The 288,358-nt window shown below is 38.4% G+C and overlaps 2 protein-coding genes and 1 pseudogene across 3 annotated transcripts in view; 1 reads left to right on the top strand and 2 right to left on the bottom strand.

The window, feature by feature from the left end:
- Window positions 1–95,170: 95,170 nt before the first annotated feature.
- On the bottom strand, window positions 95,171–243,729 carry PXDN (peroxidasin). Its single transcript, XM_036752612.1, has 23 exons — window positions 243,512–243,729; window positions 173,293–173,364; window positions 171,872–171,943; window positions 160,779–160,850; window positions 151,631–151,702; window positions 150,981–151,052; window positions 146,841–147,010; window positions 144,410–144,527; window positions 141,584–141,753; window positions 139,403–139,675; window positions 134,974–135,090; window positions 133,127–133,285; window positions 131,109–131,221; window positions 128,274–128,430; window positions 123,526–123,634; window positions 122,755–122,912; window positions 116,108–117,611; window positions 110,795–110,929; window positions 109,672–109,880; window positions 104,996–105,116; window positions 104,354–104,486; window positions 99,160–99,273; window positions 95,171–97,766 (listed from the first exon to the last, which is right to left on the bottom strand). The coding sequence occupies exons 1-23, from the start codon at window positions 243,727–243,729 to the stop codon at window positions 97,641–97,643; spliced, it is 4,464 nt and encodes a 1,487-aa protein (XP_036608507.1). The 3' UTR covers window positions 95,171–97,640.
- On the top strand, window positions 179,184–195,211 carry LOC118841253 (annotated as a pseudogene).
- Window positions 243,730–269,879: 26,150 nt separating the features above from the next.
- Window positions 269,880–288,358, bottom strand: part of LOC118843261 (ribonuclease H1-like) — a 28,851-nt gene continuing 10,372 nt past the window's right edge. Inside the window, exons 1-7 of one of the 2 annotated variants that reach the window (XM_036750798.1) lie at window positions 282,772–282,960; window positions 278,415–278,523; window positions 275,454–275,550; window positions 274,624–274,678; window positions 272,894–272,978; window positions 271,291–271,415; window positions 269,880–270,604 (exon numbers count right to left, since the gene is read on the bottom strand). In XM_036750798.1, the coding sequence (XP_036606693.1) occupies window positions 270,524–270,604; window positions 271,291–271,415; window positions 272,894–272,978; window positions 274,624–274,678; window positions 275,454–275,550; window positions 278,415–278,505 (534 nt within the window). In that variant the 5' untranslated portion in view covers window positions 278,506–278,523; window positions 282,772–282,960 and the 3' untranslated portion in view covers window positions 269,880–270,523. Of the gene's footprint in view, window positions 270,605–271,290; window positions 271,416–272,893; window positions 272,979–274,623; window positions 274,679–275,453; window positions 275,551–278,414; window positions 278,524–282,771; window positions 282,961–288,358 lie in introns of those variants that run through there. The other variant, XM_036750800.1, reaches the window with a different exon arrangement.

Here is a 288,358-nt window from a genome sequence, read left to right as displayed (position 1 = left end):
CCTTGTGCTCCTATAATTCTCCACAATGTCTAGCAAATGTCACAACAAAGATGCATAATACTGGCATGGTGCTGTGAAAGGAACCCAGGATTTCAAGTAAGAAGATTCCACTTACTGGTTACGTAACCTTTGGCAGGTCAGATGAGCCTCAGTTGCCCCTTCTATGAAAGAGGGAAAATTTGTTATGAGACCAAAATCAGGTGTTTGTAAAAATTCCTCCTAACCTTACCTCAACACTTCCATGACTTCAGTTTGGAAATTCTGCCACCCGGAGGAACTAGAATCAGAAGGGACCTGAGAGATGATCTCTTCTCATCCAAACCCCTCATTTTACAGTTGAAGAAACTGAAGCTGAGAAGGGTCAAGCCCCTTGCCCAAAGTCACAGGTCTAGCCAGTAAGTGATTTGCGATTTAAACTCTGTTCATGACTCTAAATCTGGTGTTCATTGTACAGAGAACTGTCCTGGCATTCACCACACAAAGCTGGGGACATAGGTCAAAAGTGAAAAAGCTATAATCAAACACAGATCTCCTAACTCCAAATCCGGAGATCCTTGCACTAAACCCCCATATTGGCTCTCTTGCCTCTTACAAATCAAATCAGAGAATTATAAGCCAAGAACTTGAAGTTACCTCAGAGGTCATTTAGTCTAATGTTCTCATTTTGCAAATAAAGAAACTAAGGCCTAGGGGGTATAACTGGCCCAACATCTTGCCGACATAGGCATGTACACCTGCATCTCATGAAAAATAATTGCCTTGATTTCTGAAAAGCTGGTGAGAGATGAAATTTTTATACTGTGGGCACCTTGGGGGAGGGGGTTCTTTATGTCTTGCTACTGCCTTCCAGTCAGTAGGTTCTGCTTCAGGGGTGGCTCTGGGTGATGTCTGGCTACCCATGAGCACCTGCCATCCATTCTCTCATAATAGCTTCTCCATTTCCCCAGGAGTAAAGTAGGATTATCTCCATTACAAAGGCATATAGCTATAGATGGATGTGGATATAAATATAGAGGTAGATACAAATATGGATATAGATGGAGATGAATATGGAGATGGATGTAGATATAGATACAGTTGGATATGGATAGAGGTAGAGATGGAGATGGAAATAGAGGTGGATATGGAGAGAGAGAGAGAAACATGGACATGGACATGGAGACAAAGATATGAATGAATACTGATAGAGATAGAAATAGATATAGACATTACCCAAGAAGTTCAGGTTAAAAATATTCCAAGGTGGTAAGGAGGCAGAGGGGAATAATAAAGGACCATGGCTTGGTTTTTCGTATTGATGCAACAAACATAAGATGGCTATACTTTTGACTTCATATTGCCTGTTTTGACCGTAACAAAACATGTTTGAAGAAGACTAAAGCCCAAAACTATACTGATTACAGTGAATTGTTTGCGACACATTTCATAACTCTCAATCAGCCCACTATATTCATATGGAGATATATGGTCACTTCCATCAGGAAAAGGCCTAGAACAGAAGCACCTTCTTCTCCCAACACTGTTCCCTCTCTTTGTGAATATCTCCTCCTCTCCCCAGGTCCAGCCCTTCTCAATGATAGCTGACAATTTATTAGAATGCCAGCTCACTTTTCTATAGCATTTTCAGGTTAACAACAACAGCTGAAATTTATCTAGCACTTTGAGTTTTGCAAAGTACCTTACATATATTATTGATTTTGATTTAATCCTCATAATGTACAAAAGTCTTTTGATTCAAATGTTATTGGCTCCATTTGACAGTTGAATAAACTGTGACTCCGAGCACTGAAGTGATTTACCCAAAGTAACACAGTTTGGGGTGCAGGGAGATTGGAAAGGAAAGAAAGGAGGGAGAGGCCTAGCCCCGGCCTTCTGATCCCAAGGCCAGTCAATATGTTTCCTCTATACCATACTGCCTCTCAGAAAGGAAAGTTAAAGATGGAAAAACTCACTGCAAAAGCATCTTAGAGTTACCCAAATTTACTCTTGTGAGCTGCCTGTTGGTGTGCTGCAGTCAGCTTTGACTAGCTCAGGAGAGCTCATTGTTAAATTTTCAGTGTGAGCACTTACACTTTGGAAATTAGTTAATGCAACAGATCAGGCATTGACTTAATACTTTATTAATTGTCTAGACTTAAGGAAGTGATGGAGAAAATGTTTAATGTTAACAAGGCAGATTAAACTTAAAAGCATATCACATGTCCTTTTTTTCTTCTGGAGAGCCAGTTGTTAAACATTTACCAGTATATTTTTGCCAGCAAGTCTGAATTATTTCTGCTTAGAAACTGAATAAAGCTGCCCATGAGCTTCAGGTAAAACATGTGACTTACAGGTCAAAAGAAACTTCATTATTTATGCATATTGCAAACAGTAAAAATTAACCAGAGAAGTTCTATATTATTAACAAAGATGCTTATTTTAAATATAATGGAAATCTTACCTGTGACTGCTAGTCTAAGCTTGGAAGCCAGGAAGAACTGTTATTTTTTTATTTCTTAACACAGTAGAATTTGATCTCCCTAATGCTCAAGAAGCAAACAAGAAGTTGATACCATGCCACTGTCTTTGTTTTGCTTATTACTTTACATTAAACTAGACCATGAATAAACCAGGGCTCCAAAGGCAATCTTATCTTATCCTTGATAAGACTAGATGTCTATGGACATATGTCCTTGTAGGTATAACTGAATAAAAGTGAAGACAAGCGTATATAAAGGTTCTTTTTACTTTTACCATGCTGAGGGAAGCCTACAGGGTGAAGAGGATGTGATCATCCAATCTCAGAAGTTAGTTAATAGTAAATTGACAATCATTTATTAAGCATTTACTATATGCCAGACACTTTATTATCTCATCCCTCAGAGGGGATGAGAAACAAAGAAAAGCAAAAACAAGGTCCTTGTCCTCAAGGAGCTCGCATTCTAATGGAGGAGATCACTCGCAAACTATGTACATATAAGATATAGACAATGTAAATCAGAGATAATCTCAGAAAGAAGGCACTAGCGGTAAAAGATGCCAGAAAAGGCTTCTTGTAGAAGATGGAATTTTGAGTTGAGTATTGAAAGAGGCCAAGGAAGCTAAGAGGCAGGATGAGGATGGAGAGCATTTTAAGCGTGAGGGATAGCCAATGGAAAGACACAGACTGGAGACAGAGTGCCCTGTTTGAGGAACCACAAGAAGGTCAAGTATGTCTGGATCATAGAATACCTATGGATAAGGAAGAAGGTGTGAGAAGACTGGAAAGGGAGGAATGTGCCAGGTTGGGAAGACCTTTAAATGACAGACTTTCATGCTCCAGTCATGATAGCTTCTCGCCATTATTTTGAGATCATTAAAGGTTTGCAAGGTTGGTATCTATATGTCTATTTTAATAACATTACCAAGCTCAATGAGATTTATCAGAGATTTAGAGCTTTAAGGTACCTGGAAGATCATCTCAACAAAAGGTCTCATTCCACAGCTAATGAAAATAAGATATAGAGTGTTAGTAATGTGTTCGAGGTTACAGAAGTAGGAATTAGAAAAGCAGAAATTTGGACCAAGAGTCTCTGGACTTCAAATTCAATCCTCTTTCACTTCTCTGAAGCCAAGTCTAGTGTTCTTTCCCCCACACCATGCTGCCTCCCAGGCCTTGAATGGATCTAATTCCCTTAGCTCTGGCTCCATATTTGTCAAGTAGCCATCTGTTTTTAATTCATCTTTCCAAGCAAGGTTTCTTTACAGGGAAAAGAATGCATTGAGTGGCCAGTGCAAGTATACTGGCACTCCTGGAAGTCCTATTGTCCGTTCTAAATTAATAAGTTGGTTTGCTGGCACAATTCCATCTTGTGGGAATGTGGGCAGGGAGAGCTAATTTTCCCGGGGCCTGATGATCACCCCTTGAATAACAATAATGGCATACTTTTACATGTCTCACTGTATAGTCACCAGGCATTTGTCTACACGTGATCTTAGAACCATAGCACATTTTGCCTTTCTTAAGAGCTTCTCTCTTTGCTTTTGTACTATAGATCTTTAAGTATAATCTCAAAATACTGCTACTAAATAGTAAGCTCTATGATCTTTAAAAACCGCACCAGTACCTAAAAGGCTACTCTATGTGTTATAGGCATCTAATAAAGGTTTGTTTAATTGAAGTGAATTAAAATTAGAAAATTCTAGAGTTAGAAGGAGCCTTAGAGTTCACCTTTACATCATCCTCAACAAGTGGTCATTCAGCTTCTGATCAAATATCTCTGGTGATGAGGTGATAGGTAGTTAGGTAGATAGGTGTATGGAGACTGGATGGATGGACAGACACATAGTATGTTCACAACAACCTAGTGTAGTCCTAGTCCCAAATTCAATAAAATTGTTTGCCTGATGTTCTCTGCCTTGAATGTTGTATTCAGTTTGAGTGCTACATTTTAACCTGTTTGAGAGCAAGTATGACCAGATTGATGAAGTAGGGCCAGGGTGGGGGAGGGGTGTGGAGGAGAGAGAGAAAAGAAAGAGAGAAAAAAGAAAGGAAGGGAAGGGAAAGGAAGAGAAGGGGAAGGAAGGAAGGAAGAAAAGAGAGAGAGAGAGAGAGAGAGAGAGAGAGAGAGAGAGAGAGAGAGAGAGAGAGAGAGAGAGAGAGAGAGAGAAACTGAAAGATTTTAGCTTTTAAAAGAGGTTGGGGGCAGTGTAAAGTAATAATTGCTCCTCAAAGAGTTAAAGGAATTTTGTGTAGAGGAGAGTTTAGGTTCATTCTACTTGGCCTAAGAAAATAAAATGAGGAACAGTGGGTGGAACCAGCAGAGAGGCAGATTTCAGCCTGACATAAAGAAAAATTTCCTAACAATCAGAGCTATAAAAAAGTGGAATGAGTTGCCTCAGGATGTAGTGGGTTCCCTCTCACTAGAGGTCTGCAAGCTGAGACTGGATGACCGCTCAAGGAAATGTTATAAAGATGGTTTTCAGTCAGATATAGGAAACAGCATGGTAGAATAGAAAGAACCCTGTTTCTGGGACAGAGGACCTGGGTTCAAAAGCTACCTCTGATACATGTTGCCTATATGATTTAGTAAGACAGTTAACCTCTCAGTTTCCTAATTTGTGAAATGATGGGATTGAACAGTTTGAGCTCCTTGAATAATGAAGTAAGTGCCAAGCCAGAACTCAAAACCAGGCCAAATGACTATCTCCAATACTCTTTCCAAAACAATCCCTGAGTCAACCAATCCCAGTGAGGCACACAAACCCATAATACCCAACTTAAATAGCCATCAGCTCAACCTAATTATTCTACAATTATGAAATGCCTTCTGTGCTCATAATACTATGCTAGGTGCTATAAAGATAAGTAAGATAAGGGCCTTGCCCTTGAGCTACTCAAAATCTAGTAGTGGAGATAAAGGATGTATACACATAACTCTAATATAAAGGAGAATGTAGTAAATGCTTAAGAAAGTCAAAATGTTGTTGGGAGTTTATATGTAAGGAGGATTTTGTTATTCTTTTAGAGTTCAGTTTCTCAGGATCCACGGCCATGACAATGTCTAGTTTCCGGATGTTAGATAATAATTCCTAGGATAGACCCAAGGATCCTAGATAGTGATTCCCAGAATCATAGTGATAGGCAGTCGTACCGAGGCTGTGCAGTGAGATATAGGGGGTGACATAACTGATATTTATTATGCTTGTGCAGAATGACAATATTCCTAAACTTAACCTGTGAGCTAAATGTTGGCAAGATGCTTTCTTTGACTGTTGCCCTATAAAGCAAATGGGCACTGGTCAGTGAGTGGAGGAATCCACAGGCTACCCATAGGGTAAGCTGTGTGTGTGCCTTAATTGGCCCCCATCAAGGCCTGAGGGGATTTATGGGAGCGCACAAGCTGTGCGTGTCTCGACTGACCCCATTGAGAAGTAGGGATAGTTGCCCCCCCTTATTGCCAGCCACTGCAAGAAGGGTGATTAGAGAATGCTGTAACTGTGTTGTGCTTTATTATCAACAACTTTGTGAGAAGACTAGACTAGAATAAAGCTGATTATTAACCCCTCTGTAGCTGTCAAGCTTCAGATCAAGACTGAACCTGTTAGAGGCTGGAACCCGAAACCTCCAGGGCCTCCTGTTTGTTATCTGTGAAACAGAGTTGAAAGAGAAAGTGGAAGAGAAAATATCTGCCTTGGGTCATGGTGGAGAAAATCCACAGGTCAGGAATGGCACCTGGAGAGGAATGAAGATACAGCTAATCTGGGCATGTTCCTTAAAATAGAGTAGTGTTTCCTGGAAGGCAATGAATAATCAGAGAAAAAGGTCACAGGAGTAGCCTATACTTCCAGATTAGAAGCTAGCTATGACTTGATGGAGCAAGATGGTTGGTTGGTTGATTGGTTGGTTGGTTGGTTGGTTGTTGTCCTTCATTCTCAGAGGACCAAAATGACATCACTATGCTAAAGTCAAATTTCAATGTGTCCTGCTGTGGCTGATCAGACCAATACTAGCTCAGAATGCTCTACCAAAGATCAGCCACAAATAGTCTGTGTGAACATTTGGAGTGGATTCTCTAAATGTGAGCATCCTGCAATTCCTTTGAGTTGTTTCAATTCTCCTTTGCTCATCGAGCACAGTACTTTCTCTGATGTGGGCATGCCATGCTGAGCAATCCTGTGCTAGTGTCTCCCATGACATGTCACACAATCAATTCCAAAGTTCTTAAAAAAGACCTTGAGAGTGTCTTCTCACCACCATGTGAGTGTTTGCCTTGTGTAAGTTCTCCATAAAATATTCTTTTAGGCAAGTTTATGTTTGGCTTTCAAACAAATTAGCCAGCAAATTGTAGTTGTGCTATCCATGGTAGAATCTGAGTGCTTAGCAGTTTCATTTGAGTAAGGACCTCAGTGTCTAGTATCTTATCCTTCCAGGTGATCTTCAGAATCTTCCTAAGACAATTCAAATGGAAGCAATTCCATTTCCTGGCATGGCACTGGTATACTGTCCAGTTTTCACAGGCATACAACAATGAGGTCAGCACAAAGACTCTGTAGACCTTCAGTATGGTAGTCAGTCTAATACTTCTCCTTTGGAGCCTCCCAAACACTGAGCTAGCTCTAGCAATGTGTGTGTCAACCTCATTATCAATGTATACATCCCAAGAAAGTACACTACCAAGGTCAGTGAACTTATCCACAGCATTCAAAATTTCTCCATTTGCTGTAACTGATGGTTCTATGTATGGATGGTATGGTGGTGGCTGATGGAGCACCTGTGTTTTCTTGATGTTAATTGTTAGGCCAAAATTAGCACAAGCAGCAGAAAATCGATCCATACTTTGTTGTATCTCAGCTTCAGAGTCTGCATTGAGCGCGCAATCATCTGCAAACAGAAAATCATGCAAGATAGTCACTACCTTAATGAAATGTAAATCCCTCCTTCTCAAGTTGGGAGGGGGGTTGTCTCATGAAGAGAAACAAGATGTGTGCATGGAGACACAGAATCAGCTAAGTGGCTGAGCAGCAATTGGATTGGGAGTCTCATGTTGTAAAAGCAAGCAAAGTGGGACTTTTTGTTGTCTTCTGTTTTAGAATGCTTCTCAGCACTGGGGCAATCAAGTGGCTTTGATTGAGTCTTGCCTTTGTTTGTAGGAAGGCCTACACTCTTTTGCTAGTTAGGTCATGAGAGGTGTGAAACCCTCAAGAGGTGTGAAGCACTCTGACCCTGAAGAAGTGTATGTGTACTCTGAGGTTAGCATTTAGGTTGGGGCTCACTCATTGGAAGAGTGTTGGTGTAGAGACTCTGGGTAGCCATTAAGGAGGCCCCCTGGCTTTGAAAACCCAAATGTTGGTGCTTCTCTCTCTGGTAACTGTATGTATTGCTATAGTCAGACAGCAAGAAGCCCGTCTGTTGATTTGTGTTATTTTGCTCTGTTTATAATTTCTGCTTGTAATTTCTGTTTGTGTTTTCTCTGAAGTTCAGGGTGCTGACTTTTCCCTCTGAACTAAGTGAATGATATGTGTATGTTTTATCAAAGTGAGATTGTAAACCCCTTAAAGTTGCTTTCCTTAGAAAAGCAGATCAAAGTACCTGTACTAGTAGCCCTCCTGTGTGCTGGTGCTGTTGGTCTTTCACCCCCACAACAGCTGCTAGCAACATTGTTGTTACACATGTATGGGCCAGAAAGCCGAATGGGGGAAGGAAAGGCAGATTAGAACAGGAAGTGTTTGGTATGACTGCTATATATCTGTAAAATCATTAATAATTACAAGAAAATAGAATGGTATAACTATTATAATTTGTGTAGAGAAGGAAAATTCTTTATTTAACACATAGAAGAAATAGAAGGCAAGTAGATGGGTCTTGTCTATAAAAATAAAATTTTTGCTAAAAAAAGTATTCTGGAATATAAATGAATGAAACATTGAAAAAGCAAAACTTAGCAATAATAATTCCTGACAAGATGTTAACATCCAAAATCAATAATTAACAAAAATAGAGAAGCAAGACCTATTTCCTAATGACTAAATCATCAAAGATTGTAAAACAGTTGTCAAAAAGAGAAATAAAAATGAACAGTAACAAATTCAATTCAGCAAACATTTATTGGGTTCCTCATTGGTGAAAGCTACCTGAAAAAAATGTTCAAATTCACTAATAATATCTCTAAAATATAACCTTATTCCCTTTAACTTGGAAAATACAACTTAAAATTTTTAAATATTTTAAATTATAACTATATTTACTGTTAGTGGGAAAATGGAAGAACAGGCACACTATCTATTCCACTGGTGGTGGAAATGTGAATTGTTTCATTCGTTTTAGAAAGCAATTTGGCAATATACAAAGCTGTGTGTACCCTTTTACCCAGATCCTACAACTATGGCTATGACCTAAGGTTGCTATTGAAAGGAAAAAAGCAAACTATCTGTATGAAAATATTCAGAAAAATGTAATTCATAATGGCAAAAAACAGGAAATAATCCATAGGTGTGGTGATTGGAGAACACCTGAACAAATTGTGGTAAATTAATTTAATTGAATGTTGTCAATCCACAATAAAATGATGCAGATGGATACAAAGAAATTTGGGGAAGGCTATTAATTGTAGCAGATTAAAAAAAAGAAAAGTAAAAAAAGATTAGAAACAGTATCACACTTCGAGTATATTTTTTAAAATAACTGCAACAAAATCCAGAAAATATCACAAAGATATAGAGATCAGAAGGGCATTCAAAAACAAATAAGATGATCTTATTGCCATGTTTATGTGCGTGTATATATGTATGTGTATATGTCTTTATGTATGTATATATATATATATATGTATATATATATGTTAAATTGAAAAGGACTTTAAGGAATTTATAGTAAAGTTAATATTTAACATATCAGTATATCTTGCTTGCCATACCAGTAATAGAATGATATTGTGATTTTTAATCCCTATTATATATTGTTTAAAAATTTAAATAGTAGATATTCCAGTTCCACAAAATAATTTAAAATTTTTATTTGTTCTCTTGTGTTTGTTTTTATTGATAGTTATTGTTTAGAATTTTTTAAAAGGATTTTTTTTAATTAGGAACTAACAAAGATAAGTACTGAAGATACTAAAGACATATGTTCCCAGTATAAGATTCTTGAAGAAAGGAAATGAATGAAAACTTAGCAGATGTCCATGATCATGTTGCTGCCATCTAAATACACTAAGTAAAATGTTTCTCGGTGTCGCCTGTAATAATCATTTTACTTGCAGGATTTCCAGTTATGGCCAACCTTTCTCCAGGAGCTGGGAACTCAACTATCATCCAGGCATTTCCTAAAGGGCTCATATATACTCTAATGAAGAAAACTTTTGCTCCTACAGATGGAGAGTCTATTCACCGGGCACATTCTATTTACTGATATAGGTATCCAAAGTAATTCAAATAAAAGCAGATGCATTGTATAAAGCAGCATGCTGATTTCCCCAAATCACATTTAATCCAAACTCACTCATTTCAGGCTGTTTTCCCATGGAGTCATTATATCAAGAACGGACATAAATATAATGAATGGCCCATATTCACTATTCCCTGTGGTGGTTCTAATGCTCTTTGGCTGGTTAGCTCATTTGCAGGAGTGCTTGGGGAGGGGCTAAGACTGCCTCTTTTCTCTCACCACCACATGGTTGGTAGGGATCATCTCCACTATCCCTAAGATAAGAACTACAACTGCTCAGACTCTATGGGCCACTAATATGAACATCTGTTTCCCTAGCACCCAATACAACGTAACAGAGTACATAATAGGCACTGGCTGATTGATTAACATCCATCCCCTTGATATAGCAAAACTTATAATGACTAATTATCAATGCTCCATGAGAAACATAATGGAATCCTTCTGAACTTATTCTATACGATGTTTATTTTTTTAATGTTTCAGAGGAATTTATTTATTTTACTGTCACTCTTCAGCCAGAGTTATAGAAAAAGAAAATGCTTCCAGAAAAATGCATTGATTTTAACCCTGAGGGCCTGGGTTTGAATATCAGCTCTTCTACTTATTACCTTGGCTGCCTTGAGCAAGTCACTTAACCTTTCTATGCCTCAGTTTCCTCATCTGTAAAATAAAAGGTTTAGATTAAGGTCCCTTCCTACAATCCTATGAATTTCCCCCCAAAATCATCTCTTAATAGCCCTACAATCTAAATTTCATACCTAGTAAGTGATTTTTCCAATATATTACACAATGAATCTTGGCTTCCCTGGCTTGCTTCAAATTCCTGCTAAATTCCCAACTTCTACAGGAAGTCTTTCCCCAGTCTCTCTCAATTCTAGTACTTTCTCTCTGTTAAATTATTTCCTATATGTCATACACACACACACACACACATGTATACAGACAAGTATCCTTGTACATATTTGTTTGCTTCTTGTCTCCCCCATTAGATTGTGAGTTCTTTGAGGGCAAAGATTGTCTTTGGCCTTTCTTGATATCGCCAATGTTTAACACAGTTCCTGGCACATATAGTAGTCATTTAATAAACGCTTACTAACTGACATTGAGAAACAGCATTCTGAAATTGACTAAGCTGTCATTTGGAGCTTCAAAATTATTTCTTACCAGCATTAGATAATTGTGTATAATGAAAAAGAGTATTTGTGTACATGTATATGTGCGTGTATATATATATGTATATATATATATATATGTATAATATACATAATGAAAAGTGTATGTATACTCTAGTATTTTCAGTTAGTTCTGTGAAAGATACCCAACTATTTTTTACTTTCTAAATAACTCTATCCTGCTAAGGATCACCATTTTCTTTTGAAATGTGGTCACTGCCTTTAGTTAGACTAAGATCATAGATTTAGAACTGAAATAGACATTAGTAGTCACTTACTCTGACTCCCTCAATTTTCAGATGAAGAAACAGGCCCACAAAAATGGAGCAACTTTCTCGACTGATCTTACAAAGGTAGTAAGAGGCAGAGTCGGGATTCAAAGCTGGGTCCTCTGACACCAGAATCAACACTCAACCACTTTGCCTCTCATTCTGTGTTCCTGGTTGAGCAAAAGGAAACCACTACGGGAAGAAAAAATTTACTTACTCTGTCCTCAGGGAAGAAAATTAACACTTTGAAATATGTTGTTTACTTATGGTTTCCTGTCCTGGATGAGGGAGGATTTAATTCACCTCACCTGAGAGAGTTTGTGACTAAAGGTGAGTTCATTAGGCGTTTTTTAAGACTTGCGTTCTCTTCCCTTGTATGAAAATAATATGATTTATCAATGTTTGATGGACATTAAAAAAACCCTCAGATTTTTGTAGTGTTTAAAGTTTAGAAAGTACCTCCCTCACATCAGTCATATGATCTAGTGAAGAGATTCCCAAAATTATTTGGCCTACAGCCGCCTTTAAAAAAAAATTACTCAGCACCCTCAAAATCTACTTTTTTAACCCCTTAATGGGTTTAATTTTCATCATTTCAAAAAATATAGAATTTTTTAAAATAATGCATCTTAAATTTAATAATTTATTGTAAATTTGTGGGTTTTTTCCTGCATTGAAATCTTGGTGATTCAATATTGCATCAGGCAACTGTATATATAGTATTATATTATAAACAAGTCAGTACAAGCACATATTCCTGCCTATGCATGCTGGACTTCTCCACAATGTGTGACACATTCACCTGCCAATACTTGCTTGTTAAGACCTGTTGGTGGACTAGACCACTGATCAGTTATAACTCGCATTTTGTGTGTTTATTTGGAAAATAATGTAATCATTATGACTTTAACTCTGTTACACAACAGATGAAACATATATGAACAGCTTTTCAAAATTTCCTTCTTTCTTTATGCTTCCACCACCCCCTTATTTTTATTCAACACCCCCCCCAAATTGCGCCTGAGGCTACTACTGCCCCTCAATCATTTCAGTGCCCCCAGGGAGTGGTATCACCCACTTTGGGAACCTATGAGCTAGTGTATGAAAGAGCTGGGGTTCTAATAAAAACCATCTGATTTGGGATACAGAGTCTATCTATATCCTGGTTCTAGTTATTGGGACTCTTCAGCCTTGATCTCTGTTTCTATTAACAGAGTCCTTGTCTTGGATCACTACACACAGCACTCCCAGCCAGGGATACTGATTTGCTCTTGTGGCCTCTTGGGGATTGAGTTTTTCTCCCTGTGGCTGGTCCCCCATAGGCTAAACCACTCTGAGACTAAATCTCCATCAGGGCACATACTATTATTAGATACCTTCCTCTAATCTGTCCTAGTGACTGTCACATATCTTTGACTCAATTGGTTGCCTACCTGGAATTTTGTACTTGTTAGCTATAAGTTTCCTGTGGAACTGTGCATTCTGTGACATATGAAAAGTCTGAGAGACATAATTTCCGGGTAATTAATAATTGTATTAATCATGGTTAGTGAAGTAAAAGGATGGTCATTTGTTTTTCTCTCATAACCAAAGACCCCTCATGAAGGCCCTTGGAAGAATGGATGTTCCTGACAGGTGGAAATCAACTGTAGTTGGTTAACAATTAATGAAATAATGAATATTATAATGCAAGCTGGGCCTATTCTAATGAGAATGGGTATGGGTATATTTCTCTGATCATGTCAATCATGGACAATGAGAGACTCATCTCAAGCCAGTCTATTCCCACCTTGGGCAATCTGTACAAGAGGGTCTATCCTCTCTACCCAGCCAGAGAACAATGAATCATGATGGGGCAAAAATTCCACTTAGATTAGATTCTCCTTACAAGGTCTAGTTGGGTGGGGTGAGAAGCATGTACCCAGAGGATTTAGGCAATCTCATCTAGCAACAATGTCCTTCACAAGGACTGCCTGAATAACCCACAGGGGTTTATTTCTGAATAAGGAAATAGAAAATTTAAAAAAAAAAACCTAGATCCTCCCTGATATTAATTGGTTATTAATATAAGAGAGAAATAATCATTCCTCTCAATTCCTCATCCTGCAATATTCTATTTGTTCATTGAACAACATTCAGTAAACGCCTACTGTGTGCAAAGCACTACGCTAAGGAATTTCATAGAGTTTTATAGTTGCAAGAGTCCTCAGTGGCTATCTTGTCCAACACATACAATATAGCTAAGTGGTCGTTCCAGCATTGCTTAAAGACCTCTATGGAAAGGCAACTCACGACTTCCTATAGCAGTCCCTCCCATACCTGAATAATACTAATTATTAGAAAGTTTGTCATCCATCCTAAATTCACTTCGTAACTTCTGAGTCCTACCTTCTGAGGCTTTACAGAACAACCTCTGCATGGTGACAACCTTTCAAAATATATAAAGAACCGAGTCTTCTGTTCTCCTGTTTAAATATTCCCAGTACTTTAATCTGACCTTCGTATGACATAATAAATAAGATCAAATCTCTGAACTTGATCAGGTTATGATATATTGTTGGTGTTGTCATTTGTTTTCAGAGGACCAATGATATCACAATTGATGCCTTGACTTGCAAGTGAATTGGATTCAAATGAGGCAGAATTGTACAAAGTTGTCAGCCTCACTCTCCCTTCCTGAGTCATGAAAGTCCAAAGGCAAGACAAAAGCGTCTGACCAAGCTCGAAGCACTCCACAGTACAACTGCCACTGCCTTCATGGCCATTGGAACAAAATGTTCTCATCCACCCATTCTTCCAGAAGAAGTCATCACACACTTGGGTTAGACATCCCCCGCAAATCCCTGACAGGTTTGATTACCCTCAACCTGGTTTAGCCCATCTGCTGAAACAATTTACTGCCATTGGGTTGCTGCGCATGCTACAGCTTCTCGGAGCCACAGATGAGAATTGGATGGCCAGTTGGACACCAAAAGTGGATGAGCAGTCCTGAAAAGGGCTTGGCAAGCCCTCATACCAGAGGTGCCAATCCTCCTGAACACCCCGTCCACCCCATGTATGATCCATAATCTATGCAGGAGTATAGTAGGAAGAATTCTCACTTGGTCCTGGACTCAGTAGACCTAGGTCCACCTTGTAGCTCTGTCATTTACTAGTTGTAACATATAAATAATTTCATCTCTGTCTCTGTGACTTAATTTTATCATATATAAGATTGGGAAAATTCAGGATGATAATAATAGCTAGCATTTATAAAGCATTTTAAAATTTGAAAAGCACTTTACAAATATTATCTTACCTGATCCTCACAACTTTGGGAGGCAGGTACTATTATTATTCCTACTTTATAGATCAGGGAACTACTGAGGCAGACAGAGGTTAAGTGATTTGCCCAGGCTCACAGGCTTACTAAGTGTCTGAGGCCAGAGGTGAACTCAGGTCTTCCTGACTCCAGGCCCAATGTTATAGCCACTGTGCCACCTATCTCATGGGGTATTTATGAAAAAAGGACTTGGGAAGCCTTAAAGTGTAATAGAAGGAAATATGGGTTTTTGCTATTACTATTACTAAGTGTGATAAATCACATATCTAGATAAGAGGACCAATGACACCAGGAAGATGATGTCTTGACTTGCAAGTGAATTGGATTCAAGTGAGGCAGGGCTGTGCAAAGTCACCATCCTCACTCTCTCCTCCAGAGTCTTCTGGGTCGAGTGGCAAGACATAGATCAGGACGACTAGAGATGGTCCCGATGCAGCGGGAGACCTCGGCCTTTTTAAGCTAAGGTCTTTCCCAGGTCTCAACTTGTCTGAGGCAACACCCATTTAGTGATTAAAGCAAGGTTAAAAAAAAATGAAGCAAAGAATTGTTTCTTTCACTTAGTCAAAAAAAAAAAGTCAACCTGGGAGGGAAAGACCCTCAGGGTTTCTCTCTAAGCATGCAATAAATTTGGAAAGGAAGGTTAGAAATGCCTCTTTTTTGTACCTAAGATAAAAAGAATTTGCTAAGCAAACAAATAATACACCTGTTTAATTTAAGCAAACAAATCATTTTGAATACTGATTAATATAAGTACTTCACATTCTAATTAGAAATGCTGACTCATCTGGTTATTAAATAGGTTGCCCAGGCCTTTTTTTCCCCAAAACTTTTGTTTTGTCAGCTTTGTTCACTGTGAATTCATAAACCTAATAATAATAATATATATTTATGTATATACACATATGTATATATACACATTATATGTATATATAAATGTGTGCATATATACACATATAATTTAATACTCCAATACGTCTGTGAATTGATCATTAATTTATGGAATGATGAAATGGGACAGATACACCCAATTCTTTGAGTACTTGCCTGGAAAGATCACGATAGCAGTGGGGCAGGGTGGAAGTGGGGGGAGGAAGGGGGGGAAGGACTGCTATCTTACTTTAATAAGGAATAGAGGGTATGGGGTAAATGGCTCAGAGAGTACAGAGACAAGAAACAAAAAGGGATAGAGAGGCAGATGGCATAGGGACAGGGGATGGAGTGGAGAAGAAAGTCAGGTAGTGGTAGGGAAAAGGATGAGAGAGAGCATCACTCACATAACCATGAATTAGAGCTGGGAACACTCAGCAGTATGGACCTACAAGACATGGAAGCATGCTCTGTGAGCAGGAGTTTGAGATCTCATTTTTATTGGGTTTTTTAGGGAAACAGACCAACTCCTATCTGTGCCACCTTGGGGTTAGTTCATTAGCAAATAGAAATGGAGGCCACTAAGCCATACAAAAGGATAATAGGGAGAATCACATTGACTTTTAAAACTACACACACAAACACACACATATCTTTATACATATATATATATATATATAAATATAAACATTATCTACGTTCTATATAATTTTTATTTATTTTGTTAAATATTTCCCAATTACACTTTAATTTGGTTCCTTTGCACTCAGGAGTACTTCCAGCTATTTGATACCTCTAAATTCTAAACAACAGGCATTCTCCATTTGCTTGGCTTTTCCTACATGGACAACTAGTCCAAACTTTTTGGAGTGATTATAGATCTCACTTGATTAATTAAGCACAAATTCATCTACAAACAGGAACATCTAGAGAACTTCATAATTTATAGGGATTCCCCCTTCCACTTGGACTGTGCTCTGGAGATCCTCCGTAATAGCTCCAAATATCTTTTGCAAACACACATATCTCTATTTTATGATTAACTCATTATTAATAATCAAAGACTCCTTGAGTTATCTCTTATTGTGCTTATAAAATAATTGTCCATAATTTTGACTTATGATACTTCATTGGAAGAGAATGATTTAGATTGAATTTTGCTCTCTCAAATTATATATATAATATATATATATATATAAACATAGTAATAATAAGCACAGAGAGATATTCTAATCTCTTCATGTTTCAGTCATCTGTGTGACTATAAGAATGTGTTCTGGGGCTAGAATAGAATTTATTAAAAACAGGAAGAGGTCAGGTTTTAAAAACCAAAAAGAGGATTTTATATTCAATCTAGAGATAATAGGGAGGTACTAAAGTTTAGTGAATAGAAGGGCAACATGGTGAGATGTACACTTTTAGATCAGTTTGGTAGCTGAGTAGGACAGGGTGGGCAGGGAGACCAACCAGCAGACCATTACAATAGTCTAAGTGATGAGGGTCCGCAACAACATAGCAGCTATTAGGTGAGAGAAGGGAATGCATTGTGAAGGCAGAAACAGAATGTGGCAGAGGCTCTAATTTGATCCAGGCCTTCTTGGCTCTAGAGTCAGTTTTCCAACCACTACACTATGTTGTCTCTCATCATCTTAGCATCTTCATAAAGAGAATAAAGGTTTTCTGACACCTCACCTCCCAAGAAGTGAGAAGTCCTAGGTTTGAGACCCTGAACTGTTTACTAGCTATGGGACCTTAGAGTCAAATCAGTTTTCTCCTTTGTGAAATGAGGGGTTTGGACTAGATGGTCTCTCCGGGCTTTTCCATTCCTGACATTCCTTGATTTAGTGGAGGTGAAAAAGTAGGCCTGCACAATTTGTTATGGAGCACACTCACTTTGTAAAATCTGGTAAACCACTGGAAAAAGACAATGGAGATTGCGTCAGTTTGGCAGTGTGCTTGAAAGAGGCTTGACAAAGTTACTGAAGAAACTAGATGATTACCTGAACCTATCTCTGCCTGAGGAGATATATGCTTGTGGAAATGATCAAAAGATCTCCAGGTGCAAGTTTCTGGATGGGAAGGAGCTGACCTTTGCTGACTGAAATATGTTACTGAAACTCCAAGTGGTCAAGCTCTTCTTGGTTTCAACTTCATGGCCCCCTCCACTATAATCTGATAACCTGAAATCTCAATACCATGCTGATTGACTAAGTTTTTGATACTCAACACCATCTCAACTCCCTCATTTGCCTCTCCCCTCTGATTAAAGGAGTAGAGGGTAGAGCAATAAACTCCTTCCTAAGCCTTTCTTAAGCACCCAGTTGGACAAGTGGAGAGAGTGATAGAGCGAGGAATACTCATCCTCATGAGTTCAAATCTAGCCTCAGACTCTTACTAGCTGTATGGACTTGGGAAAGTCACTTAACCCTGCTTGACTCAGTTTCCTCAACTATAAAATGAGCTAGAGAAGGAAATGGCAAACCACTCCAGTATCTTTGCCAAGAAAACCCCAAATGGAGTCATGAAGAGTCAGACACAACTGAACAAAAACAAACCTTTCTTTATAGAGGTATCAGAACTGTAAGAACTTTCCAGGTAAATCTCCATTTTCCATCAGCAGCTCTGCTTGGTTTGGACTACATGAAACATTACACCCCATGATGGCCTTCATCTGCCCCAGTTTTCACCTCCCTTCTGTGTATTATCTTTCCTCATTAGATTGTAAGCCCCTTAAGGGAAAGAACAGTCTTTTTTTAACCCAGCACTTAAGATAGTACCTGGCACATAGTACATACTTAATGTTTATTGAATTATTGAACAACAGTCTAGATATGTGTGGTGAGTGCAAGATGAGGAGTAAAAGATGACACCAAGGTTTAAAAGACTGAATGACTAGGAGAATGGTAGTGACCACAACAGTAATAGGGAAATTCAAGAGAGGAAGGTACAGGCAAAAAGAAGAATTCCATTTTGTTTCTCTGAACAATGCCATATCCACTTATAACTACTGGTCATTTGATGAGAGGACCAGTCACTCTGCTGGAACCAGATGAGTAGAATCACAGCACTCAGGATAGATTTCACTTCATTCCTCTGTAAGAAAACTTTGCCAAAGTTCAGGCTCAAGCATATCTAGGGAGCAGGAAATCCCACTGCAGGAAAGTTATTTCCCATTGTTTACTTAGAAAAAGGGAACATCTTGCATCAGTAGACATGTACATGTGATTTCAAAGTACATATATGGATAATCAGCTTTGAAAGATAAGCATTCACTGAGGCAGAAAATCACCAGCCTGGGGACAGAAAAACTCTGAAAAGGAAATTGTGAGCCTAGAATGTTAAGAGCTGGGTGGGAACTTTAGAGATCCTCCAGAAGGAAACCGAGTTTTGAAGAAAAGTAATGACTGGCCAGTTAATTAGGGGCAGAGAAGCCCTAAATGCTCTTTCTGCCATTACAGAGAAACTATACTGTGTAATGGGAAGAGTGCTCCCCTTGAGAAGTCAGTACCTAATCTCTCTGAGAGGAAGAGGAGATAATAGTAACTACAATCCATATCACACAGGGTTATGTCAATGGTGAAAATGACAAAAGATGCAAAGTGCCTTTGTTGTTGTTCAGTCATGTCCAACTCTTTGTGACCTCATTTGGAGTTTTCCTGGCAAAGATTGTATGGTTTGCTATTTCCTTCTTCAGCTCATTTTACAGATTAGGAAACTGAGGCATACAGGTTACACAATTCATAAGTATCTCAGGCCAGATTTGAACTCAAGAAGATGAGTCTTCCTGTCTCTGGGCCAGCACTCTATCCAACAGCGCCTTACAAAACCTTAAAGCATCTGGAAATGTGGTGAGAGGTTATTATGACTGGAGTAAAGAGATCTGGCATTTAAAGCCCTTCACAACCTGGCCCCTTCCTACCTTTCCAGTCTTCTCACAACTTCCTCCTCACCCGTAGGTATTCTATGATCTAGACATACTTGACTTCTTTGCTGTTCCTCAAACAGGGCACTCTGTCTCCAGTTGGTGCTTTTCCACTGGCTATCCCTCACGCCTAAAATTCTCTCCCTCCTCATCCTGCCTTCTGGCTTCCCTGTTCCCCTTCAAAACTCAGTTCAAATTCTACCTTTTGCAAGAGGCCTTTCCTGGTATCTCCTACTGCTAATGCCTTCTTTCTGAGATATCTCTGATTTACACTGTCTATATCTCACTTGTACATAGTTGTTTGTGTGTGGTCTTGTCCATTAGAATGTGAGCTCCTTGCGCACAGGAACTTGTTTCTGCCTTTCTTTGAATCTCATCCCTTAGAATAAAATTTTACCTATAGTAAATGCTTAATGAATACTTGTTGACTGAATAACTATTAAATAAGTAACTTTTGACAGGGAGCCTGGGTGATTGATCACATTGTCTCCACTCTGAGGCCTGTATCACAACCAAAATGTGGTTTCCTCAGAATGAGAAAAACAATTAGTTATTCTTGGTTTTACTTTATTCAATTATACCTGCACAGATACATGTTCACAGATACCTGGTCTGTTAAGGATGAGATATTACTGCCTTTAAAATTCTCGTCTGTGCTTTCACACAAGGTTTATAGAATTCCAGGTTTATGCAAAGTAATAAGTTATTCCTTCCTTCCTTTTTTTCTTCCTTTCTTCCTCCCTTTCTTTTCTTTCTTCCTTTCTTTCTTTCTTTCTTTCTTCCTTCTCCTATTCCTTCCTTCTTTCCTTCCTTCCTTCCTCTATTCTTTCCTTCCTTCCTTTCTCTTTTTCTATTCCTTTCTTCCTCTCTTCTTTCTTCTTTTCCTTCCTTCCTCTATTCCTTCCTTTCTTCTCCTCTTCTTCCCTCTCTTTCTTTCTTTCCTTTCTGTCTTTCCTCATTGTTTGTTTCCTTGCTTGCTTTTCTTGCTTTCTTATTTTCCTTTCTTTAAAGACTGGGTCCTATTCAAGCTGGAAGTTCAGGGGCTAATCATGGTCCTACTATCCTATCCCACCACCATTTGATAAAAGGGCTTTGATCTGCTCTACTTCCAACCTGGGCTACTTTACTTCTCCTTTGGCAACTTAGCATTTCTCCTCTCTGCTCTCCCCACCATCACCATCACCATCACCATCACCATCACCATCACCATCACCATCACCATCACCATCACCATACCACCACCACATTGATGCTGAACTTAGCACAGATATCCAATCAGTTTATCCCACTGCAGCTCAGAATTCCTGACCTTAAAAGATCCAACAACCTCAGTCTCCTCAAGATCTAGACTTACTGATGTATACCATAGTGCCTGGCCTATTTTCTATTTCATAGACCTATTTCTATCTTTGCCTGGAGCCTCTAGTATAGAACAATTGTTGATACAGTTTTTTGTTGTTGTTGTTTGAGGGGGAGGCATTGAGTATGGGTGTATTTTACCAGACCTGTGATTTCATCGGTTTTGAGAACTCTGGCTGAGGAACTTTCTCTACTAATGTAGATTTGGGGGTAGGGGCTGGGGAGGAGGCAGCTTCTCTGAAGGTGATGGCATTAGGGAGCTCTTTTATAAATAGACAGGTTAAGTGATTTGACCAGATTCATACAGAATGTATCAGAGACTGAATTTGAACCCAGGTCTTCCTGTCTCCAAAGCTAGATCTCTATACAAAGCTGTTATAGTTACATCCCACAGATAATCAACCCTTACAGCTGCTTTAAATGCCACTCATCTGAGCTGTAATTTGCCCCCCTTTACAAGTGTTCTGCCCCAAACCCTAGAATTAAAAGTGGTTATAGCTGAGAGAATAGCAATCCAGGTAAAGGGGTAGATTAAAAGAGTTATATACAAAGAGTCTTGAAGAAATCCTCCTCCCCAGCCACTGGCTAATGCTTGAAATCCTACTATTAGATCCTACTATTAGAGCTTTATCCTTTTAGCTTAGGCCTTCAGCCTTTCAAAATACAATCAGTTCTGTGAGTACTGGCAACTTCCAAAGCCTCTGACCTGGAAGAACTGGGTTCAAATCTCATTTCCATGAGTTGTGTGGTTATGGGCAAATCAGTTCACCTTCCCCTCTGTATCTCAGTTTTTCCTCTCTAAAATGAGAGGGTTTGACTAGATTACTTCTAAGTTCCTTCCAGCTCTGTATCTATGATCCTCATACCTGCACTCACAGTATTCTTATGAATAAAACTTTTTCAATACTGTAAAGTGCTATATACCTAAAGGATGTGTTGGAGTCGATCTCCATTGATGCAATTCACAACATTTCTATAAATAACATATAGAGTACTATCTGGAAGCTAATTGGCACAGTGGATAGAGTGCCAGGCCTGAAAGACTCATCATCCCGAGTTCAAATTTGGCCTCAGACACTTACTAGCTGTGTGACCCTGGGCAAGTCACAGAACCTTGTTTCCCTCAGTTTCCTCATTAGCAAAATGAGCTAGAGAAGGACATGATAAACCACTCTAATATCTTTGCCAAGAAAACCCCAAATGGGGTCATAAATATTAGGACATGACTGAAAATGACTATCTGAAAGTGAATGATTATTATTTTCCCAGTTACAAGTCTGGATAAAAATGCTTTCCCCCTTCCTAAACACCCATTTTAATGAGATAAAACTTAGAAAATCATAGAGTTTCATGAGAATGCCATGAAAATTCACACCATAGTTACAGTAAGTCTTGGTGATCTTTAGACTTTATGTAAACTCTGAGCATCTGAGCTAGTGATAATTCTAATCAAAATGGAAAATCTGAGAGCTTTGGGTTTTTTATGTTTTGGAGTTGACAATTTCATTCCATAAAGAGGTAACCATCACAACACTCAATAAGCTTTTGACAAGGTGTGTTGTAGTGGAAAGAATACTTGACGTGGTGTTAGGAAAGACTTGGATTTGAATCTTGCTTCTTATACTTATTAACTGCAAAACTTACTTCTTCTCTGTCAGACTCAGTTTCTCATCTGTAAAACAGAAATATCAATATCTACCTTATTGTGAGGATTAAATGAGTTATTTTAAGTGAAGTGTTCTGCAAATCTTAAAGCGCTACATAAATGTCAGTTATTACTATATCTAATATGCTCTCTCTTCCTCCCCAACCACCCTCACAACTAATAGCCCTTGAATTCCTTTCCATTCCTCAGAGCCAACTCGGATTCCTCCACCTCTTCCATAAAGCTTTCTCTAATTCCTCTGCTCCAACTTCCCAGTCAGTAATGACCTTTTCTTCTCCTAATATCACACGTAATGCATTAGCATTTGAGAACACCATAGCTTTGGAAACAACTCTGTCAAGAAATTTTACTTTGTTTTGTTTTTATCTAGATATGATTTCATCCTTTCAGGAACTGTAGGGAAACTCCCTTCTTCAATGCCTGAGGCTAAAAGAGGTTAAAGGATTTACCCAAGGTCCCACAGCTAGTATCAGTCAGAGACACAACTTGAACCAAGGTTTTCTCCACTCCAGGATGACCCTCTAAGTACTATGTCATGCTGCCTTTCCTAATGCACTTGTTATCTATTATTTTGCATCATTTTTATCCAGATCCCCCTACTAAATATAAGGACAAGGACTCTATTTTGCAGAAACTTTATTATCTTCCCTATCCCTAGGACAATGCTCTCTGTACGTTGTCTTTGTATACAGCACCTAACACAATGCTTTTTTCTTGTAGAAATACCACCATCAGAGTTGTAAATTGGTGCAACCATTCTGGAGAGCAATTTAGAACTATAACCAAAGGACATTCAAACTGTGTATACCCTTTGATCCAGCAATACCACTGGTCTATATTCTAGAGATATCAAAAAAAAGGGGGGGAGGTGGAGGGGAAAGGACCTATTTGTATAAAAATATTTATAGCAGCCTTTTTTGTGGTGGCTAAGAATTGGAAATCAAGAAGATGCCCATCAGTTGCGGAATGGCTATACAAGCTGTGGTATATGATTATGATAGAATGTTATTGTGCTATAAGAAATGACAAGCAGAATAGTTTCAGAAAAACCTGGAAAGACTTAGATGAATGGATGCAAAGTGAAGTGACCAGAAGCAGGACAACATTGTACACAGTAACAGCAATATTGTACAATGAAGAATTGTGAATGACTTAGCTATTCTCAGCAATACAATGACCTAAGATAATCTCAAAGTGCCAGCCACTTCCAGAGAAAGAACTGACACTGTTTGAACACAAACTGACACATATCATTTTTTTTACTTTCTTCCTTTTTTTAATTCAAATATCCTTGTACAAAATGACTAATATGGAAGTGTTTTACATGATTGCAAAAAAACAAAGAAAAGAAACAACACCATCCTTCTAAGTCCCTAGAGATTCTCAACCTGAGTCATTCTCTACTTAATAAGGTCCAAATGGAGGCAAAAAACTTCAGTTTGGCTTTTAGAGCTCTTTACAGTCTGACTCTAACCTTCGGTTTCATGTATACCAGCTATTGTATACCAATCTCCTTCACACACCACAAATTCCAAACAAACTGGCCTGTTTACTGCTCTCCACAACCAACCTTCTTATTCTTGTCTCTATGTCTTTTGCACAAACTGTATCCCATATACCCCCTTTACACCTCCACCTCATGAAATCCTCAGCTCCCTTCAATGTTTAGCTCAAGTACCACCTTCTATAGGAAGTCCACCCTGATCACTCATAAGGTAGGATTCTCCTCCCAGAAATTTATTTTCGTCTACTTATATATTTCGTATTTAATTGTCCATGTTCGGGTTACTAAAATGCAAACTCCTTGAGATCAGAGACAGCTTTGTTTTTTGTCTTTGTATCCACAGGTTTTGGCACAGCTCCTGGCAAATAGCAGGAACTTAAGAAATGCTAAGGCAGATAGGTAGCACAGTGAATAGGGTGCCAGGCCTGTTGTCAGAAAGACCTGAGTTCAAATCCAGCCTCAGACACTTACTAGCTGTACGACCCTGGGCAAGTCACTTAACTTTTATTTGCCCTGACCTAATCCACTGGAGAAGTAAATGACTAACCAACCACTCTGGTATCATTGCCAAGAAAATCCCGCGGACAGTACCGGTGTGACACAGTCTATAGGGTCACAGAGAGTCAGACACGACTGAACAACAATGTTGTCATCAGGTGCTTAATAAATATTTATTAAGTTGAATTGAACTAAGAAATAGGAGTTGAATTGAATTACACAAATTTAGTCCGCCTCATCAGGATGTTTTGTCAACAGCTTTTTCATACTCATACATTGGGGAGGATGTTCTGCGGCTCCTGAATCATTCCTTGGAACACGATGATTCCCAGGCCTAAGCTACTAGCATGACCAATATGGGAGCAGGCCAGGCATCTGTCAACTTTGAGGGCTTCCTTCACACACATAGGCTATTCAGTTTAGAACTCTTTTGGGGGGAAGTCTAGCTGACCACAGGAGACAGAACTACATTCAAACACCCCCCATCAGTGATTCTGAAAGCAGGAAAACACTCTCTAAATATTTACTGGGAAAATATTTTTGGTCCTTTCCCTAGAAGATAAATGCTTCACTAAGTGGTGGTGCTTGCTGCCAGGTTTGAGAAAGGAAGCAAAGGTAGGGAAGTCTTCTGGGCATGAGACAGTCCAGTCTCCTGATTTTTCTCCTCTCTGCACCCACTCACTTGCTTATTCTTCCCTGGCTCTTCACTTCATTTGACCGTGAGACAGCTGCAACTCCAAGGATTACTTTTCCTCATTTGGCTGCTGATTCCTCCTGGAAAGCCAACACAGCTGTAACCTTGGCCTGCTAATTCTGCAATAAAAAGCCATACCACCATGGGGACTGAGAGGAAAACAAATGGTCTTGTGTGAAAGAGAGACCTGGCAGAGGGAGCAGGGTCACTGTGCTGTGTCAATGGTACCATTCGCAAAAGGCAGCTGTCTGTTTGTCTGTCTGTCTCAGCCTTGAGTTTTTACACTTGACCCAAATTGCTCACATACCGGAGGGCAGTCAACAAGCCATCTGCTGTCCACTGGGGAATTTTGTGAAAACAAATGGGTGAGAGTGGTTGATTTGTCCCAGAGGAAAAAAAAGAAAAGAGAAAACATGAAAAATTACTTCCTTTCCTGATTCTCCAACTGCTAGTGCTAGTACCCTATCTCTCATAGTACATTATATTTAATTAGTTTATGTGTATTCATAATATATACACATATAAAAAATATATACATACATACATGTGTATATGTATGTGTGTATATGCATGTGATACACACATATACATATACACACATTTCTCTCCCTTATTGGAATTTAAGGTCTTTGCAAGTAGAGACTATTACATTCTTTGTACTTATGTCCCTAGGACTTAGTACAGTGCTGGGTACATAGTGGGAGCTTTAAAAAAATACTCTTTAATTGATTGATCTTTTTCCCCATTTTTATCTATGTCCATATGATAGAGAAGATGTGGCATGTTACTGTCCCTATAGCCATTGTCTGATGGTGTTTTTCAAGCATTTGCATTTTCCTGAGTACTCAGGAAAGTGGACAGAGATAAGCCTTACTGGTCTTCCATGTTCACTGGTCAAAAGGTCAGTTGATTAAGAACTTATATAACTCTTTGCTGTCCACGGAGATTTGAGCCCAGTTGCATGCCCTACATGGATTTTTCTCTTGGAAATTCTCATTTCCCTGACTTTTCAAAAGTTTTCTTCCTGTAAGCACAATCACAGGTCAAGACATGACTGTACCTTGCAAATGTATGACTGCTCCTCCCTAGTACTTGCATGATGCCCCCAATAGTACCTCATCACACCCCATGCTACTCTCGATTTCCCCATGCTTGTCAAAAACAGGGCATCAGATTAGATATGATGGCAACCTAAGAAAAGACACAAACATAGAAGGGAAAAAGAAAGGTACAAAGTGCAATGGGGAGGCAGCCTGGGGTGGTGCAAAGAACATAGCACTGAGTGCCAAAGACCAGGGTTTGAGCCCTAGCGCTGACACACTCTAGTTGTATGTGCTGAGGGAAGTTGTTAAACTTCTCTTAGTCTCCATTTTCTCATTCTAAAATGATATAGCATACCCTCCCAATCCTCCAAAACTTTTGTGAAGTAGCATTGTATAATGGCAAGAATGTAAAACTCAGTCAGAAGACCTAGGCTCAAGGCCTCTCTAGCTAGATTATTTAAACAAGTTGTTTGACCTCCCTGGGCCTCAGTTTCCCTATCTATAAAATCAAAGGGCCACATTGGGTGATTTAGTTCAACATCAACTGACCTTCTTCCCAGTGCACATGGAAGAACAGCAAAACCTGTCTCCTTCCCTGAGTACCCAGAAGAATGCCAACACTTGAAAAATTCCCTGTCACAATGGCCCAGTGACAACTTAATGCATTTGGGCTGTATTAAAAGAGTTAATCAGTCAATACCAAGTGCTGTGCTGAGCTCTGAAGATACACAGAAAGACAAAAACATTGCCCCTGCCCTTAAAGAGCTCACATTCTAATGGCAAGATAAGATGTAACTATGTATAGAAGGAAGGTAATGAGATCCCAATGATTCTAGATCTAAAACTAAAAGGGGCCTCACAGGCCATGAAGTCCAACTTCTTTATTGCACGAATGAAGATCCCGAGGCCCAAGATCATAACTAACCTGAATAAGAGACAGAATTTGAAGCCAGGTAGATATAGGGCAGCTAAATGGCACAGTGGATAGAGGACTGCCAGGAAGACCCGAGTTCAAATGTGGCCTCGGACATTTACTTACTTGCTGTGTGATCCCAGGCAAGCCACTCAATCCTGTTTGCCTCACTTTCCTCATCTGTAAAATGAATTGGAGAAGGAAACAATAAACCACTTCAGTATCTTTGCCAAGAAAGTCTCAAACAGGGTCATAAAGAATTTGAAACATAAATGAAAAACAACTAAACAATGAAAAACAACAAAAGTATGACTCCAGAATTAGTGTTCTTTACTCCATTTCTAAGTTTATGAAAGCTCTTCGTAGATTACTATGCAAATATATTATCCATTTTGAATTACATGACCTCTAAAGTCCTTTTCAATTCTATGATTCTCTGACTCTGGCCATGACTATGCCAACAGTTGCATAAATTCCTATGTGCTAAGCTATCTCATTTTAATAATTATTCCAATTAGACTTTATATACTGTAAAATGTCCATACACACTTCTTTTGCTTGGAAGAAGTTTTCTACCAAATGTACAATATATCTAAAAATCAAACACTACTAAATCCTCTCTCCTCACAGAGTATGTGGTCATTTCTCCAGAAAAGATCCAGGACTACTGGAGCACTACAAGGTCAGTATGGTCAATGCTCTGATATGGTAACCAAAAAACTCAGGCTATCTTAGGCTACACTATTATTATATATTATATAATAGTTCTATTATCTAGAACTAGATAGGTGACCCACATTGGTCAGATCACTTCTACAGCATTGTGTCAGTTCATAGTGGGTACCACATTTTAAGTAGTACACTAATAAACTGGAAAATATTCAAAATAAGGCAATCAGGATGGTGAAGGGTTTTAAGCTCGTGCCATCTATTGATGGAACTGATGGTTAAACTGGAGAAGAAAAGACTAGAGAGGACATGACAGCGGTCTCTATCATAATTTAGCTGTGATCTAAAGGGTTATCATATGGACAGGTTCAACTTGACCCCAGAAATGCCATACTAGGAACAAGAGATGAAAGTTATGAAATTTGGCCTCAATGTAATGAAAAATTCAATATTTAAAGATATCCAAAAATCAAATGAGCCAACTAAAGAAGAAGTAAGTTGTTCTTTATCTCAGGTATTCAGGCAAAGACCTGATAACAATTTCAAATATGTTGTAGAAGGGACTTTCATTTAGGAACTGAGTTGTTCTCAGATGGATGGGTGGATGGATGGATGGATGAACAACAAATGATTGAAACATTCATCAAGCACTTACTAAGTGCCAAGCTCTTTGCAAAATGGAAGGGGGAGGGAAGGGGACACAAATAGATTATTGAGTTATGAGTTAGCACTGAGCTTCTGAAATTCTGCAATTCTTTGGATCTCTCTCTCTCTCTCTCTCTCTCTCTCTCTCTCTCTAACTCACATCTCACATGAATTAAATTTGCTAGATGTATTTGTTGAAAACTCAAATCTAATTTTGTGAGAGAGAAAGAGAGAGAGGGAGGGAGGGAGGGAGAGAGAGAGAGAGACAGAGAAAGTGGGAAACATCCCAAATGACTTGAAGAGAGCAATCTCAATTTTTATTTTATTTTCAAAATCTTAGTCTGGATAAATTATTATAAAAAATAGTAATTATCCATATGCTGTAGCATGTGGAACAATCCCTCTAATGGAGGGGGAAGGAAAGAATAGGGAAGGCTTACTTTCTTACTTGAAAGCTTGGAAACATGTTAAGTGCCGGTGGAATTCCACACTTTTGGGATCCTCAGGATGTGTAACATATGCTTGTTCAGAGTGGATTAGAAGCTGTTCCCTGATATGTGTACCCGAGAGCTGTACTTCCTTTCCCCCCAAAAGAGTCTCATTAAATCCCTCTCCACTGATTCCAGTTACTTTCCACTGACAGACACTTTTATGACATACTTCAATTATGATGGAAAAGGTAGTGAAAATGTAAATTCTTGGAGGACAGCTGTCATCTCACTATTCATAGGTTCACAGATAAAGAGTTGAAAGAAATCTTAGAGACCACCAACTCCAACTCCCTCATTTTACAGATGAGAAAACTGAGTCACAACAAGGTTAACTTGTTAAGAGTTACTCATCAACTTTTTGAGGCAGGATTTGAACTCAGGTCTTCCTAATTCTACTTCTAGTGCTCTATCTACTATAGTACCAGGGCTTCTTACATTGTTTTCCACTGGAGACTCCTTTTCACGTTTCAAGTTTGTTGGCATTTATAGTGGCTACCACACTGGCATACCCAGGATGGCTGCTAGTGCAGGCTCTTAGATCTATTTTATTAAGGAAAGCAACTTAAAAGGAGTCAATGATCTTTAATTACACAAAAAAAAAATACAAAGAGAAATAAAGACCAACAGACAAGGCTCTGCTGCCTGAATCAAAGCTTTATATCCACCACTGAACCAACTGAGCCTTTACCTCTGAGGAATCGAGGAGCTCTGAACATATATGGCCACCCAGAGTCTCGGCCAAGGGGTCACAACATCTTTCTCATAAGCAAGCTACCAAAACAAAAGCTCACCTCTCACAATATATATTCTTTCAGCTAAGAAGCTCAGAGCCAGAAGACATCACAACCTGACTAATTAGCTTAGTAACAAAAGGTGTGCAAGCATTCCTATAAGCAAGCTTTTCTTAATGGGCTCCACATGAGGCCTATTAATGGGAGGGGAAGATCTTACACATCCCCCGCCATTAACATTACAGCATTGCATGGCCTGAGAGCATGCGCAGTGCAAAGTGTGTGTGTTCTGTGTTCAGAACCAAGGCTGCACTGAAGTTGCCTGATGCACCATGGGCAAGTGCTGCCAGAAATATCTCAGATTCATTACAAGCTTGATTTTAAATTAATTTTTGGTCCTTTCACGTTCAGAAAACTTTTACTGTTGCCAGATTTTTCCCGACCCCAAGTGGGATCTCAACCACAGCACTGCACCCACCTAGCTGCCTATTTGTACTTAAGACACATAGCACAAAGCTTCACACATAGTAAATCCTTGTTTAACAACACATAGAATACATTGAGGGTGGTAAATTCTTTTTCGCTGACACTAAAGTTAAGAAAATTCTAGGATTATAATATAGCAGGGAGGAGGTGGGGTTTGAGAACAATGTGGTATACTCAAAAGAGCACTAGATATGATGTCAAAGAGCCTGGGTTTGAATCATCGCTCGATTGCATGAACCAAGCTACGTGGACTTGGAAAGAACTTCAGCAGTTACGTAGTCCAGCCCATACTCAAAAGGAATATCCGTTATAATACACCAACAGGTGATCATCTAGGCTCTGCCTAAAGACACACCATCTTACTTTCAGACAACTCTACTTGTCAGGAAGATTTTCCTAAATTTGCCTCTGTACTTCCACTTGTTGCACCTGGTTCTGCCCGCTCCACCCCCCACCCCCCAGGGCCAAGCAGAATAAACTGAATCCCTACTATCTCTGCTCCTGATGTTCAGTAGTTTTTCAGTTGTGTTTAATTCTTCATGATGCCATTTGGGGTTTTCTTGGCAAAGATACTGGAGTAGTTTGCCATTTCCTTCTCCAGCTCATTTTACAGATGAGGAAACTGAAGCAAACTGGGTTAAGTGACTTGCTCAGGGTCACACAGAAAGTCTCTGAGATCACATTTGAACTCAGGTCTTCCTGACTCCAGGTGGTACTCTATCTACTATGTCACTTACCTGGCCCACATGATAATCTCTCAAAAGCTTGAAAATAGTTATTATGTTCCCCTTGAATCCAGGCTAATTATTCTTCAATCAATCTTCATATAGCATAGATTCAAGCCTTTTGATAAATCCCCACGTAGCATGGACTAAAGGCCTTTCAATAAATCCCCATATAGCAAGGAATCAAGGGCTTTTGCTCAATCTGCATATAGCAGGGAATCAAGACCTTTTAGTCAGTTGTCATATAGTACAGATTCAAGGCCTTTCAGTCAATCCTCATATAGCACAGACTCAAGGCCTTTCAATCAATCCCCGTATAGCAGGGACTAAGAAACATTCACCACCCTGGTGGTTCTCCTAGAAGTTATAGTTATGCCGGGCACCAGAAATGAATGCAATAATCTCGGTGATATCTGATAAGGGCAGAGTACCATGGGACCATTACCTTATTGTTCCTGGAAGCTATTCCTCTCAATGCAGTCCAAGATCACTTTAGTTTTTGGCTTTGTTTTGTTTTGTTTTTAATATTGTGTCCCACTGCTAAATTGTATTAAGTCTGTTGCCCACTAAAACCCTTAGGCCTTTTTCAGCAAAACAGCTGTTTGATATCCTCCCCATCTTGAACTTATGGTGTTGATTTTTTTGATATCCAAGTTTAAGACTATATCCTATTTTGAACTTCATCTTTTTTTTTAATTCAGCCCAATGTTTTAGTCCAGTAGTATCAAACAAATAGAAACAGATCCCTGTGGTTGCATACTGATTTAGAAAACCATAAATTAACATCATCTATATTGTATTGCATTTTAATATACTTTCTTAAACATTTTCCAATTATATTTTCATCTGATTCTGGGTACTCAGGAGTTTTGCAGCCTGATTTGGGTTTGCACCTCCAAGTTTGACACCTTTGCTCTAGCTATGAAGATCTTGTTTGGATCCTGACTCAGTTATTCAACATGCCAGATATCCCTCCCATATTTGTGTCACTTCATTTCTCTGTACCTCAGATTCCTCAGCTGAGGAACGATAAGATGAAAGGGCTAAACAAGATGAACTTCAGTTCTAAATCCTCTCCCTTTCCCCTCCTATCTCTTCACCTTTTCCTTTCCTTTCTTTTCTCCCTCTCTCTTTTAACAAAGATTGTCTTCAGGAAGTGGTAGGGAGGGATGTTTTGGTCAGACTTAAGGAGATGAATTATCCCAAATCTTTTTTTTTTACCACCTCAATCCCTGAGAAGGAAGAAAATTGAACATTAGTACTCAGCTTTCCCTCACTGACAATAGGAAAGAGAACATTTTTCTAGCTCTTTACCACAAGGAATATTGCCCCTTGTTCAATTCTACTTAGCCATTTTTCTGCCCAGAGAGAGAATGCTGGGAAAAATATATCATGAAAGAAATGTAATGGTGTAACAACACACACTAGCCCAGAAAGTCTAGGTTAGCTCTCCCATTAAGGAACCCCAGCTCTGGGATCATTTGAGTTTGATCTAGGGGGCACCTGGCTTCTAAAGAGAGGGGTTAGGCTTTTTTTTTCTTGTCATATGTCTAGAAATATGTTGGTAAATGTTTAACCACCACACAACAAATTTTTCTTTCACTGTACATTTGAGGCTTATTTTACCCTAACAGTAAGAATATGAAACAAGGATACAATGGCACTGAGCTTATGTGGACTACCCTCCCTCCTGGCTTTGCCCCCAGCCCCCTCACCTCCCACCTGTCTCTATCTGGAAACTCTTCAGGGTATGACTATGTGGTCTCAGACACCTACCAAATCTGAGGGGCCCTCACAACACACTTCTTTTAAGTTTAATTTTCATTGTTAACATTTTCTCCACCTCTTTCTTAAGCCTACACAATCAACAAAACAAGAGATAAAACCTTGATTTGTAGGGTTTGCAGACTTCTGAGGAATAAATGTTCACTAGGCTCTCTAGCTGGTTTGCTCTGACTCCTGAATACCTGTTTCTGCTTTTTGTTTTTTGCCCCCACCCTGAAGACCCAGAGAAAGGCACTTAAGGCTTAGGTGTGACTCTAGTCAAAAGTCTTCTCAAAAGGAATTATTAAGATCCTTATTTCTTCTACCACAAAAGTGCTTAAAAACACAAAATCCTCATAAATGCATTTGACAAAGACTTAAAGCATAAACCAATAACCTATAACTACTTATACTGTCCAAGAAGGTTGATTCTTAAACACAGAAACAAAAAACATTTTGTGGGACTGCTAGCCAACATTTCATCTTCCCCTCAGCTTGCTACTGTTTAAGCAAATCTCTCAAGGTCTATATCTTCTGGTCATCCAGGGCATGGCTTGGGCTCCTCTTCCTGGTAATAATCATATTCTCCAAGAAGTGTTGTAGTGGCTGTAAAGAAAACCTCCTGTTACTATCACCTGACCTCTTGAGTCCACAAGGTAGACACCAAGGATGGAAATAAATATCTCAGTATCATAGTTGCATCACGTGAACTATGGGAAAGAAACACAAAGCAGAAGAAACATCTCAGTCTCAATCTCATCTAGATTGGTACGTGCTCTCACTAACATGGGTAAGTAGTCATCATAGCTATAGAGGGGGAGGAGCCCCTCCCTAACCCTTATCGAAATTCCAGGAGAGAACTAAGTCCTAAGACATAGGTTAAGAAGAGAGAAAAGAAAGAGGAAGAACAGAAGTTGTCTCTCTCTCCTTAATTCTACTGAGTGGGCAGCTATTGCTTCTCTATAGCCATGACAGGGCTAAGAGGAGGTACATTATCAATGTTTTGCCTTGGAATGTACTTTAGCAAGGGATCTGCCCACCAGAAGGTGCCAGGTTGCATGCTCAGAGCTGCAGTGGATATTCTTCAGTCTAGCATATATGGAGGAGATGCCTATCTTGATTACAACCTCACGCTAATAAAAACTTCTCCTTTATATGTCACTCTAAGCACTTTCCTTGTAATAACTCCATGAAACAGCCAGTACCTGTATTCTCAATCCCATTTTTACAAATAAGGAAACTGAGGTTCAGCAATAATAAATGATTTATACAAGGTCACCAACTAGTAAATGGCAAACCTGGAATTTACACTCAGGTTTCATGGTTCTAATTCAGGCTAGTTTCAAATGCAGGTAGATTTGTGTTGTTGGAGCAGGTTCTGCTCAGGTAGCTACATGTCACATGTAGAATAAGGAAAACCTGAGTTTAAATTCTGTCTCAGCCACTTTCTGGCCTATAACCCTGGGCAAGTCACTTTTCTTTTCTAAGCCTACACAATGTTCTTGTATGTAAAATGGGATAATAATAGCCCCTATCTCACAGGGTTTTTACAAGGTTAAAATGAAGTAATATGTATGGGGAAGTGAATTTAGGCTATTATGTGGAAAACCCTCCTAACAATTAATACTGTTCAAAGTATTGCCATTAAGATGCAGTGAATTTCTTATCACTAGAGGGTTTCAAATGGAGCAAAATTGACTCCTTTTGGGGCATGGGTTTGACCAGACAGTCTCTGAATTCTCTTCCAATTCTGAGCTTCTGTAAAATCGACTTAAACAAAGTATCACTTATATCAAGGACTGGAGTTAATTTGTAAAACTTCACAGTCATTAAGTTGTGTAAAATACAGTAATTACTGTATTTTTACCCTTTCAATCTAGAAAAACATCTCATCTCTAAATTGAAATGACGAGGCTATTTTCTATCTGGTCTCCTGGTTTCAGGAAAGTCTAAATTATATGTAGCTTAAGGCTCTGGACTTAAATGATGACCCAGATAAGGAAAGTGCACAGACCTCTCTCTCCACCCAGAAGCTTATAGCATTTATTCCCTTGATTACCACCAGGAAAGAAAGCTCCTTTCTCCACTGAAGGCTCTTGTATACACTCTCAGGTTCTTGCTCAGCAGCCAATTAAAGAGCTTTTCTTTACCACAGAGTAAACCAATTAAGTGGACAAGAAATAGTCAAAGAATACTGGGCATGCTCTGAATCCTAGGCCAGGTACCTCTGTGACACATCGGCACACTTCCAGAAGTAGGGTCACCAAAGTCCTTATGCGGGTTATCAGCTGGCAGAGTAACACTGTTCAGGCTCTGAGGGCTGTGCCCCCACTAGCCAACCACTTTCTTTTACATATATGTATACATGTATGCATGCAGCTGACATTTATAATGTTCTGAGTTTTGCAGGGTATTTTATATATATATTATCTCATTAGTTATTTGAGTGACTCTATGAGATATTACTACCAAGATTATTACTCCCATTTACAGGAAGGAACTGAGTTTCAGAGAGATAAAATAACTTGACCACAGTCACACAGCTGATAAGAGTCAGAGACTAGCCTGTAAGGCAAGCTCTCCTAACTCCACGTCTGGCATTCTTTCCATTACACCATACCAAGGTCAAAAGTCATCTGAGGATATGTCTTGCCAGACTAGCAAAGATGAGTCAGAGGCCTATGTAGTCAGCTGGGAAGTCAGCTGTTATCAGACAGAGGCCAGAAAAACAATATGTGTTTATGTACACATATATGTATATGTGTGTGTGTGCATATATATGCTTGTATGCTTATGTATGTATGTTTGATAGGTATATGTATATGCATGTGTATAGGTATATGTGTGTGTATATGTATGTTCTGAAAGCATTGTATCACTAAAGTAAAAGTTAAATTAACTGAAACATTTCGGGAATACGCATTTGGCTTGTTTAATTCTCTCGAATTAAGAAATTAATTTTCTCTTTAAAGAGGAAATAATTTCTGTGTATGTTTTGAAGGGGAAAGATATTTCAACCGAATATTGTTCAATCTCATTTTGTAAAGGAGGAATTCCAAAGCCCAAGAGATGAAATGATTTAACCAAGATTGCACAGAATTAGTGGCACAGTTATCAAGGGTGGGGAACCTGCGGCCTCGAGGCCACATGTGGCCCTCTAGGTCCTCAAGTGTGGCCCTTTGACTGAATCCAAACTTCATAGAACAATGGTTACTCTTCTTAAATCATACCTCCTCCATCTGGGTGATACTGTGGGTATGAAATTTTCTAGGTTTTCACCTGTATTCCACCCATCATTCCTAAAGCCAGAGACTTCAGTGAAATGCCCTTCTTTAAGCTCCCTGAATCTTGGTCACTGTGGTACTAACTCTATGACCTAGGGATAAATGGTCCAGAGTCATATGGTTCATTTATCTCTTTGGGGGAGCTTATAAGGAAGGAAGGAAACAAGCATTTATTAAGTCCCAACTATGTGTCAGGGATTGTGCTAAGCACTTCGTAAATATTGTCTTATTTGAAGAATCGGGTTGTTCAATAGGTACTATTGTGATCACCCTCTTATAATTGAAGAAACAGGCAGAGTTTAAAATGACTTACCCAGGGTCATACAGCTGGTATCTTAGGTCACATTTGAACTCAGGTCTTCTGACTTCAAGGTTCAGCCCTCTACTCATGCCACCTATCTGCCTCTATGAATGCTTTTAATTCTTACAGGATTTATTAATAAGATCAAAACCACAATTTTTTTCCCTCTGATCTCAATTCCTATTGGGTTATTGAGGAAAAGATGAAAAAATTACTTTCCTATCCATTCTCAACAGTCAGAAAAGGTTAAGCTTCCCTGACTCCTTTCTGTAACACAAGCTATTATTCACTTGTTTTCCTCCATTGCAATCCCTTTGCACTAAATGAATTAACAAACATGACTCACGAAGAAATTATGATCAACCATAGTTTTCTATGAAATCAATAAAGAATTAGAAACAGCTTAATTAAATAGAGAAATCATGCAGGAATGTCAGTTGCTGGCACTGGAAAATGGAAATAAAGACCTGCTCACTGGAGTCAAGTTTGTAATGCCCACTCCCTAAACTCTAAACCAGCATTGCGAGGTACCTGTAGGAGTCTTTCCCTCTCTCTTTCCCTCCTCTTCCTCTCTTCTATCCATATCTCTCTGTCTCTGTCTCTGTCTGTCTCTCTCTGTGATTCCCTCTGTCTCTGTCTCTTTCTGTCTCTGTCTCTCTATCTCTGTCTCTGTCTCTCTCTCTCTCTCTCCTCCCCCTTTCTCCTTCTCTCTCTCTTCATCTTCTCCAGTTTTACCAATACACTGTACTCCAAATCCAAACTCCAGACGAACTTCACATACAGCCATCCTAGCTTTACCTTCTCTGGTTGGAGGGAATCACATAGCCTGTTATTTTACTTAAATAAATATCTGGTCTCAGTGGCTTTTCTTATAATTTACCTCTTTCTCACGAAAGTAACTTTTGAGAAGAAGAAAAGTATGATTCATTAAAGAACTTGCTTGGTTTCCCAGAACCATCCTGGTTTCTAACACTATTGTCAAGGGAGAGCTAGCATCAGAGCCACTAAAACTCTTCTGCAGTTACTTGTGAACTGGGAAAATCCTATTTACCCATTTTATGAAATCCTGGGCAGAGGCAGACCTCAACTAACAAAAGCTGTTAGAAAAAATAATTGATTGGAAGAGCAGCCCAAATATATTTAAACCATAGTAAATCAATCCCCTATGTAATGAGGCTCAAGCTGAGGCCTTCTTAGGAACATCTGAAGTTTATGAGTGTTGTATGGGCAAGGCCCTTCCCAGAGATACTTCTGTTGAAAAAAGAGTTTTCTCCTCTCACACGGTCCTCTCATCTTACTGTAAAGGGTTTTTCATATAGAATGTCTTTAAAAAAATATCTGTGGCCCATTTTAAAGGATCAGGGAAAGCAAGAGACAAAAAAACGAAGCTTCAACCAAACAGAAATAGACATTTTCAAATACAATTTTACATTCTCACTGTGTCTCTCTTGATCTCTAGGCAATTCTGTCCTTGTTATGTCTCCCTCTCTTTGTCTGTTTTCCCCCATCTCTGTCTTTTTCTGTCTCTGTGTGTGTCTCTCTCTGTCTGTCTCTACCTCTCTCAGGGTCTGTATATATTTCTCAATGTCTATCTCTGTATCTTTCTCATACTCATACATACAGAATAAGGAACTTTTGCAGGCCTCAGACTTTAAAATTTCCTTCGGAACATAACCTATGGAGAGCCAGGGGAATAAAAGTAAAAAGAGAGACAAAGATATGAGGAAACCTGCCATGTCTGCATCCAAGTTTTTAGAATGCAATAGAAATCAGATTGCTTTACACTATTTTCCAGAATGTAAATAATGAGGCTAGCCCTTTGCCATGTTACTCTAATCCTTGCAGGCAATGATAGCCACTGCCTGCAAAAACATCACTAGAGGAGGCTGTTGAAAAATCTGTCTAGTCCCTATGGTTACCACCAGAGTAACAAGTTGTTCCCAGGAAAGTAGAAAAAAAAGAAAGAAACATTATGAGAAAAACAGAGCCTTCCTAATTTACAGCCTAGAGGAGGGAGGAATCTCTACAGCTAACATACCAGCAGAAAAGAACACTGTGATTATGATTCAGAGGACACAAAACAGGATAAAAGAGTCAACAAGGGCATGAAAATAAACAGAACTAAGTTGAGCAAAATATGGTCATGACCAATAGGTCCCTGTAGATTTTTCTCTTCTCCCCGCCCCACCCCCAACCCTACCTTTTTAGGAGGCACTCTAACATGGCAATGAATTCTGCCATCCAGATCTAGGCTGCAATTGGGCCTAAGGCCTCTGGGTGGAATGTTTCTCTGCTTCCCAGAAGAGCTCCTTTCCCCCACTGCTCCTGGGGCCTCACTTCCCAGTTTATTCCCCCAAAGCACTGCCATGAGCTGGCCCCAGGGGCCTCCATGTTTTCCAATCATTCAGCCCCTGCCAGGTAGAAATATTTGGCTTGAGCTCTCCTGGCTCCCGATTATACAAGTCTCACTTTCCAGACATTCTTGCACCACACTCTTCCCATGCAAGATCCTGGAAGCTAGGGAGGCTGGTGGTTATAGCTAACTTCAGACAGAGCTGAGGGCAGCACCCCACCCTCTGTGCTATGTCCTTTGAGGCAGTTTTTATTCATCCGCCAGTACTCCCTAGAACATACAGACTGCTTCAGGGTCCTCATTCCAGGCGCAGATTTGCTTCAGGCACACTAATCATATCAGATGGCAATGACTTTGGAAAGTAGACACAGTGAATTTTGTACCAGTGATCCTAAAACTGCCATAAGAAAATAGATATCAAGAAAAAGTGTCACGTTAAAGAGTTAAAAAAATACACAGAAGAAAGTTTGGGAGACATAGATAAGCAGGGCAATGTTAAATTATATATATATATATGTATATATATATATATATACATATATATATATTACATATTATATATCATATATAAAATATATTATATATATAAAATTTTATATATATATATATACATATATATATATATAATTTAAAGATATACCTAATAGAAATTATGATATTCTAGAAAATTTTTTCTTGTTCTTTGCATAAAGGAGTGCTTATGTTAGCTGAAGTTTACCAAGTTTGTAATAATAAAAAAAAGATTTTTTTAAAGAAAAAAGTATTAGATCCCTCTCAGAAATATTGGGTCTAGGGACTTGTTAAGAGGCTCCGTCATAGCTTCCTTTCTTCACACTAGAGATGTTTTGTTCTCACTACTTTTAGAGCTTGAAGAGTCCTTAGAAGTCATCTATTCCCATCTCATTATTTTATAGAAGATAAAACTGAGGTCCAGCAAGGGTAAGAGACTTGTTGCTCACATAGCTAGTTTGTGGTGGAAATAGGATTTAAATCCAGGTTCTTTTTGCTTCCAAAACCAGGCCCTTTTCTCTTACAGTGTGTTGGAATCAATCAACAAAAAACACTCAATAATCAACAAACATTTATTAAATGCCTACTATATACCAAGCATGTTGCTAAGTGTTGGGTATAGAAAGACAAAAATAAAAAAAAAAATCTGTGCTGTCAAAGAGCTTACATTCAATTGGGAGAGACACGCTTATAAAGAAGTAAATACAAATTAAATACAATGTGTGTTTTAATGGGAAGGCTCAAGCCGAGGGAATAAATAAAAGATTCATGTAGAAGGTGGCACTTGAAGCACCTTTGAGGAAATTAGGGATTCTAAGAGTATTTTCCAGGCATGAGGAACAGCTTGCGCAAAGTCATGGAGGCTGGAGGTGGAATGGTTGGTATATGTGAAGAATAGTAAGAAGGCCAGTTTTGCTACACTACACAATGTGTGGACAGCTAGGTGGCACAGTGGATGGAATCCTGAGCCTCTAGTCCAGAGGACTCATTTTCCTGAATTCAAATGTGGCCTCAGACACTTACTAGCCGTGTGACCCTCAGCAAGTTGCTTAACCCTGTTTGCCTCAGTTTCCTCATCTGTAAAATGAGCTGGAGAAGGAAATGGCAAACCACTCTACTATCTTTGCCAAGAAAACCCCAGATGGGGTCATGAAGAGTCAGATGCTACTGAAATGAGTGGACAGTACAACAGTGCTTGGCGGGGCAGAGGAGCAAAGAATTCCTAGGAGCTACAGGAATGCAATCTGGCCACATCAGAGTGGCAGCACCAAAGTGACAGAGGAGTTCTTGGACCAGGTAAGGAGTTCCTGGACCAAACTGGAAGCTACAGGAATGAAACCCATCTGCAGTTGCATGGCAGTAATGGAGTGATAGAGGAATTCCTAGGTCAAGCCAAGGACCTGCTTCAAGCTGGGAGCTATGATAGCTGAAGCAGAACAGCAGCAAGGCACAGAGCCTCAGTGATGAGAAAGAAACCCAGACCTTGCCTTTCCCTGGCATGGTGAATTATGTGGACATAGCGCAGCGCCTTGCACATAGTAGGCACTTAATAAATGCTTATTGACTTTGGCTGGGGGCCAAATGGAGATGCCACCCTGTTTTGTCAGGTCAGGAAGAATAGAGAAACTAGGCCCCAGGCTTGGCAGATGGAGGAATTACAAGCTAAGAACTCATTATCAATCAATCAATTGATAATGTTGGCCAATCACACATTTATTAAGTGACTACTGTGTGCCAGGCACTATGCTAAGTATTGAGGATATAAGAAGAGGCAAAAGATAGTCAATGCCTTCAAGATGCTCATAATTTGGGTCACAATCTGGATGGAAGAAAGCCAGGTACTGGGGTAGACTTCCTGGACCTTTATGTCGCTCCATCCCATCACCTCAGACCAAGAGGAGGAATAACAGATATATCAAAAAATGGCCATGTTAACATTCAGCCCCTCTGGGGCACCAATGGTGCCATCCTGCTTTATGCATAAGGACAAGGTAATCAAAAAGTTCTTCATCCACATCATAAAAACCAAGATGAATATCTTGAATATCATGAATCTCCTGAATCATGACTATCTCCAAGGACAGAATCTTTTACTCCTATATTAAGGAACTGAGTCACGAAAAGAATGTATTTCAGATCTCCAGGTACAACCCTTAAATTTCCTCCATGTAAGAGATATCTGCCCATCGAGACCACTGAACTCCTCAAAGGAAAATAAAATGGTTAGTCTACCTTTCGAAAAATAAAGAAAATTCCCTTGGGAAAACTTTATAAAACTGGAAATCGCCATTGATCATCACTTACCCTCTCTGAGTTTAAGGTTCCTTCTCTGAAAATTTAGGAGGGGAGGGGAATGGATAATTTCAGAGATCCTTCTTTCTTAAAAATGAAGAATTGAAGAAGAATCTTTAACCACTTCTCATAATTACACTGCTGGTCCCTAAAAATAAAAATCATTTCCTCATGGCCAAACTCTCTGATGAGCCTCTGAATATAGCTAGATTGGTCTTTAGATGATAAATACATAGTTCATCACAGAATAGTGGGGTGGGGGTCAGTGGGCGTGTAGTGGGAAAAGTGTTGGGCTTGGCAGCAAAAGAGATCCAGCTTCAAATCCCATCTCTGGCCCTCAGTAGCTCTATGACTTTACACAAGTCATTTAGACAGTTAACTCCTCTGTAAAATGGAGATAGAAATAATTATCTGTAGCACCCACTTCAAAGTGATGTTGTGAGGATCAGATGAGAGACAGTATGTGTGAAACACTTCAAATCTCAAAATTAAATATAAGTATATAGATATAGATGTATATGCATGTATATACACACACATAAATATACTTACATATACATATAAATACAAGTGTGTATATGCATGTATATCTACATCTCTTTCTATCAACATTATAGATAGATAGATAGATAGATAGATAGATAGATAGATAGATAGATAGATTAGATAGATAGATAGATATCATCTGTAAAATGAGCTGGAGAAGGAAATGAAAAACCACTCCAGTATCTTTGCCAAGAAAACCCTAAATGGGGTCACAAAGAGTCAACTGAAAATGGCTGAACAACAAAGACTATTTAGAAAGGTACTGCCCAGAAAACACATACTGGTCAGGAATCACAGGGGAGAGTCCTGGACAAATTGGAGCAATGGGAAGGCACAAGACATTTAGGCTTAGAAAATAATATTAGGAAGGGAAAAGCATGGTAATATGGAGAGAACATTGGATCTCTAGTCAGAGAACACTGGTTTGAATCATGCTCACTGTGATGTTTTTCCCCCTTCTATACCTTGGTGTCTTTCTCTCTAATACAAGAGAGACTCTAAGGTCCCTCCTAGCTCCATAGCCTAGGACTTGAAGGAAAGAGTAGAGATGAGAAGATTATGCTACCATTTCACAAAGAGCCAAGCTGGATCTAATCTCCCCCACAAAGTTGGAACTGCCCAGCATTTTGCTTTGTAAAGCAAGCTTGTGATAGAGCTCCTGAAAGTAGGGCTCTTACAGAGTAGGAATAACTCAGGTTACTTCTACTTAAAGCACGTCAGTTGTTTTGTTTTAAAATAAAAAAGCATGGAGATGAATAACAACAAAAAGGGTTCATATCAATCAAAAAGCCATTATTATGGGCAGGTAGGTGGCACAGAGTATAGAGCATCAGACCTGGGGTAAGGAGAACCTGAGTTCAAATCTGGCCTCAGACACTCAACACTTACTAGCTGTGTGACCCTGGGCAACTCAATTAAACCCCTATTGCCTCATAAAAAACCCTACAATTATTAAATGCCTACTATGTGCCAGGTACTCTACTAGATTCTGTAAATAAGAAAATGCAATAAATAAAACAATCCCTACTCACAATGAGCTTACATTCTATTTGGAGAGACAATAAGGATATAAATACATAAGGATATATAAATACATAAAAAGAATAAAACTATTATTACATTATAATTCCCTGGTCTGATTGAGCTTTAGTGACAAAATAATTGGATATTTTGGCATATTTCTTTAAATTAAAAAAAATGAAACCTATTACCTTCCTAGGTGTTCCAAGATTTTGAGGAAGTTATATAGAGCAATAATTTTCACATCTGTTTTTGGCAGGCATTTCTACAGCCAAAGGGAAACAGGGGGCTGAAGCACTTATTTCAGGGATTAGGAGCAAGACCCCACTTGACAAGTACTTGCTACACAGCTCACCTCTCAAGCTCAGAGCCAACATGTCTACACAGGAGGGAAATAAAAAAGGATGCCTGAGACAGTAAGACTTGATACTTAAAAAAAAATTCTTGTCATAATAAATAAAGGGAGAGGAGTAGGTAATAGCATATCCCAAATCATAAATTTCTTTTTTCTTTCTTTTTAGAATTGTAAAGGACCTTAGGGATCATTTAGTTTGACTTTGTCATTTTAATAAATAGATCAATCAATCAGCAATATTTATTAAATTCTTACTACGTCCCAGGCACTGAGCTAGTTAGAGCCCAAGAAAAAAAAATAGTCACTGCTTCCAAAAACTATATTTTTTGTAATAAGTGAGCCAATTGTCCAGATCCATACATTAAGTATTGACAGAGATTGAAATAGAACCCAGGCCTCCTGGCCTCTGGTCATGTTATTTTAACAATATACCACAGCCTCAAAGATTAGATGCAGTGGGGAAAGTATTGGATCTGGAGTCAAAGGACATGGGATTGTGGCAAATCACTTAATGTGTAACTTAAAAGTGCATTGTGAGCACTTTATTTTTTTTTTGGAGATCCAAGCATTAAACATTTACCAGTATACCCATAATACCACTCTGGGCCTTTTTTCTTCATTTGTAAAATAAGGGGTTCAAGTCAATTCAATAAACATTTATTAAGCACTTACTGTGTGTGCTGTACTACAAATAAGAAAAACAAAGTTCCTGTCCTCAAGCATCATACAATCTAATGAGAGAAGACAATGTAGGAAAGGAAGCTGGAAAGGGGGTGAGGTTGGACCAGGTGGTCTCATGGTTTCTGGAGTTCAAACCAAGCAGAGTCATAGATGGAAGGTGGAGAGTTAGCTGGGGCTGGATAACCTCTAAGGTACTGTCTAGCTCTCATTCTATGATCCCACAATTATTAAAAAGCTTTCTCATTCTTATAAGACCCTTCGGAGAAGTGTTTCTAGCTTTCAGTTTCCATCCTCTGTTCAGATTACTCCTTCTGCCTAAATTCATCTTCCTTACAACCTCCCCCTTCAAAAATTACACCCATCCTTCAAGGTGCAGTCCAAGAGCCCCCTCTGCCACAAAACCTCCCCTGATCACCTAGACTCTCAGATGACTTATGTGTACTTATGTGCCTTCTCCCTCATACCACTGGTTTTTGTACCTGGTCTTCCCCACTGTAAATTCCCTGAGAATAGTTATCCTCCACGTCATCCAATACAAAAGAAATCATTGGCTCATTGATATTGCCGTAGAGCTGGGAAGAATCTTATGTATTCTCTAACCTAATCTCTTCATTTTGCAAAAGAGGATGCTACGCAACAAAGAGGTGAAATTATTTGCTCCAGGAAAAATGGTTGGTTGGTTGGTTGTTGTCCTTTGTTCTCAAAGAGGAACAAAATGCTATCACTGTGTCAAGTTACAGTGCATCCAACTATAGCTGATCAGACCAATACCAGCTCAGAATGCTCTACCACAGGTCAGACACAAGTAGTCCATGTGAACATTTGGGGAGGATTCTCTAAATTTGCGCAACTCATTTCTTTTGAGCTACTTCAATTCTACTTTACTTACAGAGCACACCACCTCTGATGTGGGCACACCATACTAGGCTGTCCTGTGCCAGTGTCTCCCATGTTATGCAATCAATTCCAAAGTTCTTAGGAGAGACCTTGAGAGTGTCCCCATATTGCTTCTTCTGACCACCATGTGAGCACTTGCTTTGTGTAAGTTCTCCATAAAATGTTCTTTTAGGCCAGTTTATGTTTGGCATTCAAACAAAGTAGCCAGCCCATTGGAGTTGCTCTCTCTGCAGGAATCATTTAAAAAAAAACAACTTTCCAGAATCTGTCCTGGGATTACTACACAGCCAATCCAATCACTCTCAACCACCACATCCTCAGTTATATTCTTAGACACTGAAGCTGAGGGACAGAATAATCATCTTGAGGTCCTTCCAGATCCTTAATCATCAATCAACCTAGTGCCTCTCAGAATCTTTGTCTTCCTTCAGGCTCAGCTCAAATGATACCTCTTCCACAAAGCCTTCAATATTCCTAACCCAGTCCTTTAAATGTAAGTTTCTTAGGGGCAGAGAATCTTTGCTGATACAACTATATCCCTAGCACCTAGTACAGTGCTTTGCATAGAGCAAAATAACTCCCTTGCTTTACAGATGTGGAAACTGAGGCCAAGAAAGGTCAACTGAATTATCAAAGATCATATTGGTAATAAGAATCAAAACTGGGATTCAAACCTAAGCTCAGTGACTATAGAGCCCATACTCTTTCTAATATGCCTCACTGCCTCCACAGGAAGATGGGTTCCAATTCCATCTCTAACACTTACCATGTAACCAGTTTCCTCATGTATAAAATGGGGAAAATAATGCCAGCAAGATCTACCTCATAGGATTGTGATGTTCAAAGAAGAAAATATATATGAAGGACAGTACAAACTTTAAAAACAAGCTGTAAACATGTAAGGTATTTTTATAGTTTAGAGCTACTACTAGCATCCATATGAGACTCTCCAAACTTGGTTTGTGATAGTTGCTGTTTCAAGAAACTGAGAAACCACTTGAGTATGTAAAAAAAAATGAGAGAAATTGTGGAAGCCAAGCACACATCTTTTCTTTAGAAGTGAAATCTTTCAGAAGTAAGGACATTTCAGACACCCACACACCCACCCACCAGGGCCTGTGGTCACATCCTTTGAGAAATCAAACATTGGTAGGGAGGATCGGGGTACTCTTCAAGATAAAAAACAGTTCCCAATCCCTAAAGCCAGCTGTGCAAAATGACACAGACCCAAGATTTGGAAGAATTTAAGTCGAAGTCCAAAGAAATTTGGCAGAAATCAAATAAGGTTTTCAAGAAATATTGAAAATTCAACTCAGAGGATGAATTTTGGACTTTTTCAGGATAAGGAAGGCCAAGATTAGCCTTCAGCTGCCCCTTGGTATTCCGTCTGTTAATATGACTATTAAGTCACAGGCTAAAGACAATTCCATTGCCTTGACTAACATGAGAGCTCTACTGTATTCCTGCAAAGCTGTGTGTAGGTCAGATTTTTTTACATAGTACAGTAGATAGAGTGCTGAGCTTAGAGTCAGAAAGACTCATCTCCACGAGTTCAAATTCATCCTCAGGCACTAGCTGTGTCATCTTGAGCAAGTCATTCAACCCTGTTGGCCTCAATTTCCTTATCTGTAAAATGAGCTGGAGAAGGAAATGGCAAACTGCTCCAGTTCTTTACCAAGAAAACCCCACATGGGGTCACAAAAAAGTCAGACACAACTGAAATTAATTAATTGTGGTTAATTGAGTCATATCTGAGTCAATTATGAGTCAAAAATGTTGAAAAAACAATTATTAATGCTCTTGGCAAACTCACTATTTAAAGGAATAAAGAGTAAATGTTTTGGTAATACAAATAGCCTTTATATATGAGAGAGACAGCAGAAAAGGGAGGACAAATTTCAAGCCTAAAAAGAGTCACAGGAGGAGATGCAAGGTATGCAATGGGAAAACTGAGAAGGCCAAGTTGGCAGGAGCTTAGAGATATAGAGCAGAATAAAATTATCTCACCTCCCTCACCTGAAATATCTAATCAGTTTCCAAGTACTATCCAGCCTATGTCCACAGCTCCTGTGTACCTCCTTCCAGGGTGCCATCAATCTATTTATCTTATCCATGTAGATATAATGAGGAATTTCATCAAATGCCTTAATAAAATTGAAATCAAGATATACTTGGAAGAGCCAAGATGATAGAGCAGAGGGAGCAATCCAACTAAACTCTCCCAAGATTCCCCTTTGAGAAACTTTAAAATAACATGTCAAATTGAATTCTGGAAGGGGAAGCTAGGTTGCGCAGTGAGTAGAGCACCGACCCTGGAGTCAAGAGGACCTGAGTTCAAATCTGGCTTCAGAGACCTGACATATGTGCTAGCTGTGTGACCTTGGGCAAGTCACTTAACCCTAATTGCCCTGACAAAAAACAAACAAAAAAATTGAATTCTGGACTGGTGCAGTCAATAAAATGTCAGACTAAGAGGTTTTTCCAACCCAAGACAATTTAGGAGGTTGGCAGGCAATAGGTATGACACTGGGGTGGGAGTCAATCTGTTTTGTTTTCTTTATTTTTGCAAAATAGTTAATATAGAAATACATTCAGCATGATTTCACATATATAATTGATATCATATTGCTTGCCTTCTTAATGGATAGGATAGGGCTGGGGTGGGGAACCTGCAGCCTTGAGGCCACATGTAGCCTTCTAGGTCCTTAGGAGCAGCCTTTTGACTAAATCCTAGTTTTACAGAACAAATCCTTTTAATAAGGGGATTTGTTCTGTAAAATTTGGATTTAGTCAAAGGGCCACACTTGAGGACCTAAAGGGCCTACAGGTTCCCTACCCCTGGGATAGGGGCTGGAACAAAGGAGAGAATTTGGAACTCCAAAAAAAACTTTTAATGAATGTTTAAAAAATAACATATAAAAATAAAATACAGCAGTGCTTTCAGTATAGTTTATAGAAACATCACTTCCTATAGTCCTTCATGAAGTCAATGGTGTTATTCATGTGAACGCTCTTCCTATTGACCTAGATCATAACCCTTTGATGAGGAGTAGACAGCTTTCCTGATTAAACTGCTGCTTTTCCTCCTCACCCCTCAAAGGTGGGGTGGCCAGCTTGTGGTTCATAAGCCTCTCCAAATTTGGTCCATGTTGGTCCTCAGAAGATAGTTTCACAATTAATGGTTAGACTCATACTAGAAGCCCTTCCAGTCTGATAGGACCCGCTGAGCCTATGCTCAACAGCACAATGAGGCTAGGACCAACAAACAGGCTAGGACTTCCAGGGAACAAAGAATACCGAACAGACTTATAAAACCTATGGTCCTATGGATACAAACATTTTTGTAACAGCTCTTTGTGTGATAACAAAAAATGAGAGACTAAAGGGATGCTCATCAATTGGGGGATGGCTGAACAAATTGTGGTTTGTGAACGTAATAGAATATTATTGTGCTTTAAGGAATGAAGAAAGAGATGATTTCAAAGAGACATGGAAAGATTTGTATGAACTGATACAAAATAAAGTAAGCAGGACAAGGAGATCAATTCATACTATAAAATCAGTACTATAAAAAAGAATGATTTTGAAAGGCCCTGCTTGACTAAACAATCAACAATGATTCCCAAGAACAGATAAAGAAGGATTCTGCCCACCTCATGACAGGGAGATGATAGACTAACATACAGAATAAACAAACATATTTTAGGATATTATTAATGAGGGGATATGTTTTTCTTGACTGTAATTATGTGATTGACACAAAAGTTCTGTATTTCTTTTTTTTCAGTGAATGGAGGGAGGCAGGAGGAAAAAATAAATGTTTGATATTGAAAAAATAAAATATTAAAATTTAAATATATTACATATTTTAAAGGAAATCAAGATGTACTGGTGTCCAGATTTGCTAGGGTAGTAGAAAGGAATCTCCAAATCAGGGCTAAGCTATCCTGCTGAAGGATATATATATATACATAAATATATGTATATATATATATATATATACACACACATACATACATATGCATTTCTTTTTCCTTTCATACTACTTTACATTGGGGAAGCGGTACTGTTTGGGGAAAGAATATTGGACTGAAAGTCAGGAGATCTGGATTCTATAGACCAGGCTCTGCTGTTCTGTCATAATGTGGTTTCTTGGAGCCCTAATTTCTTCATCTTTACCAAGAATGGGGTTAGGCTGAGGACCTTTCCAAACTCTTAAAAATCTAAGAGAATTAGGCATGTACTGCACCTTCCTCCCTCAAATAATTTTGCTAAAGATAGAGCCAATAAAAACAAATGTTTTTCTTATAAAACAAAATCCATCAAATAACAATTATTGCTAATGGAAATAATTAGCAACATCTAAAAGCCGAGACAATCAGGTAGAAAATCCCTTTGAATATTTTGATCAGATGCTTACCAGATGTCTGAGACAGACAACAAAGAGAAACAATTGTTGATCCATTTATCAGCCTGATAACCCCAAAGTACAGAACATATTTGATGATATCAAGTGGCATAGTTGCCAGAGTACAGGATGGACTCAATTATCAATGTATAATAGCCTTCATTTATAAAATCAAATTGATGAAGAAAAAAGATCATATAGGTTAACTACTCCACCCCCTCATTTTCTAAATGAGATAGCTCAGGCTTAGCCAGAAAAATGAAGCAATTTACCCAAAAGACTGTTTTAGTTTTCATTAGAAAATACTTGGTAGATTTAAATATTAAGGTGTAAGATTATTATGAGTCAGCAGGATGACATGGCAGGCAAGAAAGCTAATGTTCTCGCAAGCATTACTGAGATGGGGCTGTAATAGTCTACTTTCATTCTTGCCTCGTCAGGTTATAACTGGAATATCATGTTCAGTTCTGGGTTCATTTTATAAATGACATGAATAAGCAGCAAAGAAACCAGAGGAGGGCAATCAAGATGGTGAAGGGACTGGAGCCATATGAGGATTAGTCAAAAGACCTCCATATGGACCAAGCTTGGCCCCAAAGAATAGAAAAAGGAGAAGGTACTTTTCCTTCCTTTTTGTAGATTTGGGGAACTAGAAACATAGAATACACCATATAATGTCCAACTTTTTAGATATGTTGTTTAGTTTTGCTGAACTTTTTTTCCCTTTTTAAAAATTCTTTGTCACAGCAAAGCATAGAGGAAACCTGACCTGGGAGCCAAGAAGAACTGCCTTCGAGTACCGCCTGTAACATGTACTGACCTTGTGACTCTAGGCAAGTCATTGCTCTGGAAAACTCTTCAAAACTGTAAGATGAAGAGAAGATGAGATAAAAGAAGATGCACATCTATGAGTTCACTATACCAATATAATCACAGGTCAAGTCCCTATCTCCATCTCCTTAATTCTTTGTTACAAGGAAAGGCTCTCTGGAATAGGGAAAGGGGAAACATTGGGAAATGCAGACAATTAAAACAAAATAAATCAATACAATTTTGTTTTAAAGCAGAAAAAAAAAACTGGGAATGCTTAGCTTGAAGAAGAAAAGTCATGACGGAAAGGGTTAAGAGAAGGGGACTTGTTAGATGCCTTCAGTTTTTGAGAGGCTGTCATATGTAAAAGGGATTAGATTTTTTCACTTGATCCCAGAGACAGAGAGAGTGACAGAGACAGAGACAGACAGAGAGACAGAGACAGAGAGAGAGACAGAGAAAGAGAAAGAGACAGAGAAAGAGAGAGACAGAGAATGTTTCAAAGATACCTTATGGTGATTTTCATCACCATCACTGAATTCTGTTCCAGGATGACACCATGTTCATTGCTAATGTAAGAAATATGAACATACTTGGAGTCAGAACAAGACTTATGGGAACAGGGTCAAGACTTTTTCCCCAAAAAAAACTTGCCAACATGTTTGTTTGATACCTAAATAATTCAACTTCTAATATCAGCTTTATTATTATCATGATACTCATTTGTAAAGCATCCACACTGGGAATACCATTTTCTCAGTCAGATTATATCACATCTAGATAATATGAACTACTGACCCTTGTGTCTGGACGGAATGAATTTGCTTCCAAGAGAGTAGTCAGACACATAACCCTTTGCTCAAGACTCAATATTATTCTGTTTCACATCCTATTAAAGCCAATATGAATCATTAAGCCATCCAAAAAAGAATAATTCTCCTAAGTTCAATATATATGTGGGTTGCTTAATCAATGTGCCCCCTAACAAACCTCACGCATGTTATCACTTACTGGGATATGCATATCCTTCTGAGTACTTGCATGATAAGAACTCTATCACTCCATGACAAAGAATATTTTATAAAAGAAACTCTATTATAAGAGTTGCCTTGGATTTTCATATCTGATATTCAACACTAAGGAAATGATAGTGATGATACACTCTTCCCTTATTAGACAACATCAAGGGCACTGTATTCAATTCTAGGGGCCATATTTTAGGAGTGACATTGATAAGATACTGAGTATTCAGTGGAAGACAAGTAAGGAGTCAATATGGCACAGTGGAAAGAATACTAGCTCTGGAGTAAGGGGACCTGGGTTGAAATGCCACCATAATATTTGTATAACCTTGAGCAAGTCACTTAACTTCCCTGGGCCTCAGTTTCTTCATCTATAAAAGAAAGGGGTTAGAACGGACAGCCCCTGAGGTCTAACCTCTGAGAGCTGACCAACTGTGATGGTGGAAGTCCTTGAAATCGCGCCATTTGATCTGTTGAAACAAGAGATATTTAGACTGAAGAAGAGAAGACATAGCGACAATATGATAGCAATGTGTTAAGGATCTGAAGAATGAAAGACTAAATTGGTTGTTTGTTGATCCAGAAAAGTAAAACTAGGAACAATAGATGGAAATTTCAGAGAATAGTAAGGGAAAATTTAGTCTTGATGTAAAGAAAAACTGCCTACTATCTAGGGATTCACCAAGCTGAAATGAGCTGCCTCAGAAAAAGAGTGGGCTCTCGTTCAATCAAGGGTTAACGGCAAAGATGAGATAACTACCTGTCTTGTCTGCTGTAGAGGGGATTCTCATTCAGGCACAGATGGAACTGGATGACTTCTGAGGTTCCTTCCAAATCTCAGATGCTGCGAGTATCCTGGCCTCATGTTATCTTTGTTATTTCTCTGAACACCGTAAAGAACATAAATCATAACCAGATAGAAAACAGTATAAGCTAAGCATGCACAAATGGGCTACAGATGTTAGTTGCAGTGATATTCAAGTGCATTCCAAGGCTCCAATGCACTAAACAGGAATCCATGCCAGGATACAGATATCTGATAACACCACCACGTGTCACCAACTGGCCCCGATTCAGGAGGAAGCTTTCATTCACAACTCTGTTCCTCTGATTATGAAACCAGAAGATAAGGAGCTGTCAGTGGACTTTGGGGATATTTAAGCAATGGCAATGAAAAGAGGAGGTTAATATAGCTCATAAGCTTTTCAATAAAAAAGTCATGGTACAGTAATTCCTCACTTATCTAGAGATCACTCAATTAGAAACATAGGCCTAACGTGAGGGTGGGTCAGTCCACCAGGAGGAGCGTCTTCCTTAATGCCAAACTGAATGTGCTCTCGTGCCTATAATCTAGCAAATTCAATTACCAAAAAAAACCGTTCATTTTTTTTCTATAGTATCTTAAGGGCTTTTGACAGAATCTCTGGGGAGTAGATTCTATAATTATCAACATTTCCATTTAATGGCTGAGGAAACAAATGACTTGGCTATTGTCCTAAAGCTATTGAAAGGTAGGGCTGAGATTTGAATCTATGTCTTCTTACTCAAACCCAGTATCTGGATCTAAGAAAGAAACACACAAAATTGATAAAGCAGTAAAAATAGACTTCATAAATTCCATCCCTTAAAGTACCCTCAGGCCCTCATCTATAACCTTCTTATCCTTACTTTGCATACACTTCTAACAAGCTCAGTTACCTGGCTTTCAAACCCCCAAGGGAGGGAGCAAATAGATGAGAGGCAGAATACCCGTCTTCTAGGACTTATTTTTTCATTAAGTTTGTTTGACTATGGACAAATTATTTCTTTTTTTTAATCTCAGTTTCCTGCTCTGTAAAATTAGTTCTTAATAGATCTCTCCTTGGTCTGAAAGTCTATGAATCTGAATTTATGATTATAAAATAAGGAGCACTGTGGCTTAGTAGCTAAAGGCCTAGCCTCAGAGCCAAGAATATCTGGGCTCAAGTCTCATTTCTGACACATACTGACTGTGTGACCCTGGACTTAACTTCTCAGTGCCAGAGGTGTCAAACAGCAAGTAGCCTGAAATAAAAGGAGTACTACCCTAACCAGATTAAAATGTAATTGGGAAATGTTCAGCAAAATAAAGTACAATACAACATAGATAATACTAATTTGTGGTTTTCTAAGTCAATATGTTACCTGATGGAATCCATTTCTACTGAAGTTTGACAATACTGTTCAAGGCAATTCTCTAGGGCTATGAATTTCAGAGAAATTGACAAAGTGCATTAGTAGAAGGCATTTCCTCACCTGGGAGTTCCCTAAACAAATGAAATCACACATTCAGTCCCTACCTCTATGATTATAAACAGCAAATTAGAAGTGGTTGTAGAACCACAGAACCATAGTCAAACATATAGACTAATAACCACAAGAAATGAGTGCTAACTCAGAGGAGGCAGGAAAATGGTGGGGGTGGGGGGAAGAAGGTACAAAAACTCAAAAAATCAAAATAGCCTGCGAATATGTGGGCTAGGGACAAACAGCAGCTCACCTCAAAAACCCTTGAGCATCTCATTTTACCCAAGAACACTGAATCAACTGATGTTCATAATGATGGTCCTAGAAACCAAGATTCAGAGTGAGCTTTCTAGGTGCCCAGAATGGTATGCCTACTTCTTGATTTTTTTAGTCTGGTCTTAATCCATAGCTACTATCAGTGAAGGACTATTTAAAAACTTAGGGAAGAGATTAATATTATGTTTATAATATAAAAAATACTGGAAGCAACAATAGAAATGGTCTAGTCCGATCCTCTCATTTGATTGGTAAGGAGGCTGGGGCTAAGAAAGAAATGACTTACTCGAAGTAACAAAGAGACATAGTTGAGACCACAATGCAGTTTCCCCAATTTCTGGGATCTTTCTATGACCCCATGCTGCCTCTACTTTTCATCTGATTGTCTATTTTCTTTAAAACAATGTGGTCAAGTATCCCTGCTTTTCTTCTATTTTCAATTTAATTCACAACATGGAAAGGGTCAGAAATAATCTTCCACTCTAAATGAGGAAAGAACCGTCTCTTTCCAGTATCAGTAAGGCTTTGTCTACATAGGTCAAATGGAATATTCTATTTATGAAGTGTTTGTGTGTTGTATTTGGCCTATATTTGGACGATCACTTCTTTTCTATCCTTCTTGTTTTTTATAAGGGGTAATAGGTTTGCTGCAGTCTCATTCACTTTAGTTCAGAGTCCCAAAGGGATGCATGGTTTCAGAAATAAAAAGAGTACTCCAGTGTACTCAGTACTCCAATGTGTATCTATGATCTCAGTGATGTGGGTCCTCCCTTCGGTGACAAAGATTATATCCCATTGATATCTTCTTACTCTGCACGATTCTCATGTATTTACTCCTGTAAGTGCACTGGGATATACTCGGTGGGTTGGAGGCCTTCCTTTAGGTCTTTCGATATGGTTTGGGTACCACAGCAGCATTCAGCCGTCCGTTTGTTGTCTTTTGCCTTTCCAGCCTGCTTTTCTTATCATATATTTCCTGGGTGATAACTCTGAGGGTTTATGCCACTTCTTTCATGCAAGTCCATTTTGGTAATGTGCTATAGCTACCTATGATTGATTACATTTCCCTCTAGGATCACTTAGAGTTTCGAATCTCCAGAAGTTTTAGTATCTCTTAAGATTTAGAGCCATGTAACATAAAGGGAATCATTTTGATATCAAAGAAAACTTTTTCTTTTGTTTTATTTGAGATCATTGGAAGTGCTACACAATTTCCCAAATGCAACTTAACCCACTTTTTTCCTCCTGTTCAGGACTGGACTCAGCTCGCTGTTTATCTGCCATGCCTGTCCTAGACATTGACAGTAATAGAACAATTCAACGGATTATCTGTCCAATTTTGTGTCATAGTCTCAATGATGGGTTTTTTGTCCATTTCGTTCTTCATATGTAGATGGGGTGGCCAATCTCTTTTGAAAAGTCATAGGTCTTACTGGGGAGGCCCTACAGTATTCTCTAGTTTGTAACTATCAGTACAATTTTATCATAAACAAGAGCATTTGACTGGCCACACCATAAAGACAGCGCCTCTTCTGTTAGATGCAGGGAAAGACATCCTTCATGACACTGTTGAACATAACATTACTTTATATAAATCGCTTGAAACTGATAGTCACAATACCACCAAATAAAGTTGTCTATCACTGAATATAATAAGGAATCTTTCTTATCTACTTATTTAAAGCATTATGTATATATTTTAGTTACTTAAAATACAGGAATAATCCTTGTCATAGAAGATTTTTTAGGCTTTATTTTGCTTATTGTTTATAATCGACAAATAATAATAACTTTAGGATCTTTTATCCTTTGAACCTTTTAATCAACTGTATGATCAGCTATAGAAAATACTGCTGGCTCCTTCTCATATTTTCACCAGGGATATACTCAATATGTATCTAGATCATTCTCATAAAAAAATTCTAGAAACAAGAAAGGTGACATGGATTTGAAATTACTGGTGTCTTTTTCCTCCAACTCAACCCCATCCCTTTCTTGATAATAATATTATTCGTGGTTGATTCTAATACTTACATATCTTCCTCTGTGTATACACACATATACACATATATAAATATACATATGTATATATGTACATATACATATTTATATGTGTATTTAGTACATACATGTATATAATATATATATGATTTCTTAGCGCTTTCAAATTCGTGTCACCTCTGACATATATTTCTTCCAGATGTTTCTTATCTGACCTATCTTACCTTTCTCACTTTACCTTTTTAAGTGACATTTTCATTTTCCCTCATAGTATGAATGTGGTCACCCCACTCTCTCCAATGATGAAAACATTGCTATAGAAATCCGACTACTCAGGGAAAGATCTAAAGTGACTATTTCACTTTTGATCTATTATCTCTGACACCAAGCACAGTGCCTGACATATGATAGGTGCTTAATAAATACATGCAGATTAATTTGTTGACTGATTTTTCAGCTCATTTGGTTTCCTCTGTTTTCATTGCTTCACCATCATTGTGCAGATCCTAGTTTAAATATATTCCTTTATGATTATTTCTTTTTTCAGCATCAAAAGCCTATTTGAACTAGTTGTTGCAATTGAACAAAGCTTCTTGTTCTCATCTTTATCCTTCTAGCATGTGGGTGAACATGACCTTTGCTTAAGCACATCAGTCATCTGAATGTAAATAGTAAAAACCTGTGTCATCCAGTTATGACATTTAGCCCCATAATGTTTATTTTATGCACATCATAGGGTTCTAGTGAAGAAAAATGTTTTATAAACTATAAAGTGATGGAAAAATATGAGCTACTATTAATTTGATGTTTGTGAAGTTAGCACTAAAGAATTATTACTGTCATTTTACATTTTAAGAAACTGAAACTTAATGAACTTAGTGATTTTTCCACAATCACTCAGCTTAAAAGTGTCAAAGCCCCAGATATTCTGACAGAGAACATAGTGTTAAAAAATGAAGAAGCCCCATATGTACAAAAATACTTACGGAAGCTCTATTTATGTTGGCAAAGAATTGGAAATTGAGAGGATGCCAATCAATTGAGGAATGGCTGAACAAGTTATGGTATATGATTGTGATGGAAGACATAAAAATGATAAAAGGAATAGTTTCAGAAAAATCTGGGAGGACGATACGAACTGATGCAAAGTGAAGTAAGAAGAACAAGGAGAAAATTGTATGGCAATATTATAATTATTGTTGTTGTTTGCCCTTCCTTCTTGAAGAGGATCAAGACATTGAGAAGGCAATGTCTTAACTTATAAGTGAATTGGATTTAAGTGAGCCAGGGCTGTGCAAAATCAGCAGCCTCACTCTCTCCTCCTGAACCTTCTGGGTCTAATGGCAAGATACATATTAGGATGACTAGAGATGGCCCTGGATGTAGTGGGAGAACTTGGCCTTTTTAAGCTAAGATCTTTCCCAAGTCTCAATTTGTCTGAAGCAATGACCATTCAATAATTAAGGATAGGTAAGAAATGAGACCAAAAAAGGCCTCTTTTACCTAGTTAAAAAAATCAATTTGGGAAGGGAAGACCCTCAGGGTTTCTGGCCAAAACAGAAGTAATTGCTACTTACATTCATTCTGAGCCATCAGAACCCAAACCATGACCTAGGTAGGCTTAGGCTGGGACCTACAGTTGGCCAATCAGTGAGAGTAAGAGTAATAATCAATTCTGATCAATACGACAATCTATGACAATTCCAAAGAACCTATGATAGAAAAAACTATACATATCCAGAGATCCAGAGAGAGAACTGATGAACTCTAGGTACAGATTCTTGCTGGGGTTTTTTTGGAGGGGGGCAATGTGGCTAATCTGAAAATATATTTTGCATGGCTTCACGTGTATAATGAATATCATATTGCTTGCCTTCTCATTGTGGGGAGAGGGAGTTGAGGAAAGGGGAGAGTGTGAAACTGAAATTTAAATAGCTGATTGTTAAAATTAAAAAATAAATTTTATGTTATATTCTTTTCATCACACTATACTGCCTCTCATATTTAAAATAAGAGGATTGGGTTGAGGGGACGGAGCCAAGACGGCACTGTGAAAGCAATGAACTACCGGAGCTTTCACAAATTCTGTAGATACATCTAAAAAAGTGAATCCGAGCATATTTCAGAGAGTTAGAATCCACTAGTAGACTGAAAGGGGCCAGAGCACCAGGCATAAAGGGCACCAGACCAAACCAACTGGAAACAGTAGAGGAATCCAGCCAGTGTGCCGGTCTGGGAGGTCCCTGGGTAAGTGAAACACTGGACCAAGAACAGGCCCAGGGCAGAAGTACCAGCTATGGCCATGATTGAGCCCCAGGCCTCTCAGACCTGACAGACGGGAGTCTGTCAGAGTACAGAGGCTGCAGCTGTGGGAGCAGCTAGCCCAGAGGCCTCCAACCCACAGTCTAAAGGTTTGAAAGTCACCTTCTTGAACTTCTGGGAGCCATGATGGCCAGGTAAAATGGCTCTCATCCCTTCCTTGAATAAACCCAGAACATACTACCTCAGGAGAAACATAGGACCCAGAAGGGGGTCTTCAGTAGCCAGAGGAGTTGGGGAGAGAGCCCTTCCTGTGGTGGCAGAAGGAGACTAGTGCAGGAAGAGAGGTATCCCAGCAGCCCTCACCTCAGCAGAACTATGAGAGTAACTAAGCCCCAGAGGGGTGGTGCTAACAAACATCAATGCCAGGACCCCAGACATGGCTTTGCACAGCCAGGGGAAGTGGCAGACACCAGTACAGACAAAAGATGAGACCACCCATGCTGTAGAACAGTCCTGGGGAAAAGGAGACTCCCAGACTACCCCTCCCCCACACCTCACCAAAGCAGAGGCCATAGCACATAAACCTAGATCCCAACGCAAGAAATTTGGGACAGAGCCCCCTGAGCCCCAGAAGCAGAGATCTACTTTGGAAACCAGGAGGGAAAAAACACCATGAAAAAGAACTGTAAGAAGCTTTCAAAGACCATTGATTTGTATTATGGAGACAGGGAAGATCAAAATACCAATTCAGAAGAGGACAGCATGGACACTACACCCACATCTGAAACCTCAAAAGGGAAAGTGAACTGGTCTCCAGACCAAAAGGCATTCCTGGAAGAACTCAAGGAGGACTTTAAAAACCAAATTGGGGGATAAAAGAAAAAATGGAAAAAAAATTCACTGAGGAAAATAAATCTTTAAAAAGTAAAATTGGTGAATTGGTTAAGGAGAATCAGAATATAAATGGAGAAAATGTCTCATTAAAAAGTAAAATCAATCAAATAGAAAAAGAGATGGAAAAGATAAAGGAAGAAAACAAAACATTAAAAATTAGAATTGGGCAAGTAGAAGCTAATGATTCCATGAGGCATCAAAAATCAATCAAACAAAATCTAAAGAATAAAAAAATAGAAGAAAATGTGAAATATCTGATTGGAAAAACAACTGACCTGGAAAATAGATCCAGGAGAGACAATCTAAGAATTATTGGTCTACCTGAAAGCTATGATGAGAAAAAGAGCCTGGACAATATCTTCCATGAAATCCTTAAGGAAAATTGTCCAGAGGTCCTAGAAGCAGAGGGCAAAACTGTCATCAAAAGAATCCACCAATCACCCCCTGAATGAGATCCCAAATTGAAAGCTGCAAGTAATATGATAGCCAAATTCCAGAGCTACCAAGTCAAGGAGAAAATACTTCAAGCAGCTAGAAAGCAACAATTCGAATATCATGGAATTACAGTCAGGATCACACAGGATCTTTCAGCTTCTACATTAAATGACAGGAGAAATTGGAATACGATATTCTGAAAGCCAAAGGAGCTCAGACTACAACAAAAGATTAGCAACCCAGCAAAACTGAACATAATTTTCCAGGCAAGGAGATGGACATTCAATGAAATAAGGGAATTCCAGACATTCCTGATGAAAAGGCCAAAGCTCAATGGAAAATTTGCTCTCTAAATAAAAAACTCAAGAGAGACATAAAAAGGTAAATGGGGGGAAAACCCTAGCTAATCAATAAGGCTAATTAGTTGTATCCTTATCTAGGATTACTTTGTTTTATATACATGACAGTCTTGATAGTAGTATAGTTATTATGACAATTGAAAGGGATATTCATAAACTGTGGGTATCAGTATAAAATAACAGATATAATGATAAAAAATGTAATTAAGAGATATAAAGAGATGGTTCTGGGAGAAGAGGTAAAGATGTAGTAGAAAAGGGTAAATTACATCACATGAAGTGGCACAAAAACATAGTATAGTAGAGGGAAAGAGGGGAGGGAGAAGAGCAGTATTTGAGCTTTACTGTCATTGGATTTGGTTCAAGAAGGGAATAACATACCCTGATAAGTATAGAAATCTAACTTGTCCTACAGGCAGTAGGAGGGGAAAGGGAAAAGAAAAGGGAGCGGGTGGTCAGAAGGGAAGGAAGAAGTAGCAAGGGGAAAAAAGTAAGATAAGGGAGGGGAATCAAGAGGGAGGGTAAACTGAGGAAGGTGGCCGCCAAAAGCAAAACTCTGTTGAGGAGGGGAAGGGAAAAAGGAAAAATGAAAGCATAAACAGGAGGAAAATAGGAGGGAGAAAAAGACATAGATAGTAATCATAGCTGTGAATGTGAATGGGATAAACTCTCCCATAAAACAGAAGCAGATAGCAGAATAGATTAAAAACCATAATCCTACAATATGCTGTTTACAAGCAACACATTTGGAACATGGGGATACACACAGGGTAAAGGTAAAAGGATGGAGTAGAATATATTGTGCTTCAGATAAAGTAAAAAAAGCAGGGGTAGCAATCCTAATCTCACACAAAGTAAAAGCAAAGATAAATCTAATTAAAAGAGATAAGGAAGGACACTATATCCTGCTAAAAGGCACCATAAACAATGAAGCAATGTCATTATTTAACGTATATGCACCAAGTGGTATAGCATGCAGATTCTTAGAGGAGAGGTTAAAGGAGTTACAGGAATAAATAGACAGCCAAACTATAATAATGGTGGACCTCAACCTCCCCCTCTCTGAACTTGATAAATATAGCCTCAAAATAAACAAGAAAGAAGTTAAGGGGTGAATGAATTTTAGAAAAGGCAGATATGATAGACCTCTGGAGAAAACTGAATTGGGATAAAAAGAATATACTTTTTTTCTCAGTGGCACATGGCACATACTTAAAAATTGACCACGTACTAGGGCATAAAAACCTTACAATCCAGTGCAGAAAGGCAGAAGTAGTCAAAGCATCCTTTTCATATCACAGTGCAATAAAAATTATTTGTAATAAAGAACCATGGAAAAATAAGCTAAAAATTAATTGGAAACTAAATAATCTAATCCTAAAGAATGAGCAGGACAAAGAACAAATCAGAGAAACAATTAATAACTTCATTCAAGAGAAGGACCATAATGAGACAATATACCAAAACTTATGGGATGCAGCAAAAGCAGTTCTCAGAGGAAGTTTCATATCTCTAAATGTTTACATGAATAAAATAGAGAAAAAGGAGATCATTGAATTGGGCATGCAACTGAAAAAGCTAGAAAAAGAACAAATTGAAGAGCCCCAATTAAATACCAAATTAGAAATACTGAAAATCAAAGGAGACATTAATGAAACTGAAATCAAGAAAACTATTAAATTAATAAATAAAACAAAGAGCTGTTTTTGTGAAAAAAAAAATAAAATTGATAAACCTCTGGTCAATTTGATTAAAAAAAAAAGAAAATCAAATTACCAGTATCAAAAATGAAAAGGGTTAATTCACCTCCAATGAAGAGGAAACTAAAACAATAATTAAGAATTATTTTGCCCAATTATATGCTCATAAATTTGACAACCTTAGGGAAAGGGATGAGTATTTACAAAAATATGAACTAACCAAGTTAACAGAAGAGGAAGTAAAATACCTAAATAACCCCATCTCAGAAAAAGAAATTGAGCAAGCCATCAATGAAATCCCTAGGAAAAAATCTCCAGGGCCATATGGTTTCACTTGTGAATTCTATCAAACATTTAAAAACTAATTAATTCCTATACTTTATAGACTATTTGGGAAAACAGGTGAAGAAGGAGTCCTACCAAATTCTTTTTATGACACAAATATGGTACTAATACCTAAACCAGGAAGAGTCAAAACAGAGAAAGAAAATTATAGACCAATTTCCCTAATGAATATTGATGCAAAGATTTTATATAAAATATTAGCAAAAAATTGCAGCAACTTATCACAAGAATAATACACTGCGACCAGGTAGGATTTATTCCAGGAAAGGAACTATGAGCATAATTGATCATATCAACAACAAAACTAGCAGAAACCATATAATCATCTCAATAGATGCAGAAAAAGCCTTTGACAAAATACAACACCCATTCCAATTAAAAACACTAGAAAGCATGGGAATAAATGGAGCCTTCCTTAAAATTATAAATAGCACTATCTAAAACCATCAGCAAGCATCATACATAATGGGGATAAGCTAGATGCATTCCCAATAAGATCAAGGGTGAAACAAGGTTGTCCATCATCACCCCTATTATTCAATTTGGTACTAGAAATGTTAGCTATAGCAATAACAAAAGAAAAAGAAATTGAAGGAATTAGAACAGGCAAAGAAGAAACTAAATTATCTCTTTTTGCAGATGATATGATGATTTACTTAGACAATCCTAGAGAATCAAGTAAAAAACTACTTGAAATAATAAACAACTTTAGTAAAGTTGTAGGATATAAAATAAGCTCACATAAATCCTTGGCAATCCTATACATCACTAACAAAGCCCAACAGCAAGAGATAGAAAGAGAAATTCCATTTAAAGTTACTGTAGACACTATAAAATATTTGGAAGTCTATCTGCCAAGAATAAACCCAGGGCCTATATGAACATAATTATGAAACACTTTTCACACAAATAAAGTCATATCTAAATAAATGGAAAAATATCAGTTGCTCATGGTTAGGCAGAGCTAATATAATAAAAATGACAATTTTACCTAAATTAATGTATTTATTCAGTGCCATACCAATCAAACTACCAAAAAATTATTTTACAGGGCTGGATAAAATAAGAACAAAATTCATCTGGAAGAACAAGAGGTCTAGAATATCTAGGAAATTAATGAAAAGAAATGCTAGAGAAGGTGGCCCAGCCGTGCCAGATATTAAACTGTACTATAAAGCAGCAGTTGTCAAAACTACTTGGTACTGGCTAAGAAACAGAGGCGTGGATCAGTGGAATACATTAGGTACACAAGACACGGTAGTCAATGACTCTAGCAATTTACTCTTTGATAAACCCAAAAAATCTAGCTTCTGGGCTAAGAATTCACTATTTCACAAAAACTGCTGGGAAAATTGAAAATGGTAAGACAGAAACCGGGCATAGACCAGTATCTTACAGTGTATACCAAAATAAAGTCAAAATGGGTTCATGATTTAGGAATAAAGGCTAATACTGTAAGCAGTTTGAGAGAGCAAGGAATAGTTTACCTGTCAGATTTATGGAAAAGAAAAGAATTCAAGACACAACAAGAGATAGAGAGCATTACAAAATGCAAAATGGATAATTCTGATTGTGTTAAATTGAAAAGTTTTTGTATAAAAGAAGCCAATGCAACAAAGATTAGGAGGAAAGCAGAAAATTGGGAGAAAATCTTTACAACTAGTGTCTCTGGTAAAGGCCTCATCTCTAAAATATACAGGGAACTGAGCCAAATTTATAGGAATACAGGTCATTCCCCAAATAAGAAATGGTGAAAGGATATGAATAGGCAGTTTTCAGAGGAAGAAATTAAAGTTATCTATAGACATGTGAAAAAATGCTCTAAATCACTACTGATTAGAGATATGCAAATCAAAACAACTCTTAGGTCCCACATCTCTCCTGTTAGATTGGCTAAAATGACAAAACAGGAAAATGACAAATGCTGGAGAGGATGTGGAAAAATTGGAACATTGTTACATTGCTGATGGAGTTGTGAACTGGTCCATCCATTCTGGAGAGCAATTTGGAACTATGTCCAAAGGGTTATAAAAATATTCATACCCTTTGACCCAGCAATACCATTTCTAGGGCTGTATCCCAAAGAGATAACACAAGTAGGAAAATGACCTGTATGTACGAAAATATTTATAGCAGCTCTTTTTGTAATAGAAAAGAATTGGAAATCAAGGGGATGCCCATCAATTGGGGAATAGCTGATCAAGTCATGGTATATGAATGTAATGGAATACTATTGTGCTATAAGAAATGGGGAAGATATGGACTTCATAATAACCTGGAAAAACCTACACAATATATTGCTGAGTGAGCAGAGCAGAGCCAGGAGAACATTATACACAACCACAGATATATGGATTCTGTGATGACTAACCTTGATAGACTTTGCTTTTCTCAGCAATACAAGGTTCAAAGACAACTGCAAAGGACTCATGATGGAGAGAGCTGTCTACATCCAGAGAAAGAACTATGGAGTCTGAATGCAGATTGAGGCACACTGCTCTCCTTTTTTTTCTCTTTTGTTTTTTTTTTTATTTTGTTTCTTCTTTCTCATGATTCATTCCATTGGTCATAATTCTTCTTTACAACTTGACGATTGTGTAAATAAATTCAATGTGAAGTTATATGTAGAAGATATATCAGATTCCATGCCGTCTTGGGGAGGGAGAAGGGGAGCGGAGGGGAAGAAAATCTGGAACTGAAAATCACGCAGAACTTAGTGTTGTAAACTAAAAAATAAAAAGTCTTAATTAAAATAAAATAAGAGGATTGGACCAAATGATGTCTAAAATCCTTTCCAGCAATCACGAGATCCTCCACAAAGATCATTCTTAGAACAAGTTTTTGAGCTGGAAGATGTTTAGCAAATTACTTGCAGTCACACAGCTAGTTTTTGAAAGAATAAGGACTAGAAAAAACCCTGGTCCTCATATTCCTAATAAATCAATCAACTGATCTGTCAACAGATATTTACCATGTGCCTGCTATGTGCTGGTGATACAAAAACAAAAATGAAATAATTGTTACCCTCCAGGAGCTTACAATCACATCATGTGCCACTTCTAACACAAACCACACTGACTCAGAGTTACTGCCATTGAACTAAAAGGAAAATTTGGCTTTTATAAAGGTCATAATTTCTGGTACTTAAGAAAGAGATGCACAAGATATTCAAACTTATAGTCCAGTCTCATCATTCTGATAGAGAAATTACTGAAAGCTATGACAGCATTTCAAGGTGTAAATGGAATATCAGAATTATGAATTATTACTAATGGATTTTTTTGTAACCTAATGAAACAAGGGATGAAAATAGGGTCTGGGAAGAGGTAAAAAGCAAAACAAAAACACAACTGGGTGAGAGATGACTTGAGAGAATTTTCATTCTGGGTTAATAGTCAACCATTCTGCATTCTCCACTGGAGCAGAAGGCAAACACTGAGCCAAATGTGCACCAGGTCACTGCATTCCTGAAAGAGAAGAGGCCAAGCTAGGAAATATCTTCAAGCACTGAGAGAGAGAGAGGGGCGTGGAAAAGTATACTGTTCAATTGCTTATTTTAGACTGATTAATTGCCTGAAAGAATCTGGCAATCTTTGTCTGAACAATTATATATTTTTTAATATGTTCTCTGGCCTGTTGAGGAAAGGTAAATACTTTGACTTGTAGGAAGAATGCAGACTCTGTTTTTTAAGTTCATAGATAAAGGAGGAAAAATCATGATTTTTCAATAAAAGAAAAACCACTAGTAGAAACCAAATGTTAATTTAAAAACATGATTAATAGGACCACACTCCACAAAAGCCCTCCAGGAGTGGATTTAGAGTCAGAGGACATGAGTTCAAATCCTGATTTCTATTACTTACTATCCTGACTCTATTGCTTACTAACTTTGGGTAAGTCACAATTTCTCTGAGCAGGGCTTTATTTCCTCACTTATAGGAGGAACAAGTTGGGCTAGATGTACTCTAAGATCCATTCAAGTACTCAGCATCTGATTCTATAATCTTCTATGACTTATCGAAGCACAGAGAATTTTTGAAGACTATACTCATGGGTTTCATTTACTACCAGGTCCTACCACACTGAAAAGACTTTAGATATCAGACTGGTGAAGAACTGTATATTCATGATCCAAGGACAAGCATAGCTAGGTTTATAGAAGCTCACTACTAAGTTGATTCTTTGGCCACATCAATTCTCCAAGATCATTGACTTCAACCGTAGGGAGACATGATAGCTGAGTTCAAGCACCTGAAGGGCTGTCAGGGAAAAACAAATTAGGTATTCCACTTGGTGCCAGAAGGTAGAACTAGGAATTATAGGTAGGAATTCAGGGAAACAGATGGATGCTTGATGCTGTGGGGAACATGTAAAGAAAGCCATTTAAAGATAGAGTGGGCTGCCTCAGAGAATAAATAGGTTCACTCTCACTGAAGGCCTTCAGACAAAGCTTGAAACTTGTTAGGAGCATGGTAAAGAGGATTCTTTTTCAATCATGGGTTATATTGTATGGCCCCTGAGATCCTTTTTAAATGTAAGATTTTGTGCTTATGTGACTTAGTTAATAAGATCCATTCTATGTTGTCCCTAGCAGAGTTCTGAGGCCCCACTAAGTATTGAATGCTTTGAGATGCTAGGAGGGACAGATTACCATCTTTCCCCCATGATATCTCCACCAGACTGAAACCAGTAAGCAGGAAGAACCAATGTATTTTTAAAACACACATACAAAGTTACTAAAGTATGAATTGTTATAAGGAAATTAGTGTTTGTGGTATGCACCTGGACTGAACAAAGTCAACATGTTTCAAGGATTACTTCATGGCAAGATATTTTTAAAATGTTTACAAAATTCTATCTGGCAGCCCTAGAAAGGATCATATTTTCCAACACCAACTTTTATTATGAAGCCTATGAATGAATTGCCAGTGCATTAATGCCAACTGATCCTGGACCACAAGCTCAATCTTTCTCTTTAAAAGTTTCTAAGGCATTTATTCTAACAGCTCAGTTTCATCTGTCCATAAACCACCTGTTCTTGACTACAGCTGCAGGTTTCACAGCTCTCCAATGTCTACAAATGAATTTCCATAGATGTCAAATTGTAATGCACTTGTACCTCACTTTAAGGTATTTTTGGAGTGGTATGTCACATCATTTTTGATTATGGATTGTGCTCTGTCCCATATCACTCTTTTCATGCTCTAGATTAATGTCTTGAAAATTGTGTTATTCTTGTAATTCTGCTATAAACTGTCTCTCTACTTTGTGTCTCAAAACAGTCATTTCATACCAAGAGAATTTGTTGAGATAAATATTTCTTTCATCAAATGGAAAAATCCAATCTTTGCCATACTTGGAGCATTATCCATTTTCTGTGCCTAGCCCCTTGAAGAAAGAACATTACATGTTGCCCTAGTAATCTGAATGTGTTGATCTAATGATGAAAGGGCTCAATTTAGATTCAGAGAATAACATGCACAGGTTATGGTAACTGGTCCAAGAAATGTAAAGAAATACATCAGGAAGAGGAAAAATAAGAGGTAGAAGAGAAGGGATAGGTAGCATACTGAAGTGGATAGCCTCAGAATCAAAATTACTTCTATCGTAATTGAGCTTCTGATGCTTATTTCCCATGCTGCAATCCTAGGCAAGTCACTTATTTTAGTACCCCCAAATAACCGCCTAAGACCATAAGCTGCAGAAGACAATCAGCATTGAGAGAGGGAATTTAATATCTAGGAATTCCCAACACCATTGGAACCCCAGGACTGGACACATAATAAAAAATAATTATCATAATTTAAAATAATATCCTAGCCCAAAGCATAATGGACATCATCTATGTCAAGAACTTTCCTGTGTATTTTTATGGGGATGGAGAAACCCAAACAATCCTATTCTTGATAGGTACATTTATTATCTAAACAAGGAGTGAGGAACCTTTGGCCTTGAGGCTACATGTGGTCCCCTAGGTCGTGAAGTGCGGCCCTTTGACTGAATCCAAACTTCACGGAACAAACCTCCTTAATAAAATGATTTGTTCCATAAAGCTTGGACTCAGTCAAAAGGCTGTACCCAAGGACCTAGAAGGCCACGTGTGGCCTTGAGGCCATAGGTTTCCCACCCCTGAACCATTTCTTCAGTATAAGAAGCCACACCCACATGTTTATTCAGCTATCTTTTATTAAGTGCTCACTATGTGCAAAGAACTTTTATAATTGGGGAGTTGAGGAAGAACCTAAGTGTCATAGTATCTTAGAAAAAGAGCCAAGCCTTAGAGCTGAAATCTAAAGTCCTACTCCATCTCCTCCTCATTTTATATGTGAGGAAACTAAAATCCAAAGAGAGGTTAAATGACTTGCCCAAAATCATAATGGCAAAACTTAGAACAGATGACAGGTCTCCTGACTTCCAGTTCAGTGGTCTTTCCAGTGTAGCACAGTCTTTCATTGTGCCCACCGCTCCATGATTGGATCACCTGAAATGATCACATTTGGATCACCATGAAATCCTGACACTGCAACTTTCCATATTCCATGATTCATAGCAGCTACAGTTATCCCTTCCATGTCATGACTTTGCCCATTGTGGTTTCAATATACTGCAGATCTGCACAAGAAATTAAATGGGGGGAAATTTTGCGGAAGCGGCAAATGATGCACAAAGGCCAGCAGACAACACAGAAAAAGTTCTAAAACTCAGAAAAGCATAAAATATATGTATAGTACTATAATAATACCAACATATTTTATCTTTTAATACCATAATAATTTAGACTTCTTCTCTGGGACAAAGGGAAGGCCCAAAAGTTTTTTACATGGATTTTCAGGTTCATGGGGGTGCCATGCCCCAACCCCTGCGATGTGGAAGGGACAACTGTATTCACTAAATATTGCTGAGTGAAAATACATAATTCTATCTCTATGTAAATTACATTTGGGAAAAATTAAACTTTTTTGGTAAGACATACTCATGCAAAGTATCAAAAACCTTATCTAACTTGATTGAGTATAATTTCAACCCTTGATAGTTATGGCTTCAGATTTCCATAGTGAAGGCATTAGTTTCTTAAGATTCCGCATGAGCAATGTCCTGTATCTAATCAAGAAAAAAAAATAATGGATGGCCACAAGAACCATCAATGAATGAGAAGCTTCAGCTTATTCTTTCTTTGTGGTTTCAGGCTCCCACAGGTCTGTAGTCAAGTAGGCACTGGTGCTTACAATGACACTTTCCACCAATCAGAGCTCAGGGTGGAGCTTGGATGCCATTCCTTCTAACAGGCTATCAAATATATGCAGTTGACTTGCAGCTGTTTTTGCTTAAGTGCCCTACAACTAAAAGACTAAGAGGAGCTCAAAAGGGGCTCTCAAAGACAGAAAAAAAAAAAAAACCAAAGCAATAGATGTATATGCAAAACATTTCCCTGGGGTGATTTTTTTTATTCCCTTTTGAATAGCTGAAACTAGCTTTAAAAAGGAAGTTCCTGGATGTTGTTTTGCTAGGTTATATTGCTATGGCGGCAAGCACATCGTTAAGGGGCTAAACTTGCAATAGAATCTTTTACTCTCTGATCTTCTTAATGTGAGTAGATATTCCTTGGAATGAATAATGAGCTAGATCCAGAATAGGCTGGCTTGGAAATGGCCCTTTTTCCAATTCCAGCCCAACTGGCCTACTTGCTCCTTATACAATGTTCCATCTCTGATCGCCACATTTTTACACAGACTGTCTCTCTTGCCTGAGATATTCTCCTTACTTCCACCTATTGGAAAGACTGGCTTCCTTCAAGGCTCAGAATGTTACCTCCTACAAGAAATCTTCCCTAATTTCCCCAATTGCTACTGTTGGTGCTTCCCTGCTCCCCACCATTACTATGATTTATAGCAGACCTGCAAAACTTGCAAATTCCTTTGGGGTGCAGACAGGTTAGACTAGAGACAGATCGACAATGGTTGGTTGCAGTATGTCAAGTGACAAACAGGAGAGTGCACAGTGGCAACCGCACATTTTTCACCCCAAGTTCTTTGGCAGGCTGCAAGTGGCCTATGAGCTGTATGTTGTGCAGGCCTAACTTATTAATTTAGCTTTTGTTTTTACTTATCTGTATAAGTGTCGTTTAATCCAGTAGAATTCAAGCTCCTTGAAGGTAGAGACTTTTTTTTGCCTTTGTTTCCCCAAATGCTAGTACAGTACCTAGCATAGGTTTACTAAATGCTGTACTTATAGTACTAATACTAGTTGACTCCAAGTTTTATATGAATTCAAAGTGTGACAAGGTAGCCAAAAAGCAGATGAGATCCCAAACTTCACTAATAAAAGGTTAATTTCCAAAATGAAGGCGGTGGAGACATAAAGTGCCCAGAATGAGAGATGTGGAGAGGTAGTAGCATCACTGTTCTGTGCCCTGGTCAGAATATATGCAGATAATTGTGTTCAATACTGAGTACTGCATTGAGGAAAGATGTTAAGAGGGATAGAGAATATTCAGAGTAGTATGACGAGGATGGTGAAAGAACTTGAAAACAGGCCATATACAGATCAGCTGAAAGAACTGGAGATATTGAGCCTACAGGGACACAGGATAGTTGTCTTCCTAGACTTGTTCTGCTTGGCTCCAGAGGGCAGAACTACATGCAAAATCAGAAGTCTTGTTATTTAGTAATTTTTTTCTGTCATGTCTGACTCTCATGACTCTTTTGGGTTTTGTTTTGTTTTTTTCGCAAAGTTGCTGAAGTACTTTGACATTTCCTTCTCTAGCTCGTTTTACAGATGAGGAAACTGAGCCATACAGAATAAGTACATGTTGGTTTAACTAGCATCTGATGTTCCCTATCTAGTCTGACAAGTTCTGGGATTTTATGCTACTGTATAATGAAGATTTTAGGCATTATCTAAAATCTCTTTCATCATTCTATAAAAAGGATACTGCTGTACTGCACAGCTACATGTAAGGGGTCTAGGATTATCAATTTATAGAGCTAGAAGGGACCTTGGAGAGCATCTATTGTAACTGTCGCATTTTACAGACCACCTTAACACCTGAATAATTCTGCATAATTAATAATAGTGCTGAAATCATTCTCACCTGACACCTCTCTCCATCAGAGTCTCAGAAGGCTAGAGCCGGGAGGGGGTTTACAGGTTATTTGATAGATGAGAAAATTGAGACCGTGAGGGAAGAGGTGACGTGCCCAAGATCATACAGGTAGCTAGGTGCTGGGTAAGAACCGGAACCCAAGTCTCCATATTTCTCAAGGATATTTTCTAAATTCAGTGCCACCGATAGCTTTTCAACACCAGAACTAAAATATTCTGTTCTTCACATGTTAATCTAGCTAAGACAAATGCCATAAAGTCAGAAAATCTTGTCTCCCTGCTACCACCTCCAAATTCTTTTCCTTATTGCCTTTTTTAAGCATGTACTCTGTCTCTCCTACCTTTCCCAACTGAACAATTTTTAAAAAAGGAAAGGAAAATCCTCCTAACAAATATATAGTGCAACAAAAACAAATTCTCATATTGGCCATATAAAGATATTTGTCCCTTTGGATTTTAAATTAATCACTTCTAGGCAAGAGGTAGGTAGCCTGCCTAAACATCAGTCCCCTGGAATTGTGGTATGTCATCGCATTGACCAGAATTTTAATGTCATTTCTATTTATAATGTTATTGTATGAAGTGTTCTCCTCACCTGCTCACTTGATCCTATATCAGTTCAAAGAAATTTTCCCAGCTTCCTCTGAAACTGACCATTCAGTCATTTCTTATGGTGCAATAATACACCATTACTTTAATATACCATAATTTGTTTACTCATTCCCCAACAGATGGTCTCCTCCTTAATTTCCAGTTTTTTGCTACTGTCAAATGAGCTACTATAAATATTTTGTGCCTATTGGTCCTTTTTCTCATTCTTTGATTTCTTTGGGGGGGGGAGTGGATTTGCCCTTTTTAAATGACAGCTCTTCTCCCCTTTCAGGCACCTAATACCATCCTTAAGAAAGGATCTGATATCTCCATTCACACAAACACACACACACACATACACACACACACACACATCCCATTAGGAAACTTCCTTTACTAATGAAAATCAACACATGTTCTGCATTTTATAGTCTTGAGAATTGTCTGAGTCATAGAGGTTAAGTGACTTGCCCAGGGTCACAAAGTCAATACGTGTCAGAATAACATAGTCTTCTGTCATTTCACCCACTCTACATTGTCTGTAAGATACAGAGATAAAGATACACCTCTGGCACCATCTTGGCTATGTTATCCTAAGCAAGTCGCTCTAAGTCATTCTAAGAACTCTAAAACAATGGTTCCTAACTTTCAGTCTATGAACTTTTAAGTAAAATGTTTGGATAACTATATTTCAATATAATTAGTTTCCTTTGCATTCTGCTCTTGCTAATAAGTATGGACTTGTCCATTGCTTTGTTTATAGTAGACCCTTGCTAAGTATCTTTTGATCATATTAAATTTAAACACATACTGTGTCTTGTCCTGTAATGTTACTGTGACACTGATAATATCCTTAACTCTAGCCAGACAAGTCATTTGTCTTCGGGTCCATCCTGCCTCTCCCAATCTAAAGCCTAAATCCTACTGATGGTAAAACAGCAGCATTATCTTTAGATCTGAATCAAAAGCCCTCTCCAACTGCCTTGGAGATATTGTTTCTCTTCACTGGAATTCTTCCAGCAAAGACTGAATAACCACTTGTTGGGGCTATGTTAGAGGGAATTACTGACCACATTCAGGTTGGATTACATGTCCTTTGAAGTCTTCAAATACTAAGATATCATGTGAATAGAATAACTAGCCATGTGCCTTTGGGCAAGAAAGATTACCTGTCATGATGCCCTTAGCTTCCTCCTCCATAAAATGAGAACACTGATAAGAATATTATTGTACCAGAAGATATAACAAAAAAAGAGAAATTCAGAGAAAAAATATCAAAGAACTGATGCAGTGAAGTAGCTTGTACATAATGAGAATAAGAAGAAGAAAAATAATTAATATGCATATACCACTTTAAGGTTTGCAAGTTGCTTTACATGAATTATCTCATTTGTGCCTCATAGCAACTCTAAGAGGTAGGCGCTACTAGCATTCTCATTTTTGAGATGAAGGAAGACTGAGAGAGATTAAGTTCAGTTCAGTTCAGTTCAATATTTATTAACCATCCACTGTGCGCCTGGCACAATGCTAAGGGCTAGGAATAAAAATAAGAAAAAGATAGCCTGCCCTTAAGGAGCTTACAATCTAATGAGGGACAACACACAAAGTGAAGGGAGGTGGAAATGATTTTCCATGTAATCAAAATCTAGCAGAGGCTGCTGATAGAAAATGATGAGTTACCTGAAAAATTCACATCCTAGTCCTCTAAAAGGAAGGCTTTGGGAGGAGTTTAGTGCTCTACGCTCCAGCCCTCCAATCAGAGGGGACAGGTAACTGAGGGAATTGAGAAAGTGCCGAGCATCAAAAATTGAGAATATCAGCATGGTGTTGAGGTTCAGGTGATCACTTTAGCCTGGATGAATCATAATGTGCCTTGGAGTTGAAACTGAGCAGAGCTGCTGGTGGAAACTGAAGGGTTACTTGACTTGCCCAGGGTCAGACAGCAGTGAAAGTGTTTGAGTCAGGATTCAAATACAGGTCTTCCTGGATGCAGGGCCAGCAACCTATCCACTGCACCACCTAGTTATCTGTCTAAAATAGAAGTTCTCCAATGTTTTGTTCCCAAGAACCATTTACACTCTTAAAAATGATTGAAATTCTACAGAGCTTTTGTTAATGTCATTTATAGATATCGATATTTATTGCATTAAAAATTAAAGTGCCTTAGTATCGTTGTGAAAATTGTTTTAACCACAAGGGCTCCCTAAAAAGGTGTCAGGCACCCACAAGTGTCTTTAGACCGAATTTGGAGAACTGCTGGACTACAATAACATTAACAAAAACAACATTAAAAGATAAGTCATGTTTATTTCTCTCTCTCTCTCTCTCTCTCTCTCTCTCTCTCTTTCTCTCTCTCTCTCTTTCTCTCTCTCTCTCTTTCTCTCTCTTTCTCTCTCCCTCTCTCTTTTTCTCCCCTCCAAGTCCTGGGACTGTTCTCCAAATTTTGGAGACAACATTTGCAGTGAAGGCAAGTGAAACTTTTTCTTGTCTTCAATAAAAGCTCTGCTTCCTGAAATGAGAATTTGCCCATGTATCCATACATCACCCTGGCCACTGGCAAGTCACTAGCAGAAGGAGGGGAGGGGACAGTGCCATCAAGACTAAAAACAATTTTTTCAATAGTCTTTCAAAAGAAGTACAGGTAATTAGAATTAGAACAGGAAATCCCTCCAGGCAGTCTTTAGCTATAATTCCTCTTTGCTTTCTGGGAATTCCCTGAGGAAAAATTCAGTGACCTGTGAGTTTGACTAGGTGATATTTCACTCTTCTCAGAAGTTCGGGCAACATGAAGAAGTTTTGTCCTTTGTGATTGGCAGACACCCTTAATGAAAACAAGTGTTTTGGAAAGAGCACCTTAACTGAGGTCTCTCCTTTTGATGGAGACAAAGGCATCCAAGCCATGTATCAACTATTCTGTGCAACCACTAACAGGAAAACAAACCTGTGGCAAAGTAGAGGCTTTTTAAGAGTTTACTATGTGCCAGGCACTCTGCCATGCACTGAGGATAAAAAGAAAGGCAAATATATTGTGTCTGCTCTAAAGGAGATCTCAGTCTAATTGTGGAGGGATCATGCCAAATAATTATGGACACTTAAGTAATAGAGTAGCACTGAATATCAAGCATATCTGCCCCTCTGCTTTTGGCAAACACATGCCATTTGAATAAACTCTATCTAGTGTGTCCTAAAAATCAAAGGCTTCTTTCATTTTTTGGCCTAGTTAACAATCAGAATGGTCATATAGTGAGAGTGACAGATAAGAAATGGATGCTGAGTGCTACAATCATACCCAAGGAATGTTAAAAAACAGAAACAAAATCTAGAAGGAGGCATCCAGTTTATTAAACAGATTTTGTAAGGAAGGTTTCTAGAAAAGCCTGGATAAAAGTTGTGCAGGATAGGAAAGTTGTAGGCAGGTTGCTTGGAGGGATGGCCCACATTAACATGATCATAAATCCATGAAGTATGAGTAACCTGGGTAGATGGTATGGTTAGCCAATTATGTTTCAATTAGGAAGCTTCTTAGTGAAGGACATAATTGTAATTACGTCAGCATACACTAAGATCCAGTAGGAACTCCAAGACTTTTCCTGAGACCAGCCTTTATCTGGAAGGCAGGGTAGCATAGTATAGAGTGGGCAGAGAAGTCAGATCAGGGTTCCATTGCCACTAAGCTGCAGATTTATGACATGATCTTGTACAAATTACTTAAATTCTCTTCTCTCTCAGCTTAAGTCACTCTCAGGATTGAACCACCTTCTCACCAGCAGCCTTGTCCACCTACGGATGACTAATCCCCACCCTTACTCTTGCCTCCCAGTACCTCCTTATGTTTTGTCTTTCCCTATTAGAATGTAAGCTCCTTCCAAGTAAGTACCATCTTGTTTTCTTGTAGTTATATCCCCAGTATTTAGTAGAGGACCAGGCACGTAGTAAATATTTAAGAAATGTTTTATCTATCTAATATCTATCTATCTAATCTATGTGTGCCTAGGTTTCCTCATCTGTAAAATTAAGATAATACACTCCTTTACACATAGATATAAAAGACCTGTATTGGCAGAGATCTTTTCTCTTTCTGAAGAATTTGCATTTTAAAAAGGGAAGAAGCCAAAGGAATGGAATTTATATGTTACATCTTCACACACCAATAGAGACAGGTTAGAGAAGTACAAAAAAAAAAAATAGTACGAAACCTCCTTAGTAACTACATGGCTCTCTACCACCTAAAATTATATTTTATTTACTTATTTGGTTGCCTCTTATACCTCCCAGTTTAATGTAAGATCCAGTCCCTGAAGGCAGAAAACATTTTGTTTTTACTTCATACTCCCAGCACAGTGCCTACTGCGTAGTGGGGATTAAATTATCCAAATGTGCTGAAATCATATACATAGGCAGTCACTCACTTCCTACTCATAAGAATAACCGTAGAGATAATGCTTTGAGGTAAATAAAACACTCTACAAAAGCAAGGCATTATTTTATTAACATCAGTAACTAAGCAAAGGTATTCTGACCTCTTTTAAATGTACTTCTCTATGAGAGTATAATTGCTTTAATTTTAGAATCTACTCCTTTCCCAATCCCAAATATACTCCAACTCCTAGAAAGCAGACACTGCCAATTATACATCTTGGGAAGGGGCAGGGAGAGAATGTGGAGCTGGAAAAAGTAGGATTCTATACCATGCTGTCTCCTCCTCACCTGGAAAGCTATCGACAATGTGCGAGATGGCAGGCATTCAGCTACATAGTCAATGATGCACCTGCTCCATTTCTCTATTACTAGAATCAACTAAACCTGCAAATAGAATTTTTAGTTTCAAAAGTGAGGGATCCATTATCAAGGAAAAATTATTACCAAAAGTATATAAGTGGGTCATCAAGAATCATGACCCCTCGAAACCGAAGGCAGTTTAAAGAACTTCTCTCCTTTCATTTTGCAGAAAAAGAAATAGAGGACCACAGAAAGGAAGTGAATTGTACAAGACTGTACAGCTGGTCTTTGGAACAAATGGGTCTAGAACTCGGGTCTCTGGATTCCTAGCACAAGGCTTTTCCCATTATTCCAAGATATCTTTTACTAAATATTTATAGCATACCAGATAGGTACCTGTTGTAACAATTTGGCTAGCAGCTGCTGTAGGGGTGTAAGACCCACCAACAACCAGCACACAGAAAACTGCCAACACAAGTTCTTTCTTTGATCTGCTTTACTAAGGAAAGTAATGTTAAGGGGTTAACGATCTCAGTTTAATTGAACATACAAATATCATTCACTTAGTTCAGGGGGAAAAGCCAGCACCCTGAACTTCAGAGCAAATACAAACAAATTACAAACATCAATAGACAGAACTTGTCTGATTCAATCTCAATGCATAGTTACCAGGGTTTAACAAAGTCCCAACATCCAGGTTTACAAGCTGGAGGGCTCTTAACTACAGCTTCCCAGAGTCTCCACATCAACACACCTCCAAGAGTGAGAGCCCCAAGCAAATAGCTCTGTTCTCTCTTTTTATATCCTCTTTAGCTGTCATCAAATGTCATCTGAGTGACCAGAACTCAGGCTCCTACTATTTACTCTGGTCTTAGCAACTCCCCTTAGGACCCTGAGGGCATCACACCCACATAGGCCTAGCACCTAGTAGATAGGGGTTTGGGCCTGGGGCTTTGCACCTAGTAAGGCTCAATCAAAGACACTTAATTAATCATTCTAAAACACTAAGAAAGGCCCAATTTAATTGCCAATACAGTACCAGGCTGCAGAAAAATATGAAGTATAAGAGAAGACCCCTGGCTACAGTGAAACTATATATGAATGGAAAGAACAGTGATACTAAAGTCAGAGGACTATGATGCTTACTACCAATGTCATCTTGAGCAAGTCACTTCTAGACCTCAGTTCCTAATTTATAAAAAATAAAGGAGTCATTAAATACTCTAGTTACTGGGGTAAAATTCCACTATTCAACAAAAACTGCTGGAAAACTGAAAAGGAGACTGGCAGGAACTAGGTTTAGACCAACATCTCATACAATATGCCAAGATTATACATTTTTGAACATTCTGTGATAATATTCATTAGCCAGCTCAAAGTGATTTGCAGGAGAAATAGAAAGACAGAGACTGAGACAGAGATAGACAGAAAGAGACAGAGAGAGATAAAGACAAAGACACGGGTCAGGGGTAGGGGTGGGGTGGGGCGGGGGTGGAGAGAAAGAGACAGAGAGATTAACAACCTGAATTGAATTTTTGAGAAAAAGTCCTTCTACTAGACACTGTAAGCACTTCTGGGAAAATATAGGAGAACATCCCCTGAGGAGAGGAAGCTGTCTTCTGATGGCACCTTGTGAGTCCCATTTGGATTCCTTTGTCACTGTACACATTTTTGCTTTCCTATTCCTACCTCTCTTTTTAACAACTTATTGCTCAATGAGGATATTTATAGCAAGGATTACCCTTAATACCCCTACACCTTATTGGCAATTATATGACATGGCAGAGATTACACTAATCAACCTTTTCTCTCAGTGTTTTTGAGATATTCTGGGTCAAAATGTAGAAGAGGTTTCACATACACATGTATGTATACATGTGTGTATATATATACATATATATATGTATATATATATATATATGTATATATGTGGAGACAGAGAGAGAGAGAAAGAGAGAGAGAGAGAGAGAGAGAGAGAGAGAGAGCTTGTCAGTTTAGGCCGCAAATAGAATGAAGGAAAAGGTTAAACATTTTCTTTTTTTTCTTTCCTGTTTACATGAAAATAAAAGCATTCAAGATAATTCTTAAACATTCTTTTGGCACACCCAAATGTCAAAACTTTTATGGTACTATTTAGGCCCTCATCATCTCTCACCTGGACAATTGCAATAACCTCCTAATTGGTGTCCCTGCCTCAGTGTCTCCCCTCTTCAAGCCATCCTCTGCATAATTTCAAAATGTCTATTGCTAAAGCAAAAGATCTGTCCATGCCACTCCCTTCCTCAAAAAGGGGGTGGGTCTCTTTTGGTGAGGCAATCAAGGTTAAGTGACTTGCTTAGGGTCACACAGCTAGTGTGTGTCTGAGGCCAGATTTGAACTCAGCTCCTCCTGACTCCAGGGTCGGTGTTCTATTCACTATACCACCTAGCTGCCCCTCCTTTTGCTCTCAAATAAAAAATGAACTCCTGTTGGGCATTTAAAGTTCTTCATAATCCAACCCCAATTTATCTTTTCATACTATTACATATTACTCCCCCTCACACATTCTACATCTCAGCTAAATTGGCCTCCTTGTTGACTGCTCAGAAACCTAACTCCTGGCCTTTATGTAGACTGGTTCGAATGCCTGGGATGCTCTCTATCCCAATCTCCAAACAATAGAATCTTTAACTTTTTTAGATGTGAATTAAAAGCCACCCCTCGCCAGGAAAACTATATTGATCCCTCTTTTAACACTTTCGCCTCCTCCTGAAATTACTTTGATTTACTTAGATTTTTGTCATTCAGTTGTTTTAGGTCATGTCTGACTCCTTGTGACCCCATTTGGGGTTTTCTTAACAAAGATACATAAGCGGTTTGCCATTTCCTTCTCCAGTTCATTTTACCAATGAGGAAACTGAGGCAAACAGGGTTAATGACTTCTCTAGGGTCACACATCTAATAAGTGTCACAGGCCAGATTTGAACTCAATCTTCCTGACTCCAGGCCAGGTATTCTATCCACCACACCACCTAGCTGCCCTGACTTAGATATACTTTGTGTATATATATATATATACACACACATATATATATATGTATATATATGTATATATGTATATGTACACACACACACACACATATATATATACATATATGTGTGTGTGTGTGTGTGTTTGTATTTGAAAGACAATGTGGAATAGGCCAAGGATAGAGAGTTTGCCTTGTACTCAACCTGAGTTCAAGATTTGATTCCGATGCACACTATCTATGTGACCAAGAGGGAGTCATTTGATGTCTCAGTGCCCCAGGCCACTTCCAAGACTTTGAATTAGAGCTGAGTTGCTGATTTGCATTTCCTCATATTAATGAAATCATGTACCCAGGCCATTGTGTTTTATTTATCTATGTAGATATTCCTCCCCAGTAGAAGGAGAGCTTCTTGAAGGCAGAGACTGATTCCTTTGCATTGCTGTATATTCAAATATATAGCCCCTATGTGTCTGTACATAGTAAGCACTTTCATCATTGTTTGTCCTTCCTTCTTGAAGAGGACCAATGACATCAGGAAGGTGGTATCTTCTTGACTTGCAAATGATTTGGATTTAAGTGAGGCAGAGCAAAGTCATCAGCCTCACTCTCTCCTCTAGAGTCATCAGAGTCCAGTGACAAGACAGGTCAAGACAACCAGCGATGGCCCCAGATGCAGAGGGAGACCGTGGCCTTTTGAAACTAAGGTCTTTCCTAGGTCTCAGTTTCAGGCAATATCCATTCAATAATTAAAGATTAGGTAAGAATTGAGGCAAAAGAGGGCCTCATTTGCCTTTACAAAAGAATCAATCTGGAAGGGAAAGACCCTGAGTTTCTGGCCAGAACAGAAACAGTTGCTACTTACACTCACTCTGAGCCATCAAAACCCAAACAGCCAGTAGGCACTAAATAAGTGTGTGTTGGGTTAAATTAAATTGAGTATGTTAAGGAGAAATAGGACCAATTTTTTTTTCAAAAATCGTGATGGGATATTCATAGAGTAGAGGCATGGGAGCGGGGGGAAGTTTGGGGCTGGCCAGAAATGACAAATTAAGGAGTTCAATATGGATTCCCACAAATGAAACCCAACTTTAGTCTTCAAAAGGTGCTGGGTTCAATAAATTCTCTTTATTTCCACGGATTCATTTGGTTACCTTTCCTTCGTTTTTGTTTTTTCCTTCCCAGGATCATACATGTAGACATCTAAGCAGAGTTATAGTGGTAAATGTTTAATAATCAGTTTCTGGGTAGAGTGGGGAGGAAGGTACTCATGACACACTTTTAAGTTCAGTCTACATTCTCCCCATTTTCTCCATTACTTTATTACGAATATGTAATCAACAAAATAATCAGTCACACCCTAATTTTTAGTTTTTGCTTAATAATCATTTTAGCTTCTCTATCACACTCCTGGTTATAAGGAACTTAAGAAATCATCTGGTCCAACCCCTTTATTTTATAGATAAAGAAAAAGCAGGTCCAAGAAGCGAAGTGCCTCTCAATGACTTAATCAATCTTCTTGGCTAATTTATTAACCCAACAACACGATGTCGCAGTTGCCCCGTATGAAGATCATTGATGCATTATCCTCTGTTCTGACCATCCTCCTCTTGTTGGTGATTTGGAAGACCCATTAATACACAAAGGCATTTGATCACAGAGTATATTTGGGAACACCCCAAATATTGCCATTTGTTTGCTTGTCACCAAGGCTTTGTTCTAAGGCACAGATGAGAATGGCAGCTGCTGTACATTCCCTGAAACTAGGGTATGAAATATGCAGCCCACCAACAGGCTGTGTATTAGGATGAGCTCCAATGTTTGGAATTTCCAAATGATTCTTCCTTATTTTCCAACTCAGATTCCTACATTTGTTCACCTTAAGAAGTGGTAGGTTCCCCCCATCCTGGAAAGTCTTCAAGCAGAGGCTGGACAACCATTTGATGTTGTAGTGGGGATTCCTTCTGTGTAAGAGTTGGACTAGACGACCACTAAAGTCCCTTCTGACTCTCAAAAATACTATGATTTCAAACTCTTCCACTTTCCTGGGCTCCCTTTAATTTACTATGCTGCCTTATATATTTGTATGGCAGACTTTTATTTATTCAATCTTAGAAAAATAGCTGGTTTCTCCCAAACAGTTCAGGGTGTATTTTTTAACACAGTAATTTTATGGAACTATCTTTCAGTGAATTCCCAAGTATTATCTTTTTTTCCTTTCAGAGGGATCTCATTTTAAGGATGTGGTCTTTAATAAAATATGCAATTTTCAATGACAGAATTATGATGTTTGTCATTGGGAGTGGGAGGTAGGGACAGGTGTAAATATCATGTTCAGGATCACAGTTTCTCCACCATTTTCTTCCCAAAGTCTAATGCTATTTTGGAGACATTTTTATAGTGAAAAATATATATCAATTCAGAACTGTCATTTTAAGTATCACTGGAACATATAAAAAGTATTCAAATATAAGCACATGATCTAGAACTGGAAGAGGTCTAAGGAGTCATCTAGTCCAGTCCCCTCATTTTACAGATAAGGAAACTGAGGCACCAAGGCTAAGTGACTTGTCCAAGATGAGATAGGCAATAAATATAAGAAAGGGGATTTGAACCCAGATCCTCTGACTAGAGAAAAAAATGGCTATTTTTTATTGTCTCATTCTGCTTCCAGTAAGCCTGGCCTTTTCCAGAGGCTCTTGTCCATCTTCAATGATGCCACAGTCAGTCAGTTCTACAGACCTTAGAAATTTAAGGCAGCTTCATGTGTGATCAACCATTATGCCCTCAGGAAGAATTATAAAAATTTTTTTAAATGTTTCCTTAGTAATATTTCTTTTTTTAGCTCTGACAGTGAATAAGCTTCTAACTAAAGAAGGCAAAGTTGTTCTGGGAATTTCAATGAACAAGGCACTTGGATTTTCCTCCTGTAAGAGTTATACTTCCTTCCGCTGATGATTCTGTTGTTTGAACAAAGAAAGGCTGAGGCACACTGTAAAAATAGATGGAAGCAGTGTTATTTTTAAGAAACTTAAATGCACAGAAATGAAAACAGTAAATCCTTATTCTGGAGATTTTAAGTTTAACAACTTAGGACCCTAAAATTTCTGAACAGAGCAAAAAGAAAAAAAATTGTCCTGTGCCATTAAATTGGAATTATTCAAAGGAAATGCCACTACTATTCTGAGAGACATCAGGACATGGATAAAATTAGTCTCAGGGTCAGAAAAACCTGAGGTCATATCTCACCTCTGGCACTTGGTAGATGTAGGAAAACAAGCAATTCATTTAATCTCCCTAAGTTCTGTTTTCTCATCTGAAGAGAGACAGAGAGAGAATAATTCCTATAATGGGTATAGGGTTGTAAAGATCAAATTAGTTAATAATCACTTTAAACCTAAAAAGAAGTCAAGGTATTGTGGCATATCCCTATAATCCCTGAGACTAAGACTGGTGGATCACTTGAGCTCAGGAATCCTGAGCTGCAATGAACTAAAGCCCATTGATAGTCTGCACTAATTCTGGCACCAGTATGGTGAGCCCCTGGGAGTGAGGTACCACCAATTTGACTAAGAGGACCCAAACTGGCCCAGGTCAGAAGGAAAAAAAAGCCAAAGCTCTGATGCTTTGGCTTTTTTGGAGGGGAGAGGAAGGAATAGGGAGTGTTCCCAGAGGTGACTCAGTGGTGCAGTAGATAGGATGCTGTCTGGAGTCAGGTAGAACTGAGTTCAAATCCAGCCTCAGACACTTCTTGTGTTATCCTGGGCAAGTCTCTTAACTTTTGTCTGTGTCAGGTTCCTCAACTGTAAAATAATAGCCCCTACTTCAGAGAGTTGTTGGGAGAATGAAATGAGATAATCTCTGTAAAGCACTAAGCACAGTACTTGGCACATGGAAGGCACTTAACAAAAGCTTATTCTCTTTTTCCATGATGATTGGTAATAGGACTGGGCCAATGAATGATTGTTGGGCTTCCAGCCTAGATGATATAGGGGAACCTAATCTTTAAAAAATGAAGTTAAATAAATGTCAAAAATTATTATGCAATATGAATGTTAGCAGGAATGAAATCAATCATTGACTAGACATAATCAAATTATTAGACCTATCTTTAGCTCTCCATGCCCTTCGGGACTTTAATTTGTGAGTCTTTAATACCTTTCTCACAGTTGGTTTGGGAAGGAGGAAGTTAAGTGGTCAATGAGAATAATATAGAAAAGTCAAGTGGAAATGGTCCCTGGGTCTTTTCTCAGATATACAACCTTTCACAAGTTACCCACCATTTTTTTACTTCGGTTTCTCCACCTTTCAAATGAGAATGACAATATCTGTGTGACCTTATGGAGGGTTTTTGGAAGGATGAAATTAAATGACATGGTGAAACCTGAACTTTACAAACTATGTTGAGAAAACCAAGTCTCAAACAATGCTCAGTGTTTATGCAACTTAAGTTTATATAGGAGAAAGATTTCTGGGATGGAAAGGTCAGTAGATCAGGGCCCTTTCAATGGCTTTGTGGCCTCAGAAAAAACTGTTTCCTCTCAAGGTTCCTGTTTTCTCATCACTCCATGTTGGATCTGCTGCCCTGTGTGGTTTCAACTTCAGAGAACAAGATGCCTCTCCCAGGATAAGTTTATCACCTCTAAACTCACCATCATGCTGCAAACTCAAGCCTTGATTGACTTTACCTCACTCATCCTGCTCTCCTCTCTGTCTGGATGGCTAGAGGGTGGAGTAGCAAACTTTTCCCAATACCTTCCTTTACAGAGGGCAAAAACTGTACTTTCATGTCATTCCCTCTTGTATCTGCTGCCCTGAATGGTTTCAACTTCATAGAACAAGATGTGTCTATGCTGGGTACCCCCTTGTGTCCCATCCCTCCCCTTACTCCTTCACCTTCCTGCTTCCTTTTGTATGTTGTCTCCCCTTTTAGATTGTAAGCTCATTGAGGACAGAGACTGTCTTTCTTTTTATTAACTACATTCCCAGTACTTAGCACAGTGCCTGTCACATAGTAGATGACTATTAGATTGGATTGGATTTGTAAAACAAGATGGTTGTGTTAGATGATCTCTAGGGTGCCTTCCAGCTATAAGATTCTTTAAATACCTCTGTTGGCTCATAAAGCCCTCTGTAACCTTACATCTTATCTCCCCACCTACTCTGAGATCCAGTGATACTGTCCTAGGTGTTCCTCAAACATGACACCCCATTAGCAATCCTGATCACAGACAAAGTAAAAGCAAAAGTAGACCTAACTTAAAAAGATAAGGAAACTACATCTTGCTAAAAGGTACCATAGACAATGAAGCAATATCAATACTAAACATATATGTATCAAGTGGTATAGGATTCAAATTCTTAGAGGAGAAAGTTAAGTGATTATAGGAAGAAACAGACAGCAAAACTCTCCTAGTAGGGGACCTCAATTGTCTTCTCTCAGAGCTCGATAAATCTAACCAAAACATAAACCAGAAACTAAGAAGGTAAATGGAATGTTAGAAAAGTTAGATATGACAGATCTTTGGCATGATTTAAACATAAAGAATGATACCATAAGCAAATTAGATGAGCAAGGAATAGTCTAGCTATCAGAAGGGGAGGGGAGGGGAAGAATTCACAACCAAGCAAGAGATACAGAGCATTACAAAATGCAAAATAGATTTTGTACAAATAAAACCAATGCAACCAAGATTAGAAGGAAAGCAGAAAGATGTGAAACAATCTGATAAAGGCTTCATTTCTCAAATATATAGAAAGCTGAGTCAAATTTACAAGAATCCAAGTCATTCCTCAATTGATAAATGGTCAATGATATGAACAAGCCATTTTTAGATGAAGAAGTCAAAGCTATCTGTAGGCATATGAAGAAGTGCTCTAAATCACTTTGATTAGAGAAATGCAAATTGAGACAGGTACCATCTCATACCTATCAGATTGTATGGAAGAAAAGGAAAATGAAAAATGCTGGAGAAGATGTGGGAAAATTGGGACACCAATGCATTGTTGATGGAGTTGTGAACTGATCTAACCATTCTGGAGAGCAATTTGGAACTATTCCCAAAGGGCAGCAAAACTGTGCATACCCTTTGATCCAGCAATAATGGATTCTACTAGTTCTGTATCCCAAAGAGATCATAAAAAAGGGGGAAAGGATTCACATGTACAAAAATATTTATAGCAGCTCTTTTTGTGGTGGCAAAGAATTGGAAACTGAGGGGATGCATGCCCATCAATTAAGGAATGACTAAACAAGCTGTGGCATATGAATATAATGGATACTATTGTGCAATAAGAAATGATGAACAGGCAGATTTCAGAAAACCCTGGAAAGATTTGTACAAACTGATGCAAAGTGAAATGAGCAGAACCAAGAACACATTGTACACAGTATCAGCAACAATGTGTGATGACCAAAATCACTCAGCTCTTCTCAGCAACACCATGATCCAAAACAAGTATGATGACTCAAGAAGGAAAATGCTATCCATATCCAGATAAGGAACTGATGGACTTTTAATGAAGATTGAAGCATATTTTTTTCAAGTGTTTTTTTTTCTTTTGATCTATTTGTTCTCTCACAACTATGACTAATATGGAAATATTTTTATGTAATAGAACATGTATAAACTATATCAAGCTGCCTACCATTTTCAGAAGAGGGGAGGGATAGAAGGAGAAAAATTTGTAACTCAAAATCTTGTAAAAATGAATGCCAAAAATTTTCTTGTCATGTAACGGGAAAAATAGAATATTGTTTTTAAAAATGACACCCCATTTCCCAACTCAATCATTTTCACTGGCTGTGCCCCATTCCTGGAGTAGTCTCCCTCCTCATCTCTGCCTCCTAGCTTCCATGGCTACCTTCAAGTCTTAGAGTCCCACCTTCTATAAGAAGTCTTTCCTATTCCTACTTAATGCTAGTCGCATCCATCTGTTAATTATCTCCAACCTAAATCTTGTTTGTACAAAGTTGCAAATTATCTCCACATTAGTAAGCTTTTGAAAGCAGACTACCTTTTGCCTTTCTTTGCATCCCCAGCACTTAGCACAGTGCCTACATAGTATAAATGCTAGCTGATTGACTTAAAACCATTATACTCTAAAATGTAGAAGCAGAAATTTCATCAAATGTTAGAGCTAGAGGGTACCTTAGAAGTCATCTAGCCCAAACCACTCATTTTAAGTGTAACTCCAGTCCCAAAGCCCTAAAACAAGAGGGAGGGAGCAGGAGAGGAAGAGGGAGAGGTAGAAGGTGGGGGAGACGGAGAGGGAGAGGGAAAAGGAGATGGAAATGGAGAGGGAGAGGGAGAGAGAGAGGGAGAGGGAAAGGGGGAGGGGAGGGAGAGTTCACATTCTAATACAGAAGACAATATGTAAATAACTATGTAAATACATATAAGATATATATATATATATATGTGTGTATATATATATATATATATATATATATGTTCTAAATTGGGGGTTGTCTCTCAGAGGGAAGGTCCAAACAGTGCAAATAGGGTATTAGCAGGGAAGGTGGACTGGGAAAGATCTCCAGCATAAGATGGAACATGAACCGAGTCTTGAAGGAAACCAGAAGGCTGAGATGAGGAGGTATACTCCAGGCAACAGGGATAGCTAATGAAAAAATAGACAGGAAATGGAGCACAGTGTTCAAGAAACAGCAAAAGGTCAGTATAGTTTTTATATAGTTCATGGAGCAGGGTAAACCAGGACAGATGAGAAGTGTCTGTGTGGTGAAGAGCTTTAAATACTAAAGAACTTTTTATATTTGATCCTGGAGGTAATGGAGAATCACTGGTATTTATTGGATAGAGGAAGACATGGTCAAACCTGTCCTTTAGGGAAATCACTCTGGCAGCTAAATATAGGATGGTTTGGAGTGGGAAGAGGCTTGAGGCAGGAAGGCCAAACAGAAAGCTACTGAAATTGTCTAGGCATGAGGTGATAAAGAAGGGCCTAGACCAGAGTGGTGGCTATGTGAGTAGAAAGGTATGATGTGCAAGGGAGATGTCAGGAAAAGTATAAACAATATGACTTGATAGTAGATTGGATACATGGGATCAGTGAGAGGAGTTAAGATTGACCAGACATTTCAGGCATGAGTGACTGAGAGGATGGTAGTGCCCCAAATGGTAACAGTAAAGTTGGGAATAGGGAAGGGTTTTGGGGAAATGATAATGAGTTCTGTGCTGGACATACTGAGTTTGAGGTGCCTATGGGACATCCATTTCAAAATTTCTAAAAGGCAATTGGTAATGTGGGACTGGAATATAGAAGACAGACTAGAGCTGGATATATACACTCCCACATAATAGGCTTGCATAAAATAGAGTTTATCTGTGGTGAAATCTTTAAAAGGAAATTTTTCCCAGAGTAAAAAGGCCGAACCAATACATGCATTTCACACCCAGTTATTCGAGATGACTGAGGATAACATTTAGAATCATTTCTTATAAGAAAAGTATCTTATACCAGAGGAAGATGAGTTAATGATAGGAAAGTCACCAAATGAAAAACCTGCCACAATATATGGGATAAACCTCTGAAGTGTCCCCAACCCCTTCACTCCTCTGATCTCCCATAATTCTTTATGTACTATTTGGAAGATGGGGTGAAAAAGAAAAAAAAGGGCACTAGATCCTGCCCTTGGGTCTGACTCTTAGTAATTACGTAGCCCTGGTCCATTTGTTTGACCTCTTTGTAAAATGGCAATAATCCTTGAACTACTTACCCAGTAAAGTTATTGTGAAGAAAGTAGGCTTAAACATTAAAGCATGATAGCAATATGGGTGTGTATACTAGTCTTGCCTCCCTTGTGGTACTTACCTCATGTTGTCCTACAGTTTGGTGACTACAAAGCAGCTCAAATTAAATACCACAAAACCAGTGAGTTAGTAATGACCTTCCCCTCCCTTGGAATGCACATAACATTGTGCTCTGCCACTCTGATGCATTATCATGAAATATTGTGTATGTCAGCTCCCTTTACTAAATTGTAACCTCCATGAAGCAGGGATAATATCTTATGTAAACTCTGTATCTCTCCCTGTACTCAGGACAGTGTTCTATACACAAGAGAAAATGCTTGTTGAATGAATGAAGTTTATAATTAGCTGTGTAAATGTCTTATCTGACTCACTAGACTGGAAACTTGAGGGTGGGGGATTTTGTCTTATTTCTTTCAATTTCCCAAAGCACATGGTAAATACTCAGCATATGTTTATCAAATGAATGACTGGAAAGAAAACTCTGCGCTTGGAGTCAAATAACCTTGGTTGAAGTCACACATCAGCTACTTCCTAGTTCTGTGTCTGTGGACAAGTCATTTCCTTTCTATAGTTTTATTTCCTCATCTTTAAAATTAGGAGTTGGACTAGATCTCTAAAATTCCTTTCCAGCTCTGACATGTTATGTTTCTGATTGGACCATTACCATTATGAGGAGCCAAACAAACCAAAGAGGCTAAAAATAAACACTACCCATGACTAGACCTCTCTTCCATAAATCTTTGCTCCCCACTGCTCTAATGAGTAACAGGGATAATGTTCTACACTATACTCAATGAAGGTCAAGGTTGCTGAAAACATGTAGTGTCTAATTTTTCAGGGAGGAGAAAAGAAAGTCAAAGGATGTTTTAAAGTGACAGGCAAGATGCAATTTAACTAAATTTTTGCTGCTTATGTGGTTAAAAAATAAAACTTACATAGACTAAGTATCATTTTTGGTACTTTTTATACTTCAGCAGACTTGGGATCAGATAATTATGGGTATGCCTTTTACTGGGGTAGAACAGCATTATTTACTGGTTACAGCCATCCTATGCTTTCTAGTCTTGGTAATGCTTGTCCCTGTACTGCCATTAAATCTTCCATTTATTCATAGATAACCCATCTAATTGCTAGATAACTTCCATAATGTTCACATTTCAGGCAGCAGTGCAACATTCAGGCAATGCATACATTATGATTTGGGTTTGTCACATTAATAACCTGCTTCTCTTTCCAATCACATGCTCTTGATTATGTCTTTGAGACCAATTTTTCTTGCATGTCACTGTTGCTACTATACTATGGCCTTCTTACGTGCATCACGTATCTGTCCTTTACTCTTTGGGGGACCCACTATTTGAGTTTTCAGAGCATGGCATTCCATGATTCATAGCCATATGAATAAAGCATTGCCAGAATGGTAATATGGCACTATATATAGATACAAATATAGATATAAATATATATATATATATATATACATATGTATACAAAGATGTATGTATGTGTGTGTGTGTGTATATACACACACACAGGCATTGTTATTTTAACTAAATGAGCAGGATATAATATTGAATTCCTTGTGTGCTCTGTAAAAATGATTTAGAAAAATTTGTCATTAATTTACTCAGCACTAATCTGTGAAAGTAATTCTCAACATCTGATTTAAAGTGGGTCTCACTTAAAAAGCAGATGAAGTGGGGGGGGGTGGAGCCATGATGGTGGCTGGAAAGTAGGGACTTGCTTAAGCTCCGCCCCCAGGTCCTTCCAAACACCTATAAAAATGGCTCTGAACAAATTCTAGAGCTCCAGAACCCACAAAATAGCAGAGGGAAGCAGGGCTCCAGTCCAGGAAGCCTGGATGGTCGCTGGAAAGCTGCAATTGCTCAGAGCTGGGAGCTGAGCAGAGTAGAGCAGAGCCCAGTGTGGACCGTGCCAGGACCAACCAGACTGGGAACTGGGAGGAACAGGCTGTAGGGCCCTGAATCATTGAGCTGTGGCAGTTACCAGACTTCTCAATCCACAAACACCAAAGACAATAGAGAAGGTTAGTGGGAAAAGCTGCTAGGGCAGAGTGAAAGGAGTTCTCAGTAGGCCACCACCCCAGGGGCAGCGGGAGGTGGTGCAGCTCTGAGGCTGCTTTCAGAGCTACAGCTGCAGCTCTTTCGGCCCCAGGCCCACCTGATGGGAAGAATTAAGTGGCAGATTAGAGTAGGAGTGCAAAGCCTGCTTTGCCCTGCCTGAATCTGGGCCACAATCCTGTTTGGCGGTTCTTGGGGGAGAAGGAATGCTGGTGTGGCACAGCTTGCTGTGTAGAAGTAGCTCTGAAAACAGCAGCACAAGGCCCCTAAAGCTTGGGAAAAAGTACTCTGTACTCTATAAGCAGTCATACCCCTATGAAAAGCTCAAGGGTCAAGTAGTTGGGTGGGAACATGAAAAGGCAGCCAAAACGGACTCGGATTCAGACTCAGACTTTGGAATCTTTCTTTGGTGACAAAGAAGACCAAAACATATAGCCAGAAGAAGTCAACAAAGTCAAAGAGCTTACATCAAAAGCCTCCAAGAAAAATATGAATTGTTTTCAGGCCATGGAAGAGCGCAAAAAGCATTTGGAAAAGCAAGTTAGAGAAGTAGAGGAAAAATTGGGAAGAGAAATGAGAAGGATGCGAGAAAACCATGAAAAACAAGTCAATGACTGGCTAAAGGAGACCCAAAAAAATACTGAAGAAAATAACACCTTAAAAAAAAAGACTAACTCAAATGGCAAAAGAGCTCCAAAAAGCCAATGAGGAGAAGAATGCCTTGAAAGGCAGAATTAGCCAAATGGAAAAGGAGGTCCAAAAGTCCACTGAAGAAAATACTACCTTAAAAATAAGACTGGAGCAAGTGGAAGCTAGTGACTTGATGAGAAATCAAGATATTATAAAACAGAACCAAAGGAATGAAAAAATGAAAGACAATGTGAAATATCTCATTGGAAAAAACCACCAACCTGGAGATTAGATCCAGGAAAGATAATTTAAAAATTATTGGACTACCTGAAAGCCATGATCAAAAAAATAGCCTAGATATCATCTTTCAAGAAATTATCAAGGAAAACTGCCCTCATATTCTAGAGCCAGAGGGTAAAATAGAAATTGAAAGAATCCACTGATCGCCTCCTGAACAAGATCCCAAAAAGAAAACTCCTCAGAATATTATCATCAAATTCCAGAGCTCCCAGATCAAGGAGAAAATGCTGCAAGCAGCCAGAAAGAAACAATTTGAGTACTTGGAAACACAATCAGGATAACACAAGATCTAGCAGCTTCTACATTAAGGGATCGAAGGGCTTGGAATATGACATTCTGGAGGTCCAATGGAGCTAGGATTAAAACCAAGAATCACCTATCCAGCAAAACTGAGTATCATGCTCCAAGGCAAAATATGGAGTTTCAATAAAATAGAGGACTTTCAAGCTTTCTCAATGAAAAGACCAGAGCTGAACAGAAAATTTGACTTTCAAACACAAGAATCAAGAGAAGCATGAAAAGGTAAACAAGAAAGAGAAATCATAAGGGACTTACTGAAGTTGAACTGTTTTCTTTACATTCCTACATGGAAAGATGATGTGTGTAATTCATGAGACCTCAGTATTAGGGTAGCTGAAGGGAATATACATACATACATACATACATATACATATGTGTGTGTGTATGTATAGACAGAGGGCATAGGGTGAGTTGAATATGAAGGGATGATATCTAAAAAAATAAAATCAAATTAAAGGATGAGAGAGGAATACATTGAGAGAGGGAGAAAGGGAGAGATAGAATGGGGTAAATTATCTCACATTAAAGTAGCAAGAAAAAGCAGTTCTATTGGAAGGAAAGAGGGGGCAGGTGAGGGGGAATGAGTGAATCTTGCTCTCATTGGATTTAACTTGAGGAGGGAATAACATACACATCCAATTGGGTATCTTACCCCACAGAAAAGGAGGAGGAAGGGAATAAAAAAGGGGGGACAATAGAAAGGAGGGCAGATGGGGGAGGAGGTAATCAAAAGCAAACACTTTCAAAAAGAGTCGGGGGACAGGATAGGAGGGAGCAAAATACAGTTAGTCCTTCACAACATGTGTATTGTGGAAGGGTTTTGCATAAGGATACCTGTGTGACCTATGTTGAATTCCTTTCATTCTTGGGGAGGGTGGGTAGGGAGGGAAGGGGGGAGAGAATTTGGAACTCAAAGTTTTAAAAGCGTATGTTCAAAAAAAAGTTATTTTTGCATGCAACTGGGAAATAAGGTATACAGGCAATGGGGCATAGAAATCTATCTTGCCCTACAAGAAAGTAAGGGAAAAGGGAATGGGGTGACAGAAGGAAGGGCTGACTGGGGAAGGAGGCAATCAGAATATATGCCATCTTGGAGTGGGGGGGAGGGTAGAAATGGGGAGAAAATTTGTAATTCAAAATCTTGTGGAAATCAATGTTGAAAACGTAAACTATTAAATAAATAATAAAATATTAAAAAAATAAAGCGGGTCTTGTTTATAAACCAGTGACTATTCTGTCTTGAAATCAAGTGTCTGTAGTGCATTAAAAACAGATCTTTCTTTAGGTTTAGGGTAGATAGTTCTTTAGGTTCTTGAGGTTCTGTATATATGATGACATGTAGAGAGAGTGGATTTAAAAGGTAATTTGGGTATGGCTATTAAGTACAAGTCAAAAGGCTGGTCCCTTGTTAAAACTGCTGTAGGGAAGGAATTTTATCATTTAAATTAAAACAATTCTGAGGTTTCACCTCCTAGCCAGGAAAATAACAAAATTTATAAAATATGGAAATAGTCTGTATTAGAGGAATGATGAGAAGACAGGTGCAGTAACAAATAAACTGTTCATCAGGCTGTGAATCTCCATCTAATTATTTTGGAAAATGATTTGGCACTATAGGAGAAAAGTTTCTAAACTGTTCATGTCCTTTGATTTAGTGATCCAATCCTTGGGCATATACTCCAAAGAGATCAAAAAACAGAAAGTCTCATAAATTCCTAAATATTAACATTTCTGCTTTTCAAGGTGGCAAAAAAAAAAATGGAAACAAAGGAAGTGCCCATTAATTGGGAAATGGCTGAACAAGTGACAGTATATGAATGTGATGGAGAATTATTACAAACAATTTAGGGAAATATGGGAAGATCTGTAAGAACAATGTAAAATGAAGTAAAAAGAAGTACAATCAAAATAGCAATGTGCACAGTAACAAAAGTGATAGCAAGAGGCAGCTGGCAATGACCAGTCTTAATCCCAGAGAAGAGATGCCAAAGTATCCTTCTTTTGGAAGAGGTAAGGGACTACATGAATGAAATGCACTTCTGGTCAAACTTGGTGACTTGGTTGGTTGGTTTTGTTTGAATGTTTTTATGATGATGGTCAGTTATAGTGGGAGGGAGGGAGGGTGTATCAGGAAATGACTAAAAGTTAAAAAACTAAAGGCATCAATAACAATTTCAAGAAAGAAGCCAGCACAGATATGTGTATTACTTTTAACCAGGGCTTTTCTGGACATACCCAGTTCACCTAATATGCAAGCATCCTGAGGGGCCCTAGGAGCATGTCCACAATGCCTCTGCATCTCCTGTCATATGGGTAGGTGTAGCCTCCTTCAACTGTCTGCATCTTTAAAATTGGTGAGACTGAAACCATAGCTCTCTTTTGGGCTTTCTCTGCTGCTTCCTTTCTGGCTTGAAGGTTGATGATCACAGTTCACTCCACAGCATGAGCACTATGAACTGAACTGGAGAGAAAGAAAGGACTTTCCTTCTCTGCTCCCTCTTTTATTTCAGCTCTGAGAAATGGGCCTGGGAGTGTTTGTTTCTGTCCTATGTTGGGTTTTTTTTTTCATCTCATTTTTAGGTGCCAGTAGTGATCTCCACTAGACCTGGAAGTTTGAGACATGGCAATTTTGGGGCTAGGATTCCAGGTGAGATGGTACAGTCAGCCTCACTGACCCATACAGAAGCTTTGCCCAGAGAAACCGGGATGTCCGAGACTCAAGCCCAAGCTAGGCTATGGACTTGGAATTGGGATTCTGTTCAATAAGAACTGTGCTAAGCTAAGAACTTGATCTGCTACCCTTCCCTAGAGTGGTGTAAAGGAGGTGGCAGGGTGTTGGAGGGCAGGGAGTGAATTATGCCTTTCTTGTTTGAGGGGAGTCTGTGATAATACTTTTTAAAGGAAATGTACCAATATACCAGCTAATCTGTTAAATGGTTAAGTAGAACTGAAGTACAGAGGTCCCCTTGTACTTAGGGGACTTCATCTATAGGGGATAGAGCCATTTGATGAGAGCTTAGTCACCACCCTACAGATACCTTTAAGGGTACTGAAGAACCCTGATGGAGGAGTAAATTGCAATATACTTTCCAATGATAGGGTCCAGGGTGGTCTGTATTACATACTTAGTAGTAACAACTCGGGTCTCTCAATCAAAAGTTTGCAGTAGGAAAAGTTTGTCCTCACTATTGCTCGTCTCCCCTCCCTAAAATCTGATTGGAATGTGTCACCCTTCCCCTGGTTCCCAGTACAAAAACCTTTAAGGTCTTTCCTCAAGTCTTACAAAGAAGAATCCCAAATCAGTTATTTACATTTCATTCCACAATGAGAGAAAATTTAGTCCAGAATTAAAGGAATCCCTAAGAACAGGAAGCAGGTGGGGGAGATTTGTATATTTGGTTTGGAGGGAGGCGCAGGGCATTGAGTAGGCACACCCTATCTCATTGAATATCCCACCTTTCTCTTCAGCCCATTCTTAAGTCAGCAAGTGTATACATTTTATCTTTTCAGTGTAATGTTTTACTATTAGAATCACCAAATAGTAGAACTGGGAAGAATTTGGAAATCAACTCCTTCATCGATGTACCCTTATAGCATTAGTTCTCAATGTGTGGTTAAAGGACCCCCAGGTGTCCCCAAGACCCTTTCAGGAAGTTCTTGAGGTTAAAACTCTTTTCATAGTAAGTACAAGTTGTTTTCATTTTAAACATAGTAAATATCAGTAGATATAAACAAAAGCTCCTTGTAATGTATAGAGTAATTTTTAATATTATTAAGTATTCTTGAGACCAAAAAGTTTGAGAACCTCTGGCTTACAGGAAAGAGAATATTTTGAATATCTTCCCCCTATGGTTTATATACGTTACCAGTAGTACAAGATGAGAGTTACTATTTATCTCTGCAAATCCCCATACCTCACCACCAGACCAACTGTTATGAACATGGAAAATAAAATATGCCTCTCTGCTTTAGGATTGAGTGAAAGAGAGAAATCAAGTCTCCACTTGAAAATGTGGCCCATTTATTTGAAACTGGGAAGCATCATTACACAGTGCAAACACTTCTTTGGTAAATGTATTGGTTACATTGAACATAACAAGGGCATTCTGCTCTTGATAACAGAAATGTAAATAAATATGTACAGTTTGCAACATATTAAAGCAATATTCTGACAGTGGCTACTTAGAAAAGTTCATCCAGGCACTAACCACTGTCTTAAAAAAAATTAAACTGGTGATCCAGCAGACATTTCGATGGAAATTACAGAATGTTACTGCAAGGCACAGCTCGGCTCTTCCATGAATTTTCAGTTCACTGACAATGCACTCATTTTGACAGATGCCTCAGTCAGGCACTCCAGCATGTTTTATTTTTTCAACCCCCTTTTATATTTTCTAAGTCACACATACCACAAAATACCTCTCCAACAAGAAGCTATTAAGACATGGCAATCCTCCACAAGAGTGGAAAAACCATTGCTATAGTTTCTATACCTGAGCATTTTAAAACTACCCCAAAATTCTGAGGATAAGTTAAGAGAAACATTTAACTTTTCCTGGTTGACAGAACCCCCTCCACTGTTTAATGACTATCTTTCCCATTTCAAATACTTTCACCAGAGAATTTAAAACAAGTCCTGTGTCCCATGAAATTCCAAGAGACTTGATGAAGCCATTTAATAGTATTCGAATGTAAGATGAACCAACCAACCTCGGTGCATGAAATCAATTTGAAGCTTCTTAACATTGGACATCAAGTGTAGCCCATCACAAATGTGCTACAGCATAGCATGCATAGCCATGTTCTGCTAACAAAGGACACTATGTGCCAAGGCTGTTCCCTGACTCTCATTTGAATGATGCAGATTATTTATAAAAAGGCATATCATCCCAAGACTTAGTCACAGTTAATGTACCATGCATGAGAAAGTCTTATCTCATAATCCTGGGCAGAATAATACCATTTACTTTGGCCTGCCCTGCAAAGTGAAGATCTTATGTGCTTTCACAGAAAACAACTGTGCAGTTTTCATACCTATTTCCATTAGTGAATTTTCAGAGAACACAGGGGTTGGACTGGGGCAGGGCAGGAAGAGAGGGGCGGGTGACACAAATACAGCCCAAGTTTAAAACAAAACAAAAAAAGAGCTCACATGAGGTACAAGAGTTGCCTTTCATTGACATGAATGATGGCAAAAGATTCAGAACAGCAATACTAAAAGAAGGACTCTTGCATAATGGAGCCAGTTTATCTGCCCCTCTAATACTTATCTGTGGACAGCAGTCTATAAAATGTAAAAAATGTAAAAAAAAAAAAAAAACCACCAACACGCAAATGAGGTATAGGGATTGACCACACATGCACAGCATACCTGGAAGCTAATAAATTCTCAACATTCAAATATCTAATCAGAAAAGCTAGAAACAAAAAGTCAGGGCTTTTACTACCCTTTTACCCCCAATAAATGGCACTACAACTAAGAGCAGTGGCTGTCTATTGGAAGTTTTTGGCAGTTCACCCAATAATTAATAGGTATCTTAATATACTAAATGGTATGAAATACAATTTTCACATTGTCTTAACACATTTTGTGGTTTTGCAGGTCAGAAATTCAAACCAGCTGATTTCTAAATATGAGTTCATATATTCATTACAATCATGCTAAGGAAGAGACAAAAAAGGGAAAGTGGTAGGTATTTACACACATGTTTTGAGGAAAACTAATGTTTGATTTATGATTAAATGCTAATGACCTATGAAATCTCACTTATATGGTTAACAAAAACTGAGGGAATACCAATCACTTTGAGGTTCATTTTGGGGGATAAAGGATTAAGAAAAAGGCCATGTTCCACTGCTAATACACTCATAAAAAAATGCTTCTCGACTTGCCAAGCATATATTTCTTTTACAAATGTTGCTTGAAACTTCATACCCATTTCATTGGACTTCTTTTCACACCTTTCTTTGTTATTCACCCTCATCTGGTCCTTATGAACTCCTGCTTTCTCTGGACTATTCTGTATTAAGACTGAGAACTCAGCTGGGCACAAGCTCACCTCTACCTACTGCTCAGAGGTACCACTGGGCTGAGTTTAAATTAAAACAACATCACAGTAAATCATTAGGGGGACCTCACTTGCCTGACTGTGCAAATTCATAGTAGCACCAATTTTTAATTTAATACAAAAGAAAAACCTGAGAAGCCTAAGATAGGTTATATAACCATTCACCTACTTCCCTTTCCACACATTTATATTGGAGGTGACAGGGTGCCTGTCACCTGGGAAAGTAGATAAAGAATGCATACGGCATTCAATTCTTTAACAGTCTCAATTTGATGTTGTGAAATGTCTCCATTCTGGATAATTTGTTAAAGCCTGCAGTTACCTGTGTTAGCCACCTGATCTCAAGGTGGCTTAGCAGAGAATCCCATTCCCACCCCACCCCCCAAAATGTGTACAGGCAGTTATGGCTTCTTTTGTTTGCTAACAGTGTTTTCTAAGCAGACTGGACAACACTCTCCTTTGATCTTCACTGGGGCTGCACAATCTGTCGGCTGACAAGATTCTACAAAACAAGTGATCTGGCCGTCCTGTGGGAGAAAAATTTCATTACTTTTTATCTATAACACTGACACTAAAAATACCCCCCTCCCTGTACCTCACTGTGCGCACAGATACTCTTTTGGACATTTATCCAGTTCATCTTTTGTAGTTCTTCATATACCTAAGCAAATTATATATTCTGTGTGATTTTTCACTTGAAGGTCTTGCTCCTCAGGTTTAGGTTGGATTAGATCAGTAATATCAAACTGAGATAGAAATAGAGGCCACTAATCTGTACATGAAGTTCTCTGTGCGGCATATTGACATAGTTTTCAAATGTAATGTCATCTATGTTTTATTGTACTTTTCCTTATATTGTTCAATTTTGTTGTTGTTGAGTTGTTTCAGTCATGTCCGACTCTCCATGGTCCCATTTGGGGATTTCATGGCAAAGATACTAGAGTGGTTTACCAGTTCCTTCTCCATTTCAGTTTACAGATGAGGAATTGAGGCAAACAGGATTAAGTTACTTCTCCAGAGTCACATAGCTAGTAAGTCTCTGAGGCCGTATTTGAACTCAGGTCTTTCTGACTCCAGTGCTGTATCTGGTTCACCACCTAGCTGCCCTTGTTAAATATTCCCAATTAAATTTTAATCTGGTTTGGGCAACACCCGGGATCTTTATGGGTCACATATTTGACACCTTTAGACTAGATGACTTCCAAGATCCCCTTTCAATTCTAAGTTTCTGTGAATTATAAAGTTATCTTCAAATATTTTATTATCATGTAGAAGAGTAGGTATGTCGGAAAGAAGATACAGAGGTAGACATAGATATAAGGAAAAACTTCCTAACATTAGAGCTATTCACAAGTGACATGGCCAGCCTTAGTTATTAGTATTGGTTCTCTATTATTAGTTGTCTTTAAGGAAAGGATGGATGATAACTTCTTGAAAGTACTGTTGAGGGGATTTTAGATGAACTAAGGGTTGGACTAGATATACACTACGGTTCCTTCCTATTCAGAGATTCTGTGAAGTTACATAGTTTTCATTAATTTCCCAACTTGAAATTGGTTAATCACAAAGAGTTAAGCCCCACCCACCCCATATAGATATTTCTTTAAATGTAAAATAAAGAACAAAAAATCAGAAGGCAAATGCCTCCAGACTCCCCAGGTGCACAAAATGCTGCTTCCTTAAAGGTTTCCATCATTTCCACCCTTCCCCAACACCAAAGAATCCAAACAGCTTCCCTGCCTTGGCTGGCCTCTTCCCTTGGCTTCTTTCGCTCAACCCTACAACAACTGCTCTATGCCCAGGCAGAGACCTGGGATTTTTGCTAGCTATGATCTACTATGGATGGAGAAAGTAGGGTAGATCTGAAGTGCCAAGGAGGAGATGACTAAAACTGAGTAAAAGAATTTCTCACATACTCACTTTGCATTCACACACAGTACATGAATCTCTTTTCCATTTTTCATTGCTTGAGTATGATTTGCCCTTTTCATCAGTGCATTCAGTTTTACTGAGGCGTGATTCAAGTTTCTTTATCTGTAGAAAGATTTAAGTTTAATTAGTCATTTCTGAATAGTTTTACCCATGCAGTAAATCTGACCTCTCACCTCACTTGTAATTCCATCCTCCTCTCCCCAATTCATGAAAATTGACCTTGCTGATCTCATCACAAAGAAGTCTTAAGAAAGTGCAAATTGAGAGGTTAGAAAACAGAAATTCATAGATTCATTAATGGGCTATTTCCTTACTTGACACCAGAAATAAATACATGCTATAATATGGCAACCAGGTACTTGAAGAAAACATGAAAGGCAAAAAATCAAAAACTATTCTAAAAGGACTGTGGAGTATACTTGAGTATATGGTGATAAATGAAAACTTTCCCTATAAATATTTTCAAACAGCTGAGCGAGGGCACACTAGAGACTACCCTGCTCATAAACATCTTCAACTACAGCTGTACACTCATAAAGATGATGTTATATCGAAATGTTCCTCTTAATTTTTTGTTTGGGGGGAAAAAAGGATATGAATGGCATGCATTTGATTTAAGTTCAGTCTTTCCTTGTAACACTTTGGCTACATAAATCCAAGACACTCCCAGAGCCTAGAAAGATAGTTCCTTAAAATAAAAAGTACTCTCTAAGTACTATCATTGTATGTGAACATTTTGAGATGACAGATGGAAGAAGGTAGATAAAATAAACAGCTAGAGAGAAAGTAAATGAGCAAAAAAGACTGGTCACTTCCTTCCCCTGTGCTCCTAAGCATCTCTTATCACCCAGGTACAAAACAGTTCAGATAGTGTACACTGAGGCAGAAGAATTAAATTGGACACCACTGCTAGAATGGGCCTTGTGGAGATTTAATAAACATACCAGTCCCTTACCAAATCAAAAGAATCACCACTCCCTTAATAATTCAAAATCTTTCTCTAATTAAATTGCCTTATTGTTTTCCCACAAGTTTAGGTATAAATCAGATTTACAAATTAAGACCCTTAGTTCTAAGAGGCAAAGACCTAGAGGATCTTCCCAAATGATGAAATTACTTAAACATTCTAAATCTCTTTATAAAGGTAGATGCCTCATATAGAGGTTATCAATCATAGGCTAATGTTCCTAGAAGAGAAGAATTAAGCCATTCATAAATTAGGGTTCTGTCAATCTTTATGTTGCCAACTTCAATAGTTCAAGGGTCTAGAATTTCAATTTGCCCTCTCCCTTTAAAATTATTCTTTCAAGATTAGTTCATTGAAAAACCATAAATATAATGCAACATGTTGATAACAAAAATTAAAACTATATGACATCAACAAATCTTCTAACAAAGCTTTTTAACATAATTTGACATTCATTTCTGTTAAAAACACTTTTCAATGTCATCTTTTCAGATGACATGCAGGAATTATAGGAACACAATTATAAAATGTTTTTCACACAAATAAAGACAGAACTAAACAATTGGAGAAATATTAACTGCTCATGGGTAGGTCAAGCAATACAATAAAAACGATGATACTACCTAAACTAATTTACTTATTCAGTGGCATCCCAAACTACCAGAGAATTATTTTATAAATCTAGGAAAACATAACAAAATTCAACAAAAGTTCAAGAATATCAAGGGAATCAATGAAAAAATAAGTGAAGGAAGGTGGCCAGGCAGTACCAGATTTCAAACTAATCATCAAAACAATCGGGTACTGGATAAGACATAGAGTGGTGGATCAGTAGAACAGAATAGGTATATAATATACAGAAGTATAAGACCATACCAATGTAGTGTTTGGAAAAACCCAAAGAACCAAGCTTCGGGGGCGAGAATTGAAAATAGTCTGGCAGAAACTAGGCACAGATTAACATCTCTCACTGTATACCATGATAAGCTCAAGATGAGTACATGATTTAGACATCAAAGGTGATATCATAAGCAAATTAGAGGAGTATGGAAAAAAAATTACTGTCAGAACTATGGATAAGGGATAGGCTTGACCAGGAGCCAAGATGGTAGAATAGAAGAAGCACTGGAGCAAAGTGGAAGACAGATTAGAGTAAGCAGAGATGAGAGGCAAGGAGACCAATAAACAAGCTACTGCAATAGTACAGTTGAAAGGTGATAGGAGCCTGAAATAGAGTGGTGACTGTGTGAGTAGAGAGGAAGGCACTTATACGAAAGGTGTTGTGAAGATGATGGCTTGCCATTCCTAAAGACAAGATTTGGCAACAGATCAAATGTGTGGGGTGACTGAGTATGAAGAATAGAGAACAACATTAAGGATACAAACCTGGATAAGGAGGATGATGGCACCTTCAATAGTAATAAAGTTCAGAAGAGAGGAAGGGCTTGGGGGGGTGTGGGGATAATGAGTTCTGTTTTAGACATGTTGAACTTGAGATACCAATGGGGCATCCAATTTGGAATGTTCCATAGATAGTTACTGACTCAGTAATCGAGGGGAGAGAGAGAGACACACACAGACTAAGCTAGATATATAGATCTGGATCTGAGAATTACCTTCACAGAGATGACAATTGAGCCTATGTGACCTAATGTGATGACTACATGAGATATTATAGTGGGAAAATAGAAGAGGGCATAGGATAGAGCCTTAAGAGGTTACTCCATGGTTAATGGGCTGGACACAAAGATCCAGCAAAGGAGATTGAGAAGGGGCAGTTAGGTAGGAAGAGAATCCACACAGAAGAGTGTCATGGAATCTCAGAAGAGGGTCACCAAAAGTGCCTACTCTTGCAGAGAGATCATTAAAGATGAAGACTGAGATAAGGCCATTAGATTTGACAATTAAGAGATCATTGATAACTCTGGAGAGAACAGTTTACTGAATATGTCAAAAGCCAGAGCTTAGAAGAAAGTAGAAGGAAAGGAAGTGGTAGCACTGAGTAGAGCTTAGGTGATAAGGGAGGAGAAATTGAGGGGAAATGGGTGTGTTTCTGAGAAGCTGGGGTGGGATTGAAGATTAGAGAAAGAATGTGGATGATAAAAGGGTAATTTGCTGGAGAAGGAGGGAGCAGGTAGAGAAGCTGGCCTTGGCAAAGAGAAAGATCATCTCATTACAAGAGATTGGATTTAAGGAGGAAATAGAAGGGAAAGATGTCTGAGTGATGGGAGATGAGGTGAAAAGAGGGCACTTTCATCAAATGGCTTAATTTTTTCAATGAGTTAAAAAGTACGGTTCCCAGCTAAAAGGGTAAGGAAAGAGGGGTACCATGGAAGAGGCCTGAGGAAAGATGAGAAGGTATGGTTATGGTGTGTGGGCCTGAAATTTAGTTAGGGAGGAATAGTATTCCCTTGCTGCAGTGAGGGTCCAGTTGAAGTTGAAGTCCAGTTGAAGGACTGGAAACTAAGAAGAAACCTATTAACTGGGGAATGGTTGATGAACTAATGTAATTGTGTTGCAAGAAAGGATCAAATGGGAGTTTCAACTAAATCTGGGAAGACTGGTATGAACTGAGGCAGAATAAAGTCAGAACTGGGAGAACCACTTAAACAGTAACAACAACATCGTAAAGACAGAAAACTCCAGAAGATTTAAAAATCTGATCAACACAGTGATCAAACTTTTTCTGATTGAGACATACTGGAAAAAAAAAAAACCATGGCCAAAGCAGAGATTTGTGTCATTTAACTAACACATATTTGTTAACAAGGTTTTTTTTTTCCCCTGGGGAGGGCACGGGGGGAAGAAGGAGTAGAAAGTAAACACACTTTTGTTAATTAAAAAAATTTAATTTAAAAAAATGTTCTGTTTTAGTGAACATTAGTTATCATTAGTAGATGAAAATGGTTTTGCCTTCCACAAAATTTTTTATTGTCATGTCTTGCATCTGTTTAATATTAGCAACCTGGTATTTAATATACCCAATGGTATTCAGAAGAAAATGGCAACAAATATTTAGATCAGAGGCTCTTAACTTGTTTATTTAATATTTTGGTAACTACATTTCAATATAATTAGTTTCCTTTCTAATCCTATGTATTTTATTTTATGCTTTTAAATGCATTATTTAGAGAAGGGGTGCAAAGGTTTGGCCAGAATGCCAAAAAAATGCCATTACCCAAAAAAAGGTTAAAAATCCCTGATTTGGAGTATAGAAGCTTAGTACTCTCCATATTTCTCAAAATCTGCCCATATGTGGGATCTCTCATTCCTTCTATCTTTCAGGAGGCAACATAGTAAAATTCCACCCTCACAAAAGGTACCCCACATGCATTTTTTTTCAGACAGTTCATAAAGAAAAATAATTTATCAATACTGAAGTAAGAAGGGGCTAAAATGAGAAGGGCTGACATGGGGACACGAATTGTGAATATGTATGTCTACAGATACCACTTATACCTGGACACGTATGTGCAAATATGGGTCTAGTATCCACCCCAAATTGCTACTACTTCAATGGTTTAGTAATTATGCAAGTGAGTAACTATTACATGTCAAAACTTTCCATTATAAACTACCTTAAAAATGCTCAGATCCTGGGAAAAGTAATGCCAATGTATCCAACTTGTAGAACAATTTACAAAATGTTTTACGTTCACTCTCTTGCTCTAATACACAAGAACACCCTACTGGACACACTGCATGTATTATAATCCTCATTTCACACATGAGGACACCTCCATAACACAGAAGTGATTCAAAAGTAACATCAGACAAGGAGAATGACTTTGTACATGGCCCTCAGCTCTTGTGTAGCTTTGCTAATAAACCTGTGGTTGGCAACATAGCAGCAGACCCCTCATTTGCAACATTTAGGTGTTCCTTGGTGGCTCCCATCTAAGTACTGTCCTGTCTACACCTGATTAGGGTGTAAAAAGAATGAGAACCAAGAACAACCTGGCATGCTTGTGGGTAAAACTAGAAAAGAATAGCAAAGCAAATAAAAATAACTGACACACTCCACGCCACTGAGTTTCAATAACTGCAGCATTGCTTTGGGAGGAATGGGTGTATAGTGTAATTCATGACTTGAGAAACGATGCAGGAACATGGAGATATGCACCTAAAAATGGGCTACTTTACAGAGAACACTATGCAATGAAAATGACAAATAAAGAACTCTGAAAGGCAGCTGTCACTAGCCTTTCTGGTTACCTGTTTTCTGAGGCCCATGATGGTCTTTTGCATTTCCAGAACAAATTCTTTGAAGTCATTTGTTGCTGGTACATTCATGTGTTCATCAGAGGAAGAAGTGAAGTTACTGAAAGGCTTACCGGGCTTTACAGTACTGTAGCAAGGATAAAAAAATCAAACGTTAATACTTGTTCCTAACTGTGTCATTTTAAGAAAAGACAAGAATACATTTCCCCCCCCCTTCAGTAAGTAAATAAATATACAAATAAAATAAAATAAATTGGGGGAGAAAATGAGAAAAACAAACTTTGCCTACAGCTAAGTCCCTTGGAATTAGACCATCTGCCCCTGAAAATAAAAAAGATGAAAATCAAACTGTCAAGGATAAATTGGAAGGCTGCAAACTTGTGTCTCCACTTCTTCAGTCTAATTTCCCTAGCCTAGCTTATCTCTCCCCATCTAATACCAGTCAGCAGAAAAGGAAAATAAAAAATAGGCCCATGAGCCCTCCTATCTCCTACATCCATCATGATCACCACTCTTTTCGTGATCAGTAATATATAATACAGTGATAGATGATGCCCTACTGCTAGGTCCATTAGTACACATTGCCATGAATACAAAACATTTGCTATACAAAGTTTTCTGTATATACAAGTATACCTTAGTATTTTTCGTGCTTTGGTTCTCTTTGTAGGCTTGTCTTCCTGATAGCTGAATTCAAGAGAGCGTTTTCCTCTGAAGTGATATGAAAATACATTAAACTGCCCTCTAGTCCTACAATCTAAAGTTATAGACAAAAGAATTATTAGTTACTGACGTCTCTGATTTTAAATTTCAATAGAAACGCTATACCTTTTTCAAATACAGCCCAATAATCTTGAGGATTGTGATTGCTACAGCTAACACCACTCCAGAAGTTCTTAGTAACTCAGCATCTACTGCCACCTAAAGTAGTTCACTGGTTTCATGAAAACAAACAAACATACGATAGGTACAACATTGCTTCATAGGAAGAATAATCTAAATGTCATACATGTGGGCAACTACTTAAATGACAAAGCAAGTGGCAAAGCTGTACTAACTTTGCCATTTTATAGGGTTTATTTATAATGCATTCATGATACTACAGTTAAATAATATTCAAAACAACCTTAGAAAGGATATTCTTGTATGCCATGCGGAGACTACCTAAGGAACATTTGTAAGCAATAGATTTAATCATGGTATTTGAAATCTGAGGACCTGTGTTCAAATACTAGTTCTATGATTTATTATTAATACTTACAGGGTTAAGTTATTGCCCTTCTTTGTATCTCAGTTTCTTCATTTATACAACAAAAGAGGAGGGAAAAAATGATCTGCAGAGTCTCTTCTAGCTCTGAATCCTATGATCCTATTTGTTGGTTGTTGGGTTTTTTTTTTAATAAAACCTATTATTTCACTCAGTTAAAGAATTAAATTGTTGAGAAAATTATTTCTACCAATATAGATCAGCACCTGAAAAGCTGCTGAAGAGACTGAGAAGTAAAATTACTTAGACACAGTCATATAGTCTACAAGCATCAAAGGCAGGACCTAAACCAGAGGTGGGGAACCTGTGGCCTCAAGGCTATATATAGCCCGCTAGATCCTCAAGTATGGCCCTTTGACTGAATCCAAACTTCACAAACTTCACAACAGCCCTCTGACACAACAAATTTGCTCTGTTAAGTTTGGATTCAGTCAAAGGGCCGTACTTGAGGACCTAGAGGGCCGCATGCGGCCTTGAGGCCACAGGTTCTCCACTCCTGAAAAACCCAGATCTTTCTAACTCTGAGGCCTGCTCTCTCTACTAAACCACAATACCTTACCCTAGAAGTCATGAGTTATAAATGTTTATAAAGATTTTAAAGACAAAATATATTTCAGTAAAATGTACTTTTCACATTATTATAGACTGCAATCATTCAGAACCACTCCAGCCCTCACAGCCTTACGAGATTTGGTGGTTCAACTAGCCACAGCCAAATATTCCAAAACTAGGGAAGCCATAGGACAACAGGGCCTATGAGCTATAGAATATCTAGAAGACACTGAGGAGAGGCATCTGAATGCTCCTCTGAATTTCCGGCATGTTTTATGGAAAGCAGAATGAAAAAGTGGGAAAAAAAAACCGCACCAAATTTGGCACGAGAATGGCTAGGTTCAAATTCTGGCTTTCCCATACAGTCTTAGGCAAGTCATCTAACCATTCGGAGCATTAGTTTCATCATCTGTAAAATAAAAGAGTTGGAACAGAATATCTGTAAGGTCTCTACCAGCTCTAAATTTATGATCCTAATCCATAAAACTTGGAGTATATTCAAAGCAATTTTGAAGATGAATCAAAAACACACAGATGCTCCGAAGAGGCATTGCCCTGGTGAACTATGCCATAAAACAGTCTTTAATGAAGGGAAAAGGCACATGATTTTAGTAAGCAAATTCAGACCCACCAAGCCTAAATTCCTCAAGCTGTTCTATGGTTATGTCTTTTTAGCTTAAAATTAAAACAACCAAAGCATATTAATTGTCCTTTCAGCTTCATACATAGGGGGTGCTCAATAAATGTCAAATTGAGTTTGCTAGAAAATGTGACCCTAGACAGTTGCTTTATGTTCTGAGAATGAGAAGAAATATGACCCAACTATCTTAGAGATGGCTAAGTTTCTCAAACAAATTAACTGACAAGCTCCTTAGAAGACAATGGAATGTGAAGACTGGCCTGCAAAGATTAAGTCCTTCAAAGGAAACTTAGATTTTCTGACCAAGAGAACAGAAAATCTGGCTGTGCTGCTTCTTGGGCAGCTAAAGGCAATCTGGTTTAGTTATCAAAAAAATGAAAAGGCCTTTTGTGTCTGGTCGAGGGAAAAAGTCTTGGCTCTTCCCAAAGATTCGCAAAGACAACAACTTTCTTCAAATATAAGAACTTGCCCTCTTGACATTCTGGTGGAAAAGTATTTTAAGTAGAAAAATGAGAAGAGAATATAAAAAACAGATACAACTTTTCAACAGCTGGAATAAGGAGAATATAAACCACTAACTTTAAGGAAAATCAGGTCTCCACTGAGAACAAATGATTCTTGATTGGATTATTCCAACATTTGCACTGTAATAATACCAATGAAAAGAATACTAAACCAAAGCCGAATATTAGGTAATTCTGATGATCAATCTTAGCCCTGGAGAAGAGATAAATATAACTCTCTTCTTCTGTTCTGCATATGGAAATGCTCATGTTTGATGAGGTTTGACAAACACAAAGTAACAAAAAAATTAAAATGGAAATTTTAAAAAATGGAAATATATCTCCCTCTTTAACTTGGAGAGGTGAGGGTATAGAATTTTGCATATGTTGTCTGAAGTAGCTTTTGTATTCAATTGTTCCATTTAACTTTTTTATTTGCTACAAGGGAAGCTAAATGGATTAGAGATGGTAGTGGGTAAAAATATCAAAAAAATACCTGTGACAGAAAAATAAAGGGTACAAATGAAGTGTTAACAAAAAAAATTATTTAAAATTTTTATGAAAGAGCATCCAGTTGAAAAGTAGTTGGAAAAGGTAGAGGATGCAACTGTAAATATCAGCCACAGTCCATCATATAATCCATCCAAGTACATTTATCTACTTCTCAGTTAAATCAACATCCTGCCTAGTACCATTACATACACATATCTGTATGTGTGTGTATATACATATATATATACCTGTATGTGTGAATATTTTATATATATATATATATATATATATACACACATATATGTATGTGTGTACGTACGCAGAGAGAGAAAGAGTTAAGAGTTCTTGTTTTAAGTGAGTAGTAAAGCAAGTTTCACATAATGTAAAACTGACTAGGACTGAGAGGGAGAGGGAGGGAGGTAGGAAAGGAGTCTCATGCCCACCCATGGAGGAAGGGGGCCCGCAAAAAGTTCAAGGAAATGTGGGGGCCAAGGACAGAGAAGCCAGAGCAGGAGGAGGAACATGGGCTGGGGAAAGCCACGTGTGGGTCAGACATAAAGGCAGGTGGGCGGAATAGAGCGAAGATCTCCTCTCTTGGTGCCCAGGTATCAGGCCAAGCCCCTGATCCCTGCAGCAGTTCTGCTTTCACTTGAAGGAGGGGTTTTTTAGAGTTTGTTATTTAGGTTTTTTGGTGGCAGGGTGGAAGGCCATGGAGTACATAGCTGAGGGGCAGAAGGAGGAGGAGAGAAGGAGAGGGAGAGGGAGAGAGAGAGGGGGAGAGGGAGATAGGGAGAGAGAGAGAGAGAGAGAGAGAGCGCACACTCAATTCTGTAAAGTTAATGTGTTGGGTTTTCTTAATGCAGATTTGTTTTGAAATTCTTTACATAGTTGAATTTGCATAGTACAAGCACATAAAGCAAGAACTGTCTGTATATATAAAGAGACAGACAGACAAGACTGAGAGACATAGAGACACACAGAGACAAAGAGAGATGGAGAGAGACTGATAAAGAGCTAGCCTCAGAGTGAGCAGACCTGGATTCAAGTCCTGCATTCGTCACATACTTATGACCCAGAGCAAATCACATTGCCCAGTGCCTCAAGCACCATAAAGGGTGATCTTCATTGACAGAGGGACTTCTCCACTAGGAGCTCTCTTTTCCAGTGAAATCACAGGCTCAGTCAGACAAAGAAATGTGGTTCACTGGAGAGAATACTGGATTGGGAGTCAGGCAACCAGGTCCAGTAGTCAGTCCCAGCCAGGTCTAGTAGTACCACAACTGCTGGATTTACTTGCCTTTTGAAATTCTGAACTAAGGAGCAAACAAGAACAGAAATTCAAAGAAATGTGCAAAGGTGAAGTAGGAACAGAAATAAAATCTATGAGACAATTCAAACAGACCACTTCCTAGAGAAAGCTACCAAGGCAGGTAGCAAAGTACTATCTTTAAGATCAGTCTGGACTGTGGCAGTCCAGTCCAATACGATTCTTGACCTAGAGTGTTGTCAAGCTAATATTAACTACATCAATATCACCATTTGTAAGTAGAGGAGTATATGCTTCTCAAAGCAATCTTATATACAAGACAGTTCTCCAAAACTGACTGCAGAAAACAGTCATTTTTCTAAAAATAATACATCACTTTTTAAAGAGCAACTCTATGAAGGACATAAGGCAAGAATTATCCCCATTTTACAAATTGGAAATCAAGACTCAGAGAGCTTAACTGACCTATCCAGATTCAAACCTATTTTGTTTGTAAATCCAATGTTATTTCTCCTAGTCCATGCTTCACCTCCCACAATCCCAAACATCAATTGTTAATAGTCAATCTGCTTCCCTCCTTTATATACAGACCTTCACAACAATCCTGCCACATTCTTAGGTCCACTTTGGGGATTTCATCACAGCTACCATAGCCATGTGGGAATTCAGCCACTCTAAAGACATCTCTCTGCACATGAGTGATGTTGTCAGAATTGTCACACAGAACTCGGGCGAGGGATGTCTGCTTGATTTGTGTCAACTGAGCAGGGCTAAATACTCCAGGGTTTTCATACCATAACCTGTAGTTTGGGTGAAGGAAGGGGGAAGGGGGAAGAAAGAGAGAAAAATAGGGTCAAATAAACAAAAGTAAACCCCAAGATTACTAGAGGTAACAGATTGAAACAATTCCTCAAGTCCTCAAAATTTAACTCCATGAGAGGATTCTAATTTTTGTCACTCTTTTATAATGTGAGACAACTGCAGATAGTGAAAGGTTCTTGGAAAAGTTACCCATCCTCTCCAGGGGCTCAATTTTGTTAAATGGAATAGATAATTTCTCAGGTCCCTTCCAAATTCTAATATTTTATGAAACATCACCCATAGAACACAAAACAGCTGGTCTTGTTTTTAAGGGGCAAAAATTAAATTCTCTAATAAGCTAGCCTTCAAGAAGGTCGTAAACAAAAAAGGCTGCATCCTTGGGGAGTAAACTAATAACTGAATTATTTGGATGATAGTGAATTGTGGAAGTCTTGGTATGAGCTCGTGCATTGAGTATTTTATACTATAATACAGATTAAATCTAGGACTTTAAAAACATCTGCATAATTCATCAAAGAAACTATAAACTTTTATAATGGTACATTCCTTGTAAAGTAGGCCTAGAAGATTTTATTTAGCAAAATTATCATTCAAACACAGCAAACATATAACGTAGTTAATTTGGCATTGTTTCCAAGATGTATGTTGCTGCGAAAGAAGACTCAAACAATTTAAAGTTATTGTTTTAAAAAAAACTACTAAGAATAAAGGATACTTTTTCTTCCTAGTTAGTCTCAATATAGAAGACCTAAACCATTCTCTTTCCTACCTCCCCCACATCCTGGGAAGTATAATGATAGTAGTAAATAATAATACTTTGACACTATTAATGCACACTCATTCAACTTTAGTTGGCTTTCCAATGAAATATTGGCCATAGCATGCAAATTACCTGTCCCCATCTCGTAGACGTTTAAACTGAGTACTTAGAAGGCACATCAAAGTTGGGCCCAGTCTGCTGCCAGGAACCAAGTCTTCTACCATGAGAGCAGGAAATAAATCTATATTCAACGGTGAGCCATATAATCTATGACATAAAAAACTTTTTAAATTTCCTTGGCAAAGACATAAGTATTTTTATTTTTAAGATTTTCTTATGATTTAGCTTTATCTTTATGACTTAATCATTATCACAAACATTCCAATACACAAAAAGCAAAAGGGATACATATCAAATGGTGAACTATGCTGTACAGTTTGTTTTTTTAAAGTATACACCATTAAATTTAACAAGTTAATAAGAAGTGACTTCCGAATTCTTTGCTTTTTTCCTTGTGTTTTTAACGCTTTATTTTTGCTCTTGTCCTTAACAAAAACTAACTTTTGACAAAACTCAAGCAAATTAAAAAAAAACCTTTCCTACATGACACTTCCATCATGTCCTCTTTAATAAGGCTAACAGAAAAAAAAATCACAGAAGTTAAAGGTGAAGAAGTCATATGTTGTGGGGACAGGGGAATGCAAGTAGAATTCCACAGTAATAAGGAAGGGGGGGATGGGTGTCACTTGAACATCACTTTGAATTGAAGCAGAGTGAAATGAGAAGATCTAGAGCAATCGATACTATAAGCAACAATGCTGTAAAAATGAATGATTTTTGAAATAGTTAAAAAGTGATAACACAATGATAAACCATGGTTACAATGGATCAATGATTTAGAATTCTGCTCACCTCCTAACAGAGGTGAAGAGTGAGACAAACGTGCTTGGACATAGCCAACGTAGGAATGTATTTTCCTTGACTATGCATATTTGTTGCAGAGGTTTTCTTTTTCTTTTCTTCTTCTGGGTGTGGGTGCATGGAGGAGATGGGGGGAGGGGAAGATGATGATTGTTAATTGAAAAAATATTAATTTAAATAAAAGGTAAATGAGGCTCCAAACAGATATTTTCTTCCTAAGCAAATATTACAACTAAAGACTAAACTGTGGCAATAAATTAAAGAATTAATCTCAAATTAAAAGTTAAAACAAACTAGTGGCATTTGTTTTGTGAAATTTTCAAATGAAAATTTCATTCTTTGGTGATCCAAAACAGTACTGGAAGAAGACTGCCTTTGAACTCTGAAGAAAAGTTCTGTGAAGGAAAGGGACCATATAAAAATGACATATTCAAATGATTTCAGAGAACACATTATTTTCATATAGCTTCTAACCCTTCAGGACTACTCACTGGCCTCAGTTTCCTTGTCTGTGAAATGTAGACATTGGACTCAATGATCACTGAAAGTGAGGTATACAAGTTAAGTAACTTGCCCAGGGTCACAAAGCTAGTAAGTATCTGAGGCCAGATCTGAACTCAGGAAGATGAGTCTTCCTGACGTCAGACCTGGCTCTCCATCCACCATGCCACCTAGCTATCCCCAGTGGATAGAATGGATAGTGGAAAGAGCACTGGACGTAGAATCAGGAAGGTTTAAGTTCAAACTTTGCTTCAGACACTTATTAGTTGCATGACCCCAGGTAAGTCACTTAATGTCTCTATGCCACAGGTTCCTCATCTGTGATTCTTTCCTTAATTCAATGATACTATGATCAGTGGACTCAAACTGTATCAAGTGAGAAGTTAATGAGGCATAAAGAATCCTATGAATGCTTAACCAGTGCAACCAACTAGGCTATGGAGCTTCTATCTCTGAGACAGTAAACACAGGAAAGATAATCCATCCTGTATCTCTGAAGGTTTAGTCGTGTTCCTAGAAGCAAAAGAGTTCCCTTCCAGTTAAATGACTCTAGCTAAGCAGGCTAGATCTGCTCTTTCAGAAAGAGTACTGGCTGCACAAAACCTATAGTTTCTAAGGTGTAGAATCAATGGAAATTGTGTTCTGTGTGATAGATTTAGATGATCAAACTTCTCTAAATAATAAAACGAACACCACCAAAAAAGGAGAGCAGCAACTTAACAGCAAGGACTAGAGATTTATTTTCTGAAGGACAACTGGCTTTCTGAAAAAAAACATACACTAGTTCTATAATTATGATTTCTGCTTGCTGTTTGGCTTTTTAAGGAATGCTGTCTACAATATTTTCAATTTTAGAGAGCTACTCCTGAGTTATGATGAATTTCAGGTCAACTATTAACAGTCAGATTAATTTTGCTATGAATTTTGGTAACATTTTTTTAAATTGGCTAAAATTTATCTGCATAAATACACTTTGAAATCTTAAGTTTTACTTAAGAGAGGGAGAGGGTAAAGTACTCCAGGCCATCTTGGGACCCAACTGCAATTTTGTTACAGTATAAGTTTTTATAATATGGTATTAAAAAGAATCATAAGCCAAAATTCTTTGTGTCAGTAGACTCTGAAATTTTAAGAGGAGGAGGAGGAGGAGGAGGAGGAGGAGGAGAGAGAATGAAGTACCTAAGTGTCACCGGAACTCTGAGAATTGGTACCAGACTGAGACAAAATATAAGCTTCTCTGTGGGGAAGAGAGCCAGGCCCCCAGCTCCCCTGGACCATGGTACAAAAGTACCATGCAGTTTGGTTTCTCACCTGAAGGGTGAGGGGGATGACCTCTAGACAATCCCAGACCTTTAATCCCTGTGAGGAGATGAGCTCATGAGCTCAGAGAGTTCTGGAAGGGACCAGGCTTTCCCTTTGAGAAGGAAGGTTTAGTTTTCTTTTCCTTTCACTCATTTCTTTTTCTTTACTGTTTTGGGAATGGGAAGGCCCTTTTTTGCAAGCAACAGAACAGGCATTAACCTTTGTAAATTTGCTTTGTAAAAAGGTGCTGGTTTGTCACATTGTATCATCACATTATCTGGAAGCAGAGAAAAATGTTAATTGCTGGATCTGATTACAAATTGTGCCATCCAGACTTTTCTGTGACTGCTTAAACAATGGAGAAGGAATTCAAAAAGGAAATGTGGAACCTCCGCAAGTCACTAAAGAGTTAGCCAGAGTTTTCAGCTATGGACTTTGCCAGATTCCAGTGGATTTGCAGAGGAAAGAAAACATAAAACTAAGAGGAGTGTCAGTTTTAATCAAGCAAATTAATGAAGACTCCCTAGTCCGCTTAAAGTAAGTGATAGGATGTCCTGATATCCTAACCGGGTGAAAACAACCAATTTCCAACATAGATTTTAGATTCAATCAATTACAGGTTTTAGATCAAATACGAAAATTCCTTCACTGGGCTTGACATTTCACAAGGATCTTGTTCAGATAGGTTGAGGAAATTTGGTCATGTCTTACGTAGCACTTGTAAAATATCAAATGAATTGAGATGTGGATTTGTTACAGGAATTGGAGTTAATATGGTGCCCCAATAAAAACTCCAGAGGAGGAACTGCCTAAGGGAGAAATAGAGGCTGTGGCCTCAGCCTTGGTCTCACAGCCATTGGCTGAAGAAGGACCTTATAAACTTTAGAGAGTGCAGGGGATTTGGGACTTCCCATCTTCCTATCAGTGTTGTAGCATCATTCCCTCCAGGAAAGTTATGACCAGACGAATGAAATAAGGAGCCAAGGACAGAGGAGACGCTTCACCATAACTAAGGGGAACATTTTAAGCATACCAAGCAGGTGAGAAAAGGACTTCTAGCAACAAAGACCTGCGATTTACATGAACTCTCTAAGCTTGATCCCATTTTCCCCTAGATTCTGTACATAGGTTTGGGAAACTGGATAGACTTGCAGTGGAATGTCTTGAATCAACTGTAAATGCCCTCTGTCTAAAAGCTAACAAATGGTCTTAAATAGAATGTTTGAATTACGAATACAGTAATACTTTGATAGATCCAAGATCTTTTTGATATATTAGATACATATTCACATAGCTCCTCATCATGCATGATTCTTCTCTATACCTCTAATCAATCCTCCACAAAGAGTCCACTCAGTGTATTGGGGACGTTCTTTTAGATCTCTTGATTGTGTGGAAACAAATGGAGCACACTATGGGCTTCTACATTGCCTCTTGGGTGACATACAGTATTGATTCTTCGGAGAACTTGGTTGTTACATAACTTTAGAGCCATATGGCATCATGAATAAAAGATCAAATTGTTATATATCACCCCTTCCCTAACTATGGTCTTAGAGAAACAGAATAACTTGGACCATCGGAAGTTGAAAAGTTTTGGGTAACATTATTCTTCCACTTAGCTAACGGAGTCTTGTCTTAGTATTTTTAAAAATTTTTTCTCTAAATATGAAAACTTAAATATACAATAAGAAAAAGAAAAACATTATAAATTTAAATATTAAAACTTAAATACAAAATAAGAAAAGAAAAAAGTGCCATGTGCACAGCAGAACGTAAGAGGATTCAAAATATATAGCACTAAATTTCCGCTTTGAGAAAGACTATGTAATAAATAGTATGTGTTGTGAGCTATCTATCTTTGCTTCCTTATAAGTTTTCTTTTATTCTCTGCTGTGCACTTTTTACTTTGTTCTTTTCTCCCCCTTCCTCCCACCTCCCCTCCACCCCCATCTTAGTATTTCTGAATAATCTCTTTCTCTTGGTGTTATGGCAATTAGGGTGGGACTTTTTTTTACTGTCTTCTCTTCTAGAATGCTAAAGTAATCAAGTGCCTTTGGTTAAGTCTTGCTAGGTGCTAAGCCCCATGCCCACACCCTTTTGCTGATTAGGTGTGAAGCCTTCAGGACCTAAGAAGGGTATATAAACTCAGAGGTTAGCATTTTATTTGGGGGCATTCACTCACTGGAAGAGCGTTGTGTGGTTTGACCAGGCAGCTGCTGGAGACAGCCAGCTTTGAAAAAACGCAGATGTTGGTGCTTCTCTGGTAACTATGTATTGCTTGGACAGAAAGCTAGAAGCCTATCTGCTGATTAGTGTTTATTTGCTCTGTTTATATAATGTACGTTTGTAATTTGTTTATATTTGTTCTGTATTTCCTCCTGAACTAAGTGAATGATATATGTATGTTGGATTAAACCGAGATTGCTAACCCTTTAAAGTTGCTTTCCTTAGAAAAGCAGATCAAAGAACCTGTGCTAGCAGTCTTCCTGTGTGCTGGTGTTGTTAGTCTTTCACCCCCACAGCAGCTGCAAGCCACATTGCAGTTATACTTGGCAACCCTGATAGAATATTTCAGACTGTTTTATAATACGCCTTTTGCAATGAGATATTGTTGAAACTATGTGCCATGTTTATGAACCTAATATAACCTATCACTGCCCCACCCCCAAGTTTATATACTATTCCACAAGAAATATCCAAGTTTTCTTTGAAACTTACCCTCTGAGTTTCTCTCGAATGTCAGGATTTTTAATTTCATTTCTCAGATCTTCAAAAGTGGAAGCAGAGGAAAGATTACAGTACACTCGATAGTCATGATAGGGTGGAATACCATGATCTCGGCCCCGCTGGATATTGATCGCTGCTAGATCAAGAGCCACGGTATGAGCCATAGAGAATAGCCTCTCTGTCAGCTCAGTATTCAGTAACTGAGATGGCACACGCATCTTTCCAGCAACACCAAACAATCCTCTTAGGAGGGGGTCAATGCCACCTTCATTGACAATCCGGAATGGTGAGAAGAAGGCCTTGTGCAGAGGTAGGTGGCCCTGTGGGATGGGCTCAAAGTTCTCATCTAGTCGATACAGTAGTGGATTGATGAGTGTGTGACCAAACCTAAAAGCTGCCGTCGCAAAGGCATTGAAGATGCCAGAGTTAACACTAGGGTCATAACCTTTATAGTCCCCAAGCATCTTCATGCCAACCTCACCGAAGATCTTAGGTAGCCAGTGGTTATATGTGATATGTTGTATCTCTGCACCAACAATTTTACGTGTCTCATAATATATAGTGTCACCATCCCAATGGGGATTGAGCTTTAGTAATTCAGTAGCAATACGATTATGTTCTCGAAACCACAGTGTGTGCATGCTGGTCAGCCCAAGTTGCTCATTAGCACGGTGATCTCCAGCCAAGAAGCAAGGAATGGGACTTTCATTCTCATCTCTCATGCATTCAGTTGGTGGGCCAGTTGCAAAAGGAAGAAGAGGCTTCCCTGATCTCTGTACTATGCCTTGTCTCAGGAGGCCTCTATGGCTGGCCAAATCTCTGATTTCCTGGGCTTCGTGATCTGAGCTCCCATAAACATTAGATGCATCTATATATGAAGTGAGTTGATTGATCTGCTCCCGAGGATAGACAGAGTTCATGAGCAGAGAGGTCATGCCACTACCACACACTGGGCTGGAACGTACAAAGAACATACAACGGGCACCATTTCTGACTCTAGGGTCATTGGGTGGAATCATAATTGAAAAGCAGGGAGGATCATTGGTGCAGACAGAACTGCAGTGCTGACCATCAGAGAACCGGGCTTGACTGAGAGCAACAACTGTGGAATCTAGGTCATGGTCAAGAAACTGACCCCACTGCATTGTCATGTGTGTAAATTGCTCATCAGGAGTAATTGATTCAGTTCCTATCAAAGTGGTAGAAACCAAACGAGGCATTGGGAGCGGGTATCCATTATAAAGTCTATTTGGATTAATACCTCTTGGCAAATTAAACCCATTTTCATACACAGATTTCAAGAGTCGTTCAAAGGCAGTTAGAGATGCACCCCACATTGGATGTTGCAGGTTATTGCAAGTTCCATCATGGGTCCTATATTTCTGATGAAAGCACATATCCGAACAGTTGTTCACTCGTCTGTGGGCAGTACAGCCAGACAGGTTTGCGATCAGACTTAGGTACTGGGGAGAAACAAGGTCATTGTAATGGTAACCTGAAAAGAAGACCAAAAAAAAAAGAACCCAAAAATGACTTTTTCATTTGTAGATAAGAAGCAAAGTAAACTGCAGTCCCAAATCTTGTTAACACTTTTTTCACTCCCGTGGTTAAAATGTCAAATTATACTGACATTAGAGTAAAATATAAGCTCCTTGAGGGCAGAGAAAGTTATGTTTTTGTCTTTTTTCATCAATGCCTTTATACATAACACATTAAGAAAGTTTTGTTAAATTGAATTGAATCACACAAACACAGACATTGGCATATTAACAGAATCATCAGTTATCTCATGTAGAGAGAATCTGGAGCCTGAAGAGACCCATTACAGTTCTGTATGTAGTAGGAGCTTAATAAGTACCCAATGTGAGTCAAGTGAAAATAGATCTAGATTCTAAAAAAAAGTAAATGAATAGAAGATGAGATGGTTTAGCTATAACCAAGCCCTTCTAGGATGAAAGAAAAAAGCACTGGAATTGTCAGCATACTATGTGACTGCTACTTACTATAAATTGTTACGATACAAATTGTGACTCTGCTACTTATTAGTTGTATGACCTTGAGCAAGGCCCTCCCCCTTCCTGGGCCTCAGTTGACTGACTCACTGTAGAATGAAGTGAGGGATAAACAGAGAATTGGCAAAGAGGCAGCATGGATTAGTGGCGAGGGTATTGGTCTTATAGATGAGAAGGCTTGGATTTAAATCCCACCTCCAACCCTTACTGGCTGTGTGACTCCAGACAAAGTAGTTAACCTCTCTTAGCCTTAGTTTCCCATAAAATAGTCCCAAACTTAAAGAATTTTTATGAGAACCAAATAAAATAATATATATGTAAAAAAAAACTTTGTCAGCCTTAAAGGGCTATGTTATCTTTATCCATTATCATCATCATCAACCAAAAAACCAACATCTATAAAGAGAAATGTGTGTGAAGGAAACATACTTTATGATTTCTAAAGTTCCTAAAGTGTATGAATTTGCCTCAGATAAGTTTCCTATGGGGGCAGGAATAGGTGAAGGTAGGAAAAAAAGTGGAAGAACAATTACTAACTGGCGTCTCACTTGAGAAAAAATATTATACTATGTGCATCTAGTTTTCCTTTTTTAAAAAAATCAAACTCAGAGCTCATTTTTCTGTTGAATACTTCTCAAATCTGAATTTCACAATACTTAAGTTGATGAAATATCTCTCCATTAAATTACAGTAAATAAATTTTTAGGAAATCACAAAACTCTCAATCATGAAAATCAAAATAGAAGATGAAATAATACTTTTTATCAAATTTTCCATTTGACTCATGCCAAATCTTAGTAGCTTTCTTTTTTGTTGTTTTTTTTGGGGGGAGGGGGCAGGGCAATTGGGGTTAAGTGACTTGCCCAAGGGCACACAGTTAGTACATGTGTCAAGTGTCTGAGGCCGGATTTGAACTCAGGTCCTCCTGACTCCAGGGCCGGTGCTGTACTCACTGCACCACCTAGCTGCCCCTTAGTAGCTTTCTTAATACAGTGTTATCATTTCCATACCTTGCCGTCATAAGTCTTAGGCAACATACTATATATCAGATTCCTAGAATAAAAGTGTCAAACACAGAGGAATTACATAGTGAGATAGCACTTGGGTGCCCAGTGGATTTTTTCATGTTTTATTATGAAAGTTATGATTTTCTAGCCTAGTATATAGCTATGGTATATAGTACATATAGTATATACATATGGTATATAGTACATACACATATATATATCTACATGTCTAAGTGTAGACATACTGTATTTTAATAAATAAAATCAGCTTTCATTCTGAGTTCAGAATTTTCAACAAATTAAACATGGATTAAAATGGTTTAACACACGGTTTAACAAATTAAAAGATACTTTCAAGAGCAGACTTATGCAATGTTTCAGAATAAAATAGAATAGGAACTATTTGAAAATCAGGAACATATTTAATGACAGTTTCACTTTTAGGTTTCCCCTATTAGACTGTAAGTTCCATGAAAACAGGGAAAGGACCATACTTAAAATTTATTATTCCAGAAAGCCGCCAAAATGGCATACAATTTTGCACTCAATAGGTGCTTAATACATGTCTGTTTACTAACTGAATGAAGGAATCCTCCAAGTAAATATCACTCAAAGGTGGTAAGCTTAACAGTTACATTATATTGTCCTCAAAACTTCTGGGCATTTTAAAGGGCTACAAAACTATTAATACCATTTGATACAGCAATACCACTGCTAGGTCTATAACCCAAAGACATCCAAAAAAGGGAAAAGGATCTATTTGTACAAAAATATTTATAGCAGCTCTTTTTTGATGGCTAAGAATTGGAAATTGAAGGGATGACCACCAATTGGGGAATGGCTAAACAAGCTGTGGTACATGATTGTGATGAAATATTATTGTGCTATATGAAATGACAAGCAAGATGATTTCAAAAAAAGCCTGAAAAGACTTACATGTACTGAAATAAAGTGAAGTGAGCAGAACCAGGATGACATTGTACATAGTAACCATATTATAAGATGAAGAACTGTGAATGACTTAGCTATTCTCAGCAATACAATGATCCAAGACAATCCCAAAGGACTAATAATGAATCATGCTATCCACCTCCAGAGAAAGAAGTGATATTGTCTGAATACAAACTGAAGCATTCTATTTTTTCTTCTTCCTTCCTTCCTTTCTTTTTTTTATTTGAATCTTCTTGTACAAAATGACCAATAAGGAAATGTTTTACATGATTGCGCATGTGTAATGGATATCAGATTACTTGCCACCTCAGAGAGGGGTGAAAGAAGGGAGGAAAGGATAGAATTTGGAACTCAAAACTTTTTTTAAATGTTCAAAAAATTGCTTTAACATGTAATTGGGTGGGGGGACAAATGTATAAAAAACTACTGGGCATTTTGGAATATACCATATTTGTTTTAGCTTAAAAGTAGTTTAGAAAAAATAATATATTTCATAACCACTTAATTCACTAGTTCTCATATGTGGCCATGTGGTAAGAAGAGACAATACATGGACAGTCTAGGAGCTATTACATTGCTATCCATAGCACATTAAGAGACCTCAAGGAAAGTCACTAGTATTTTGGGTCAATTGCCTATTTCTACTAATTTTTATTAGTAGAAAAACACTTATGAGAATTACATAGAATAAGAAGGCATGAATAGGTTGTAAGCTGTATCAATGGAAGGAATAGCCACCAATGCTGCTATGTATTAGTAATACTTACTAGCCAGATGAATATGGAGGATCAGAGGGCTAGGGATTACAAAGTTGAGGTAAGACTTTAAGTATTGAGGTATTTAACAGAGACCATCCTGTTCTCACAGGCACTTCATCAAAAACCCTTTATTCACTCACACCATGAATTTTTGGGGGGGGAGTGGGGTGGGAGAAGAAGGTAGGTATGTTAATTTTGTTTTTACAAAAATAGGAAAGGCACTGTATAAATGGTTCTGCTGAATTGATCCACAAGTTGTAAAGAAGTGCCATTAATTTAGCATGCTATTGAGGGGAGATTTAGGCACTAAGAATGGTAGATTCAGTAAGACTCCTTTGTTCTAATGAACTAGAGAGAAAACCTAGCAGAATATTGGGGGGTGGGGGTGGGTTATGAGGCTCTTTAATCTCTCCTTCCAAGACTGTGACCATGAGTAGGTCCATCTGAGAAAGCCAATGGTCTGCAGTCATAACTTCCAACATTTCCCCATGCAGAAAAATGTGCATGGATCCTGGGCCAAGAAGTAGAAGAGAATGTAAATTGTAAAAGAAAGAACAATGGCTTTTATAGTAGGAAGACCAGGACTTAAATCTCAGTTCATTTCTCAGTACCTATGTGACCTTGGACATGTAATAATAGTTTTCAGCCTCAGTTTCCTTACCTTAAAAATGAAGCTCAAGACCTCTGAGGTCTCTTTTGAGCTCCTGATCCACTGATGACCTTACAAGAATCCCCAAGAACACACATAAATGAAACCAGAGGAAACAGTTATGGAGCAGTGCTAGGGAGAGACATTCTACTTCCACACTGGTAAAGAAATACTTTTAAATCCATACCTCTCCTTCCTGGGTACACATAATTTCAAGGGAGTCATCTATCAGTACCTTTCTCTTGAGTTAGGAATTGGCCACTTTATCAAGGAATTTTGACCAGAAAACCCACTGGAATGTTCCACAACATTCCAAACTATAAATATTGAAATACATGCTAATGATTCATTCTGGTACCTCTGGATGCATTTTGTAAAGAATAACTTATGAGGATTGGAATTGGAATCAAATTAAAATGAAAGAACACAGTAAGTTTAAAACAACCAATGTCTTCCCACATTTTGAAAATGGGCAATGAGAAAAGACCCATAAATAAATCAGATATCAATATCGTAAATTACTTAAAACTAAAATGCTGTGGGTTTTTTTTTTACTTCAGATGTTAGTAGGGAATAGTGGATAGAGTGAGCCTTGGAGCCAAGAAGACCTAGTGCCAATCCCTGTCTCTGAAACACACTAATACTAACTCTATATTAGTATTCTAACTTCTCAGTGTGGTAGGCAACTCTGAGTTGCAGAGATGGTGCTGACCTGAATTGGTAGAGGAACTTAACTCATCCAAGCATTTCCTAAGTCAATAAAGTCATATCTAGTCACTACCAATATTTTGATTATTAAAAAAACCCAAAAAGTGGTTTTTCTACTTTAGTTTCTAAGAGGAGTCAAATTAGTTTACTAGAGATGTGTGGATTTTTAAAAACTCCTAAATGACTCAAACATTTGAGGACTAAAATGATCCTTTCATTCATTTCTGCAACAGCTATAGGAAAGGAGAAGGGGAGGGGAAACGGTGAGAAGAGAAAGGGTGAGGGGGGAAGGAGGAAGAGGAGAGAGAAAGAGATTACAATTTTTTATTCAAGAATTGGCTGCTAATGTTTTCCCCTCTTCATCTACCACTCCGCTCCCCCCATGTTACTTCCTCAAGAAATTACTTAATACACATTTTGTATTTTTATGTTTGTGTCATTTCCTCTGAATAGAATGTAAGGTCATTGAGGACAGGAATTGTTGTGTTTTTGTCTTTGCATCTCCAGCGCCTGGCACACATTAGGTACTTAATAGTTTAAATGAATTACTGACTTGTTCCATTCAGGTCGACCATTAACCCATGCTGTACATGCTCCTGTATAAGCTGCAAAGTCCTTTCAAAGATTTCCCCAGCTCTTGCTTGTTCCACAGTGTAAGGATCTCTCGGATATCGAAATAAGGCCAACAAGTCATTTGGGGAACGAGGGCGGCTAACAAGTTAAAAGGAAAAGAAAAAAGGGAGAAAACACAAATCATGTGACCATACTACTAGCACAGAGCTGAAGAGAGAAGACAGAGGAATAAACCACCAATATACAGAAATGAAGTATTTGCTTTTTGCTATTTCTACAGCTGAATAATCTATAGAAAAAGAATGTACTATACCTTATTCACTCATCCAAAAGCAGAAAGCAAAATTTTTAAAAAAGAAAAAAAATCTGTAATTAATACAAAAGAAAACACAACCTTTATTAAAATGCAACAGTTTAGAGCTGTGCTATAAATATATTTACAGTTTTTTTAATATTTTGCTTCCATCAGATCATTAAAGTAACAAAATAGTTCATATTGAGTGACTGTTTTATTTGTGAATCATAGCTATGCTCCTATTTGGAAGGCCAACTTTCCAGTTGGAGTGGCAAGTCACAGAAAGTAGCCAGATGTCAATGCTGTTTGTTATTTAAAACCGAAAAAGCAGTTGAGTCCTTCAGCAGCAAACAGAAGACCAGTAAAATTTCTACATGGAAGTGTATGGATTTTTAAAAAATTGTCCCAGTCAATCACAGGGAGCTGAGGATTCATTTTTTTTTATCTCTACTGTACCTGTCAAACAGATGTGTCCGTGTTGAATTGATGGCTCTATCAACTGTTGCTATTGCCTCTACAATTGAAGTGGCCACGAAAGGATCTCCATTTCGACTGACATCAGGAACTACAAAAGTACCAAGAAGTTGCCCATTACCAGAAAAAAAATACCTATACATGTTACTCATAAAATTATGTCTAGACACTACATCACTAAAACTTACAAAGAAGGACACTTTTTTTTTTGTTTCAGGCTCATTTTTTTTAAACCAAAGTTTGTTACTTATCACAAACTCTATTCAAAGGTATTTGCTTTGTATCAAGGAAATTAAGGCCTTTCATTTTCCAGACAAGATTCTGTAGTTAAGTGGATGGAGGGGCAGGAAGGGGGATTAAGCTGTCTAAACAGTGAGTTGCTTGACTGCTTCATGACAAACTAATGTGAAAAGTTAACGATAGACCACAGTGAATGGCCCAGAACAGAGTGAATAGCACTAGCCACACAGCTTGATCTCAGATGAATTTTACATTTACTCTTTAAGTTTTAGCACATCTAAGCAGAAGTGTACATTTCCACCCCCACAATCCAGAAGAACAAACATATGACATAATGGCAGAATTAGTGAGACCATTTTGAATCTATTCTTAGAATTGCTAACATCAGTGATTGATCCAGAAATCTGAGTGGCCATATGCTGGCTGAAGATAGACATTCTTTTAGATTTTAGGCCTCTACAGAAAAAGTTTTCATTTCCTCCTGCCCCTGGGTCCAAAAATTACATATAATTTAAGATACCTAATGTATTTATGTATATGTATATACACACATATATACATACCAAATACACACATATATTTACACATACACACAGTGGTACAATGGGCAAAGCACTGGACTTGGAGTCAAGAACATAAGTTCAAATCTGACCTCATATATATATAGATATAGATATATAGATATATATTAGCTGTGTGAACCTGCTCGTGTCACTTAACCTCTGTTTGCCTCAATTTCCTCATCTGTAAAATGAATATAATAATAGTGCCTACCTCCTAGGGTTGGTGTGAAGATCAAATGAGATAATTATTATAAAGCACTAAGCACAGTACACATAAGCACTATATAAATATTAGGTATTACTATTATTTGGGCTATATCTAATCATATTACATAACTATTATATAAATATATAATAATGGAAGGGTCTTGGGCCCACTGGACTAGGAATTATAAAGGATTCAGGTTCACATCCTGACTCTGATACTTGGCTGTGTGACTATAAGCAAATCGACTGACTTCTCTGGGCTTAGCTTCCTCATCTGTAAAATTGGGGTGATAATAATAATGCTGGCAATATTCTCCCTTCACAGGGTTATAATCACGAACAAATGATGGGAATAGTGTGTGCAAAGTGCTTTACGGATGTTGAAGTACTGATTATTTTTCCTTCTTAAAATGGATTAATAGTTTAAAGGACTGAGGGAGGGAAGGGAAGAAATGTCAGTGAGGTAAAAACAAAAAGTATTTAAAAAACTATTTTTTAAAAAAGTTAAAGACTTCAAGTATTACATAAGTAGGCCAGATATTATTATGCTTTCTATGTCCTTCTTTAGAGATGCTGCATTCGCCCACAGCACCACATCAGAGAGACAACTCTCCAAGTCCGTGCATCAGAGCCTGTTCCTATTTCCAACAGCAAGTCTGCTGATCCTCTTCAAAGTGCTTTCTTGCACCTGCTGCTTGGAAACTGAAAGAAGTGGAAGGTTCATGAAGAAAGAGGAAGAAAACTATCGTCCTTCTTTTTTAAGGAATGGTAGTTGATCATCCTGATTTAAGTAGGACAAGAGAGGAGAGGCTGAGGAGCTTCCATTTGGGATGGAGAAGACAGTGGCGAGGCACATACCAAGAACTATCCTTATTTTCTCAAATTTAAGACCATGGAGTGATTTTTTTAAATTTTCTCCTCTAATTATAAGGTTACAGAATATAAGAGCTGAAAGGGATGTTAAAGAGTACATTTCTCATTTTACATCCATACATAAATATAAATATAAATACAAATAGATACAGAAAGACAACATTTCTCACTTTATAGAGGAGAAAACTGAAACCTAAGGAGATAAAATGATTTTCCCAAAGTTGTTAAGTTATTATAAGATCAGTTAAAGGAAATGTTTTTTAAATAATAATTATAATAAAACAACAAAAATAACAGAAGCTAGCATTTACATAGTGTCTAGTACGTTCCAGGCATGTGCAAACATTTTACAAATGTCCCATTTGATCCTCACAACAACTTTGGGGGGTAGGTGCTATTATCTTTGCCATTTTGCAGTTGAAGAAACTGAGGCAAATAGAAGTTAGGCAATTTGCCAAGGACATACGGCTAAAAAGTACCTGAGACCAAATTTGAACTCAAGCTTTCCTTTGTTCCAGAACCAGTGCTCTATCCATTGCACCACCTAGGTGCCACCAGGAAAAAAGAAACCGGGAAAAGAAAAAATTTGGGTTAAGATGACATCTCTCTTATGATACATGGGAAAGGAATTAGATTTGTTTTATTTGGCCCAAAGGAAAGAACCAAGAACAATGGATAGAAGCTTCAAAAAACGCAAATTTAGCCTTGATGAAAGTGGAGGAAAACCCACCTTCTTAACAATTAGGGTTTTCCAATAATATAAAGAGGGCAGCAAGGTGGCACAGTGGATGGAGCACAGGGCCTAGAGGCAGGAAGACTCATCTTCACAAGTTCAAATCTGGCCCCAGACACTTACTAGCTGTGTGACCCTGGGCAAGTCACTTAACCCTGTTTGCCTTAGTTCCCTCATCTGTAAAATGAGCCAAAGAAGGAAATGGCAAACCACTCGAGTATCTTTGCCAGGAAAATGTCAAATGGGGTCACAGAGAGTCAGAATATGATTGTAAACAACTTAACAACAAATAATATAAAGAGCTATTTCTGGAAGTAATAGGTTGTCTCTCGTTGGACCATCTTTAAATATAGAATGGCTGAACACTTCTTGATAGGTATTCTTTTGGGAGTTTAGGTTGGACTAAAACTTCCTTTGAACTCTAAAATTCTGTGATTCTATGATTCTGTAAGTAACAGAGTCCATGTTCTTTAATTCCAAATCCAGTGCACTTTCCACTTAAGAAGAAAAAAAGCTCTATCTTGCTTCAACACTGCAGTTGTGTCAACAACACAGCAGTCAGTCTCCAGGTTTTATCAATCTTTTTTATCTGTCACTTCCCATCCAACCCTCATCATCACTGTCATAGCTTTGATCTAGGCAATAATACCTAAGCCCTGGCCTCTGGCTTACTGTAGCAGATTCTTAACTAGTATTCTTGTCTTCAGGTTATTCTTCCTTTAAATCACCCTGTGTTCTGCCACAACTAAAATCAATTTCATCATATCACTCATCTGCTAATAAAGTTTCCATATCATTTACTAAGGTAAATCTCAACTCTTTTCTTTAGTTTTCACAGTGCTCCATAATCTGACCCCATCTTACTAAACTTTATATCCCAACACAGCTCCAAAAGCACTTTCGACTTTAGTCAAAGAAATTTCCTCATTGTTCCTGGAACATACCAAGTAATTTTCTTCCCGCGAGCTCATATGATTTCCCCCCTCCTGTCTTTCAATGTGTTTCAATACTATACATCCTGAAATTTCCCAGGTCAAGTCTTCCTTCTTCTACAAAGCTTCCTTAAGTATACTTTACCCCTCCTTGATGTGCCCCTTCTCACAATTTCTATAATATTTACAATCTGCACCATAAACCTTAGCTCTAAAGAATCTGCTGTTTGCTTCTGTGTCATATGCATATAGAAGTCTTCTCTCCCCAACCAGACACTAATCTCTTTGAGAGAAGAAGAAATACTTTAGCCATTTTCCATAGCCCCTCCTGTAGTTGTGGTACACAAAGCAGCTGATTAAAATCTTTTTGTATGGTTCAACATATGTCCTTTCTTATACAACCTCATAAATAGGCATCTTTTACCTTATGTTGGCAATTAAACTTCATTTTGCAATTAAAGTATTTTCTAGTGTGGAAGGGCATGTGGTGTGAATCAGATTGTATGTGTGTGTAAAAAGATATGAATCAATGACACTTTCTGAACAGATTCCCCATTTCTGAAACATCTCACCTATGCAGGTCAATGAAAGAATAGATATTATTATTATTCTGAGAGCAATTTCAAGAGTAATGTTACTGAGGGGAGGGAAGGTAGGTTCATTGGTGTGGGAGACAAGGGAGATGGATATTTCTTCCATCAATGCAAAACAAGAACAGTTCTATAATTCATAATCTTAAAGGGCTGCCTGGAGAACTTAAAGAGGTTGAGTGACCTACCCTTCTTTCAACTGTTAGTATGTGTCAAAAGCAGTAATTAAATCCATATAAAGCCACTACATCACTTATAGAGGTAAGTCTTCTGAAGAGGATTGATCAACCTGACTTAAAGTTAGTCTGGTGTAGTGAGAAGAGCACCATGTTGGGAATCTGTCTACTGGTTTAGCTCTGTCCACTTTGGGTTAGACCCTTAAAAACTCTCTTATGTCTTAGTTTCAACATCTACAAAATAAAAGATTTTGTCTACCTAACTTATAACATCACTTTCTTCTCTAAAATTCTACAATTAAAATATTTCCAAGTGAACAATCTGGTTTTTACATTGTAGGGTCTTGTGACTTGCTGAGTGAAATACCTTGTATAATTTATAAGAAATAATTCCTATTGGCATGGCTAAGTCTTACCATTAACACTTAGGACCATACTAACTGAGGAATATCCAATTGTGTTCCGGGCAATACATTCATAACGACCTTCATCAGCTGGTCCAACGTCATTTATGGTGAGAAATCCTTCTGAGCTAATATGAAATTTGCCACTTTCAGTTACCTGCACTCCATCCTAGAACAAAAGAGAACAATTAGTTGTTTGGAAAAAAAAGACTCAGTCTTTCTTATGCTTATTTTTCTCTTAGATGATTCTCTAAACTGGAATCTCTTAAAATGTGCCCTCAGCCCAGCATAAAATTGAGCCCCAAGAGGAATTTAATCTATTTCACTCAACACCAAACATTAGTAGTAAGTAGTATTCCAACATCAAGGAAACTGTAACAATTCACTAAAAAATTCAAAGTGAAAAAAAATCATCACTTAAATAAAAAGTATAACATACGTGCCTTAAGTACATTCTTACCTATTATAATCTTAACAAAGTTCTCAAACTGAGAGCAATAAAGAAAATCTTCTAAAATGGGCATGGGAGGATTTGCAAAAGAAAAGAAAAAGAAGTAAATGACTCTTTCGCTCTTCTACTATAAAAGAGGGGAAAATCCAGACCTAAGGGTAGTTAGGTGACATAGTGGTTAGAGCAGGGGTGGGAAACCTGAGGCCACATGTGGTCCTCTAGGTCCTCAAGTGCAGCCCTTTGACTGAATCCAAACTTTACAGAACAAATCCTCTGAATAAAAGGATTCATTCTGTAAAACTTGGACTCAGCCAAAAGGTCACACCTGAGGACCTAGACGACTATATGTGGCCTTGAGGCCACAGGCTCCCCACCCCTGGGCTAAAGTGTCGGGCCTGGACTCAGGAAGACCTGCATTCAAATTTTACCTCAGACTGTATGACTGAGCAAGTTACTTAACCTCTGTTTGCATCAGTGTCCTCAACTGTAAAATGGGGATGAAAATAGCATCTATCTCCCAGAGTTGTTGAAAGGATCAAACACAGTGTAAAACACAGCACAGTGCCTGGCACAATAGTAGGCATTTGTTTCCTTCCTTTCTTCACTATCCAAACTTCTACGAACTAAAATTGTCCCTAAAGCAGGTCATTGAGTCCCTCAATGGATTTCAGAGGTTCTTTAAATGTGGATCAGGAAAAATACATTTCTATTTTTTCTAACCTCTAACTGAAATTTAGCATTTCCTCCAATTATGAATGCAGACAAATTCCCCACCCACCCAGGAGTCTATAATATTCACAAGAATGCCAGAGGGATCCATTACAAATCTTAAAAAAAAAGATTAAGAACTACCCTAAAGAAACTCATAGGGGTTTTCACTTGCTCCTGGCCAAATACAATTCTTAAGAATAGCGAACTCCCTAATTCTATAAATGTTGTAGGTACAAAAGATACTTCTCCAAACCAATCATTTCGGGGCTTTTGTAATACATATCCTCCAAAGACATATCACACATTCTCAATATATAATAAGTAAAGGCTGTTGGGAGTCAGGATACATAGTTCTAGCTCTGTCTCTAGCTTGGACAAGTCATTTAACTTGTCTAGGATTCAGTTTTCTTATCTATAAAACAAAAGGGTTGAGGAAACTTGGCAAGGAGAGGCAGATTTTTTTTAACACATCTGGAAGGGAAAAGAACACATGCATGTTATTGGATTACTTTTTCATTCTTTTGCTTATTCCTTGTTGAACATAAAGGGAGTGAGGTAAGAGCTTGTTACGTTGTTTTGAATGTTTATTGATTGTTTTGTTGACAATTATTGTTTACCTTAAAATATATAAATATAAGTTTCTTGAAAGTGAGGATGGTTGTTAATATGTCTTTGTATCCCAAGTGCTGAGCACAGTGTTTTGCACACAGTCGATGTTTAATAAATGTTTGCTGAACGGAACTGAGGGGGAGATGGTTAATGAGAGGACTGCATTTGAGTCCTACAAGTTCTAAATGCTATTATTCCATTTATTATTTTTCCTTCTTTTCAAATTCAATTTAATTTGAAAAAATGTTCATTGAGATGCCAGGTCTAAAATGAAATCTTATACCAACTAGAACAAGGAAGAAACAGATGAGCATATGGCATTTTATTCCTGGGTAGAATATACAAAAAATCAGAATCATGATTAATAGATGAACACGACACACATATGCAAAACCAAAGTAAATAACTAACTGGACCACTAGTAACCCATTTGAAGTGTTGTATGTATATGTTTATACACACAGAGATATGTACATGTATGTGCACATACACATATGTATACATATATGGATATTAATATATGTGCATACAAGCATGCGTGCATACATGCATAAACTCATACGCATGCACAATATGTCTGACCATAAATATATGCATAAATATACACGTACATGCTATATTGTATGTGTACAATGATATTGCATGGGCATGTATTATAATGTATGCATTCCTGCTTGTATATGAAGTTTGTCATGAAATCTCCGTGGCATCACAAGTGGGAAGGGGGTTTGTGGACAAAAGAGACAGAGCCAAACAACGACACGAACTGCACTAGTAGTTCATGTTAACTAACTTGCCTATTTCATTTCGATGGTAGCTATAAAATTGTTTTTTATTCATTTCTTGGGCATTTCACTAAAAAAATTGTAAGATATGAATTTTTAGAACTTCTTCTAGTGAGGGCACCTCCCCAAATCTGCCTTTTGTGAACCTTCTTTGCTGCTTTCTACTGAGAGATGGGACAGGCAGCTGTGAGTTGCTCCACACTTAATAAACTTCACCAGATAGTGGTAAAGTTCAAACTACATTTCTATGCTCTTAAAGAAATCCAGCAACAGAGATTACCTTATTCTTACCTTATTCCATGTTATTACTGGCACAGGCTCTCCTTGAGAACTGCAAGGAATCTGCACATTGGTGCCAACCTCCACTGTCATATCCCTTGGGACACTGGCAAACACAGGAGTAACTACAAGAAAAGTGACATGTGACTATTCAATGGGCAGATAATAAAGCCTGTAACAAACTGCAAGGAATTACAAATAGAAACTGAAAACATGATCATCCCTCTCCTTAACCAGATGAATCATTCAATTCCAATCAATACATATTTTTAACCACTTATATAGAAAGCATCAAGCATAAAACCTATCCTAAGATAACAAAAACCAAGCAGTTTCTATTTTCCAGAAGATGACATTTTTACCATGGGAATGGAGCGGGGGGGCGGGGGTAGAAGGGGTGCAACATATATACAGGTTAATATGTTACAAGTGATCAATCAACCAATAAGCTTTTATTAAGCACTTAATCTGTCCAAGGCACTGGCATTATTAAAACAGAAATGACAGTCTATTCCCAACAAGCTTGTATTTCTGACAGGAAAGATGTCATATACATATATACGTATACAAAAGATGTACAACATAGCTAGAAGGTAACTGTAGAGGGTAGGGCACTAGCAATAGGAGACATGTACATACATATGTATACATAAGATACAAACAATATAGCTACAAGGTAGGGCACTGGTGATATGGTAAGAATGATGGCGACAATGGAGGGATTCAGAGAATGTACAGCAGGAATGGTGGAGAAAACGAATGATCGGTGGCATTCCAGAAGAGTTGGCACTGAGCTGAGCCTTGAAAAGAAAAGCAGGATTCGGCACAGCTGAACATAAAGGAATGTATTTCAGACGTGAGGGAGAAACTTAGGCAAATGTAGGGAGATAGAATGCAGAGTTCAGAAAATCCCGTTCAATAGGTAATTCAGTGAATAAATCCAGTTAGTAATCCAGTTCAGCTAGAACATAATGTATATAAAGGGGAATAATGCAAAAATAAGGCTTAAAAGTTTGGAGACAGATTGTAGAGGACTTCAGTGTTAGCAGTGGACACCCACAGCAGACCACTCAAGTGTTGATCTCTGTTCTCCCATGTGGCACCCTCCTATGCTACCCTATCTCAGGATCTGTGCCACCACCACCCCCCACCCAACTGCACCATGGCTGCTTAGAAGTCTCCCACCTTCCTGAAGTAGTGCATTCCAACACTTCTAGGGGTATGGTACAGGTAAAGGCTGTTAAATGAAGTTTTAGAGAGGACATTAGAAGAAAACAATTGGATGCAAAGCTAGGTATTCAAATGAATGAGGCTTAAGCAGAAGGTTAGCCAACTAGTCATGAATGGTTTTGGTCACAGCCACTCAACAAACCACTTGCCAACCAATAGTGGAGATGCAACACATTGGGGGAAATGGGACCTACACAATCACCTGAAATCAGGGAATCCTTGAAATATAAGCTGATTAGAACAGCTGAAAAGCAAGAGTCAAGAAATGGAAAAATAGAACCAAATAATCAAGGAACTAAGAAATAAAATGAAGCAGATTCTGCTAAAATGCGGCACTAAAGTAAAGCTATTTTATGGATAAAGTTTTGGGGAATATTTAAATAAGTATCATAGAAGAGTAAATAAGGGCTTGTTAATTGAAAAATAGATTTTTTTTAAAAATTAAATGAGGATCTCATTTATCAAAGAAAGTCAATTTCCCCACACTTCACAAATAACCCCTTACTACTCAGTCATTGAAAAATAATAAGTCAGTCTTCTGAGTGTTATTATGATTACTTTAACATAACTAAAAGAAAGCAGGGTCTCACATATGCTTACAAATTTTTTTGAAACTTAAACCCAAAGAGTTAAGAAGCAAAAATATGATTTAGTGGCAAACTTTATAAATCCAAATTTAAAATGTAATTCCTAGTAAGGAACAGTGAAATGAAAGTCAGTAGAGACGAATAAATAAATTTGCTTTGACATAAATGTTCACAATTCTCCCTCCACACCCCATACTCAATAATAGACTTTACCTCTAGGCTGCACTGTCAAATGTACAGCCACGCTCTGAGATCCTATGATATTAACAGCTTGGCATTCATACTGTCCCTGGTCATGAAGGGCAACTCCTGAAATCCTCAAAGTTCCAGATGAAAGAACTAGATGTCTTCTATCTACTGAGAGTTGACTCCCTGAAATACAATAAGAGTAAGTTGTTTCCTTGGCACTGTAAGGCTATACAGAGAAGCATTATGGTGTAATAGAGAACTAGCCAAGAAAAGAGGAAAGACTAGGCTTAAAACCTACATTGAACGCATACCGGTAGGAGGGTGCTGGAGCCAGCTCAAACCTGCTCTAGAGAGATATCTGTAAAATTTTCAGTGTGAACATTTATACCTTAGAAACTGGAAAACACTGCAAATCAGAGCTCAGCTTATTGCTTATTGACTAGACTTAAGAAAGTTATGGAGATAATGCTAATAAGGCAGAAAAAACCTAAAAGCATGTCATGCTTCAAAGATTTGATTGTTAAACATTCACCAGCATACCCCAATATACTGGCTATGTAATTTTTAATAAACTGTTTAATCTTTCAGTGCCCTAGACACCCTAAGGGGCCTTAGTCTCTAAGACTGTGATTTGAAAGAGCAAGTGCTAATCTATTTTGGTAGAAGGAATTCTTCACTAGGAAATACCAAAACCAATGAAATCATAGATCTGCTTTTGTTTTTGTTTTTAAAGAACACAGTGATATAATAAGTGATTTGAAATAGATAGGAAATCATGAATTTGGCAACCTTGGTCAGCACTTTTTTGATTACTAGTTTGAGAAAGCAACCCTAAATGAGCTTATTCAATAACATGAGCTGAGCACAAAGATTATTAACCTTTTATTCTAAAGGCCCCAAATTCACTTATCATCAGTCCCCAACCCCTGAATATTAACTTTGGTCTGCATGAAACCATATGGAATTTCCTTCAGTGGGAATATCAAATAAAGTCAAGAGCTCATTAAATCTGATGTGTCCCCTGGCTCTAGACTAGTACCATTCTTCCCGTTTACATCAGGACAGAATGAGAGAGATCCAGAAAAGAGCTAAGTACCCATGTACTAAAGAGATTGGGCATCCCATGAAGAGATTGAAATTCAAAAGAGGAAGGCATCTTGGGCCCAACACTCATCTACCTATCTGTCTAGGCTACAAATATCATTTTATGGGCAATCAAAATTAATAAAATTATCAAATAACATAATTAGCTAACAAAATATGGAAGGAACAAATGTACATATAAGCACAGTGCAAGTATAAAAATGTGTAATACGTCATTATCAGTATTAAAAACAGCGCAAGAAAGTTTAGACTTAAATAGATTAAAAGCTTTTTCCCTTTTTATATACAAGTCTCTCCCCAACTCTGCCCAACCACCACCATGACTTTCCCAAAATGCCTCTTGCTTGATGTCACTTGGCAACTTAATTTAACTTAACCCAGATGGCCCAATGTAAAGGAACTAGGTGGGGAGAGAGATCACTATAAATACAGAATTGGACAATCCAGCATTTCCTCAATGAAGCCAGGTTTTCTCAGCATTTGAGGTAATGATATACAGTACACACATCCTAGCAATGGAAGCATTGCATATATCAGACTTTTAGGAGTCCACAGAGAATAAGTCATGTCCCAGGGTCAGAAAGTCAGCTTTGGGAAGGCCCAGCTCATCTGGGCTCAGCCCAATAAGTCCCTAGACTGACGGGAAAAAAATTGGGCAGTTTATCCTAGAAACCTATATGAATGGCAGGATATTGTACTTTTGCATAGTTTTATCAGTGTTCCTGGGAGAAAAGAAAAAAAGAGAAATACAATATTAGAAATCTCACCTCCTTTAGTCCAGGCAATAACTGGCTGTGGATAGCCCTGTGCTTCACAGTGGAAATCAACTGTGTGGCCCTCAATAACCACTCTGTCTTGAGGCGTAACAGTGAAATGAGGCACAGCTGCAGGAAGAAAATAAATTATTGGAAAAATTAAGTCAAAGGGAAAAGAATAATTTCAAAGTATTATAGTACAGATGTAAATGACTATAATGTAAAAACAAAAGGTATATCAAGCACACTTCCTTCTATATTCTGTACATTATTTTTTAACTATGAGTTGTCTGATGATTTCCTTGGGTCTATTTAGATCACTCTCCTTTTCTTGGGAGTGTATGAGGGATAGCATGGTACAATGGAAAGTGCTAGATTCTTGTGTCAGAACACCTGGTACCAAATCTTGACTCTATCTCACCTTTTCTCACCTTTTCTGAGTTTCATTTTTGTCTTTTTTTTCTTTAATACCAAATAAATTGCCAGGCACATAGCAGACATTTAAAAATTTCTTATTCAAATGAATTGTATTACTGAGTAATTGCAAACTGTTTTATGTGGCAATCAAGGCTGTCCTCAGCCTGTTGGGACTACCTTGCTTTTCTAATTTTATCTCTTATAATTCCCCCTCTGGTCAAAATAAACCATTCTATATACCTTACCCCTTTTCCTACCAATAAAGTAGAATTCACAATCTCTAGAGGCAGCCCAGTTCTAGTTCTATATGGCTCTAATTATTAGGAAATGTTATTCTTATAGATGTGCCTCACTTCTTCATAGATACTGGTAATCAAACTTTTATCCAATATATTTATTTCAAATGTGTTTTACTCCAATCAGTTTCTATATTGTTGATTTTTACATATGTTTCTTCCTTAATGATGAGAATAAAGTATAGAATATTAGTTATTCATGTTGCTTCTTTCCCCTCCTAGGGAGATGAAATCATCATCAAAGCAATTCAAGAAGTTATTATCTGCTCAGCTTTTATCAAAGAAGGATCCAACAGATGAAGCCTGTCATCAGTACTATATCATGCATCTGTGTCAGGCTTATCATCTGCTTCTCAAGCTTCTCACCCATTTCCACCTTTCGACTGTACTGAATATAATAAATTCTCACCACAATATCACTTACTCTTCTTTATCTACTGATCCATTTATTCCATTATTTCCTAGCTCCATGTAGGCTTCATACATAGTTTGATTCTGTCACCTCTTTTATCTGAGTTGCATACTCTACATATTCTAATTACGACTCTTGTCCCATCAAGTCTCAAATTGAAATCCCTGCATTGAAGTCTTTAGATTACTTTCTTTCCTAGTTGAATTCAACCTACATGTAGTGAGCACCTACTCTGTACAATGCATCATGCTAGGTGGTCAGGACAAAAAGACACAAAATTGTCCCTTGCCTTCAAGGAAGTGACATCCTACCGGATACAAATTAGTAAAGTTGAAGTATGCACAAGATAATTTCAAGAACCAAAGAGCAGTAACACCTGGGAGAAGACAGAGACTAGGAAAGGCCTCATGTAGGAGGTCGCACTGGAGCCATACTTTGAAGGAAGCTAGGGCTTCTGTAAGGTGGAGCTGAAGAAGGAATACATCAAAATATGAGAGACTATATCTTGCAAAAACAAGAAGGTGGACAATATGCAAAGATCAGCTAACAAGCTAGTTTAAACTAGGACAGTGGAGGAAGGGGGAAAATATGAAATAAAGTCCAGAAAGGTAGTTGAAAACCAGATTATGGAGAGAATTCAAAGCAACCTTGAAGATCTGTATCTTTTCCCAGAGGTAATAGGAAAGACATTGAAAATTTTCAAGTGGAAAGGGTGAGAGAGATGTATTTTAAGAATACCTATTTGGCAATTTGTGGAGGATGGATTGCTATGGAAAAGAAGGAAAGCAAGGAGAACAATTAAAAGGCTGTTGCAATAGTCAAAGCTAGAAGTGATTAGAGCCTGAACTAAGAGAGCAGATGTGAGTAAAAAGAAGACAACTATGATAGATGTTGGGGAAGCAGAATTGACAAGATATGGCCATTGATGGAATAAGTAGGGGAGTAAGGGAGATAGAAGAGTCAAGGATAATTGCGATGTTAGGATGGATAGTTTTGTTGGGGAATCTGAGTTCCATTTTGGATAATGTTGAATATTATTGCCTTATTATATTACACATTTAATATTGCCCTCCACATATTCGTGCATTTGATCTAAAAAAATGAGAACTGTTGTTTCTCTGATTCTGGATGCTGTGGGGTATTTTTTGTTTCTTCTATTCATACTTTATTGATACTTGTCATATCTGACAATGTCAGCATGTGGGCAATTTCTTCCCTAATGTATAGCAGGATAGTTTTTGTGGTGTTTTTTATGTGATAACAGGGCATAAAAACAGACTAAACTATAGGAATGCCCAAGTTCATTCTCTTTTAATGATTAGCACTGATTAAGCCTTTATAAGAATACTATAATCATTTGGGGAACATGAAAACTGAAGAGAATTGGAGAGGATCCAGAACAGAAGAAAAAACTGAATTAAAGTTAGGGAAAAGATAAGAAAGAAAGACAAAAGGAAACATGTACACTTTAAAAAATGAAGGACAAAAAAATAGCTTGCAAGTTACTAAATGAGAAGGAATACTGCATCAGTGATGGTAATAACTGTTCTTATGAATGAATAAAACAAAGAATAGGCTTAAATTACAGAATAAGGAATTTGGGTTGTACATTCAAGAACTTGAGGAGAGAGGGGAAAAGAATAGTACAAATGCAGACTTTATTAAATACCTGTTATACATAAGATACCATGGTTAGCACTAGGTGAGACAGAGAGGAGAACATACCTTCATTCTCAAAGAGTTACCAATGTAGTATGTAATAGGATACCAACACAGATAGGGTTAATCCATAATATTACCTAAGTGCTACAACACATTATACATTTCCTTCTCTGAGGATACTTAAGAGAAGTATCAGAGTTTAAGAATACTTCGAAGGATCAAGATACATCAATTGACACGGTATATTTTTAACAATCTATAAGCCAAAGAAAATAGAGATAGTAGAATAAAAAATTTTATTTCCAATTAAAATTATAATAACTGCTTGAAATTATTTGTATTTAAAGTACATTTCAATAAATACGGAAAATTTTTCATAAATTTCAAGATTTTTTAAAATTGTCAATTGGTATGCTAGTAGTCCTTCTAGTGTTAAAAAAAACTTGAAATGGAAGCTATTTTTATCTGATAGTGTTTATGGCAGCTAGGTCTCACAATGGATAGAGTGCTAGGCCTGAAGTCAGAAAGACTGTGCATGAGTTTAAATCTAGCCTCAGATGCTTAGTAGCAGTGTGTCCCTGGGCAAGTCACTTAAAACCTATTTGCCTCAATTTCCTCAACTGTAAAATGAGCTGGAGAAGGAAATGGCAAGGCACTCTAGTAGCCTCCCAAGAAAACCCCAAATGGGGTCAGCAAGAGTGAGACACAAGGGGCAGCTAGGCAGCACAGTGAGTAGAACACTGGCCCTGGAGTCAGGAGGACCTGAGTTCAAATCCGGTCTTAGACACTTGACACACTTACTAGTTATGTGACCTTGGGCAAGTCATTTAACCCCAATTGCCCTGCCCTCCCCCTGCAAAAAAACAAAACCAAAAACAAAGAGTGAGACACAAGTGAACAACAACAATCCTAACTAGAAAAAGATCGAGTTCTCACTACTTTATGTGATACGATGAAGATAACGCTAGCTCTGTAGCCAAAGAACCTGGACTGAAATGTTGCCTCAGATGCTTACTATCTGTATGCCCTCAGGCAAATTACTGAACCTTCCTGGGACTCAGTTATGAAGAGCTGAGCTAGATGGTCTCTGAGGTCCCTTCCAGCTCTAGAGCTATTCCCCTGTGATGTTTCTGAACTTCATACATTGACCAGAATTACCAAACTGCAAGTACTGTGCAATCCTTTTTAAGGGTTATTAACTGCAGCTGTGCTTATGTGATGTACCAGACATACTAAGGAACTATTCTAATTATTCGATTGAACTAATGAACCATAAATGGTTCAGAAGCAGGGAACACTCTGACTGTACTAAAGAGCTTCACAGTTAGAGCAGTTCTAACTGAAGCCCTGTAGTACAATCAATCAATCAATAAACATTTATTAAATGCTTACCACGTTGAAGGCACTGTGCTAAACCCTGGGGATGCAAAGAGGCAAAAGACAGGCCCTGCCCTCAAGGAGACCTGGATTTGATTTAACCCTGGACCTGTCAGTGAGACCTACAAGCCACTTAACTTTGGTAGACCTCAATTTTCTTACCTAAATATAAAGAGGACAGAGAATGGATTATATCAGATAACTATTAAGATCTATTCCGGGTATAAAATCCCATTTGCAAACAAACATTTCCTCTTTTATTTTTGAAGACACTTACCTTGCACAATGATGTGAGCTGTTGCATGGATGCTATCTATACTGTTGGTTGCAAAACATATATATTCCCCACTATCTTCCTGTATTACTTTTTCTATGTAAAGACCACCAGAAGGAGTAATGTTGACACGTGGATCAGTTGGCAAGGGTGTCCTATCGCCTTTTGTCCAGGTAATTCGAGGTTGTGGGTGGCCAGTGGCACTGCATTCCAAAGTGACACTTTCTCCAACCAACACCTCTGTGTTCTGTGGCTGGATGACAAAACTGGGTCTGGCTATTCCAAGAATAAGAAAGAAAGAGGGAAAGAAAAAAATTAAAGCCTTGAAACCATTTCCACCAACATAATACCCTGCTTTGTCTAAACATCTGAATAGAAAGAAATATTCACTTTGGTGCCAATTCCATCTATCTTTGCAATGGATAATACTCAAAGGGTGTCAAACACAAAACAAAAATACCTTTGAAACAAAAGACTTTTTTCAAAGTATCGTCCTAGCTTTGAGGAAAACGATTCATTAACTAAGGTCAGATGTGATTTATGAGGTGTGAGCTACAAATATTGATACTCTTTTACAGGACTGATCTTTCAAGGTTTTAAACATTTTACTATTTTTCTAATTTCCCTGGGGTAGCAGGGAGAATATCAGGTTTTCAGAAAGAAAAACAAATTTAGCAATCCATTTTAAACTCTTCAATTCTTTGCAAATGCTTTCCTAGCTTACATAGACATACAACTTTAAAGGAGCCTAATTCTGCCTCAGACACTCCCTAGTTGTGTGACCCTGAGCAAGTCACTTATCTTTGCCTTAATCTAATGGAGAAGGAATGGCAAACCACTCCAGTATCTTTGGCTCTGCCAAAAAAAAAATTCTGGGTCAGGAAGAGTCGGACACTACTAAAACAGCTGAACAACAACAACACAACTGGGATTTTCATACTATCCTGTGTTGTATTTTTTCTATTTTGCATTATTCACACCAATTTATCAGGTTTAGTATCTCTGCAGTATCCCATCATGTGGAATCATATTCCATAGTCTGCTTAGTCAGTTCCCTAGTCTTTGGCATTTGGTGTGGCAGTGGCATAATATACTGAACTTGAGTCTGCAAGACCTGAGTTTGAATCTTGTCTCAGACACATACTAGCCTTATGGCACTGGACAAGTCATTTAACCTGCCTCAGCCTCATTTTCTTCACTGTTAAATGGGGATAATAATAGCCCAACTTCACATGGTTGTTGGGCAGATCAAATGAGATACATGTGTGCTTACACACACACACACACACACACATATGTATATATCTCTTTAAAGAGCATATTAAAGTGATACGTAAATATTAGGTATTACTAGTGTTGTGATTAGTATAGTTTCCAATTTTATATTTGCATAAACAATAACACTAAAGAATCTCTTTATATAAATTACTTTCTTTCACAATACATTGCTTGTGTTTTAGTCCTCCAGATGGTTAAAATGTAGAAATAGTGTGACTCTTCTTCTTCTTCCTATGCTATCTATGCCAAGCCATGGCAGTTGCCCCTAAACAATAGTCACTTTTACTAAAGTAATAAAGTACTAAATTACTAAACAAATAGTTACTTTTAAGACTATTTAAATCATCTTGCCCATAAAGTGACTAGTAAACTTAGGATTTTTGTGCTAAGGAAAGCATATTAGCAGGTAACGAGTTGAATATATGAAGAGTTTTGCTTTGGCAGCATAATATTCAAATGGCTCAACTTTCAACTGAAATGCCATAGATTATTATCATCATTGCCACTAGACTCTTTATAGGTAAAAATGACAAAACTAGCTCACCATCAAGAAAGCATGCTAGGTACCTTGATCTAGTTCCCTTCTCTCCCCTGCCCACCCAAGTAATGATGGAAGGCCTAAGGACTCACCCAATAATTTAGATCACTCTGTGATTGGTGTTAGTCCTCCACATTCATTCTTGTGACCAAGGTCCAATATTACACAGTTGATTGCCCAAGGCAGAATTGAACCATGTAATACAGCAGTTCAAATTAGCCCACGGGTTTTGAATTTCCCAGCTTGGTCTACTCAGCATTACGCTGCTAACAAAGTAAGCTTACTAATACGGGCTAAAATAATCCTAGAGGCTCGAAAGAGAGAGGTCCTGGTTAAAAAAGAAAATTCCTTAGCTGTTATCAGCTTACCTGGAGAACCAAAGTATCTGAGAGTGACTTCCTGAGTTTTCACTTCTCCTGCTACATTTTTTGCCATACACTGGTAAATTCCTTGGTCTGTCTCCTGAGTGTTCTGAATCATCAGAGTTCCATCATCTAACAAGTTTAAACGGGAATCTGTTTTCATACTCAGCTCGTTACTGTAAAGATAGAAATCTAGTGGTCTAAACGTGTTTTTAAGCACACAAGCAGAGGAGATGCTTCTAATCACAAAGAAAGACACTCAGGAATACACTGGAAATGGGATTCTGAACTGCACAAATCCCAAGGTGCAGCCACATCTTGATGCCCTCACCATCTCTCAGGGAAGGCTACCTCTTCTTGAGTCTTATGTAACAGGCAGTCCCTAAGAAGGAGCTATATATTTATTTCTGTAATTTTTTTACTAGAATGTAAGCTCCTTGCAGGCAAAGACTGCTTCATTTCTGTCTTGGTACTATGCCTTGTTGTAAGTACATAATAAATATTTGATGAACAGAATTGAAATATAGGCTTAAAGATTTTAAAGTGGACAGAGACCTAAAAACAATAATAAATGCAAGCAGGGGATGAAAGACTTTAAAGAGGCAGAATCTTTTCTGGGATATGATTGACTCAAAGTTTAAATCAAAAATATATTTACAAATAGAATGAAGAACAATCATTTTGAAACAAAAAAATTTACCCGTGCTTAACTCCTCCCCACTATCACACTTTAATGACAGACAACAAATTGCTACTATCCCCAACTAACCTAACCACCTCTTCTGCCTACACACGTGTTATTCCCAGGGCACTTAACAGCTTTATCCTTCACATGACTTGGAAGATTACTTTAGACAATTATAATCTCTAACTGGAATCCTGCCACATTCAACTGTCTTTACACATTCCAACTTCACTTGGTCATGCAGCCAAGTTAGCCAGTCAGGGACAGAGGAGCTATCACATATTGCAACATGGCCTTGCTACCTCACAGTTTATCTTCCTTTCTGATGTGAATTTGCTTTAGATTCTCATTGGTTAGTATACAGAGACAGAAATCATTAGGGATTTTAATAAGATTATGATCTGCAGCAAGAGATAAAAGTTTGAACACTTCAAAAAAAAGCCAACATACTCAAGCATACAGATAGAAATGAGAAGAAAAAAACTACTACCTTTGCGAGATCACCAAGACAGACCTTTTAAAAAAACGGAGGCAAAAAGTATTTTTTGGCTTATAAAATGAATGCAATCTTCAATATCTAAAGCATTACTTTCTTTTAAGTGAAGGACAAACATAGGAATATTTTGCTAGAAGGGAAAATTGGATGAACACTTTTTTAAAGTCTTAACTTTACATTAGAAAATTATGATTAAAAAGCCCAGCAGGGAAAAAAGTTTCTCCAATGTATTTAACATAAAAATTTTTCACATCAGGGGTTAAATGACCATCCTTAACACCTATGTTCTCTGGCTATCGTTTTCCTGCCTCCAAACCTTCTCTAAAGCTAGTTAACTATAAATAAACTATCTTCTCTCCATCAATCTGCCAAAGTGTGTGTCCCTTAATCAGTGACTCTTGAAATTTCCTAATCTCTAGGAAGCTTTATTGGCAGTTAGCTCTAGTTAAGAGCAATGGCAGCTACACCAGGTTCCATGCATGGGAATCCTGATATCCCTTCACTCTCCATTAGTAAGATGCATTTATCCAACACATGCTTGTGATATAATCACTTAATATAATGTAATTATATTGTAATTATTTCACTGCTTTATTTGGTTTTCTTTATGGCATCTGTATGTCCATATATACCACTGTTATCTGAGATTAAAAGTCCCTTGAAGGATTATGCCTATTTGAATAAATCTCCTTGTGTAGTTAGTAGCCACAAAAAAAAAATGACAACAGCAGGTTCTGTATGAAGATGTCAGTGTGAGTGTAGGGGGACTCAAAAATGGGAATTCAAAAGGTGGTGTTTCCCAATTTAGGATTAAAGGAAATCTTTTCAAGAATCATGTTTAGAGCTTAACTATATTTAGTTCAGGGAAAGATGCATGCAAAAACCACTACAGTCCCTCCTGGTTGCTTAAATTTCTCCCTAGAGGATAACCTGAAACCTGAAACAAGATATGTACAAAGAAGTCACTCCTCATCCAGCTAAGCTTACTGGGGGTAATTACCATAGTTTACTACTGTCTGGAGCCATTGCCCCTAAACCATTTAGACTCAAAGACCATAAAGGGCGAATAGAAGCACCCCCCCCAAAAAAAAGGAGAAATTGAGATGAGGGTGGGAGGGAGAAGGAATTTAATCTGGACAAAAGTAAAAGGAATAACTAGCTCTTCTTGCCATTTGGCCTAGACAGCTTTGTATATCTAGTTAAAGGCAGTCAATTAACAAGAATTTACTACAAGTTTACTGTGTGTATGGGGCACTGTGCTAAATATTGTGTATACAATGAAAAACAAAAAAAGATAGAGCCCTCTAGGTACTCACATTCTACTGAAGCAGAATATGTTCCACTATTTGAAAAAAAGTAATAAAGAGAAAATGTCTGTACTCTAACTTAGATCAACGTATAGCTGTTAATCTGACTGAAAATTTTTTTAAAGCTCCCATGAATCTCTGCTTGTAGTTTCAAAGCCCAAGAGAAAAGCAGGAAAGACAGAAATGAGATGGGGAAAACACAGCTCCTGTTTTTCTTCTCTCAATGAAAAAAGGAGGGTAGGTTTCAAAAATTCAGTAGATATGGTAGATGGTGATTATTTCACATGCAAAAATATTAAGTATCTACTGTACTCGGTCGAGTAATTTTTCTTCTTCCAACTTACTTGTTTCGAAGCCAAATTATTTCTGGTTTGGGATTGCCTTCGGCCCTGCAAGTGAAATAGACTGTATTCCCAGAGGTCACATCTACATCCTGAGGCTCTGATGTAATCCTTGGCCTTTCTGTATCAAGAAATGAAAAGGAAATATCACTTGTTGTAAAATTGTCAAGTAAAACTAAATGAGGATATTTTATTTTTATAATTTTTTTAAAGAATGCGACAAATGCACCATGGTAAATATTTTAGGAAACTACAAACAGTTCCCTGCACAGAAGGCTAGTTTGTACCTTGAACATTAAAAATGAATTGAAAACTGCTTAGTAAGGTTTGTCCCTAAGAAATTTTATAGATTCATATAGCCAAGGAGGTTTGTAAAGGGAATGTCAAATAGCTATTACAACCCTATGGTAAACCCCATACTTCAAGGATGATTTTTCAAGCAGCAAACCTCAAAAGGCATGACCGAAAAAGCTCAAAACAAAACAAATGTAAAGGGGGAACCAGTATAAGACCACAGCTATACTCTCCTAGAGAGACATTCTCTATTAACCGGCCAACAGGGATAAACCCAGTTTATGTCTTTTCTTTCATATTCATGCAGCCCTTTATGTCATGTGAAGGTTTGCTAACAACAATTTTGTCCAATATGTAGATTTGAGCATTATTATCTCCATCTCACAGGTGAACACCCAGTAAATCATGAAAGATACTACTTCTGTTTTATTTTGTTCACATCATACTTCATAACTTTTGTATCAGATCCACCCATTTGTATTCCTCTAGGCAAAAAGAGTCAGGGTATCTTATGAATGGGAATGGGAAATAGCACAAACTCTCCCCAACAATTCAAACTCATGAACAGCTCTAGGCCTAGTTATACTGATGGATTCAGAAGCTCTGAATTCAAATCCCCATTTTGCTATTCACTACCTATGTGACCTCGGACAAGTCATTTCCCTTTAGTTTCCTCACCTACAAAAGAAGAGCTTAAGAACAGATGTTCCATTAATTAGAGATGTTCCATCTCTAAATTCCATCTCTGGTTTTACACAGATATTCTTAAGCAAGTAAGAATAAAAGTTACATATAACAAAACAAAGTACATGTGGCTTATCTGGATGAGTACGGCACAAGCCAAATTCAAATGCTAAAAAAATTAACTATAAATTACTTTAATGAAATCACAAATTAATGAAATTGAAAACACAGGTTGGTGGCCACAGACTCCTGATTTATTTCCATTCAACTCACAACTATAGTCTCAATCCATCATGCTCCTACGTCTACTCTCTTTGACATATTCCTCTTCAAACCAGGTTATGTAGGCCTCTTTAGGAACTGTTTTATAAAGGTCTGTTTTCTTGCCTCTCTAACTTATTCTTTTGTTGTTTCTCCCAGGGTGATCTCTAAGGAGATCACTTACATATACATACATGTAGATATACACATATATGTGTATATATGTATAAACTCACTTACACCTACATGCATCTGTGTATAGACACAAACATATATTTATGTGTATGCCAGAGACTACAAGAACAGATACTAAAAGAAATCAAAATGAACAAAACAGAAATTAGGCATTAGCTATATTAAAATGTATAGCATCAGGGGTAGGATAAATTTAATAGGTTCTGACTGTATGTTCTTATAAGATCACTGAATTTAAATCTAAGAAGAAACTTAGACGTGGTCTAATCCAACCACCTCATTATACAAGGGATGAAAATGAGGCCCAGAGAAGTGATGGATTCAGAAGGTGTCAGTTAAATCCCCATTATGTGGCTCACTACGTGACCTTGGGCAAGCGATTTCCCTTCTCTAGGCTCATCTATCAGATAAGAGGTTGAGAACAGATGTCCCCTTAAAGTCCCTTCATCTTTAAAGCCTATGATCATAAGATGTACCAACTTATGCCTATTTAATTATGCTACTGTCTCTGGATATATCACCAAATCCTTTCTGCATTTGCTATTGGTCACTTTTTATTAGTTCTGGAAAGCTCATTTCTCCTTCTAAAATCCTGGTCCCTACATAAAGAAGATATAAGGCAAGATAAGGAAATGGTTACAGTAATGTCCACTGTGATGGACAGTGTGAGATACCGGGGAAGGTGTTTTCAATAAAAATCAATTATGCTTCAGAAAATGAAGAGAAAAACCAAAAGTTTTATTATTTAAAAATGACACTGAGGAAATAGAAAATAGCAATTCCTTAGTAGCTTTCTAAAATTTATTTTAAAAAAAATTTTAGGCCAAGTAGTAACTAGCTGTTGCATAGAGACCTGTGCGTATGTAAGATAGGATAGTTTCACATGCCTCTTTGGAAAAACCAACATACAATCAGAAATCCAATTTGGGAACCTGAGTGCTCATTGCAGTGCTAGAACTTTAGACAAACTGAAGTGGAATTGTGCCAAGGAAAAACTCACCACAATTCAGTTCTTCTGGTGTTATAGTGGCCACAGATCTCCCTTGGATCCTCCTGGGATATTCACAGGTGGCAGCTGCCTGGGCATTTCCAGACTCTGCATACGTCTTTAGCAGGTCTGCCAACCATAGGATTTCACAGTCACAATGGAGGGCATTTGAATCCAATCGCCTTTGAACAAAGAAGAAATAGCCAGTAATAAATTAGAAATAAATAAATATGGCTATGATTGACAGATAAGGGTGTTAGGGTCCAAAACACAAATATAATCCAATCAAAAATATTGCTTACTACCTACTGTGCACACAGCCCTATGCTAGATGGACATGCATGATATATACTGTATAAGAATGGTCCCTCCTGAAAAGGCTTACAATCTAATTGAAGGTGTACAGAGAACCACAGAATCCATGAACAGTATAATTAGAACATCCCTTTGAAGTCATCTAACCCGAACACCTGAACTGAATGAAGCACAAATCCCATTAGTATCATCCCTGAAAAGTGATCATCCTATGTGACCACTTCAACAACTCTATTGGTGAGGAAACTCACTACTTAATTAAGAATCCCATCCCATATTTGGACAACTCTAATTGTAAGAATATTCTTCCTTATGTTGGACTGAAATTTACTTCATTGAAGCTTCTACTTATTAACCTTATTAAGTCCTGTAAGGGGTAAAATCAGGTAGCTACCATATTCCCATCAGTCTTCTTCAGGATAAATTCTGAACCAATACTCATGGTGGTTTTGGGTGACTCTTAGAATCAATAAATATCCAGGAATCTTAGAGGCAATCAACATCCAAGCCCCTCATTTTACATATGAGGAAACTGAGGTCTTAAGAGGTTAAGTGACTTGCTCAAGGCCACACAGGCAGTACCCATCAGAGGTGGTATTTGAACACATATCATGTGAATCCAGAGCTGGAGTTCATTCTAAAATACCACGCTGTTCTCCCTTTACCATCCCTAACCATTCTCTTCTGGATGCACTCCAACATGTTCATATGCCTCCTTAAGTATAGTATACAGAATTAGAAGAAAATAGATTCTAGACTACATAATCACAAGTCTAGAGGTAGAAGAGAACTGAATGCACTCTCCTACTAGAAGAACAAAAGAATCTTGAGAGAGAGAGGTAACATGTGTCAGGTAGCTTAAACCACAACTACTACACAACTCACACCTGCCCTCAGACTAGGTGTAGACAGCCCAAGACTCAGAGTTCTAGAAACTTCCATCCCAAGGCAAATGGTCCTGCCTCAAGCCTTGCCTATATAGAAATCATTGAAAGGAACAACCTTATAGAGAAGGGTTTCATCACCAACTAACCAATTGTCACCCATTGGCAGATAAACTCAATATGCTAGGAGAGCAACATCCTCCAGATAATCAACTCTGCTACATACCAACTCTCATGGCCAGTGTCCAGAAGAATGACCATAATAAAGAGGCAATCTGTTAAGTGCCTCTACAAATACCTGACCCTGGGCTCTCCTCAGCAAACTGGAAAAAACAAAGTTTTTGCTACCAAATTCCTTTGCACTGCTCAAATGGTTCAACATTAGAAACAGGCATGGGTTTATTACTGTAAATGACATAAAAGAAGCTACATTACCATAGGCCTTCTACTACACCCTAAGAACCATTAAACTTTGCCACCTGTCTTGCAACTGAAACTTTCTATATGTGCTAAATCCCCATAATAAATTATGAGCACCTCAAGCACAGAGACTATCTTGCCTTTTTATTTCTAGCACTTAACACATTGCTTTGCATATAGCACTCAATAAATGTTTTGTCATTCATTTATTCATTCATCCACTCACAGTCTGGAAGCAGGCTGTCGCCTCCCTCTATCTGGATAGTACATTTCTTTTAAATTAGACCACAGTTGTCCAAAATGCAGCCCAAGGGCCACATGGGGCCTGCAGTACGATTTACACGGCCCGCCTACAAGCATAGAAATTTACATAAATGCTTTAATAAACGAAGCTGAGCTACTGCAGAGCTCTCACTAAAATGGAAAATCAAAATATATTGTCTGTTGTTTCAATAAAAACCCAAGGTTGGACAACCCTGAATTAGACTAAGATTCCACTGGCTTTTTGAGCAGCCACATCATATTCATTACATGTTGAAATATTATCTAAGCTCTATTTCCCTTAAATTGCATTTGTGCATTTGATTTGCTGAACCTGAGTGCAGGATTTTACATAATTAATTTTCATCTCGTTGCACTTTACCACGGATTCAAGCTGTGCAGGTCTTTCTGCATCCTGATCCTGTCATCCAAAGACAATGTCACCTACCCCTATTAGTTTCCTGATGAGTTTGAATCTGAAAAATTCAGCATGTATCCATGCCTCTTTCAACACTCATCACAATGACAAATAAGACAGGATTGAGACTATAACCAGGAGAACACCGGGAAACACTTCCCTCCAGGCAGACATAAATCAACCCACTTTCCATAAAATCACTCCACTATGAATCTACCTAGAGCATCTTGCCCATATTCTTCCACAAGAACATGAGGACAGTCTTGGTCAAGTCCTTTGCCAAAATACAGACATATATACAGTGGTTTCCCTATACTAGTGTTATGTTGATGGGTGGGAAGATCTTTCCCATCTATTAATAGGCACTATGTGACCTGCTTGAGTCACATGGAAGCCTGAGTCACATGAGCCTCAGTCACATGGAGCCTGTGGTGGAAGGAGCTTGCTGAAGGGGTGGAGCAGGAAGTTGGAGTGAGTTGGAGCTTGGAGAGAGACAAGAGGCAGAGAGAGCAGAGCAGCTACCATGAGTGAGAGAGGGAGGGATTGTGCTTAAGTGAATTTGTTTGTGGGGAGCCCATATGGAGGGAAGGCTTGGGAATGGGGGTGCCCCCTGCATTGATGATGTGTATAGATTTCTTTGTTGGTATGAGGGATTTGATTTTCTGGTGTTTGAATGTCTTGGTTTGAATGTCTTCAATGAAGAAAGTCTGTTATATCTTGCAATTCAAACCTGGGAATACGCCAGCATATTCATAGCAGCTGCTGTGGGTATCTCACTGGAGAGATAACTAGTTATCAAAAAGAAAATGAGGCAAACCTGACACAACTTTTCTTACATGAACCCACAGTGGCTCCTCTTCAATTGGTACTTAGTCTACAATACTCTGAGCTTTTAGTTCCACTTAGATATGTATGTCTTTTCCCTTCAACAAGAAAGTAAATTCCATGGTAACAGGAAATTTGTTCTATATTCCTTCATATCTTGTGTACCATGCCTACCACAACTCATAGAGTAAGCATTCAATAAATGCTTTGTTGACTGACAGACATTAGCAGTATTCAGGAATAATCAAATGATGATTAAGAATGGGGATCATTGTGCTTAATATCTATCAAAAGGAACATATTTGTTCTTTAATAAAGACTTAAAATACTGAAAGATAAATTTCTAATTGAAAAAAAATTGCTAATTGTGAGGATAAACGCTCTTATTCTGGCAGTCTTTGAAGAAAGGGTATATTTAAGTAAGTTTAAACAGTTTAGCTATGCAATCATGCCTAGAGACAAAAAATTGGAACTGGCATAACAATAGAAGTTATTTCTTCTTAGTCTATGAGGAATTAATACACGTTGTGTTAAAAAGCAATTAGGAGAATTTAAATATGAGCTTAAAGATATTCTCCACTAATTTTTATAAAATCTGCCAAGATTTACTCAATAAAAATGCTTGTATTTTCTAACCAACAGTTTTACCCGCAAAAAAAAAAAAACCAAAACATTTACATTGTATCTTTTATAACAGATTTTCTGATTGGTATAAGCCCCTATATATCAATATAGTGTCATAGTCAAGAAACTGAAAATGGAAGTGGAAAACTGATACCATTCATTCCTAGTTCTACTATTCATCAGCCCAGTCATATTAGACAAATCATTCAAACCTTTCTGAGTATCACTCTCCCCATCTGTAAAAAAGATTATGAAGATAACATTTACATACTTTTATGTTGTTATAAGAAAAGACCATTATGCATTATACCACATTATAGAAATAGGAGCTGTGGACTTGCATGTCATAAATGTAGAATTTAACTTTATTGAAACTTAGATTTTAAAAAAAGATAATTTACTTACAATCTCTTCATGGAATTCAAGTGACTAAATGTTCCAGGAACTAAGTGAGCAATTCTATTGTTATGTAAGAATCTGTTGAATGAAAGAATATAATGAATCAGCATAATGTACACATGTTATATGTAAATGGTTAGAAGTTTGTCTTTCAGGAGTTTTAAGTGTCTCTTATTTTCTGCTTCATTTAAAAGAGAGCTTGTTACCATTATTCTAGATCACCACTCATTTGCTGAAACTACTCAATTTGTAGCTACTAATTTGTAGCCCACTTCCAATAATGTTAATTTTTAAAATGATAGTACTATGAGAAAATGTATTTTAACTTTTAAAAATGGACACTGCTTAAACTGAAGACCTAGCAACCCGCATTATAATGAAAAGGATGACATCACTCCAAGATAACTACTTATTGCAACTGTCTTAGGCAGGGGATGTTAACTTTTCTTGTGTAATGTCCATGTCACATTTCTCAGAGTAATGTTTTCAAATGCATAAAATAAAATACATAGGTTTACTAATGTAACCAAAGGATAGTGAAAATAAAAATGCATTTTTTCTCACTCAAGTTCATGGACCTCCTAGTTTCTATCAGATCAGCTCAATAACCCCTAGGCTAGAGTTAAAAAAGAAAGAAAGAAAGAAAGAAAACTTACAGCCTTTCAAGCTTGGGAAGATGGTTGAATGATTCTGGGTCCAAAGTTTCAATCTGATTAAAGTGCAGGTATCTATAAAAGCAAAAATTAAAAATCATCAAAACTGATTTTTGTCAACTTTCTTCAGAACAATTATTTTCCATTGTAAAAGGAATTATAAGTTAACTATAATTTTCATAGGAATTAAAAGGATCTTTCAAATATGAAGATCAAAATGAAAAGTTGAAACTAACTTAGAGATTTGGAGTTTATATGTTTACTTATAAGAGCAAATTTACATGAAACCAATATTATCATATTAATGAAGTATCTGACTAGTTAAAGCTAGTCAATTTTTTTCAGACTGGTGATTTCATCATTAAATGCTGTCATATCTATTATTAACTATATTTTTTTCATTTTTAAAAATAGCATTTAGGGCCATAATCACTTATTTTGATAGGGCTATTTTCACAGATCCTAACATGGTGCCTTGCCCACTGAATGTACTTGCAAAATTTTTGTTTGTTGAATTGAGTGTTTAGTTGAGTTCAGAAAGATCCTTGATTTTTTCATAGGAAGTAATAATGTTATGTTATCTTGGGCTGCCTTAAGAAAACCAGAGCATCCAGAACTAAGAAGTAATAGACCCTCTTTCCTTTGTTTTGTTCCAGCCACACCTAGGGTATTATGTTCACTCCTGGGCATTACATTATAGAAAAGACTGGAAAAATGGAGAGAATCCAGAGTTCTCCCAATAACATCCCATAAGGCTCAGATGAAAAAAGTGGGGTTGCTTGGCATAGAGAAGGCAGGAGATACAAGGGACCTGTTTTCAAGGGCCTAAAAGGATAGCAAGTGAAAGTAGGATTAGACTGCAGCCCTAGAAGGCTACAAACACAAAGACAAATAGAAGTTGAAAAAAAATAGATTTAGGATTAATAGCAATAAATAAATTTTTAACGAGAATATCTGATAGTGCCCCAGGATGTACTACTAGGTTTCCCCCTACTTGAGGTCTTTAAGCAAAGGCTGAATGATGATTTGTTGAGGATGTTACAGAAGGGACTCTTGTGCAGGAGTAGGTCACACTAGATGGCCTCCAAGGTCCCCTCCAACAATCCTTATGGATTTTGTACATATAGAGAATACACTGAAAATGCTTTTTGATGTAGCAAATGAAGAAATTCAAGGACAATACATACACTCTAAATTTGGTTAGAATGTAGCATTGACCAACTACAAATAAAGAAACCCACTGACAGAAGAATGAATAAACAAATTGTAGTATAGAATGTAATGAATTATTATTGTACCATAAAAACAAACATGAAGGATTCAGAGAAGCAGAGGAAGACATATAGGAAGTTATGGAGACTAAAACAAACAGAACACAATCACAATTACTACCACAATGTAAACAGAAAAAAGAAAGAAAAGAAAAAGAATTTTTTGCCATTTTAATGTCCCATCTTGATCCTAGAGAAAAGATAAGAAAATATACCTCTCCCTCCTTGTTTTGTGAAGAAAAGGAACTACGAGTGCAGAGCATTATGTGTAATATAAGGCCTGGTTGATGTGGTTAGTTTTGCTGAATTGCTTTTTTATCCTCTTTTTTAAATTGTTACGAGGGATGGCTTAGCTGGATGGGACAGCTACCAGGGAGGCTAAGAATGGCAGCTCCCTTGAGCTCAGAAGTTCTGAGTTACAATAGGTCACACCAATGAAGTGTTTACATTAAGTTGATGGGCCCTGGGAATAGAGGACCACCAGGGTGCATATGAAGGAAAGAAATGGTTCAGGTAAAAGCTCCCACATCAATGAAAGTAGAATGAGGTCCATGAATGACCCCTGTACTTCCTGAGAAAGATAGGGAAAACTCGCCTTTTAAAATAACAACAGTAATAATAGATGGTTCACTGTGTAGGAGAAGGGAAGGGACATATTTGGGAATGAATTTAAGTAAAAAAATATATCAATAAAATGATAAAATTTCTCAAAGTGTATTCAACTATAGAGAGTAAGATTTTCTCATTTTATTCTTGGAAATGAAAATCAACTACATGGTAATAAAGGGATTTTTCAATAAACAAGAAAAAAATAATGAACTATTTACATAAAATTCCCACATAGTTTTATAATACCTGAGACATCAAATTCTTCTCCATATTGGATTCATATCTTTAGCAAAGTCAGTAAGAATTGATTCCTCGCATTTTCAGGAAAATGCTACTTTAAACAATTGATTTCTATTATAAAATTGGTTTTGCAAAGACAGCAATACATCATAATGGATTAAGAATCCTGATAAAGAATCAGATATTCTCTAGTAGCAAAAGATCCAATGTATTGAACTAGGCCCTTATTATCACAGGCACATACTTTATAGTGGCAATATTATGACTGGTTTATACTTCCATCTGCAGCTGCTGTTCTGCTGTTTTCAACTCCAAGGAACAAGATGTCCTTCCCAGGTTAAGCTTATCACCTCTAATCTCAGCACCATGATGCTAACTAGGACCTTGACTGACTGCCTTACTCAGCATTCTCTCCTCTCTGTTTGGAGGACTGGACGGGAGAGTACCACACTCTTCCCAAACTCTCCCTTCATAGAGGGCAGAAACTGAACTTTAAGGCTCACTCCATTCTGTGTCTGCTGCGCTGCCTGGTTTCAACTACATGGAACAAGATGCCTGCATTACAGGTACCCCCTCATGTCCTGTCCCCCCACCCTTCCCAGCTTTCCTGCTTCCTTTTGCATGTTGCTTCCCTCTATTAGACCGTAAGGTCCTTGAGGGCAGAGACCATCTTTCTTTTTATTAAGGAAATCCCCAGCACTTAGCACAGGGCTTAGCACATAGCAGGTTCTTAATAAATGTTTATTGGATTGGAGTGGAAGGAATAATAACACAGTTAAAATATCTTCCCTCAACCAATCCACCCATTCCACTGGTGATAACTTTGAAGATCTGTCACTCTAACCCTTACTTTTCTCACAAGTTACAAGCCCATATTTCCAGATGCCACCTAAATGTCTCCCACCAGGAAATCCTGCTTATATCTCAACATTCAACATGTTCACAACTGTCTTTCTCCTAAAACATTCTGCTTTTGACTTCACCATGTGTGTCAATGGAATAAATAAAGCCTATTTTGTTATGAATCTTCCTTTATCCTCACCTATGATTTATAGTCAATTGTTTGTTAAGTAGGATTGACTCTATTGCCTTAAGATTTTGAGTTTTGTAGCCTTCTTTGTAATCCTATGATGTACCCTCTCCCCCATCATGGGCTCTCATCAGCCACCTGGCATTGTAACCTGATTCTGTGTCTCTGAATTCCAAATTCACTCACCATATATATGGACATATAAGGAATCCAGTTGAACCTGCTCCCCACATAGGCCAGGGACTGATTTACTCAAAAGATGGAAGAATAGAATTACTATTTTCTTAATGAGGCTAGAAGCCACATGGTACAATGATACAGGCATGGAACTTAGAATCCCTGGATCTGGGTTTGAATTCCCACTCTGACAGCTTAGCCTGTGTGACCTTGGGCAATCATTCAATCTCTGAATCTCAGATTCCTCATCTGTAAAATGACAGGGATTAGACTATATGACCTCTAAGGTCACTCTGGTTCTAAATCTATGTATGATCCTATGATGACTAAAATAAAGGTCTGAGGAAAATGTGGATTAGAGTGTATGTTGTTGTCATTCAGTCATTTTCAGTCATGCCTAACTTTTTTCAACTCCATTTGGGGTTTTCTTGGCAAAGATACTGGAGTAGTTTGCCATTTCCTTCTCCAGGATGAGGAAACTGAGGCAAACAGGGTTAAGTGACTTACCCAGAGTCACACAGCTAGTACGTATCTGAGGCCAGATTTAAACTCAGGAAGATGAGTTTTCCTGACTCCAGGACCAACATTCTATCTACTTTGCCACCTAACTGCCCATTAGAAAGTATAAATTAACTATGATTAGTAGAGAGATGATTTCACTAATATTCAGAATTAGTTACAAAAAGAATGAATTCTCAAAACACAATTTAATAGCCCTTGAATTTAGCCACTTCAAAATTCCAGGCGATTGATCAACAAGCATTTAGTAAGTGCTTTGTGTCAGACACTGTGCTAGACTCTGGAAATATAAAGGCAAAAATAAGAGTCCTTGTCTTCAAGGAGCTTAAAGTTTAGCCAAGAGAGACAACACGTACAAATGAAATATACACAAAAGAGAAACAAAAGCAATCCAGCGGGGAGAGGGAGAAGGCACTAGCATCTGGGGAGATGAGGATAGGACTCATTTAGGAGGGGATACTTTGAATTTTAAAGGAAGTAAAAGATTCTAAGTGACAAGACAAAAAGGGGGTGCACTTCAGACATGAAGGATGGCCAAAGCAGAGGCCAAGAAAGGGGAGACAAAGTTCTTTGTGTAAGGAACAGGGGGAAGGCCAGATTGACTGGACCACTGAGTTCAAGAAGAGAAGTAATTAAACTTTAAACAAAGCAAATAAAGACAACAAATATTCAAAACATCCTGATAGGCTTTTTCCACGCAAAATGGGGGAAAAAAATCTTCACTGGTTAATTAAAAAGTTCTTACAATTTCTAATTACAATTAAAATCTAAGTATATACTTCTATGGCACAATTACTGAAATATCACATTTCAAATAAACTATGTGTGATCATGGGCAATCCATTCAACAACACTTAAATTTTCTTTTGATTTCCCTTAGCCTCTATTCCCTTATCTTGTAAATGGGGATAATTATACCTACAGTCCCCACCCTATACTTATACAACCTCTCCTCCCCACCCATGTGAGGAAGGTACCCTGTAAACCTTAAAGTGATGTCTAAATGACAAAAATTACATCACTATTATTACAATCTATAAGTCTCCCAGAAAAAGTATTGAGAAAATGTACCTCCTTCTCTTCATGGCAAAGGTGAGAGATTATAGGAATAAACCCTGCATATACTGTCAGAAACATAAGTTAGTTGGCTTTGGTCATTTTCTCTTAATTTATAAATCTTTATGAAAAGGAATGGGCCACTGAGTGGAGATAGGGATTAGATGTTTTTAGAAGTAAATATATATTTTTAAAAACATATCAATAACATTCTAAACTATATTTCTCATGTTATCAAATGAGGAAATTTGTTAGAGATCTTTCTCTGATCAGAGTTTCTTAGAATTCATATAAAGGTTTTATAGTCTCAGAATAAATCTGCACTACTACTGTAATCTATGACCTTTTTTTGGAATTGCAAAGTCAAGTTTTGGTGCACAATAAATCATGAACTTGGAGCCAGGAAAGACTTGGGTTCAAATCACATCTCCAACAATTACAGATGGTTCTCAGTTTAAGTAAATTCACTTTATTCAACTTTACATTAAGAAATCTGAAAGAAATCCCACACTCCAAAAAATCACCTATGTTAACTTTCTGTGCAGTACTGTGCTCTCTTTCTCCACTCCCACCCCTGGGCACAGCACTCTGCTGCCTTCCAAAACAAAACAAAACCCTTAAAAAATCCCTACAAGTAAAAGCAGAAGAATGGACAGCCACCCCCACTGCCACCAAATAGGGGTCTCAGCTTGAGACCTCAGGCAAAGATAAAGGAGACCTTTGCCCTGCTCCACCCATCTGCCCTCAGGTCTGATCCCAGGTGTCTGGCCCTACAAGTCTGTCTTCCATCCACCTGTGCTCAAGTACCTCAAGTCTGTCTCTGGCCCCCAAGTATCACCCATCCTCTCCTGTCTGTGTCCATCTCCAGCCCCCAGGTGTCTGCCCCCTGTTTGTTCTTCCTTTCCATTCTGGCTAGGCCCCCACATGGCTTTTAGCATAGGGGTTCTTAGCTTTTTTGTGTCTCATGGACCCCTTTGGCAATTTGGTGAAGCCTATTCACTCCTCATAATAATGTTTTTAAGTACATGAAATAGAATATGTGAGATTACAAAGGAAGCAAATTATATTGAATACAATTATCAAAATATATTTTAAATGTTTTTAGACCTGATTAAGAACCTCTTTTGTAGAATCTTGATTTTGTCTTTGGCACCCCCACTCCTTAATGTGATCACTTTCAGATCTCGCAATTCTGCCTCCAAGTCTCCTCCTCATGTAGGTTTGTAACCTGATATTGATTCCTTTGTAAGATAGTCTGATTGGCTCTTTACCCTGAATTTTATCCATGCTACAATTAAGAATGCCCAAACCAAATGCTACCTCCTTTAGGAAGTCAGAAATGTTCTTTCTTCTTAGACCTCACGTAATCTTTTGGTGAATGTTCTAATGCATTCTTCATGTGTTTCTGTGTAGTAGAAGTACTGTTTGTGTTTGATCCCCCTTACTAAATTGGAAACTACAGAGGGACAGGAAACAGGTTTTAGCAACAGATGTTCAGAGATAAGGGTCTTCAGTTAGTTTCAAATTGGGGCAGCTAGGTGGCACAATGTATAGATCACAGGGCCTAGAGTTAGAACTCAGTTCAAGACCTGAGAAAGATCTGAGACATTTACCAGATGTTAACCCTGAGCAAATCACTTAACTTGTTTGTCTCAGTTTCCTTAACTGTAAAATGAGGATAATAATAGCACCTACCTCCCAGGATTGTTGTGAGGATAAAATGACATTTGTAAAGTGCTTAGCACAGTGCCATGTCACACATAAGAGGTGTTCTATCAATACCATTGTTGTTGCTGTTCATTTTTATACAGCCAAATATATCTATTCATAATATCCTTTAATTCCTTTTTCATATCAAAAACCTCATTTTTTCAAACAGCGATCTTACACACACACACACACACACACACACACATACACACACACGATTCATTAGTGTAAAAAGGACTTAAGCCCCTATCAGTTGCTCAGTTGTCAGTATGTGATGGAGTGGGGGGGTGGGGGGAGCACAATCACAAACATGGCGAGATGCCAAAAGACAAAGAATGACACTTTGCTATTTCATTTACATTCTCATAATTAAAGCCCTCTCTGACCTGCCTTATTAAGTAGACTACGGAATACAAGCAATAAACTTCAGCCAACCACGTAATCAATGCTCAAATGGAAATATGAGAAAGTCAAAAGACATTCTTACATAGTAATTCTTATATAGTAATTCTCTCATTGGTTTCATATTCAGGATTCTTCACTCCATGAACTTTTTCTCAAAATATTTTATAGTACATTAATATAGGCACTGGGAAATGTGTCCAACATGAACAAATATATATCACTGGGTTTAGTTATGACAACATACAGTTGTTTCTCATTAACATAGTCTTCTGCTTCAAAAACTGATTAAAATATTTAGAAACTATAATAGCAGCATTTTTGTGGTAGCAAAAAACTAGAATGAAGGAGGGTACCCATCAATTGCGGAATGGCTGAACAAATTATTGTATACGACCTTAATGGATTCTTGTGCCTAAAAAAATCAGTGGCTATGAAGAATTCAGAGAAAGTTGGGAAAATTTCTATGAAATATTACAAAATGGAAAGTGAATAACCAAGAGAACAATTTAATTGATGACAACAATAATGTAAAGGAAAACAACAGAAAGACTTCAAAACTGCTTAACACAATGACCACTCTAGATATAAGAGGACCAATGATAAAGCATCATCAGAGAGATGGTGGACTATGGCCAATGTGATTATTCATTTTAATTAGTTGTACTTATGTGTTATAAGGCAAAATTTATTAGAAAGTAGCAATGATTTAAAAAACATCCATAAAACATTTAAAATATATGTTTATAAGACTTAGTCCAAGAAACTAAATATGTGTTAAATAGCTGGTTGCATCCAAATAAGTCTGACACAAAAAGCTTATGAGTTGTTTTCTATATATTTCAACAAAAAGATGTTGAGCTGTTTTACAAAAAGTCCCTTTTATTCAGTGGCACACTCTGCAAATACAGTCAGCAAATCCCTTTAACTTTGTCTGGGGGAACTGAGTCTCTAAAGAGTCACAATTTAGTTACGTCAGTGAACAAACGGTAACTCGATCAAAAGATTTTTTCAAAATGAAATCAATCCATAATAACATATTCAGTAAGAAATCCCATATGGTGATACTACTCAGTAACAACTGACCCATGTTTTCAGATGAAAGTTAAAAGTTGTAAAATGTCTTCCAACACCATTCAATGTATATGTACTGTATGTAATGGGGTCAACACGAAACCTCTCACTTTCCCTACTCTCAATGTCCTCTCGCTAGGTGGTATCCCATAGAGCCTGTGTGGAAGTGAATTAAAGTTGCCTTGGCCACTTCCCATGAGTCTAGTGTTCTTGGATTCAGCCCTAAAGGACTTAGAATTTTCAAATAACATTTTAGAATGATGTTTTGATCCCTTGGGATCAGTGATGGCAGCAGTGGAGGAGTGATGCATCAAAAAAGGATTGGCCACTGAACAACCCACTTGGTTCTGATGAGGGAAAATCCAAAGGAGGGGCAAAAAGAACTTCCCCACACTTGGCAGACAAAGAGAGAGCAAAACTGCCCATTGATTCTCTGTTTAAAATCTACTGAGTGACAACTCTTCCTCTGACTCATACTCTTTTGACGCATTTCCCTTGTCCCAGCTACTAGCCCAGGGACCAAAGGATTTCTACATTGACCCAAAGCAATGTAGATAATGTTCTTCTTCACTGACCCAAAGCACATATGGCCTACTAAAAAAGGCCAAAAGAGCTCAGCTGATCTGCACATGGGCTCCATGAGAACTGATGCAGCAAGAGCACATGAGAAAAAAGTTTTGTGAGTATCCTCCATTACATGTGAATACATCCACTATAATAAGATTTGTTTATCTCTCTCCTCCTTCCCCACCCAATCCTCATACACACCCCCACACCAACCCAACTTCCCAAGAATTACAGGAAATTACAAAGGAATTGGGAAAGGAAATTACAAATGTGTAGATAGACACAGCAGAAAGGCAACACATGATATTGGTCAATTTTTGCTACTTCATGTACATGCATATAATTAAAAGCCTATTTAATTCATGTCCCACTGGGCGTATACATGTAGCATGCAAAGCACAGACCTAAGTCAAAGCCACACACTTTCCCCATTGAAAGGCAACCAAGGAGATGATATGACTAAAGGTGGAGCATGGGAAAGAAGGATGGCACTTACAGTTGCTCTAGAGAGGCAAGTCCCTTAAATGCTTGCCTGTCAATTGACTGGATTTCATTCTTGTATAAATAGCTGAAACAAGAAACATTGGGGAATATTAGTACACACACAAGACCTGACAAGGTGGAAAAAGAAGAATTAAGTTGACACATAAAGACAGTTTTAATATGAACGATTGAATGAGGGAAACAAATGTGATGCTTGCACAGTCACTCCCTCCCTCCCCTCTTTCCCGAAGAAAAACATTGTGAGATGAAGACTAAACATGCCCAGAGGGGAGGGAAAGGGAAGGGAGAAAAAACTAAACACAACTTCCTGGAAGTCAAACCTTTCCCATGGGCTACCACTGGAGCTTCAGAATGGTCAAGTCTATGTCCCCCAAGTGGTTTTTAATACCCTATCTGAAAGCTCTAAACACTTATTTCCCACATACACAAAAACAAACAAAAAATAGCCATAAAAATGCAAATATGCGATATGGTTCTATTCCTGACACTTTGTCAGCTTGCAAATATTCAGGAATAAATACTGGTAAATTAATTACATCAAAGTTCAAAATAGTGCCTTGAAATACCAGCACTAGATTCCCATCAAAATCAAATGAGCATGACACAAAAATACCAGGGAAAGTAACCTGGCCTAGGGGCTAATGAAATCTTGAAAACCTAGATATTGTCCAAGCCTGCATGCTCATTTCTAATTAAATGACATTTACCTCAAGGCTAGACCTATTTTTACAGGAATGTCTTAAATAAGGGATTCCTAACCCTAGTATTATAAAATCTAAATAATTCAACAAAAATTGATTAAGTATCTAATGTTCACAAATTTCTGTTAGGCCTTTTGGAGAGATATGGCAACCTAGACAAATCTCTCCAAAAGGCCTAACAAAAATCTGCAAACATTTGATAATTAATTTTTGTTGAATCATTTATGTTTTATAATACTAGGGTTAGGAATCCCTTATTTAAGATATTTAAGTATAGCCAATGCAGAGTGTCCACTGGGGAAATGGGCTACAAGCTATTCATGGAGGAATTTTCACCAGGAACATTTGGTTTTTTACCTGAGGTTGTAGAAGTGACTTCTAGTCAACTATATGTCCCTAATCCCTGTTGGGACAGTTCCACAAGTCCTAGGAACTCATTTGAGTTTCCCTATTAGAGAGGAAGCAAGATTTCCTTTTTTTTTTCCTGTTTTCAGTTTTGTTAGTTGTTTTATTTCATTTTCAATTCTGTATTTTTCCCCTACTTGTTTGAATTGAAGAAGGTCCTGAGGAATACTAGGAAGGTTTGCTTGTTTATTTTGTATAATGAGTAGAATGAAAGACCTAGAATCAGAAAGACCTGGGTTCAAATCCTACCTTAGACACTACTTTGTGACTTTGAACAAATTACTTAATACCTCTGGGCCTCAGCTTCCTCTCCAGATAAATAAGGGATTAGACTCAATGAACACTAAGTTTTCCTTCTAATTCTAAATCTATGGTCTTATGAATTATCTTTAATTATTGGAAAAGGTGCACAAAAATTTGTTTTAAAATAAAATGAACTTTAATTCAATATACTTTAAATAAATAAACTTCCTAGGAGAAAGAAAAAAAAAACCAGTCCCTTAGAGGGGACTATAAATTTCTGGCTGAGTAAAAATCAAACCTACATTTAAGGTTCGAACATTTGTTTTTCTATATTTTTTCTTTAAAACACCTTTAAAGAGGGGGAGTAAAAAAGTGTAAGGAATAAAATGAATGGCAGCGGAGAGGGTCTAACTGAAAAATCAGAGTTTGGCATATCTTTTATAGATTTGGGGTATTGTGTACAAGGATTTCCCTGGATCAGTCTCCTTTATAATTAAGACCCTGAAGCACTAAAGCTTCCGTGTAATATAAAAACATCAAATGAACACATTTATTTTTAAACAAAAGATATAAAATTTCATACTCAGAGACACATAATCATATTTCACCAGGTAACTATCTGCTATGTCACTTTTAGTCCATGTTAAATCTGTTTGTTTACCAGAATCAACTATTTGCTATACTTAGTCTTCAGACAGAATTATCTTTTTGAGTACTAGGCACAGTGAATAAATTTTAATCTCACCAAAAAACTTCATAACATCACCTATATCTTAATTATACCTAATAACTGTAAATTTTAATAGGCCTGATGCTAGCAACTAATTGACATAGAGAAATGACAATAGATAGGTGATGTCCAGATTTGAATGGGCCTATTCTTGATATAGGGATTAGTCTGGACAGCTCTTTTAGGAACAAAGATTTCCCAAGATTTCTTTTTTAGTTTCTACCTAGGTTTCAGAGTTGTGAAGAAAGCACTTCTCACTTCTTTTCTTTTTTAAAAATCCCTCTGTGATTTCATTGGTGTGTAGGAGATATATCAAACTCCCAGCATCTGAGCCTGATTAAAATGTAATTGGAAAATGTTTAACAAAATAAAATGCAATTTAATAGCAATAATGTTAATTTCTCATGGGTTTTTTGACATTTCAAAGATTTTTTCCAATTACATGTAAAAACAATTTTTATATTTGCATTTTGAAATTTTGAGTTCCAAATTCTCTCCCTTCCTCCCCTGCCCCACCCCCCCCTTTTTTATACGGTGAGCGATGATTGATATAGATTATATACATGCAATCATGCAAAACATATTTCCATATTAGTCAGGTTGCAAAAGAAAACACAGACCAAAAAGAAGATATAATAAAGAAAGAAAAATAAAGTTTTTAAAAAGTAAGCTTTGATCTACATTCAGACTCGATCAATTCTTTCTCTGGAGGTGGATAGCATTTTTCATCATGAGTCCTTCAGAATTATCTCAGATAAATGTATTGCTGAGAATAGCTAAGTCATCCACAGTTGATCATCATACAATATTGTTGTTCCTGTGTACAATGCTCTCCTAGTTCTGCTCATTTAATTCTGTATCAGTTCATGTAAGTCTTCCCAGGTTATTCTGAAAACATATTACTCATTATTTCTTATAGCACAATAGTATTCCATCACAATCATATACCACAACATTTTTAGCCATTGCCCAACTGATGGGGCATGTCCTCGATTTCCAATTCTTTACCATCACAAAAAGAGCTGCTATAAATATTTTTGACCATATGGGTCCTTTTCCTTTTTTTCCCCCTAAATCTCTTTTATATACAGACCTAGTAGCAGTATTGCTGGATCAAAAGATATACACATTTTTATAGCCTTTTGAGCATAGTTCTAAATTGCTTTCTAAAAGGGCTGAATCAGTTCACAACTCCACCAACAGTGCATTAGTGTCCCAATTTTCCCACATCCCCTCCAACATCTGTCATTTTTCTTTTCTATCAGATTAAACAATCTAATAGGTGGGAGGTGGTGAATTGCTTTAATTTACATTTCTCTAATCAATGGTGAATTAGAGCATTTTTTCATATGACTATAGATAGCTTTGATGTCTTCATCTGAAAGCTAGCTGTTTATGTCCTTTGACCATTTATCAGTTGGGGAATGAATTTTATTCTTACAAATTTGAGTCAGTTTTCCATATATTTGAGAAATGAGGCCTTTATCAGTGAAACATTGTAAAAAATTTTTCTCAGTTTTCTGCTTTCCTTCTAATCTTGTCTGCATTGGTTTTATTTGTGCAAAAACTCTTTATTTTAATGTAATGAAAATTATTCATTTTACATTATGTAATGTTCTCTATCACTTGTGTTTGGTCATAAATTCTTCCCTCACCCATAGATCTGACAGGTAAGCTATTCCATGCTCCCTTAATTTGCTTATGGTATCACACTTTATGTCTAAATCATGTAATCCACTCTGCTACCCTCTTCCATTTTTTCCCCTTCATCCTACTTTTTTCCCCACTGATCCTCTCTCTCTTGCCTGTTAAAATGTCCTTCCTCAAAAGTGTTTTGCTTCTGACTAGAGCCTCCCCCAATCTGCCTTCCCTTCTATCAGCCCCTCCCTTTCTCTTATTCCACTCCTCCTTACCTCCCTACAGGGTGTAATTATATCTCTTTCTATTTAAGTGTGACACCGCTAATGTAATAAATTCCTAATATGAAGTTCTCCTCTTCCTCCTCTTCCTGTTCCGTCTCCTTCTCTTCCTCTGTCTCGTCTTCTATTTGTTCCCATCAGAAGCTATGCTAAAATCCATACTAATTTAATGATAATAATAATAGTGATAATCGATGTTGACAAAGCACTTTTTACATACATCATTTCATTTAACTAAGGAATAGAGAGTTGCCAGGGCTACCGAGGGATTGAGTGACTTGCTCTGGGTCACAGAGCCAGTATGTCTGAGTTTGTGTCAGAGGCAGGACTTCAACCTAGATCTCCCTGACCCAGGGACCATCTCTCAATATAGATTATGTTCTGCTGTCTCTCTGATGATAATAACGATGATGGTAGTGGTGAATATACTGGCAATTACAATGATGTCTGTAAAGATTAAGGTCATTCTATGAGAACTAAAGGAACCAGCACTCCCCTCTTTACCTGTAGGCAATATCCCAGTATAAGCATTATTTCTTTCTTAGGCAAATCTGTTGGAGTTTATAAATTTCAAAGGGGAATGAATATTTATAATATAATCATTTCATGCTTTCTTTAAAAATTTTTTTAAACATGGCACATTATTCTGCTCTATTCTTTTTAGTCAAAGCTGGACAAGTAAAAATCCTCAGTAAAGGTCTTCCCTACTTTGAGAAAATGTTCCATGAAAACTGATCTAGCTAACTGTTATGGAGGGGAAAAACATACTTGTATCCTGAACTTTAATGATTCAAACCATTTTTGCTTTGTGTGAAGTAGGTTTATAACTCAGGTGAACTTTCATTTTCCATATGCATCATTTACTTATGTTGCCTACAGCACGGCATATTTTCATTTAATGTTTTTATTTTGGATTTCAGTGGTATCGAGTGGGCAGCACTTTTGGTCTTGCTGCCCAAATAAAGCAACCTGAAGAAAAGGTGAAATTTGCTTTAGTTATTGAAATACCCCTCCAGCCCTTTTCTTTAATTTTTGATTAAAGAAAAAAGAATCACATAATTTAAAGTTGTAGAGAGAGCCCAGGGGAGAGTTAGTTAAACCTATACATGAACAAGAATCCCCTCTACAAAATGCCCAAGTGATTGTCTATCTTTTTACTCAAAGATCCCTTATAAGGGGCAATATATAATACCATTCTACTCTCAAACACCTTGAATTCTGTTAAAAAAAATTTCCAACTATCACGCTTAAATCTGCCTCTTTAAAACTTTTACCCATGATTCCTACGGTAGTTTGCTTTCTTGGACCAGAGAACAAATACAAATGCTTTTCCACATGAGGGTTTCAAATACTTGAAGAAAACTCTCATATCCCCTTAAGTTTACTGCTTTCTAGGCTAAACTTTCCTACTTCCTTCAGCCAATCTTCACATAACATGGACTCAAGGTCCTTCGTCATTCTGGTGGACCTCTTCTAAATGTTTGGTTTAAAATTAACTACATAAACAAATAAAAATAACTGAAATGTTAAAAGAAAATTTAGTTTCAAAACCCATGAAAATAAAGTTAAGTCAAACTTCATATAAGAGAAGAAAAAAAAAATCCCTTGCTAGAAACTATAAATTTCTGGCTGAACAAAACTCTAGTCACATTTAAGGTTCAAATATGCTTTTCCTTTTTTTTATTATCACTTCTCTTGAATATAAATATTACACTGAATCCTCAAACCCACAAGGAGCTGGTCTCTTAACCTTGTAGACTACATTTGCAAGTAACTGACCAAACAGATAGATTGTGTAGGTAGTCCTTAAGTTTGCAACAGATTAGTGCTAAGGAAGAGGCATCATGGCACAGCAGATAGTGAACTGATTTCAGTCAGGAATGCCTGGATGCAAGTGTTGCCTCTGATGGTGAATCTGGTTAAGTCATTTAACCTTTCATTGCCCTTGCACCATTCTAAGTCTATAAGTTATAGAACATGTGTGACTTGAATTGGTAGAGAAATTTTCCTCACAAGGAAATTACAGGTCTGATCCTAAAAAATTATTTTTTTTGAAGTTACAAGAACAAGTCAAAATAATGCAGGTCAAATCTGACTTTCCTGCAGAAATAATGTTATGACGAAATTAAAATCCTAACTAATGATATGACTGTTTACAGCAATGACAGACACTATCATCAGCCATCAATTTTTGTTGTTGTACAGTCACTTCAGTTGTTTCTGTCCCTTCATGACCCAATTTGGGGTTTTCTTGGCAAAGATAATTGAATGGTTTACTATTTCCTTCTCCAGTCGATACTGTGGACTCATTTTGTCAATTAATCAGAGGTAAAATGACTTGCCCAGGGTCACATAACTAGGAAATTTCTGAGGCTGGATTTAAAATCAGGTCTTCTTGACTCTAGGCTCAGTGCTCTATCCACTGAACCACCAGCTGCCTCCACCTATCAATTATATAGTCAATAATGTTTAGTACAAAGTACTTTTTAAAGTTAGGTAAAATAAAAAAAAATTAAGAACTTCCTAAGAGAAAAGATAAACATGGTAAGTAGGGAAGACCTCCAGAAAACAACAGTGGAGCCCAAAGGATCAAAAAATGATAGGAAGAACTGAAGAAATCATCTTGTACATTCCCAAGTGTGGCCCAAACAAGATTTAAATGTAATTTTTGGAATACTTAAAAATAAATTAAAATACGTAAAAATATATAATACCAATATGTAGTTTTCTAGGTCAACATGTGGCCCACAGAAATCCTTTTGTACAGTTCAGGGCTCCTTTCTGTTTGGAGTTTGACACAACTGATCTAAGCTAAACAGTCATATTGTAAATAAGGAAACCGAGGTATAGACACCTTACTTAAAGTGGCTTAAAATGAATAGTTGACAAGCATCAAAGCCAAAAAGGTTAAAATGACTTGCCCAAGGTCGTACACATATCAGAAAAAAAGAGTCGAACTGAGGTCCTTGTACTCCAAATCCAGGAGCTCAAGAACTACTAGCACTTGAACCAAAAGGAATTCACCAGTTGGGATATTATGAACTGTTTATGGCACTTCCAAAAGCCAGCTGAATGGGCTAAAGAAGCTAAGTAGTCTGTAAGCCCTGAATGCTGCGTCATAAAGAATACTATCAGTACTACTGCCAAGAGTGAATCACTGTTAAGTAAGGCAGTGTCTATATATAGCTGGGTACAATTTAGTTTCTTGCTTACAAAAGGACTAACTTACAACTTGTCTTAGCAAGTATTAAGCAGAATTCCTAATGGGACCATTAGTGACATTTTTACTTCCTATTTTTAATATAACTGAATCATTAAAAACATAATTTTTATATTTTAGTAGCTAACTTGAACAATATGAATACATGAAACCAAGGGAAAATTTCTATCCCAACAAAAGCAGTGTGATGTAGTGAAAAGTGATAAATTTGGAGTCATGGGACCTGAGTTTGAATTCCTGCTCCATCACTATGTGATCTTGAGCAAATTGCTTAACCTGTCTTGAGCCTCAGTTTCTTTATTTTAATTATAAAAGGCTAGGATTCAGCTTGAGAACTATGACCTCATAAAGGTGAACTCATATGAAGATTCACTTTCCAAATGCACTTTGGTTCTAAACATATAAAATGGAGTAAAAGGTGTCTGAAATTTAAAGGTGCCCCGACATCCTTGAACCATATTATCCTGCAGAACTTCTAAAAACACATTCTACCAACAAGGTCCACAGGACAGAGAAAGTTGAAGCAGTGGAGATTCAAATAGCTATTTGATAGACAAAATCCACTGCAGTGGCTTCTAACCTTTTTTGTGACATAGGCCACTTTGACAGTCTGGAGAAGCCTGTACTTCCCTTCTCAGAATAATGTTTTTAAGAGCATAAAATAAAATACATAGGACTAAAAAAGGAAATCAAAGATTAGTGAAAATAAAGATGCAATTTTTCCCATCCAAATTTATAGACCCCCCTGAAATTTCTACCCAGATGTCTTGGAGGTCCATGGACCCCAGGTGAAGAATGGTCCCCATGGTCCACTGGAAAAACTTCAACTATCTAAACTACAAACCATGTGCCTTTCTGCATTCTTTTCAACCCTCTCTGGCTTGCTCCTTCTTCCCTCCACTTTTCTCCCTGTGTAGTATCTGGTCTTTACGATCAAACAAAGATCATTGAATTCATATTACTTATTGTCTTCTTTTCAGGAGAAAGAAAGAGAGCAGGACTGCTGATTTTTTTTCAGTGGAAGAGATCAAGAAGAAATGAAGTGAGTAAAGGACCTGGAGACATGTGATAAAAAAAGAGAACTATTTTTTTCAAACCAATCTTTCTTCTAAGATGCAAACAATTTCCAGGTAAGAGTTGTATGATCTGCTTTCTAAAAGACATAAGCTTCATTCTGGGAATTATAAAGCAACAAAAGTAGGCTTTGAAATTGTCAGCTGCCTATGAGAACAGAAATGGATGATTTGGTTACACCTAAGCAAAATTATACCTGTCATTTCCCCTTAATATCTCCTCTACCACCTCATCACAGCACGGAGTTGGCTGAGAGTTTACCAACATAGTGCATACGGTCAGGTCCCATTCAGCTGATAGAACACCATTTTATGCATCTGCCTGATTCTGCATTATATATCTCTCACTGCCTGATAATGGATAATGTCACCTGAGGACAAATCTAGTTAAGGTCCAAGAGACTCCTCATTCCAGGGCAGGCACCAAGGTGATCAAACTTCATGGAAACACCTTTCGACATGTGAAGGTTTGCAATCTGCATAGGTGGGGAACATTCCCATAATGAAATTTGGGGGCATAGATCAAGAGCTGAATGGGACCTTGGAAATCAACTAATCCATCTCCCTTATTTTGCAAATGAAGGAACTGAAGCCCCGGAAAGTTAAAGTATTTGCAAAAGGTCAAGCAAGCAGCAAAGAAGATATTCAAACCCAGGTCCTTTGACTTCAAATCCAATATACATTCCACTTGGAGACTGTGGGTGCTCTATTTAATAAAATGCCATGCTAAAGTGAGTGGCAGTAGTTTGATATAACTTAACTCACATTAGAAATTAGCAAGACACATAAAAGATTCTAGAAAAAAGAATACAACTACATATCTTATTTTCAAATATTTTCCTTCAATAGTTGTATTTGAATAAACAAGTAAAAATGAACTCTGATTTAGAACTATCATTGCTGACTCAATTATTCTGTGGCACTAATAACATGCGAAGAATCCATGCATAGGAAAAAATAGAATTAAAACTATAAGTGAAACTTAGCTGAAGAAGCTGAAGAAAAGGAACCAAAGCGTTTAGGGAAAAGCGAGACTGAATAAAAAGGATTCAGTTAATTGAAATAAAAGTCCTGAGTTATCCTCCGGATAGCTGTTTACATTCTTCCTGATGGGCTAAAATCCAGACTCTGGCACCAATGCGAATAAGAATAAACAAAACATAAAGATGGTCATGATCATATGCTATTAATTCCAAAGAGTACAGATAAATGTGCTACATGCTTCTAATCTTCGTTGGGGCCTTAACTTGAACTTCAGAATGTTATCCTTTTCTTAATCCTTCCTAATTATAATGCCTATTAATTTGGAACAGAAATGCTTTTTCCCCCTGGGGTGGGAGAAAGGGTGGTAAGGTTCTAAAAAGCAAAAGGGAATTCAATGAAAAGAAGAAAATGAAATGCAAAAAAAGTTAAAATAATTAAGATGACTGTAAGCCTAAGACCTACAGCTTGTTGCCAACTTAATTTGATGGAATACTTGTTAAAGAAGTTTACAACATATATATATATGTGTGTGTGTATATGTGTGTGTACATACACATACATATGTATATAGTGTGTTTGTATATATAAATACATATTTGTCAAATATATAATTATACATTTCTGTTTTCTATTATATATTAGCTATATTTATATTATACATCTAATAATAGACTATATACACAAATATATTTAGCCGTGTAATTCAGGCAGTTTGTTTTCTACCTAAATATCCTTTAATCCCAATTAAGGATATTTAGGTAGAAAATGAACAGCCTGAATCTCAAATGTCTATAAATAAGTTCAGTTTCACTAGTATTATGAGTTTAAAAAAACAAAAAACTATCAGCCTAGCCTGTTAATTAGCACTGTCTTATTATGCGCACAACCCTCAAAATACTCAATTTAGGATTATATGGACTGAAGGAAACTGGTGTTATCCCAAAGGATTGGTAAAATGCTCAACAGAACATCCTTTTAAGTTCTATCTATAAATTTAAAGCAAGTAGACAAGAATATGTTCAAATGTCTTATAATCTTGGAAGGGAATCGAACTTTATTTTTCAAAGATCAATCTCTCTGAGGCAGCCAACAAAATTAACATACGGACCACTGTATCCTCAGACCTGTGAGAATCTGAAATAGAAATAAAACCCATGAATATTGGGTCAGTTGTATGGAGGCATGGAATATCCCCAACATAAAGGGAAAGGGATAGAGAAATTATGCAGCAAAATATCCCATTTTTTATCTCCAAAATTTCCACATAAAATTTAACATTTTAAAAGGGAAAATGTTGTTTTTCCATAGAATTCTGATTCAAAATGATGTGGAATGCCACGTATTAAACAGAACAGACCTTGGGAAATATCACAGAGGAATAATACTACTGCTATTAATTATTACTATTTGATCTTTATTCAACCTATTTTCCTGAAGGCTTAGTATCAGTATGTGTACTCTACAATCCATTCTAACAATCCCTGGGTGCAATCTTTAGCCAGCTTTTATACAGTATAGTGTGTATTTGTATATGTAAATAAATACATATTTATTAAATATATTTATGTATTCACTATATATTTATATTGTTTCTATTATATATTAGTTATATTTCTATTAAGCACACAATATTATCTACATAAATATATACATACTGTATGTTAATATAAACATATAAATATATGTAAATAAGTTTTATTAGATATTTTACCCTACAGAATTACATATATTTAATCTATAAATCCATGATTATTTAAATAATCCAAAAATTGATCATAGAACTACTTGAATTAATGGTTAAAAAACTTACAGATATTTTAAATTTTCTAAGTCTTCAAATGATCCACTGGGTATTCTTTTAATCTGATTGTTGTTAAGAAGCCTATAAAAAAACAAAACAAAAGAAATCACAATAATTATTTTCTTGAGGCAGTAAACAATCTAAGTCCTAGAAGAAAACTTATCATTAGTCTTCAAAGAAAAGGGGCAGCTTTTAACCTAGGAACCTTAACATAGAATCAAAGAATTTTTGATGTGGAAAGATGTGACCCCTTCACTTTACAGAAAGTGAGGCCCAGAGAAGGCCAGCAATTTGCCAATGGTCGCACTGCTGGTATAGTAGCAAAGTACAATAATCAAGATGAATTTATAGGCATTTTCTTCATTCCTAAACAATGTGATAATAGTAACTTAATAGGTTAGGAAACATTATGATAAAAGATTTTTAAAGAGGGGGAGAAAATTTTAAACTCATAATCTTATGGAAGTGAATGTTGAAAACTAAAAATAAATAAATTTATTTTTAAAAAAAGATTTTTAGGATTTTGTTAACATTCAGATTTTGCTTTCCTAACAAAATTATTTCTAATAGGTGCAACTTTTAGCTTGTGCCATTTTTCAGCTCAACAATAGAATTCTGAATAGGTGGCCCAGGAGCAACAATGGTCAAAAACTGGATAGAGGTAAACTTGGGTTTTCCCAAGATTTTATGATGGCAGAATGAAAGCTATAGCAAGTTAATCCAAGCTAGAAAGGCTTAGGATATGGGGAGATGACTATTTCTCGGCATATCAGTTTCCTCTTCTCTTGAAAGAGGGAAGTGGTTTGCAATAAATGATTGCTAAAGTCCCTTCCAAAGCTAACACTCTGGGATGCTAGGATTCCAGACCAAGCAACAGATTATATGTCTCTCATGTGAAGATCAGCCTAGCTGTTTTATTACCAAAACATGATGGGGACCATAATTTAATGGATTTTTTTTGACCTGGGAAATCCATGAACTCAGATTCAATTTACTTCAGTAAAAAAAGGATCTAATTGGATCTTTTGAAGGACTGAAGTTGGAGCACCCAAAACCATTATCAGGTTGACTTTCAACATAAACATCATTAGGCATATACACCATGCAATAAGCTTTATTGTTACAGAACTAGAAAGGACCATCAAGTCAAACCTTCTGCTCTGGATGAGAAAACGAAGGCCTAGCCAGGTGACATGACACCACTATATTAATGGCAGATCTAGAACAACAATCCAGGATCCTGACTCCCAACTTGAGGTAATGGATAGAAAGCATTTCATAAACCTAGAAACACTATATATACGAGAGCTATTATTAATACTATGATTTCTATACCTCACAGCCCCGCCACCATGAATACAATATAGAACTTGTTATCTTTTTAAAGAATAAAATTTTTATTAATTTTTCAAAAAAGAATTTCAACTTACAATGTATTCAAGTTTTTCAGCCGCTTAAATGTTCCAGGCTGGATTTCTCTAATTCTATTAAATCGTAGGTCCCTGTGGAAAAACAAGAACACAAATTTTGTTTATACTTTCTTTATGGCTGAAGAAGAAAGTGGAGAGATTTGCAAGCATCGTCATTCCCTAATTTCAAAGCATTTTTTATAACCATGACTGTAAGTTGAAGATAGACTAAGAATTATGCACTACTTATTGACATATACAAATGTATGCAAGATTTTTTTCTTACTAATATCCTTTCTGTCCTCTTGTCTTGCAAGCAATCTTGAATGAACAAAGAATATATCAGCAGAGCATAAGTTCTAACAGGTCCTTCCAAGCTGGAAAAGCTTCAAGTACAAATGTAGTGACCAAGTACCCACCATCCAAGGATCAGGCTAGTTAAAGTTTGGAAAAGGAAGGCCATCAGGTGGTTTTTTCTTCCTCACCGACTCAAAATCCTAAAGTACTGGAATCTTCATCCAAGGAGGATGAATATTCATACCAAGGAAATCCTGGATTCTTGAAGTAGGTTGGATTTAGGGTTTGGTTTTTTGTTTATTTTCTTTTGTTTTGTTTTGGTTTGGTTGTTGTTGTTTTTAACATCCTGGGTCCATTACTATCACTTTAAAACTCAATGTCCCAACAGGCCTAAAGAGCAGGTTGATGGAGAAGGTAGACAGGAATTATACATTATTCTGAAAAAGAGGCTCAACCTCAAAACAGTCAAATCAGCTGTATAAATTGTGCAGCCTCTTCAGACTTCTCTAAGATGTTTTCATTCCATGAACTTTAAGCGGACAGATAAGATAAGAAATTTAAGCCTTAATTCCTTGAAAACACAAGACAGATTAAATCAGAAAAACAGATGCCATACAGTGTATATGTTTTTATCGTTATTACTATTATTAGCTCCAAACATGAATTTCAAACAGCTGTACCAGGCAAGCCTTAAAAAACTGTCTAAAATCACTGAGACAAAATACGAAATTCACAGATGCAACCAACGTATTTAAAAGACTAAGGTCTGAAAAATCCTAAGCTAAACTTGGGAATGGACTCAATATTCCATAAAAACAATTTAAAAATTCATTAGCCCTTATTTATAAGTAGTATTAACAAAAACCATAAGGAAATAATGGGAAAATAAGACAAATTACATTCAAAATAACTACAAATGTATGTCAAATGTTTGGCATGTTAGAGAAGTAACCTACCAGGACACAATCAGGACTAACTAACTACAAAAAGTCTTTACTTTTTAAGGGAAGATTAAAAAAAAAAGAAAGAAGGGAAGATTTAAATAATGAAAGTGATAAACAGCTCTCATGGCTGAGCCAATGCCCACATAATAAAAATGAGGATATTTACCTAAATTAACATGTAGATTTAATGCCACACTGGTAAAACCACCAAAGGGATACTTTACTAAATGAGGAAAAAAAATGACAACAAATTTCATTGTTAAAAAACACTCAGGTTTTAGGGGGTTTTTTTGTTTGTTTCTTTTGGCTTTTGGCTTTTTTTTTTTTTTACATTTAATCGGAAGTTGATGATATAAATGAGAAATTGAGAACACTTAAGGATTCTTGATAAATTAAAGTCACCTGGTCCATATGTACTTGACTACTGAAAGAACCAGAAGACAAGATTGCTACATCCTGTTAGTATTATTTAAAATATCATGGGAAAATAAGTACTGTAAGATTGGGAAAAGGCAAATGTTTTCCCTATTTTCAAAAAAAAAAGGAAGAGAATAGTCTGTAGATTATAGGCCAATGGGATTGATTTTAATTTGTAGCAAAATTCTAAAACTTATTAGAGACTGAACATCTATTTAAGTGAGTGGAAATCACAAAGAATGAGCATGGATTCAGAAAGAACAAGTCATGCTAAGTGAACTTTTTTTTTTAATTATTAAATGGTAAGTGAGAGGAATACTGTGTGGCAAAAAGGGAAAGATGATAGTAAAGTTAGCTGGATTTGGAACTGACTGAATGGCCAGGCTCAAAGTGTAGTCCACAATAGTTCTAAGTCAATTTAGCAGTCCACCAGTGGAACATGGAATGGTCTTAGAATCTGTACTTAGCCTGTGCTGCATAACATTATTCTCAATGCCTTGGTTGGCACATTTTTCAAATTTTCAGATGACATAAAGCTGATAAGGAGAGCTTACATAATGAGCCAAATCATGTAAGATGAAATTTAATAAGGAACAATGAAATCAGTGAACCTTTCTTAAGTAGTTACTATGTGTACCAGATATTGTGTAACAGCAGAGGGATACAAAGACAAAAGGTAGAACAGTTCCTGCCCTTGATAAGCTTACATTCTTTTGGGAAAGATAATATGTATACATATAAGTAAAATCTTATACTTAGGTTCAAAAATTCAACTTCACATGTAAAAGATTGAGGAGGGGGAAAGGGAAGTTTCATGGTAAGACAGCAGTTTGTCTAAAAAGATGTTGTTTTTTTTAAAATTGGCTTGCAGGCTCAATGAGTCAACAGTGGCAAAAATAAAAGTCAAAAAAGCAAGTGCAATCTTGAATTAAAAGAGGTACTAGAATGAGGATTTAATAATACCATTTTACTCAGCCCTGTTCAGACTATATCTGGAAAAGTTCATTCAGTTTCCATTCTAGGAAAGATACCAATAAGCTAGGGTCCAGATAAGGACAACCAGAAGTGAAGGACATGGAAACCATTCCAAGGGAGTATTAATAAAAAAAAGGGGGGGGGAGGGAGGTGGAAATTGTACCATGGAAAAGGCAGGGAGGAAGTATGACACAGTGGAAAAAATAACAGAGTTTTGGAGTAGGCCAGCTGGGGGCCAAATCACACCTCTACTATTCACACTAGGGGAGTGACCTTGGGCAAATCATTTCCAGACACAAATCTATTAACTCCTATAACACAACAGCTGAATTTTAAGGGCTGCCAAATAGAAACAGGATCAGATTTGTTCTGTTTGGCTCCCTTAGGCAGAACAAAGAGCAACAATAGGTGGAACAGGAAGACAAGTTTAGGCTTGATCTAAGAAAAAAAAAATTTTTTTTCTAAAATCAGAGCAATTCCAAAGTAGAATGAACTACTCTGGATGGATTCCCTCTCATCAGAAGTTCTTCAAGCGAAGTTTAAATGACTTATTGCTCCGGCAGGGGAGGTTCTTTTTCAGTCATAGGTTGGGCTATATTGCCTCTGGAGTTTCTGCCAATTCCAAAATTCTGTGCTTCATTGTTTTTGTGATAGCATCAAAGGAGAAGGGGACTTCTAACTTCCCTTCAATCTTTACAATTCTTTGACTCTGGGATCTCCACTTCTTGAAAAATCTCATCTTTCAGGTTGAGAAAGTGGTATGATTTAATTGCATATAATTACAGGAAGTATTAGATGTTCAAAAATATAACAAACATCTCCGTGTAGCATTATTAATTCACAGTACAATAAAAACAATGGGAGTCTTGCTATTGCCGAGGCATATGAAAATAACATTGTAAGCCAAAAGCTAACCTTGTAACTTTTTCAATAATATTTGGCAGGCTTAAAAACCAATTCACATTTTATACTATGTTATTACTTTTGTAATGAATGCATTTTAAGAACTACAAAAAAAAAAAAACACTTAAAGTAGCCTACCAAGCTGCTTTTTAGGAATTATATTGCTATTTTTAGCCTATGGGGAAAGCAATATAACTGCTTACAACACTAATTTACTTTTAGTTACTTCTTTGAGACCTTTTTAATCCATGATAATGCACTGATAAGTTAACACTTTATACTTGATAAACACACAACCTGTTTAATGTTCATTTTAATAAGGTCTAAAAAGTGTTTTTTTTCCAGTGTGTACAATCAAGAGCATCAAATTACAAAAAGCATTAAATTGATCAATTGCCTAAATTTTTTTTTAACATTTTCATTAAAAAATACAATCTACCAAGTTACAAGAAGAATAAAAGCCTATATCCTCAGTAGTTAAAACAGCTTCATAATATCAAAGTGCATTAACTTGTTCCACTATGTGAAACTTCAATTAGGGAAGTGAGAAATTTACCAGCCTGTGACTTCCAATTTTCACTAATCAAATGTCAAGAGACCTGGGTTTCTAGTCCCAACTTCACTACTAACTGAAGAGGCTACATGGCACAATGGAAATAATGTAGATTTGGGGTCAAAGGACCATGGCTTGAATCTTGGCCCAGTGACTTACAAGCTATGTGACGTTGAACAAATTATTTAACCTCTCTTGGTCTGCTTTCTCATATATAAAAATGATAGATTATACTATATCCCTTTGAAATCTCTCTCCTTCCAGATCTAGGATCCTGTTATCCTAAAGGATGGGCTCCAATGACTTTGAAGGTGTCCTCTAGCTCTAAATCTACAATCTGGCCTTGTGATCTCACATAAGTGGCTTCTTTCTGGGCTTCAGGTTTTTTCATTCGTTATACCGAGAGGCTAGGAAAGATCAGAGGTTTCTAATGTTTTTTTTTTTTTTTTAATCACAAACTCTTAGCAGTCTGGTGAAGTCTATGAATCCCTTAATAATGAGATGGATAAAATAAAATACATGTTAACAAAGGAAACTAATTACAGTGAAATAAAGTTATAGAATTTTTTAAAAAAATCTCAAGGACCTCAGGTTAAGGATTTTGGGGTTTGATTATGGTATAATAGACTTGGATGTTGAAGGGCATTCAGGTTAGTCTAATCTCTAAGATCTTTTTCTCAAGAGAATTTTTCATTTTTAGAAAAATTTTAATATTACTAATAAAAATTGATAGTAAAAATCTTTTGTGAAATAACTAGATGGGGAAAAAAAGGTTGCAGGGACAGGAATTACATTTACCAGTTGAAACACAAAACCATCTTTTTTCTTTACAAATGAAACAGATGGATCATGTCAAGTCAGTCACAAAATGAGTACTGTTAAGCTGGGAAAAACCCTCTGGGCACATTAGGACTTTTAGTCTATCTCTTAAATGGGATTCAGATAACAAGCTTTGACTGGTACCAGGACAAGGGAGTTTTCAGGGGTATGCCTTTCAAGAAAAGACAATAGTTAAGTAGTGTATACATCAACTAGATAAGAAAGGATGCTTCTCTTATGAAAACACACAGGTTTAGTCAAAGTGAAGGTGTGTCTGAAATTGTCAAACAGATATCTGATTTTTTAAAGAGAAACTCACTGTGAGCTGTAATCAATTATAGACACCGAGAATAATGTCCAATTTTAAAGACAAGATAATTAAAACACACTGAACTAGGAAGGGAAAGGGGAGAAGAAAGAAAGCTTAAAGAGAAAAGGAATTTTAAAAGTATCAAAAAAAGATATCACATATCACATAGCTTGAGTCATATTCATGACTCAAGAAGTGACTGAAAATATGACTAGTACCAAAACAAAGTTGAATTTAAGTTTTTTATACATGTGTATGAAGAACTGAGTCTTACCAGATGCTAACTGCCACAAGGGAAAAAGGAGGAGGGAAAGATGGATGACCTCCTAATTACAGAAAAGGTTTGGGAAGAGTTTCACCTCTTAGCATGGTGAACTTCCAAGCCTCAAGAAGAGCATATATTAATAGCTGTTAGATATGCAGAAGAAAAAGACCACTTAAAGAGTGACACTCCATGACCAGGGGAAATTTGTTGGGGTGGGGAGAGCAAGGAGAGGAGGAGAGGAAGTATCTTATAGTATGACATTTTCTCAAAAATTACAAGTTGAAGCTGCTTCAAGTTGCCGGGTGAGGCTAGTGATGAGGGCATAGTTATTAGTGCCAATGAGGATAAGGCAGGTCTGCCCAGGAAGATTGACTTCTCTGCCACAGGGACCATAACGGCTCCGTGGCACCCCAAGAGAGGAGCCACAACATGATAGAGGTAGCTGCTGACTTGCCTCTCCGAAAAACAGGGGGCTACTTTGTGGCTCCAGTTCAGCCTGATTCTGGTGATCAGTTTATAATCCCACCTGAGCCAGAAGAGGAAGTCAAAGAAATCATGAAACACCACCAGGAACAGCAGCAACAGCAGAGGCAGTATCAGATGTACCAACTGCCAGACTATTATGATATACCACTATGACCCAGTGCCAAGTACTGCTTAAAAAATAATAATAAACTAACCAACCAGAAAAGACAGTCACAAGAGTCTCCCAGGCTCACATTAAACCAGGGGTTTTACTCCACTTTCTCCTCCCTTCCACTCTCCCTAACTCTGTCATTTGCCTTTGCACCTAATCTATAGGTTCTCTCCTTTGTTTGTTATTTTTTTAATAATCACCACGTTTCTTCTAGTGATGCTTTACCAATATGATTTTAACTGGTTAACCCTGCCCCTTTCCATTTCCCTCTCCCCTAACATATCAGAAGTGTAAGGACAAAGAACAAAAGGTTTAATATATTGCCAAGAAACAGATAATGATGTAATATTTTTTTAAATGGCTTTTGTTGTTGTTTGTTGGGAAGACAGGGCAGGTTGCCAGTACTCAATGATTCAGTAATATTGTAATACTATATTTCTTTGGAGGGGGGAGAAAGGATTTTTTGGGGGGGGGTCTTGAAAATGATAGACATTTGTAGAACATGGAGACTAACTCCTAGGAGTTGTTTTACTCTGTCAGGTGACTGAAGTCACTGAGATTCACTAATTTTTTCTGAGAAAACAGTTGATTGGGAAATTATTACTATAAATAGCTCAGTGTTGTATAGTGATGCTTAAAATGTTTTGTAGTCTCAGCATAATGACACAGCCTGAATAAGTAACTTTGTTCTCCTCCTCCCACCTCCCCCCCAACTCTACCTTATTTATACCTGGCCCTCCAAGGACTTTAGTTCACCCTCATTTTGTGGTGTGCCTAAGTGGCCAGACTAGCTATCTACAAATAAGGTGGTTCTTAGACCACTGAATAACAACTTTCATCCAGTGGGCCTCTTGATTTTTCTCCTTCTCCTCTTCCTTCCCTCAAATACCTACTTTTCCAGACATTTTTTACTTGTGTTCCTTATTGCTGCCACAACCAGCATGATTGTATAGAGCTCATTTAGATCATTTACACACCAAGAGTTATATTAAAGCAGAATGTACAAATGAACATGTCTGAATTTTTGTTATAATAAATGTAAAATTTACAAGTCAAAAAAAAAAAGAAAATGTAGGCTTGGGCAAACCTAATGGCAAATAAAGTTGTTAGCAGATGCATTATTTCACATCCCAACACTTCTCTCTCCTCCCATTGCTGCAAAGGTTAAAATGTAGAAATTTCCTTATGCTGTGAGAGCAGTATAGCACTGCTCTATACCACAACAGACCTTGGCCAAAGAATGGAGGAACAGAGGTAACAGTACGTGTGTGTGGCTATGTAGCCCTCCACTAAGCCTAAGGAAAAGTGCTAGCATCCAGTTAGAGCCAGTTCTGTTCCCATCCTTCCCCTCCCCACCAAGTCACTTGGAGCAGAAACCTAGGCAGGTGAACCCAGTAGGGAGGAGGCTGAGACTCTGAGATCAAAGCCCCAGGGAAGCCCCCATCAAAGGAGAGGGAGTCAGAAAGTGAGCAAAAGGGGATAATAAGGAAAAACAAATTACCAAAGATCTCAGGTGGAAGAAAACTCAAAAAACTTAAGCATAAGCAGATAAACTAACAAGGAAGATGTTACTAGCAAGAAAGGAATATGGTCTCCAGACTAGGTAAAAAGATTCTAGGCATCCATGAATCAAAATTTTCAAGACAAAATGAACTATATCAGCATCTGGTGAGGCAGCAAACCCCTGTGGAGTCCCAAAAGAGCAAAGAGGTATAGCATGAAGTTATTGAACAGTTTAAGAGATAAATAAGAATTGTGAAAGCAGAATTTATGACCTGCACAGTAGAAATATTTGGGAAAATAGAAAAACTTGAATTCACAGTTCCAAGTTTCACCCAGAAAAAAAGGAAGAAAGAAAAACATAAAAGAGGTGATTGGGAATAAAAAAAAGTGAAGGACAATTTGAAAGAAGAGAAGCAAAAAGCAATAACATTAAAAGAAAGCATGATCTCCACACAAGCACAGCATATTTATCTGGAAGATGCAATGCACAGAGATAACTTAAGGATTATAAGGCTTCCAAGAGAACACAGTAACTCAAAAAAAAAAAAAAGGCATTGTGACCTGGGTGACTAGAAAGATGGTAATGCCATCAACAGAAATATGGAGGATGGTATGAGGGGCATTGGGGGGCAGAGGAGGAGAGGTTGATGGTGATAGCAAAGTTTTATCATGATTTCTTTTTAGTGTCTAGAGAATATTAAAAGAAGACAGACTGGTCATTTGGCAAGATTGAGATACGACAAATGGACAGCCAGAGTAAACTTAGGAGTTTACATGGATGAGTCAACCAGAATGTATAAGCACAAATGGGTCACAACCTTAATCTCTGCAGCAAATTCCTAAATCAATATCAGTTCTATTTTTGTATGCATATGAATGAACAAAAACATTTTTACCCTTTTTTTGGTTAAATTAAATATTTCTTAAAGTTAACTGGAGAAATTGTATGTGTTTAAAAATATCTTTCACTTCTATTAAATGAAGACTATTTCTCAGTACCTATACCTCTCAGAGGAAGTATAGCTTATGGATTTAAAGGAATAGCCTTAAGAGGTAGGAAAACTTGGGTTGAAGTCCTGCCTCTGATTCATTAGTAGCTTAACCCCAACATATCTTATAGCAACTCTCCAATATTTCACTCTTTTATAGGCAATTGCTTATCTGAATAGAATAGTTATCTGAGTAGAGAGTTACCACACCAGGACTTCTCCCACAACAATGAAATTGTGTATAGACAAAAAAAGAGAAGGGACATATATACAAAAAAAAAAACCTGTTTTGTTTCTATTACTCCTACACATTATTTCATTAGAAACAAAGAATACACTTTCAGTCTATGTGAATAATGAAACAAGAATACCAAATATTTGAGATTAAAAGGCTTAAGATCTCAATTTTACAGCAAATACTTCACTTTCCTCCTCTAGCTTTAATGTCCATTTTTCTTCAACTAGCATAAGCCTGGAGAATGTAATCTGAACCCAAATATTCACTAACACAGAGGCATTTAATAGATACAAGAATCCTCTTTGTCATACATAACATGGGTGAACATGTAAAGTCTCTGGCAGTGAAAGCTGGAATGAATGGGTATTTCTTTCTCCTAATGATATCTGCAGAATCTCAGAGCTGAGTAAATCAGGGAGCTCATGTTTGCTTTGGACACTCTCTTTGTTCTTGCATTAGAAAATGCCTGGAGCCACTGTATATATACATGTGCCAAGATTTAGAAATGAGGCATTACCTCCCCTCTTTTGTTTCTGCCATTGTTTTCTTCCATGAGGGTTAGCACAAAATACTTCTTAATGCACAGTGGTATACTTTGAGCTGACAAAGCAAGCACATTTTTATTAGAGAATCCCAGTGTTAGAAGGAACCTCAGAGGGCAACTAATCCAACCCATATCCAAAAAAAACATACCCAACCTGTGGTCATTCATCACCTGACTCAAATACCAGATGGGAAAACTCTCCACCTCTTGAGCGATCCCATTGCAGTAATAGGTAGTTCTAGTTTTTAGAAAGCCTATATATGTCCCTTTGCCACTCCTATTTATTGCTCCTAGTTCTGCCTTCTAGAACCAAGAAGAACAAGTCTAATCCCTCTTTCATATGATAACCTTTCAAATACTTGAGCATTGTTTTCAGACAGTCCCCAAGTATTCTCTTCTCCCAATTAAGCAACCCAGATTCTTCAATCAATCCTCATAGGATTAGAATCTCTATATGGTATCATAAATGGCCTTCCTAAACTGTGGCATCAAGAACTGACCACAGTAGTCTAGCTGTGCTCTGACATGGGACAGAGCATGGACTATCACCTGGAAACTATGTCTTTCTTAATATAATCCAAAATCTCATTAGTTTTTTTTTTGGAGGCGGGGGTGGAAGGGGAGCTATCACATCATACCGTTGACATAGTACACTTTCAGTTCACCTTTTCTAGATAAACTAACCCCATCTCCTCCATTTTGTATCTGTGAAGTTGATATTTTAAAATCAAGTGTAAGAATTTACATTTACTCCTACCAAATGTATTAGATTTGGTCCAATGCTTTAACCCCTCAAGATCTTTCTGGATCCTGACTCTGGCACTTCATGTGTTAAGTTATCTCTCTCACTTATTTGTCATCTGTAAATTTAATGAGCTATGCCTTTGTCAGGTAATCAATTAAAGTGCTGAACAGTACAAGACCAAGCCCAGATCACTGGGGTATACCATTAGTGCCCTCGTTCTATGATGACATTGAGCAATTGATTCTCTTTGGTAGTCCAACTGCCCAACCAATTCAAAATTCATCAAATTATATTATCATCTGGCTTACATTTCTTTATCTTTCCCATGAGGATAGTATGACATACTTCATCAAAGGATTTACTAAAATCAAAGCAAACTATTTTATCTACAACATTCACTAGTTTAGTAACTCAGACAAAAAATAAAGTTAGTCTGTTATGATTTTTTGGTCACCATTTCCTTTCACTATTCTGGTCCTTTGGTCATTTTCATCACCCCGTATGGGGTTTTGTTGGCAAAGATACTAGAATGGTTTCTTATTTCCTTCTCCAGTTCATTTGAGAGATGAGGAAACTGAGGCAGAGTTAAGTGACTAGTTCAGGGTCACATAGCTAATAAGTGTCTGAGGCCAGATTTGAACTCACTCAAGAAGACGAATCTTTCCAGAACTCTATCCACTGTGCCACCTAGCTGCCCACTTTCACTATCCAGTTCTTTAATGAACCATTCTAGAATTTTCCAGGAAATAAAGTCAAGCACAGGACCTAACGTTGTAGCCTTTGGGATACCAGGGTCAACACCACACCAGAATAAGGCTGCAGTTCCTCTGTTAGACACCTGTGCTTAATAGATAATCCTTTCTTATGTTAAACTAATATTTCTGAATCCAGATAACTTTGATCCTTTAGTTCTAGTTTCTGCCTGCTAAAGCTACCAATGAATAAATATCATCTCCCTTCTACCTTATAGCCCTTCGAATATTAAAGATTACTATATCTAGCTAAACTACTTTATCTTGTATCTATTCTGTATATATTTGTATATGTAAATGTCTCCTATGATAGCATTAAAGCTCTTTAAAGACAGGGACTGCTTCATTTTTGTTGCTGCATCTCCAACGCACAACATAGTGCTTAGCACAAAGCAGGTCCTTAGTAAACTATATTAAGTATCATAATAATATTTATATAGCACTTAAGATTTGTAAAGTACTGCATATGTTGTCTCATTTGCACCTCACACCAACCCTGTGAGGTAGATGCTATTATTATCTCGAGATAACGAATGAGGCTGAGAAGGATTAAGTCCTATCCCAGAATCACAATGCTAGTACATGTCGGAGGCAGGTCTTGAACTCAGGTCTTCCCAACTGCAAGTCCAATACTATTGGCTGATGTGCTCTTTAAATTCTGACATGCTCTTAAGTCCCCTCACAAATGTTAATTATCTTCCTCTGGCTATCAATCAGCCAACAAACAAGAATTTATTAAGTGCCTACTATGTGCTAGACACAATGCTAGGAGTATGAAGATAAAGACAGCCTCTGCCCTCAAAGAGTTCAAATTCTAGGGAACACAAACTTTATCAATGTCTCTCTTTTTAAAAACCAGTCCAGTATCTGTCTGTATCCAGTCTTCTGATTTCTCTCTCTACAATATTTCTCAAAGATTACCACCAGTGATTCGTTCCACCATCACATCTAATTGCGCACCATAAAATGTAGTGTTTACATGTTTATTGTTGTTTCATCTTTTTTCAGTATCTACCCCAATAAGAAGTAATCACTTCATAAATACTTAATAATTTTCTGATCCACAGATATAACTGAGTTGAGAATTTTGGTTTTTTGTTATGTATAAGGCATCTTAATATGTGTTGATTTGTTATAAATTAATTTTACTTGGATTGTAGTACATAAAACTAAGTAAATATCTGCATTGTTAAAGTACATAATGTTTCTATGTATGGACAAATAAATGATGTAAAGATAGTTTTGTTGAGAGGCTTCCACACTGGAGTTCTGGGAATTATGAAGTACAAAGCTGCTCCCCAGGGGAAAGGATATATGTACAATTCGCAGATACTGATCATCAGAATAGAATTAATAAAGCAGCTCGAAAGCTTGAACTTGATGTCAGGGCCTCTTTGTTGGTAAATACTATACACATCTGCAAGGAAAAAAATTCCTAAATCAAATGCTGTCAAGCTTCCTGAAATTTACTTTGAATTCCCTACCTAAATCATAACTTTTAGCACACAGAAATTAACAACAAATTCATAATCTGTCTAGTAGAATTCTTAGCACCTCATCAGGCAGAAAAAGAGCTGTCAGGCAACTCTATTAGAAATTTGACATAAGACAGCACCTTTAAGCAAGTTTTGAAAAGTGAAATGAATTAAGATAATTAAATCCAGTAGAATGTTAGCTCTTTGAGAGCAGGGATTATTTTATTTCTTTGAGTACCCAGCACCTAGCACAATGCCTGGCACCCAGTATGTTCTTCATAAATTGGGTTGAAATTAATTGAATTTTCATCCCCATCTCTATAGTCCCTTAAGATTTACAGAACACTTTCCTCATAATAATCCTATAAGGTCCATATCACAAGTATAATGATCCATACTATATGGATGAAGGACCTGAAGCTGAGACATAAAAGGACTTCTCCATAGTCCTAGGATTGCTAAATATCAGAGCTTGGACTGGAAACCAGGTCTTCTAATTCCAATTCTGGTCCAGTTTGGCCCCCTTTTCCCACTCTACCACAAGTGTTCTGTTAAAAGGGACAAAGAAGGTCTTTGGGTTTTTATCACCAAATAACTATAATTCTTTATGAAGGCTACCATCCTGCTCATCTGCAGTAAAGACAGAGTTTCCATAACAGCATGTAATGGTAAGAAGGGTGGGACGTTTTTTCCTGTTTTCTCTTTTGGAATGCTAAAGTAATCAAAGTACCTTTGAGTCTTGCTTTCCAAATATAATGGTAAGCAAAGTAGGACTTTTTGCTGTTTTTTGTTTGAGTGCTTCTCAGCACTGAGGTAATCAAGTGCTTTTGATGAGTCTTGCCTTTGTTTTTTTGATTGAATCAAGAGTCTTTGATGACCTGCTTAAGAAACAAGAAAGCCTAGTTCACATGGGTTTGATTCACATGGTTGTGATGCCCTCTGACCCTGAGACAGGTATAAGATCTGAGGTTGGCATTTTGTTTTGGGGCTCTCACTCACTGGAAGAGTGTCGTGTGACCAGATGAGACTCTTGGTAGCCATCATGAAGCAACATGCCCCCCACCCCAGCTTTGAAAACCCAGATGTTGATGCTTCTTTCTCTGGTAATTGTATGTATTGCTATAGTTAGATGGTTAGAAGCCTATCTACTGGTTTGTGTTTATTTGCTCTGTTTATATAATGTATGCTTGTAATTTCTGTTTATATACTCTCTGAAGTTTAGGGTACTGGCTTTTTCCCCTGAACTAAGTGAATGAGATAGAGATACATACATACATATATATATATGCATATATACACACACACATATATACACACATATACATGTATGTATGTATATGTATATGTATATGTATATGTATATGTATATGTATATGTATATGTATATGTGTATATATGTATATGTGTATATACATATGTTTAATTAAAGTGATATTGTAAACCCCTTAAAGGTGCTTTCCTTAGAAAAGCAGACCAAAGGACCTGTGCTAGCAGCCCTCCTATATGCTCTTGTTGTTGGTCTTTCACCTGCAGAGCAGCTGCTAGCAGCACTGTTGTTACACAGCAGTTTCCCAAAGAAATGAAATCATGGGTCTGGGAGTCACTATACTCCTTTAAGGAGGGAACTGGCATGGTCACACATATTTTCATGATTTTACTATCTCCTTTCCCCATGGCTTACTCTTTCATGCTTCATCATTGCAAGGAGTGTCCCCTGGATTTCTTATGGCTATGACAACAGAGCATAAGTGGTTGTGGGTACCACCCAACTGAAGACACTTAAAATATAAAGTATTTCTTCTGTCTGAAGACCAACTTAATAAAGTAGAGAGAAACTCCCACTAAGAGTTTGGCAGCTGGGCAATGTACTCCCTCACCATGGGGACCTATGAAACAGATAAAAATACAAAAAGGTTCCCAGTCTGTGTCAGGGAACAGGGAACAGAATATTAAGAATCACACAGTTTTTAGACTATAACCATTCATGTTAACTCTTGGTATTCTTAATATCCAAGCCTTAACCAATGATCCACCAGTTAATAGATAACATCAGTGGAGGGACTAAAAATACAGCCACATTGAAATTTTCCCTATAAAAAACAAAAACAGAAAACAGAAAAGAAGTCAAAGCTAAATCAAAGGAAGAGGACAATTCACAGGTTCTCGTCAGGGAAATAAATAAAAGAGTTGAGAGGGTTGGTTTCTTCATACAACCAAACAGTAAAAACTGACATTGATATAGCACTTTAAAACCTACTAAGTACTTTGTGTATTATAGGGATGATGGGTATTTCATTATAATATAGTAAAAGTAAGTGGCTCAGTGGATACAGCACCAGGACTGAAGTCAGGAAGACTCATCTTCCTGAGTTCAAATCTAGCCCCAGACACTTATTAGCTGTGTGACCCTGAGCAAGTCACTTAACCCCCATTTGCCTCAGATTCCTCCTCTGGAAAATGAGCTGGAAAAGGAAATGACAATCCACTCCAATATCTTGCCAAGAAAACCCCAAATGGATTCATGAAGAGTCAGACACGATTAAAAAAATGACACAGCCAATCCCTTTCATTTTTATTAAGTGACGCTCCTAGGGTGATTTCCATGTACCAAAAGGGGTATGATAGGCATTGAAAGGAGTTTGATTCAATTTAGTTCAACAATTTCCTCATTCTATCCACCCAACATGTTTCCCAGGCATGTGCCCTCTGCACTTTCTCCTTTGTGTTATCCTGTCCATGTACATTCCCTACAGGCATTCCCTTTGCATATGTGTTGAGCTTCCTCATCTATAAAATGATGGAGTCAGACAAGAGGATTCCTGAGGTACCTTCCATCTCTTAATCCATGATCTTATGACAATACAAATTCCATGTTCTTGCTACCTTTTCTGGCCCCTGCTAAACACAAAAAAAGATACCAGCTATGCAATTCATTATCTTTGTGATGCTAGGTAATAAGTCATTAACTTCTCAAGAAGAGAAGCGGGGAGTTAGGCAGCCAGGTGTCACAGTGCATAGAGCACTCAGTCTAGAGTCAGGAAGATCTGAGTTTAAATCCAGGCTTAGATACTTACTAGCTGTGCAGCCTTGGGTAAATCACTTAATTTCAGTTTCTGCATCTGCAAAATGGGGCAATAAGAGCAACTACCTCCCAGGGTTGTTGTGAGGATCAAATGAAATACTATTTGCAGTGTTGAGCACAGTACCTGGCACACAAGAGGCACTATACAAATGCTATCATCATCATCCTCATTGTCATCAAAGCTTCAGTTTGCTCATTTGTAAAATGAGGGTCTTGCGGATCTTGTCAAATCCCATCCAACTCCTAATCTATGATCCTTTGACTTCTGATTATTCTGAACCACAAAATGACAGGTTTTGCTCTGGGTTAGCTGAGGAATCATTCTAATGTACTCCTCTCTGCAGGCCTCCATCCAGAACAGCCTTCGCCCAAGTTCCCCTCGGAGTAGTCAGAGAGTAGAATACAGCTAAGCCAATTACTCCAGCAGCAGGAAAGAGCTCAACTCTCCTCTTCCACAAAAATGTTGACCTGTTAATCAAGCAAATTACAGTTACCTCAGATCAAACTTCAAAAGGGGCTCAGGAAAGTGTCCAAATTCATAAGCCTCAGAGAGCCCCATTGTATGGAGAGGGCTGGATGTGTATATCAGATTGGACGGAACTACTCCATAAAGCTCCAGACCATTCTAAAGCCCATCTGGGAAAGCCCCATGACTGATGGTCTGGCCTGACCTCTGCCTTTGAAGAAACCTGCCCTAGCACAAAGTTAAACCCAAAGCCTAAGAAGAAAAAAAAGGATTAAAAGCTTTCGATAGAATCTGAAAAGTATGACCCATAATTCCACTACCCTATGATTTATTTGGCCTGGTACTCACTGATACAACAAAATTACGATATGTGAAGGCAGAAATGGACCCTTCCTCAAATATTTTTAGAGCTGAAAAGAGAGCTTCGTCTTCCAGTTCACCACGTCCTTCCCCCACCTGCCCCCCTCCCACCCATCCCCCCTCCCCAGACATTTTACAGATGAGGAAACAACTCTAGAGAGGATGACTTGCCCAAAATAAAAAACAAAAATAACTAATTAATAACAGCATCAGGATTTGACAGGATAAAATTTTTCTCGGTGGATTTTTTTTCCAATGAACTATACTGACTTCCTAAACCTCATAAGACATAGCATCACCTAGCAGAAATTTGCAAAGGAAGGACCTCAATTCAAATCCCAGCTGTGCTGCTTCCTGTGTGACCTTGGACAAGTTCTTTTCTATCTGAGACTCACTTTCCTCATTTCTAAAATGAAGATGTTGAAATACTTAATCTCTAAGGTTCCTTCCAGCTCTGAGTCTTATGACATCAAAGGGACTCAAATATTCCATAAGGCTCAAACAAGATAACACAAAGCACCTTGCAAACTCAGAAGCACTATACAAATGTCAGTTATATAATCTAATCCCTTCATTTTTTGTTTTTTGTTTTTGTTTTTTAGAAGGGGGAAGGCCAGGCAATTGGGGTTAAGTGACTTGCCCAAGGTCACACAGCTAATAAGTGTGTCAAGTGTCTGAGGCCAGATTTGAACTCAGGTCCTCCTGATTCCAGGGCCAGTGCTCTACTCACTGCACCACCTAGCTGCCCCTAATCCTTTCATTTTACAGGCAATGAAACTGAGGTTTACAATGGGGAAATTATTTGCTTAAAATCACACAAATCTTAGCAATAGAGTGGGGATTAGAATCATGCTTTTCTGACTTAATACATGTTCCCATTCCAATGCCCTTTCCATCACACCACATTACTTCTCAATTTGTTTCACTGCAATCAGCAATTATTAGGCACTTACTGTTTAATATGAACCATACTTACTTCAATATTTTTGTGTATGTGTATATTCCCACGACTAACACAGATCATTATTTTTCAATGGTAGATGGTCTTTGATAGTTGCTGGGGCCAAAAAACTCACCAGCCAGCAAACCTGGTGACAGATTTCTCTCTAAGACAGGTTCTCAAACAACAGACATATTATCTACCTGGGGCTTATAATTGATTTCCTACCAGCTTACTAAGACTCACCAGAACATGGGCCTTACTGGCATTTTCTTCAAGAACCTAGGTTGTTGTGTTTGTCCTTTGTTCTTGAAGAAGACCATGACATCAGGGCAATGATGACATGACTTGCACTTTCAATGAGGGAGGGCTGTGCAAGGTCACCAGCCTCACTTTCTCCTCCCTCAAGAACCTAGGATCACCTTACTGGAGAAGGACTTTAGTGGGGTGCCAAATTTCAGTGGATACAAAAATCAACTAATACCTATTGAATAAAATCAAAAAATACTTTTTGAATATGCAAGAAAAAGTGCCTGGCACATAGTAGGCACTTAATAAATTCTTATTGATTGTGCTGGTTAAGTCACTCAGTGAGATAAGGTAGTATAAGGTATGTCAATATAGTCTTTCCATCCTGTCACGTACCCTTCAAAACAGCCTTCTAAAGAACAAACCCCATATGAACTAAGCCACTCAGCTTCAGAACTCCCACCTTGGGGCTGTGCTGTCCAGATCAATAAGTATGCTATATCTGTTGTCATTCAGTCATTTCAACAACATCAGTCATTTTCAGTTCTGTCTTGACCCCATTTGGAGTTTTCTTGACAAAGATACGGAGTGGTTTGCCATTTCCTTCTCCAGCTCATTTTACAGATGAGGAAACTGAGGCAAGCATGCCTAGGGTCACCCTTCTAGTTAAGTGTCTGAGGCCAGATTTAAACTCAGGAAGATAAGTCTTCCTGGCTCCAGGCCCAGCACTCTATCCACTGTGCCACCTAGCTGCCCCTGCCATATCTAACTAGTCCCAGATTCAAACATGCTTCATCCCAAACATCTTACCCTCCATCTAGCTACCACATACCTGCTAGCTCCCTTTCTACAGCTTCTCTGGGAACCATACTACACTCGTTTTTGGAAAGGATGTATCCATTGTGTCAATCAACTATGCTCTATTTCTACTCACCAACCTTCTATTTCCCAAACTCAAATACCCTTCCAGGGCCACCAAACCTTTATGGGCATGGAATCCCCTATGACAAGTCAGCCTTCTGGTAGGCAGGGACTATTCTTGCTTTTGCATCAGAATTCCCAGCACTTAGCATACTGCCTGACACATATTAAGTACTTAATGCTTTTTTTTTTAATTTGGTTTTTAGTTCCCTATCATTATCTAGGTAAAGAAGTTGAATTTAAACCAATTCACCATTTAGTAAATATCTACCTGTGGCATCCCAGGGTAGAAGTCCACTCTATTTGGAAGGCTGTTATTAATCCTTGTTTCTTTGTTTCGATATGGTAATTTGGGAGTACAGTCAATTAGATTACAGAAACAACCTTCTCACCAAGAAAGACTTTACAAACTGAATTGCTAACCCTTAAGTGGGAAGGGAATTCAGAGGACCTCTAACACTTGTGTCACAAAGTATGCTAAGTGCTGGGAAAACAGATTCATTGAAACTTTTTTTTTCTTTTCTTCATTGTTTTTAGGCATTACTATCACTCCTTTCTGCTCTACCCTCCCACAATTCTCTCCCACTGCTTAAGAAACACCTAAATGCCCTATCTTATTTTTTTAAAGTACAATCAAAGAAAAAAAATTGACACCTCAGTCACGTCTCACTCCGAAACAATAGTTCATCACCTCTTGGCAAAAAAACATGCTTCTTCATCATTCTTCTGGAGTCATGGTTGGTTATTTGCATTCATCAGTGTTCTTAATTCTTTCTAAGTTGTTTTCCTTTGCAATATTGGGTTCAGTATATTGTTATCCCGGTTCTGTTTAATTCACTCTGAACTGTTTATACAAGTCTTCTCAGGTTTCTTTAATTCATCCATTTTGTCATTTCTTACAGTGCAATAGTATTCCACATATATTAACATACCATCATTTGTTCAACCTTTCTACATCTACAGCAACCAACTTCCTTTCCAGATGAAATCAACTGTCCCATCTTTTTCTAATATATGAACTGTTATGAGAACAAGGTATGTTAAACCTGGAAGAGAGGTTGGAGGACATGACAGCTGTTTCAAGAGATCTGAAGGGTTGCCTAGAGGAGACATATTAATTTTTCATAGAAATGGGGGCAAAAACCAGTGCTTGGACCCATGGTATTTTACATTTTTATCCAGGTCATGGATAAATGATGATATAGTATGCTTATCAAATTTGCAGATGATATGCAAACCTAAAGAGATAACCAATACGTTGGATTGAAGAATATAAATCCAAATTTGGGCAGAAACTAATAAAATGAAATTTAAGAGGGATAAATGTATGTTTCACACTTGGTTTCAAAAAATTAACTTCACAAGTATAAGTTGGGGAAAGCTTGATTAGACAGATGTTTATCTGAAAAAATAATCCTGATGTTTTAGCAGACTAGATGCTCAATGAATCAATAGTTTGATGTAGCACCTTTAAAAGATAATATGATTTTATGTTAAATTGAGGAACTTAGTATCGTATTCACGTCTTCTCTTCTCCTTCCCCTATTTCGCCTGGTGATTTCATCAGTTGCCAGACATTCAATTATCATCTCTATGCTGATCTATTTAACCAGCCCTAACCTCTCTCCTGACCTCAAGACTCACATTTCCAATTGCTTATTTTATTTCTCAAACTGTATTTCCCATAGATATCAGGCATTCATTAACTCTCCTCCCTGCAAAAAAAAAGTCTCTCCTCTTCCTAACATCCCTATTACTGTTTAGTGTACCATCCCCTCCTCCTAGTTACCTAGATCCACAACGTAAGGGTCATCAACTCTTTACTCTCTTACCATCCTCCCCTACCCCATATACAATCTGTTACTAAGTCCTGTCACTTCTACATTCACAGCATCTCTCATATATACCCCCTTCTTTCCTCTGAAACTATCACCACTCTGGTGAAAGTCTTTCATGGCTGGACCATTGAAACAGCCTGCTCGTTGGTCTCCCTGCCTCTAGTCTCTCCCAAGCCAGTCCATTCTCCATTCAGCTATCAAAGTGATCTTCCTAAAGTGCAAGTATGTCTATGTCATTCCTTCTTCCCCCTTCAATAAGCTCCAAAAGTTATCTGCCTTTTAAGGTTCTTCATAAGCACTCTTCTTCACCTTAATCTCTTCCCCAAACCCTGTAATCCAAGGGACACTGGCCTCTTTGCTGTTTCTCATAGATGTTCCATCCCCTGACTCCATGCATATTCACTAGCTGTCCCTCCTTCTTGGAATGCTCTCCTGCCTCATCTGACTTTCATCTTCAGCTAAAATCCCACTTTCTACAAGAAGCTTTATCCAGTCCCCCAACCCCACTTCATGCTAGTGCTTCCCCTCTGTTGATTATCTCCAAGTTACCTTGACTATATATTGTACATAGTTGTTTCCATGTTGTCTCTCCTATCAGACTATGAGGAGATCAGACTATGACCTCCTTGAGGTCAGGGAGTGTTTTTCTTTCTCTCTCCAGCACTTAGCCTGGCATATAGTAAGTTCTTAATAAATGCTTACTGACTTTGAGATCATGCCACCTAATGTTCTCTTAAAGTAATTAGGGATGCTTAGCCTGCATAAGAAAAGACACTGGGGAAAACAGGAGAGTGGGGAATGTGAGAACTGTTCTGAGTATTTCAAACACTGACACATAGAAAATCGATTGGATTTGTTCTGCTTGGTCCCAACGGTAGAAGTAGGAGCAATGAGTTGAACTGACAAAAAGGCATATTTAGTCTGAAGAAACAACAAGAGCTTTCCAACAATTAGAACTATTTAAAAATGGAATGGGCTATCTTGGCAGATGGTTGACTCCCAGTCTCCAGAAGTCTTTAAATAAAGATTGGATTACTATTTCTTGGATGTGCTAAAGGGGGGATCCCTTGAACCCAAGCCAGCATTACAGAAGACATTCAGTGAGGAGGCAAATATCTCATCCTATAATCCTGTTCCTGCTCCCATTATGGACAAATCTGTTTTAGAGAATGGCAAGGTCTGATATCTCCAGGCACCTTGGTGAATATAAGGCCACTGGACCCAGATGGCTCAGGAGGAGAAAGTGAGGCTGGTGACCTTGCACAGCCCTCCCTCACTCAAATCAAAGTCAACTGCAAGTCATGTCATCATTTCCCTGATGTCATGGTCCTCTTTGAGAACAAAGGACAAACACAACAACCTCAGAAGGAAAATCTAGGTTGATAAGGAAAGGTGGTACCAACTGCAGGTCACCCAAGGAGACTCCAAATACATAGAGAACCTGGCCATCATGATCTGAGAGACATGTGCTAAAGAACCACGGTGTCACTGAGGTTGCTACTAAAGAGAAGGATGCCATCCCTAAGCCACTCCGCACACCTCACAAACTCAGCATTATCAAAGAGTGCCTCTATGGCTGAATAGCATGAGAAATTGGATGAGACAGAGATTGCACAGACTGTCCAGGGTCAACAAATAAATCTGTGAAAAAGATCTTGGATATCAACAAGTTTTGTAAGAACAAGAAGCAAAGAGAGGCCAAGTACAATCTGCAATAAATTGGATTTTTCATTTAAAAAATTATATATTCAGGTATAAGTTGAAATAGATGGCTTCTAAATTCAATGCAACTCTGAAAGCCTACGATTCTGTATTCTGCTTCTGTATTCAATGAGTAGAAATGACAGTAAAAGGAAGGACTTCTTAATGATTACAGCTGTCCCCAACAAGGTCACAAATTTCTATCACTGAAAGTGTTCAGGTAGAAACTAGATGACTATTTGTCAGGGAATTCTAGCAAGATAAGAGATGGAACTAGATCATCTCTGAGGTCCCTTCATAATGTTAGGGGGCAGCTAAATGGCGTAGTGAGTAGAGTACCGGCCCTGCAGTCAGGAGGACCTGAGTTCAAATCCGACCTCAGACACTTGACACATTTACGAGCTGTGTGACCTTGGGCAAGTCACTTAACCCCAACTGCACTGCCAAAAAAAAACAAAAACAAAAAAAATAATCTCAGACTCTATGACTAGAATAGAAGAAGAAAATATGCATTTTCTCAGAAAATTGGAAGACACACCTGAGGAACTACAGGATAGAGCATTAAAGCCATAGTTTCTTCAATAAGCATGAGAGTGAAAAAAGGCCTCACAGATCTTCCTAATTAAGATAGCAACAAATGAATGGAAACAAAATTCTGGGCAGTAAAATGGAAATATAATCCCTTGCAACAGGGAAGTGGTGCTATTTCTCTCTGGGAAGACTTGGGAATTTCTTCCTGTTAACAAAAACAGGACACAGGTGCAAACAACAGAATATAAACCTTCTAATTAAAACAACATGCAGTGGTTTAAGGCTGTTTGTTTTCCTCCAATATTACAAGACTTATAAAGGCAACTTGCTGATGGACCTAACCAGTTCAGTGGTTAAGCCACATCTATTTCCTGCCTTGTGGAAATGAAGCAAACTGAAGACACAAGTATATACAATCCAAGGGGGAACATAGGAGGTAGAAATCATAAGATCCTGAGAAGTAACAAGAGTACTACAGGACAAGACTGGACAGGTCTTTGTTCTTGGCAGTCAGTAAGATGCTGGTTTAAGTCCTGTTTTTGACACCAACTAACATATAGGAGCTGTGTGACTCTATTCAAATGATTTAACCTCTATAAACCTTCATATCATATGTAAAATGGGCAAGATAATAACATCTATCTCAAAGGGTTCTTATAAAGATATGATAATGTGAATAAATCTCTACATAAAAGTTATCATTATTAATATTATTCCTCATGGTATGAAATGAAGGGTGATCCTTCTACTAAAATATTTCCTCCCAGTACTCTATTGCACCTTCTTGAAATGTCACCATTGAGGAGTTTTTCCACTGGACCAAAGAGCAATTTTTAGATGATCTACAAAGTTCCTCCTGAAGCAGTCTGTTTTAGTGGGCAAGCAGAATGATATTGTGGGAAGAACATGAAATTTGAAGACAGAGGGCCTACTTCAAATCCTGGCTCTCCTAATAATAAAATCAGACAATACAATAGTAAATAATTGTCATTTTAAACATACGTGAGATCTTGGTCAAGTTACTTACCCTTTTTGGGCCTCAGTCTCTTGTCCTATAAAATTAGGCTGTTGGCCTAAATGACTGCTAATATTCTTCCCATTCTAAATCCTAGGATTTTAAGGATATCAAACATAATAAAATGGACCACTTAACTACATAAAATTTTTAAAATTTGCATGAACAAAATCAATGAATAAAAGGTTAGAAGAAAATGATAGGGAGGGGAAATATTTACATTAATCATTATAAATAAGAGGCTGATACCTAAAGACACAAATTTATAACACCAAGAGCTATTTACAAATAGATGTGGTCAAAGGATATAAATAGGATAGTTTTTAAAAGAACTGTAAACTATAAATGACCCCATGAAAACATGCTTCAAATCATGAATGGCAACGAGAGATGAAAAATGCAACAATTCAGAGATTTTTTTTCATCTCATACCATGCAAACTGGCAAAGACCAAAAAAATGTGACAGAGGGAATATGGGAACAAGCTCATTGATAACTTATTAGTGAAGCTGCGATGGTCCAAATATTGTGGATTTCAACAGGGAACTATAAAAAAAAAGACTATCCTGTCCATACCCTTTGACTCAGCAACAATCTCCCTACTGAATGTATAGCCCAACCCCCACCCCCCAAAAAAGAAAAGAAACAAAAAAAGAAATAATATTCACAGTAACACTCTTTGTGGCGGTAAAGAACCAGAAAAAAAGTTGGTGGCTTTTGACTAGGGCATGGCCGAAAAAACTACAGTATATCCCAACACCTTAAAGAGCCAACAATTCTAAATCCCCCCCCATTTAAGAAATGAGAATAAGAGAGGCACTAAGACAAGTCATTTAACAACTCACCCAGGGTCACACAGCTAGTAAGGATCTGAGCAGATTTTAAACCAGCTTCCTGACTCCAACTCAGTACTCTATTCACTCTTCTAGCCTACCTCTATTTGAATTTAATCAAACATTTTTGTGCCATAAGAAGTCAGAAATACGAAGAATAGAGAGAAATATGGGAATCATTCAAATCAATAGTAAAATAAGTAGAACCAAGAGAAAAATTTACATAATGATCACGACAATGTAAATGAAAAGGTGACCAAGAGGAAGTAGAACTCTGAGTAATGGAAAAAACCACTGAAAGTCCCAGAGAAGATATTGAAACACTCCCTTCTCATGACAGGGAGGTAGAGCATTATGAGGGCAGAATGTCATCACACTTCTATCAGCTCTATTTGTTTAATTGTTTTCCTTTATCACAAGGGAAGAGTCAATCTGGTGGGAAACGAATATGATGTAAAGACAAAAGATACCAATAAAATATTTTTAATTAAAAATAAATAAATCCTAGGATTTTATGCTGTCCTAGTTGAAAATGAAGTGGTCCTAAAAAGATAACACAGTAAACCCTTATCAATCCTTATTTTTAAAAGTTGATTAAATCCTTGAAAGTTTGTAGGCTGGACATAGGATCTCAAGATGGGATAAAGATAGCTCCAGTTTTAGGTAGTAAACTCTAGGGAATACAATTTTACCCATGGAACAGAGAAAAGACATTGAGTTTTCAGGATAACAGACAAAATTGTTATCTGTGTGGGCACTTAGTCCTCTCTCAGAATGGAAATTCCATGTAGGCACATTTGCTGTCTTATCTAAACTTTTTATATTCCTCCCTTACCCTCCACCATACCTTGTTCTGCACACAGTAGGTACTTAATAAGAATGTTTGATGTTACTGTAGCTAAGAGAATAGCAAAAGAGAAAGAGTACACAGAAGAGGGAAGAATGTAGGAAAATGTACTTTATTCAAGAGAAAAGGTTACAACTAGAAGCCTTAGAAACAATCAAGTATAAAGCCCTCATTTTATAGATAAGGAAGCTGAGCCCCAAGGAATCTAAGTGATTTGCCCATGTTGTAGAGCTAAGACTGGAAGCCCAGAATATCTCTCTTTATACCATACAATACTGTGCCACCACCACCAGCAACCCTCTCCTCTACCCAATCTCACCTTCACTCCATTTAATATTTTGCAACTTCTCCACGATCCACGTGGAATTTTAAAAGTGTTAATAGTATTCAATGTCTTCAAATTTAAATTCTTTTTTCTTAAGAGTTATTCTCAGTATAATGGAGGAAAGAACTTTGCCCATCTGTACACAAAGGCTGGAGAGCCCTTTTGAGGCATGGCACTTGACATATCCATAAAGACACTGGGGAATAGTTTGGGTATGGAAAGAAATCAGATGATTACAATAACATTTCCACTCAAAGCTACAGTAACAAAAATATTTGAGAAAAGGAAATGTGACAGATTTATTTCGTGAAAAACTGGTCAATATATTTTACAATTCACTGAGAGATTTCTCTGTGTTGCAAAAGCAAGAAGGAAGGAGCTAGGTAAGACTAATGACTGTCTAGGTAGTAAGGTTACAGTGTTTTGGGGATAGGTATCCTTTCCTTTGTTTCAGACCATAGGATTATCACCATCAGAGAAGATATAGTGCATGTTCTCAGGTGGGACCACTTGTCAGGGACCTTGATGGAGGAAGGACCAATTAAGGTTTTCTTAAAAGTGCTCTCTGAGCAATGCTCCTTCCTTCAGGATGGATCCAAGGACCCTAATAATTTTTTAATGAAGGACCATCACTTTAATACTCATGTTAAAGATTCATATAATCAGTTACATTAAATTTTTCAACTTGTTCCAAATTTAACCTTTAGGCAATGGAGCTATGAGAAATCTGCCTCCTATTTCATCCCAAATGACAAAAGAAAAAACAAAAAACTAAATTATGGAATATTTCTGTAGTTTTTCTTCAGCCACACACCTCTCCCTTTCCTCTAACAAAAGGCAAAAATAATCTAAGATTATTTGGAAAAAAAAAGTGGAAAATTTGGAGACTGCAGATTCCACAGCGGTATCTCTTTCATTTCAAAGAACAGCTCTGTTCATCCTAAAGACAGCCCTTAGCTATTAAATCCAACTAGTTCCAGCAGCTTCTTCCCAATAGAAATCATATCATCATCCAACAAAGACTCTATACAAAATAGGAAAGACTTCATTTGCCCACAGGCTTCTTCTCCCTTACCAGCAGATTCTTCCAAGAAAACAAATGAACAACTACCCTACGTAAGTAGACCCCAGAGAGCAGAACTAGGAGAAATGGTAGAAATGAGAAAGAGACTAATTTAAACTTGATGAAAGGTAAAAGTTCAGAAAAATGACAATTAACCTTAGGATGTACTAGGTTGCCCTTACTGATAAAAGTTAGATGACCACTCAATGATGAGAGAAATGATTATTTCTCTCTTATATTAATAACCAATTAATATGGAGGGGGGCTGGATCCAAGTTTTTTCCCTTCCTATTTCTTCATTCTCTATTAGGTCAAATCAACCTCTGAAGGACAAATTATGAGATTGGATCAACGTTCTCCTCAATCTTGGGTGAGACCCCACCTAGCTGGGGAAGCTTAGTTCTGATTAAAGAGTCAAAATAATCTGATCTGGGTAAATTCCAGCCCATGGCTCAACTACATAACTAGCTTGGGCAGAGGTGGCTCCCTTTGTCTAAGGTGGTATGATCTAGATGTAAAGACAGTTTGTTTGTCCAAGAGTGACAGGATCAGAGTCCTGTACCCAACCCCTTATTAGAATAGGCCCACCTCTTATTACAATATTCATTTTCTCATTACTTGTTAACTAATCAGAGTGGATTTCCACCTGCTGGGAACACCTACTCTTCCAAGGGTATATAAGTGTTGAGCAGCCTCCATGATTTATGTTTGGTTTATAAGAGAAAGACAAATGACCATCATTTTATTAATTATGTGCTAGCCATAATTAATAAAATTGATTACTAATTATCTAGAAATTATGTCTCTGGGACTTTTTGTTCATTCCAGTGGGTACATTTGTACACAGAATTCTTATTCTTGTATGGGCTGGACTAGGCAGCCTAAAGTCTCTTAGAGCTCTGAGATTTCATGATTCTTTCAAAAAAACAACCAAGAAAAAAAACTAGAGCCCCAAATAGCATTTTTGGAACAGATACTAATATTCAAGAATATTGTCAATAGACAAAGATTTTCAATATTCATACTGAATATTGTAAGCACACTTATGCAACCAGAAACCAAACCATATTTAAATTAGGCCTTACTGTGGATAATCTCTCTAAGCCCCTCTCTGCTACAGTAGCCCAACTATTTACTACCAGTATTTCCTTGGTAAAGCTATATAGCTGTGAATTATGGAGTACAACAGTACAAGACTCAACACTGCAGGTGACCCAAAGGGCACATTCTATCATGCTGGAAAGACTTGGAATATGGTCCCAGAAACAGGCTATGTCTGCTTTCCAAGGAGCAGCCCAGATACTGAGTAAAGTGAGGCTCATCACCAGTATTCAGGTCTATTAACAATGACAGTCCATGAAAGAACAAAAAATATCAAAGGTCCCCGAGCCCTATCTGGCCCCTTGCCACTTTCTGACAGAGAAAGGAAAGAGAGGACTAAGCACAATTTTTAGACACTATGAACATTAACTTAACTGTGACTACTTACTCTTAAATGGGAGAGCCTTGGCCAGCAATCAAAAAGGGGACATTTTACCAGGGGAACTAAACTGTCACTCATAACATTCTCATCCTAAATAAAATCAGAAGAGAAGATTAATTACAGCTAAAAAGAAAGATAACTCTCAGGTTCTCCTAGGAGAAGCAAATAAAAGATATAATGGGTTAGACTTTATCATTCATCCAAGGGCAACAAAGGACAATTTCAGTGTTCATGATAAGGATTTTCAAGAAGAATATCATAAAAGTAAATTGTTTATTTTATGCCAACATCCCTTGTAGAAAGTGAGGAGGCAGAGAAATTCAAAAGAACTTGAAGAGAATTTCCACTATGTATTTTAATAATTGGTAACTGCAATGACGATGTGGGAGTAGGATTAAATGACTTGTGGATTATACAAAAGCTTAACATCTATTTATCAAGAACATTTCGCTTCAGGAAACTGCGGTTTCATCAAGCTCTCAATGACAAAAAGGGAGAAATAGATAATAAATCAAACCTCAACAAAAAATACTACCAATTCCAAAGGAAGTTTAGCAATGAAAATAAATTAGGAGATCAAAAGAGTCAAAAAGTGAGCTAAATCAGCAAATACTTAACCTTTTTGCCAAGTAGAGACATGGTGGTCAAAAAATAATGATTTAGAGTATAAGGCCATTTTTAAGATGTTACAGAGGAAGATAGTAGAATGTTATGAGTAATAACATCTCGTATAGTAAGAAGCAATGGAGGGAGAAATAATTTTGCAGAAATGCTGCTGGAGGCCCAACTCAACAAAGTAACCCTGAAGATGTTTAAGGATGAACCAGAAGGAAAAACAGCCAACAAGTAGAAAAGATTTGAAAATATTTTCATAATTCTTTTCACTATCAGAGACAACGGTTAAGATATAAGAAGTAAAGAAGGCATGCTTTTTACAAATAATATTCTACAACTCATCTATTTCCTAGAACTCCTCTGTTCAGTCACACAATTAGCTGGAAGATGTAAAAAAAAATACATTATTCTATTATGCTTATTATTTGTCGACCATAAAATAAATCTGTTTCAGTACAGCAAAACGTTGTCTTAAAAGCCCCCCTCCAATAAGCACCTCTCGTCAAAATCAAAATTCAAAATATCTTGAAAGACATTAGTTAACAACAAAGAAAGCTATTCAATGACACTTTGACTATTATTATCAAGCTAGGTACAAAGCAGGAAGACATATTCTCCAGAGGTGTTTGCCACCACCACCAAGTTTTCTTCCGTATAGAAACCTTATGGAAAAGGGATAAATAGTTATTGCTGCTCTTGCTGTTCATCCAGTGACCAATGACATTGCAGGTGATATCTTGACTTATGTGTAAAATGGATTTAAGTGAAGCAGATGAGGGAGTTAAGAGTAAGGTCTTTCAGATGCTCCTTTCTGCAGATAATCCAGTGTTGAATGTATTAAGCCCCAGAGCATCACAGAGCTTCCTAAGTAAGAGTCATAATAATTCTAAAGAGACTAACTACCCAGACTGGAAAAATCAAGTAGATGAAAAGCGAGTGTCCATGCTATAATAAACAGAGTGAAGGACAACCCATAAAGATTATCCCACAGTATGATTATCTTGGATAAATGGATAAGCAAACGGATAAGGAGTTGGGACCAGAATTGAACAAGAGCATAGTGAGTTGGATTACTGTTAGAAAAGTGAATAATGCTTTTCATAACCCTACAAATCTTTCTGAAGAAAAGTTTTTCACAGAATTCTTCCTGTAATGTTGTATGGCTGGCTGTGTGTCACAGAACACCAGTCTCAGCAGAAATAATGTTGACCAAAAAGGCATGAAGAAGCATACAGTAGACATGAGCAAGTTGCAACAAATTCCCAATCAAGAATTGAATAAGTAGTATAAAATATATCTTCTAAGAGATGTATTACCAAAAAAGAAAGTGTGTTTATGTGACCCCTCTGTAGAGAATTAATGAGAGGACTTTGACAAGAGTCACACGAGTTATAGATGGGTCAAAAGCTGCATCACTGGAGAGTGTAACAGATTCCTCCCAAGTAGAAATGTATTTATAGAAAGACAAGGACAAAAGTAGCATAGGATAAAGAAGTTTAGGAGAAGTTGTGACCTCCATGGGCAAAGGGAACACCCCACACCATAAAAATAAAGGATCTAAATATAACCACATGCTCTCCTCCTAAAAAGAAAAAATGTTAAAGAACTAAATTTCAATACATGGATTCAATCTTTTTCTGAATTAATGAGTAACTTCAAGAGCTACATTTTGTTGATATTTCGCTTAGTTGTTTTAGGAAACAGAATCTCCAGAAGTACTTTTATTTATCTAATTTGTCCAGAATATCAATGGCTCTGACTACATGTTTTGTACCTTTCTTTCCACCCCTGCCCCCGCAATGAGTGACTACGTGCTGAATCATTACAATGTCTCATCTCCAGAATGCCACCAAACTCAATCACCACTGGCTAAAATTTCTCCTCAGACATCTTAGGTAGAGGAATTCGTAAACTCTACTTTCCTCAATTTCCAAGATTCTCTCAGTAAGTAGAGACTGGTCATGCTAACACCACTAAATACTGCCAAGCCCTCCCCCATTGATCTCAATCTGAAGAGTTTGAAACTACTTCAGGACATGGGTTTTCTGATTTTTAATGACTACAAAATTCTTCCTTTCTAATCATACCACTTAAAACTTGCAAAACTATTCTTGAACTCTCAGTAAGACACAGGTAAATGTCAAAACCCAAACTTATCTCAAAAGATAAATGACTTCAAAATCTTCTAAGTAAGAATTGGAAGAGATTTCAGAGGTCACCACACAACTCACCCATAACTGAGTATGAAACTCACCTACAAGATAGCAAACAAGGGTCATCCATCTGGAAATGGTCATCTACTCCACTTTGGTATACTTCCAATTGTTAGGAAGTTTTCCCCTACAATTTGCCCTGGCAACTTCCACCCATTGTTGCTAGTTCTATCTCCTGGGGCCAAGTAGAACAAATCTAATCTCTCTTCCATGTGGTACTCCTTTCAAATACTTTGTCACTTTGTGAACAATGGATGTGTCTCCCAATATATCAGATGAGATAGTTTTAAAATTACTTTATAACTGAAAACATAGACACAAAACAAGAAACATTTATGCTTATATAATTTACCTCTGTACATTTCTTAGGTATCTGTAATCAACCAACAAGAATTTTGATTAAGAACTTATTGTGCTCCAGGAAGTGTGTTAAGTGCTGAGGATACAAAGAAAGGAAAAACACAAAAATACTTCATGAACTCAAAGAGGTTATATCCTGAGAGAGGAGACAATCTGTAAATAAATAGGTACAGGATAGATCCAGAGTAGAAAGGTTTCATGGAAAACATGCTAACACAGGAGAATAGTGAAAGGACTGGAGGCCATTTTATAGAAGGATTAGTTACAAAAAAGAAAACTTAGGGAAAATCTAATAGTATATGAAGGACTATCTTGTGGAACGAGTAACTAGTTATGCTTTGCCTGGCCCTCAAATGTAGAACAGGAACAAAGGGTTGATGCTGCAGAAAGGACACAGGTTGTTCAATACCCGGAAAAAGTCCCTGATAATTATTGTTGTCTCAACGTGAAATGGATTACCACAGGAAGTCATGAGTTCTCCATCTCTGGAGGCTGTAAAACCATGTCTATAGGTTTCTTGAAGGCAGGACCTGTTTTATGTTTTATATCCCCTACAACTACATAAAAGGGATTAATCAATACCTGTTGATTTGATATTGTAGAGAGGATTCCCATTCAAATATGGATTGGACTCAGTGACCTTTAAGGTACCATTCAACTCAGAGATTATATTTTTATTACTTCATTAAAGCAAAAAGACTTTATCCTAAAGATCCCACTGCTGGGCATGGAGCCCAAGGAAGTCAAAGATAGAAAGGGTCCATGGATGAATGAACGAATAGAATTTATTAAACTCTTACTATGTGCCAATCATTGTGCTAAGCATGGGGTAAGGTGGGGTGTTACAATATACAAAAGCAAGCCCACCACTCCCCTCAGGGAGCTTATATTCTAGAGGAGGAAGATATATAAATATATATATATGTATATATACACACACACATATATACATATAAATATACAAACACACACACATATACATATACAGATATATGTACAGGAGTGGTGGCCAAAGAGTTATAGTCTGGAAATTCAGAGATGGTTAAGGAGATAGTAGAACAGTCCAACAGCATTCATTCCTCAAGCAGTGGTAGTGGTGATTTTATTATAGGTCTCAGAGAAAGGGAGTGGAAGGGAAGGAGAGGAAGAGTAGGCATAGTAGCAGGGCATAAAATCTCTGGGATGAAGATGAGGATAAAAAGTCCAGAGATTGTGCCCAGTGGCATACTTCCTCCTGAGGGAGTTATATTAATAACTAATTATTAATTTGTGATATACCCTTTTCCTTCAATTTCTGTTAAAACCTGTTCAAGTTAATCATCTCTGAGGGGCATGGCTGAGTGATGAGAGTAATCCTAGTCCTCAAGGCAATGCTCCTTAACAACTGAGAGACTTAATTTCTGTTTGGAGTATAAACAGAATCCAATCAGGGTAAGCCTTTTCCTGGAAAAGGAACCCTCAGAGTTTGGTCCCTTCCATTAGAGTTCAAGGCAACCCAGCTCATGAAGGAGAAAACTAACTAGAGATGTAGGGATAGAGATGGCTTCCCCTGCCCAGATGACTTGAGGCTTCTGAGTCTCACGATGAAGCCACGAGGGGCAGAAGATTTTAAGCCCACTTCTTCATTGAAAGTCCATCTATCAGGGTTGACTTTCACTTGTCAGGGAAGTTCCCTTTCAGAAGGAATTTAAGCTCTTTCAGGGTTTCCCTTGGTGTCTTTGGTAAAAGAGAGAAACCACTGACCATCATTTTATTGATTGTCAGCTACCCTAATTAATAAATTGATGATTAATTACCCAGAAACTCTGTTGCTCAGGGTTTTTGTTCATCACACTCCACAACATTGCTTCTGGTGGTCTGGTTTGGAGGATAAATCCAAAGAAAGACTAATGATGGGAAGATGGCAAATATGTGGCAAAATATATACAGCAGCATTTTTTTTAATGTGTGGTAAGAAAGAGAAACAAATTGAACACTTACTGATTGTGCAATGGTTGAAAAAAGTTCGGCCCATTTATATAACAGAATATTATACCATAAGAAACAATGATGGTGAGGAATTAAATAACAAATAGGAAAACGTGTATGAACTGATGGAAAGTAATAAAGAAAGGAGTCAGAGCAAAAACTGGTAAGAACTTTAACAACCCTCTGTATCCCAAAGAAATCACACAAGCGGGAAAGGGACCCATATGTACAAGGATATTTATAGCGGCTCTTTTTGTGGTAGCCAAGAGTTGGAAATCAAAGGGATGCCCATCAATTGGGGAATAGCTGAACAAGCTGTGGTATACGAAGGTAATAGAATATTATTGTGCCATAAGAAATGGGGATGACACGGACTTCGTAACAACCTGGAAAAACCTACATGACATAATGCTGAGTGAGTGGAGCAGAGCCAGGAGAACATTGTACACAACCACAGATATATGGATTCCATGAGGCCCAACCCTGACATACTTCGCTCTTCTCAGCAACGTAAGGTGCAAGGACAACTCCAGGGGACTCATGATGGAGAATGCTATCTTTATCCAGAGAAAGAACTGTGAAGTTTGAATGTAGATTGAGGTGCACTTCATGCTCGCCTTTTTTCTTCTCTTTTGTTTTTGTTTTTGGGTTTTTTTTTTTTGGTTCTGTCTCTTCTTTCTCATGATTCATTCCATTGGTCATGATTCTTCTCCACAACTTGACTAATGTATAAATTAATTCAATGCAAAGTTATACATGGTGGTTATATAAGATTCCATGCCATCTTGGGGAGGGAGGCGAGAAAATCTGGAACTCAAAATTATGTAGAACCGTGTGTTGTAAACTAAAAATAAAAAAAAATTTAAAAAAAAGAAACCTAAAAAAAAAAAAAGAACTGTAACAACCCTCTTATTTTATACAGAAGAAACAGAGGCATAAGAAGGTTCAGTGACTTGCATAAGATCACACTGTTAGAAAGTATGGAAGGTCAAGGAAGGACTCTCCTCTTTCCACTGTACCATATTACCTCTCAAGTAAGTACAACCAGGAAAACAACAAATACAATGGCTATAATATTGCAACTGAAAAGAACAATGAACAACAAATAATTAAAATAAACAATCTTGGCCCCAGACAACAGATGAGGAAATGGAGCATTCTCCTTTTGCGGGAGAGTTAGACACTTTGGGTTTAGAATGTTGCCTATGTCCTCAGACATAGGCAAGACCCAGGGGCCATTGGTTGATTTTGCTTGCCTATTTTTCTTTGTTACTAGGGAAAGCTGGGCTGGGGGAGGTGGAGAATGATATAGAAAGAAAAGCTGTGAATAAAACTTTAAAAGAAAAACAGAAATAAAGAAAAAAAGGAAAGGAAGGAATAACAAAATGAGCTAAAGTACAATAGGTAACTAGGTGGCACAGTTAATAGCACTGAACTTGGAGTCAAGATGCTCTGAGATCGAATCCTGACTTAGCTCTGTGACTCTGGGCAAGTCACTTAAATTTTTCTCAGCTTCAGTTTCCTCAGCTATAAAATAAGGATGATAATAGCATATACATCTCACAAGGCTTCTGGTGAGGACCAAATGAGAAAACAAATGTCATATGTACTAGGCAAATGCTAGCTATTAGGATTACTGTTCATTGTATTTTCTTATTAGTGACTGCCTTCCAAAACAAGGAAGAAGAAAGGGGTATGAACTGAATAAAACTGCTTAATTGGTTGCTACAATGTGACTTTTCAGTTTACAATAGGATTACTAACGGCCTTTATTTTCACAACTATGTTCACCAATTCACTAAAGCCTGCTGCTTTATTCTATTGCAGAGAATGAAGGGGTAGGGAGGCTGGGGTGAGAGAACATAAGAACATCTCAGTGTAATTAATTCATAGATATGAGTTCAAGGACTTGGGAATATTTAGCCTGGAGATGATGGAATGGAGAAGGGAGGAGGGGACCATGATTGTGGCAAGGGTTGTCTAGCATATAATAAAAAGGTTAGACTTGTGGTATAGCACCAAGGAAAAGAACTAGGCCAAGCCATGGTTGGTCAGTCAGCCAATCGGTAAACATTCAGTAAGCATCTACAGTTCCAAGAAATACGCTAAGTGCTTGGAAAACAAAGAAAGGAAAAAAACAATCCTGAAACTCAAGGACCTCTAATGGGAAAGATAAGCTGTAAACAGTTATGTCTGAACAAGATAAATGCAGGATAAATCAGAGATAATCAACAAAGGAAAGGCATTTGCATTAAGCGGCATCAGCAAAGGCTTCTTGTAGAAGTTTGAATTTTAGCTGAAACTTGAAAGGAAACCAGGATATGGAGATGAAGAGGAAAAAATTCCAGACATGGGGGTCAGGCAGTGAAAATGCCCAGTTTCAAGAGGAGTACCTTTGAAAGGAATGGCAAGAAAACTAATGTCACGGGATCATAGAGTACATCTCAAAAGAAGGCAATGTGGTACAATAGAAAGGGCACTGGTTTCAAAATCAGAAGACATGGCTTTGAATCTCAGCTCTACCACTTTGCTTACTCACATGATCTGGGCACGTCTCTTCCTCCTCTCTTGGTATCAGTTGTTTCCTATATAAAATGAGGAGTTTGGACTAGATGATCCCAAGGCTTCTTCACAGCTCTAAATCCTAAGTCTCCTGACTTCCAAGTCAGTACTTTATTGGTGTGATTTAAGTGTTTCAACTAGAGAGGTTATTTAGGAGCACTGACCAATATAATGGAACCAACCACAGTTCAGGACTCATGACGAAATGTTATCCATCTCCTGATAGGTAATAGACTCAAAAGTCCAGATCGAGGCATATATTTTTCAATATGACTAATGTGAGAATTTTGCTTGAGTATACAGATTGTAACAGCTTTGTTTTTCTTACTTTCTCAAGGGGTGAGAGAGAGCAGGTGGGAGGGAGAGAATTCAGAACTGAAAATAAAATTGAATTGTAAAAAATTAGACAGGTCGGGTACAATTTATACTAAGCTCTGCTTTATCTAAATTTCCTTGTACATTCATTCCATGGCCAAACTCTTTCAGTAAAGGAATTACAAAATCCTTAGTGATATTTTCCCTTTTTGGAATAATATTTTAGGATGGCTAAGAAAGTAGTAAAACTAAATAATACTGATAATAATAATAGTTTACTTTTTATAGTGTTTTAAGATTTACAAAGTGTTTTCCACACAACAACCCTGTGAAGTAGGTAGTAAAATTTCAATCCCATTTTATAGACGTGTAATATTACACTATCTAGTTCAAGAAGTCAACACAATTTTAAAAAAAGACAACTTATAAAATCTTAAGGCTATAAGGGACTTTAGAAACTACCTAGTTTCATTCCTTCATTTTAACAAACAAGGAAACTAAAGAGTTGGGGTAAAACAACTTCTCCCACTGTCATATATAGTTAAGTAGTGAAGTCAATAGGTGCAGCTAGGTGGCCCTGTGGATAACGCACAGGGCTTAGAATCATTAAGACTTCATCTTCCTGAGTTCAAATCTGGCCTTGGACACTACTAACTGTGTGATCCTGGACAAGTCATTTAACACTGTTTGTCTCAGTTCCTCATCTGTAAAATGGGTTGTAGAAGGAAATGGCAAACCAATCCAGTATCTTTGCCAAGAAAACTCCAAATAGGGTTACAAAGAGTTGGACAGGACTGAAATGACACAACAGTGAAGCCAATACTCATATTTAGGTCTTTTGATTTCCAAGTCCTGTGTTCCTTCCACTATACCCTCTGACTTCTTATTCTCATAAGCCTTGAACTTTTCCTTAAAGTTAATGTGTAAATGCCTTCTACTGTCATCATTATTACTATCGGAGTTTGGAACAATTTGGGGAACTCTAAGGACAGCCCTTAAATCAAAGCTACTTGAATAATTTTCTAAATACTTAGGTCAATCAACATTAATTAAGCATCTACTAAGTGCCAGGCACTATGCCCAGCACTGGAAAAACAAAGAAAGGCAAAGACAGCCCTTGCTCTGTGGCCAGAGTGGACTTTGTTTTCTTTGAGTGACTCAGTTTATCTCATTGAGCCTTGCTGGGTGCTGGATCTGCTGCTTCTCTTCCAGCGCAGGAAGCTCAGAGACCCATGCCTGGGAGCAGAGAACTTCCTGTGTGATGATTCATGGGGCTGGCTGAGGGGAGGGGCCAACTCAAGAACCAATCGGCCCTGGTCATTCAGGCGGCACTTGATGATGTCAAAAACTCTATAAGAGGGGAGAAGACAGCTTGAAGATCCCTTTTTCCTTTTCGGTTGGAGCAGCAACAGGAGCAGTGAGCGTGACTCTGGGCCAGCCCTTGGGCTGAACCTAGATGTTGGTAACTATGAATTGTATTGGGTCTGTCTGTTGATATTTGTAATTTGTTTGTATTTGTTCTGAAGTTCAGGGTGCTGGCTCTTTCCCCTGAAGTAAGTGAGTGAATCTGTATTTGGTCTGTCTGTTGATGCTTGTCTGTATGCTCCCCTGAACTAACTGAATGCTGGATTAAAGAAAGCTGGTCAACCCCTTCACCGTGCTTTCCTTGTTTAAGCAGATAAAAAGAACCTGTGCTTTCCTGGCGTGCCAGCAGCCTCCTGGGTGCTGGTTGTGGGTAGATCTTACGCCCCCACAGAAGCTGCTAGCCAGATTGTTAAAACATGCTCTCAAGGAGCTCACAACATGATGGGAGCATAGAGGCATACATCAGGCACCCCACTATTAAACATGAGCAATACGTGGGATAAACTGGAAATAATCAGCAGAGGGAGGGCACTAGAATTAATGGGGAATGAGAAAAGCTTGCTGTAAAAGGTGAGATTTCATCTGGGAATTGAAGTCCAGGTAAGGAAGGAAGGAGAGCATTCCAGGTATGGAGGACGGCCAATAAAAATGTCCAAACAGGAGATCAAGATGGGGACAGGAGGGGTAGTTGGGGGAGGAGGAAGGGGACTGAGAGATCTAGTACTATTAGGGCTTATATCCAAAGACAGACCACTAGGATTCAAGGTTCTTCTTGTGGTATCTTCACACACACCCTCATGCACTAAAGTGAGTAATGGGCACCTACACATTCTGTTCAACACAACTATTTTTACAACAGAGCAAGGGAATTTGGGGATTTGGGACTATTCCGACAAAAGAGTGGTCTTTAGTCCACTATCTTTCACTTTGCTCAATCAGCTTAAAATAGTTTTAAAACATTAGAGGCTCAGCTAGGCTCTCCCAGCTATCATTCTCTCCCTTTCAATAGCAATTCCTCCTCTAGCCCTATCCTGTTACAGAACTGCTAATTTATTCTACTTCCAACCCCAAGCTATTTTGCAAGCTCAAGCAGATCTCTTTCTTTAAACTCCCTGGGTCCCAGGAAAAACAGGATCCTCTATGCAAATAAGGCTCCTGGACCAGGGGACATAAATCTTTCCGCTCTAAGTTGTCAGATCTTCCGTAGTACGCAAAGGTCCACCCACTGGCTTCAAGGGCAAACTGATTTTCTCACAGTCATTTGAAATACCATCCTGATTTTCTGTCCCCTGGGCTCTGCCCACAGAAATTCCTTGCCTACCCTTTCCCTTGGTTCTGAGGACATAGCATCTTACTCTCACAGTTCCCCTGACATAAACTCACCTCTAACAGTCCCTTCCTCAGCTCTTCCCTCACTTCCCCCTTCCTTATTTCCTTTTGAATACATAAGACCTATAATCATTTCATCAGAACTACCCTCTACAGCTTTTATTTACTCATTCTGGAATGTCGAGCTCTTCATGGTACACACATCCCCATCTGAGGTCACTATATCTCACTATACTTCACTTTATGAAAAATCCCCAGGCATATTAGCATGTCATTAACTCCTCATTCAACCCTGACAGCTGAAAATCTTACCCTTGCATTTGGGGAGTGTGTTGGAGATGGGGAGATTGGCTTATTTTCCTTTATAGCATTTGGAAACTTAAAATCATACGTGTGTGTGAATGTGTATATATACATATATGTGCATATACATGTATATGTGTGTGTATGTGTGTATAACAACTAGGTTGAATAGGAACCAGAAATATGATTTCATTGAAGTTCCAGAAGAGGAAACTCCCTCCGTCAACAGAAGCCAGCACCTAATGCAGCATAAAGGTCTTTAAAGCAGAGTTTCTTAACCTGAGATCCATGGATGGAATTAATTTGGAATTTTTAATATTTTAATAGTTATAATTTACAATATAATAAATATTTATTTATAACAAACAAATATTTATAATATTTAATTGTTTTAATTTTTTGATAACTATTCAATATAATTGGCTTCCTTTGTATTTGGTCCTATGTATTTTTATTTCATGCATTTAAAATATTATTCGGAGTCCATAAGTTTCATTAGAGTGCCAAAGGAGTCGACATAACAAAAAAAGGCTAAGAATCCCTGCTAAAGAGTTGCCCAGACTACAAAGACGGCAAATGACTTGCCCGAGAGCACAGTGCCAGGATGACCTACCCAGATCCTTGAGGCTTTAAAGGCCTGCTCTTTTTTATAACACCAAGAAGGACAGGTTATATGAACCTGCCAGTGTTGCAACAGTTCGGCTAGCAGCTGTTGTGGGGGTGAAAGACCAACACAAGCCCAACAACAAGAATGCTGCCAGCACAGATTTTTTTGATCTGCTTTACTAAGGAAAGCAACGTTAAGGGGTTAACAATTTTATTACAATCCAGCATACAAATATCATTCACTTAGTTCAGGGGAAAAATCCAGCACCCTGAACTTCAGAGCAAACACAAACAATTACAAACATACATTGTAAACAGACCAAATACAATTCATAGTTACCAAGAAATCATCAACATCTGGATGAGCTGGGAGGCTCTTAGAGCTGCTGCCCAGAGTCTCATGCCAACACTGCTCCAGGAGTGGGAGCCTCAAGGGAGAACACCAACCTCTCGGTTTATGTATCTTGTTCAGGGTCAAAGGTGAGTCACACATGCGAATCACCCACGTGACCTAAAACCACGTGGTCTTAAGCCTCTGATGTCACAAACATGTCACTCAAACCCATGTAAACTAGGCTTTCCCTTGAGGCAAGGAAGTCATCAAGGGCTCCTTATTTAATCAAGGAAACAAAGGCCAAACTCTTCAAGAGCACTTGATTGAATAAGTGTTAAAAGCCCTCCTTAATTACCAATACAGCCAGTTATTTAACCTTTGAGTGCCCCTGGCATCTACCTAAGACTGTGTCAGAGAAGGTACAGATCTACATTAGCCACGGTAGTTTTGTAAGGAAGAGTTCCCTATGTTAGTGATATCAAACTCAAATAGAAACCCAGCTTCCTTAGGGACTTAGGAAACCACTAATTAAGCTTACCTATGTTGTATTGTATTTTTGTGGATTTTGTCAAACATTTTCCAATTACCTCTTCATTTCATTGTTTTCAGGTTTTTGCCAGGAAGTTTGGGGGCAGGAGTTTGACACCTCTGCCCTACACCAAAGAAATCACAAATCCAGTTTTAAAAAAAGATAACTCACATTTACTTAGTATCTTAACAGTTTACAGGGCATTTTTCTCACAATCACCCTATGAGGCAGGACAACGCAATTATTACCACTACTTTACAGAGGAAAACAATGAAGTTCGGTGTGGTTAAAGCATCTAAATAACTCAATATTTTACTCCCAGGAGGAGAGGTCTTATGATCTGGGTCAGTTAGAGAAAGTTCAATGAAGTGGGAGATCTGAACCTGTTGTGATGAAGAAGATCCATGGCCAATGCCTGCCAAATAAAGCATGAACTTTTGACTCTTTAATTCAAGGGCCTCAATAGCATTTTTAGCCTTATTGCAGTCTTTACCTCATACTCTATTTTCTTTCTTTTTTTTTGAGAGGGCAATTGGGGTTAAGTGACTGGTCCAAGGTCACACAGCTAGTACATGTGTCAAGTGTCTGAGGCTGGATTCGAACTCAGGTCCTCCTGACTCCGGGACCCGTGCTCTACTCACTGCACCATCTAGCTGCCTCCCATACTCTATTTTCTATCAAGGGTGTGGAACCTGCTGCCTCAAGGCCACATGTGGCCTTCTAGGTCATTGGGTGCGGCCTTTAACTGAGACCAAGTTTTACAGAACAAATCCTTTTATTAAGGGGATTTGTTCTATGAAGTTTGGATTCAGTCAAAGGGCTGCACTTGAGGCCTTAAGAGGGCCACATGTGGCCTCGAGGCCACAGGTTCCTAGCCTGTGAATCTAGCTTAACTGACCTGCTTCTCTACCTTCCCCATCCTGGGTCCCCTTATCCATTTCTTATACTACCCTCCCCCCACTCAGTGTCTTGGCTTAAAGGGGCCCCATCCCTAAAAGACTCATCGCACCCCACATGTAGAAGACCTTCCCTTTCTTTAAGGCCCCATCAATGACCCATTTTTACAAAGCCTTCTCTAATTTCTAGGTGTCAGTGATCCACTGAGGTGAAAGTGATCTCTCTTCTCCAAATCCTTATCACTTTTTTCTAGGACATTGCCTTTGTCAATCTCACTTTTGTCATAAATATTTCTAATTGATTTTCCCTCTTTGAGCCAAAGCTTGAAAGAAGGATCTGTGAGGGTTCTATAATGTTATCCCCAACACCAACAACAGTCCTACATATACAATAGGCACTTTAAAAATGTATGTTGAATTGAATAGGGGAATCTGAGGACCACAGACTTGGAGCTATAAGGGCCTCCTCTATTATTTGAACGCCTCATTTACATATGAGGTTGTTGAGGGTTAGGGAGAGGGACAGTTTAAAAACCTTAAGGGAGCCAGGGCCCAGGAGCATGGATGCCGTCTTTCCTGATTCGGTCCAATGTGAAAAATGTACTACAGACTCTTTCCACCTGAATGAAAACTTTTTATCCTGAAATTCACTTTGTATCTGGAACTTACATGTTGGAAATACTTTCCACCCCTGTGGCTTCTTCCTCTATTTGGACCACTCTGGTTTGTACTGCTCTTCTTCGAATCTCTGTTTATACAGATTGGCCAGGCTATGTGTCCCGCCTCCCCCATCTCCTACCTAGAGGATGCCTTCATTTCCCCTTTGTCTTTTCAGTTTCCTTTTATATACTATCTTTCTCCATTAGAATGTAAGCTCTTTGAGGATAGGAACTATCTTTCTGACAGCATTTGTATTCTCAGCATTTAGCACAGTACCAGACACATAGTAAGCACTTAACAAACACTTGTAGACATACAGATGACAGAGTTATGGAGCTTTTTTCTAAGACAAACAAAAAGAAAAGAAGAGAAGGAGGAAAAATTGTGGAGGGACGGATGGGGACGGGGACACACACACACACACACACACACACACACACACACACACACGCCACAACCGATGGCCAAGCCCCAGATTGAAAAATGATTCATGGGTTGTCATGCCAATAAAAACATTGTCCACAATGATGCACTCAAAATAACTGCGGGCACTATGAATACTATTTTAAAAAGTTAAAAAGCACATCTCATGGATATATATTTTTAGAAATGCTTGCTATCAGCCAATAAGCAACAGGCCAGATCTGACCCCCAAGGCTGTTAAATTCCCTAGCTCTAAAGGAAGTCTATTTCCCATTGGAAACAAGGGGACATCTACATCCCATTGCTAATAAAGACTTAAGGTAAAAGAATCAAAAAAACTGAAGATTCTTTTCCTGTGGAAAAAAAATGAATCATTTTATCAACCAAAAGCAGTTTTCAACATGTAACAGTTCAATACCATAAGGATTTATTATTCATCTGTTATGTGACAGGCACTGGTAATACAAAAGAACACTCCCAAAATTCTCTATACTCAAGGATCCTACATTCTATTGGAGGAGGGAGTGGGGGTATGGGTGCAGCACACAAGTAAACAAGATAAGGCAATTTCAAGAGGGAGACATTAATGAATGGGAGACTCAGAAAAGTTGGAAGTGGTACTTGAGCTGTGCTTTTTTTTTCTTTTCAATGTTCACTTTATTAAATGTGGTTCAATAATCTAGCCCTTGGGGATAGAGCCAAGATGGTGCCTGCAAAACACGGACTCGCTTAAGCTTTCCCCCAAATACCTCCAAACACCTGTAAAAAATGGCTCTGAACAAATTCTAGAACTACAGAACCCATGAAATAACAGAGGGAAGCACATTTCCAGCCCAGGAAGGCCTGGATGGTCACTGGCAAGGGTCTATTGCATCGTGCTGGGAGAAGAGCAAGCTCAGCGTGGGCTGCACCAGGACAAACCAGACCAGGAGTCGGGTGGAGCAGACATCAGGGCCATGAATCACTAAGATATAGCAGTTCAGACTTCTCAACCTACAAATGCCAAAGACCACAGAGCAGGTCAGTGGGAAAAATGATGGATCAGGGTGAGAGAAGTGTGTGGTCCAGACTCAGCCCCAGGGGCGGCATGGCAGCAGCAGCAGCAGAAGCAGCTCTGGCTGTGGCTGCTTCCAGAGTCCCTGGCCCACCTGGTGGGAGGAATCAAGCAGTGAATCAGAGTGGAAGTGCAGGGATTGCTTTGCTGGCAGAGAGGCAGGGTTCTCTTGCTTGGCCCTGCTTGGATCTGGGTCATGGTCCTGGTTGGCGGTTCTTAGGGAGGAAGAGCACTGGTGTGGAAGAGCTTGTGGTGGCTTAGAATTAGCTCTGAAAACAGCGATGCAAGGCCCTTGAAGCTTGGGACAAAGCACTCTCCACTCTGAAGGCAGTCATAACCTGACCAAAAGCTCAAGGGTCAAGTAGTTGGCTGGGAAAATGAGCAGCAGGCAGCATAAAAGGACTCAGACTCACACTACAGAATCTTCCTTTGCTGACAAGTTCAAAACATACAGACAGAAGATGTCAACAAAATCAAAGAGCCTATATCAAAAGCCTCCAAGAAAAATATGAATTGGTCTCAGGCCATGGAAGAGTTACAAAAGGATTTGGAAAATCAAGTAAGAGAAGTAGAGGAAAAATTGGGAAGAGAAATGAGAGTGAAGCAAGAAAATCATGAAAAACAAGTCAAAGCAAACACTTTTGGAAAAGTGACAGGGTCAAGAGAGAAAACTGAATAAAGGGGGACAGGAATAGGATGGATGGAAATATAGTTTAGTCTTTCACAACATGACTGTCATGGAAATGTTTTTGAACTTTTGAAATTTCTCATCAAGTCACTAGCTTCCACTTGCTCCAATCTAATTTTTAAGGTAGTATTTTCTTCAGTGGTCTTTTGGACCTCCTTTTCCATTTGGCTAATTCTGCCTTTCAAGGCATTCTTCTCCTCATTGGCTTTTTGGAGTTCTTTTGCCATTTGAGTTAGTCTAGTTTTTAAGGTGGTGTTTTCCTCAATATTTTTTTCAGTATTTTTTGGGTCTCCTTTAGTAAGTCATTGACTTGTTTTTCATGGTTTTCTCACATCATTCTCATTTCTCTTCCCAATTTTTCCTCTACTTCTCTAACTTGCTTTTCCAAATGCTTTTTGAGCTCTTCCATGGCCTGAGACCATGTCTTTCTTGAAGGCTTTTGATGTAGGCTCTTTGACTTTGTTGGCTTCTTCTGGCTGTATGTTTTGGTCTTCTTTGTCACCAAAGAAAGATTCCAAAGTCTGAGACTGAATCTGAGTGCATTTTAGCTGCCTGGCCATGTTCCCAGCCAACTTACTTGACCCTTGAGATTTTCGTCAGCGTATGACTGCTTGTAGAGCAAAGAGTACTTTGTTCCAAGCTTGAAGGGATGCACCATTGATTTCAGAGCTGTTTCTATACAGCCAGCTCTGCCACACCAGCACTCCTCCTTCCCCAAGAACCACCAACCTGGACCTGATGCAAATCTTAAGCAGGCTTTTGGACCATATGGGTTTAAGTCTAATTTTTGTGATGATTTTAGGTCACGTGGGTGAGTCGCATGTGTGACCCTGAAAAAGGTATAAAACCAGGGGTTGGCTTTCCTTTTTCAGAGCTCTGACCCACAGCAGTGGTAGACCGAGTGACTCTGGGCCAGACCTTGTAATGAACTTAGATGTTGGCAACTATAAATTGTATTTGGCCTGTCTGTCAATGTTTGTAATTTGTCTGTATTTGCTCTGAAGTTCAGAGTGCTGGCTTTTTCCCCTGAACTAAGTGAATGATATTTATATGCTGAATTAAAGTAAGCTTATTAACCAATTAAAGTTGCTTTCCTTAGTAAAGCAGATCAAAAGAACCTGAGCTTGCAGCATTCTGAGCTGGTTGTTGTTGATTTTATACCCCCCACAGCAGCTGCTAACCGGATTGTTGAAACAGGAAATTACCTCACATAAAAGTGGCAAGAAAAACAGTTCTAATGGAACGGGAAGAGGGGGCAGGTGAAAGGGAATGAGTGAATCTTACTCTCATCGGATTTGACTTAAGGAATCAATTGGGTATCTTTCCCTACAGGAAAATAGAGAGGAAGAGTATAAGAGAGGGGGGATGATAGAAGGAAGGGCAGGTCAGGGGAGGAGGTAATCAAAAGTGAACTTTCTCCTTCTATCTCTTCTTGAGCTACGCAGGTAAACCTGTAAGCAGAGATGAAAAAGGAGGACATGCCAGAAATGGAGATCATCTGTATAAAGGTATGGATAACAGAGAGAGAATGTTTCATGGTATGAACAGCTAAAAGGCCAGTTTGCCCAGAACAGAAAGCATGTGAAGGGAAATAATATAAAATATGTGTTAAAAGACTGAATGTTTCATAAGAACATAAATGCGAATGTGTAAGGTAATGAGAAAAGCACTAGGCCTAAAGTCAGTAGACCTAGGTGTGAGTCTGGATTCTGCCTGTGTGCTCCTGGGCATGCTATTTCCCCTCTCTTGGGATTAGTTGCTTCACTTATTAAAAAAAATGAAGATTGGCCAACATCAGGGGTTCTTAACATTTTGTGGCATGGACTCCTTTGGTAGTCTGGTAAAACTATGGACCTCTTCTCAAAATGTTTTTTTTTTAAATTTGTAAATGAAGAAAATGGTAAATTTCAGTTAGAGGTTAGTTAAAATAAAGATGTATTTTTTTCATCCAAGTTTACAGATCCCTTCTAATCTATCCATGGACCCCTTTTCCTGGGGATGGTCTAAAGGTATTAGATTTAAAAAGATGAGGTAATCACCAAGATCTCTTCTAGTTCTGACATTCTATAAAGTTATTCCTAAAGTAACAGTGTCCCCATTACCTGCCAGTGAGAGAAATAAGGGTGATATTTCACTTTTGTTCAACCTCTCTACACACAGAATCACTCTCTGCTTCAATTTCTATTGTCTGTACTTCAACACTTCAAAAAATTGTGTGTATAGTATAGGTACTCCTTCCACTAAAGGAAACCCTAACCCTTTAACAATTTTTCCAGCTATTTCATAAGTTGTTGTGGCAAAAAAATACCTCATTATCACCAACATCATCATCATTACCAGGTGGCTCAACGTCTAGCGCACTCCATTTAGCTGGCTGGTTCTCACATAACTGATTGTGCCCCCAGAAATCTCTCCAGCTTGGTTGTTATGTCACAACCATGAAAAATTCAGGACCACCTCCCACCCTGAGGAGGCATCGGAGCATGTCTTTAATGGGAGATCCTATTGTCCATTTCCTGGTAAAGCAAATTAGTATCAGGTCTCTGTTAATAATGGAACAAAGGGAGTTATGTGAATAAGAATGGGTTTTTAGGTTTCACAGCTTAAAAGAAATCTTAGTAGTTACCCAGTTTGACCTACAGATGAGGAAACTAAGACCCAGAGAGGCTAAGTGTCACACAGCGACATCAGTGTGCTTGAGGTCACAAAGGTAGTGAAGAGCAGAGCTAGTTGATGAATCCATGCCTTCCCACTCCAAATCCAAATCCCTTTCCTACCACAATACATTGTTTTACACATGCATGATAAGTATAGACTACAGCATAGGAACAACGACTAGTTGCACACTAGAAATTATTAAGCATTATTAAGGGGTTACTATGTACCAAGCACTGTAAGTATTATGGATACAGAAACAAAAAATAGGCTCCTATTTGCCAGGATTTTACATTCTAACAGGGAAGACAAGTACATATAAAGTATATATAGGATAAATGTAAAAAGAGTAAATACAAATAAATACAAAGCAGTTAGACAGTGGGTTAACAGGGAGGACTTAAGCCCTTGGAAAAGAGATTCTTGGAAAAAACAGTCCTTGAGCTTTGGATTGAAGGAAGAAACGAATTTTATAAGAACTTAGTAGGTGTTATATGCATGGGGTGGTGGGGTGAGAAAGGCATGGTAATTGGAGGTGGAGGGTTGTGTGTGAGGAGCAGAGTAAAGGGCAATTTGGGTAGATCTCAGAGTAGAGGAGGAGGAATAAAGTTCAATGAGATTAGAAAGATAGGTTGGGACCAGTTCGTGGAGGCTTTAAAAGATTAAAAAGGTAATAAATAAGTCTATCCTACAAGCAAAACAAAGCTATGAGAGAATGAATACAGGAGTAAAATGACTAAATCTGTGATTAAGGAAGATTACTCTGGCAGCAGTGGGTTTTATTATTGACTAAAGTAGCGAGAGGTTTGAGGCAGGGAGGCCAATTAGGAGGCTGTTGCAATGACCTGATCCAAAAGTAATGAGGAAGCTAAACTAAGGAAAGTAAAGAAAAGGGGTTGGATATGAAAGATGTTGTAGAGGTAGAAAGAGAAATCAGATTTGGTGACTGATGAGATATGAGCACTGAGAGAAAGTAAGGAATTGAAGATAACTCAGAGATTATGAACCTGGAATACCAGAAAAATGGCGATACCTTTGAAAGAAAAAGGGAGCTTTTGAATAAAGGTGGATTTATGGAGAAAGATAATTAAGTTTTATTTTGGACATATTAAGTTTGAGATGTCTCCAAGACATCCAGTTTGAAATGTCCAATAAGCACCTGGTGATGAGGGACTGAAACTCAGGGGAGCTACTGGGGCTGGGAATATAATCTATGAATGCTCTGCATAGACACAATAGAAGGGTTAGAGAAAATAACACCAGTGAAAATGTAGAAGCTCATTTTTAAGCACCTGTGAAGGCTGTCCTAATATAGCCTTAACAGGTCTTTTATGTTATCATAGTAAATGGAATGGCTTATCATTGGGTGAGGGAGAAAAGAAAAGAACATCCAGAAATAAACTGATATTTTTTTAAAAATCAGCAAAACAAAATAAAAATAATTTAAAAATCCACATGTAGTTCAGGCTTTTTTTTTAAAGAATTTGTATGAGAAATTACCACAAACAAGAAAGAACACTTCATGAAAAAAATTGAGTAAGTCAGGTTTTTTGTCCTATATAATATATAAAATAATAATTTAAATCAAAACTAGTATGAAAGGAATGACTTGGGATAAGTATTCCATGGGCCTTTGGAGAATTATTTAAGAGTTTCTGCTCCTGTGAACAAAATGGAACTCCAGTGACCTGGAAGTTAATGTACCATCAAAGGAAAGAAGTAAGTTTCCTCCTGAGAAGGAGTAAGTTAGTCACCCACTTGACCAGGCCCAATATTATTAAGAATGCTAAATATGCTAGTCACTGCAAAGAACAGTCTTCATCCTTGAACTTATCACTAAAAGTAAACTGTAACACACTAAAATCCAGCAATATTTTGACATTAAAAGACATTAATGATATACAATAAGTGAATTTCTTCTATTAACCAGCTGTATTTAATGATTTTCAAGTAACTCAGAGGGCAATGGAAGAAGTTTAGTGGGTAGAAGCATCTTACTGGGGAGGAGGGAGCGGGGGAAAGAGCTAGAGAGAACAAGAGAGAGAGAGAGAGAGAGAGAGAGTGAGAGGGACGGAGAGGGAGGGAGGGAGAGAGAGAGTTTTGATAGTACAAATATATTGACACATTTATAAATAAAACTAGCACACTAAAAGTAGTATAGAATGCATGTTTCATTAAGGACATGTAAGACCAAAAAAGAAGGCAGATCATCCATGTATTGCAATGTTAGCCATCAAATACCACGTCTAGAGGAAGGACTTCATTGCATTGGGTAGATCTTCTAAGGAGGATTTATGAGAAAACACAGACAAAAATCACACAGGATGATAAGATATGGAAAGGACGTCACAATAATGAGATGGCAGTTCTACTGAGGCATTAAATAGATAGCTATGTTATCACAGTCAAATTATTTCATCTCATTGGACCTTAGCTGACCCATTTTTAAAGTGGGAAATAAAAGCAGAGGCTTTGACTGGCTGACCAATCTCTTAGGGACCTTTCCAACTGTTATAGTAATTATGGTGGGACTTTTTAAAGGTTTCCTCTTTTGGAATGCTGAGGTAATCAAGTACCTTTGATGAGTCTTGCCTTTCAAATGTAAAGGTAAGCAAAGTGGACTTTTTGTTGTCTTTGTTTTGGAGTGCTTCTCAGCACTAAGGAATCTTTGATTCAATTGGGAGTCTTTGATGACCTGCTTCCACCAAGGGAAGGCCTAGTTTGGCACTCTGACCCTGAGCAAGTGTTTAAGTCACAAGAAGGCCTAAGTCACATTGGTTTAAGTCGAATGGTTGTGACACCCTTTGACCCTGAAGAAGTGTATATAAACTCAGAGGTTAGTGTTTTACCTTTGGAGACACACTCATTGAAAGAGTGTTGGTGACGGGACTCTGGGTAGCAGACCCACTGACTCTGAAAAACCCAGATGTTGGTGCTTCTCTAGTAACTATGTATTGAGATGTTGGACAGACAGCTAGAAGTCGATCTGCTGGTTTGTATCATTTGCTTTGTTTATATAATTTCTGCTTGTAATTTCTGTTTGTATTCTCTCCGAAGTTCAGGGTGCTGGCTTTTCCCCTTGAACTAAGTGAAGGATGAATGCATGTTTAATTAAAGTGAGATTGTTAACCCATTAAAGTTGCTTTCCTTAGAAAAGCAGATCAAAAACTTATGCTAGCAGCCCTTCTGTGTGCTTGTGTTATTGGTCTTTCACCCCCACAACAGCTGTTAGCAACACTGTTGTTACACCAACCCTATAATATGTACTTCTATGCCTTTTCGGGTCAAAAGAACCAATGCTTAGGCAGTGACTAAATACAGAATATGTTTGTCACAAAATGGACATTTTCAGAAGCCCAAGCCTAAAATAAAAGTTGTCATTATTATGTTAGTGATAGACATGGATTATTTGGTTAATTTTTCTATCTATATAAACTGAAAATTTCAAATATTTGGAGAGAAATATACTATGTTCATCAAAAAGCACTGAATAAACAAAGAAGTATATAAATTATATTGAATGCATTCACTCCCAGAACAGGACCTTCTCAATAAGTTTCCAAAGTCAGTCAAAAGAGACTCATCTACCAACCCACACAGGAAAAACTAAGTGGATTAAAAAAAATTTTTTTTGATCATCCTAGAAAACAAACTAAAATCATTCAAGAAAAGTAACTGAAATATTTATATTCTTTCACTTCAAAATTCTACCACTGGCACTATTTTCTAGGAAGGTTTTTAACAAAAAGGAAAGACCCATATGTACAAAATTGTTTATAACAGCATTATTTGTGATACAAAAAGGTTAAAATGAAATGCCTAACTAAAAAATAGCTAAACAAAGTAAAGAATCTCAATATTGATGGGCATAAAGCTACTATGCCATAATACAGAGAAGCTTCATATTGGAGCAAGGAAGAACTGTGTTCGAGTTCTGCTTTTGATGCATAATAGTTTTATGACCAGGAGAAAGTTACTTAACCTTTCAGTGAATACACTAAGCAACTCTCTAAGATTATAAGATACAGAGTAATTGCTGATTTTTATCAGTGGAGGATTTTTCTACCCTGGGAGTTTCCCATACTAATGGAATCACTGGTCCAGACTATTGACAAACAACAATACTTCAATCAAATGAGCCAATATTAATGCCATACTATCAAAGTAAAAGGCTATATTCAATTTTCAACAAACTCAATATATTTCAGGAATACACTCTGTAGCAAAAAAGAGGTTTGGTATTGGGAAATAATTGTATCAAAATAAATATATCCCCATTTTAAAAAAAAAGAGAATGAATATTACCCTGATTATGATACAAAGTTGCACAAGTAGCCCAATGAGTTTGTCCTTCAGTACATACGTCTTGGAAAGACACTACAGTTAGCTGATCCCAGAGCTAAAAAAGGGAAAGAAGTCAGGTTGGATCATGTGGGGAAATGCATGGCCTTATCCAGGATCCCAAACTGTTCCCTGTGGCAAAAACCTATCTTTTTAATACCAATATTCTCCCAGTGGTGTTATGTGTCTGCAAATCATGGAACCTCATGATCTCCGAAAATTCATAGTCTCGGGGGACAGTAAAAGTTACATAGTAGGGTTACATAGTCTATACACATATTCCCAATGGTAACTTGCATGTATGACTAGAAAACAAGGTGGACCAACAATGAAGAATGAAAGTTAAACAGATGGTCAGCTAAAAAACTACTAGAAGACCCAGAAAAAGGCCTTCAGTTTGTTGGGTAGATCCTCTATGTAGGAATTACAGAGATGCTTGTTCCAAGAATCATACAGGATGAGTATTGACTGGTAGATGGAGTTCTTACATGGATAAGATCATAAATTCTCTGAAGGTAAAAAGCAGTCAGGGACTAGGGAATTACAAAGCAAGCAGATAGATATTTATCTCAATAAGCTAAATAATATCTCACTGTTTTACATAGCACTTTAAGGTTTTCAAAATATTTAATCTACATTATCTCATTTGAGTCCACTAACACCCCTGTGAGGTATGTACTATGGAAACTGTGCCCATTTTACACACAGGGAGAGGGAAAAGGAAAGGGAGAGGGAGAAGGAGAAAGGGAGATGGAGAGGAAAGAGAACAGAAGAGGAACAATGAGTTCTGTAAGTAGAATGGAGCCAAGCTTATTTTGAAGTCTGGGTAAAGCATCTGGAGCAGTGTGCAGAAGTGGTAAGTAGTGTTTGCATAGCTCTTCAAGGAAAATAATCTGGCCATGCCCTTTAGGATATGTTAGGCTGAGTAGATGCTGGAAACTGATGAGCAGAGAGATTCTTGGAGTAGATCAAGACGTCATGGAGGAAAAACAGGCAGGATTTTGCAATTAAATGGCAAAAGGTTTATGTTTCATAACCTACTTAAGGATTATTCTATCTCCTGTGGAAAAGCTATCAGGAATTCTCTCCAGTAGAAACTTTAATGCAGCATGTCCATACAGATAAAAACAAACTTGATGCTTTCAAAATTTGTACTCCAAAAGAAGCAAATGACTATTAATAGCTGGGGGGAACCTAAGAAAAAAAATGTGACAGGTTTCCAAAAATCTAATGTATCTATACAACAATGTTAAAATTAAGAAAAGTAAATGGGAAGAACTGGAAATATTTCCAAGAGTGGATATACACAGACACACACTTTGGATTTCATTGGCATTAAAAGTGCTAGATGGCTTATGACTAGAATACTAGGTACAAAATGTTACAGAAATATTGCCAATTCTTGATTCACAAGAGATGCCCATCCAACTGGAATATTACCCATTTCTCTTGCTTCTTCTCCTTCCTGCTACCATCCCTTTACTATCTCACTCCTTATCTATAAAAATATGTCTTATACATAATAGGTGCTGAGTAACATCTGTTGAGTCAGCCAGTTTAGCCATTTAGGGAAAATCAAATAAAGGTTCAGTGAAGAAAAACAATTATCTAGGCAATTTGGCTAAAACAAGGCTTGGCTCTTTTCTATGAATCCAATTATCCAGGCTCTTTCAGCTTTGACACAGACAATTAAAATGTAGCTGTGTGCCAGAAGTTAAGAATAGAATTGTTCCATCAATTATTAACAAATTTGCCTATAAGTTCAAAATGATGTATCCATCAAAAGTGTCTGGTGAAACAATACCAAATAATCACAGACTTCTGACAGGTCTCTACTGTTGACCTCCAATATTATTGTATGTTAATACTTCAAGAGATCTGAGGTCTCATCAACAGAGTATCCATCCAATGGTAGCATACTCATGTCCTCTCATCCTGTGGAATTCCTGTCCATGTCCTTTGATGATCTCTCATGGAGGGATCATCCAGCTGTATGTATCAACAATCCAGCTAGCAGCTTCTGTGGGGGTGTAAGATCCACCAACAACCAGCACCCAGAAAGCTGCCAACACAGGTCCTTTTGATCTGCTTTACTTAAGGAAAGCAACATTAAGGGGTTAACAATCTTACTTTAATCCAGCATACAAATAACATCCACTTAGTTCAGGGGAAAAAGCCAGCACTCTAAATTACAGACCAAATACAATTCATAGTTATCAACATCTGGGGGAGCTCATTAGAACCGCTGGCCCATAGTCACTCACCACTCCTACTGTGGCTCAGATTGCACTTATATATCCCGTTCAGGCCTAGAGGGCCCTGACCTCACCCAGGCTAGGCATGGAGAAGTTCCCCACCCCCAATATCACATCAGATACAAATCAATGGCTCCCAATTGTCTCAGTGCTGAGAAATACAAAAACATCCCACTTTATCTGCCCCATTCAAACAAAGGCCAGAATCATTAAAGGTCAACAGCAAAAAGTCCCACCTTAATTACTATTACACTGTACTAGAGGGTCTTCTCTAATTCTTCTAGAGTTTTATAAGTAAAATGAAATAGATAGCACAGCACCATATTATTATAATTATAATTTTATATATACACATACAAAAAAAGCTTGTCCCAAAAGTCCTAGTGCCGTTTTAAGCTTTAGCAGCTTAAAACGGCACTAGGACTTTTGGAATTTCCCTTAAACATACAAGCATACATATACAGACACATGAATCTGGCCTAGACCTATCAATCAGCATTTATCAAGAACCTGTTATGTGCCAAGCTCTGTGCTAGACGCTGAGGATACAAAAGAATGAAATAATCTCTAAACTCAAGGATTTACGTTATAAGAGCTAGGATTTCAACATAGTCCTCTGATTCTGGACTCTGTGTAGATGTGTTACATAGAAGTGGAAAAAGGACTGAGTATAGGCATAATTATCCTTTAAGTGACAGGGATTGGTAACAATGTTAAATTAAGCTTCCCATATCACTACAAGACAAAACAAATCACTAACTTACCAGTAAATTTCCCTAGCATGCCAATGACAAAAGGCTTTTTAGTATACATGATAGTACTAGTTAATGCACAAATTTCCAATGCTTCTCAATTCTATATACCTACCAGATGGAAATGCAATCCTAGAAGGCAGGTTGAGAAGGTATAAGATTATAAAGACAAAAAAAAAAAGAACAGAAAGTGAAAGAGAAAAAAAAATGGGCTTAAGGTAAGCTTAGTCATTAATTCAGATTCACCTAAATCAAGATGCACTTGCAGCGTGTGCATGTGTACGTACATACATACACACACACACACACACACACACACACACACACACACACACACGCACACACACATAGGTAAAAAGCCAAACTGAATCTTTAGCTACATGCAATCAGAAACAGGTTTTTAGATTCACTTAAGACCCCTCGGCACTCAGTACAGGGGCAAGCGTGCCATACAGAGTGAGTGCTTAATAAATAATTAACTAACTAGACAAGTTGGAAACTACAACTGTGAACATTCCATGCTCCCATTCCAAAATATACCAACATAAACACCACCACAGCTGGTCAGCTGCTCACTCTTTATTCAACTATGAAATCATTCAAGAACTGAGCACGGTCAGCATGTTAGGACAGGGGTTTATGCTTCTGTGTTGTTGTCTATAGGCCTAAGTATCCACAATAGGTACTCAAATACTTCTTAAACGAACGAATGAATAAATGACGTAAACAACATTTCCAAAGAGAAGATATGAAAATTACAAATGACAGTTGTAAGAATAGTATACACTGATAATAGCCAGTAAAACTATAAAATACATAGGATGTATTTATTAATCAAGCTAGATAGCTGCTACTTATTTGGAATATCAGTTTAATATAAAAAGACTTCACTAAAATGTAGACAATATTTCATAGGCATTACTGATTTTAATGGGCAGTTTGGTGGTATAGTGGATAGAGTGCTGTAGCAGGAGGGCAGGAGTCAGGAAAATGTAATCTTCCTGAGTTCAATTCTGGCCTCAGATATTGACTAGCTCTGTGACCCTGGGCAAATCACTTAACCCTGTTGGCCTCAATTTCTTCATCTGTAAAATGAGCTGGAGAAGGAAATGGCAAACTACTCCAGTATCTTTGCCAAGAAAACCCCAAATGGAGTCATGAAGAGTTAGACACAACTGAGAATGACTGAACAAAAACTGATTTTATTGGTGAGTTTGTTGTCATATAGAGATATTACAAGTCATCAGCAAAAACAAAGTATAATTCCCACTGTTTAAAAGTTAAATAAATGAAAGTACCTGGAAATTGTAGGGTTTTTTTTTTCTAATCCATTACCTTGATAAATCCTGGGGCAAATATTTAGTAAAACTATGAGAACTAGAAGAGAGGAAGCTATCAAATAGAACTCACTGAATACAAACAACATACAAAAATCAATAAGTTGCCAACTGGGCTCCAGGTATGGATTCAATACATAAGGTAGTCTGTAGAAGATAAAGGGAAGGGTTGGGAACCAATAGGACCTGGTTTTAAGCACCACCACTGTCTGTGACTGACTGAGACAACCTTAGATCCTTAACCTCTTACTACTCGGACGAAACTCTGTAACACTATAAATTGCAGATTTAGAACCTAGTGGTGAATCTGCCTTAGTAGAGGGAATTCCCCTACATTAATTAAATCACATGCCCAACCCCACCCTCCCACAACCAAAAAATAAAAAGTTTTCAGCACCTGAGTTAGTCCACTGGGGAGAATTCATTCATTAAGTGACGGTGTTGTTTTTTAAGATATAGAGTTTCAGAAGACAAAGTGCAGTGGGAAGAGCTCTGGATTTAGAGACAAAAGACTTGAGTTGAATTCCTAGTTCAGTTACTAATATTATTTAATGAAATTGCTTACAACATAAGCTCCTGTGTGACTTTTAGGTCACTTAACCTCTCTGGGCCTCAGTTTCCTGAAGCGTGAAATGAAGTGACTGAACAAGACTTCCTTTAAGGTTCTTTCTAGTTCAAAATTTATGAGCCCTTGAACTTCTAAGGTCCTTTTGTGCTCTAGATCTATGATGGTAGGAACTAACCCTCAAATCTTCAAACAGTTCGCTGTCTAGTCTAGCAGATAAAACATACACATACACACACATACACACACACACAGAGTAACTAACGTAAGATAATATCTATGTGCTAAATCACCAAGTTATCATTCTATTAATTGTATTATAATTATTAGACAAGGGTTCATCAAGACACTAATAATTGGAACCAAACCTTGTTTTAGTTTTTGAAGGTCATGAACTGCCAATGTAAAACCCTCTACATACAAAGATGATATCATTCCATCTTGTCTTCTTCTACAGATTTCTCTCTCCATCATCCCAACTCTCTCAATTATCTTCAATTTCTTCCTGTCTATTGGCTACCTCTTTACAGCTTACAACCATTCCCATGTCTACTACATCCTCAAAAATCTAATCCATTTCCACTAGCTATCATCCTACACCTCTCCTTTTTTGTGGCTATACATGAGAGGACCATCTACAACAGGTACACATTGTCCTTTTCTTTCATTCTCAACTCTACAATTTAGCATCTAGCCTCATCATTTAAGTGAAACTACTCCATTTAAACAAAACAATGAACTCTTAATTACCAAACCTAACCTTTTCTCAATCCTCACCCTCCTTAATCTTTCTGGAGCCTTTGACAATGTTTATCATACCCTTCTTTTTTATACTCTATTCTCTTTAGATTTTCTTGACACCACTCTGTCCTGGTTCTTTCTCCCTGTATCTGACTGCTCTTTCTCAGTAGCCTTTGCTAGATTTTCATCAGAACACACTCCATTATGCACACCAACAATAGGTGCCCTGGACCCTTTCCTCTTCACCCTCTACATTATTTCATTTGATGATCTCATCAGCTCCCATGAATGATTCCAAAATCTCCATCAGTACAAAAGTTTAAGAAGGCCATTAAACCATCAGAAAGAACTAGCTTATGGATTGGATTATTCTTATTTGACAGTGAAGGTCAAGTATTCTTAACAGTCCTTCAGTGTTCCCATGAAGGCAAAGGAAGTCAATGCCAGAAGAATATCATCATTTGCACAATTAGTCATAGAATACGGGGGGGGGGGGGCCCCCGCAAGAGTAGAAGTAGCCTTAGAGGTAATCTCTTCCAGTCCCCTCACTTCACAGATGAGCAAACTGACACTCAGGGAGGTCAAATGACTTCACCAAGGTCACAAAGCTGATCACTGACACAACTGGGAGAGGAAATTAGGTCCCCTAACTCTCAGTCCAAACTTCTTACCACCGCACCAAACAAAAAAAAATAGTTCAATGAAAGCAATGAAATTATTAACACTTAAAGTTGTTGGGTAAAAGTCTATGCCAATTTGGAAAAGTTATTTACAATTCATATAAATATATACATCCTCCTTGTATTTCATTTGCATGAAAGGGACCTAGAGAAAAATCCTAAATAAAGATCTAAGTCTTGACAGAATTCTGGATTCTCTGTATAGTCTAGCTCTGTGAATTAGGAACAAAGGATTTACAGCTATTAGAGACCTTAAGAGATAATCTAGTCCAATCACACAGAACCTTAAACATGGGAAAAATGAGACCCTGAGAAGTAACATGATTTATTCATGGTCTCCCACAAAAAGGGATGGTTCTTCTGACACCAAATCCAGCCTTCTTTACACTATTCCATGTTGGCTTCCCTTCTACTTCAATTTGTGTTGTTTCCCTTCCAATAATCAGTTAAGGAAACCATTAATTGCAGAGTCCAAAAAATTTAACCATAAGCCATAATTTTTCTATTTCATTTTTGATCAAGGTCTTCTCTTTGTATGAATCTTGATTACAAAAGGGAGAAAGGCAATCAGTATAGTGAGAGCACTGGAGATTGTCATGACACAGAATGGAACTAGAGATGCTTAATGTGAAGAAGAGAAGGCTCAAAACTGTAGTGTATGATAGCTATCTTCAAGCATCTTGAAGGACTGCCATGTAGAAGACGAATTTGTATCAGGAGGACAGAGTTTATAATCTCAAAGAGGATCATAAACATGTCTGAAAGGTTCGGAACCGCCGGATATAAGAAACTCTCAAAGTAGAAGGCAGAAGAATCAAAACATTTATTTAGGCTCCACAGTAACCAACCCATGAACCAGAAGCCCCATTTTGATATGTTGATCATAATCTTCCAGGCCCAATAAGTACGCCTTGCAAGAGTAACCAGGAGGCTACAGAGAAGCATGATTGCGTAAAGCAAAATCATGCTTCCCCCTCGATGGTAATAAGATTACCCACTGGCCTGAAGTCTTTGTTCAGCTTCCTCCCGTAGATCAGCTCTGCTACTGGCAGCTCCTGCTTCAGCTGTGTCTGTGGCTGGCTGTAACTGACGTAACTGCCGTAACTGCCTCTGTAACTGCCTCTGGCTCCAACTGTCGCTGTAACTGTCGCTGTAATGGCCTGAAGTCTTTGTTCAGCTTTCTCCCGTAGGTTAGCTCTGCTACTGGCAGCTCCTGCTTCAGCTGTGGCTGTAACTGACGTAACTGTCGTAACTGCCTCTGTAACTGTCGTTGTAACTGTCGCTGGCTCCAACCGGAAAAGGAAGAGAGAGGAGCTTCAAGCTGTCCTCTCCCCTCTTATAGGGTCTCTGACATCATCAAGCTCCGCCCAAATGACCAGGGCCGATTGGTTCCTGAGTTGGCCCCTCCCCCTAGCATAGCCGCCAACACCTCCCCTCAGCCAGCCCCATGACTCCTCACACAGGAAGCTGTCTGCTTCCCGGCATGCTCCCCGGGCCTCCTGCCCCGGAAGAGCAAGCCACAGTGTCCAGAGGCTCAATGAGGCAAGCTGAGCCATTCAAAGAAAACAAAAGCCATTATGGCTACACTCCACCCCTTGTTATAGGATACATAATCTAATCAGCCATGTATCCTAGAACATACATTGTGATCCAATTACAAAGGAAACTAAAACATATCATTCATTATAAAGCAAAACATATCATTCAGTGACATTCCCAAACATTGGTTAACGATTCAAATGCGATCCACCCCTAGATCCCAGCAAAATAATCTCTTCAATCAATCATCCCCAAAATAATTATTAATAATTCAAATGTCCACCCCTAAATCCTTGTATCCATTACATAGGATCAATAATATCATAACAATAAAACAACACAGCAAGGATAACACAAAATAAGTAAACAGAACACTATCATCATTTCCACCCCCCTTGAACGATTGGGGCTCAAAATCTTGGGGTGAGGGGTGAAGGTCTCATTTTCCATAGCTTCTTCATGCTGAAATTGGATGTAGAGATGGCCCTGCCCCCAAAAAGTCCCATTCCAGAGGTCATTTCTTTAACGAGCTGGCAGGAATTCCAAGAATGCTACATGCTTAGGCAGTCACCGGAAAGTGCAGGGTGCTTAAGCCTGAAGGAAACAAAACTAGCAACAAGGTTAGCCAAAACAAAGGACAAAAAGAATAGACAAGTATGGACTATAATTCTTCAAATAAAATCATCTCAAGTTTGGTTGAGATTTCAGTTATGCAAAGATCCAACATCAGAGCCAAACTCAGGTGGGAAATGTTTCTTTTCAAAAGGAACATAATGAGGAAGCCAAGAGGATCCCACCCTAGATATAGACTAAGATTGTCCTCCCAGCCTTTCTCCAGATGTACAAGTTTTCATCCGTTAATCACACAAGGTCACCTTCAGTCTGAGTGGCTTGTGGGCTTGCAGGAGCAGTTCTTATTTCCCTATTTCTCGTGTTATCAAGTCCTCTATACATTCTGTATAATTCATTGGTTGGAATTCCATCTATCATTTCAAAACCTACTCCTGCTCTCAATAAAGCAGTAAACATTTCTTTCCTTGTTACTCTCCTTTGGCGCCAAGTTTGCTGGTTATTCACCCTTCTCTCTTGAGGAGATCTATCCCTTCCCCAGTCACCTAAGTCATATAACTGTAAAATCTTATTTATCACTGTTGTAAGACGGCTCCCTACTTCTCCAAGTAATAAATTCAAAATTAGTTGTTTATAAGCAGGGGGAGCTGTCCTAATTATTAAATTCCTATGAGGCAGTTCCATTGAATCATTGTAATATTTGTCTGCAGTTCCTGTCATAATGGCAGTCTTCATTACCTCCTCCTTTAGTCTCATGATACAATCTCTAAGTGAATACCAGGGTCTGTGCTCAGTGGGCCACATAGAATCAGTAGCATATCTCTTATTGCATCCCACAGCGGCTAATGCCAACAGAGTAGTCCTGCTATCACCATCTCCTTGCTGATGATGTTCCCTAAAAGCTTGTTGAACTAGAGGATCATGGCTGATACCTATGAATCTCATGCAGTCTGTCCCATCTACTGATATTCCACCGGCCCCTTGATCACTGAGTCTTACCATCCAAGATATCAATGGTTCTCCTATTCTTTGGCTGAATCTACTCAAAATATCTGTGACCTCTTGCGGTGAGAAATCTTCCTGAATTTCCCTTGTAACTGAATCTTCACCTCGGGTTTCTGTCTTCCTCCTTTGTATGGGTCGAGCCCTTGTCTGATCATTTAACCATCTCCTATTCTCTGTGTGAGGAACATCCTGAACCCCAGTAGTGTTTTATGCCTCAGCCCCTAACATTGTCTCATTGTCTCCCCACTCACTTCCTCTGCCACCATGGCTAGGACGAAGCAGGCAGTCAGGCTCTTTCTGGGCTGGGTTGAAATGCACTCTGGGCTTTTTTGGTCTCCTGTTGCTCTTAGCCACATTAATAGAAAAGTTCTCATTTGAGTCAGTTTGGTCTCCTGCTATCTGAGATTCCTCTTCTTCCTGTGGGGTAGGAGTGCCCCCATGTCTTTCACTTAATCTCAATCTTTCGTATACTAGCCGGTAGGCTGATAACACTATCCAGCTTTGCCTAGATAGTGATGCCCCTGACTGAATCCCAACTTCTCGTAAACACTTTTCCAAATCCCTAGGATCTCCTCTCCGTAGCCTTGGTTCCCAGTTTTCACAGGGTCCAGCTTTTTTAGCCAATTCTTTTGCTAGGGAGGAATAAAATGGATCCTCCCATCCTGGGATATTCATCTCTTCCTCTGAAATTGTTCTGCTTCTAAATAGAGATCTTATACCTAGCGATCCTGTTCGTGACGCCAAATGTATCAGGAGGACAGAGTTTATAATCTCAAAGAGGATCATAAACATGTCTGAAAGGTTCGGAACCGCCGGATATAAGAAACTCTCAAAGTAGAAGGCAGAAGAATCAAAACATTTATTTAGGCTCCACAGTAACCAACCCATGAACCAGAAGCCCCATTTTGATATGTTGATCATAATCTTCCAGGCCCAATAAGTACGCCTTGCAAGAGTAACCAGGAGGCTACAGAGAAGCATGATTGCGTAAAGCAAAATCATGCTTCCCCCTCGATGGTAATAAGATTACCCACTGGCCTGAAGTCTTTGTTCAGCTTCCTCCCGTAGATCAGCTCTGCTACTGGCAGCTCCTGCTTCAGCTGTGTCTGTGGCTGGCTGTAACTGACGTAACTGCCGTAACTGCCTCTGTAACTGCCTCTGGCTCCAACTGTCGCTGTAACTGTCGCTGTAATGGCCTGAAGTCTTTGTTCAGCTTTCTCCCGTAGGTTAGCTCTGCTACTGGCAGCTCCTGCTTCAGCTGTGGCTGTAACTGACGTAACTGTCGTAACTGCCTCTGTAACTGTCGTTGTAACTGTCGCTGGCTCCAACCGGAAAAGGAAGAGAGAGGAGCTTCAAGCTGTCCTCTCCCCTCTTATAGGGTCTCTGACATCATCAAGCTCCGCCCAAATGACCAGGGCCGATTGGTTCCTGAGTTGGCCCCTCCCCCTAGCATAGCCGCCAACACCTCCCCTCAGCCAGCCCCATGACTCCTCACACAGGAAGCTGTCTGCTTCCCGGCATGCTCCCCGGGCCTCCTGCCCCGGAAGAGCAAGCCACAGTGTCCAGAGGCTCAATGAGGCAAGCTGAGCCATTCAAAGAAAACAAAAGCCATTATGGCTACACACATTCTGCTTGTCTCCAAAGAGTTAAACTTGGAACATTGGGTAGAAGTTGCAGAGAGGTAATTATAGTTCCATATAAGGAAAAGTCCCCAGCAACCAGAGCTATGCAAAAATGCAATTGCCTACTTTGTGGAATAATTAATTCACCCTCCCTATAATTCTTTAAACAAAGGTTAAATTCAAAGACGGTATAAAGAAGAATTTTGTTAAGGTAGAGATGAGGCTAGTGGCCTAAGACCCTTCGCCCAGCCTCTCCCTCACTCTAAAATTTGTGTTCAGTGATTAGGACTGAGTAAATAAATGCCTACTATGTGCCAGACACCATGACCAGAACTGTGGATACAAGGAAAAAAATGAAAGTACCTTCCCTTAAGGAGCTTTCATTGTGTCAAGGGAAACAGCATATGATCATATAAACAAATGATATATATAAAGTAAATAGGGAGATAGCTATATTGAATAAGGAAGACCTAAATTTAAATTACTAATAGTAAGTTCAGACACTAACTGCAAGATCCTGTGCAAGTCACTTAACCTTTTCTGACTCCTATTTCCTCATCTGTAAAATAGGAATAATAGCACCTACCTCATAGGAGTTTTGTGAGAAGCAAATGAGACAATTTTTGTAGAGTGCTTTGCAAACCTTAAATCACTTTATCAATTTGAGCTTTATTACTACTAAGGTAATGGGGAGGGGAAAGAGAAAGTAGCTTCAAGGAGTGATCAAGAAAGGCCTCCAGTTCACACAGTAAGGGCTTTTGATCTAAAGATTTGGGAGGCTTCTTTTTTTTTTTAAAGGGAAAGAAATTCTTCAGAAAATGTAATTCTATTGCATTATGATTGGCCTGCCAAAGTTCTAACAAGGAGAATAGTTTCAATAAACAAGTTCTCTAACTGCAGATTTTCCTACGGTCCAAGACAGCTGGCCTGAAACATGGATCTCAATGTGACTAATCATTTTCACACCACATAGCAATCTGGTCACTCAAAATGACCAGAAACATTTAGCATTCACTTGTGAAAAGCCAACAGTTTTCTTCTGTTCTGGACAAAGCATATTGTGAGAAGTTAATAAGACTGAAAAACAACCCCATTCTAGGCAGTTTGATGGCATTCCTCAAATGAGTGGCAACGAAAGACAAATATACTGTGAGGTTGGGAAAATCTGTACTCACAATATTTTCCCAGGATGACATTAGTACTTTTCAAGTCACTTTGAAAGTCATGGGAAAAAAAATTCAGAGAGATCTTTCATTTCCTATTTGTAAAACAGTACACGGATTCTTCATTTAAGTAAACCCTAAAACACATAAATTTGTATTGACAAAGTAAGGAATTTGTTATACGTAGCAGAATAGTATACTGTGTTTAAGATAGGAGTTCAATAGTGGTGAGGAATAATACTTCAGACCAACTCAACAGAACATTATAAATACCCACATGAAAGGAGGAGGAGGAGAGAAAGCCCTGAGGGTTCTAAGAACAGGAACAAGAATTCTTTTGACCTTAGCAGAAGGCATTGGAGGGAAATTTAGAAAGTATCGCCCCTCTCCCCTCCAAAAATGCTGTATATGAGAAAAAGTATTGGACTGGGAGTCAAGAGACTTTTCTAACCTTGACTATGCCACAAAATACAGGGTGTTCCTAAGGTCTGGACACAGGCAAAAATGCATATTTTCAAGAAATGAAATGAATGAAATTTTCAACAACATTTTATTTAATTGGAATATTAACAAATAACATCTTCAGTATGATTTCCATCATTTGTGATGCAAAGGTTGATGCGCTTTGCAAGATTCATGTGAACTCGATGCAATAACTCCGCAGTGCCTATATGTCCAGACTTTAGGAACACCCTGTACTTAATGGGATCTTATTTAAGTCAAGTGTTAAAAGATTATTAAGATCTCTTTCACCTCTAAAGTTGCAGGAATCTACTAAGGTGCTTTTAAGTCACCTTTTAAGGTAGCTAATTTGCTCTAATGTCTGGGATACCAGTGCAGTATACCCATGCCTCTGCTACAAAATTGCATGACCACAAGGACCCTCGCTGCAGGGCAGGGTAGAATAGAGCAAAGCAGAGTAGAATTGATTTAGAATAGCAATCAGTGGGAAAATCAGATTCCCTTCAGAGTCATTTTTTTTTTCTGGAACACATTGTGTAAAATGAAGAGGATACCTGTAATTTTGTGGGCAAGTCTTAACTAGAGCCACAGAAATGGCTAAAGGGAATAAAAAATTCATTTCTCAAACTGTATACCATGATCTCCAGAAAAGATGCCAGGGAAGCTGAAGATGGTTAAGGGATCCTGAGGTTCAGGGGAAGATTGGAATCAAATGTAACTTAGCCAATTCCACTGTTGGCTTGAGAGGTGATTAGACACTCTGCATAGATTACCTAAAAGAAGGCAACAAGTGCCTGTATGCCAACAAAGCTAACCTGTCCATAAAGGTCACTCTTCCATTCCTGCCAGATGTGAAATCTTCTTTTTATACCTCTTAAGGGCTTCCCTTCCCACTATCTCTTTTCCTTCACACACCCTGCCCCACCATGAATGGGGAGGAAAGATGTGGGATAATAGCTACCTGGGATAGATAAAGTGAGGGTAGTGAGAGAGTGAGAGTGAGAGTGAGAGTGAGAGAGAGAGTGAGAGTGAGAGTGAGAGAGAGAGAGTGAGAGTGAGAGAGAGAGTGAGAGTGAGTGTGTGTGTTAAGGATAAAAGAAATGTGGTTTTGTTTGTAAGCAATTGGGAAGAAGTCAATAGATAAAGACTGAAGATTACTGAGAGACTAGGGAGGAGAGAGAGATGAAAGAATGGAATGGGATGAGAGACACAGAGAGAAGGGCTAGCCTTTTTAAGAGGAAAGGTTACCTCTTCTTATGAGACAGGGGTAAAGGAGGAAAGTACAGTGACCTAAAATAAGGAGGAAGGGAGAAGAGGGACCTCCAGGCATAACCCCTTCCACTCCCTCCACCCTCTCTTCCTCTTCCTCTAGTGAAGTATCAAGCAGAATCTTCAGGCAAGATGGTGATGTAAGGGGATGCCATGTTAGTGTATTGGTATTTAAGGTGGGATTTTTTTTACTGTTTTCTCTTTTGGAGCACTTAGGTAATCAAGTGCCTTTGTTGAGTCTGTCCTTTGTTTCTTTGATTAAATCAGGAGTCTTTGACGACCTGCTTAACTCAAGGGAAAGCCTAGTTTACATAGGTTTGAGTCTCATGGTTGTGACGCCCTTTGACCCTAAACAGGATATATAAACTCAGAGGTTAGTGTTTTGCTTGTGGCTCTTACTCACTGGCAGTGTCATGTGATTTGACCAGGCGAGACTCTAGGTAGCCCTTGTTAAGAGCCCCCTGGCTTGAAAATCCAGATGTTGGTGCTTCCCTGGTAACTATGTACTGAGATGTTGGACAGAAAGCTAGAAGACTGTCTACCGGACTGTGTTATTTGATCTGTTGATATTTTCTGTTTGTATTTGCTCTGGAGTCCAGGGTGCTAGCTTTTCCTCCTTAACTAAGTGGATGATGTTTGGTTAAAGTGAGATTGCTAACCCCTTAAAGTTGCTTTCCTTAGAATAGCAGATCAAAGAACTTGTGCTAGCAGCCTTCCTGTGTGCTGGTGTTATTGGTCTTTCACTCTCCACAGCAGCTGCTAAGCAACATTGTTGTTACAGTTATGTTTGAGAATAGACCAAAAAAATTCTGAATAGCCACTATGGTGAGCAGAATAATGAATTAGGGAAAGGTGTAAAAAGACTAACTTGCTTCAGTAAAAGTCAGTTGAGATTATGTAACACAAATTTGCATTGGATCTAGTCAGCAAGGTAAATAAGTATCCACTCTGAAGGCACTATTCAGAGGACACAGATATATTAAGGCAGTAGTGTGATCCCAGGAAGTTCATAGTCCATTGGAGCATGTACAGATTCAAAATGACATGTGCACAAGTAAATATGATCCAAGGCAGAGTGTAATGATGGCAAGAGCTTAAAAGGGCTTAACAAAATTTTGAGAAGAGAGAGATAATTTTCAAATAGGGTGTCTAGAGGAAGGAAAACCAGGAAAATCATGGAGGAGGTGGTACCTGAACTGAACCTTGAAGAAAAGGATTTCAACCAATCTATTTTTCAAGGCTTGATTCTATTAGCTCAAAATAGTAAAAGCTGAGGAGAGAGAAGGAAAATGAAGGGGGTAGAAAGAGACTGACCATGGTAGGAACTTCCATATGGAATTAGGTACGTTAAAAGATTAATTGGAGGGGGACTTGTTTTGTGTTATACTTTAACTTTGGTACATGGTTCCAAAGAATTACTCTCATAATCAAATAATAATAACAAATAGGGTATTTTTAAGCCAACAAGTCATTTCCAATGTACATCACTGTACATCCTAGAAAATAACATATGGTAGAATATTATGGAATTCCCTAAAATGGCCACAAATTTGCAGACATCAAAACCGAATACAAGACTTATAAATGTCATTTTACAAGTTCTCTACATGTTTATGCTTAAGTATCTCATCTTTTCCCGTTATATTTGAATAATGTCAAACAGAGCCTGAACAAGTAAATTCAAACCATTATTCAAATTATTAGAAAAATAATCCCTTAAGTTTCTTCTGAACCTTCTTCAGAAGTATGCTTCAAAATTTCAAATAGATTGTCTTTAGAGATTGTAGTGGCCAGAAGAATGAATGACCCTGCAACCAGCCTGGTGAGGAACTCCTCAGAACTCAGTTGGTCTAGAGACCAGGTTCATGACTCACGTCCATAGTTTCAAACTTCCTTTCTATCTTGGTAGGAGTTGCCCAGCCTTTCAGCCTCTTTACCTTGAGAACCCTGGGCCACTTTCATGACAGCTGGTATTAGAGTAGACCTTGGCAATCAATCAACAAGTATTTCTTAAATATCTACTAAGAATGGCTAAGCATTGTGCTAGACAATGGAGGTACAATTAGAAAGAATTAAATTACTCCCACTCAAGAACTGAGCTTACATTTTATTGGGAAAGAGAACAGGTGAATGTAAGATTTTATACATAAATACATATCTATTTATCTCTCTCTATATATATATACACACATACACACGCAAATACAAGGTTAATATATTATATATATGTACATATATATATATATAATATAAATGCAAAGCAAAAAATAACAGGTAATTTAGAAGAGAGGTCATTAGAAGTTGGAGGGATAGAAAAGGACTTCATGTAATGGTCCCTAAGCTACTTAAGGAAAGGAGGGATTCTGAGGCAGAGAAGGTACTTCTGAAAACAGTGAAGGAAAAAATTCTTTTTTTTTTTAACAACTGAGCCAATCTTTTTTGACTCCCCCCTCCCTTGGTGAACCAACTTTCTATTCTAGTGCCTTCTCTCTATTAATTATGTCCCGTTTATCCTGTGTACATAGTTAGCTTGTCCATATTTATTTGCTTGTTTTCTCCCCAATGAGATTGTGAACTCCTTGAAGGCAGAGGCTCTTTTGCCTTTTTGTATCCCTAGCATTTAGGGAAGTTCATGGCACTTAGTAGGCACTTAATAAATGTTTATTGACTGCCTGACTCCTCAACAGTTTACCTAACCATACTAAGAAACATATTCTCATCTTACTTCCACCTATATCATACATATATGTTATATTGTATATATGCATATATAACATATAGTATATAATATTATCTGTATTATAAATAAATGAAAAAATCAGTGCAATTCCACATCCTTGTAAGTGCCCCTTCCATAGCACAGTTGGAAACCTACTGGTTCCAGCCCCTCCCCACCAAGAAGAGTTGTAAATTTTGAAAGCAGAAATGTCATAGTCCTTCAAGCTCTCTACCATACCGTACCACTGACCTCATGGCCTAGGCTACTTTTAGAAATACAAAGTTATTTAATATTTACTTAGCATTAATACTAATACACACATGTGATACCGTCTTAGTCCCCTTTAAAGTATACTTAACACTTTAATGTTTCTTTCAAGTAGCAAATAAGGTTTGAAAACAAGAGTAGATTAGAAATATTAAAGTCTGGCCAGATGAGTATAATACTTGCATTGTCCCAATGTTTTCCACTGACTCACAGAAGGATTAAAAATACCCATATCCAAAGAAACCTTGCCCTGCCCTTTGAAGAAAAAAAATTATATTACTGTAGCTGCTCCATTGAACACACAAGGAGTACCCCCAGCTCCACTAATTCAGGCTGGAAAAACTTATCACTGAGAACAACTTTCAAAGACAATAATTGACCCCACTTCCCTCTACCCGCCCCCCCCCAAAAAAACTACAGGAAGCGTACTAAAAAAAAAAGTCAATGATCAGTATGAAAGGTGTTCTGTAAATGTACTTTGTTTTAAATGTAAGAAACACTAACCACCCACTTCCTGAATAGTTCACTAAAACTTTTACAGCTTCTGCAGGACCCCATTCCATCCTGCCAAAATTTCTTTCACTTAGCCAAGAAAAGTGAAAACTATTTTTGGCATCCCAAAATGTAGCTATAGGCCATTAAATTATATTGAGTATCTAAAATGAATGGCTGCTTTTATGGATTTTGAAAATGTCTAATCAAAGTTTAAGCGCAAATTCTGTGAATACATTAAATCCTGTAGCGAACTCTGGTGGCATTTTTTGTATCCCAAGAAAATACACGAATTCGAAAAGATGGGGAAAACTTCCCTTGGGGAAGCCCCAAGACAGCAGGCAGTTTTTACACCGGATATGCATTTGTGTTTGGAGGAAATCTTCTGTGCTTTTCTTAACTTGAATGTGAAAAAAAAGTTATATTATCAATGTAGCCTGTTGCAAGCACAAAGTAAATCCAAGTATTTAAATTAATGAAAGCATTTGCAAGCAACAGACTACTTCCAGGTAGGTGCAGCAGGTGTGTCCAAGCCTCTCGGAAATGTTACTCTCAATATCTTCTGATCCCTTTCTTCACAGGAACTTGCTCTGAAAAATCTGAAAAGCTCTGTATGCCCTAGGTGGTAAAATTCCTGGAAAACTTGGCAAGCTAAGTTCAAGAAAAACCGAAAAGGAGCAGCAGTGTCTCATTTGTGAAACTCTGGTAGGGGGAGGGTCTGCATTTTCAGACCCAGGTAAAGCTGGTAATAAGAGATTTAACAATCACAGAAGGAGGAGGAAACCACATTTTCCCGAGCTGGGAAATTATTTGAGTTAAATTAAAGAAAGGAAGGGAGAAAAGGGAAAGGATAGGATAGAAGGAAGAAATGGAAGGGACTGGAGGAGGACTTGGGTGAAGGAGGGAGAAAGAGGAAGGAGAGGAGTGAGTGAGGAGGTAGCAGAGGGAGTGACAAGGAGACAGAGCAGGAGAAGGGAAAACAAGAAGACGTGGGGGAGAAGAAGGAAAGTGGAAGAGAAAAGTGAGAGGAGAGAATAGGTAAGGGGATGGGGGAGCTGAAACATAAAAAAGTGAGGGAAGGAGAAAAAAATGAAAGTAGGAAAATGGGGAAGGGTGTTGGGAAGAAATGAGATGAGGGAAGAGAAAAAGGACTGGAAAAGCGAAGAGTGAGGATTTCCCTAGCCGTTCCATGCAGCTTCCAAATTCAGCTGTGGAATCTCCAGATGCTAACAAAGGAGACTCCCCCTGGCAAAAAGCAGGAGCCCGGGGAGAATCTCTGTAGACTCAGATCCAGCTTCTAGAAGTCTTACCAAGTATGGGGCCAAAGAAGACAAAGAGCTCTGGGGCCAGATGCCTCAATCCCCACCCACTCCACCCCACAACACACACTAAGGCAAACCTCACCTCCCAAACCCGCGCGAGCTCCTCATTCATTTATCTCCCCGCTTCCCCCCTCCCCAGAAAGATGGAAGGGGGTAAACTCTTCACAGCCCATTCAATCACAACCTACCCCTCCCCGGAGAAGCCATAAGAATCTCACAACCCACCCCTCAACAAGCCACTTACAGGATGGAGGTCTGGGGTGAGACGGCAGGGACACTCTCCAGCATTAGATGCATGCACCGTACCGTAGTGCGGAAGCAAAGGCAGCGGCTGGGACACCCCCCATTGCCGCCACCCCCACCACTGCTGCCCAACTGCGGGGAGACCCCCACGAAGACATCCGAGCTCCAGAGCAGGAGGAGCAGGAGCCAGCGCGGGAGACCCGCTCTGGAGGGGGCCATTGCAAACACAGGAGGAGTAATCTCTGAAGCTGGGATCGAGGGGAGACGGCTGTGGGGGGTGGGGGGGGGGGGGCGGCGGCAAGGGGGTGCGAGAGCCGGCTACGAAGAGCAGCACCCAAGTTTGTCCCGGCCCTGCTCCACCCGGGCCGGCTGCCTCTATAGAGCCAGACTGTGGCTACACAGCGGCAGCAGCAGCAGAGGCAGCTGCTGAGCGGATTTCCCCAGCTGCCTAGAGGGGAGGGGGGGAAGGGGGAGCAGAGAGGTGGGGAGGTGTGGGGGGGAGGCGGAGGGGGTCCGGCCAGCTGTGCACATGCGCCCTAGGTTCTCTCCCCACCCTTTACCCACCGAAGCAGGACACTTAGTAGGAGAGGGCAGGGGGTGTGTGGAGAAGGAGGAGGGAGGAGGGGCGGAGCAAGGGAGTGAAAGACAAGTCTGCGTGGCTCAGTCTGAAATTTGTATGCACAAAGCCTAAGGTTCCACATTGTCGCAATGAGCAAATATTGAACACGTGCTGTAGCTCAACAAGTTGATAATCATTTCGCCATCAACTTCACAGAAGGAGAAACTACAGAACTCCCATGGCTTTCCTGAATGGCTGAGCCTCAGATTTGGAAAGAGATTTAAAGGGTCTCTTAGTTAAGCCCCATATCCAATGAGGATTCCACCCTATTGTAGCCGAGTTGTCAGCCAGCCTCAACTTGAAGTTGTCTAGTTGAGTCAGAACCCACTGCTCTTGGAGCATCAGTTTCCACCTTTGAATAACTCTAATTTTGGGGATGTTTTCCCTTACAAGGAACTGAAGTCTGCCTCTTTGCCACTTCCACCTATTTGCTCCTACTTGTGCTGTCTGGAGGCAAGGCAGAACGAGACTATCCCCTCTTTCACTGACAGTCATCTTACTATTTTTCAATTAGTTGAAGACCTTTACCATCCCTTCCCCTTATTCTCTTCTAGCTAAACCTCAGTTCTTTTAGTCCATCCCTGTAGGCATGGTATCCATTTGTCTCATTAATCCTGGTTTGCCCACTTCTGGACAAGCTTCAGTCTGTCTTCATCCTTTTTAAAGTGTGGATGTAGCTTCCTTACAGAGAGTATCAAGCAAGAAAGGGCAGTGAGAAAGTAAATTTCAATGTGAGTTACTAATAAATAATTTTAGAAGCGGGTAAAGGAGTCACATTAGTGGTACTCTGGGTGTGGAATCATGATATCCTTTAAATAAGTAGATAGTTGAGGAAGTGTAGGAAAGTACCCAGTGAAAATGTCACTTCTCCTGGGGAATAAAGAAATCAGTAACTAGGGAGTCTCAAGATGAAGTCGGGACAACAGATCAAAGAAAGTAGGAAGGGGATGGAGAAGGTGCTTAATTCAAATGAGTAGCTCCCATATGCAAGCCACTGTGTTGGGTGCTGGCAATCCAAAGATTAAAAAAAGATGCCATCCCTGGCCTTAAGGAGTTTACATTCTTAGTATGCACTTCCTCACTGATGGCAAATATACTTTAGGAAGGTCACGGGTTCCTATGAGAGCTGAATGGCCCCTTGTTTGTGTATTGTATTCCCATGTGGCCCCCTATATCACAGAAATGCAATAATAGATATAATGAAGCAACAATTGTGAGCAGAGAAATGTTCCAGGAGAGACAAAACAAAATCATATGAAACATAGTTCATGGCCTCATGAAGCAAAAATATAGTCTAGTAGATGTGCTAAATAAGAAAACTATAATACAAAATAAGACTCTTGCCCCTTCTATAGTCCTTAGCCTTTTTTTTTTTTTTGCTTTTTGGCAGGGCAATTGGGGTTAAGTGACTTGCCCAAGGTCACACAGCTAGTGTAAGTGTCAAGTGTCTGAGGCCAGATTTGAACTCAGGTCCTCCTGACTCCAGGGCTGGTGCTCTACTCACTGCACCACCTAGCTGCCCCAAGTCCTTAGCCTTTGATTTATTTTCAGTCTCTCCTTACCAGCTCCTTCCCTACTGCCTGCAGACATTCCCATGTCTCCCCTATCCTCAAAAAACTCTGACATGATCCATCCATACCCACTAGCTAATATCTCATATCACTCTTGTCCTTTTGTGGCTAAATTCCTTGAAAAAGTCATCTGTGATAGGTACCTCCACTACATTTCCTCTCATTCTTTTAACTCTCTACAGTCTGGCTTCCAACTTTATCATTCAACCAAAATTCCTCTCCAAAGTTACTAAAAATCTTTTAATTACCAAATCTAATGGACTTTACGAAATCCTCACCTTTCTCAATCTTCCTGCAGCTTTGACACTATTGATCACCCTCTTCTCCTTGATACTCTCTCTTCTCTCTAGGTTTCCTCAACGCTACTCTATGCTAGTTCTCCTTTCTGACTTCTCAGTCTCTTTTGCTGGTCCTTCATCCAGGTCAAGTCCACTAACTGTGGGAGTCCCACAGGACTGTGTCCTGGGCCTTCTTCTCCATCTATACTATTTCATTTGGTGAAATCATCTCCTCCCATGGTTTTATGATTTCAGTTATAATCTCTTTACTGATGATTTTCAAATATACTGCTCCAGCTCTAACCTCTCTGTTGAACTCTGATCTCTCATCACCAATTGCCTATTTGACATCTTGAATTGTATTTCCCACGCATCTTAAACTCGTTATGCCCCAAACTGAATTCGTTATTTCCCATCTCCTGCTCTTTCTTTCTAATTTTATTTATTTGTTTTTATTATTTTATATTATTCTATTCTATTATTGTTAAGGATACCACCATCCTCCCAGTCACCCAGGCTAACAGCCCAGATGTCATGCTTGACTTCCCATTCTCTCTCACCTCCATACCCAATCTGTTGCCATAGCCCGTCAATTTGCCTTCATAACATCTCTCACATGCAACTCCTTCTCTCCTCTGATACTGCCATTGCCCTGGTCCAGGCCCTTATCACCTCATGTCGGGACTATTGAAACAGACTGCTGGTTGGTTCTCTGCCACAAATTTCTCCCCTCTATAGTGTACCTTCTACTCCTCTGCATACTCTTCTCTACTCTACATCCAGCTGTCAAAGTGATCTTTCCAAGAGGAGATCTGATTATGTCCCCCCCACACATTTTTGTGGGGAAGAATGGAAATAAGAAGACTTATTGGGAGACTATTATAATGGAGTAATTAAGGCTGCTGCTACTGAGGGCCTGTTTTAGAACTAAGAAGAAAGGATAGTAGGGAAAGATACTGCTGAGGTAAACCTGACAGGATTTTCTACTAGCTTGTATAGGAGGAATGAAGTAAATGGAAAGAGTCAAAGATAACACCACAATACGTCCACAGTATTGTTACTGACAGAAATAGCTAAATGAGAAGGGCTGGGTTTGGGCAAAAAGGTCAGGTCTGTTGTTGATATGGTATTTATGAGGAACAGAGAGAAGGCCAATTTGCCTGGAACCTAGAGGGAGAGGGTGTGTCGATGCTGCAAATTGATCCAAAAGGATAAGGATCGATCAATTAGCTTGACAATTAAAAAGTGATTTGTGACCTTTGAAACACAATTTCAGGACAGTTCTGGGAACTGAAATCAGATTGAAAGGGACTGACAAGACAATTGGTGGTAGAGAAATGGAGGCATTGGACATAGACAACTTTCCCAAGAAAATTCATAGTAAAGAAAAGAGATGAGAAACAGTAAATAGGTAGAATAGAATAATCAAGAGGTGAATTTTTTAAGCATTTGGGAGAACTGAGCATATTTGTAGAGACTAAAATGTGAAAGAGAAGGGGGAAAAAGTGGTGGGGGTAGAGGGAAAATGATACATTGGAGCAAGGGCCTAGAGGAGGCAAAAAAAAGATTGAGATCAAGGTTAGTTTGTGATGGAGACATTTCTTCCTCTGAGACAGGAAGAAAATGGCCAATGATACAGAAAAGTTTCTAATGGTAGAAGCTAATTAAGGGAGCTCCCATCTAATGGCCTAACCTCAGTGAAATATCTTATCCAGGCTATGTGTGAATTGTGGAGGTATTGTTGAGGACTTAAGGAGGAAGTAAAAGGTTTGGAAAGGTTTCTGTAATGACTGAGATAGTCAATAGAGTATGATTGTTGAGTAGCAATAAGGCCCTAGGGGAGGTTATTGTACATAGGTTTATAGTTGGAGAATTTTGTTTGATTTGAAGACTTTCCCTAGGAAAACTCAACGCTCTCAGAGCAAAAGCAGGAGGAAGAGATGTTGTGGTTATACAAAATTGAGGATAATAGATGGGGTGGCAAAGTAAGTGAGAAATCTAGGAGGAAATGGATTCTGTGATCTTGGTTTGTGAATCATTAGACTGAGAGACTATTGGAACACTCTGGGTAGGGAGGCAAGTGAAGAGGATAGACTAAAAAAATAGAGAGGGATCAGGGATTAGAGGTCCCTTAAAGGCAAATTTCAGATTTAGTGTGAGGAACAAGTACAACACATGGAAGGATGACAAAGATCAGAGCCAGGAATTTCAGTCTCCAAAGTATTATAATTCTGTGAGATGATGATGTTTCACAAGGTGCAGCCATGCCGGTGTGTGAATGTGATAGCAAGCAACTGTACCACAAGATGTTATGATGGGCGTAGTTCCTGAGAAGACTTGTGTGAACTGATGCAGAGTGCAGCAAGTAGAACCAGAACAATATCACAATGGCAAACAACTTTGAAAATCTTGGGAACTCTAATCAGTACAATGATCAATGCAACAAGATTCTAGGGGACTCATGACAAAATGTTCTTCTCACCTCCTGACAGAGAAGTGATGGACTTAGAGTGCAGACTCTGACATATGCTTTTGGACATGGCCAGTGAGGGAATTGGTTTTGCTCTATTATACATATTTATAACAGGTTATTTGTTCTCAATGAGAGGATGGTGGTGGGAGAGATTTATTTTCATTGATTAAAAAATATTTTAAGGGGTAAAAAGCAATTTTTTGTTCTGTGAAGTTTGGATTCAGTCAAAGGGCTGTACTTGAGGACCTAGAGGGCCAAATGTGGCCTCAAGGCTACAGGTTCCCCAACCCTGGATGAATGGGTTTCTTTCATGGGAAAATTCCAGAATACTCCTTTCTTAACTCAATAATGAGAGAAATCATTATTAATAATCAATATGTGGACATCCACAGCTCTCTCCTTCTTCTGAAGTCCTGATTTTTAAAAGTTCAGTCTCTTGAAGGACACCGCTAACAGTGAGATTGACTAACTTTCTTGTTTAATACCCTACCCTGATTTAGGTGAGGCATACATTCTTTGAATAAATAGTCCAAAGCTCGGCATAAGCTGGGTAAAGAGGTAGTTTTCTCTGTCCAAGGGTGACATGATAACACTCTCAGCCCCTCATTTAATATAGCCTGTCTCCATTATGTTAACCAGAGTTGATTGCCACTCCTCTCCCAAAAGAACATATAAGCTCTGAGCCCACCCCACCATGATTATCTTTGGTCTTAGAGAGAAGGTCAGATGACCATTCTTTTATTAATAATATACTACCCTTATCAATAAAATTATCGAGTTACCCAAAAACGAGGTCTCTCAAACCTTTTTAGTTGTCACAACATGACTCCAAAAGACTGTCTTACTTTTTTTATCTCTTATCATACCTAATAACTGAGCATACTTAGCCAGGTAGAGAAGGCTTTCTGTTCTAGAGTCTGAGGCCAAAACTCTAAGCCCCCATTCCTCCTTTTGCCAGAAACAGGCACAGAAGGGTGACAGAAGATACTCACTTTTTGTAGGGTTGCTACTCATCCACACCTGTACCAATATGGTGATCCCCTAAGAGAGAAGGGACAACAGATTTACTAAGGAGGTTCAAACTGCTCCAGGTTGGACAATGCAACAGGTTGAAGTTTCTGTACTAAAGCACTCAGTCTAGTTCTCCCAACATTCTCCTTGAAACAACTTTAAAATAATGCCTCAAATCAAAATCTGGTATGGCAGATCTAACAAAAGTTCAGGGTGAGACATTCTTTCTGCCTAAGAGGTTGAAAGGAGATCCGTGACGTGGTGGCTGAAGAGGAGGAAGAAGCTAGCCTGGAGCCCATGGGAACACAATGCCAATGGTGGGACTTGGTGGTACTTATAGAAGCAGTAGCAGTTTATGGAGATCTCAAGGAATACCTACCAACTGGTCAGAAAGAGACTACAGGAGCCCCCTGTGCTAGCACTGGATGCAGGACCAGATGCTGTTTGGTACCTCCTTTGCCTATATCCACTCTTGGGTTACAGTTCAAGGGCAGAGAGAAGCACTCTCAGTGCTCAGGGATCAGCAGCATTGAGGAACAGTATAACTTCTGGTCCTAAGGCAGCAAGGACCCTGAAGAGAAGTATTGATTGAAATCCCAAGGGATTAGGGGCCCTTCCTTGTTAAGGACCAGAGCACAGAGCAGAGGAACAGTGACCACAACCCTCCCCAGATGACACCACCTTAGAAGTATAGAAAACTTCCAAACTCCCAGAACTAGCTTTGAAAACAGCAGTTTGAAAAAGTCTGAAGCTTGGGTCATCGCTCCTCTGCACCCCTACCTGTGAACAGAGCTTAAATGGAACATAAACTTCAAAACCAGATCAGCATTGGGATTGGCCTAAAAGTGGCCACTGCACTTCCAGCTAGGGTTAAATGATAGATAGATAGATAGATAGATAGATAGATAGATAGATAGATAGATAGATAGATATTGTTGATTGAGTTGAATGGAAATGAAAAGGGGAAGAGAAGCATCTTTGGAATGTCAGAACATGTATATGTGTGAAGAATGGACTTCATCCAGATCTAAATAAACTAAAATGATACTTTTTTTTCACAATGTCAAATTGTTATTAGTCATTGTTAAAATCGTCTCAGTTACTCAGTGAAGATATCAAGTAACTAGTACCCACAAATGACCTCATTAGGATTTCTGTGTGCAGACATTATGCTTGGTTTCAGACCAAGAATGTTTTCCTCTACTCCACTGAAGCAGAAAGGTAAATACCACTATGATAACATAACCTTGTTGGAGGGGAGAATTGTTCAATATTACTTACTGTTTGGTTAAGGACTCTGTGTGTGTGTGTGTGTGTGTGTGTGTGTGTGTGTGTGTGTTCGGGAGGGAGGGGAGGTGTTGTTTTGAAACCTGGATTCTGGCAAACTGGTCCTCGAAGGGAAGAGTATGAACATTGAATCAGGAATCTGAGAGCAAGGAAAGAAAAAACGGAAAGAAAAGTTGTGGTTTATTGGTTCTAGTTATATCTGTCATTCTAGTCCTACCAGTGAGTTAGGAGCTAAAGAGGCTCAGAAACAAAAATGTGGTGGTCACCAGGGCATGAGTGTAAGTGTAATCGAGAGAGAAAAACTAAGTCTTAAAGGAAACTTTAACTGAAGTCAGGATGCAGTGAAGAAAGTTAGGGAAGGGAATCAGGGTAACGTAGTAACCAAGTAACCAAGTTACCCAGTAACCAAACATGTAGTCTTGAAGCCATGGGCCTTCTAGAGGAGGGAACTCAGGTGCTAGCCTAGGACAATAAATAAAAGAAGCCAATTTAATGATTAAGGGCTAAAGAGTAAATTTGCCTTAGTCAAACCACCCAGGACAGTGGGGATAGGTAAGCTTCCAAGGCTAGAAACTTTAGGTGGTGGGGGTAGAGAATATCTGGAAAGTTCTCTGATGCAAAAAATAATACAGATTAAAAAGCTTGGATTCAGAGCACTTACGTGACTAGCTCAGGGTCATAGTCAATGTTGTAGCATGGACACAAATTTAAATCTCCATACTTTACTCTATATATAATATAAATGTTATATATATATATGTATATATACCTATATAAAGTTTTATATATGTTTCTATTTATGCTCTTTCTATTCTACTCCACTGCCTTGTTTCTCATATCTCAAGTTCTCATCTCAGTCTCATAGCCCGAGTACAGAAAACAAGTACTATATGACTTGAGATTTACAATTTGCCAGGAAGTCTACTGATATGGGGGCAGCTAGGTGGTACAGTAGATGGAGCCCAGGGCTCTAGGAAGATGAGTTTTCCTGAGTTCAATGGCCTAGAGTCAGGAAGACTCATCTTCCTGAGTTCAAATCTGGCCTCAGATACTTCCTAGCTGTGTAAACCTGGCCAAGTCACTTAATCCTGTTTTCCTCAGTTTTCTTAAATGGAAAATGAGCTAGAGAAGGACATGGCAAACATTCCAGTATCTTTGCCAAGAAAATCCCAAATGGGGACACAATGAGTTGGACACGACTGAAATGACTGAACAGCAACAACTGCTACTACTGATTTGGAATTTTCTGCACAAAAATGTAGGTTTTGACCCAAAATGGAAGTACCTGCCACTGGCTTGGGGTTCCCATGAACAGAGTTATGGTTTAGATTAGCAGATTCTAGAAGGGGTGAGCCTTATTAATGCTTTTTCAAACCAAACAGATATAGGCTAGAAAACTAGAACTCAGCTTACATGTACCTCCCCACTCCCAGAAGACAGGAAAGGGGGTAAGTCAAGTAAAAGAACATGAACTAAGAAAGAGCAAGGCCTGATTCCCTGTGAGTGTGTTTATAGGACTAGGATGCAATGGGTGGAAGCTGCAGAGTAGATTTAGGTTAGCTATAAAAGCAAGAACTTCCCAACAATTAGAGCTAAAAGGAAAATGAAATGTTGGTGCCCTTTCCCTCACTAGAATTCTTCCAGCAGGGGCTAGATAAGCACTTGTCTTAGAGAGGAATATTTGTTTAGATACAGGTTGGCCTAGATGATCTCTGAAGTCCCTTCCCACTCTGAGATCCTTTGAATGCTAATAGACTTCTATAACTTCACAACTTCTCCTTTGGGACAACATTTTATCTCCCCACACATTTGTCCTTTTAGTATTGAGTAATAGTCATTATTCAGTTATTTCAGTCATATCTGACTCTTTGTAACCCCATTTGTGGTTTTCTTGACAAAGATACTGGAATGGCAAACCATGTCCTTCTCCAGCTCATTTTAGAGATGAGGAAACTGAGATAAATAGGGTTAAGTGACTTGCCCAGGGTCACACAGCTAGTAAGTGTCTGAGGCCAGTTTTGAACTCAGGTCTTCTTGACTGCTTCCTGTGCTCTATCCACTATGCCACCTAGCTGTCCCAATTGAGCAATAAAGCCCTTAAAAACACCTAATATAAGGGTTAGGTGTTATTTTCAGAAAAAAAAAAGTGAAAAGAAGCTTTTCCTACAACCTAATCTAGATGTCAGAAACCCAGATCTAGAGAGTAAAGAGGGTAACAGTATGAAACTAGTAAGGGGAAGGAAAGTTAGCAGTGAGTTGAGTACTGAGACTTGCTGGTGGAAGAACACTGTGGTCTCACAAGACATAACAGGCCAGAGGTGTCACAACTACTTTCTTCTACCTAATCTTTTCATTGTAGGTTAAGGCCTTGAGATAGCAGTGCTAGCATCTAAACCTTTGTCCCAGGTAGGAACAGTATCCTCCAGATCCCCAGAGGCCAGGTCCTGGGGCATCTCAAATAGTACTGTTTTGTGGTCTAGATTTCTGGAGCTCTGAAAAAAAGCAAAAAACAAACAGAAATAGTTAGATCCAAATAAAAGATTAAGATTTCATCCTTAAGGCAAACTCTTTAGAATTTTTATTTAGAGGAGAATTAGGGGGATCCATTTTGCTGTTCATCATGCCCCCTCTCAAATTTCAGTGTTTCCGAGTTTATGCCAAACATGTATATTCAGGGGCTAAACTTCTTTGTGTTCAGAACAAGATGTTTTAATTTTAAGGAGCAAAATGATTAATAAGTACAAAAAAGAACTCCCCCCCAAAACCCTTTTTAGACATTGCATTACTTCTTTTTAAAATGTTTTATTGATACCTTCTCTTTTTACATCACAGACATTTCCACACATTCCCTGACTCCTACCACCACACCCCAGAGATAAATACACCCTTCTAACAACAACAATAATAAACAACAGTCTCACAAAATCATCAAAGCCATCTCGATAGGATACGTATATACTGACAAGGCCCATGAGCTGTCTATAAGTTGTCTCTTTCTCTTGCTCTTGCCATCTGACCAGCCCATCTTTTAACTATCACTCATATCTTTGATGACATCTGTATGTAAAGGAGGCTTTTGTTATCCTTTTTTGAGTTTAGTCTCTCAGGGTCCATGGCCATGATGATATCTAGTTTCCAGGTGTTAGATAATAATGCCCAGAAAAGCTCTAAAGATCCTAGATAGTAATTTCTAGAATCATAGTGGTAGACAGCCCTACTGCACCAACATAATGTGATATTTACTATGCCTGCACCGAATGACAATATTGCTAAAGCTAACCTGTTGTAAAGGCAAGCAAAGTGGGATTTTTTTTTGCTGTTTTTTTTTTCTTTAAGAGTTAAGTTTCTATAACACATTAAGTGTTTAATATAAGGTTAATTTAATTAAATGCTGACCTCCAAGCTTCTCAGCACTAAGGCAATCGAGTGCCTTTGATTGAGTCTTGCCTTTGATAGAATCAAGTATCTTTGATTGAAAACAGTATATATTACTTGAAAGGAGAGGTGTGGGGAGAGAGAGAGAAGCAGAGCTGGGGGTAAAGAAAGAAGCAGAGCTGAGAGAGAGAAGAGAACCTGAACGGGCTAGGGGAACTGTCTTGTGGGGAAGCCTAACAGAAAGAATGTTTGTGATGCTAGCACTCTTGTCTATTGGTCTGTATTAATTTCTCAGACAGAAGTCCTGTCAGTGTGTGTTAATTTCTCAGACAGAAGTCCTGAAATCCTGTCTATTGGTGTGTGTTAATCTCTCAGACAGAAGTCCTGTCTATTGGTGTGTGTTAATTTCTCAGACAGAAGCCCTGTCTGTTAGTCTTTATGAGTGAATTGAGATAATGGTGCTCGTAATGTATATAAATATTGTTGTAGCCCTGTTGAGCTTTGCTTTCCCAGAAACAGAAACTTTGGACAGGAGCCCTTGGAGCCTGCTATCAGGCAGGAGCAGGAAGAACTTGGAGTGGAACAGTCCCGGTGAGCTGAGACAAGGAGCAGGAACAGAGAGCTGCCTGTGTGTGAAGCCAGGCAAGAGCTAAGAGCAGTCAGCCCATGGAGGAGGAACCATGGGGTTTGGAAGTCAGCCTCGAGTCAAGATAAAAGAGAACTTTACTTGGACATTCTGTATTGACTGAGGAGGTTGTAACTTGCTGTGGTTCAAAGGTGGATGGTGTTTGTATTTTCTGCTACCCCTTAAGGATGGTGTATTGTGTTAGGGGAAACCCTGGCCTGGGACACCCTGCTTGTGTAAACAAGTATTTTGTGGAATGCTACTGAATGATATGTTTTGCTGAAGGATGTTGCTATGACTTATGGTTTAGTTTATTGAACAATGATATATGCTGTGTGGGTATTCTGAGAAATGCTATAAGGTATACTGAATGATATGTTTTATTTAAGACTATGTGGCCACCTTACTAATAAGTTACTATGTTATGTTGTCATGAACGTTATGCTTTAGTTCCCTGAACAATGTTTAGTTCTGAATGAATAGAGAGTTCATTATACTATGTGATTAGACCCTTAAAGTTATTCACAGCAGCAGTCCTCAGGTGTGTCACCATGATTGGCTTTACACCTGTGAGCTTAATTTTGGTAAGATGCCTTCTTTGTTTGTTGCTCTATAAAGCAAGTGCGCACTGGTCAGTGAGTGGAGAAACCATGGAGAATCCACAGGGGAACCCATTTGGGACTTGGGTAATGCATAGAGGATGCATGTACCTGCCTCAACCAGGCCCCATTGAGGATTGAGGGGACTTAGGGGAGTGCACACATTGTGCCTGTTTCCATTAACCCCAACAATATGTAGGGGCAGTTGCCCCTCTTTCTTCTCAGCCCCTGTGAGAAGGGTGATTAGGGAATGCTCTAGGAGCTGGTGTTCCCATTATCAGCAACTTCCCCTTGAGAAGACTAGACTAGAATAGAGTAAGATTGTTAACCTCTCCAAAGCTGTATTCCTGTCCTTTCTGTCTGACCAGATCAAGAGTGAGCCCAAGGAGCCCAAGGCTGGAGTCCAAAAACTCCAGTGCCTCCTGTGTGTTATCTGTGAAACAACATCCTATACACATTTTCTCCAAAGTAGGTTCTTTGCCATCTGTTGTGGTCTAATTATACTCAATATATGCTTAAGGGGATTTGTTCTTTAAAACTTGGATTCAGACAAAAGACTGCACCCAAGGACCTACATGTGGCCTTGAGGCTACAGGTTCCCTACCCTTGATTCTAGTACATTTCCCTCACTTTGTAGGAGACGATATTGAGGACCAGACAGAGAAGCTGACACAAGTACTAAGTATCAGCACTAGAATTTGTATCTGTGTCCTGTAACTTCAAATCCAATGTTCTTGCCAATATGCCATTGTCCCCCTTATCTCATCCATTCCAATCTAATCCAAGAAACGTTTGTGAAGAGCCTATTAGGTGCTAAAGGTACAAAAGGAAAACAGAAATACTTGACGTTGAGTTTTAATTGTATTGATTGATTTAATAACAGATTATTAGAGCTAAAAAATATTTGGAGATCAGGTAGTCCAAATTCATTTTGGTAATGATAATAGCCCATATTTCTATGGTTCTTCAAGGATTATTCAATTCAATTGAGCACAATAAACATTTATTCACTATCACATGCAAAATGCTGGGAATGTTTTGTGAGCTCCTTGAGAGCAAGTACCAGCTTTTGCCTTTCTTTGTATTCCCAACATGTGAGCAATGATCACAAAGACAAAAGAGAATTATCCCTCTTCTCTAGGAGCTCACATTCTTTTCAAGGGAAGGGGAGGGGATACTATACAAACTTTTAAGGGGGATAATGAATGACCCTCCTGATCACCACCACCACCACCACCCATTGACAAATAAATAAGTATTAGATAATTTGAGCAGGGAGAAAGTACTAGTATTGGGAAGGAAAGAGATAAAGCTTCAGGAAGGAAGTGGCATCTAAGTGGCATTTTTGAAAGAAGAGAAGGAGTCAAAAAGGCAGAAGTGAAAAAGGGAGTGTACTATAGGCAGGGAGAATGTCTTTTACTTATGCAGGAGAGGCAGGAGATAGAATGTTAAGTTCAAGGAATGGCTTCTAATCCAGTTTGACTGGAACTTAGACTATATGAACAAGATTTGTAATAAAATTGGAAAGGTAAATTGGAACCAGTGGAAGGCTTTAACTATAAAACTATAGCTCATGAGCCCCCATCAATATTCCATCTTTAACAGTCAGCTCAGCCAGCAGACATAATCAATTTAAAACAAAAGCATTTATCGAGGTGACAATGGTAACTATGTCCAAAACTGTGCATACCCATTGACCTAACAATACAAGTTGCAGTTTCCTGGTATGTTGTGGGGGTTGTCTCAAAGAATGAGTCAGACCACGTCTAATCCAAGTATAGGTATTTATTGAGCATTGATGCCTCTCAGAAAAGGGGCTAGGTTCCAAGAGGAACCAGCAACTTCAGTGAAAGCAAGATTGATTTTTTATAGGGTAAAGATACAATTACATAACAGAAATTATTCTGAATCTTAAAAAGAAAGGAGGGATTTGTTAAGGGATTAGGTAATAGGGAAGGGTTTGTTAAGGAATTAGGTAATAGGCAAGGGGTCCTAGCCTCAGTGGAATGGCTCATGCAGTTACCCACAATGTCATTTTTCTAGAGCACAAACCCATACAGGAAAACCCATTGGGGTGGGGCTTGTATGTATGATAATGATATTATAATAAGCCTCTCTACATTATAAGTTCACCAAAAGGACAGCTTTTGCTACTACTGCACAAGTGCTTGCCTAAGGAAAGTCCCTTCTGTTTTTGGGGGATCCACATCCTGCTTGGGCATCCTAGTGGTGCTGCTTTCTGATTGGCTGGCTGTTGTGGTTCTGGCTGAGATTAGATGGATGTAGTAGTGCTTGAGTACATGGACACACCTGTTCAAATATGTGAACTGGATCTAGGGGCAGTGGCTAGCTAGGGGCAGTGGTTTTATTGAGTCTGGGGGTCTGTGGTGTGGTTAAAGTCAGATTATGTGGTTAAATCAGGATATACCTGCTGTTCAGTGGGGCCCATAAGGAAGTTAGAATACTGGGGCTGCAGGAAGTTTTATTAGGATTCTATCACCACTACTAGGTCTATATCCCAAAGAGATCAAAGAAAAAGGAAAAGGGCCTATATGTGTAAAAATATTTATAGCAGGTCTTTTGATGGTAGCAAAGAATTAGAAATCAAGGGGATGCTCATCGATTGGGGAATGGCTGAAGGAGTTGTGGCATTTGATTGTTTTGGAGGACTATTATGCTCTGGAAAAATGACAAGGAGGAGGATGTTATGAGAAAACATAGCAAAACTTCTATGAACTATGCAAAGTGAAGAAAAACCAGGAGATCATTGTGCACAGTAACAGCAATATTATAATGATGATCAACTGTGAAAGACTTGGCTACTCTGATCAATACAATAATCCGTGACAATTCCAAAGGACTCATGATGGAAAAATGTTATCCACCTCCAGAGAGAGAACTGATGAACTCTGAGTGAAGACTGAAGTATAATTTTCTCACTTCCTTGTTTTTCTTGCTTTGAAATATGACTACTCTGGGAAAATGTTTCGCATGATTTCACATGTATAATTGATATATTCTTGCTTTCTCAGTGAGTGTGGAAAGAGTTGGGAGAAAGAGAATTTGGAACTCAAAATTTAAAAAGAAAAGAATGTTAAAAAAATAATAAACTTAAAATGTTAAGAATGAAATTAAAAGCCAAAAAACAAAGATATGCCAAACCCTAAGTGTCAACTCTAGAACCCTGGAGAATTAGTAGCTGCCCTGGTGGTAGGTAGGGACAACCTGCCTGCAGTATAAATAGGTTGTGTGTGTGGTGTGTCCTTTCCAGAAGAGGACCATGACATCAGGAAGATGATGCCATGACTTGCAAGTGAATTGGATTTTAGTGAGGGAAGGCTGTGCAAAGTTACCATTCTCACTTTTTCCTCCAGAGCCATCTGGCTCCAGTGGCCAGATATAGATCAGGACAACTGGAGATGGCCTAGCAGTATAAATAGGTATTTAAAGAGTTTATACTATATTAGCACATAGTAGGGGCTTAATATAGGTTTATAGACTGAATGATTATCTCTTTACAAAAGCAGAGAATATATTCCCGGATCCTCAGAAGTTTTCAGGGCTGATTAGAATTCTTCAAAATCAAGGAAAACCAAAATACTAATTACTGTTATTATGAATTTTACTGCTTTTTTGTGGCCAGCAAACTAGCTCTGTGTCAATAACACAGAGGGCATATCTGCATTTTACTTCCTGCTCCTTAGACCAGTATTTAAGTTTTAAAGTAAGAAATTTGAAAGCATATGCTTCTATAACTCATATCTCCAATATCGACTGACATTTCTATAATGCTCTAAGGTTTACCTTTAAAGCACTTATCCTCATCATTTCCCTGGAGATAACCTTTTGAATGGTTATTTTTTAATAGTCCCAGATCTTCCCTTCAATTTTGGTGGATCTGTGTCTCTCTGCATGGTGTAATAGATAGAATGCTAGATTTGGAGCCAGGAAGATCTGAATTCAAATCTTATCTCACACACTTACCAGCTGTGTGACCCTGGCACTTAATTCTTCTCAATTTCAGGTTCTTCATTTGTAAAGTGGAGATAATAATAGTACCTACCTCACATAGATGTTGCAAGAAGCAAATGCGATAATGTATGTGAAGAATTTAACAAACCCTAAAATGCTAGATGGGTGTTAGCTATTATAATTATATTATTATTATGGAATTCACAGAACTAGACACCAGGTTTGAGATGTTATTCTAGCCTTCATATTATTTACAATTTTAAAATATCTTTTTTATTAATATAAACTTAGGGAACATAGTCATTTCTTTATTCAAAGAATAGAAAAAGGATTGTATAGGACATTATGAATCTCTATTACACATAGCTTGGTTGGCTTTTTTTAAGTGTATAGCAAATTTAATCCTGTAATTCCAACACAACACTAGCTGTCTTTGTTTCCTGAATTTCCTTCTGATCTCTTTTATTTTTTGTTTCATTAATGGTGTTTTCTTTTCTTCTTCTTTCTTTCTTTTTTTTCTATCTCTATTATTACTCTTTTCTACTCCCCTCCTCCATTTTACAGAGGAGGAAAATGAGACCTGGAATTCTTGTCCAAGGTCACACAGAAGAGTAGGCATAGCAAGGTATAGCAAGGACTGGAACCCAGACCCTATGCTGTCAAGTCCAGCCCTTTCCTTATTACCCCTTGCGGTTTTGTTTTTCACTCCAAACATTGAAGAACCAGGATATAGCCACACAGTAGGGCCCTGCTAAATTTTTCTTTCTCAATTAGACAGATGGATGGGAAGCAATGGATTTAACATTATACTAAACAAGTCTCTGAAAGCCAGCCTTTCCAAATAGCTATGCATGGAGTTGTCCAACCTCATTCTCCTTTTACTCCATGCTCCTCAAATAACTAGCTACGTGCCTCTGGGAAAGTCAATTCCACACTCTGGATCTCATTTTTCTCCTCTATTAAAAAAAATTCTCTAGAATGAAGACCTCTTCAATTTTAGACCTGCTGCTGAAATTCATAAATGTATTTATATCCAAACCAAAACTGGGACAAGGAAATAAAAGCAATAGGTCTTTGGTGTTCTTGAAAATATAGGACTAAGACCAGCTTCTGCGATAAGAACTATTTCAGCTGGGAAAACTGGAAAATAGTATGGCAGAAATTGGGCATAGACCAATATCTTGTTCCATATACCAAAATAAAGTCAAAATGGGTTCACAATTTAGACATAAAGGCTGATACTATAAGCAATTTGGTAGAGAAGGGAATATTTTACCTGTCAGACTTATGGAGAAGGGAAGAGTTTATGACTAAACAAGAGATAGAAAGCATTACAAAATGCAAAATGGATAATTTTGATTACAATAAATTGAAAAGTTATTGTACAAACAAAGCCAATGCAACCAAGATTAGGAGGGAAGCAGAAAACTGGGAAAGAATTTTTACAACCAGTGTCTCTGACAAAGGCCTCATCTCTAAAATATACAGGGAACTGAGTCAAATTTATAAGAATACAAGTCATTCCTCAATTGACAAATGGTCAAAGGGTACGAACAGGCAGTTTTCAGAGGAAGAAACTAAAGATATCTTTAGTCATATGAAAAAATGCTCTAAATCTCTATTGATTAGAGAAATGCAAATCAAAACAACACTTAGGTACCATATCTCTCCTGTCAAATTGGCTATTTTGTCAAAACAAGGAAATGATAAATGCTGGAGAAGATGTGGGAAAATTGGAACACTACTGCATTGTTGGTAGAGCTGTTAACTGATCCAACCATTCTGGAGAGCGATTTGGAACTATGCCCAAAGGGCTATAAAAATATGCATACCCTTCTACCCAGCAATAACACTTCTAGGGCTATATCCCAAAGAGATTATACAAGGGGGAAAAGGACCCATACGTACAAAAATATTTATAGCAGTTCTTTTTGTGGTGGCAAAGAATTGTAAATCAAGGCGATGCCCATTAATTGGGGAATGGCTAAACAAATTGTGGTATATAAATGTAATGGCATACTATTGTGGTATAAGAAATGAGGAACAGATGGACTTCATAAGAACCTGGAGAAATGTATATGATCTGATGATGAGTGAAGAGAGCAGAACCAGGAGAACATTGTACACAACCACAGACACATTGCTTCTGTGATGACTAACTTTGATAGACTTGACTCTTCTCAACAATGCAAGGTTGTAAGACAGCTCCAAAAGACTCATGATGGAAAAGGTTATCCACATCCAAAGAAAGAATTATGGAGTCTGAATGCAGATTGAAGCAAACTATTTGCTCGCTCTCTCTTTTTTTTCAAATTTAATTTTATTTGATTTGAAGAAAAAAGAAAGAAAATATAGGACTTCAGATTTAGGACATCTTACCAGGTTAGGTTCTGTATTCTGTGAGGGAGGGTGAGCTCACTCAATAAATATTTATTGAATGGAATGAAATTGGGGATGGTGGGTACTGTAGGACGAAGGACAGTAACCCTGGGACTTTGTTCTAAGGGGAAAGGCTTATTGGGATTTTAAAAAAAAAAGTATTCCCAGAATCCTACTCTGTAGAAGGAGCAGTAGAGTTTTAATCAGGGGCCCTAAGAGGCCTACATTTAATAGCTAAAGCAAATGTGAGTAATCACCTTCCCCTCATTTGCCCTCAGTCTTCTCTGTAAGGTGGGGATAATAATAATACTTGCTAGAAAAACTACTGAAATAGCCAATCTCAGAGTCAAGAAACCTTGGGTTCAAATTTGGCTGCTGACACATACTTTGTGTCCCTTGCAAGTCATTTAACCTCTAAGTGTTCTAGGCAACTTTCTAAGACTATGCATGTTGTTGTTGTCATTCAGACATCTCTGACTTTTTGTGACCCCATTTGAGATTTTCTTGGCAAAGATACTGAAGTGGTTTGCCATTTCCTTCTTCAGCTCATTTTATAGAGGAGGAAACTGAGGCAAACAGGGTTAAGTGAATTGCCAAGGGTCACAGCTAGGAAGTATCTGAGGTCAAATTTGAACCCAGGTCCTACCCGACTCCAGGCCCAGGCCTCTATCCACTGTGCCACCTAGCTGCCCCTTATAAGCTGCATAGAAGGTGCCAACCTGGCCCCTATACCCTCCATCAATGCAATCCCCGTTCAATCTTTAATCCTAATACTTTCACTACGTACCTCATAGGACTGTTATGAAGAAAGTCTTTGCAAATGGTAAAATGCTATATACAACTGACTTGTTAACATTATTGTGCTTCTCTATGAATATATTTTTGGTTGTGAAGTGAAATGCCTAACTTAAAAAGCAGCTTCTTCTCATATCAAATCTCTAAGAGCACCAAGAGCTGAAAAAGGAATCAAATCTCTTTTCTGGTAATTGCATTTGGTTCATTTAGACAACTACATCATGTGTTCTGCAGAATAATTTCAGAGTTTATTTTTTATCCAGTTAACTTCCAATTTCCCCAGGAATGCAATATTAAATTTCCCATGATTCTTATTTAGGTGGCTCTCTCTGGGTTTTTATGCTTGCCAGATGTGAAGGAACTACAATTAGGACTAGATGCAACATAATTCCTCTTCATATAATGTATAATGTAAATCAGCTTGGCATTGCCTGAGTCTCTGAGACAGAGGTGAATTCTTTCATCTTAAGTACATCGGATGGCCTCTGAATTATGATTCTTGAAGTTAAACATTTTGTCTTGATCTCACCACCCACAAGAGAACCCAAAGAAATATGGGTATAGTAGAAAACATTAAAGAGGCACAGAAATTATTCCCCCTTTGGAGACATTGATATTAATCAGCATCACTACTTCCATTAGTCATGAACCAGGGATGTAGATAATCAGTCAATAGACATTTACTAAGAGACTTCTGTGTTCTAAGCATTTTGTCAGATACAAAGACAAAAGCAAAACAGTCCCTTCCCTCAGGGAGCTTACGTTGTACTGAAGGAAAATAATATTCTCATATTTTATATAAATTTATAAAAACACTTCCAAAGCAGCTACAAGGAAATGTTGGAAGGAAAGGCACTGGCAGTCAAGAAACAAAGAAAGGCCTCATGCAAAAAGTAGTAAGATGAGTCTTTAAAGAAATCTGGGATTCTGAGAGGTGGCTAGGAGCAGGGAGATCATTCTGAGCAAGGGTGACAACCTGAGCAGAGGAATGAAGGCAGGAGCATCATGGTGAGGAAGAGCGTAGGTCATTCTGGCTGAACCACAGAATACATGGAATATACATGGAGGGAGTTATATGTAATAATACTGGAAAGGCATCCACAGGACTTAGACCAGTATCTGACACATAATAGGTAATTCACAAATGCTTGTTGAATTCAATTGAGCACTTTACTTATTCTATCACACTGCTTTAAAAAAAAAAAGAACAAAGGAAAAAGGAAAATACTTAATCCAAAGGAATGAATCTTTAATTAGAAAATTAGAATTAATCTCTAATTAGGGAGTAGAGCAAGGAAGCAGGGTTCCAGTTTCCCTTAAATCTCATCAGATAGGCCCTAAAACTAAGGATATTGTTTATAAAAATGTATATTCTACATTGTATTAAGAAATCCTCTCCCTGACTTCAAATATGGCCTGGGACACTTACTATATATGTGACCCTGGGCAAGTCACTCAACCCTGTTTGCCTTAGTTCCTCATCTGTAAAATGAGCTGAAGAAGGAAGTGCTCAACCACCTCAGTATCTTAGATGCCAAGAAAATCCTAAATAGGGTCACAAGGAGTTGGACATGACTGAACAACAATAACAAAGCCTACCTATCCAATCCCATTTCCCAAGTCAACTAGCAGAGTATTCCCTAGTCTGCATCCCCAGAGGGGCCTGTATCCTCAGGCTTTTCACACATACCTTTGCTTCATATGGTTCCCCTAGCCTGAAATTCCCTCCTCCTTTCTTTATATCTCTCCACATACTTTGCATACTTTAAAGTCCAGGGCAACTCCCTCCTCTCCATGAAGATTTACTCAGATCCCTCCGATCCACAACAGTCTCTGATACTGCTGATCTCCTGCTATACTTAGAGTCTGAACTCTACTACTTAACTCTTAAAAAAATCACAGAATACTCTGTTTTTCTGTGGGTTAGTGGAGTCACCCACCTTCAACGGAAGCAGTTTGTGGGTTGTTTTCCCACAGTGCCTATCACAGAGTAATTGCTGATTCCAATATAGTTATTATGATAGGGCTTTGTTGAAGAAATAAAAGAAAATTTTGGTGTCTTGAGGCCTTCATTTTGGTAACTGCTCCAGTTAGCTTAATTACACTTAGAAAGGTAAGAAGTTGAATCCACCTGCCTTCTTAGTCGGTCCAGTTCACTAACCCTTTCAAATCCTTGACACATTTAATGTTAAAGATCTGAAATACAATCATAGGTTATACCGTGCAGTCTGTCCCATTGGAGTAATTTTTAAAATTAAACATGGTAAGATTATCATACCACAATACTTTTGGGAAGAATACAATATTATCTAGAATTATTGGCAGAGAATTTTTTAATGGCAAGTTTTTAGGCTTTTTAAAGATAATTGGGAAAAGGTTGGAATAGTAAATATTTAGGCAGAGATAATTTATTTCAATAAATCTTTCAAAAGCCTTACATTGCAGTGCCATTTAGTAATTGTTTGGAAATTTTTGTGAATGTTGTTGTTTTGCTGAGAGAATAGTTCTTTGTTTTTACTGTTAAAATAATAAAAATTGAATTATTTAAAAATCATGTCTAAATAAATAATTTCTTCTTTGTCTCAGAAATTTTTTAAAGTAATATTGGTTTGTTTTTCTTCTGGAATTAGATTATTTCTCATGGTGAGCAATTGTCCCTGGAAAAGAGATGAGAAGGCATATCTCTTGGTAAATTGGGGGAGGGACTACAGGTTTAGAATATTACGTAGAGACAGAAGTGGTCGCTCTTTTGAATTGGTTTTATCTGGATTTCTTTGTCATAAGCATGGGCCCATTAGGAATAGCAAGAGGGGAACATCTAGAAATGACCATAATAAAAAGCAACCAACAAAGTTTATTATTAAAAAAATTGCTAGGGGCAGCTAGGTGGCACAGTGAGTAGAGCACTGGTCCTGGAGTCAGCAGGACCTCAGTTCAAACCCGGCCTTGACACACCTACTAGCTGTGTGACCTTGGGCAAGTCACTTAACCCCAATTGCCCTGCCTTCCCCCTCCAAAAAAAAAAACCCAACAAATCCACATATAAACTCTGTGCTGATTACACTCGGGAATGTGCTTGAATTGTGTAAAAAAAATCCTCAAAAAAGAAAAAAAATGAATTGTTAGATCACTTTTCTCAGTTTTGAACATCCCAGAGCCACAACTAAGAATTCCAGCATGTGGGGCAAATTCAGTTAAACCGGATAAAGTATGGTAGTAGAAATATCCACTCCTGCAGGTGATTGAGGTTGTTTTTGTTGTTCCTCCAGGAAGGTTACATATTGACTTTCAAGTGAATTGGATTTGAGGCAGAGCTGTGCAGTCATCAGGCTCCCTCTCTTCCTACAGTCATTAGAGTCCAGTGGCAAAACATAGGTTAGGCTAAGTGGTGATGGCCCCAGAGGCAGTGGGAGCAGTGGGTTGAGGTAGATTGAATACAGAAATCATAGAAGTTGAGGAGGATGAAGGACAGAGAATCCAGGTGTAAAGTGTTAGGGTGAGGAATTGTAAGCCAGGTATTGGGACTTACTAGGGAAGGACAGTGACCTGAAGGTTTATAGATTATCAGTAACAAAGCTCTAGACAGGATGGAATTAACTCTAAAGGAGTGCTGCAGAAGGATGATGACAGAGAGAAGCTGTGGAAATGGCAATGTTAGAGAGGGTACCAAGAAGAGAGATATCCTAACGAGGAAGTTAGGTTTCCAGGAACACCAGAAGATGGAAAGAATGTTAGAAGGCTGGAGAGAATTTCATTAGTAATAGAGAATTACAAAGAGTTCAGGCAGTTTTCAGTTACAAGTGAGGAAGGCAGAGAATAGGGACTGGAGAAAGCTAATGCTTATCTTACTTCCTTGTGTGTTGTATGTGGAGAGCTGAGCAGTGGGCAGGATGCATTTTCTTCACTGCTCTTTCTCCCACCTGCTGATACCTTGATGATCCCAGATGTCTTACACGGTGCAGATGCCCAAGACATGAGGCACAATGGTGGTGGACCACTCTGATAGGATGTATTCCAGGAAAGGGTTCTAACAACTCTTTGAGGTAGCAACTTGATGGACAGGAAAAGGACCCCCCACCTCCCTGCCTCACATCAGTAACTGGGCCAAAGCCCTAGACAACACTGCTACTTCTGTGTCCAGAGAATACTAACATCCTAAAAACACTTGGAAAGCCAGTAATGTTAAAGATCTTAGATTTTCAGGGTGGAGAAAAAAGCCAGAAAACAATCTTCAAAATGTATTTAATTCTTCGTAAGTTAAAAGTTCATGCCTGGATCAATTTGTTTTTACCACTCTCAGTCGGTTTTTTTTGTTTTTGTTTTTGCAAGTAAGTCAGTGTGAAATCTCAATTGTTCTTATAGACCCCTCAAAGGAGAAGTCCAGGCCCAGGTTTCTTTTAATGTTCTTGTTCAAATTATGGTCCCAAAATACTCATTACCTACAAGGACAACATTTTTGACTGAATGTCAACCAAGCATTTCTTGCCATATTCTTGAAGCATGGTGTCTGGGTCACCTGGTTGGATTCTTGCTTATTGTCCAACACTGCCACTTGCTGGTCATCTCTTTTAGTGCTTTCTGCTATGACAAATACTAACAGGGCACTAGTGGATTTCTACGTAGAGCTGAAGGTTTGAGTGCAACGTGTTATACAGTTAACAAAAATGAGGATGGATGCATATCAGGTGTGTTGGAGTGTGTCGATTGTGAAAAGTAAACTGCCCTGAGAGATCATGGAACAAACTTTTCATAACATATTGATGCAATCAATCAAACATGCCAGTGTTATTTTTATCAAGGACTTGGTTGAAGGCAACAAAGGTAACAAAAATCTGGGAGCAATATTGAGTTCAGTGGATCATTAAACCAGAATATGTAAACACACACAAAAAACTTCAATAGGTTTGAAGTATAGGCTATTTTATGTTTTTGGAGGCAATGGGGCTAAGTGACTTGCAAATGTTGGAGAGATTTGAACTCAGGTCCTCCCAACTCCAGGGCTGGTGCTCTAACCACTTTGCCACCTAGCTGCCTCCACATAAACCAATTTAAAAAAATCCATATCCATTATTTCATTTGAGTATAAACCCATTAACTCAGTGGGACATATTTGTTATTACAACCTTTCTTTGTACATTCAACTGCATAGCCTCCTGTCTCATTGTGTCTATGCCTGAAAGTCACTAATTTTTGACTTCAAAATTTAGCTCAAGCATTACCACCTTCTTTTCTATCTCCAACTTGTTCAAGGCAGTAATTGCTTCATTTTTGCTTTTTAGCCTCATCCTCTAGTACAGTCCCTACAACATTAAGAAATGCTTGCTTGATACATTTATATCACCGCTCCCTTTCTACCTTCCCAAAGGGGATCTTCTTTTACAATTCCGTTCCCCCACACACCCCATCCACCAGCTCAGAACCATAAAACAGTAAGTGGATAAGTAGATAATAGGTTGCTGCCATTAGAGAGAAACCATTAACCATGAAAGCTATATATTATCATATCAGAGTTAACAGCCAGACAGGCTGGCACCCACCCAGCTGTGGTTTTCTTTCCTCTTCATTAGCATTTTTATTGCCTTCTTTCCATAAATTTTAGGGTTTCAACCCAAGGGTAAATAAGTCTGGGCTATACCAGGTTCTGTTTCCTGAAGTTAATTGAGTGTTTATACCAATGGCAGAATTAGGACCATTGGTTGGAAGTTACAATAAGGCAGTTTTCAGTTACAAGTCAGGAAGGATTTTCTAACATTGGGACCAGACTGACTAGAATGAGCTGCCTGTAAGGGGTTTAGTAAGGTCCTTATTGCTAGAGGGGGTTAAACTTGAGTAAAAACAGAGTACAAAGGACAACCTTAGATGCTGAGATACAAAGATTACAGAGGACGTAGTCCCTGGCCCAATAGGAATTGTACTCTATCAAAGTTATAGCCATAATTCATAGTATTGCATGATAGCTTTGTGAGTGGTAAGTTTCACCAACTAGGGAGATGAAAGGCTTCCTGGAAGAGGTGGCATTTGAGTTGGTTTTTTAAAGTTTAGGGATATTGGGTGGAAGAGGAAGATAAAGGATGTGGGCCACTGGCTGCTCAGCTTGAATAGACTAAGGGATTAGCACATTAAGAGGAAGAGTATGGCTCTGGAACTAGAAGAACTGAATTCAAATTTAGATCCTGTCATTTAGTACTGTGTGATTTTGCTCCAGTTGCTAACCAAGTATTTGGCCTCAGCCCAGGTCCCTATCTCTTCTCCCCTCACCTTATAATAAGGGACATCAAGAAATTTGGGGAATCAGAGGATTTTTCCTCCCTCTTTCCCCTATTAGTTCTAGAACAGGTATAGATTATTTCAAGATGCTCTCATATCCCAATTCTCAGACTTCTTTCAAAGCAGACATCCCTGTTTCCCTTTAAATTATCTTGGACTTGCCATTAATATCTAAAGATCTGTATCAGGAGCCAAGGACCAGATCCAAGGAGCTTATGCAGAACTGCTTCACTATACCTCAAAAGAAAATCTCTAGGACTCCAGCAAAAGAAGTCCAGACACTGAGTTACCCTTGCCTAAAGTGAGCTCTATGGTGGAACCCACTTCCCCCTGAAAAAATACTTATTGTAATACCTGTGGTGTCACAAGACTTTTGAGATGTTTATACCAACTCTGCGTACTACACCATTTTGGCTAATTATCTCTGTAAAAACTAATTGTCTGGTTACCTAACAAATCAACTACAATGATAGCAGGAGGCACACAGGGTTCTTGAGTGATAGTATTAGAAACCTCTTAATAGTTCAGGTAAAGCTTAGAACCCAGAATGCTCATAGTAGCCACACTTAGGGGAGACCATTTCTTAAGTTTTTACTGAATACCAAGGAGCATGTTAAGATCAAGCTATACATACGCATACAATACATTTTATGTTGGATATTGCACCAACTGCTTCAATTAATATAGAGGCTTGTGTTTGGCTTTCATAGCCTTTGAAAACCCAGAGCTGCTGGGGTTTAAGAGTTCTTTAGTGGAGCTCTGATGAGAAAGATACCAGTCATTAAATAAGAACAAGTATTTGACTTTGACATCCAGAATCTATAAGAAACTTACACGAGCAACCAATATCCAGAATTTAAAAAGTAAAAAAGCATATTTTACAAAAAAAAGGAAAAACAAATTTTAAATGTAAATTTTTCAACATTATTGATCAGAATATCACTGAATGCCCATTTTGCACCTCTTCCCAAAGTCCCTCCTTAATGCTGATTTTTTTCTACCTTTGTCAAATCCTTAAGATTTTTCTTAGATGGAAAAAAAGAGGTGGTATTTGTTTCATAAAATAAAAATGGCACTGCATGGAAGGGTCAGGAGAGCCATAAACCAGACATTCTGAATTAATGAAAAAACATTTATTGAATTCCTACTAAGCTCAGTATTGGGGATGGATGACAACCATGGAAAGACAGTCTATGGTCAAGTTCACAGTTTGGCAGGGGGTGGGGGAGGAGACAACATATTATTAGAGAGTTCAATTGCTGGGTAAATGAAAAGACTTTTAAAAGTTCTAATTCCTAAAAGTCGCAAGAATGCACCAGAGGGGCAGATTGCATGGCCCAGACAGGCATCTTTAGATAGCAGTCTGGATTAGCTTATAGGTAGTTTAGGGTAAGAGCTGAGCACATCAGAGTTCAGTTGGATCTGACAGAGATGAGGAATCTGCCTTTCTTTTATTAGTAGTACATGTGAATAATTTCTATAATTGTTTAGAGTATGTTTATAATAATTTCTACTCTAATTAGTAGTAAATGTGAACAATTTCTATAATTGTTTATAGCATGTTTATAGTATAAAATATAGTATTTTGTTCATATTATTGAAGAAAAATTAAAATAGCACATAGCTAAACAGATAGTCATGGAAGACAGCTACAACACAAGAGGGGGAGAAGGGTAAAGAGATTGATTTGGAGATTATATTGCAGGACTAAAGAGAGTAACACTTTAAATTTCACCCTCTGCAAAGTATTAATTGAGTCTTCTCACTTCTTTCTAGTTGCTTCTCTGGCTAATCTTTTAGCTTCAGTATTGCCTTCAACTTTCGAACTGGCAGGTACATACTTCTGTTGAAACAAAAGAAAAAATGTTGAAATTTAATTTCAACTCTTCCTGTAGTTTTGAGGGAAAACTTCAAACACTAATTACTAGGTTTAAGCAGAGTTAGCATTCGCAAACGATATTATAGAAATGATTCGAATCCATCTCAATCTCCTGAAAGGGAATGAATGACTTTATACTAATAATATGGTTCTCTTTTATAATACCAACTATGAAATTTTTTTAAACACTTAAAATCATGCTTCTGGGGTCCTTCTCCCTCCTTCTGGTATGCCTTTTAAAAAGCTTCCTCCTTGACCATTCAAAAAGAACAGGTGAAAACTGTGAATTGCATAGGTTCTGCCTGGAGTTTCAGGATGGAAGTAGGCAGTGTTATATCCATTTTATAGATGAGGCTATATTACTTACATTGGGAAGTGCCAACCAATTACTTATTAGTGCCTGGGTTTTTTTAATGGTTGGTTTAATTCTTAAACCATTCATTCCCCATTTTTTTTTACACTGCAAGATTCAGTGATTTCCTGACAAAAATGCATTTTGTGTTGAAAGCTTTTCAGTATCCCGAGTTACAGGCAACTTTAAAAACCAGATTCCAACATTACATTTTGAACTTTGATTTCTAGATGCCTTTGTTACCTTGGGTTATTGCAGTTAGAAAAGAGAACTCCCAATAAAAACGAAATGTCCTCACCCACTCAACCTTCATGTCCTGAGTCATAGTATCCAGCTTAGAGAATTGGTCTTTGTGGACTACTTCTTTATTTTTACTTGTTTTCCAGTCATTTTCTTTCCAATTGTGAATCCATTCATTCATGCCTGTGTAATTTAAAAATACCTTTCCTTAATAATTTTTCTTTTACTAATCAAGCTTCCATAACTTTAAAAAAAAATTCCCCCAGAGACTCCATAATTAAAGGAAAAATACTATCCATGTTGCTTTAATTAGAACAGATTATGGATGTTATATCTGATTGCATTTACCCCAACCAATGTCTAAAAACTCATAAAAAATTATGACCTTTTTATTCCATAAATTATCTTTAAAAAATCCACAGAACTCCTTGTATATCATTTCATATAGATAGAAGGTATGTGTGTTCCACATGCGAACTGTTTCTCCTATTATCAATGGTAAACTAATCTCTATCTCAGTAAATATTAATCTTATTTAGGAGTACTTGGGTTTTCTCAGAACAAAAGATCAATATATGGATTAAAGATTCATGGGTTGTAGGCAGTATAGGGCGGGGGAGGGAGGAAGCATCTTTTTCATCTATGTAGATCATATCTCCTTTATGCTTTCATACAAAGTCTTTTTGAGACTTGCCATGGTGAAAAATTCTACTGCCTTGAAGCTCCTACAAATTTAGCTAGACCAAAGATCATCACGAAAGTTGTAAGGTTAAATATAGAAGCTTTTCTAGACAATAGGATCTAGTAAAAAGCATGCTCACTTTTCAAGTCAAGGCCTTTAAGAAACCAGGGTTCTCTCTATCTCCAATAAGAACACATTGACTGGTAGTTCAAATTCAGTTTTCACTGTGTGCAACAGAAGAGGCAGAAATATTCTCTCCATTTAAAGGATAGCAACACCATGTCACTGGTTAACTACAGGAGAAAACTGGGACAGATAGAACATAGAATTCTATTGCTTGGTTAAATTTTAACTTTTCAATATTTGTCGTTTTATCATCATTGGCTCACTCCTTCATCAATACAGACCCTTTAAGAGCCTTAATCCTGTGTAGTTCTTACCTATTTTCCAAAAAAATTCTCCATAGAAGATCCATTGACCACATCATGTGTGTTGTTTCCCTCACCTTTAACCCTTGGGAGATTTATCAACCATACAACATCACTGAGAAAATATTTGTGCTAATGGGCTTTTTGTCCATCCATCAACTGTCATCTGTCATCCATCCCCCCACCCAGGAACTTGGAACACAAATGCACTGCACAATTTCCCAAACAAATATAGTCCTATACAGCATAAGCAGTGTAATACATACAGGGGCAGAAGTAATGATTTTGGAAGACCTCAGTTTGACCCCAAATAGAAGTGACTTCAATATCCAACAGCTTTGGTCAGTGTTAGAAACAGCTACAGAGCCCAGGACTTCTGACTACCCAAAGGAAATATTAAAGTTATCTAAACTAGATCCTTCTGTTCACCTTAGACTTTAGATCTCTTGAGGATGAGCTTATCTATTTTGCTAGGCTTCTGGTCAGAAGTGAACTTGTCTCTGTTCTGAAAATACCATGCATGTCCCCCGCAAAAATAGTACAAATCTTACCTTTGATGACAAGATGATTATCTGTGTACACAGTGAGTCTGTCCTTATTTTGGGCCTTTGCTTGCTCGATCGCTTTGGTAGCTGCCTTGAAAAAATATTTAGATGCTAAGGCATGGGATTTCTCAATTTTCATCATTCTAGTGTTAAGTAAAAAGGAATTATGAATGCATACTCTTGAGTGTAGAGGTTCTCAGGCACAGCCCACTAACTCTCTGACCTTAGGTTGTGAAACCATCAATTCTTTCTTTCTTCTGCTTCTCTATCTGTCAGATAGGGATAATACTTAGACAACTTACACCACATGACTGTTGTGAAGATTATGAATAGGAAGAAGTGACACAGGTGGAAATCAGAAGGGACAGGTAATAGTAGTCCAACTCTGATAATAAGAACACATTTTCAATATTCAAGCAATGTCAGCTAACTGGATGGAACCAGCCTCTAATATGGAAAACAGGGTGTCTCCTAATATACTGACAGCAATGAAAGTGTGAGGAAGGAAATGGCAGGCAGACGAGGTGCTCCAGGGTCAGGGTTTTGGGGTCCCATTTTAATAGGCCTTTGGTGGTACTGTTAGAATACTCTTTATCAAAGCCACTTTAGGGTTAGTTCATTAATATTTCAATTTCATCTCAAAGTTATCAGTACCACTTTAGGGATCCATAATTTACATAGTTTTGTGATAGGCTGTTAGGGGGCCTTGCCTTGGGGCCTAGCTGGCTTCTCCTAATTTAGCTAATATAGCAGTGTCAAGATGTGGCCTTGGTTAGTTTACAGCTTGCCAATGGCTTCTACGTTCCCATAATTTCGGAGGCTGTTTTGCAACCTAATTCTATGTTTCTCTTTACAATCTTATTTCTATACTACTATTTATGTACTTACTTAAGTAATGGAGTGTTGAGGGGAACCATAATAAGATACAATTTTGACAAAAGCTTATATACTATCAGAGGGAAGATAAATATAGGAAACATTAAGATAATTTTGGAAGGAGGTACCAATTTTGGAGTTATCTCATCCCCTTCAATGGGATAAGAAATGGAAGGATATCGTCATTGGGAGGTTGCATGCTTGCTAAAGCTTTTTCTGTTTCTCTGGTAAGTGAGCAAGAAGAGTTCTTAAAATATTTGTTCTTATTCCTGGTGCCTTTCCCAGTTCCCTAGATGTAAAATGCTTCAGTTCAGTAAGGGCAAACAGATTTATGAATAAATGTCAGCTAGGTGGCACAGTTGCTAGTGCTGGACTTGAAATTAGGAAGAGTTCAAATCCTACCTCAAAGACACTTAAGTTTCGTGTGACCCTGAGCAACTGCTAATCTCTCAAACTTCACTTTCCTCATTTGTAAAGTGGGGATAATAACATGTGTGTCCCATAGTTGCTGAGGGGATCAAATGAGACAATATATAAATGCTAGCTATTAAAAGAACATCTTCCCAAGCCAAGTTTCTTCAGGGTCTTGCCCTGGACACTCCATGAAAAAATAATCCTGTAAAATAGGTGCTTCAACAACTGTCACTTTTAGAAATGGAATAAACTGAGGCTTAAGGGATCATAGTGCTATTAACCTCGGTGAAAGAATTTTGAAATTAGTTCTCCTTACACCTAACTTAAGTACTGTTAGACCTCACAGTCCCTTTGTAACTAAATTATCAATAGAAATGAATGAAAACCTAAAATGACCAATTCCAGAATGATTTTTTTTCTCCTAAAGATCAAGGCCCATAACTTACTTCCAATGATGCTCTTTGGTTTGTCTGTCGTCCAGAATGTGTACTACTTATGTTTCTGTGAAAAAAAACAAAACCCCAAAAGAAATATGAAATACAATATATTTCTGGCTAGATGGAACATTTTGGAGTTTAGAAGGTTAATATAATTGAATGTTGCTTTCATATTCTTAAAGTAAGCCTTGCTAGGAATCATCCATTCAGTGAAACAAAGGATACTGTCAACCTGAATTCAAGAGAATACAGCCAATATAGCAAAATGGAGGTCTTTAATAGGGGCAAGTGAGCTCCATCTCAGGGTGCTACACAGCAAGTCCTGGAGTTCAGAAGGAGGGGGCTGGGAATAGAGTTTATATAGAGTACTAAACTAAGGTAGAGAGATTGCCCAAGCAGCAGGTTCAGTTGTTTTGCATAACAAGCAAAAGTTTAGGGATCACTGGAATGCTGAGTTTGAGATTAGGCTGGCACAGACCTTGAGACATTTACAAAACAGTCAGGGGATTCAAGTGACAAAGTCTGGTCAGCCCCAGGCAATTCATGGGGAGGGGGTAGAAATGGGGACAAGGTGAGGTTCAGTAAACAGAGTTGAACAGTACCAACAGCCCTAGATTACATTGCTGTCCTGTTGTGTATTGCTTTAATAATGACTCTGGCTCCCAGGTAAATGGTAAATTACTTGTAAACTTAAGAGAAATAAATAAATTTCTACTATCAGTTTTCCAAACTATTTTCTCGATTTTTCATAATTTTGTCAGTGCAGTGCACTGAGAGAGGATAATTTTGGAGCTTGGCTCTTTAAAATTTTATTTTTAGCTTCTTTTAAGACTACTTACCGAGCATTGTTGGGGTCCCAGAAGACACCAATACCTCCTTGCGCTCCTTCTCTTCCATTATTTTTGCAGGCACCCTTGACATACACAGTGTTAGGGTCTGTAAAACACATATTTCTGTAGTGTATTTACCCAAAATGAGCCTTTGAGGATAATTATTGCATTGTTTCAATCAAGACTTACATGACAAGAAACAAGAATTATATATTGCTTGGAGGCTAGACTAGTTTAATGCTTAACTCAGAATATCCAGGTTATGCTGACCCCAGAAACCTTCCACGGAATCCAAAGATTGATGAAAGGAATTTCCAATTTCCTGGTGTACATTTTAATCAATCTATGTGCCAGCCAATTAGACGTTTGTTTCCTTGCTCCTTTGTTTGAATCCTAAATAAAGTGTAACTTATAAAGGCCCCATATTTTGGCTCTCCTCTTTCCAAAATTAATAACTTCTTTCTAAAAATCCTAAAAATTAAGTTCTGAGTTTTGCTTTTGATGGACAGGACGAATTCTGACCCTTCTTGCCACCCACAAATCTGGTTTTATGATCTGATCTTAGATTTTTAATTTGAGGTTAGACTAGATTCCTGTGGTCCTAAAAGCAGAGAGGCCATCATGTTTACCAATTAAAGTACTGTCATTTTGCTGTGTACTAAACTCCAAGCCTGGACCCCAGGGCTTAAGAAAGACTTGGATTCAAATCCTACCTCATGTAACTTAACCTCCTAAAGCTCGTTTCATCATTTGTGATGGAGGATGAGGCAAACAATATCATCTGACAGGGCTACAGTGAAGATAAAAAGAAGTTGCTTGTAGACCACTTTGTAAACCTAGAAGCGCTCTCTTCTTGTACAGACTTGTGTTTTCGTTGGTTTAGGGAGAAGGTAGATAGGTGGTCCAACTTAATGTAGATTTGCAAGTGTTCCCCAACTTAAATTTTAAGGGTTGTCTGGGGAGCTAAGAGGTCAAGTCAGGTTACAGTTGCCAACATGTCAGAGGAAGACAGAACAGGAATCCAGTCTTCCCGCCTGAAGGAATATCTACTAAGCCAGGCTATGGGGTAGTTTATTTTTTAAAGTTCATTCTAGACACTATTACTTATTACAAATAATTATCTACATTTGTTTATATATGTAAATTATAGACTCTAAGTAATATTATTTATCTAAATCATAACCTTTATCTATTACTAGAACATACAGGTAATTTTTTAAATGTGTAGGGGGAGCTCAACATATGAGATGCCTTAAAGGAGCTTCCCAGTTTTGGATCTTAGATTTAGAGGTATGGAAGTGAAGAGGTTTGGGATTGAGGGGTGCTCGACACCCCAAAATACTGACACACCGGGTCCTGCCGAAAGAATTTGACTCGTTTTCTCAGCCAAGGGAAAAGACAAAGTCTGTTAAGAGTTAGCCAAATAGGCTTGCCCCAAGAGATCCCACCCCTTGTGACGCCTATAATGAAAGCAGGCCAGATCAATCTGAGCTAGATTGGATCTGAGAACCTTCATGGAGGCAAGATGGAGATTATATACACAAGGATTGTGGGAGGGATTGAGGGGTGGTCTGGGGTGACCAGAGGAGGGGTTTAGGGAGGGACTTGAGGAGGAGTCTAAGGAGGAGCTTGATGGGACTGAGATGAGGTCAGACTCCTGGGTGGGAAATAACTGAAGGCTACATGGAAACATACAGACACAGAGCTAGGGTATAGATATTTTGATCAGGATTAAGTTCGGGGAAACAACTGGACAATAGAGGGGTAGGCTAGGTAGAGACTTGGGCCCAATGATAATGCAAGGCCCATGGCCTTAGGAGAAGGCCAGATCTAGTTGGAAGACTCAAGGAGAGTTCAAGGGGGCTCCCAGAGACTGTATTCCAGGTTTGAGGGGGTTCCCAGAGATTGTGCCCTCGTCAGAAGGATACCCTAGAAAACATCTCATCTATTCCCCATTTTACAGAGGAACTCTTGAGACTAAAGACAGGAAAATCACTTGCCTATGGTCACTCAAAAGAGTTAAGTACCAGATCTGGGCTCATATGCTGGGCCTGCCTCTAAATCAAACACGATTCAATTGAAAAAAAAAAACCAAACCTAAAACACAGCAAGAGGACTACACAGTTTCATGAACAAGGTCTTTGTTACTGGATAGAACTTCCACTGTTTCTGGACAAAGGCTGATCTGTTAGGCAGATATTCGCCCCATCGTTACTGACAGATTGAAGGGAGACGAGTCTAGTCCTTAATAGGATGCACATTTTTAAAACATATACTCATATTTACCATTTCATAAGACTTCCCCAGAATGCAGTTTGCAATTTCTCCCTCTTTTAAAATGACTCTACCTGAATATTTAAAATGTATTAAGCCCATTTTTAGACATTCTCAGTGTAGCAGAATCAAGCCCCAGGCCCTGTTCTCTTTGAACGTCTTGAAAGGGAAGACCAGAGGTAGCTAAACCATACACCATTACTCACTAAAAGTGTAGACAAAAATGCTCAATGACCACTGTCCCCTCTATCTGACCTGACCTCCTTCCTCAGCTGGCCTCTTACTACAGCGGCGATTTTGAGCAACAAAATCATTAACAGCTGTGGGTGGGTTTTCTAATGTTAGATGAAGTCGGTGGGCTAGGATTGAAGACCTAGAGCTGGAAGTGACTTCAAAACCCAGCTGTTCCATTTACCATAGCCTTTGTTGTCTTGGGCTGTCACTTAACCTTGCTTGGATTTAATTGTCACAGTTGTTAAATAGAAGTAGGGAGTAGGGGTAGATTAGATGACCAGCTGAGACACATTTTAGCTTTAAATCTTTGATCCTACAACTAGGAAAGCCTCACGAGATAACGCAGATGGACAGAGTAGCAGTCTACCTTAGATTTCTGTCAGTCTCTCCTAGAAAGAGGACTCTGTCCCAGTTGTCCCCAGGTAAGCATCCCTCCCCACCTCAATTTCTTTGGGGACTTACCTGATGCCTGGTATGATTGCCCATATGGGCTTTCAGAGCCTCTAGTCTCCCAGCGATACTCATAGCTCCTTGGATTGTGTTTCCAACTCATCTCCAGTCTCTCCAAAGTCTTGGTGTAAAAAAGAAAATGAGTCTGACCTTCAGAGATTGAGAACTCCCAAGCTACAAACCCAACAGTTTTAAAAGCCAAGGAAATTGGTGGGTGGGACTCCAGACTACTGCCTAGACTCCACCCCTTCCCTCCTCCCTTAATCTTGAAAAAAGCATTTTGTAAAATCTTAGTCAGACCCTAAATATCTATTCCATCTCTGGCCAGTTTTCCTTTTCCTAGTTTCTCCCCTTCTCCCCATCTGTACCCTTCTCTTATCCCTCTGCACCACCCCACCCCTCTTCCACAGTAAGAAGCCCTCGCTCCTTCCCTTCACATATTATATCTTTTCATAGTAATTTATGTTTTCCTTTAATCTTTATTTGGTGCTAGTAGTGAATACAAGGTACTATATAGGGAACAGTTCCTTTCCTCCAGGTGTTCACAAACTTGTTAGAAGTCTTACTGGAGGTAATCAGTGCCAGGTCGGGGGCACAGCTAGCAAGTGCCACCATGCATCTCTGGATAGGGTGATCTCTGAAGGCACAGTGGAAGTGGGACTTTGAAGTTGCTTTTGGGAGGAGGGTGTGTAAAACTTTAATTGATAAGGAAGGAGAGTTAGAGATTGGTCAAGTGGTAGGAACTTGCCTAGAATCTAGCAGTCACCTGTTTCGAACAAAAAGAGAAAACCTCAATAGTTCCTGTGGTCAAAGGGCTTACAATATACTGGAGGAAACATCATGTACACAGATTTGTGACTCATAGATCCACTTTAAGAAATAGTAGGAATAAGAAAAAAGATGAAAAGGTAAGAGGTCTCCTTCGCTAAAAGTTGGAGTCATTTGCTCCCATGATATTGTGTATATGGGGGATTTTTGTTCTGATTGAAATCTCTCTGGTTACCCAACCTCCAAGAAGCTAAAACTATGTGCCAGTCACTTCTTGCTTCCTCCCAACCAATAAACCACTGGCATCTCTTGCCCCTTCTCACTGTCTCTTACGAGGTCTTTGTCAATATTTCCATGAAGTTCAAAGCCCATCTTTAATTACCATGTGATTTCTAATAAATCAGAAAGGAAATGATCCGTCTTCTACCAATGTGGTTTTGATGAGGGCACAGTCTCTGGGAACCCCTGGAACCCTTGAACTCTCCCAAATGCCTACCTTGCCTATCCCTCTATTGTCCAGCTGTTTCCCACCCTTAATCCTGATCAAAATATCTATACCCTAGCTCTGTTACCCTAGCCCTCTATTGTCTGTCATTTCCATGTAGCCTTCAGCTATTTCCCACCCTGGAGTCTGACCTCATCTCAGTCCCATCAAGCTCCTCCTTAGACTCCTCCTCAAGTCCCTCCCTAAACCCCTCCTCTAGTCACCCCAGACCACCCCTCAATCCCTCCCACAATCTTTGTGTATATAATCTCCATCTTGCCTCCATGGAGGTGCTCAGATTCAATCTAGCTCAGATTGATCTGGCCCGCTTGTGGAAACAGGCATCACAAAGGGTAGGATCTCTTAAGACAACCCATTATGGTGAATCCCTAATAAACTTTGTCTTTTTCCTTGGCTGAGAAGGCTTGAGTCGAATTCTTTCGGCAGGACCCGGCGTGTCGGTATTTTGGGGTCTCGAGCACCCCTAGAAACCTATGGTTCCCTACCATCTTCATTTTGATTAAACCTCTTCATTTTCATTATCGTTGATTTTGCACAGACCTAAGATCTAATTGGAGCAGGGAATTCCCAGGGAGGTAACTCTCTCTAACCCTGCACAACTGATGAGGAAATGTATGATACTGGCCCTTTTTCCCAAATGAATTTCAATGTCTACTTCTTAGGGTGGGGTGAGGTGGGGGTGGGGGTGAGGGTGGGGGTGGGGAAGGTGTTAAGATTCAAATAGATTGGTCAATAAGAAGTCCATTATTTCAAGTATCACTTAAAGACACTTTAGGAGACAATGAAACAAATTCGGGGCCTTTCCTTCCAGGGATAAACAATGGAATAGATAATGCACTAAACTCTAAAACTACAGTCCCTGATTACTTCATTTCCATGGTAGATTTTTCTCTACAAGAACCCCTAGCCAGGAGAGGCTAGGGGACATCTTCCTTAAGTAGAGGGTGTCCCCCTTGACAGGAGTCCCCCTTAAGTGGGATTGGTGGGGTATAGTTCTGAGGACCCCTTTGCCCTCCCCCCTTACTCGGCCATCTCCCTTAGCTCCCCCCAGGCTGCCCCACCTGCTTGGTGTGTTGTTATCCCCAATAAATGCCTTTACTTGATTTGGAAACTGCTTGAGTGAATTCTTTTGAGACGACCTTGTGATGGGGTGCTTGGGTGCCTGTGCTTGGACCCCAATTTCAAAATCACATTTTTCCCTAGCTTCAAAACACTATTCCTGGCAGCTTCTCCCCAGCCCAAGGACACTATCCCTGGCAATTACTCATGAGGGCCCAGCCAAATACTAATCTCTCTCCCCGGTACAGGAAATGTTGTGCCGAAAAAAGCGAGCGAGACCCGGATAGAAATTTAGATGTGGATTTATTGAAGCGCGTGACTGTTCGGAGTAATTACTCAAATCGAACAGCCCTGAGTTGGGGAAGAGAAAGAATATTTAAAGGGAAAGAACACAATTAGATTTCCATGGAGATGGGGACACAAACAGTGGGACAAGCTGAGGCAGAATTATTTCTGTGGAGAAGGGAACACAAACAGTGGGGTCCGTGGAGATGCAAGTAAAAATAGTGGGGTGAGCTGGGGCAAGATGGAGAAACTGGGGGGCAGGGCATAATACTGCATTGTCTTTTATCTCCAGGTAGCTTTTAACTACTTCCCACCATTAATCCCATTCTTTTGGAGTCTGTCCTTACCCCAGTCACCCCAGTCCCATACTTAGACTCCTCCTCAAGACCTTCCCTAAACCCCTCCTCCCATCACCCCAGGACCACCCTAGATCCCTTCCACAATCTTTCCATATATAAGCTCCATTTTGCTTCCATGAAGGGGCTCAGATTCAATCTAGATTGAATCTGTCCAGCTTGTCAGACAAGAGTCTCAAATGGTGAGATTTCTTAAGACTCTACCCAATATGGCAAATCTTTAATAAACTTTGTTTTTCTCTTTGGCTGAAAGAAGGCTTGAGTCAAACTCATTCAAGCAAGACCCAGCGTGTAGGTATTTTGGGGTCTTGATCACCCTTAAACTTCAACATACAGTTCCCTGACCTCATCAGTTGGACCCCAGCCCAAAGACCATATGTCTGGCAATAACTCATGAGTGGGCCCCAGTGAAGCAAACTATCTGTCTCTGTTACCAGAACAAGATGACCCCTGTAGAATTTCCCTTGTTTAAACAGAACTATCTCCTACTGTTTTCCTCTGTTACCATATACATTCCAAATGTCAAGATATACATCCACTCCCCAATCTATTTTGTCCGATCAAGACATTGACTGGTAACAAACATGGTAGCTACAACCATCTGTTGACTTAGTGATGTTGCAGACCTAAAAACACACTGCTTAGTTGTTGTTCCCCCCTCCCCCCCACTGTGGGCTTCTCATAGTGGACCCTGAGTAAAATGCCTTGCCCCCCCCCCAAAAAAAACCCCAAATCCCTGCCTATAAAGGCCTATTGTGATGCCTCATTATGATATGGAGAGGACTCCTCAATTTTTGAAATTCCAGTGTAGTATTCTCTGTATGTCTTGGTATGTTATACCAAGCTAGAGAGGCTGTGTAAAAATTAGTGTAAGTGCCTCTATATTGGGAATCTGGATGATCCCAGTGGAAATCCCCTTACTCATGCACCCTAACAACCTTAGAAGGTCCCCTGTACACGAGCTGAGTACCCTGGGGCTGACATTCTTTCTTATTACACTGGGTTGTCCATGGGTTAAAGAGAAAGCAGCTTTAACAGCAGAGGAACACAAAATGTGGGGGAACTATTAGAATGGAATTTTCCCCCTCATCTGTTTGCCTTTGTTGCTACTTCTAAAAACAAATTTTCACTGTAAACCTCCAACAAACTGTGTGCTAAAGTCAGGGATAGGAAGGTAAGGTGGAGACAGAAGTGAGAATTTACTGTGTTCCCCTCCCTCACTCTCACCCTTGGGGAAGGAGAACTGGTCAGAAGCAACTAGCTAGGTCGCCTAGGAAAGGCAAGTAGGCAGCCACTTCCTTAAGAAGAAAAGGAAGATGATTGCAAATCCACTTGAACTAAGAGGTGTCCTGAGGGTTTAAAACTGGAAAGAGGCCTCAACCCCATTACTACTTACCCTGGCCTCTGCCCCGCCTGTGCTGGTGTGTGGGACAACCAGCACCAGAATCAAAAGTCCGGAGTCTGAACCAGAGATCAGAAAAGGTCTTTATTCTTTCTCATGAGAAAGTGCACAGCCCCTGTCCCTCAAACAGCGGCAGCCAGGAAGTAAACCTGCTGCCTAGAAGAAGCAGAGTTGTATTGCCCTAAGGCATGCCCCCTCCCACTTTCTTACCCCTTTCCTCATTTGCTGGGTACCCAGAATGTACATTCTAAATAGCAGCTAATACCCAATAGAAGCAAACATGCCCATGCTTGGAAACTAGATGCATACCACGAAGTAGGAGTGCCCAGGAACTATGCTGACTCGGATTTGGAGAAATAGAAACTTATTTGAGAACTGGAAACTTAACATAAAGTTCTATTTTGTTTCCTGGGAAACAAAACTAGGCCTGAGGAAACACTCCTGCTGGCCATCTCTCACACTGGTGACCCTGCCCCAGGTCTCTGCTGATCTTACACTGACTGGGTGACACAGTTTCCCTTTCAGGGCTTTTTGAGCTTCCCTGGGCCTTCTTAATTTAGCTGGTTTGGGAAGCTATAGCATTCCTTACAATGATCTTAGGCAAATCTCTTTAAATCTTTGGACCTCAGTTTTCTCTTCTGTAAAATAGAGTGAACTCGTTACCCTTTAAGATACCATCCAGCTCTAAATCTATGATTCAATCAATAATTGGTAACTAGATTCTAACCCTCACTAAATATTATCAACTAGTAACAGGAGAGGCTGTGTGGTGTAATAGTTAGAACACTGGTTCTGATGTCAGAAAAATCTAGGTGGGTAACTGTTAGAAACATACTTACATTGTGTAGGAATAAATAATAGTTGTTGGGAAGCCAGGAACATTTTAATTATATTTTACATTCATTCAATCTGAATAAATGGGTACATCCGCTGAACAGAATACAGGAGAGTACAAAGACTCGGATGGACACCAGTCCTTTTGTTGACCCCCCCCTTTGAATCTCCCACCAGGCTCTTCATTGGCCAGATGCAGCCCCCTGCCTGCCTACGTCATGCCCTCCTCAAATGCCTCCTTTAAGCCATTTAACCTTTCACCTGACCGACCACAGTCCTGGTCTCTGTTAGATCAGAACTCTTATTGGAAGTAGTTCTAATCAGTCACCTGACTTACATTCTGCTAAAGCTGTGGGGAGGGGAAGGAAGAGGGATACTTTCAACTCTGTGGAAACAAAACTACGCCCCCCCCCCCTTTCTTACAGTAACCCTGAGCAAATCACTTAACCTCTCTTAGCCTCAGTTTTTCCCCTTACAAAACACTTATTACATAGCTTTTTGAGGATCAAGTTCAATGCAGAATGCATGTAAAGTGTTTTGCAAACTTTAAACTACTATATGACTATCAATTATGCTTCCTTTGGTGTCAAATCTCTAAAATGTATTAACTCAAACATCTTTAAGACTGCTTTCAGCTTTACAATTTTATAACTTCCATGACATTGTAATTTACCTTCCTTCCCCTTCTGTCAATCAACAAGCATTTAGTAAGCACCTATTCTATTCCAGATACCGGGTTTATCTGTGGGGATACAATGGTAAAATTGAAATAATCCCTGCCCTCAAAGATTTCACATTTCTGACCAGGGAGATAAGAGCTATGTAAATAGGTCATTTCCCCAATGGTTCTGCTTAATCTGGCTCTCTAAAACAGTCTAAATTGTTATGACAGCACTGGGTCTACTTCCATCTGCTTCACTTCTGGCCCTGATGCTACATTTCCTCCCGGGTCCGGGGTTCCAATCCTTAGATGCTCTGACCTTCACTTTTGGTATTAGGTGCCCTCTGATCCCCACAAAATGACAACTGTACTGATGGGGTTTAGACTGTGGGAACCCCCTTGAGCCTCATACTGAATCTTCCCACTTGATCTGGTTTTTCATGCCCAATTAGCCTAGTTTAGCCTAGCCTAGCCTTCCATTGTCTGGCTATCTCTGGATTCCCTTTTGGCTGTTTCCCACTCTTGATCCTGATCAAAATATCTATACCCTAGCTCTGCTACCCTAGCTCTCTTATTGTCTGTCATCTCCAGGTAGCCTTCAACTACTTCCTACCTTTAATCCCATTCTCTTGGCTCCTGGAGTCTGACCTCATCCCAGTCCCATCAAGCTCCTCCCTAGACTCCTCCTCAAGACCGTCTCTAAACCCCTCCTTCCATCCCCCCCCCCAGGACCACCCTAGATCCCTCCTCCAATCTTTGTGTATGTAAGTTTCATCTTGCCTCCTTGAAGTTGCTCAGATTCAGTCTAGCTCAGCTCAGATTGAACCTGGCCCGCTTGTGAAAACAGGCATCACAAATGGTAAGATTTCTTAAGATAACCCAATATGGCAAACCCTTAATAAACTTTGTCTTTTTCCTTGGCTGAGAAGGCTCAAATTGAATTCATTTGGCAGGACCTGGCGTGTTGGTATTTTGGGGTCTAGAGCGCCCCTCAACCCCAAAACTCATCATTTTGGTTCCTTGAGACCAGGAATACTGCTGATCTCAAGTTCTTCTGCAGCCAAGACTGGAAGGTATGTAAGTCTCCCCCTCTCCCAATTCCCTTCTCCCTCTTCAAGCATTTTGGAGGTGCTTTTTGGGGCCTGACTTCCCAGGTCCCAGTAGGTTAGACAGCTACTTGCTCTCTTGTACTCAGCCTGGTGCTCTCAGGTTCTGGGTCCAGTGGTTTATGTTTGAGGCCATGGACCTGGGCTCAGCTTCTGAAGCATAGAGGACAAGTTTGGATGCCCTATCCAGAAGTGCATGCCCAATTTTCTCAATTCTCTCAGGGCTAGGGAATGGGAAAATTCCAGGTACCTTTTTGTGTTTATTTTTTTCTGTCTTATTTTGTTCCTTTTTGAGGCTTACTCCCAGATCCTCCTTGTGGAGGAAGAGACTTCCAGCCCCCCAAGCCCATAATGGGTCAATCCTCTTCAATCTCCCAAAATTCGCCTTTGGGTTATCTTTTACAAAATTGGAAAAAAATTATTTTCTCTAAACAACTTAAAAAGAAAAAGCTGGTGTTCTTTTGCAACACTGCTTGTTTTCAGTATCACCTAGAGGGCCATGAATCGTGGCCCACTGGGGGGACTTCACAATATAATACTCTCTTGCATCTAGAGTTATACTGTTGCAGAGAAGAAAAATGGAGAGAAATTTCCTACATGATGGTCTTCGTGGAGCTCTCTCAGAACTCCATTCTCAGAAAAGGTTGTAAGATGCTCATAACTACAGCTCCTCCACAAAGGAGCAATGAGAGTCAACAAGAGATTTTGGATGACTGTTCTTATGGCCCCTAGGGCTTTGGCCCCAGCTCCTCCTGCTCCCCAACCTCCCCCGAGTACCCTTGTTTATTGCGCTTCCCCTTCCTTTGTCACCTCCTCTTTCCCTTGGTTTCCCTTCCCTTTTCCTCTAGCCTGACCCACCTCTTTTCCTGCCTCCTTCACTGTCCAAGTCTCCTACCGGCATCTCCTCACATGGCCCCTACCCCCTTGGTGACCCCTGCTCAGGTCCCAGCCAAGGGTCTTGTTGAGGTGCCTCCCTCTGTGGCCCCTTCCCCTGAAAGGACCCCTACTCAGGTTCTGGCCTTGGGTCCTGCCCCCACAGCAATATCTCCTCCCCAGCCTCTCTCTCTGAGGTGGTGCCCACTCAGGTCTCTGGGGTAATTCCCCTTCTGACCCCTACCCCTCCGCAGGGGGTCGTCTCCCTTGCCAGGTGGATGCCCTGGCCTTGCAGTCTGATCTACTTCAGCCAGCACCCCGCAGCCCCTCCCTCACCAGTAGCAGGACTTCCTATATCCCTCTCCAAGTTCCAGGTCCCACAGAGCCTTCAAAGCTTTTTCCCCTGAGAGAAGTGCCTACCTCATCCAGTGGGACAATTAGAGTCCCATGTTCCCTTCTGTATTTTGCATCTCATTTAGGTTAAAGAGAAACTGGAGAGATACTCAGAAGATCCCACTAAGATTACTGAGGGTTTTAGGGATCTATCCCTGCAATTTGAACTTTCTTGGGGTGATTTGCATATCCTTTTCTCTACCCATTGTACCACTGAGGAGAAGAGGAGAATCTGGGAACACACCCAAAAATTTGGGGATCATTTGGCTAGCAATAACCCCATAAAATACTCCCCATGAACAGCTGCTGTTCCCAATAGTGAACCAGGATGGAATTATCAAAAGAGTGAGAATGGAGGAAAGAGAGATCATATAATAATTTGTCTGTTAGAAGGCCTAAGAACAGCATTCCAAAAGCAAATAAATTTTCAAAAAATTAGGGAGATTACTCAGGGAGAAAAGGAAAACCCTGCTCTTTTCCAAAACAAGGTAGTAGAAACTATTAAGAAGTATCAGGGTGAGGGGGGGAGGGCAGAGCCAAGATGGTGGCTGGAAAGCAGGGACTTGCTTAAGCTCTCCCCCAGGTCCCTCCAAACACCTATAAAAAATGACTCTGAACAAATTCTAGAGCCACAAAACCCATGAAATAGCAGAGGGAATCAGGGCTCCAGCCTAGGACAGCCTGGGTGGGCACTGGGTAAGGTCTATCACACCATGCTGGGAGTGGAGCAGAGCAGAGCCCAGCATGGGCTGTGCCGGGACCAACCAGACAGGGAGCTGGGCAGAACAGGCCATAGCGCCCTGAATCAGTGAGCTGTGGCAGTTACCAGACTTTTCAACCCATAAACACCAAAGACAACAGACAAGGTTAGTGGGAAAAACTGCGGGGACTGAGTGAAAGGAGTTGGCCCTTGGCTACCACCCCAGGGAAAGCAGAGGTGGTGCATCTCTGAGGCTGTTTCCAGAGCTACAGCTGGAGTTGTTTCTGGTGCCAGGCCTACCTGGTGGGAGGAATTAAGTGGTGGATCAGAACAAGAGTGCAGAGCCTGCTTAGATCTGAGTTGTGGTCCTGGTTGGCGGTTCTTGGGGGGAGCAGGAGTGCTGGTGTGGCAGAGCTTGCTGTGTAGAAATAGCTCTGAAAACAACAGAGCAGCCCCTCAAGCTTGGGACAAAGTATTCTCTACTTTACAAGCAGTCATACCCCCATGAAAAGCTCAAGGGTCAAGTAATTGGCTGGGAACATGAACAGGCAGTGAAAATGGACTCAGATTCAGACTCAGATTTTGGAATCTTTCTTTGGTGACAAAGAAGACCAAAACATACAGCCGGAAGAAGTCAACAAAGGCAAAGAGCCTACATCAAAAGCCTCCAAGAAAAACATGAACTGGTCTCAGGCCATGGAAGAGATCAAAAAGCATTTGGAAAAGCAAGTTGGAGAAGTAGAGGAAAAATTGGGAAGAGAAATGAGAGTGATGTGAGAAAACCATGAAAAACAAGTCAATGACTGGCTAAAGGAGACCCCCCAAAATACTGAAGAAAATAACACCTTAAAAAATAGGCTAACTCAAATGGCAAAAGAACTCTAAAAAGCCAATGAGGAGAAGAATGCCTTGAAAGGCAGAATTAGCCAAATGGAAAAAGAGGTCCAAAAGACCACTGAAGAAAATACCACCTTAAAAATTAGAGTGGAGCAAGTGGAAGCTAGTGACTTGATG

The sequence above is a fragment of the Trichosurus vulpecula genome, chromosome 3, assembly GCF_011100635.1.
Source record: "Trichosurus vulpecula isolate mTriVul1 chromosome 3, mTriVul1.pri, whole genome shotgun sequence".
NCBI lineage: Eukaryota > Metazoa > Chordata > Mammalia > Diprotodontia > Phalangeridae > Trichosurus > Trichosurus vulpecula.
This window is presented reverse-complemented; position numbering and strand designations above follow the sequence as displayed.

Bases quoted from the DNA above. Each gene is read 5' to 3' on its own strand.
- PXDN (XM_036752612.1), bottom strand. From the start codon at position 243,729: ATGGCCCCCTCCAGAGCGGGTCTCCCGCGCTGGCTCCTGCTCCTCCTG. The intron at 141,754-144,409 runs GTAAGTTGGAAG...CTATCTTTACAG, and splicing joins ATAATTTGGCTTCGAAACAA to TAACGAGCTGAGTATGAAAA. The intron at 97,767-99,159 runs GTGAGTATGTGA...TTTCTCCCACAG, and splicing joins GTACTGTGTGTGAATGCAAA to GACGGCCAGATCACTTGTTT.